General features: G+C 41.6%; 2 protein-coding genes and 2 long non-coding RNA genes across 5 annotated transcripts; 1 reads left to right on the forward strand and 3 right to left on the reverse strand.

The window, feature by feature from the left end:
- Positions 1-6,202: 6,202 nt before the first annotated feature.
- On the reverse strand, positions 6,203-16,430 carry CAVIN2 (caveolae associated protein 2). The gene is made up of 2 exons (XM_057419819.1): positions 15,985-16,430; positions 6,203-8,805 (listed from the first exon to the last, which is right to left on the reverse strand). The coding sequence occupies exons 1-2, from the start codon at positions 16,375-16,377 to the stop codon at positions 8,011-8,013; spliced, it is 1,188 nt and encodes a 395-aa protein (XP_057275802.1). The 5' UTR covers positions 16,378-16,430; the 3' UTR covers positions 6,203-8,010.
- A 19,784-nt stretch (positions 16,431-36,214) lies between these two features.
- On the forward strand, positions 36,215-38,661 carry LOC130604900 (uncharacterized). Its single transcript, XR_008973551.1, has 2 exons — positions 36,215-36,372; positions 37,558-38,661. It is a non-coding gene; the product is annotated as an uncharacterized LOC130604900 (long non-coding RNA).
- A 5,626-nt stretch (positions 38,662-44,287) lies between these two features.
- Positions 44,288-171,851, reverse strand: TMEFF2 (transmembrane protein with EGF like and two follistatin like domains 2). Of its 2 annotated transcripts, XM_057419787.1 has the most exons (11): positions 171,566-171,850; positions 170,122-170,231; positions 164,138-164,267; positions 161,529-161,555; positions 97,806-97,902; positions 77,652-77,800; positions 76,498-76,557; positions 52,593-52,716; positions 50,951-51,109; positions 45,958-46,044; positions 44,288-45,551 (listed from the first exon to the last, which is right to left on the reverse strand). In XM_057419787.1, the coding sequence occupies exons 1-11, from the start codon at positions 171,738-171,740 to the stop codon at positions 45,455-45,457; spliced, it is 1,215 nt and encodes a 404-aa protein (XP_057275770.1). In that variant the 5' UTR covers positions 171,741-171,850; the 3' UTR covers positions 44,288-45,454. The 2 variants fall into 2 exon arrangements, with proteins under 2 accessions (XP_057275770.1, XP_057275771.1); XM_057419788.1 differs by lacking the exon at positions 45,958-46,044 and having other exon boundaries at positions 171,566-171,851.
- Positions 171,852-229,310: 57,459 nt separating this feature from the next.
- On the reverse strand, positions 229,311-230,075 carry LOC130604907 (uncharacterized). The gene is made up of 2 exons (XR_008973553.1): positions 230,001-230,075; positions 229,311-229,502 (listed from the first exon to the last, which is right to left on the reverse strand). It is a non-coding gene; the product is annotated as an uncharacterized LOC130604907 (long non-coding RNA).
- Between the last annotated feature and the right edge of the window lie 58,283 nt (positions 230,076-288,358).

Here is a 288,358-nt window from a genome sequence, read left to right on the forward strand (position 1 = left end):
CATCTATCCTCTTGCCCACTGACCCCCTTTGCACCAAGCCTTTTTGGAAGCAAGTAAGCATGGCAAATGTTTGGTGGTGTGTGAAAGTGTGCTGTGGACCTGGGAAGGGGGCTGGTCCCAGCATAGGCTTCTGCAGGCTCAGGCTGAGCAATTTTGATGTGAATATGTTACTTTTTGCCTATTCCTGACTAACTTTTCTACCTCAAAACAAACTCCAAGCGAAACAAAAAGCATTGACAGCATTGCACAGTAAAAATCTCGTGCGCTGCCTCTGCGATACAGATTGGCAGGTGGGGAGATGATAAAACAAACACTGTACTCTTTCCTCACTGTTGCTAACTCTCATATGGCAACTATCCCACAGTATTTTCTGATTCCTCTCTATCCTTTTGAACCCTAGACCACATTGACTCTTGTTTTTGTTTGTTTTCCCTGATTTTTCGCAGCCTCTTAGTTCTGTCCCATCCTTTGCTCTGAGGCTTTTGTCTCTGTTCTGGCTGCTCTGCTGGTGTGTCTTTTTCAGTAGCATTTCAGCTCCTTCCTCCAGTTCCTCACCCTTCCTGCTGACTCCTTCCCTCACACGTTCCTTCTTTCATGCACATCCCACTGTTCCATTTCTTATCCATATTTTCCTGTTCATAGCCTCCCACAGGCTTTTCCCTGTCTTGATGCCTCCTTCCAGTCCCAGCTGGATGTTAGCTGTTGTATCATTAAGAAATAATGGGAACTGACTATAAAACCCAATCCAATGGATTAGGTTTTTTTTTTTTTTTTAGGATTGGATTTGTGGGATCCTGACAGTCTGTTTCCTTTTTAGTGAAAGAATCTACAACCACTCTAAAATCCAAGAAAAGTTGTGGGGAGTGAAGGCAATAAGATTTGCATGAAAAAGAGTTTGGGAATGATCTCTGAGGCCTTGGTGCTTGACAAGCCCTGGGGCGATGAGTTGAAAGACTGGGAAGGTAAACAAGCAAGCCTTGGGAGGATGGGCTAGGATGTAGTTGTGGGGGGAATCTCTGTTGGAGGCCAGAGGATGTGGGGGTTGTGAGAGGGTTTTCAATATTGTGATTGGACTATTTACCTGGAGAGTTTTACAGGGGCCAATGAGATTGAACGTTGTATGTATGTGCAGGGTGGAAAAGTACTGAGCAAGGGGATAAAAAGGGCTTGGTGGTACTAAACGAGGATTTGAGTCTCTGCAGCAACTTGAGTCCATGTTGTGAAATGCCACAAAAAGTTTTCTGGGTTCTCACCTTATTTGCAACTGGATGTCATACATATTACATATATAGTGTTTTAGAGCTGCTGCATAACACGACCATGGTTTAATGGAGATGTTCGTGCTGTTGAACCTAACCTAGAAATGCATGCTTCCATGTACTACAGGCTTGCCTTTCATTCAGAGAGGTGTGCAGCTTAAAAGGCTTCTGCCTGGACGTGCAAACAGAAAGCTCCTGCTATTTAAATTTACATGGGACTGTTTACACAGCTCTTACACATGACATATCACCCCTTAATGTTTTCAGTCATAACCTGCTCAGTGACTTTCAGTCTCCAGCAATCATCAACAGTAAAATGGTAAACCTTGTAGGGAAATGAAGGCTATTTAAAGAAGTCACAGAGTGCTTATAGCCTTCACTGTGATAGTGTGGAAGTGACAGTTGACTGCAAATGCAGACAACTTCTGTGTTCATACTTCGTTTACCGCTAGTCAGATGTTCTCACTGTCCCTTTTCCCATGTCTCTCTCAGCGCTGTGTTGAGTTGTAATGATTCAGGGACCAGGCAGCTGGTTAATGCAGCTCATGTTGTCACCCTCATGGGGCTCATTTGCCTACAGGCATGTCAGAAAGAACAAGTAATATCAGGGCATACATAACTGTATTTGGCGGTGTACTGAAAAGATGCTGAAGCTTGCTTTAAATGAATACCGTAGGATATCAGGAGCTAAGTAGCTTAGAAATGAGATAAATTTGCTTGAATGGAGTGTTGTGTTTCTGTAGTTAGGCTGTGCCCAGTACTCGATCTAAATGAGGTATGTGTACATGGTGCGCAGTGTAGACATCCCCTGTGTGCTATTTGTTCCTAACACTGTCTTGCACATTTTCAGTATCCAGCACAGTTCGCATCACCCGTGCTTCTATGCAACTTAAGCTTGATGGAAGGGAATAAAGAAGACTGAGGCAGACTCTCCTTGCTGGAGTTAATGGCATAGGGTGCTACAATGACCTGCTCTCTGTGTTCAGGAATTTGAAGGGTTGGGGTTATTTTTCCCCCTCAAACCCTCCAACCCTCAAAATAGGGAGGACTACGCAAGTCTGTAGAGTGATTGATACCATGTTAGCTGGTGTTCTGGTCTTACACTGTGTGCCTGCACAAGCCTGTGTGCCCTGCTTCATGCTGGCAAGGCAAGAGCAAACAACATATCCTTTGTGTTGGTGCAGTCTAGATTTGGTTTAGCTGTTGGGGATCACACTGCAGAGCAGTGTGAGGCATAAGCGTGTTCTGTCTCTCCATTCTGGATTCTGACTGTTGACTGAATGTGTGTGTCCTTGGGTTTGCTAATTGTCTTTCCTAATTCTTCTATTGCATCAGGCACTACAGGTTTTCTGAGCACCTCACATCAGCATGCAGCAAACTGTGTTGTAAGGGAAGTGTAAGAGACAGCCACACACAAAAAGTCTTACAATCTCTTGTGATGATCTGGTGTGATCATCTGTTCAGATATTCCAAGGAACTGTATGGACAAGTTTTTCCATGGCCAGGTTTTCACTGAAGGGAGTAAGGAGAATCACAGTTACTACTGAATTTGTTCTGTGTTTTGCAGCTGTGTTCTGTGGGAGAGGAAATGTTGGAGAGTTTAAAGCTATTGACTGGCAGAGGAGCAGTGCTAGTGTGCAACCTAGCTGCCACCCAATATAATATGGTTTCCAGTTTGGATCAATTCCAGCTGTCAGACCCCAATTTGCTACCCATCTCGGGAAGGACATGAGTTTTCTTATAGAAGGTCAGTATCATTTAAGGTTATTGAAAGCAAGGAAACCTGTTCTGCCTTTATAAGGCAAACATTGCTGTGGAGTTCTTAGGAGCCACATGGTTATAATGAATAATGAATGTATAGTACTTTGTGTAGCGTTTAGCTCAGCCTGAGAAGGAGAAAATAATGGAAGTCTCTTCTTTCTGCCTGTGTGTTCAAATGAAGGAAAATCAAAGCTGTTATACCAGAGCTATATATCAGCTGACATATTTTAGGAACTGTGGAATGATCATAATTACAAAAAAAGTCCTCCAGAGAGAAATTATGACTCATAGTTTATGTTCTCTTTAGTGTTGCTATGGAAAAAGAGGTTCGTGCCAATGGTCATACAGCAGTATTAATCTCTGATCTGAAAGAAAAATAAATAACAATCTCTAGCTTAACCCAAAGCAGATTTATTCTCAGTTACTGCAGCACACTCCATTAAAGGGGATAACCATGTAAGAAAAATTAAAGATGACATTGATTATCAGTTCTCAACATGCAGTTAGAGTTGCTTATTTGAATTAGTGTGCACTTCAGACTCCTGCAAATGACTTGGCGGAGTGAGAGGAAGGGAAGAAAGGCATTTTGATCAAAAGGAGGGCAGGAAAGATCAGCCACCACTGACAGCTGCAAGTATGCTGATTAGAATTTCTTTATGCATGCAGTTAGACTCAGCCTGGGGTTGATCCCGGTTCAAACACAGCTCCTGAAGCAGAACCCTGGCAAGGGTCAGTGTAAAGTGGTGGAAAGTGGCTATCAGCCTTTTTCCATTAATTTGGGACAGCAAGGGCTGTGAGTCAGACAGCAGTGGATACTTGGGTGCTGAGTCAGCACCCTCTGGGCTGCTCTGGCATTTGTTTCCTGCCAGTTGTTTAGTTGCCTAGGCAAAACTCTAACCAGGACTGGGGCCAGACAGCTGTGTGCTTGCTTTGTTCCGAATGGACGATCTGTTTCTCTGCATGCAGGAACACTATCTGATACCCCTTGAAGCCCAGAGTGAGCGTGTGCATCTTAGCGGGTCACTGTTCTGCCTGCATACCTGACTCTGTTTTCAGGAGTTGGAGGTACACCTTCTCCTTTGTTACTAACAGCAAACACTTGAACTTAGCTTGAGATTTTGCTCACATTGCACCCCACAAAGCAGGCTATAGCCTTCCTTTCTGCCACCCCGTTGCATCTGCTGTGCTGATGGCAGTAAGCCTTTTTATTCTGTTGATGAGCTAAGCAGATTGGATTGGGGAGATACACAGATCTCATGTCCTGCAGCTATGCACACAGCTCTCACTGGTGGTCACAGGAGTTGTACATGTGGCCCAAAGCCATTGTATGGCTGAGGGAGTCCTTTGAGCCAGCTGAAAGCTTTTCATTGACTTTCAGGGTTGGAGTGGTACCTTGGTGAACAGTTTGCCCTCTATCCAATTGCCATTACTTCGCTAATTCTTCCAAATTTACCTCTTTTAAGTGTGTGACTATAAGTCATCAGCTGCACAACTGTTTAGCATTACAGCCTATAACAACAAAAGGGTTTCCTTGCATCAGTGTAAAGGGCAAACAGGTATATTTTACCTTCTGGTCCTTTTCTTCACTTTCTTCTTTCTCTTTAATTATCAATGTGCTTCAGTCAGGCCTGTATGGGGGCTTTCACTGTACTCTTATTAGACGGCGATATGTTTCAGAAAGCCCTTGTCTGTGTCTTTTCACAGAGAAGCTGGCTCAGGGATTAGCAGGTGGGGGTCAACTCGATGCTGCGTGCCCTTTTCCCCTAAAAGGGGACAGAAATGTCAGCTGGTTTTCTGGCATTGAAAATGGAAGTATCAGCAGCCACCAAGTGCTGCTGGTTTAAATATTTATACCTTCAGGACTTTATCACACCTTCTTTCTTTGTGCAGAGATCCCGCTGATTCCAGTGGAGGTCAAATTCTGAATCCCTGCAGCAGCCAACAGGTTGGGTCTTCTAAGGAGCAATGGTATGAGTGAAGCGCGCAGGCAGGCGCTGTACCCATGTTATCGTGTCAAGAAGAGTAAACAAGCTGTTTTTTTAACCAGTAATTATGTAGACAAACCTGTCAGCACAAGCATGGAATACCCCTGCATATGCTTGACATCTGCCAGCCTGACAAGATCCAGGCACATGCTTCAGATACTTGAAAGAATACAGTGCTGCTGGTGCTGCAGTCTGTCTCCTCCCTCAAACACTAAGTTTTGCAAGACTAATGTTTCTAGTGGAAGAATGGAAGGAGAGTGGAAGAAACAGCTTGGGGGACTTCTCAGGATCCTTTCAGCTTCTTCTCTGGTTTGTAAGATAGCACAAAAGCAGACGTTCATGAGTTAATATCTTTTTTCTCTTGGAAAATGTGCTCTCTTATGTTTGTTAGAATTACAGGCCCGCAAGTCCTTGTAAATGTTATGATTATGATGGAGAAAAAATTTAATTCTAGCCCTTCAACTGATGGTGGTGTGTGTAGTGTATCCTGAAGTGGGTATTTGAATTAATTCTCACAGATGCTCAGTATCTGCATTTCCAGTGTTTTTTCTGGATAGCACTGTAATGCTCTTACAACACTGCGCATGGGATTCATTTCAGCGTCTCTAAAACTGGGTAAAGCATGGCCAAGGGTATTGTTTGAATGAAAGCTTAGCAGGACAAACAAACCAGGCCTATCTGAAAGCAAAATGTAAACATGATGCTGGGGTTCCTGGTTAGCACTTGGTGGCTGTGGGAAGTTGACAGCTGTTACATAAAGGTTAAACATGCATTCTTTGGTCTGTCAGTAAAATTAAGCCTGCTATAGACTTTGTGGCACTCTAGAAGACATGAGTTTATCTGTGTGCATAAACAGAATATACACTTCAGTATAAATACGCTTTTTGGGACTATTTAAAGTATTAAAAGCGTGCTGCAGTCTAATAAAAAATGCAGATGGAACTAGCAGATTTGGAAAGTGCCTGACTACGTTCAGACAGGTTAGAGAGCTGACAAGCGTCTAGAAAGCAAAGCACTGGTATTTGTGGTGGTAAAGAACAGCAGAGAATGAGAAGGAAAATGGTACAGGTACAGGACAGGATGAGAGAGAAAATGGTATAGGTACAACAGGGACATGAACTGAAGTAATAAATGCTTGACCTTTAAATTTCATCTTTCCCAACTTCTCAGACTGCTTTCTCCAAAGACTGACGTGGCTGTTTTATGTTATGCTTTTATTTGTCATAGTTGTAGTTAGTTACAAGTAAAAATGATGGAAATCCATTGTAGTTAATACAAAATAAAAATATAGCTGCACGAGTTATGCCAAGATTTCTCTCACAAACAGTATCACCTATATGATACCACACACTTAAGAGCTTAACTCTTAATAATACTCACCTACACTAAGCTCTTAGTGACTAAGTTCCAGTGTGATTTACTGGTTACAGATATTAACCCTGTGGAGTAATACCTGCTAATCATTTCATAATGGTATTTTTGCTGTAGTTTTTATTTCCCCTGTAATTTGTGATTCTAAATACAAGTTGAATGAAGCAACCTCATAGTGCAATGTTAAGTATCAGTAGAGTTTTATATGTATATAAAAAATAAAAAATAATCCACTGCATAAACAACCAAGGATGTAAGGTAACTGTTGTGGGTATTGTGCTTCCCTTTCCTCCCTTTCCCCCTTATGTTTTGTTAAGTGACAGGAATGAACATTCATAGCAAACAAGCTACCCTGTAACCTCTCATTTTCAATTAATTCTGAAAAATGACAAACTTGTAATTCTGATAGCAGGTAGGTGGCTTTGATGAAAGTTATTAGCAGAGAATCAAATCCTGTGGCTTTGCAGACTCATCCTTATGTAAACTCATCCCTGCCATGAAGTTCAGTCTGTAACACATTGTTCCCTTTAGACATGCCTAAGTGAGTGTTTCACCTTTTGGAAAAAGTTGTCCTTACATCCCTGTAATTATCTAACTCTTCTGTGTAAATATAGCTCTATATAGGAAATAATTTGTAAAAAGATAAATTATGCTATTTTCAAAATACTCCGAGATACGAAGTTGTGCATGTGCAAAGTCTGATAGTATATCGCTATAAAAACTAAGAATTAGTGTTATCTGAGTATATATTCTTTAAGCTAGGTGTATAGATTTAATACTGTGGGAAGTTTCTTTTTGCTTTTTATATATTTCATATATAGCATCACATACTTTCTTCAACTATCTCCATGTTTCCATCAAATCCCTTCGATTGTTTTTTTTTCCTTTTCAATTTCTGATCCCGCAGAGGTACAGTAACTGATCATACATTCATGCTTGTCACTAGTGTACTTCCATAACTCTGGTAGATTGAAAAACAACTTTTCATTTCCACCTAAACACAGTCATTTCTTCTAAGTGAAATAGCAAGAGACTATTGGTAAAAACCTTTCCCCTACTGAAATGGATGGAACCAACTTCTCGGCTTCTAAGCACTCTGCTCTTTTAGTTTTACAGCATCATGGAGCAAAGCCCCAAACAGACTATACATGTATGCACGGTTACTGAGGCTGTTAGTATTCATGGAGCATAGCAAGGAAACCGAAATCAAATGTCCTCATTGGTATTTCTAAATTTGCATGCAAAAATACTCACAGTGCTGTAAAATACTTAGAAAGAAGAAAAACAGAAATGTTTGGGTTTTGTCTACTCTCCACACATTCCTCTGACTCAACTATAAGAAAGCCAGCTGACCAGCTTGCTTCTACTACGCATACTCTTTTCCTGCCAGTCTCTTACACCAGCTGGCAGCATCTCTAACTTAATAAACACCAGTGATTTGGCCTAAAACAGAGCATGTTGCAGCCTGTGTCATTGACCTTGTTCACTCTGCATTCCAAAACAATGCAATAGTTACCACTGCAGAGAAAAGGATGGAAGAAACTGAATCCCTACTATCGCCTGTGTAGCAGAAACCAGTTACTCGCCCAAGTAAAACCATGTGTATCTGGAAGGAGAAAGAAGGCTCAGATTGATTATGCCGTTTGGTCTATCTGCAGGACAGCTGCTTGGGTCGTTTCTTCATCAGATTGTTCCATTTCTGCACCGACTGGGTTGTTTCTTTCATCGTAGAGTTTCTGGCTAGAAACTTGTAGAGGCACCCCATACTCTTCATCATCTTCAACAATGGACAGCTCGATGTTGTTGTTCATCATGGCATTCCCTTCCATTCTTGCTTCCTTCTCTAGAGAATCGGCTACTGCTTTGCCCTCCTCAGTCAGTGAGGTGGTAGGGGTCATATCTGAGTGCATGCTGGCGAATGACACTTCGTCCTCATTCTCACCTTGGTCATTGCTTGCAGTTTCTGTTGGTCTGTCCTCAGCTTCAGCGGGGCTTTCTCCTTCACGGACTTTCTTCACGTTGAACATGAGGGGTGATACTTTGAAACCTGAACTCTTTGAAGAAGAGGACTTTTGATGATGTACAGTAAGCGATTTCTTGATCTTTTCTCTCCGTTCAGGGGAGACGATCTTTGTGCTGATCTTGTTCATCTTCTTCTCAATGTTTTGGCGAGAAAATGCTTTCTTGAGGCTGTCTACCTTCTTAAGGCTGGATCTTTTAAGTTTCTCAGCTCTTGATTCTTCTGTTTTCTCCTCTGCACTGTCATCCAAATCATCTTCTTCGTGAAACATTTCATCATCCGAGTGCAACTCCACTGTTTGCAAGGTTTCTTCCAGTGTTTTGTTCTCATCCACAGGTTCTTCTTTTCCTTCTGTAATGCTGGGAACAGGCTCTTTTGCAAAAACACTGGCAGGGATCTCATTTTCCTCCTGAAAGAATTGACAATATTTGAGTTTCATAGTTCACAGGACACTAAATTAATAAACAAAGCACAACCCTCAACAATTACCCCACACACCCTAATGAGATGAAGACTGCTGAACATTTCTTCTTGTCTCAGTATATTTAACTGGTAACAAACCACTCAAAGCCCACTGAACCATTATCTTGTAAAGTTAAAGACTAATGAACGCTGAGCTGTGAGATTTCTCTTTCAGAGCGAGTTGGAATGTGTACAGAATGGGAATCCTGTTCCTTGTCATTTAAGTTAGATACTCTTTAATACAAGTTCAGATGTAAAGTTTGTTCACCCATCCCTGGGGAAGAGGAAGACGTGGCTAAGGAGATTGTACTGCAGACTCTACATAGACCTACAGAAGTCATGTAACCCCACAGGTTTCACCTTCTTTAGCCAAGGACTGGCACTATCTCTGCAGAGATGTTAGTTGCATCTAACAGGTACCTTAGATGGCAAATGCAGTTAGCACTTTCACTGTGTTACAGCAGAATGTATGTTGCTGTTAAAAACATATTGTTGATACTGAGAAGCCGTGCAGTCCATGATGTTTAGAGTATGTGCCATTTTACGGCTATTTACGGGAAAAAAAGTTAATAAATCTGGTTGGTAAATATTAAAAATATGGACAGAACTCCTTGAAAAAGATGTTTATGGCACACAAAATAAACAGATATTATACTACATAGGAAACACTAGTCACTTCTAGCTAGCACGAAAGTGTTTGCTGTTTAGAAACAAAACCAAGGGAGGGCATGGAAAGAGAGAAGATGTCTGAAAACAAACCAGGCTGAATGAGGGCAGAAGCTGCAACTCTTAATGAAGGACCTCTGTGGCTGAAGCTCTGCAACCCTGAGCAGTTCAGAGGCAGCACAATGAACACACTGTTCTGTGGTAGGATTTGCAGACATCTGCCCTGCAAAGAAAATGAGACTCCTTGCATGCTCCCTTTTCCTCTTGGAATTGTTGTGCCTTAGGTCTGCATAGTCTCCATTCATTATCTTTTTTATCACTCTCAGAGTGCATGCAGTATCACTTAGCTGCATGGATTGGAAGGATTTTCTCACCTCCCCCCTTCCCATTTATCTTTAGATGCGAAAAACAGTAAGTTCTGAGTGAAATGGTTGTAATAGTCTCACATCTGTCCCTAGTGGCCCTGAGTGTACAGTTAAGGGGAAGAAAGGCCACATACACTTCGTAGCTCATGCTCATTATTTCAGGACTGAGCATGCAGTTGTGATCACTGGAGAGAACAGTGTCTTGGGTTAAATTTGCTGTTGACACTCTGTAAGAATGCTTTTAGAAACAAAATAGTCCTGGCTTCTGGAACTCAAGAATATGCATGTGGCCAGGCAGAATCATTTTATACCATACATACACAGTATATAATCATATATACTGTGATTTAAGTGTGTTGACGAGTATCTCTTGTAAAACAAAAAGTATGGATGGCAATTTGGCAGTTTTACAGTTCGTATGTGCTTTACTTCTATGGTTTCTACACAGCTTCCTGGACCAGCAGCCTCAGCCACAGTCACTGGCACAGACAAAGCTTTTCCAAGCCCTTTGCCTGCAGTGGAACATCTAATAGAGCCATCCCTCCTCTCCCAACACCTGTAACATTATTGCAACTATCAGTGACAATGACCAAGGTAACAAAACAAAGGAAACCTGCACAAGCTTTAAGTGAAAGCAGCAGTAGCTGCAGTACAAATATTTATATTTTCTCTCCACTGCAGTTAATGAAATATGGATTACATGAGTGGGTGCAGTGTAAAATTATTCCCCAGAGCATGACAACTCAGCATGAAGCATAATTTACGTGTCTTGTGCATTCTTTCCAAACCTAGGTAATCACATACAGTTTTAAACAGCTGAACATTCAGGTGTAAGTGTCTGAATGGCATAGAGAACTCCGATTTTAATGACTAAAGATGGATTGTAGCTTTTAAAGTATTTAATCTAGGAAAGTGGTGTTGTATGAGATGGATCACAGTACAGCCTAAGCCAGAGATGGACCTGTGTGGCTCTTCTCAAGGTCAGTTTAGCTCTGTGTCTGCAGTATTCACATTAAACCAAAGTACTGCATGCAGTCTCTAGAAGAATATGGACATAGATCTTATTTCTTTTTTTATCAAATTTGTGGCTGAGTAGAAGGGAGACTGTCAAGTGATCCGTATTTATAGAGAAAAAAAAAATGAAGGTATACTACATAATGAGCTAATGATTCAATTAAAAGCAGTTTCTAGGTAGTCTTTAGCTATCAGTCAGTCAAGAAATCACTTCTCTAAGCCTCCTGCATGGCTCTGGAAAACATAAGTCTCTGGGCATCTCTTGTAAAATGTGAATGACATGCTCTCCTGTCTCACATTTCTAAGAGACCTTAGGATCACAGGTACTATTAAAATGCAAATGAAAATAAATTAAGTGTTTTGGAAATACAAAGGTGGTATGGTAGGAGTGCTCTAATGGCACAGACATTTCTATTTCAAATGTGGTTACTGATAACATATTCTAAGTGGGATATTGGTAACTTTTTGGTCTAACAAGTTTATATGACAGCTATGTTTTGTTTTGATGCATTTTTCAAGCAGTCTGGTATCTCATTTAGGAAGGCTAGAACAATACACTGAAAAATGCCAGCTGTTACAAACTGCATAACTATTTTCTGTGCCAAAAAAGTAGAACTTTGATCTTTTCTTCTTGATCTAACCTAAAATTCTGAGAAAGCATTACATCTTTTTATTTTCCACATCCGAGTTCAAAAACAGCACTTGCATTTTCTCACATCAGCTTGACTGTAGGTAGCTACCTCCTCTGAATTTAATTTTTCCATGTAGGAGACAAATAGAATGGTTCAATTCTTTGTGTAAAACAAGTCTTGCTAATACTAGTAATACCAGCACAGTTAAAATCAGTGCCTTCCCTGTGGCTTTGATCAGCCGTTCTCTGGAGCTTTCTATAGGTCATAATCTTACCCCTATCTTTTACCAGGGGAGAAGATAAGATCCATAATGGTGTACTATAAAACTGATTGAGCAGGTAGTTAATTTATTCAGGAGGGCTGCATTTCTGATGCTACATAAGGGCAATTGGTGTGCTTTGGTTTCGATTTTTGTTGGATTTGTTGTGAGAGGCCATGGCCTTCAAAAAAACAAGATGGCATTTCCCAATGCTTACAGTGGTCTAGGCGCCTCTGCACTTTGTAGATGCTGTTATATGCCTACATAATTGCCAGTCTAAAAGTTGTTTTGCTACACAAAATAGCTAAAAAGATGACAAATCCTTCTAAAAACAGCAATACTTCCACCTACTTTCCTTTGGACAGGCTTTTCAAACCTGGATGTCACCACAGGAAGGGATGAGGGCAGGGAGCAGGCTGGGGCTGTGGTCAAGGAGGGGGAACTTGCTAGGTGCCTATTTGCACATCCTGTACAGGCTGAGCAGGGGTTGCACTTTCCCCTTGACCTCCTGCAGCACAACTGAATTGAGTCCTAAGAGCCGTACAAGGTATTTTTGTCATTAATCAATATAAGAATACTCTCCCTGCAAGGCCCCAGTGGGACATTTAGCAGTGAGATGATAGCATTACCAGCCTATAATTCTTCTGCTTCCCTCACTTGTGCATTTCTGAGTTTGAAGTTGCTTATTTGAAAGATTATTACCGTGACCCAAACAACAAGATACAATCAAGTAGCTGCTTTTCTGTGCCCTTCTCCTGCTTCCTTTCAGTTTGAAGCATTTACCACGAGCAGCATCTGAAAGGGACTCAAGTATCAGTGTACTTGACCCCATGCTATAATTTTGACTTATTTAATCTGTCCTATTTATCAGTAAATATGAGATTTTAATTTTCAAATTAAACATGAGCCTTTTTTATCTTGTGTTTTGCTTTTGCAGCTAAAAAAAAAGGCAAATAAAGCCCCCACCAAACCAGAACCAAAAGCTGGTCACATGGCAGGAACAAAATAGAGGGGAACAATGCCAAAGCTTAACAAGGATTTTTAAAACAGTCACTTCAGTGTTTTGCTGAATCGCTGTGTCACTTGTGGCATCTGTAATAACTTTTGCATCCCCAAATGCTGGGAATGGAGCACCCTTAAAATATGTCACCAATTAAATAAATCTATGCAAAATAGGAACAATACAGACAGTTTAGGGGAGAGAAAACTAAGTGCATTTTAATGGCAAATATGTAAATAGGTGACCTTTTCTCAATGCAGTTCATTCTCAGTGTGTACGCTGAGGGAAAGCTGATGTTGGCGAGCAGCAACATAGCTTCATAAAACGCAGAGCTGGAGCTCAGTCATGTGTTTTGGCTATGCTCAGTGCCCCCACCAAGAATCAGAGAGTATGAGGTAGATGATAAACGCAGAACTGAATCACAAACGTGCATTTTTGTTTTCATGCCAAGCTGTCTTCCTAAACTGGAAAAATGGGTTCTAATGAGAAAAATGCAGTGTGAAGTTTGGGATTGGTTTGGGGATTTTTTTTCAGTGGAAAAGAAGAACCCCCCCAGCTGAAGTCTCCTACATCCAGATTTCCCTTTTGTTTTTACAGAAATCTGGCATCAGTACGGCTTCATTGTTGAGACATCTCCTTCCTGCAATTGTTTTTCCATGGATTCCTGCTCAGGGCAGGAGAGAAACCCAGCCAGCCTTCTGCTTTTCCCTCTGTATCCTAGTTATCCTAGCAAGGCAGTAGCCCTGTTTGCTACTAGGTCATCCCACCTCCAGCTTGTAAGAGACCCCACAGGGCGATGCCATGGAGGTGGGCACACAGGTAAGGTGCAGCCTGTGCTGGCAGCAGACGTGTGGGCATGGCCTGGCAAGCACCCACCATCCCTCCAGGTGTGGCTGCTTCCCCAGTGGAAAATCCCAGCTCCTCCCATGCCCTGGGAAGCTCTTTTGGCCACCCAGCTTTTCCAGCCAGCAGCAGGGCAGTGCCAGGAGCAATTCCCAGTTGACAGCTGATCTTTTAACTGAATTTAACTGCAGTGTTTCTTTTCCAAGGCTTATGTTCCTGATCTCCATCAGTTTGGGATTGGTTATGCTCATCTCTGCACAGCATGGCAATGTATTTTCCAATATAGACAGGAACAAAGTCAACTAAATCCTTGTAAAAGCAATGAAGGACCTGCTGTCCGAAGGTACCAGCCTAGTGATTGGTGGTGGAGCAGCAGTGGATTTTCTTTAGCTGTTGTTCTGAGACACAGACCTGTGTCGTTTGCTTTGGGTTTGTGAAGTTATGACTCAGTATTTAGGACTCCAAGGAAAGGCTTGGAGGTTTAAATAAGCCTTAGCTTTTCAATACTGTTCAGTGTCAGGAAGCAAGCAAAGCCAGCCCTCCCCTGTCAGGACACTGCTTGCTTTACCCTCCAAACTCTTCTTGGTGAGCTTTACTGTAACTTCACCCAGTGCCTGTGAATCACTGCCACTAGGCAGCAGCAATGGGGATCCCTAACAGAGGTAACAAGACCTGTACTGCACACACACAGCTGTGTTTTTAGCTTCATGCTCCACATTATGTCATTTTAAAAGGCTCAAATATTAGTTCTGTGGAGGAAGACGCTGTAGTTGCTATGGCAAGGCCTTAATTCTCATGCTTGGAGGTAGCATAAATGCAATAGAATTGCCTTCCCCCAGGCCACACTGATGCACCCTCCCCGTGGGAAGTGTTCAGGGTCTAGGTCTAGAACCTGGAGGTGGGAGCCAGCTAGCAGGGCCTGGGAGATGGCAGTATCTGGCTTACAGTAATGGATCATACGGTCCTTGCAGAAGTACAGGGAACATGTGTCTTTTAGTTTACCAGTTCCTGGAATCATTTCTACATTCCTTCTGGGATGGAAACTACCACGCTCGGTACATGCCACAGCTCCTCCTCTTCTGGCTTGGCAAGCCAGGACTGCAGTTTGGGAGAACAATAAGCAAGAGGTGGGGGCTTCCTTTCTGAGGGAAGCACCTCTGCACTAACCAGGCCTGCCAGCTTTGAAAATCAGGCACTGCTCTGTTGTTTTGGGGTTGTTTAAATAGACATAACACGCAACAACACAAAGAGGGGAGTTAGTGACTGACACATGTAACACCCAGCCAACAAGTTTAGTGTTATGAGGTGGTGACATGCCTGAGCTGGGGCTATTCCAGCCCTGCATTTCCTTTCCTTTCTTCCCTCAGGGTGTTGTGGAGGTATGGCTTCTCCTTTTCTCTTTGTCAAAGATGTGAAAGTCGCGTCCTGTTTAGTTAAAGCTCACGCCATGTTCTGTCCAGGCCATTCCTTAAAAAGGGGAAAATATGCAAACTGCTGCTATCGCTGGGTGGAATCCCAGGAAGCTGAGTTTTTAGCTGGATTTTTAGCTCATCCCTGAATGGGCTGCAACAGCTTGAGGAAGAAAGCAGGATGTGAGGCTGAGCGTGACAGGGAGCTGCAGCACTTCCCCTCTCCTCATCCAGAGGGCAGATGCAGTGGCAGTTTTTAGGGGCACTGGTAAAAGTTATGTGCTCTTGTCTCAAGTTTGCTAATTAAAAGGAAAACAAAGCCCTTTCTTAAAGTTTACTTAAAAACTCCAAACCCCACGACAAAACAGTTCCTTCCCACATATGCTAAGAGTTAGTAAAAGATGGCTCTTTCCCCGGATTTGTTGAGAATAAAAGGTGGCGCTTTTCCCAAGTTTACTACAAGTTAGCAAAACAAGATCTCTTTCCTCAGGTCCAATAGCAGATAGTAGAAGACAGCTCTTTCTCCAAGTTTGCCAAGAGTTAAAAGGCTCTTTCACAAAGTTTGCAAAAAGTTAACTAAGAAAGAGCTTTCCCTCCCCAAACTCCCCAAGAGTTAGCAAAAAAGACAGTTCCTTCCCCAGGTTCACTAGGAGTTAGCAAAACAGGCTTTCCCCCTGAGTTTGCTAAGAGTAAAAGTGGGTGTTTCGCCTAAACTTGCTGAGAATTAAAGCGGACTCTCCCAAAGTTTGCCAAGATTAAAAGGACTTTTCCGAAGTTAGGAAGAAGACGGCTCTTTTGCCGAGTTTAAGAGTTAGTAAGAAGTCAGCTCTTTCCCCCGGTTTGGCCAGAATGAAAAGCAACTCTTTCCTCTTTCCCTAAGCGTGCTAGGAGTTAGCAGCAGTGGTCTTTTCCAGTGTGGCCGGGGGGCAGTGTCTCACCTGGAAGATGAGCACCTTGAAGCGGTCCCGCCGGAGGAGCTGTGCGTGATGCTGCTCCAGGCGCCGCACCTGGTCGCACTGCCTCTCCAGCCGCTCCCGCACGGCGCGGGTATGAGCGCACACCTTCCGCGACTTCTCCAGCAGCTTCTCCACCGCTTCCCCTGTCGCCCCGTGGCTGCGGCACAGTTTCCCCAGGTCCCCCTGAATACCCCGCACCGCCCCTTCCAAACCCCGCTGCCTCTGCTCCATCTGCCGCTGCTGCCCTTCCACCGCTTCCAGCATCGACACCAGCTTCTCCAGCAAGGCCAGCACGGTCAGGGCATTCACTTGCCCCCCGACCGCCTCCGACGGCGGTAGCGGAGGCACCGCGCTGCCTCCCGCTGCTTCCCCCATCTTCGCGCCGGGATGGGACGGCCGAAACCGCTGCCGCTCTTAAGGGCTGCGCCTTCCCCTCCCTAGGGGAGGTTTCGGGCAGAGCCCGGCCCCGATCCCGGCCCGCCCCGGGCGGTCTCCGGGATCGGGGCCGGGCTCCCGGTGCCTCCCAGCATCCCGTCCCCCCCCGTGTATTTGAACAGCAAAGGGGGGGATTCTAGCCCCACACTTGGCAAAATGCTGTCTTCTCCTTCTCGCAAGCATCAGTAGATGGCAGGAGATACCGCGGAATGTGGTTGTGGGAGGAGGAGTTGAGATTCGTGGTGCTGATGGTCCGGGGGAGTTCTTGGAAATTTAAAGCCTGTCTCGTTGAATCGGAAGGAGTTTAATAATAATGAAAATTAAAAAAAAATAAGTAGTTACTATATAAAACATAGCGATTATGATAATAAATTAACATTAACGGGCCAAAGCATGCTAATATATTAACATAATATTACCATAGTTGTGGTTATAAAATATTAATATAATTTTAGGCATATATACTTTCAGTACTTAAAAGGGGCTTATAAGAAAGATGGGGAGAGGGCATGTTGTAATAGGATGGGGGTGATGGGTTTAAACTGAAAGAGGGGAGATTCAGGCTGGATGTGAGGAAGAAATTCTTTACAATCAGGGTGGTAAAATCCTGGCACAAGCTGCTCAGAGAGGTGGTGGATGCACCATCCTGGAGACATTCAAGCCAGGCTGGATGTGGTTCTGGACAACCTGGCCTAGTTGGAGATATCCCTGCTCATTGCAGGGGGGTTGGACTGGATAAGGTTTGAAGGTCCCTTCCAATCCAAACTGTTCTATGATTCTATAATGATTGTAATAATAATTTGCACACTTATATTCGCATGTGGTGAAACAAATCTCCAGGCACTCCTTTCACCAAGTAAGAACCCCATGCAACACCAGACTCCTCCTCCTTATTATTATTACTATTACTATTACTATTTCAGATTAGAACTATTCTATTCTTATTATAATAAAAAAAAACAGCAAACAACAAACCCAACAAACAACAAACCCCAAAGCCCAGTCTGGTGTTGCATGGAGTGCTTGTTTTTTGGATGGAGTGCCAGGAGATTTTCACTGCCCTTGGCGTGGAGTTCAGCTAGGCACTCTGGTTGCCCAGACTGGATTCTCTAGCTCATTCAGTTCAACCCCCTGCCGTGGGCAGGGGCACCTTCCACTAGACCAGGTTGCTCCAAGCCCTGTACAACCTGGCCTTGAGCACTGCCAGGGATGGGGCAGCTGCAGCTTCTCTTCTTTGGTGAAAAATCATAGGGTCAGAACAGCTGTTTTGTGGAAATAGGGATGAACTGGGTGTGGCAGCGGAGGGACAGTGTTCTCAGGCTATTACAAAGCTTGGCATGAAGAAATGACAAGCTGTTCATTTAGAATAATACATAACTGTTCCCAGGTCTGATCCAGAGCTGTTACCATCCTGGAAAATATTACAGAGTTTCGCAGACTTGGGTTGCTCATCTGTGTACTGACATTCCCAAACCCAGCCAGTTTCTTTTTATCTTCTGTTCTTGATGTTTGCCTGGTAACAGGATTTTTTGCTGAAACACAGATGTTTCTAATACATGAGTGTATAGAATTCTAACGCTTGGGTAGCTGAAATATATTATTTCCTAATGTTTGGGTATATATAATTCCTCCATGGTTTTCCTGAAATCCTGTAGATTAAAAGCATCTATTTGGAGTCCAAATAGCTGTGATCCTCACCCCTTTTTTTTTTTGTACAAAGTCATTTAATCATTTTACCATGAAAAGGAATAAAAATTAATGGCTGAAAAACAATGCAGATGTGTTACCCATGCCAAGCTCTGCATTTTTGAGCCCCTGAATGTTCTGCAATATTACCGTTTTTGGTCCTTGGGTTTTTGTCAGGCTACAATTTCTATTCCTCAAGTTGTAGGAGCTTGTAAAATGCATTTGGTGAGTGCGTTCACTTAGGAAAAGAACAAAAATCATTGAGTCTGCCAGAGTTGTCAGCAAGGAAAGTATGCCAAGACTGTGAAATATGCAGGCTCAGAAAGGAGTGGACGTATTTTAAAGGAGCAAACTAAACAAACCCCTTCTGTTTCCAAGGGCTCTCCCCAGCAGCACTACCTGACACGCCCTTCCTATGACATTCCTGTTTCCAGAGGGCTGCCGGTGTCCGCCGCTCTTGGTATCTTGCTTCCTTGTTCTCTCCCTTGGTTTTGGCTGGGACCTTGCAACCCGGGCAAGGAGTTTAAAGCAGTCACAGTTTATAGCAGAAGCAGCTCATGCTGCTGTGTGTGTATGTGAGATGCTGGCCTTGGCCATGGTGATGCAGGGGAGAGATCAATTTGTTCCACATTAATTTTTCTTCAGGTTTGAGGAGCTGTGGCAAAACCCTGGCCTGGCCATGGTCCCGGCTGCTGGACGAGCTGGCTGTCCATCCCATCTCTAGTTTGCACTTTGGAGCCTGTCTCCCCGAGCCTTTCCGCATCAGTGTATACATGGCACATATGCATAAAGGAGGAGATAGGTAAGCTGTGTTTTTAATCTAAGTGAACACTCTCCTGACTCCTGTTATGAGCCTTCTCCAAAGGTTCTGCAAGTCTGGAGTGTTTAAAACTCCCAGCCCTGTGCATCCTAGGGAAACCTGGACTACCCCATGGCAGCCAGCACAAAATCCAAAGTACAGTTTCCCTGTTAGTCCCCTCACCTGGCAAAGCCAAGGCAGGAACAGCAGTGTTGATGTGGCTGCAAGGCCCATCAGCACCCACTGCAGAGGTTTCTTTGGGATCCCAAAGGCTCAGAAGGTGCATGTTGTCCCTATGCTCCCTCTGTGACTGGGGTTATAGCTCGGAGGCAATGCCATAGGGAAAGGAGCACAGATGAAACCAGGAATAAGATGGCCCCAAACTGGTACCTCTCCCAACCCACTGCTAAATTCCAGCTGTGGATTTTGACACCAGCTGTCAGCTCTGATTACCTGTCCTGTTTGTAACAATCATGTAATGCTGGTGGAGCCGCAAGCGCTTGGAGAAATCCGAGACCTTTTATGCAGGTTTGGCTGTTATTTACTTCTATTCATTAGTTCGGCAGGGTATCAGAGGAGTGGTTTTGCCAAGTTCAGTGCTGGTTTTACCAGTGAGAAACTTTCTAAAGGAAAACATTTTACGTTTATTTAGAAAGAAGCAGCATTAGAGAGATTAGCTTTATCATGGTCATCCGATATAAGTCAAGAGTTCTTTTCATGTAAAATTAATGTGCGTGAATTATATGGACAGAAATTGAAGGTTAACTCATTCATTAGTCACATGGTGCTCAGGATAAGAAATGTTTGATGCTGGAGCATTACTCATAATTTATTAGGCATGGAGTAATAGGTAAAACAATATGACAGGAAAAGAAGGAGAGGGGAATTAATAGGGAAAAGAAGAACGGCAGGGACCATACAGGTCATCCTCAGCTTATTGGATTTCATGTCCGAGCTCCCACTGACTTTAAAGATGTGGTGTGAGGCCATCTAACTGTGGACATGCAGCTAGGTAAAGAGCTAGTTAATGAGAAGAGCATAGGAGGAAATCCCAGCAAGGGAAGGCAGGTGCCTTGGGGGGCTGATGTCTGTTCCAGGGGGACAGAGGAGAAGAAATAATAGGCATGGGATGGGAAGAAGTGATGCTGCCAGTACTGGCACCAGGACCGGGTATCTGCTCCCAGCAAATGAAGGCTCTTGATTGCCTCTTGCTGGAGGGTTACTCTGAGGGCTAGTTCTGGGTCACAGTAACCTTTCCATCCTGTTGGTCTGCTCCTTTTGCCGCAGTGATGTTTGTCATACCATCAGAACCTCTGCCTTGCAGCTGGGGTGGTTTGAAACCAGCCAAAAGCTTCTGGGGAAGCAGAGGCTGGACTGCCTGATTTGTTAAACATGTGTAGTAAGTTTTGTGTTGTTGGGCAGTGAGGCTAGAAATGCTGATGGGGTTTGTCCCAGCAGAAGGCATTCCTCCCCCTTGGCCATAGACTGCTCCTTCCACTGACACATCACAGAGAAATTAATCCATCAATCCTTAGTGTTGCCTTTTGATGTTTTATTAAAACAAAACTTTATGTGTGTTATGAGCCAGTCTCACCGGCAGCACCCAATTTGTGGTGTGCTGTAAAAATGTTAGAGAAGAAAGATAATGGATTAGAGAAACAGTGACTGATTTACTGCGTTGTCTTTGGCACTGAGCAACCAGTTTGGACAAATACTACTAAACCCAACCCTGGCTGATAGATGCAATTAAGTGCAATGGATTATGGAGAGCCTCTCCTTTACCAGTAGTTACTAGTACATTTCGAGAAGGTATCAGCATCTCAGACGTGATGTGATGTTTTGTGTATAGGAGCAAGCACTGGGCTGAGGAGGAGAAATCTTTTACTGCTTCACAGCTTCCAGGATGAGGGAGACAATGCAGGAGGCTGCACACAGCATGGTGGGTACACAGAATATTTAGCATGAGGTGAGCAACTGGAAACCCACCACCTGTGTACAAGGTGGATTGGGATCTGTGCAGTGTGAAGGCTCTTAGGGAGGGTGGGAACTTGGTGGATAGGGAGCTGAAGAGGAAGGATGCAGCATCAGCATCCTCAGTGCACTGGCAACATGACCCTTTGGGAAGCGGCTGTGGGTGAGGCAGTGGCTGGAGGATGCTGCAGGCAGAGACCATCCTCTGTTGCTACACTGTTCCTGAGGGGAACGGGGCATCATACCCACCTGCAAAGGCTTTGCTTGTCCCAGTGGCCATCCAGCCTGCTCCCTGAAGGAGGGAACCCCACATGGCCTGGCTCCTAGCGGGCAACTCCCTGCAAACATGAGTAACTGGCTTTGGAGAGCTAATATGTGAGAGTGGGAAATTTGGAGAGTCACTCCTGGGAGTAATTTTAATATTTTGGGGAAGAGCGAGATGAGACAGTCTGATGGGAAATGTATCATCATAGAAGAGCACGAAACTGCAGTTCTGCTCTCTTGTGCAAACGGTATCCAGCAGAACTTAATATGCAACGAAGAAATCCACTTCCACTTTATTGTCCAGACTAAATCATGTTATGCACAGGAGACTTCCTTTTCGCTGTGTGCCAAGGAGTAATAATTCTGCACAGACTTGTAGACAAGGAAAAAAAATAAGCCACATAAAAATACCATATGTGCCAGGCATTCTCTGTGTATTTCCTCAGACATTTGAGGAGCATAATAATAATAAACTACTTTTTTTTTTTTCCTATTTGAAAAGCAAATTAAGTTTTGTGAAAGGGTGAGGAATAGTTTCCTTAGCTTCAGATAAAGGAGGATATTTCAGCCGCTCAGTTGGACTTTTTAGCTTGAAAAAAAGTGAGGTCAGGATACCAGCAGATGCAAATTGAACAGCATATGGCCAGTCAGACCAGAGTTGCCAATGTATTGTATTCATCTAGTGAATATGTGGGGCACAGAGCAGGATGAGCAAGTCCATTAGTGTCAGGATATAAAAAGATACAGAGGTGATATTAAAGGGACATGAAAAATGGCAGGATCTGCAGGATGGGCAGCGATTACCCACTGGGAACTAGTTCTGCTTCTGGAGCAGAGGAACAGCTTCATCCTTGAGACCTGCTCCTGCAGCCAAGCCTTTGTAGTGGGTGTGAGGATCTGCAAGGTCACAGGGAGCAGGGAACCAGAGCTCAAGGGAAGGTTTTTTTCTGGTTGATTTTGATGAAACAAGACTGGAAGATGGGTTTTTAGGAAGTGTGATTAAAATGTTCACCAACATTTTAAATTTCCTCCAAAGGTGCCAGCTTCTTCGGAAGAAAATGCTGGAGTTTTTCCCCAATTTCAGATCAGAAACTATATATAGAAACAGAGCTGCTTCTACCTTTAATGTTTTTATATTTGTGGAGAAAAGGGGAAGTAGTTTTCAGTGAAAGGCAGAGATCACCTGTCTGCTTTCTCTTTCCTCCTCCACTAAAAGACAGTAAAACCTAGAAAGCTTTTAATAGTTTGCAGCTGAATACACATGGATGCTTCTTCTTCCAGGATACTTTTTATTACAATATGTGCTAGATGATTTATTGTCTTTTGAAATTTCTCGAGGAACATCTAAGAGAGCAACCTTCTTGGAAAGGACGAGGACAGTCTGCTCCTGTGAAGACTGGCAGTGTTGTCATGTTGCTCTTTGATGATTGCTCAAGCTGGTACCTCTTCCTAATGCAGGTGAGATTTTCCAGCAGTAAATCAGGGATTATGATCACTAAAAAGAAGCCTGCCTCTATCTGGCATGTTCCCTGTGATTGTTATTATTAGTAAAAAGCTGAAAGAAGAGCTTTGTAATCAGATTGTTTGGAAGAAGAAGATAATGAAATCATATTTAACCCATATGATTAGCAAGTAGAGCATTAATTATGTGAAATGCAGGTGAATTGAGAAGATTTGTTTTCTGCAGATAATTGGGGAGACTCGAGTCACTTTCAGTCTGCAGGCACACCGTCCTTTGTGTCCCTTGAATCTTTCATTTGGGATGAGCTATAATGGACCTGGAATCTAGAGAGTGTCTTTCCCTGATTGCTGAGGCATCTGTCATGTTGTGCCATGCGACTTCATGTTGTTCAAATGACATTGCAGGAGATAACAGTGCAATGCAAAACCAAGTGTGATAAATATGACATGGCATGTCCAAAACAATACTTGCTTTTAGTAGATCAGTTATCCTTTAAAAGCTAGTATTTAGGTTTGTCCTTAGATAATTCAATAGCTTCCGTCTCTGGTTGGAATGATGTCAACCTGAGTTACTGTTTCTGATGAACAGTGATGATGGGACAAGATGGCATGAAAAGGATGAAAGAACAGCAGGCGCTGGGTGTGCATCCCAGAGCTCTTCTCTGAGTAGCTGGTCAAGGCGAGGTTTGTGGGGCTGAGCACGATAACAAAGTGAGAAATAGTCCAATGGGACCTGTCATGGGCCAGCTGGCCTCAGTGACAGCATTTGCCCACTGCAGCACTCTCGAGTTTCCCTATCCCTTTTATCCTCAGGTGCCCTCTAGCGTGCCTGTATTAAGGCAGTGGAAGAAGAAGGGAGGAAAGGCAAACCACCAAACATCTGGTAAGTTGTGTGAATTGGGTAAATGGGGATCTGGTGAAATCAAATGGATAAAAACCAAGCTGGGACTGAAGCATGGACCAGCCAGTTTGTTGTGAAAGCTGCATCTGATGTGACCAGGTAGAGCTCTAGAGAGAAGCCAGTCCCTCAGCCCGCCAAGGGAGAGCTGGGGTTGGAGAGTCTCCAAAAAATGGGGGTGCATCCCAGACCTCCAGATTTACTTCCCCTTTACATAGGAATAGGTTGAAAACTAGTTATTCTTGCATGTGAAAACCAGAAATCTAGGCCAGAAGGATTTGGTTATTTGACGGTATCCTCTCTCTTGTTCTCTCTCTTTTTCCTGCACTTTCCCCTTGCTGCCATATATATGGCCTATGCATGCTGCTAGCTGTCTGTTCTTGACAGTAATTATTCTCAGTGATTGAAAACACGTATTAGTTATAAAAAACTTGCATATTTTCAGAGCCCCTATTGAGGTTAGGAGAAAAAAAGAAGGTTAAATCAGGTACCGAGCATCCGTGGCACATGGTATTAATACCTTATTTATTACTGCACGGCTATTAAGTGTTTTCATTCAGAAGTATTGAATAGGCAGAAAGTCATATACACAGGACACGGCTAAAATGTCAGGCTGCAAATTAGTTTGTTTACGCAGCAAGCACTGAGGATTTCAGCCCCGCTTCCTGGCATGCTGTCATGCTCTAGGTTACAGGCAGTGAACCCACGCTCACATCAAAGCCATGAGCAGGATGAACTTAGTCTTTAACCCGAGCACAGTTCACCAGCAGTTATTTACATGTATTGGCTGCAGAACTGAACGCATGATGCTGTTCAGTGTTTCAGATGACCTCTTGCTTGTGCCCTGCAGCAGTCTGTAACTCACCCTGGTGCTGTGTACCTCCTCCGGCTGTCACCTCAGAGGGTTTCCCACTGCCTGCTCCCAATGCACTGAGGGGCTGCTGCAATGGTGAAGCAAGTGTATGTATTTCCCTGCAAATACCTTAGTTTTGTTTTTTAGGTTGTGGATCTTAAATTACTAAGGCTTGACTCTGTCCACAGGCTCCAGGCTGTGTTGCCAGACTTTCCGGAGATCAATTGGAGAGTAACCACAAGTCAGGGTTGCAGCCACGTAAAGGTTACTCCTGCTGTGAGAAAGGATGGTGAAGCATTTGCACTGGGTGCACTCTGTCATTAATGATCCTTTGCTGAAATCCATTGTGCTTTGCCTTGTCAAATGTGTTTGAACAAGATTGTGGAAGAATTTTCTGTTCTCTTGGTGGCCTCAGCAGTGGTGTAACAGGGAAGCTAGTGGAATAGCTTTCTTCCAGGCTGGCCTCTTGCTGTGCATCAAATCTGGATGTGTTCCCAAGCAAATCAGCCCTGAGATCTCTGTTCTTGCTGCCAACAGAAAGATCACTTAGTCCCTGTCATATGGGGCACTTCAAGGAGGAGACCAGTGCACTACTCTGCAGGTCTGGACCTGCAGAGCCATTTCATGTCTGTCACCAAGGAACTATCAAAGAGTAATGACTTTGTTGTTAGTATGCAGCTGAGATGGATGTGAAGTGATGATCCAGATGTGTAAGACTCCACCCCATAATTAGCCCTCCAAACCGACCAGCTGCTGTACCATAACTTTTCAACTGGCTCTCACCCCGATTGCATACCCACTGCTTGCATAAATTGACAAAAATCTCTCATACAGATTAGTGGAACCTGAACCTATCCCTGTCTGCACAACACCAGCTGTAGTTAGGTCCAAGGTTTCACAGCTTCCCCTGTGAATGGAGATCATCTCTTCATCCCTTAGAACAGGAGTATGTTGGGGAGCTTGGGGATTTAGGGCACAGGGGAGTATGTGGACATCTCATTTGTCTTAGAGTTTTCTTCACCATAGGAGTTTTTGGTAGTGCAGACCTATTGTTAAAAGGACAACATCTCTCAAAGAAAAACTCCTCAAACCCAAAGAATTTTCCACTCTGAATCTTCTGACATCATTGCAGGTTGCTGAAAGAAGGGTTGGGAAAATCCATCTTCATCTGGAGACGGCTTTTTCTCTGAGCTTGTTTTCTCCACAGAATCTTGCTTTCCAGCTTCTTGTGTTGTTTGCTAGGAGTGGTAGCCACAAATCCAGTACTGAATGGGAGCAAGGAAGACCATGGAAAGGAAAAGCTGTGATTGAAGAAATGGAGCATCAAGACTTTATGTTTTTTTTTCTCCAGATAATCTCCCTTTTATAAAACCTATAGGGCCAAAAAACCCCAAACATCCATTGAAATTCAATTGGTTTTGTGCTTTAGTAAAGTGCATCCTAAAAAGTAGTACATTTTAAAGAACAATAGAAAAAACCTGGTTCCTTAATGCTAAATAAATTTGCGCAACCTCAGAGTTCACTAATAGCTCTAATATGTTTCCTAGCACTAGGCATCATTGCAACTATTCTGCAGTTTATTGCTTTACAGTGTCAAGTTTGTTTCTGAATAATCTCTTGGTATCTGAGGATACCCCAATGGGTTAAGGCAAGCAAGATACTGTAGTATTATTCTCAAAGCTATTTAGCTTTTTACCCTCATGCACAGAAAGCAAAACATCTGAATGGTGTAAATTAGCTACGTGTGACTCCAAGAACTAATATGAACAGAAATACTGGCTTCTTTAGCTGACTTGTGATGAAAAATACCATTCAAGGGACTCAGAAAAATATCTTTGGCTCTTGGACAGAACCCAGTGGAACGGGAAGTGTAAGGGAGGAAAATCAAGCTAAATTCTGCCTTAAAACATAGCACTTTTCCCATCTTCTCTGTCTTTTTTAAATGCTAATAAACATTTCCCTCCTGTTTATCATCACATTGATCCATAGTTTTGTGTAGTGTAGCAGCATGTAAATTCAAGGTAGCACAATCTAAAGAAGCAGCATGCTTTAAAGCTGTTTATTTTCCCAGATTCAACAGTATTGGCCCAGACAGCAGGTCTGCACCTTCTGTGGCTGCAGTGAAGTTCAAGAAGACCAGGCAGACAGAGCAGAGTGTCGCTGTCCACCTGAAATCCTCTCTATGTCATTTGCCGCATCTGCATTTGTGCAGATCCTGCGTTTAGGAGAGCTCTCCATCTTGAGCTGTAAGAGTGTGGGTGTTAATATAAATGAAGTAGTTTATAAAAGAAAAAAGGAAAAACCAAAAAGCTTCTGGCCAAGTTGCACTCAAAGGATGTGCCACAGGGATGATGCAGGAGGTTTGTGGTGAGTTGTTGGGTGATTTGAGAAGTTAATATTCAAACTGAAAAGAAAGTAATCAAGTTTTCTCTACTGAATACCTTCAGCAAATATTTCCACATCTTCTCCAGCTGCTAAATGTGGTAATGTTTAAAGAATTAAGGAGTGAATGTAAGAGCACATGAAATACCAGGTTGTAGGACTTTAAAGAATTCTTTTGCTTTCCAGCTTCCCAAATAATTTTCCTCTTGCAAAATTTTGATTGCCTTTCAAATAACCCTGTTTAGAATGCATTTACTGATTGTTGTCTTGAGGGCTTACATCCTGTAATGAAATCTTTCCCATTTGGAGCATGGTCCTTCTGAAGCTGGAAGGCTCGATGTGGTTGTGGCGGTATCACAGCTCCATCTCACCCTCATCTCCTGACACCAGGCATGTCCCTTCCTCCTCTTCTGCTTTTAAAGGATAGCCAAAGTGTTTCAAGTGTTGAAATCCCTGTCTCACTGAAATTGCTCTCAACTGGCTGGTTTCCTTTGCTTTACAACTTGCAATTACTTATAAAAAAGGTTAATTCTGTCCCTTCTTTATGTTCTCTCCAATATTATCCAGACCACGGCTGTCTTTCTGTGTCTCCTTCTTTCCTCTGCCTTTTCTATAAAAAATGGCTCTTCAGGATTAGTTAGTTTCTGATCTCGATATTTTTGCCTGATGCCTTGCATGTGTCTATTTAAAAGCATATTACTGGTGTCACTTCCTGTGAAATCCATGTAATTATTTTTATGTTTGAAAGGTTTTTGCTTTTAAAGGGCAAGCTACACCTTTTGGGAGCCTTTTCCAGGTGCATTAAAACGTGGGAATTTCCAAACAGTGGGAAGAGAGGTTTCACCAGCAGCGGTGAAAAGCATGTGGAAGAGCTAGCTGGTGGCCTTTGACACTTTCTTTGTGGAGGATGACGGTCATCTGCAGAGGATTCTCAGAGGCTAATTTTAAGAGCATTTGAAAGAAATCTCTGCTTTGGTTCCGAAGAGAGACAACGAAGGTAAGGATGGGTGTCTAAAACCTATTGTGTGTGCCCTTCCTGGAAAATTCAAGGGAATAAAACCAAGTTTTAGAAAATGTCAAAACCTTTTTCAAAGTATTTATTTCTGAATCTAGCACTTTTTTTCTCATCAAAGTATTAATCAAATTCAGAGTGTCTTCACCAGCTGCTTTTAGTTGTCATCAAAGGTTATCCAGTGTCCTCTGATTATGTCCAGCAAACTCAGGCGCCATTCTTTTACAGATCCTTGCCCTACACTAGTTTAGTCTGTACCAGGAGCAGCAGTGAGCAACGTAGTGCAGTCAGTAAATGACGTAGTTAGGGGCAAGCCACCAAATCCTGGCTGATGGCTGGTGTGTAGTTGCATCTTGCTCTCGGGGAAGATCTTCTGGCATGGGCTGTTTGCTCTTTGTGACTGCTGCTCAGTGAGTTGGTACCTTTCTGCTCTCCCATTCAGGGAATGACTACAAAAAGTGGCACAGGGGCAGGGATGATGCATGTTTGAAACTCTTCTGATGGGATAAGAGGTTTAGTACAGTATGTCTTAGTCTGGTGAAGGATAGTGTTGTGTAACATTGTTGGTATTGCTACTCTATGAAGATTAACATGATCTGTCATCAGAGAATGTCAACATGCACCAGGAAAAAAAGTCTCATCTAGAAACACTAAATAAGTACATGGAAAAGCCAAAGGTACAGGGATGCGGAGGGGGAGATCAAGCCAGTGAGAGGACCATATCTACCATGTGGGGGGGGCTTTGTACGTGATGGGTAGGCAATACTCTTTTCACTGATGTAGCTGGATATTGGTGAAGCTTCGGCAGTGTAACATAGGGCATCTATGCAACAGACAATATACAAATACATCCTGCATCCATTGAACTGACCTTTAATATTCTCATAGGCTGCTGTGTATAGCAAGCAAAGCTCCACCAACCTTCTACTCCCTGGAGTTCTCACAAGGGTGAGATAAAGGCATGGTCAAGAGGTTCCTTCACCATCTTTCTATTTTTGAGGCAAGGGTTAGAGGTATTTCAGCTGTGCTGCTGAGCTCCTGGTTCGGAGACAGCTTAGTATTTCTTGGTATTCTGGTTTGTGCTTACTTTATTCAAGTACTAATTGTGGCAACCTTAATAGAGACAGATTTTAATACTGAACAAGCATGCACCAACGTTTGTGAAGACACACTGCCAAGTGATTTTACAGTTGTCCTTGACAGAGGATAGGATGGAAGTCCAGAGGGAGAAGAGCTGGGAGGATTGGGAAGGGATTTAGGGAAAACCTTGAGTCTGAAATTTGAATGAATTAGACAGGGAGAAGCAAGAGAACTGTTGGCAGGAGCAGCAGGAGCAGAAGGAGACGTTCCTGCTCTAGTGAATGCTTGGTTACAGGTGAGCAGAAATCAGGAGGACAAGGGAGAGAGGGAGGGGGAAGACAGGGTCCTTGCTCTCACTCTTACTGCTCAAAGCAGCAATGGATTGTTCACCACAGGAACTATCCACCCCGAAATCCCCAGGCTGCCTTTCCAGTGTTGACCCTGAAGCAGTGATGGAAGAGGGCCTGTGAGTGACTGCTGGAAGCCAGCAGCATTAAATGTTTCTCAGGGGAGAAGATTCTTATCCTCTGCTATTTGCTGAGGTCAGAGGCAAGGAAGTGGAGAGGGCTATCTGGATCTTTGCTGTGCCCTGGTATGGGGGGTCCTGTGTGCTTTGTGTAGCCTCTGGCATAGCAACTGTGGCTGCCTCAGCAGGTTATGTGTGTCCAGATGAAGTGATTCAATTCCCTGGGGGACAAATGATGATGGTCATTTGTAGCCAGGCTTTTAAGTGCCATTTGGTAGGGCAAATGTGCTTAGAAAAGAATTGTGTTGAAGCATCAGAGCTGTATACGTTGTATTCTTGTCCTTTGAGGATTGCCTTCTCCCAGCTTTGAGGAGAGCAGAACCAACTCATCAGGCTGTCCTGCAGGCATGAACCCCAGCCCCATGTACTCCTCTGAGCAGCATGTCCTAAATGTCACTCACCCTTTTCTGAAATGACTTGGGCATGAAGTTGGTTTTGACCTTCAGGCTTCTACCTCCAGCACAACAAGACTTGTCAGCTTCTTTGAATCATCGGGGTTGGGATGGAAACTAATAGTTGGGATTGGGAAGGAAATTTTAAGATCATCTAGTTCCAACCCCCTCCCATGGGCCAGGATGCCCCTTGAACATGAGCTGTGGATGACTCCAAACTGAAAGGCTGCCACTTGTCTTTTGAGATTGTTCCAGACTGTCCTTTAAGTTAGGACTGGGAGCCTGCAAGTGTAGTGCAGAAAACCCAGGTGATTGCGGGTGTTTGCAGAGACCATGGGTATGTTACGGTGATGAAAGACTTGGTAAGACTTGTCCTGTGCAAGCCTGAAAGACAATGGGACAACACTAACCTCCAAGGGTTATTTTCAACCAACTTCACGCTACCTTGGTTTAAGTGCTGCCTGCAGCTTCAGGGGGAACCAGGAGCAGAGAGGATGTGAAATAAGGGGGAAAGAGGTGATTTGAGACCTACAGCCTTTGGCGGTGGAGGGGACAGAGGTCAGTGTAGGTGAGTTATGAAGCAGCACTGCAGATAAGAATTGAGCACGCTCGCCCTTCTGACCATGCCATTCTTCTGCATGGGTTTCTTCCACAGCAGCTTTTGCAAGGACTGCTATTGTTGTTCTAATACAGGTGGGGTCTCTGTCATTGTGACAGTCCTGCATGGGCTCAGCTCCCTTAAACTGCTGGGGCAGGCTGGCCCCCCGCCGGCCCAGTGAGCTCCATCTGCCTAATTGGGGCTCCTGGCAGGGCTCTGCTGCGCGGAGCAGCTGGTGCAACCGGGGCACCCTCAGCAGCAATCGCTGCTCTTAATGAGTTTGTTGCTGTTTCATTAATGAGTGAGTGGCTGGGATTTCATTTCCCCCCTGTGCCGGTTTTCTAGACCCCTTCTTGAGAAAGCAGGCCAAATTCACACAGAAGTGATGCTGCGGTATTCTAGATAAAAGTACTTTTTTTATTTTTTCCTTTTAACCAGAGCAGTCTCTGAAGGCATCAAAATCAATACATTTTTTGCATATACAGTGCTGCTGCATTTGAAACTTTGCCCTTATTAAATAACATAGGCATATCCCTAAAAGATGTTGCTATTCCTGGCTCAGTTACATCACGTATTTCCAGGGAAAATTATGATTTTGAGGAGGCTTTTTGTAGCCAAAACCTAACACACACACACACACACACACACAAACCCCACAACCTGAAACCTGTGTGTTTGTTTGAATGCATTTTCCACAGCCTTCCACAAGGTTTTTGTGAAGGGAGCAGCAGCCAGAGACCAGCTTCATGAACCACAAATGTAAGTGAATGATCAGCAGTAAAATATTTCTCACTTTGGAAAGCAGAGATGCTTTCCTTCCCAGCTCCAGAGAATCACACACTGGCACAGTCAAGATAAGGGTGAGCAAACTGCTGAGCTGGTCTGCAGAGCAAGGACTTGACCTGCAGTCTGAGGGAGCCTGGGGTCTGACAGGCTGGAGGATTAACCTGCTTATCTGCTTTTCTGGCTTTCAGTTAGGATTTAGTTAAGAACTTCCTGCATCTGCATCAGCAAGAAGAAATAGCTGTTCCTGAGATTCAGAAAGGTCAGCAATAGGCCAAAGATATTTAAGCACACAGTTTGAGACTTTTAAGGTGTTGGAAATTCATAGGCTGGAGTCAAAGCCTGAAAGTAGGTCCTTGGCATCAGAAAAGTAAGTACGGGAAAATCTCGTAGCTAGGACTGCCTCACTGTTTATAGGTGCCTTTGTAAGCAGCAGGAGATGTGCGCACTCCATTTTGTGCTGGCTGTTCATCCGTCCACACCAAACCCACCCAGTGTGCAGCTCCCTTTGAAACCATCAGCAAAGCCTCAATGGGACTGGGTGCTGCTGGGTCTCACTGGGTGCATTGGGCAGACCATGCAACGCTTGGGACCATGACATTTTCAACCCCACCTTGGCTTTGCCCACCAGCAGTCATCTGGTAGGTGCCTGCTTTGGTGTGTTACTCCTCTGGAGGCAGAAAGAACCCCTCAGGTTAATGGTCTGCCTAAAAGCTAAAAAGGAAAAAAAGAGGAAGAAATCACTTAAAACATCAGATTAAAATGCCATTCCACGTCTGAAAGGATCCATTAAAACTTTTATAAAGCTTTTTATATTTGTTTCTCCTGTTTTACATTTAGTTCTGGATTCAGGCACATCTCTCTTATAATTTTCCTTTGTAATAAACATTTTCGGCTTGGTTGGTTATGCGTTCCTGTGCAGAAGGAGATGTGGGGCTTTTTCCTAGAATAGAGCTTTTCTTTCTGAAACCACTGTCTTCAGGGATCCAGCCTGGCCAGGAGCCGCGGGCTCTCCCTGAGAGGTGTTCCTGCATATCTTTCATGAGAAATTCCTATTTTTGTGAGGGATTCAGAGAAGTGCATCTGGGCTTCACCCTCTGGTTCTCTGCCTGCAGCTCCTTCACCAAAAGCCTCTGTGTCTGTGTGTGTGCAGAGGGAAGCTGCAGCATCATAGAATTGACCCAGTTGGAAAAGACCATCAAGATCCTCAGGTCCAAATGTACCACCAAGACTGCCAAGGCCACCACGAAACCATGTCATTAAGGGCCTTTCTTGTCGGCATGGTTTGTGAACACCTCCAGGGACAGTACTCCACCATGGCCCTGGGCAGCCTGTTCCAATGCCTGAACACCCTGTAGGGAAGACATTGTTCCATCCTTTAACAGATGAGCACAGGCCAAAGACTCCGTCCTGCAAAATTGTTTCTCCCTGCGGCAACCATCCTTGGTCATGACTGCATTTCCGTCTCTCCATTCCACTGGTCCTGGTCCTGCCACTCCATGTGTGTCCCTGCTGAAGCTGCCTGGGTGCAATCCATGCTGCTTTCCCTTTCACCACCTCTTCATGTGCATTCGTGATTTTCATGGCCTTTCTATTGAAAAGAACAAGAATAGTAATTAAAATCTGTTATGAGTGAAGGAAAAGCTTCTAAGGTTCAGCAGGAGCTGAACAGTTGTCTTCCTCCTCCTCTGAGGTGTTGGTGAAAAAACACTGTTTTCACCTTTTTAAGCTTTTTCTTTAGGAAAAAGCTTTAACACATAGGTATCAGAAGAGTGTCAACACAAGCCCTGCTGTCTGCAGTGGAAAGTGGGAGCAGTGAGATGTGTCCTGCACCCTGCCTTCACCTCTAGCAGGGCCTGGGGGAGTGAGAGGTGATCCTCAGCTTCTTCTAAATGAAGTCTCCTTATGGCACACTGTGCATGGGTCAATGGGTGATGCCAACTCTTATGCTGTTATTTCAAAACTAATTTTGTTTAAAATCTCACAATTGGACTAGAGTCAAGTGTCTGATAGGAAAATGCCAGCAGTTTACTTGGTTAGTCACAAGCGACCTAAGGGAGTGTGTTGTGCCACAAATTACTGTTTCCTTGCCTTGCCTTTTCCTCCTTCTTCTGTGTGCATGCCAGATGAAATCCCACTTGGTGCTCACCTGTAGTTCCCAACTATGAGATTAGACACTGTGCTCTTCAGTCCTTCACCTTGTCTCTAGTCCTATGCTCTACCCCTTAAATGGATATGTATTTCTCAAAGTTAAATGCTTGCAACGAAACCTCTGCCTGTGGGTCAGAACAGTGGGTATAGGACAGACATTCAAGATCAATAAGGGTTTAACACTGTTGTCATGGTTTAAGCCCAGCTGGTAACTTAGAACCACGCAGCTGCTCAGTCACTCGCCTCTTCTTCCTTCCCTGGCTCCTGGAGGGATGGGAATGAGAATCGAAAGAATGTAACTCCCACGTGTTCAGATAAGAACAGTCCAGTAACTAAGGTATAACACAAATCACTGCTGCTACCACCAATAATAATAATGATAAGGGAAATAACAAGGGAGGAGAATGCAACCACTCACCACCCGCTAACCGATACCCAGACCAACTAAGCACCGATCTAGCCCTTCTGGGTAACTGCCCCCAGTTTATATACTGGGCATGACGTGCTGTGGTATGGAATACCTCTTTGCCTAGTTTGGGTCAGGTGTCCTGTCTCTGCTTCCTCCCAGCTTCCCCTCCTCCCTGGCAGCGCATGAGACTCACAAAGTCCTTGGTCAGAGTAAATATCACTTAGCAACAACAAAAAACATCGGTGTTATCAGCTCTACTCCCAGGCTGAAAGTCAAAACCACAGCACTGCACCAGTTACTAAGAAGGAGAAAAATGACTGCTACTGCTGAACCCAGGACCCGCTGACAGTGCTGATCCTTGCACAGCTCCTCTTCCTGCCGCATTGCCTTGCTGCTCTACCCATACCTGAGGCTTTCCTGCTTGGCATCAGCACACCTGAGCCTTGCAAACTGAGGCCTGACTTCAGGAATGCAAATAATGTCCCCTGTGCATCCACAGCATGTCTCTAAACCCCTTTTTATCTTGCTCCTTGCTGCCCTGGAGGATAATTACTACGAAGAGCAGCCCCGTTGCCTGGTATTTCAGTTTATCCCATTACCATTGTGTTTGCCAAGCCAGCCAGCTTTGCCAAAAACAGAATCAAGGTTGCTGGCAGTGCTGGCTGGCTCACACATTCACCCTCTCTGCTGGATGAGATGCTAATTTTTCCTTGATTGCAAACTCTGCATTCACCTTTTGTGAATTAACTGTGCCTACATATTTGGCATAATAGCTTTAAAACCTGGGCCTGAGCTTGCAGGCTCCTCTCCATGGACTGTCAGAGGCAGGGCTAATGGGTGCTGTTAGACTATTTACTTGCCACTTTTTTGGCCAAGGGGAGCAGCTGGCTGGTACCCATGGCTGGCAAGGGGCAGGCAGGAAGGTCACGTCAGAAAGCTGTTTGGCAGGCAGCACACCAAGGGGAGGAGGAGATGGAGGAGGCACAGCAATGTGGATGGATGGATGTGTGGATGTGTGGATGGGCAGGCACAGGGACGTATGAACCATTGTAAAGTTTGTGTGTTGCAGTGGTAGCTAGTCACATGAATAGTGATGGGAGCTGACAGCTTCTGGCTGTAGGGGCTTTCCAGGCTTCTTCCAGGAAGACTAAAACAGCCTCGGGATACCCTTAGGATGGTCTTAATATAATCTGATTTCCCTCTTCTAATCTTGAGTTGATTGCAACAAACTATGTGTAAATATTTTAAGTGTTCAGTGCAAAATGCTGAGCTGGCAGTAACATAGCCACAGCCTGAGCAAGCATTCATGCTCACATTGACTTGCACTTGCACTTCCATCATGGTCAGGATGGGGCACCAAGCTTTGGATTGCTGCTTAAAATTAGTTTAATGGCTGAGAATTATTTTATTGTTGTTAAGATCTCTAAAATCAGACACCCCTCCAAAAACCCCCATGGAAAATTAGCAAATGCTGCATCTGTTAACCCAGATCTGAGCAGCACTTGCAAAGATGGATGACATGGGGTAGATTGCCACTTCCCTGGGTTTTATGTTAGTGTTTAGGATAAACTTGCCGTAAGTGATGCTATGACTGTTGCTAAGCAACAAGTGATGTTTGCTATGGCAAATATTCCCCTCTTAAAGGTACATTTGCAAGGAGTAATCTTTTGTGTGCATGAAATTAATTTGCAGATGTATGGATTTAGATTAGTTAATGGCAATAAACTTTGGAAATGCTTCAGTGTGGTGTTAAAATGGAATACAGTCAAAATGGAATAAAATGTGCCAAGAAGATACTGCGTAGCAAAAACATTGAGCCCTCCCCTTTAATTAATTGGACCTTAAAGCAGGGATGTCTTAGCCACAAAAATAAATTAACAGTGAATCAGGTTATAGAATAAATTAACAAATCGGGTTAGTTGGGAAGTTCGAAAGAAGGAGCATCTGTGAGCTGCTTGCATGGCAAATAGAGTTCAAAAGTCTTGAGCTGGAAGGAAGGCTCACACAGGAAAATGTAACTGTGCAGGCACTGATTGGAAGTGGTAGATTTTCAGCCTTTATCATTCAAGATTGGACTTTCCCTAAACATGGGTTAAAAGTCAGGCATGGTGTAATGCCCACCAAAGTCAAAGTGGACACAGGATTAAAAGTCAGGCATGGTGTAATGCCCACCAAAGTCAAAGTGGACACAGGATTAAAAGTCAGGCATGGTGTAATGCCCACCAAAGTCAAAGTGGACACACCAAGAAAAGACTTTGGCTGCTTTGTTTTTCTGCTTTTTGTGACTAGTTGCCATAGATTTGCAGAGGATAATGGTCCTTTCACAGGCCATCACAAACCTCCCTTTTCCTTTTATTTTTTAAGCTTCTTTTACTCCTTTCATTTTTCTCCGCCAGCAAGGACTTTACATTGTCTCCTGTGCTTGCAGAAGATGCTCTTACCCCTCACTTGCTCCCCATCCAATGGCTCTCATCACCCATTAACCTTGGCCAACATGACAGCTGTTGGAGATGCACAGAGCCAACTTCAAGGCCTGGGCAGAGGTGCTGCTGGCTCCCTGTGTCTTCATGCTGCAAAACTTCTCTGTGCACCTTCACTTGCTCTGCTGCCTTGGCAGGGCTGGAAAAACACTCATTTGATGGCAGCAAGAATAAGAGGAGCTGTGGCAAGGTATTTTAACTGTATTACTTTCAGGTGGTTGCTACATCTTTTCTAATTAAAATAACATTGTCCTAGGACTCCTGAAATGAATATTTGGTGTAATAGATTCAGAAAGTGATGAAAATGTTTTCATTAAGTAGTGAGAGCGGGAGAGAGACCCTGCGAGGCAAACCATTTTATCTCAACTCTCTAATAACATTAATAAACTCTTTAATCTTTGTCATGTTTATGACTTAATGGCAATCCTTAAAGACATGACAGACAAGTAAGAGCTGCCAGGTTCCTTTAACCTATAAGCATTCGTATTCCTTGCAGGATTTTCATTAAGTGGAAAATCCCTCTGCAATGGGCTTTATTCTGTGTGTAAAACTGTGCTCTGTGGTCCATGGGAGTGGTGGAGAATGCTTGGCCCTGGCCAGGACCCAGTAGTGCCAGGGGATGGTGGTGGCATCTGCCTTTTCCATGGCCAGGAGCCAGGTTGATGCTGGCTTCTTCTCTGCCACCAGCTGGGGATATTTAGTGTAAGCCCTGGTGTGACAAGCCCATGCTGTTTCTGTTCTGCTCAGGTACCCCTGTTGACCCTGCTGATGGGCTTCACTTCATTGGTCACCTGAAGGACTTCATCCCTCCTTTCCATGAAATGGGTACTTAAAGAGATGGGCAGTGAACTTTGTGTTGTGTTTTTCACTTTCTCTGGGCTACACAACACTGAATAATGCCTACCCCTTTATCTCTGCACACATACACATGGGTCCCTGGTGGTCTGTAATTTCAAACAAGTAATATTTGTTAAGAAGCAACATTAAAAGTGTCATTTGTTTGCACGGTCAAGCACTCCAGTTGTGGCTGCCAGAATGAGAGTTGCCAAGCCCAAACTTCACTCTGCCCCTGTACATCATTGTCCTGTGGTCCAAAAGAAGCAGGTGTCTAGGGGAAATATAGTATGTGATCATGTAATTAGGGGGCTGCACAACAAGAGAAGCACAGCTAGGAACTAACCCCAGCCTTTGTGTTTCTTTTCTTCTTATTTTTATCCAGACTCCCAGCAATCTGGCATTTTCTAATCTTTGAGTCCCTGACTATAAAACCTAATTAATGCTCTTTTAATGCAAGGTTTTTGCACTTAATCTCCTAGGGCTTTTTTAATGTTTTAATGTTCCATGGCAAGGGCAGCCTTTTTTCCTCTATTGCCAGGGTTTGGACCCAGAATATCCATTACTGCACCTGCCATTCTGATGTTCCTCAGCTGGAAGCAGAAGGATGCTCCACTGATGGGGTGAGTCCAGAAAAGGGTTGTCAGTGGCAGCTTGACCTTTTTGGTCCCTGTGGTGCCTTGGGAGGGCCAGGGCAGCTGCATCCTTTCACTGCCTGACTTAGGGACATAGGAGCATCTCTTGTGCCCAAAAAGGAAGAACTCCACATGGTGCAGATGGCATTTCATACAGATTTGGTTGGGTGTTATCTGCTGTGAACATAAATACCAGCTCAGTAGTTTCACTCTTATAAATGATAAGCTGAAACCTCTTTTGGTTGTTTCTCAGTCAAATGCCAGTAATAAAATGAAAAATCACCATCAACCCCCACCCCCTTTATTTGCATAGTTTTGATGCTGTCAAAAAACCAGACAACACTCATGTAGCATAAGGAGAATTTTTAAATAGAAGCATTACATTTTAAAACCCTAATAAAGATAAAAGCAAAATAAAGAGCAAAATTTGAATTTAGAGAATGGGAGAAGAAAGATTAGTCTGTGCTGATGAAGTAATGAAGGTAGTGTCTGGTAACAATTTTAATAGCACATTAATGCTGAATTACTTTGGAATTTCTTCAGGAGTCGAGATGACATCCACATAAACACCAAATGAATTCCAAATGATTGGTATTATCATAAAGAGCACTAAATGAATTAATAATGACGGAACACTTAAACTAAAACGTTATCTTCTCTAATCTGTTGTCTCTTTTATGCACTGCTCAATTCATTTTTAGCCAACTATGACCCTTTCTTTCGTTTGTCTTTTAATTTAAGATATATATATATTTATTTTTGCACAAATGTTCTGCTCCTGTACTGCATGAAGCAGGACGTGGACTAGTCCATCTTCATAACAGTTTTGTGTTGGCATCACAAAATGTAAGAGATAGATGGGAAGACATCTGGACGTGAGACATATCGCTGGGAAAATGACTATGACTAATAAGAACCATAATAATAACAATTCTGCCTTGATGGTCCCACATGTGCAGAGACCTCAGGGCACCCTTAACAGCGCTTAATAGACTAAATGGCTCACTTTACAGCAACGCAATATGTCTCCCCTTCCCATGGAGAAGCCCGACAGGAGAGGAAGTCTGAACTCGCAGTCTGTGTAACTCAGATCAGTAAATAGGAGCCTGGGGCTTGTTTCAGGTGCTGGGCAGTGCTGCTCCAGGGGTGCCAGGGAGGAGCTGAGCCCCAGTGCTTCAGCTACATGCACGAGGGCTCTTTGCAGACCCACATAACTGCCAGATGTGGGCTTCCTTGGGTGATGGGTAAAGCACAGACTGTGGAGGGGACACCAGCAGCAGCATCACCTTCCCATGGGCAGTGGTGCCCTGGGTCATGCTGGTCCCTTCCTTGGGTGTGCTCGTGACATATTAGCAGTCAAATGACATTTAGGGAGCGTAAGTCCCACTCTCTTCTGCAGGCCAAGTAAATATCATTAGTAATGATATTACATCTCAAATTGTGCTCCTGCACTATGGCAACCATTCAGCAAGCATTTGCTGTTGTTGCTTGTTTCTAACAATTACTTTCACAGACTTTATTTCTTAGAAAACTATTACTGACTGTAATCCTCTATGTGGCATGCCATGAAAATAAAAAATAATGAAAGAAAAAGAAAAAGCCCAGCTTTCAGAGAGGCTGCAGAGCTGCCAAGAGGCTGGCGTGGCAGGCTTTATTTTTGTTAGGAAGATGGTGATGCTGGGTGCTACACTGGGGAGCTGGGCAACGCAATGCTTTCCTGGCCAGTTAGCCTGGAAGCTCTAAAGCAAAGCAGGGCATGCTCCAAGGCAATCAGCTTGCCTTCCTGTATAGTGTTTATCACCCATATCTATATATCTATATCTATATCTAAATCTAATCTATATCTATATCTAAATCCGTAACTATATCTAATATTACCTACATCTATATTCATATTTATATCTATATCTATATCTAATCTATATCATCTCTCTATCTCTTTATATCTCTATGGATAGATACAGATATATACACTGACATATATACTTGTATTTTATATATGTGTATTATATGCACGTGTGAATAGACATGTACATATGTGTGTATATATGAGTGTGCATATATAATACATATGTATATACAAATATATATGTGTGTGTATAGACCCCCACAACCTCTTAGCTGTTAGCTGTTCTGTCTGCAGCAGTGTTTGCTGGGCTGCCGCAGGCTGACGGTGGCAGGCTGCTGGCCCATCGCACACGCTGCGCTTCTGTGACAGAAGCAACATATAATTATATCACAAATTAACTTGCAAATGCTGGTAGAAATGTACTCCACAGGAAAAAAAAGAAACTGATTTCATCTTCTCTTGTGTCTTGTAGCTGGTCCCTCCAGCACAGTCTGCATCTGCCAGAATCCCTGCCCTGGGAGCACTAATCATTTTTATTAACCATTAAACAAGAAGATCCTTTTTATTTGAAAATGTAAAACATGCAGGAAGCACTATCTATAGCTGCTAATTCAGGTCACACTAAATGGATCTTTCTTACCTCTCGGCTCGTCCCTGTTCTGCTGAAAGCTCCTTGCTGTAAAACCCACCGCTGCCCCTCTTTCCTGACGGTGCTGATTGTCTGTTGCGTGCATTTGCACTGAGAGGCTGGATTTCATCCTGAATAATGACACTTCATTTCCAAGTGACCTGATGTAAAGCAAGCTGCTTTTAAAGCTTCTCCCATGGCAAGTTTATGAGTTGCTACTGCATTTTCTTAACACTTTTCACCTTCCAATTGTTTTTATTTCACTTTGGGAAGGTGACATTAGAAGGTGCTGGGACCCCCAGAAAGCGACCTGGAGGATGGCAGTGGCTGGGGGCACATCTGCATCTGTGAGGCTTGGTCACTGGTGGGTTGAAAACACACTCCTGTCCCCCGTGTCTTTGGTGAGGAACAGCCACAGAGGATAATGGCTCCCACAGCCCAGGAAAACTCAAATGGGAGCAGGACTGAAATCAAGGCTTTTACCTGGGGTCTGCCTTTCCTAAGCTGAGGAAAACAGGCCTCACATTTTATTTACAAAGCCACAGCTGATGCCACCTAGTTAGCATTATAGAGCAGATTCCTCACGTGATTTTTTATTGTGCAGCTTGGCGGCTGCTTTGAGAGACTGCAGAATATTTTACTGCTTTGTGGCTCACATTCAATACGGCAGAAAAAAAAAGGAAAAGTTGAGAAAAATCCAAAAAATCATGCTTTTTTTTTTTTTTTAAGTGCATTTTTGTTTTTAGCATCCCTCCTGCTGTGACAAAACTGTTAATTAAAATGAAACGAAAAAAATAAACTCTAAGCCCACCTCATATGAAAAGCATTTGAAGGCAAAGTATCAGCCTAAAGGCTGGTTGGGGTAGAAGCTGGCTGTGCCTGCCCCTCCTATTCCTCCTGCCCTTCCTGTCCACAGGTGCTGGCAGAAGCTCTTTTGATGTGTGCACTGTCATGTGTGTGGGGGGCAAGTAATGAGACTTTTGGCTCCTGCGTCGAACAGAGCACAATGTAATTGGCTCAGTCAGCCACGTTGTGGTCTGTCCAGACCAGAACTGTAGATCAAGTATTATTGTGATTAATAAAATGGCTCTAAAGACCTCATCGTAATGGCCCAGCATATCTCGATCATGTCAACCTAAAGTCCAATTGAGGTTACTCATCATTCAGGAGAGAAAAACCCACCAGCACTGCCAGACATGGGCATTCCTTCCTCCAGCTTGTCATGCAAACCCATGGGGGCTGACGTCTGTAAATAGACAGCCCCCTATGAATAAAAGGAAGGGTAGGTCTGGCCATGCCTACTTTGATGTGTGGTAATGAACTTTGCTTTTAATTCTGAGTTGTAACTTCCACCCTGATGCAAAAGTGGGAGCTGTGGAAAAGCTGCATGCATAATGAGGGGTGAAAGCAAGGATGTGGTGCGAGATGTGTCTGATGTTGGAAGAGAAGGAAAATAGCCTTTAATCATTTTGTTTTCAAAGAAGCTTTAGAGAGCCCTTTGAAGATGAGGCTTTTTGAGAGCTGCTTCTGGAAAAATAGGAGGCAGCGATACACGGCACCCACCTTCTGCCTACATCCACCTGCCCTTCGGTTAACCTGTGCATGGGGCATTCATATAGATGTAGTCATTCCTGCCTTCAGCTTGTGGCCCTCCAGACTGGCACCCAGTAAAGCTGAGCTGATCTAGTGCTGCCCAGGGAGGTGAGACCCTGAAGGCTACAGCTACAGGGAAAAACTACCCCAGTGTCATTTCACTTGAGGCAATCACAGTGCTTAGTGTGCAGAGGCAGGTAATCTAAAGGCAGCAGCAGCGAGAATAGGATATCCAGCCTCCTTTTATTAATTATAATATTTTTGTAATGATAACGTTCTGTAAATCATGCCTTACTCTCACTGGGTGAAAGTGAATGATAATGACCATCTGATTAGACTTTATTTTAAGGTAAAGCCTCATGATGGAGAGGCGTGGAAGCTCTGTCTTGTAATGCAGCACTAAGGGATGGAGAAGGTGAGAGCTGTGTGTCACCCCCCTGCTGCAGTTTGTATGAGCCGTAAAGGCAATTTACTTACGGGCTGGCATCCAGCACAGCACCCTTGTTTGCCTACATCTAAAGACACCAAGGAATTGAACATCATCTGAACATCCCAGGCTGGGGAAAGTGGGTGGGCTCTGCTCGCCAGCGCTCAGTGCATACCAATAGCACCCCTGCTTTGTTTTGAGGATTGAGGTCAGGATGCTGTTGCGTTAAATGCATCACAAACAAAACAATCACGTCTTCTTGCTCCAAAAACGTTACAGGCTGACAGGAAAAGCCTTAGGGAATGGGTGTGCCAGCAGTTCTATTTTTACCTGGTTTTACCAAGTGGTTTGGCCTCAGCATAATAACAGCCAGGCCAGTAAGTGACTGCAGGCTGGCATGGTACTGAAGCTGAGGGTGGCATTACTGGTGTTGTCAGTGGCTTTGTACATCTAGATCTTCTCTCATGTGGTCTGTAAAGTGAGTGTGTGGTGGCATTTGAGGTTATTTACAGATGCCACAGTGGAATGAGAGAAAAAGCCTATTGAACAGCCAAAAATAAATGAATTACTGCATCCTCCAGGTAAGGAACAAGCCCACTCCCACTGGCATTGCAAGGGGCCTGGTGTCAGATAATACTGGGAAGTGGAGAAACGGCAATGCATCAGCACCCCTCCATGTGATTCCAGGTGGAGAAGCTGGGCTTTGTCTCTGTGAATGACACTGTCCCAGTTAACCACAGCTTCATGCGGTCGGGTCCTTATGTCCCCAGCCCACCCCTCTGCATTCTGTGAAGTTCAACCGCGCAAAGGCATTCCACATCCTGAGTTCTGGCCAGCAGATAGCTCTAACAAATGCACTTTGCAGTCCCTTCTGGAAAGGAAAAAAAAATCCCAAATCCATGTCTCCAAATCTGCTGCCTTGTTGCTGCTGCAAAGGTTTTCTCTAGAAATCTCCATTCCTGTACATACAACCCCAAGACACTGTTATTGTCAGACTGCGTGCCCATATCAGCATGTTGAAGGTTAAGTTTGAAAAGCCCAATGAGGCCTCCTGTTCACTGGGAGCTGCCCTCGGTGCATTAGAACTGAAATCACTTTCCCCTCTCTGCCCTCTGGTCTGCAGCAGGTACTTAAAAACTGGCCTTGTTTTCAGAGGTGTGAAGGCTTTGTGACAGATACTGCAGCTGGGGATGAGGCTAATAACAACTCACAAACACAGGCTGTTTAGGGATTAAATGTGGCATTGCAAGGTAAAAGCACACCAGATAACTTTGGGAAGTTTAGAGATAGTGTGTCGTACTTCTATTTTCACTTCTAAGCAATGTTATGCTATTTTAGGCCAGGCCTTTTTCTAATTAGGTTTACTGCTATCAGTACACGGCAGTGTGTATGTGTTAACATTTGATTTTTGTATCTAATGTAAGTGGCTGAGATAAACAACCCAGATCTGATAGTCCCAGTGGGGGACTGACATTTGGATTCAGCTCAAAATCTGTGGTTTTGATGCTTGTTAGACTCCAACACTTCACTCAGCACAAAGCATGGTGATGGGGGCTGCAGAGTAGAGCTACATTTGCCACCTCCAATCTAATCCTCAGCCTCATGCTGAAGTGTTCCTTGGAGGTGCCGTCACGTTTAGGTGATGGAGGGATGCCACTTGGTATCACTGTAATTAACAGAGCTTGCAAAGCCTCCCTAGAAAGGACCTTGTGTCACCAAACCTATACAGCTCAGCAGAGCCTGGGTTCCCTTCCACGTCACACTGAGCCTATGTATGGGATACAAAACCAGCAAGGACTGGGACAAAGAGGAGCATTGTGCAGTGGGTTTGAGCATAGCAATGTCCCTGTGGTCCAGTGGGCCAGCATCACGCCTGCTCGCTGCCCCTCTGCTGCACTATCCAACCCCGCACTGTCATGCTTCTAATCTGAAAATAAGCCCTGATGATTGAGAGCTGGGAGCACAGCCCCCTTCTCCCTCTGTCTTGCCCCAGTCCACAGCACTGGGAAGCAGATGGTCCCTGCAGGGCCAGCATCCCTGTGCTGCAGAGCCATCACGTGCGGTCTCCTGCCCGCTGCCTGCGAAAGCACCGCACTCCCACTCCCATCAATCAGCAAAGACCAGGTGCCTGGAAGCATCTCTTGCCAATCGCCTTTTATTACCTTTAAAAAGCCAAGAAACCCAGAACAAGACAAAAACTGAAACCGTGTGAATATCATGCAATGGATTCACTTTAAAGCAGGCTGGGGGTGGGAGAAGACCAAAAGCCATGTTAAGAGTAGCAGTACCGCTTCACCTGTGCCTGATGGCTGGATTGGGTGGACTGTCACCGGTGGGGCTGGTGGTGACTGTTGTGGGCGATCAGACCAGTGCTGAAGCAGGAAATGGAAACATACTCATGAGACATCATCCCAGGTAACCCCAGGTCTGATTCTGACCCAAATGCAACTTCTTACATGGTGATGACAGTGAGAAATACTCCTAACTCTTGTCATGGGTACTTTCTGCCTTGGAAAAGTCTCTTTGGGAAGGAGCAGCACAAAGAATACTGTTACAAAGGGGTTTTAGTTCACTTATATTAGTGTGACTAGTACTCCGGTAATCAATTAGTGGAGCGGGTTATCCAGCAGAAGTGAAGTTACCACACTCTGTCCTTCAGTCTCACTCTGTCATCTTCAAAATTCATAGCACAGACTAGAGTAACGCTACCTTCTCGAGAGAATGTGTTTTGGAGGGTTTCAGCTATCAGGAAATAACTTTGCTTCTTGTCCATCATGTGTATGTGACAAAACACATGCCCTTATTTTCCTGAGATATAGCCAACATTTCACTTCATTACATTTAATGGAGTAGGGTCACCCATAAAGTTATTCATAAGGTATTTTCTGAGTGGCTTTCACCTTCTCTTTGAAAAAATAAATTGCATCAGCATGTTCACGAGGTACAAATGGTGCTGGCATTTCAGCTGTTATTATGTTATTAACTTTTTTTAACCTAATAATTTTCAATCAACAGTAAGAAGCAATTTTCACTCACTCCACTGACCAGAGCTTGAGATTCTGCAAGGCGTTTTTGTAGGGTTCACCTTGACGACACCTAATTCTCTCCCAAATCGAAACATTACCCCGACACTCTCATTGTGGTTACTGACAATTTCCATTTCCCCTTCGGTTAGGATTTAATTTAGAAGGCAAAGACTTCCTAAGCTATGGGACAGTAAAGATAGATGGTATGGGAGAAGAAGGCTGATGAAATGTAGTTGACTCCGGATCTGAAATATTTTATCCCTCCTCAATGTAGGTTAAATTATTCTTCACCTTTCCCACATCCATAATTGTCGCTGATCTTGGACCAACTCAAAACCCTACTACTGAGTTCAGTAGACTCAAAATTGCCACTAGAACTGGAAAAAGAAAAAAAAAAAGATTTGTTAGTGTCCATATACAATATCCCAAGACTATACACAGCTATGTATGAGATACAGCAAATTTAAGAAAGGCAATTTTTTTCTCATCACTGAGTATTTATTATATATAACAAATACATGAAAAAGAAAAAACTATATTGTGTGATATAAATAGTTTATTTACATTACAGAAAAACATCAAGACAATGTATACTATTTCAAATATATCCATACATAATCAAATATAGCTGTAGTACATGTTCTCATTGGTGTAGATTACCACAAATGCAAGGCAACATGTGTAGATCTTGTCTTAATCTTTTGTCTATAATACTGTATTTTGTAGTCCAAGCTCTCTGCAGTTAGTTTTGCCATTGTGGAAACATGCGCTCTTTAAATTAACCTTGTCGATGCTCTTGTTGTGTTGTCTGAACTGTAGTGCCCTGTGTTTTGCTTCTGTCTGTGGATTCGGTTGCTCCTGGGACATTTCCTGGAAGAGAGAGTTGTGAGAATACACAGCTCTTAACAACGCATCTGCTTGAGCAGTGGCACAAGCATCCTCTGCCCCTCAACATGTTTCCTCTTCAATTAAATGAAATGGGCTGGCTAATGGTAATGTCACCACAACAAAACCCCCAGAACACAAACCCCACAAAACATACTGTAAACGAAAATACAGCAAGAGAAATGTTACGATTCCTGCTCCTTCCTGGTGAGCAGTGGTGACTCCGCAGCGTTGTGACAGCCCCAGCTGCACTGCATCACTCGTCTTTAAGTAACAGGTTTACTTTCAGAGAGGTGCAGGTGGAAGATTTAGGATGGTCGCATGCTCACCTGCTCAGCATCCCAGGTCTGCGAAGCATTTACAAAGTGGAAGCTGGGGCTGCCTTTCCGAGGAGCTAAGCGTCTGCAATCCCTATTAGTCTCCATGGAAATGCTCCATGTTCAGCTCATTAGCGAGCACCGCGCTGCACTCCTCACAAGGCTGCTTGGCTTAGTGAGGAAAGCAATTGCACTGGAAAAAACCCAAATCTTATTTTCCTTTTGGGTGGCTGCAAAAGCAAATCTCTTCTGCCCCAGGACCTCACGGTGTGCCTCAGCAAGAACACGTTTTCACCATTCACCTGCAGCAGCATCAGCTGTGGGGATGCTATGAAGTGTTTGTCCTTAATGGAAAGATAATACTGTGTTTCTGGTTTCCTCCCATGGAAAAGCATCCTTAGACAGAAAGCTTTTTCTTCAGCTGAAGTTCAGTGTGAGTGTTTATCCTGGGTTTGCCTCATTCTGTCCCCTGCTTGGGAAGGTACACAAGAAAGTCTGAAACACCCTCTTGGAGTGGCATGACAGAAAGCCCCATGATACCCTAGTCCATACTAACACAGAAAGTAATTCCCTTTGTATTGGGCTAACTTGTTTTTCTGTTTAGGGGAAGGCTTTCTGCAGCACTTTAGGAAACCCTATGGGTTATGCACCAAGTAGAGCCCACCCTCAGCACAGTGACAGCTCAAAGCTCTGTGTCAAATAACGAACAGCAGAACAGTGAGAAATAAGTTCTGACTGACCCCTTAAAACGAAAAAGGCCATTTTTTCTCTGTTGAATGGGAGTGATGCTATAGTTTCGTGATGCCAACAGGAAGGCTATACAAGAACATAAGGACTCATGAAGCATTTCATATGAAGCATTTCAAAATGCTGAAACACAATTATGTAAGTGTGTAACAAAATATGGGTCAGATTGTCCTGACCAACAGGACCACCCCCTCATGAGAAACTGCACGGCTGTGTATTACATTGTGCCTCATTCCTTTCTTGGAAGCAGTAAAGTAGGCTGCTATCTTTACTCCAGGAAAAATCAGCGCTCTTGGAGGTCACAGCAGAGCTTTCATTATGAAACTAATGCCGAGTTTAGCTGGTTTGTAATTTCATGACAAACTCATTATTCAGTGTGTGTTCCTAAAAAGGCGATCAAGCTCTCCGAGTGAGTCAGGGAGCCGCTGTTAGCAAACACAGGGCTGATTCACTGAGCCGCATGTCATGTCATGCACATGCTGACAGCCTCCCAGCCCCGACTGTCCCCAGGCGGCCTCTCCTGCCCAGTCAGCTGGATACTGCACAGCAGGACCCTGTGGCGCTCCATGGGAGACAGCACCGACACCTCGACAGGGTGCTTAGAGACAGCGTTGTAAATCCTCCTGCAGCCCTGAGCTACCAGGGGCTCCTCCTGAATCCCAGAGGATGAGGATTTACAGCACAAAGCGCAGCCCTGTTTTGCCAGCACTCGTCCATGAGAAGGCGGTTTGGGGAACCAGGCAGAGTGGGCACAGCCAGACTGGTTTTCTAAGAAACATGGAGGTACCAAGTGGCTGCGGATGACCAGGATGGTCAGAAATCCCAGGGGATGCATCTGTGCATTGCTGGAGAAGGGTGGATACTGACTACTCCTGTTGGGAGCAAGGAAATGAGCATCTCACAGGTGCTTTCCCTAAACCAACACTGACAGCATCTATACAGTCACTTAGTCCAAGGTCGAGAGAGATCAAGTCAAATGTAGAGATTACTCCAATTAAGATCATGAAAAGTCATCTTTTAACCAAAAATGCCCATGTTTTAATTGCATAATACACTACACTACCAACTGATGGAAGGTTGGGAAGGCCCCAGGATCAAGTACCAACATCACGACTACTGGAATGCAGTGCTATTGCATTTGCAGGTAGGTTGTGTCTGAAGTGCATTTGGGTTTCGTAAGAGGGGTGCTGGCACTTAACCAGCTTTTTAGACTTAATCACCCACTAAAATTGAGTGACAGCTTTTCCTTGGTCCTTAACTCTTTAATCAAAAGTTCTTTGTAGTGCTCTGTGTGTGGGATGTATTCATTTATGAACACAGCAGTTACATTAATGTAAACTAGGTACTGGAGCACACGCTGCCTGCCCTCCCTCCACTGAAGCCTGCTTGCAAGCTCGAGTTACTCACAATGTGATTCATAGCAGGTAAAACACATTATGCATTCATTTTTAATCAAGTTATTTCTTCACATAAATAAGCTGCTGTGACTAAACATTAGGGAAGCACTAAAAATGCAAAGCTGTAAAGAAAACTGATGAGAATCATTATGACACTAGACCATACCTATATTATTTGCCATCCTCCTTCACTTTTATCATTGCTTCTCTTTTGCCTTACCTCTAAGATAAAAGTCATTGGGTAGGAACTGTGCCTCACTGCTCCACCTCCTTCTCTTTGTATCTCTTGGCTTCTGGTCCCCTACCTCTCCACCCCAGCTGCTTATTCTCATCACTGGCACTAGCAATGAGTAGCTGGGTGGCTGACCTCATAAAGGAATTGAGACACTTGAAAACAATGTTTTGTTTGCTGAATCCATCCCCTGACTGGGTTCACTGTGTGGCTACAGAAATACCAATGCTGGCACAAGAACACTGGCAGGACCGGGTACCCAGGAGCAAGGGCAGACTGCCCCTGTCAGCAGCACAGTTCATTTATTCAGATTACAGTGTCTGTGCAACAGCGGCCCTAAAAGTGCCCAGGAATTGCTCAGAGCCTTCCAGCAATGGAGGACACCCTGTACATGAGTACCACTGTACAGCTGTGATTTTAAGAGTAACAACAGTAATGATACCTAGAAGATTTACAGTGGTAGTCTTATGCGGCTCAAATGCAGAGTTTGGACACAGTGCACCAAACTCATTTGATAAATTAATTAGGTGAAGCTGCACTGAAATTAGCAGCAAAGAATCTGGCTGCAGCATCCTCTATGTGAGTGAAGTTTCCCTTCTTTCTCTCAGGGACCTGGTAGTGTGGGTTTAGCACTTTCAAGAGTTCAGACTGTGGAGTTCAAACCAGTACAGTCAGGTTCTCCACTGCAGATGGCTTCAAAACCTCAATTACTTATGCATGTACTGCCACAACGTGCTCTTATTGTGTGGATTTCTTACTTAAGGCTCACTTAAGAGTACACTTTTGTAAATGTATCTCAAATCATTATGCTGGGACAGAGGATTTTCTGCAGTAATTACATCCATTACAGAAAAAAAGTCAAAAGATCATAAATTAACTTGGTCCCAAAGTAGGTAGGAAAAGGTACCATCCATGTATGAAAACAGTGTGATGGGTAATTTGCATTACAGTACCAGATCACCGCAAGCACACTGTCTTCATTCTTCAGTGTAAAATACTCTGTGTTACTGTGTCAAGGTGACAAAACTAGAGTCACTCAACAAAACTATGCAGAGCATTTGTTCCATTATCAGTTACTAAACCATCTTCTTTTTCTTATCACAAACTACTGCTTTGTTTGTTTGAATTATTTCTGTGAATACCACCATAATCTGTTGCTCATTCAGCATTTACCATTGAGCTGATGGACTCAGCTTGGCCAAAAAAAGCAGCTACCTTTCATCAGATGGTTTTGTTTCATGCCTTGAGGCTGGAGAATGATTTATGATTATTTTTCTTTTTGTCTTTTCCAGGAACAAATTCTAGACCAGTCTTCCAGCCAGGTAATGCAACATAGGGACTGAAATACATTTGAGATTTTATTTTATGCACAGGTATGATACCTGGCCTGAATTTTTCTTTTTAATTTCAAAAATAAATTTATTTCTAAATCTAATGATTTCTCATTCTTACTAACTGGATTAATTTAACCTTGTGATTTCTGAGAGAAATCTGAAGATGTCTAAAGCTCAGAACCTACTCCAACCCTTCCTAGAGACAGTAACACACTTCAGCGTGGAAGCAGAGCAGCACATGTAGGAGAGGAAGGATTGCATCTACCCCTCATGTTCTGAACTTCCCTGGAGCTGTTGTTTCCATTACAGCCACCCTTTCCTCCTCATTAAAGAAAGAAAGAAACAAAATATCATATATGGCTTGGTGTGCCACCATCCAGAGAAGACTGTAAACATGTGCGTTACCTTTGAACATGTATACATGCCTAATGAAATCATTTAATCAATGGGATCACAAACAGGCTTAAAGTTTGTATGCTCTGCCTGATTAGGACTAAGGGAATGGGCCCTTGAGGAAACCAGATGGAGATATGATTAGTTTTATTAAGTGTTGATCCAGCTGCTGTATTTATATTCCCCTATTTATATGAACAATATTTGTCCAAGCGTCTGAATGCAAAATAGGAATCTTCATTTGCTGTAGGCACTGTTGCTACCTAAGTTTGATTAAGATGGAAGTAAAAATTCAGTCGTAATTATGAGGCAGCACTGGCTGGCTGGACCAGACGGTATCTTCCGTTTGTTGGTGAATTAAACAGCATTTGCTGTCATCAGTGTCACTGCAGAAACCCATATAACCAGCGCACAAAGTAGGCAAAACAAAAGTCTTTTCTTTTCCTATTGCAAAATACCAGAGATACTGACCTTGTAATACAGAGGACTACAACACAGATGATAGCAATCTGGATGGTTCCAATCACAGCTGCTATTAAGACATACTGAAATCGTACTGGGCCTGGAACCACATATAAAACGCTGTAGTCCTTTTTTTCACAGTGTTGTCCAGTATAGCCAGCATCACATCTGAAACGAGAGATTTTTTTTACCCAGTTATCTGCTGCTTTCAAAGAATGAAAAAAAAAAAAAAATTACATCTGAAAAAAAAAAAATCAGTTGCCTAAGCATGAGCTTATGTGTTTTCTTGCCGGATGGGCTCCCTAGAGAGCGCACCAGTGCCTCCTTGACCTCCCAGAAGGCAGACCTCAGGTCCTAGCATCACTGCAATAGTGCCAGGAGGTGCCCAGGGAGCTGGGACTTATCTAGCATCAAGTGGAACTACTTGCATGTTGTGTTGAGAATCCATTTAGTTCCTTGCACAACATATTTTACATTTCTCCCTTTCTTTGGGGAGGTGGGGGAGGGTGAAAAGCCATCTAGTTGTGGCTCCTTATGCAGATTACCCCGAAGGAGGTGATAAGCAATCATCCAAGCTCCATATGAAATGTGATTAGATGTTCCTGCAAGTGGATACATCATTTACATTTTGTCTGGTTGCTATAAAAAACCCTCTGTTGATGCTGCAACCATCTACCCCAATGCTGCTTGCTGCGCTGCTCACCAGCTCCCATCTTGCAGACTGACATCTCTCCTTTTGTGATTCTGGGGAAGAAACAGTGGGTTTCCCATTTTAACTCTTGCTAAAATCCCAAGAAAGAAGATGTGAAAATCCAGGTCAATGGCAGCAGCAACCCTAAGAGACTGAGCCAGACTGCTTGGGTCCCTCTCAGAAGTGTTAGTGGCACACTAACCCGGATGGGTCAAGCCTTGTGCTTCCACCCTTTTCCTCTCCTACATTCCCACAGCAGCCAGCAGCTTGAGAAAAGGACATTTTACATCTGAAGGGAGAACCTAAAACGCAGCAGCTTGCAAAGAACAAAACTTGCTTTGGCTGTTTGCAGGAGCTGGGAGAAGCTGGCTTAAGGGATCTACACTGTGGGATAAGTCTGGTCTGTATCTTAGCTCTCTGAGTCCAAAGTCCCAGGAATATGGTCCTTCATGCATAACAGTCCTCTGCCACCAGGCTGCTGGTTGGACTTCAGAGGTAATATCCCCACCTCTGCAGGGAGGCATTCACTGAAGAAACATGTCCTTTCACTACTACTCCTCTTCCCTGCCCTAACATCCTCCAAAGACTCCCACATGGAGCCACGTTTGTCCCAGCTCGCTGCCCCAGCTCGCATGCCTCCTGCCACAGCAGGGACATACCCCTGGGGTCATGCCTTTCCTTCAGAATGAGAAGGCTATCTGGTTGTTGCCTGAGCCCTTTGTGAAGTGCTTTTAAAAATACACCTAAATATAACTGAAGGTTACTGAATGTTCTTACAATCAATTAACATTGTGCATAACTCAATACACTTTCACCACACAAAATGGGGACTTCGTTGAATAATTTAAGTCTAATGGGTTTTGTAGCACAAAGGGCCACGGTTACCATTATTTTCCATGGTTTGTCTAGATTAAGGTTTTTTTCATGTGTGTAGCCTTTCCTCCTCAGTAGAAGGCTTACCTGCAAGACGGTTCCAGCATGTTAGTGGAGTGCTCACACTTGCCATGCATGCAGAAGCCATTGTAATGCTCTGGACAAGGGATGTAGATCCCTCTTGCACTTTCTTCCAGTTTATTTGCATTCTCTGTGAACAGAGGTGAAGGGAACATTAACCTGACAATGCAGAATAAGGTGGAAAGATGGAAAGAATTCAACAGATGAAAGAAAGGAAAATCAGAAGATGTGAAAGATGTTGTTCATGGAAGCAAGAAGAAGGGTTTGCACCTTGAAAAGGGTCGGCTGACGTAGATGAAAAGCTGTGCAAGGTTTTCTGTCGTTATTTTGCATATTTAATTCCTGTCAAGTTACAGCAAATGAGACACCAGACAAAATAATTTGACTATTCAAGACCTGATTACAGAATAGCACATAAAAAATGCCTGATCATTGCTGTTATTCTTTATGGACTGTCTCCTCACACCCAAGCAAGGCTAGGAAGAAGACTCTGGACATTTGCATGCAATATACCATTACAGTATGCTTAATTATTCAATACAACATATTCAGAAAGATAACTTTACGGCTGAAGTAGGGGAGCAGGAGGCCAGAGCTGGAGTTTATCATCAGAAATGCACACTCATGCCCCAGAGCCCTGAGGCTTCCTGCCTGTCCCACAGCACAGGTACCTTTAAACTGGTTTGACTTTCTATGCCTACTTCTGTAGCCGTTAATAGTCACTGGGATTGCAGATACTGGAAAATACTTTCCTCCATGTGGCCAGGAAAATGGAGACTTCAGTCAGTTTGAAACAGGTATGTGCTCAGCATTTACATCATGGGCTGAAATACAGAGTGCTACTTGCAAGAGACTCACGTGACTTTTTCAGACCACTGAAGTGTTAATTGTACTGGGTAGTTTTTGGCAAATTCTTCCATTTAAACAATACTTATGACATCTCAAATGGTAAAATTCCCTTTTCTGTGAAAGTAACATCTAGCAACAACTAATTAAAAACAGAAGAAAAAAGTCTCCGGATAGTTGCCTGAGGAAATACATTCTGTACACAAGTTGAAGCATTTGTATCTTCCACAGGAAGTCCCTGAGTGTTATGAAAAAATTACAGTTTGTATTCTGCCTCCAAGCCAGTGATGCCGGCAGTAGGTATGCTTAGGTATTATCCCACCTTTGGGAAAAGTGTGTGTGGCAGATCCAAGGTACAGATTTTCATAATGAATTTATTTCCTGTTGCTGCTGTCCAAGGAGAGTTTTAAGAGTCTCTAACGACTCATGCTAATAAAGTTGGTTATATTGTCCTTATGTTAAAACAGCAACAGAGAATGACAGCGCAACCTCTGCATCCCTGTAGACAGCATTAACTTCTATCATTAGGACTTTCAGGACCTCTGCATTATGGACAATTATTGCATCTTTTAAAATGCACATATGTTGAACACAAACCTACCTGTCTCTCCTAGTCCCTGCTTACATTGAGATACCTGTGTGAGGCTGCCATAAAGGCTCTGTGTTAATGACACGTAGCACAGAGGTGGGCATCATAGCGAGGGACCATTCCTGGGCTTGGGGCTGACAGCTGTCCCTGGGATGGCACAGACAGGACGTGCTGACAAGAAGCATGTTATAGGCATGGTATAACCTCCTCTGAGAGCTTGCCTGGGATTTCTGCTACTGGAAAGAGGTGGGAGCAGAAGGTCCTTATGGTCTGATGCCAGACATTTTTGGCTACCTATCACTCTCTAGGTGAGGCACTGGATACCAGCATGTAAAATATATGACAGAGGGTTGTCATCCCACCAGGTCTTCGTGTATGTTCCTTTTTTTCCACCTGTAAATCTTTCCAGAACAGAAAAAGTAAGTGACATGTATCAGCTATCAGTGGACTTGCCTAGTGCACCCCTCTGCTGTGGACCACGTTCAAACATATTTCTGTTTAGGAAACTGCAGCAAGAAATACAGAATCCATATTAATATGTATTTTCTTTTCTATTGTGGAAAATATGCCATTTCCTTGAAGTTTTCCATTATCAAGAGGAAGTTTGCTTCCTTTCTGAAGAATAGGAGACTGCTGTGTGTGTATTTCTGATCCTTCTTTCTCAGGTACCAAGATATCTCTGTGGTGTTTATGTGCCACCGCTAACCAGTGTGAGAACCCCTCCCCTCTCAGATGAGCCAGCAGTGTCGCTAAAATGGTAGCATACCATTTGGTTTCTTTCTTTTAAAGGCATACTTCAAGGTGGTGAAGGAAATTGTTCCTTTCAGGACAAACAAATCTGCTAAGACTTGAAAGGGGGATCAGGACCTCTCCCAAACTTGCAGATGCTCTCACTCTGTGTAGGCTGTAGGACTGGTGAAAGAGGAATGATTTTTCCTCCTCCTGTAATCATGAGGGTAGAAACCACGTTTCTTTAAAAAGGTCTCTAGCATACTTCAATGTAAATCTAGCATCCTGTAGAACTTGTAAACACACCTCTAAGTGTAATGTTATGATGGAAAATGCTTTTCTGTATGAAAAACGAGATGGCCCAAGCTTTGCTAGCACTTCACAGGATAAACACTTCATTTGGGAACACTTATTATCTCGCTAGAAAGAGACTACAAAACTTACACACAAACTGTCTGTAATCCTTCATTTTGACTGACGATTCCTCTAAGAGAATTAGGAATTGAACACAAAGGCAGAGAGGGGGGCGAAGAGTTGCATTTAGTTTGATCTTCTGTTTCAGCCATTTGAAAGACAGGCCACAGTAAAAGCATCATTTATTTCAGAGTAAGTTCCCCTCTCCCAGCACATTTTGAATTCATACAAAATATTTTCCTCCCTTAAAACAGGTTATTTTTCTTATTACATAAAACATCTTTTCAGATTCAAAATAGAGCCCCAAACACCAAGATATGCATTAAAAGTCCCTTCATGTTTAAACTGACTGCTCTCATTTTTGAAGCATCTGAGCCCTTTTCAGTAATCCAGCAGTCAATGAGATACTAACTCTCATTAATGTATTGCAGGGTTTACATCACTATGAAATAAGAATTATAAATAATTTCTAAAAAGAGAGTATATGAATAAAAATATGTATAAATTATGAATCAAACAAGAACTGTACAATTAAAAAAAATAAACCTAAATGAAATAAATTTGGATTATTTATAAATTCAGTACTAGAGGCAATCTGCACTGTTCAGATTATAGCACCACTAAACTAAGGAGCTCCTTTACCACAATCTTACGCCTACAGAGACCAAAGCTTAAGTACAAAGTTACCCACACTTTTCCAAGCACAGTAGGTAGGTATTCATAAAGCAATGGCACAGACCAAAGTGTCTGTGGAGTGGCTTTGAAGTTATCCAGGTTTCCGTAAAGTTAAATTCAGTAGCTCTTCTTCAAACACTGGAGTTGCTGCATTGTTATCAGTGACTATATGTGAGTTTTATTTGCACCAAAATGACAGATTTGTACCTTTTGGTAATGGCTAGAATTTGAGACAGACGTTGTAAAGCCAAGATGAAATCTGGACTGACTGGGTCAGTCTTTCCTTTCTATGGACAAAAGTAATTCCTGCCACATTTCTCAAAGTGCATCTTTTTACTGCAAAAAGAAGTACACCCTAACCCTTCAGATCAACTGTATTCACAAACCTTGAAGCATTTTTTCAGATAGAAAATGCCACTTCAAGGAAGCCAACATCTTTTGCATTTCTGCAACGTTTTTTGCATCTTTAGCCTAACATGACATTTCATATTGTTCACATCTTTTGTTAGTGCCAGAACATGACATGATAGCCTATCATATAAGATACACTAGTCAAAACAGATTATTTTTAAATGCATTGAAGCCAGATGCTACTTCGTGTAGACTGAAACAGCTTATTATCTTGCTTCCTAGAAGAGACTCCCAGTTGAACACTTGCTCTCCAATCTTTCTATGGATGGCAGGGACATGCAGAAACAACAAGCTATTTCACTGGGTAAATCTGATCCTGAAAAGCTATCCAGTGACTGACCATCCACTCAGCGATCTTGCTTTTCCTGAGGGATTATCTTCTGAAATGTTAAATGAATTATTTAAATCTTATCTAAATTCCTTAATATCTATGGCTGTTCCTGTCCTCTGTTAAGAAGCAGTGGAAGAATTATTTCAAATATATTTTGTATTCTTTTTATTTTAATTTTTGGTTTATCTTTTCTTTCAGCCTTTCCTTCAGTTTTTGGAAGCAGACTGTGCTCCCTTAGGGATTCCCAGGTAAATGTTTCAGTGAAGCTGATATTCAAAAGCCAAAACAGCCTGGCCAGTTGCAGGACCAAACTCTACAAGTGATGAAAACAATGCAGCCAGTTTCTTCTCTGGGCAGCCCTCACTGGTCCCCATCTCCCATTTGAACTCATGTGGAGCTTCTGTTACACAACTTGAATGTGTGGAGGAGCGCTGCTGACAAACGAGTAAATCCATTAGTGCCCTTGATGAGGATTACATGAAGTACTGCCTGGAGTGACCAGAAAACTCTTTCCAGACCTAAGTTCTTGCAATCTACTTCGGAGAAATTAGATAAAAATCTAAGCAAAACCATAGGGTTTTTATGTCCAAAAATGGACTGCCAGGCACTGAATAATCAGTTCTGCAAGGCTGATAATTCTGTCATTCTTTATGTTTGAATCAGTGAGACTTTCTCAGTGATTTCAGGCAAGCAAAGTGGAGGGCCACGTCTCTGAATTCTCATGTTAGCTGTTCGCTGCTGTACAAGGTGTAATGTTGGAGCTTATGGAAACTGTAACTGATAGACTAGGCCCAACATAAAATATTGGCTCATGTACAGTGTTAATACCTAGCATACAGTCATCACTGGACCAAGGCAGGTCCTGAAAATACATATATATATATATATATATATATATATATATATATATATATATATACACATATTTCATTAAATAAGGGATAAGATGGTGAATGATGTGCAGCAGAAGCTATTTTGACACCTGTCTCGTTGGAAACAGTGTTAAGGAGAAAGGACTTACGTAATAATTTAATCTTTTAATACTGCTGAAGTCAGTCAAATTTGCAGCTGAAAGCTGTTGCTGATACTGAGGTAGTGACTCCTTACATATCACATTATCAGAGGATTTATGAAGGGAAAAAGGGATTCTTGGGTCAAATGTGTGTCCTTAACCTTCTCAACCCCTTTTGGAAGTGTGTGCATCCACCTCCTTTTACCTCCTTGGCAGTTCTCCCAACTATATGCTGCAGAGTGTAGCATTGTGAAGTTACTTTAAAAAGATCTTCTGCTCTACATGGTAGAGACTTGGTACACAGCTCTTACTTGAAATCAAACTAAAGGTCCAGAGAGTCAGAGGTCAACCTCTGGAGCAAATGTAGAGGATGCCCTAAGCTTTGTGGAAGAGCTTCAGTGATTGACAATGGTAGGAATTTGAATCTTATGGATGAGCCTAGGGATAGCTGTTTATGTTACTAAATGACAGTCTTCACACAGTCAGCAACTGCTGCTTTTTGGCGGGGGTAAAAGGGAGCTTCCTCAGTCCAGGAATGTTTCCAGGAGCAGCTGAAGGTCCCTGTGCAAAGTCATGAGGAATGGGGTTGTAATTGTGTTGCTCCCTCTGAAACTGCCGAATTGCTTTAGCAGGGTTCCGGATACTTTCCTGCCTCTCTAATAGCATCTAACAGGAATTGAGGTCCCATAGCAACTTATGAGGATAAAGTCCTTAGACTTCCTTTTTAGTTGTAATGAAGAACCGTGATGATAAATCCCAGCTCAGAACCAGCTCTGATGAGAGAAAAGAGAGTTCTCCAGAATCTTTGCTCAACAGCTCCAGACACTCTCCCCTTCACAGAGCTGCCAGCAGCCACACTGCCATCCACCAACGCAGCCATACCTCACCACTAACAACTACTCAGATCTGACCTATTAATTATCTTGACACGGTATGTTGCCTCCTTTTAAAACCTTGCTCTTGATCTCATGAATATATAGTGTCTCTTTACAATGAAGAAAATGTGTGCAAGCAACTTGCATGAAAATCACTGTTTGGGTGGGTGTTGGAGTGAACATTCAGAAGGAATTGCTTGCTGCTGCTCAAGAGGGAGCTCACCAGCCCACTCTCCCCAAGAGCTAGTGGAAAGTGAGACACCAAATGTCAGCTGAAAATGTCTGGCACCACTATGCTGCAGCCCTAGCCTAAATTCATCCTGCAGCCATTCCAAGTACAAACTTCAAGCTTGTCTTTCTACATAAACTGCACAAAAAATACTCTCCCCATATAAGCTACTTTACCAAAGGCGAGAAAAAAAGAAGGGAAATGGAACTTGGTGAATTAAATGACATTCACTTATTTTCTCAGGCACAAAATAGGCTTGCTCAACACAGTAATTTATTAATTTTAAATGTCCCTATGCAAATGAGTTCCCTGGAATAAGATAACATCCACTTTCCTTTTTCAAAAATAATCCAGTGCTTTTTCCGTTTGAGATGATGGCAAGATGTCCTAGCACACTTGGAAAAAAATATTGAGCTCTGTCTTTTGCAGCAGTATATTGTAATTATTCAGCATGCTGCCATAATTAATAATAGAAACCAATGAAATAAGGCACTAATAACCCCCAGATGTTCAAACAGAGAACTTCCAGCTTGTCAGCATATAGATGTGGGCTCTGCTATATATGTTAAAGCTACCTCTGAACTTTTGAAATCAATAAGCGCTTTCATTTACAATATCTGTGAACAGATCTTCCTTATTTGAGAAGACTGCTTGAAATTAGGCAACTTGTTAATGATTTTCTTGCACATAACAAGATCATTTTTCTGCTCAAAACTAAATGTAGCCTTTTTTTTTTTTTACCCTTCATCTATTTCTTCAGTTGCTACAGTCCCTCTGGATTCACTGCCTGGGCAAAGACTCCTTATCCCTTCCCCTAGAGACTGTATGTGGATCCCAAGGAACTGAGGCTCCTACACACAAGAGCAGGTGCTACCAAGTAGGTACTGCAATACAAGATGCGATACAACCCCAAAATAGCACAGGGATACAAGTACATGCTAGCAACCATTGCTCCCATGCCTGAACAGGAACACCCAGCAATATTAGCCAAGACAAAAGAGAACAGAGAAAAATTCCACATGGGATAAAGTGTTGCTCAAAACCAAGTGCTTTCTCAGTGTTTGGGTGCTCACAATCAATACTTTCCCCCCTGGGGTGACCACTGCATTCATGGAGGTAAAGCACTTCGTCTGACCTCCTCCACTTCCCCACCACCCCATTTCATCCACTCACCCCTATTGGGGCCATCAGTAAAAGCAGCAGTCACCGCTGTGGATGCTGCACAAGTGCCTCCACACTTGGTTTGAGGACATCGAGAGATGATGGACTGACCTCTTCCTTCAGCAGCTTCCCAGAGCGATTCATCGCTATGTGTGACCAGCACCTGCCTGCTTCCCAGTCCAGTAGACTGGAAAGGTCTTCAGAGCCCCATGTGGTCTCTCTGTTAGCTGTCACCAAGCCATCTCTCAATACTTTTGTGGATAAGCTACACAGATGGAGCTCTAAGACCGCTGCTACAGGCACTGATTTCAAGGCCTGCAATCATTGCTACAGATGGGATTTCATGATGAGGGGCTGTACTGTGGATTTATCAAAGCCCTGGGTAAAGGGGCCCTTACAGTTTGTGCTTCCTTCTTTTGTGCCAGGATTGAATAAATCTGCATTAACCCCATTGCTAGAATAGATTACATCCTTCTTTGTGCTAACTCAGCTAGTCTTCGTTTTTAGCATGCTGATGACGTTCCCTTCACTCAGATCCCCCTGTCTAAGAATGCCTCTGGCCCCGTGGGAGTGGCTTCCTCCCCCTTCAGAAATCAGCCATGTAAAGAAATAAAGATGTAGTTTTTCTTCTTGCATATGATCTCCTTAGGCAGCTCATGACAGCGCCCTTAGAGGATGAGTTAACCTTATTATTATTGTAATTCTGGGTTGAAAAAAAGTTGGTGTCAGTTCAGAGATTTGTGAGGTTCCCTCCAATTAGTCTGCGTGCCTGAAGGCAGAGGGAGTAATGCTGTATCCATCACCTGCAGTACAGCACAAGCAGAGCGGGTGTCACCTCTCTGTGAGAAATTCCTCCCAATGGCTTGGCTGATGGCTTGCTTTCCCTCCCAACCACCTCTCCTCCAGCTGGTCATTAGTGCCAGTGCTGGAGGGGGTCAAAAATGGACAGTAGGAACCAGACCAAGGCTCCTCTTTACATTCTCCCCTCTGCAAAAGTATGTCTGAGAGTTGCAATTTACTCTTTAATAACATATTAAGCAGAGATGGGAATAACCATTATGCTATGCCTATGTTAGCAGCAGAATGCGCTTCTTTATGTGGCCAAATCTTGTCTCCTTCAGAGCAAGCAGGCATGGAGCTACAGAATGAGGCAGAGGGTGACTAGGAGGGATGCTGACATAGGAAACGTCTCTATATTCAGTGCTACCTTCTGGGGCACAGGAGCCAGACAACTGCACAGCCCCCATGCAGTACGTACAAACACATCTCCCTGTTTTGCTTCTTCCTGGCAGCAAACCCAAACTATATTCACAACCACAACCACTTCCCCATCTAACATCCAGTGCCACAGCAATACTAGTTAACTTAGTTAAGTGGTGATTAAGGAACAAAACTGCCTGAACTTGACCGAGTGGCGTCCTGCTGTTTCTCATTTATGTGCTACTATGCAATTTCTATATCAAAGCAGTCTTGCCAGTGCAGCACTCCAAGAGGGGCTTATTTATATGTAGATGTGGCTATATGACATTTCCAAATGCCATTCATTTGCATATGAAGGTTCCACTTTTTTCCCCCCACTTTGAGTAAACAGTCTGCTGCCACTCCAAAGCAGTGCTTTCCCTCAGTTGGAGCTTTTTCAGAGTGATCCTCCTCAAGAAGCTTAAAACCCCCTGAAACACCTCATTTTCATAACTTGGCAACCTTGGCTCTCAGTAGTGTCTATGTGTAGGTCTTTTGATTCATAGCTGTACATTCAATACCAAATGGACTGCAGGGAGCAAAACTGCAAGACCTTAAGATTTCATATGAAATGGCTACAGATAATTTACAATACAAATCAATATTTGCAAATAGGCCAGAAATATGATGGAAGCTTGTTGTCGTCCTAAAAAAGGCTGTGGGTCACATTCATTATAGCTATGAAGACGGTATTGATTTTTGTAACTGCTCTTTCACTTGAAAACAAAAGCAGGAGCTTGTTGCAAGAGCTGCTGAGGAGCTCTGAAACTGCAAACCTAACACAAAACCTCAACCTTACATAATGCTGGGAAAGCCAAGTGGACATTATATATTCAGTTGTCTTGTCAAAGGAAGATAAGGCTGAAGCAGATGGTATGTGGGCAAAGTTTCAACCCGAATACATTGCCTTCTAAAAACCAGCGGTGCTAGGAAAACAGCCCAGTTTTGTGGCACGAGGTGGATGACCAGATTACCTGCACATTAAAGAGCCACCTGATGCGGAGCCTCGAGGTTTGTGCTGTGGAGGAGCTGGAAGAGCTTCCCACTGACAATATATGTATGAGAAACCAAGAATCTCAACACCTGTCACATACCACTTAGTGTGAGTAGTATGAATTATGCATAATACAGCTTGAGCTCCGTCCTCATACACATTTGCACCGGGATGCGCAGCCAAGGGTGTGCGTTGAAGGAAATGGTCTTTCGGCATTACCAGGCGGTGTGGGAGTGCTGATGGCATGCAAAGTGGATGGCGGACTCACCAGACATCCGTTGTCCTCCTCCCTCACAGCTCAGCTATGCTCCATGTTTGTGAGCAGACCTCCTCCACAACCCCACTACCTTGTGGGCAGGCAAATGCTAAGGTGAAGATGAGCCGCTCCTTCAACCCCCTGCTCAGCCTATGGGCAGGGGACTGCAACAGGCACTTCCAGATTGTGACAACAAGCACGACACCACCTGGGAGTCATCATCACTGTGCTCTTACCTTATGGACTTTCATCCATCTGCCACTGTGTTTCTAAAGGACTTCATCCTCCTCCCCTGCCAACTGGTAGATAGCATCAAATATGACAAATGGGATGAGATGCCAGAAAGCCGATAAATACTTTTGATACAGCCCTAAAAATAGTGAAGGGATATTTGTACTCTTCTGACAGTTTTCAAAGAGTAGATGGATATGCATGACCTAAGTTTTAAGATGGGTGTCAAGAATATTGATGTGTGGAGGGAGCAAGATCATTTCTCTGGCATCACCCTGAGGGACAGTCGCATGACTAACGATGTCTCCCGTCTCCCAGCTATGGGTGTGCACGGACAGAAGACAGCCTGGGGAGGGCTGTGACTTCGATGCCCATCATGAAAGAAAGGATTTGGCTTGACAGTGCAGCTTTGCACACCTAGGATGTACCTTTTCCTCTAAATGGGAGAAATGGGGTGTAACTGCTCTCAGTGCCCAGTGGTACTTCTCATGGCTAGCTGGTCACACTAGGGCAGGCTGTGACCAGTTGCACCACCTGTACTGTTCTGAAGGGCTATACAGGAATGAAACCAAGCACATCTTTCAAAAACACGGTGGGATATAATATATATATGTTCTGATGGAAGAAGTTACTAGATTGGATAAAAGCTATAAACAATGATTTTGGTGCAGTTTCTTGTGGAGGACTAGTAAAAGAGGGTGTTGTAGTGGCCTAAGTTATGGCCTTGCAATTGCTGCCACGCTAATTCATGCTCCATACGTGATTGAACCTGGTGTGTTTCTGGGACTATGCCTGTAAAGTTAATTTAGTATTTTCAACCCATCTCTGGAAATGAGGAAGGCAAATACAGCTTTTTCCTCTCCCCTCCAATCCCTTAATAACAGATTCCAAAGGTCTCAAATTCACACATGGAATCCCAGTGTCCTGAAGTTACTCTCTCTTTGGCATGTGGCTGGCAGAAATTTCAATACTGATGCAACTAGTGGCTCTTCCAATTTTTAAGGACTATATTGATAAAAATTGCTTTTAAGCCATTTAACTGTGGATTAACAAAGCATGTTTCCCTGTCTATATGGAGATGCACTTACCATCTTTACCTACCTGACCACTCTCAGAGGAACACACACATCTAATGCAACACGAAGCTGTGTTTTCCATCAACCTTTGCCCTGTCTCTTCAGCTATGAGTGGCTTTTACTGGCAGAAAGATCGGGCAGGCAATCAATGAACAAAATAGGAGCTTCATTTTGAGAAACTGCTGCAAATAAAAGCACACCTTAATCCAATTACCAGGCTGTCCCCTAATTTCCAATAGGAACTCCAGGTCTGAATGGATTGTTTTATGTGGTGATCAATGGGTAGCAAGAAGCAGCATCTGTAAAGGTCTCTGACTTATTTAGGCCTGCCAGCACGACGTTATGAGAACTTACTTTGTGGTTGCACGCTTCAAACAAACTCAAAAAATTACAAAGCAAATACGAATGGCAAAACTGTCAGAGAGGTTTGATGGGAGGCACGGAGATGGGAGAGTTTACACAGGTACGTGACAGCACGGACAAGTAGGTCAGGGATGTCAGTTTGGTCACGAGGTGTCTCCTTCAGTCCTTTTGACAGCCTGAAGGTTTTACAGCCCTAATTTTGCACAAATTTTAAATTCAGTTGTAATTACTAGAAGCAGTCTTTCATTTTTCCTTTTTTTTTTTTTTTGGGGTACACATTGGTAAGCTTCTGCCAAGCTGGAGTGTGACACCCATTTGGCTCCATTCCTTCCTTTTTTTCTCCAAGGTAGCATCTGTGCTTGTAAAGCCATGCTGCCTGAGAGAATTAATCAAGGAAACTGAAGAAAGAGCTGCAGAATTTGGGGGAAGTGTGTGCAAGAAAATAGGAGGCTGAAGTAAAAAATACGTAACTTTTACATGTGGTTTTTTTTAATGCTTCCTGAATCATGTGCCTGGCAAATCCCTTGTGCATATCCTGGCTATTTTAGTTGTCAGAACATGACCCTGAATGGCCTGTGACTGCTCAGAGATATGTCTGTTCTTGGTTAAAAGCATGGTTTCAGCCATGCTTTTCCTGATTTTGTTTGGGCTATTCAGAAAAGTTTTATTATGTTCAGGAACATTTTAGTGCATGCTGCAAAACTGTGATCACTCTTCTGTACAAACCAAAGTGCTACTTTTGCTGAGGAATGAAACCTGCTCACTTTGCCCCTATTGTTACTCACCTGAGTCTAGCATTGTAAAACTGTGATGGTAATGGGTCCACACAGACTACAACTGTGCTTTCTGTATCTGTGCACTTCCATTGTTAAAATCTTTTGTGAGGGCTCAAAGGATCACTTTTTAGCAGACTATACATTAGAAATTCCTACTTGGTAATCAGGAGTTTAATGCTTCTTTTCCCATGCCTGAAGCTGGAAAAATATCCCCTGCTATTCCAAACTTAAATGTAGCAGGAGAAACTGATAAAACAATATAAAATGCCACTGCAGCAAAACCTACTATATATTTTTGCCTAATGTACTTTGTTTCCCATCTGTCATGAAACCCTGCAATGGCAGGAGAAAGCCGAAACCTTTGCGTGTCCTTGTTTTTGTAACAAAAGGGCTCTATCTTGCCATACAAATTCAAGCTTTTTGTCTATTAGTCAGATGCCAAAGGTCTATGAGGCAAAAACTGGTCTCTGAGATGAGGAGAGGAGACCACCCAATGCTACAGGACATACTTTATGCCTACGAGTAGCCTCAAGGGCTGAAAAGAGATCCCTCCAGGGCACACATTGCACTGGAGACAGTTATGGAGCTGTCACCTCTCGTCTGATGACTGCAAACCCTTCCACAGCACAATGTCCTTGAAGTGACTCCTTCATGCCCCAAACTCAGACTCTGCTTGCCAAAATATGCCAAATGCATATGGGATTTGGCTGTTTTGGGATGTCCAGCTCCCATTAAACTCTTCAGAGAGAAAAGAAGAGTTCCATGGCTTCCCCTGCCTCTACATGTCAATGTATTTTGGTGTTACAGGACACAATGTGAGTGCAATCCTGCCTCGCTCATTCTTTCCATAAAGACTAGAGTAGCTTCTGTACACTGTAGAGGTCCTGAGATTCATCACTGGCCGCACAGCCCATTTTGCAGCACAGCCAGAAAAGTTTATTAAGAACATCTTTTTTATACATGAATACTTGCATTTACTATTTTTATAAGCCTGCACCAGCATTATTGTCTTACAGAAGTGCCACAGAAGTGAGCTGTAAAGATGGCATTTGTATAAATACAGGGTTTGGCATTTTATCTCAGTGCTCACTCCTAGGGCTAATATTCAAAGTGGGAGAAGCTGAATGGAAAAGAAAGGGCAATTTCACAAAATGGAAAATTTGCTAAGAATAAAAATGGATGAAAAAGCCATACTGAGTAATCACAAAGCCATTAAACTCAAGGGCCATTCCTCCCACTAGCTTCAGCGAGGCCAGAATTTTACCTACTGCCCCTTTAAATCTTTTTCATTCTTATAACAGTATTTTAAACCAAACAGCTGACATCCTTCTGCCCAGCCAAGGCCCTTTAAATCACTGAAATGCAAGATGGAAAAAAATCCGCAGTGCCAGATGTGTCTAAAAACAGTCACAGTTCTTGTCAAGGCAATCTGCAGAAGGAAATGTTTAGCATATATCATGCCTGACAAAACACTAATAGTTTATCAGTTTTGATATTATAGACTAATAACAAGCCCTTCCACGACTACTTCATTTGCAGAGCACAGGGACAGGCTAGACTTGTGCTACTTGATTTCTGAACAGTGCTTTTTATTTAATCCTTCCCTGTCCTAGCTAGATGGAAGTACACTTCCATTTTTAAATGAAATTGTAAATGAAATACCCAAGGGAGGGGGGTGCTTTTGATCTACACCTGACACAGCTTTAAACCACAGATAAAATAGAATAGGGAGATTAAAACCATAGGGAGGGTTTTAATGTGCTTGTCTTTTTTTTCCTCCTGAAAAATATTTTGCTATTATGTAATGCTGTCTAAAATGGGTAAAGCTGGTGATAACAGCAGTAGGCAAAGAAGTACATTTCAATTCAGGGCTGATAACCTTCTGAAAGGCACGACCACTTGTTCTGTAATAGCACAGTTTGTTTACAGCTGTTGTATTTCCAGGAAGAGAGTTTCACACTAACTTCATGCTCATGGGTACATGGTAAAATGGTAGCCCAAGTGTGTAAGAAGTCACCTTCCTGAGAAGGAAAATGCTGCTTTTCCAACCTGACTTATTAAGAGAGCTTCCACTTGCTTGGTGGTACAGATGTGCACCTCAAACTGCCAAGGATGAGTTTCTTCCATGTGCAGAAAAAAACTTCTATGGACAGAAGTATGGGAGAAGGCATAGCTGATTCAAAACACTGCATCCCCTATAAGCCATTTTCCATTTTATTTAAGTAATCACTAGTGGTTTGTGTCTCATACACTAAATATTAAGAAATACAAAAAGAATAGTTATGTTCCATTGCTTGAACAATCAGTGCAAGATGCAGATTTTAGCAGATGTGTGCAATGAAAAGAAGCGAAACCATCAGCAAAGTGAAACAGATGTGGCAAGATATTAGTGTCTTCACTTCCTTTGCTAAAATCTATTAAACTAGGCAAAAATTACTACTTGTCTCCATGTGGTCTATTTCTGAAGGTCTATCAAAAGTAAATATACCCATGCCTTTGTTTTTTCCCCAACCATATTTCTTTTCATTCTACCAGATGCATTTATACTCCCTGAATCTAGGTGAAAGCCTTTGTTATCTTAAGGATCAGGTTACCATTTCATGTGTCTAAATGATCAAATTATCTTGTGTTTGTATTGCAATTTGACATGACGATACTCCTTCTAGAAAAGATGATGTTTCAGTTAGCTCTAAGTAGCAAGTTTCCTTACTATACAACTTATTTATTACAACTGTCATAGGCTTTCATCTCATGGTATTTTGAACATTTCAGAAAGAATGCCAAAACATCCCATGAAACAAAATTCTGAAGAAATTCAGTTCTATGAATATTTCAAAATATTATTTTTTTTATTTTACATTTCAGACTAGATCAAACACAAATATTTAAATGTTGGTGTTTACTGAAAACGGATATTCTAGCATCTCATCACAACTTTAACTCTCAAATTCTTGGGAAGGCTCTGCAATTCCCAACAGCAGATTTACAGGAACCAGACTTAAAATAGGGCTTCTAGGCATAAAAATACACTGTGGTACTCCTTAATATACATTAACTAATTCAAGCTGGTGTTGTGGATGGCAGACAGCTGTATGCTTCCTCTCAAACAGCATCCTTCAAGGACGACTCTTGAGCTAATCAAAGTGCCTGTAGCTCAGGGGAAGGGTGGAACCAAGGGTGAGAGAAATTCCTCCCCAGATCCAGAAAGCAGGATTAATTTTCCCAGCCTATTCCTTGGGGAAGATCAACTCAAATACAAAGTCTTGTCTCAAATACTTTTTTTTTTACTTTCCTTTTTTGTAGAGAATGCAGCAGGGTTGAGAATAAAAAGAAGATGCTATTGAGAGGGAAATGCCTTCATGAAGATGTCAAAAGGACAAAGCCAGTTGGCATCTACAATCTTCCTGGCACATGGATGAAGTGCTAGGAGTTACAGACCGATACCTAAACCAGGACCACAGCTGACACTATGAAACCCAGCCATGGGGGCTGCATTCATTTCTTCTTGGTACCCCTTGCCATTAAAGGTCCTATTTAGAAAGAAGGCATCTGGTTAAAGGCAACTTGAGAAATCAGACACAATTCAAGTTGTGCTGAGTTTTAGGGATCACATTTTTATGTGTCAGCACAAAATTGTCTTTTTTTCTGCAGGTTCTACCTTCATTTGAGTTTATTCATTCTTGTCAAAACACAAATACTGAGTGGAGGATAAAACCATCCCTGGGTACTGAAAAACTCAGACTTGTTCAGGAAGATGGGTTTCTATGCTCCAAATATGGTAAAATATATGTAAATGATACACAATGTGTTTATGGACTGGGAAACAAATGGAAAAATCTGTAGAAATGCCTATGTAAACTCAGGTCTGCTCATCTCTATTACACTTAGTTTCTGTTTTTATCCATAACCTTTAACAGAACAAAATGTTACAGAAGACTGCTTATATGATAGTATAAGGGAAAAAACAACCAGAAAGGTACACAGTCTTAGGGAAGCAGAAGTGGGAGTCAATGTTTGGAGCAAGCTCTGTGAACTTTGCACAGTTCTGATGGAAACCCTAGATGGAAAAATACACTTGCATTACACCCTCATCTTGACAAAGCTTTACACCTGAACTAATTTCTAGGACTTAAATACTGCAGGGATGCTGATAATAATAAAATAGCTCAGTCTAATTCGTATTTTTTAAGCTCCCCATGCCAGTATTGGTGTTGCACATTGATACTTACTTTTCTTGTTTATTTCCTACAGATCAAATTCTTAGCCTGGACATACTGAATCTTCAGGCTACTGAGCTTCCAAGCAAATCAAATAGCTTTCCTTATGATGTTCACTTACAATACTACTGAATTTGTTTATTATGAGAAGAATGCAGAAATGAATTCTGCAACTTTTGATTCACATTCATTAGTGACTAAATTAAGGGCTAAGCTTAAAAGCACAAGTGGAAATGCTCTTTTGCCTTGTGCTACATCAGTCTAGGTAAAAAGATGCCTAGCAGTTCACCTGAGACCTAATTTAAGTTTTAATGCTAACAATTACAGGTTCCATGAGCATGACACTGGGAAATCATAAGTAATGAAAAGGCACAATTTCTCTTATTATAAAACCACAAAACCCCAGAAACTCAAAAAAACAAGGCACATTTTACCAAGCTTAGCACATGTGGTTCAAAGTTAGAGGAGAACTGTCATAAAAAAGTGAGGCATTCTCTTGAGGCTGGCAGATTAAATGAGCAATATTTCTCTCTTCTTATAGCTTGTTTTTAAAATCTCCATAAGCCTGTTTTGATTTTGCATGCTCCTCAGAAAAAGACTGTTATGAGAGTAAGTGCTGTTAAATCACACTGCATGGCGCTCCAGAGTGCTGCAGTTTCTTTCCTGGCATAGACTTGTTTGTGAGGCTATTATATGACCTCTACAATAGTGTGTCCATCTCCTGTTCCAAAATAATTAAGTAGATTTCAGTAAGATGGAGCCACACAGGGTCTAAAGATAAATTTGAGAGTGTAAGAAGAAGAACACTTGGGGTAGCCTCTGCTGCAGCGCCCACTGCTAGGCAATTGTATTAATGCCTCGGTTATTCGTATTTTAGAAATAAAGCATCCACTCCCCATGATGGCACAGAGAAATGCTAGAGTGGGACTTTCTTTACTCCATCTTTTGAAAACCAGGAGGTAAATTACAAAAAACAGCAGCTGCAATTTTTCATCTAAGAAATCACTCAGGACAAGTGAAGGCTTGGGGGCCAAACGAGTAGTTGGGACTGACACTGCTGGCTACTCAGACTTTGGTTCAGAAGTAGGTGACAGTAAGATTTATTAACCTACCAGCTGGCCTCTTCCCCTGCTTCTTAAATTTTCTCCTGGATATCAACAAAAGTGGAGGAGCTGCAAGCCAGCAGAACGGCTGCAGACCACCGTGCTATCAGCATATGGTGATCTCTCTCTTCCCTTTGAAAATCACTCAGAAGAATCCCAGAATAGGAATGGTTTCCTTTTCTGTGTTTTTTAGTACTCTGTAAATTAAACTAAGCTACACACAGTTACTATTGCCGAGTAAACACTATCCAGCTTTCTGCAATGGTAAACCTTGGTTCTGTTTTGGAATCCTCCAAGTTCCATGCAATGAGCTGAGACATTTCCTCTGTTCTACTTTTGGAAAGCTTTTCTATCAGGAGAGCCAGGATTAGGTAGGCAAAACAAGGCCAAAATGCTTTTGGACCTGACTCTTTTAGGAAATTATTTTCTAAGTGGAGGCTGGCTTTATGCTTAGATCATTTTGAGTTCGTATGCCCCAGACTTCAGCTATCTGTAAACATAGAATCATAGAATAGTCAGGGTTGGAAAGAACCGTAAGACCATCTAGTTCCAACCCCTGTGCCATAGGCAGGGACACAACACACTAGACCATGTCGCCCAAGACTCTGTCCAGCCTGGCCTTGAACACTGCCAGGGATGGAGTATTTACCACTTCTTTGGGCAACCTGTTCAGTGCCTCACCACCTTCACAGTAAAGAACATCTACATTTCCAAGCCACCAGACATCCTAAAGGACATCCAGGGATGTGGAGCATAATATGGTCACATCTCTTGAGTGAGATGCCCTCATCAGCCTGAAATACAATCTGCACTGGTGCTTCTTTGTTTTGTAAGCTCATCTCCAGCCGTTTGTGGACTTTCACTGTATATAAAACTCATGTATATTTTCACAAAACCTTTCACTTGTAAATTCATAACAACTGCAGCAACATTTAAGGCTTTACATTTTTTAAAGCTATGTATCAACTGTGCTATTCCAGGAGTGTGCATGCCTATGTGTGTGAGCGCAGGTGGAGGCCGCAGCTAGACAGCATTCATGCTGCCACACAGCTGTCAAAATATTAAAATGTGGGTTTTATTTTCAATTCTTAAGTGATTTGATGGAAAAACAGGAACACTTCCTAAATAATCTATTTGTTTAGTGTGACAACCTCTGAGTCCGCGGAAGCGAAAGCCAAGCAAATCTGCATATGCAAGGATGCAATTTCCCCAGCCTTTTTACAAAGCTGCAGATGAGAAATGGTATCTCTCTAGCTGTGATGGATGCACGGTGCTCCGCTCTATGTCTCACTTGCTAATTCCATTAAGAAGAAAGGAAAGCCCGGTTCACAAAGGCAGAGCAAAACTGCATGATAGTTTATATCCCATAGCTAAGCTCTGGGGCTTTATTATTCTTTACCAGTTTAGGAAATGGCTTACATGATAGTAGACACAAGATTTAATTTATAGGGTCAATGTCAACTGGTTTACACTCAAACCTTAACCTACTTGAAAATTTTATAATCTGGAGGAGGAATCTAGTCTGAAGTTCTCATATTTTATTCCTGGCGGGGGATGAGGTTGGAGGGAAATGAAATAGTCACTCTCTATAGAAATCCAGTACTGCTGTTCTGATTCCTGGCCACTCTCCAGGCCTATTACAGACAATAAAGACGACTGTGACTGAATTCAGTGGGCTCTGTATCAAGCCCGTGAAGAAAGGGATGCATCACAGCCCAGTGCTTCTCACATGTGCTGGGTCAGTGCACCACTGTCAGTTCTCCATTTTCCTTGATAGGCATGGCTTGTTGCCCTGTTCAAAGGGATTAGAAATTAATGACGCAGAGTGGTGGGTTTTGGTAAAGTTTTAGGATGGTTTTCTTTTCTCAAACATAATTATTACGTCGTATTTATCTTGGAGTCCAAGACTCTTGGACTTTTGAAGAGACCCTTTATCCCGGGAAGGGGGATTCTGTGATGGCTGTTGCTGCCTTCATCCCACAGCTCTGGCCCAGCCAAGGGAGGATGATGTGTTGACACAGATGGATTTTGCCCTTTTTGGTGGAGCGTTCCATTTGCTTGGGCAGCACAGCCATCTGCTGGATTACTTGCCCAATCACCTCTGGTAATGCCAGGAAGGCCCCTGTGCCAGAAAGTGGCCTGAAAGAGATCCAAGACTGTCAGGAAGATTTGAAATCCCATGGGAAACCAGAAGGAAGAGCTGGGAACAGAGCAGCCGTGAGCATACGCGCAGCATTTCGTGCTTGTTAGCATTTCCTGGGCACAGCATCAGCATCAGCAAGAGGGTCCCTGGCAATGCCTGCAAGAGAGACCCCGAACGAGCCAACACTGCAGAAGGCACCACCGGAGGATCCAGCCAAGGGAGAATTTACCACTGTTGAGGAACCCAAAAATATGGCTCAAACTGACCATATATGTGTGTTTTTCATTGAAGAAGACTATTGGGGCTGAAAATACCTTTTTTCCCCTTTCCATCAGCTTTGTTGTGCTGCTGGCATTCTGCTGCCGAGAACTGATCTAATCAATGCTCATACAGGGAGGTTTGTCTGGCTTTGAAGATGATATTATTGAATAGGTCTATCAAATTTGTCAGTGTCTTTGCTGACAATTTTCATGAATATATAACACTGAAATATGGCTCATCCATTCTGACTTATTCCTTATAGTGCTCCAAGTGACTTGAAAAAAACCTCAGTAATTTGATAATGAGAAAGGATAAAATCAGTTAGGGGGATAATTGCTCATATCAAATCTTAAGAAGGGAATATAAATATTGAAGAATAAAAATAAAGTAAATAAGGTAAATAAACAAGATGAAAACTCCTTGATTTGCCTGAATGCAAAAATTCCACCAAAACAGTCAACTTTTGTATGCATATAATGGGGAAATTCATGAAAACATTTATCACAGGACTTTCAGCTCTGACACTACATTCCAAAGCATACATTACACTTAAAATGTTTAAAAATGCTCTTTCATAGAAATTGCCAGATAAACTATTTCTATCTGATTTGAGGGAAAAATCCCACCCGTTCATTTATTGACTAAAACTAAATCTTATTTCACAAACTTGATCAACATCAACAATATCATTTGTTGAAAAAAGTGACACCACCCCCCCCCCCCCCCCCCCCCCCCAGTCTGAAAAATACTTTGGGGGTTCAGAAAAAAAAGAGGCCAGAATAGCAGAGAGAGAGGCGCAAACACACCTCTGTACAGACACTGTGATTACACGTATTGCACAAGCAGCCATGGCACAAGCCATGGTGAACCTGCAGAAATGAACGCCATCAGAGAACGGCCACTTATGGCTCACTTTCCCCATGTTAGCTTTGTTAAAAAAGGGGACATGCTTTTTGGGTGTCTCTGATTCTAATCAGGTGTTTCCACTATCAGACATAACTTGACTGTGTAAAGAGCCCTTAAAAAATGAAGGTGGTGTAAACTTACTGCAAAGATTTACGCTCCAAAGGAACAAGTCCTCTTGGTTTTTCAAACTGTAAGATTTGTCTATTATTTGCAAGTATTAACGGGCTTGAAGGAACAGCAGGGAGCAAAGACACTGATGGAACAGACGGTCTGAATATTTCTAGATGAAAAAAATCAGCCGGATGTTGGGCCTTGTGGCTGTTCCCAAAGCTGCTGCCTTCCTGGGACCCCACGTCGAGCGTGCGGGGGTGTTGATGGAAAAACCTGCACCGCTCAGCTACCACGGTCTCTGCAAAGAGCATTTGGCACTGCTGCATTAGCATAATTGACAACATCAATTATGCCCACTGCTATTTTCTCCCCTGGGAAAGTCAGTCCATACAAGTCAATGTTTTTAAAAGCGTGGAGTGCTTATGGTCGCTGCAATTTTTAATGCCATTAAATGGTAAGAGAACAAAGGTATTCTATGGGAAGGTGCAAGCTTGGGGAAATTGCTTTAGAAGCACGACAGCTGAGGAACTGCTGCTTTTTCACACAAAGCTCTCCATGGTCAGGGCAGTATTTCCCTTATGAGGGATATGAAGGTGGGAAAAAAGTAGCACATACCACGCTCCTGTAATAGCCATCATCAAATGCTTCTACACTTGAAAAAGTGTGAGGACGGCATGGAGCTTCCTGCCTGGAAAATGCTGAAGCCTGAATGCTCCCTGAGCCTCAGTTTTATATTGATGTCTTCCTTTTCACTATTTCCAAAAGGCTGGAGTTGTTACAGCTTTTTAATACAGTGGTCCCTTTTCCCTAGGGTTTCCTGGCAAGGTTATGGCACAAATATGTGGGAGAGTGGAGTCATGTGGATTGCCCTGCATGAACTTGCACCTTTCACCCTACATGCTGACACTGTATGCAAAAATGAAAAAGTTAAGTAAGAATAATAGGTAGGTACATAAAAAGACATCAGCTGGTGCAAGTGATTGCAGTTAAATCAATGGATGGTACCTGACAAGACCCACCCAGAGGACACATTCGCTGTCCTTGAAGCTCCCCACTGGGGCCTGAAGCATAGCAGAAGCCTCAAGCTGCTGCCTGCTAAAGTGCAACCATGGTGCCTTTCTGTGCCAGAGCCTTACTGCTTATTTAGGATGTCTCCATTACTCCGTGGCTCTAGAGCAGTGAGGTGCTGTCTCCTCTACACAGTGCCCCATCGCCTCTCACTGGCTATCTGTTCCCACACCCCTCCACACTCAGAAACCATCTTCAGTGCCGACCCGCTCCTCTTTGCCATACCTCCCCCCTCCCCTCTGCCCAATAAACCAGTTCCCTCTTGCGTTCCTTGCTCGACTCCCAACCCTTGACTGCAATCAATTTTCTTCTACCCACCACCTCTCCTCTCAAGCGTAGGCTGAAACATCATCTCCTAAGCAAGAGCTGTTCTTTTCCTCCTGCCCACTTGAGCTGAAGGTGCCTTCTGTGCACCTCTTCCTCTGTGACCCATGACTTGGCTTTCTCTTGTCATCGCTGTGATCTCCTCCTCCTCCCTCTTCTGCTTTTCCTCCCTTCTTGTTCCAACTCAGTTGCTTCATGCTTAAATGCGCTTTCTCCTTTCTAAGCAATGTGGGTCTGTATCTCCTGCCCATCACAGGAAACAACCTCAGCCCTTCCAGCCTTTTGAGACAAGTGACAGCTGCCTCCCAGAGAAAAGTTGAGATTAATCAAGGGTTTGGGGGAAAGAGACTGAAGACTTTCTCTCTTTGAGTGACTATCTCTTCACCCATGGAAGGACTCCTTGGCAGCAGGAAACACCTGAGCCATTGCTCATCTTTGATCTTTTGGGAATGAATCTCAGCATTTACTTTCCATAGAGATTTCTACCCTCTCTGCTTCGTGCTGCAGCCACCCCCAACACCTAGCACTCCTCTGCCTCACCATCATTTATTCATAGCTCTATGTTTTAATCATCACGTATGATTTTTAAGTAGGAACAGAACAACCATTTCTAATGGCTATTTCTAATCTACTAACACAAGGATGTCATGTACAAAGGGCCCTCGCAAGAGATGACCAGCTGAATTAACTACTGTCTGAGGACTCTGCAGGTAAGAAGTGTTAAGACCTGTGAAACCTTCAGCTGGATTTCACCTAAGCCATGCAGCAATCTGCTCAGATAAACCCAGTGAGCTGCACCTACTCTCTCTAAATACTTTCAAAGCACAAAAATATAACAAACTTAAGCAAGGAATGCATCACCTGACCCATTTTCACAACAGCTTCCCAAAGGCTTTAATTCTCAGTGTGAGCTGTGAATATCTGCACGCGTACACATGCGCACACACATATTCAACTTCCAAATCAATCCTCTCAGGCAAAGGGTGTAAAAAATGTCTCCCAAATCTCTCTGTATTTACATGGTTTTAATTTCAAATGCCATATAAGTCTATTCAGCCATTAAATTTTATTGTAGCTTCTAAATAAATTAAAACCATTTATCACTTAAAAAAACCCTCACATTTTAAGAATCTTATTAACTTCATAGTTAAGCACTGACAGGTAATATCATCTATAAAGGCAACGTTTCACAGTATCACAGCTGGCTATGCTCTGGACTTGCACTTTCTTAAACCTGTATATCATGAGAAAAATATGCATACTCCAGCGCACTGATTCAACAATTTTCAATAAAGTCTGCTAATTCTGGCAAATAATTTACAACACTTATTTCCACTGTCAGAACTGTTTTATGGCCGTGATATCTGTACATTGACAAAAATGGAAGTAGCCCATTTATTAAGAAGGAAGAGAGTTTCCAGCAAAACAAAGAGTAATGCAGAAAGAGTGTTTTTTTAAAAAGTAAACCAAGAAAACCACCCTAGAAGATAAGGACACCTCAGTTTAGCAGAGGAAAAAAGGCACTCACACAGTTCCTGTGAATTGTGATTCTCACAGAATAGGAACCGTACCTGCATAATCTGTTCTTGCGTAATGCCCATCTTCTGATTTTGTAGTCGTTGTAGTATTATCTGTGTGAAAAGAAATACGTTAAATTGCTTGGGGAGCCTATACCTGATACAAACTATGTCCCAACCACCAGTGTCCAGGCAAATGTGGCTTCACTTGCATGCACAGTATCGCTGCTCGCTGCAAGGCTCCCCTGCATATGCCAGGTGAAAACAGCAGGATCCGGCTTTTTTGGAATGAAACATGAAACATCTTCCATTAAGAAAACACGTTTTTTTATAACAATATGTGATAACAGATTGCACTGGGATAAATATATCGGTATGAAACAGGAGTTGTCATTTCTGCTCTATTTGAAGTAATTGGGGAGTTTTAATATGTACCGTGAAATGAACTGCCACATAGGGTGGTTTAATTTAAAGAGATAAGAATAAACTAGAATGTGTTTAATACACCTGTATAGTATGGCTTTGTAAGTAGATGTACTGAGGATTTATTGGTCAGAAGCTAAGGGGAAAAAAGCTATTAAAAGTCTGAGCCTTAGCAGACACTCTATTTACAGGAGCTATTTAAAGGCAAATTTTCTTCACTTTTATTTTAGAGCAAAATAGAGTTTTGCAGTCAACTCAAAGGTTACAGGTGATGTAGTAGCCCATGAGCTGAGCACAGACACACACGGCATTCATGGAGAATCACAGTGGGTCGTGAGCTGCCACTGGCATCTCATGGGCCCAGCACAGAAACAAGCAGCAGTCTGTTTGGGAGCATGTCTTTTGCCTCCTGAGGTTGCTTTCTGCTGCTCCAGTTAAAGGAGGCAAAACATATCTGAGGGGCCCTCCTGCTGTCCTGCTCCAACTCCTACTTGGAGGACAGAGCTCTGGGTGAAATACAGGTGCCCAATTTTGAAACCAGTGCAGGGCTGGACAGTCCTCTGCTGCTGCAGGCCCAGTGTGGGAAGGGTTACACATGCCACTCCTCATGCCTCTCTCGGCATCTGTACTGAGGGTTCTGCCCTCTCCCACAGCCTGCACTCTACAATATAAATTGCAAGAGTCTAATGGAAATGTGCCAAATAAGAACCCAGCCCCAGTTCTTTTTTTCTCCCTGAACAAAAATTGAAAACATTCTTTGAAATGAGTTTTGTTATGAGAGTTACCTTGACATCGACCCAAAGACATGACTTCAATTTTCTCCTGTTTCTGGCATGATGCCTCTTTGATTTGACATGCATTATCATAAGATTTCCCATCGGAAGCACAAAGAGGATTGAAGTTGGTTTGAGAACAGTCAATGTTGCACACGCACCTGAAAAGATAAAGTAAGAGAAAAAAAGAAGAGGCTAATATGAGAAAGCTTTTTCATGACATCACAAATACATCTCAGAAATAAAAGTGTTTGTATTTTCCTGACTGCACAATGCAAATCAACAGAATGAAAGTAGAAATTTCTGTCAAGAGGTCATTTGTGTTTCTGGATAGAAATGAGATGCAGGGGGAGGCAAGAGGCACAGAAAGGAAAAGCAAGTAAAAGGAAAGATAAAGAGGAGTGTTATACATGGAAAACTATGTCACAGCATTACCGCTTGTAATTTCTTGTAAACAAAGAACATTCAAGCAGGTTTGCAGATAATTCAAGCTGCTATGCCCTCTTGCAATTAAAGACGCCACAAAATTCACCTCCACTGAGGTGCTGCCCATCACACATAACAATGTATAAATGTGGTTTTATATTGATTTATGGTTTAGTTCTCATAGTAATTACAGCACCCGCAGGCACTCTGATCATAAAAGATGTGGTACTGAAGCCTCATCTCACCCTACTAGAATAAAACCACCTTCCAAGACTGACAGCAGCAATGTGATTGTACTCTCTCTGTGCCTAGGATGGTGGGATCTCCCACTGAGTAGCTTCCTGGACACGGTGAGGCTACTCAGTATTAAAACCAGGGGAATGCTGTTTTAGGAGAGACTTTGTGAACAAGCCCTTTCTGAAGCATTTGAATAACTCAACAACCAAAAAGCCTTACCCAGGTGTCCCCCAGCAAGGTCAGTGCCTGCTCGCAACCTTGGTGACATGCTCTGGGCGGGGTGAAGACTCCCAGGGCCAAGAGCAGAGTGTGGGAAAGCACAGGTAGGGCAGTGCCGGCTCTGTCCTCAAGGAGCTTAGGGGCATCTCCAGAACCCACTGACCCAGCTCCTGAGCTCCTGAGCTGCCCTGAGCCAAAGCATAGTGGGGTATTAAATTCAAAAGTCTGGTCCAGATCCGAACTAACACACTAATGTGGACATATCTTGATGCCAGCAAGCCTCATCATTGCTCATAAGATGGAGAAACCCAATTACTTCCATCAACAGGAGGCTGCAGCCTCTTTTCTTTACATTTCTCCTGTTTCATTATCAGTAGCAATGTTAGACACCCTTGGTTGTTGGCAAGGGAAAGGCATGCTAATCTTCCGTCCCCCAACTGTGTCATATAACAGACAGCTCAGCCTCTGCAACGCTTACATTAACACCGATGGGATCCTGCTTGGGGACAAAGCCAGAGGTCTAACCTGGCAGCTGCTTCAGCTCTTCTAAGCACGTAACTGTGCACATGCTGCTATCTAAACTCTTCCCAGCTCCTTCTGACATTTAAGGCAAAAGAATGTGACTGATGCTCTATCTGCAGCCCACTGGTTATACTGAACATCACAGCACTGGCTCCACAGCTCTCCCATTGGAAAGTTAAGTAATGGAAATGTCAGCCTCTAGCCTCATTGCTTGATTTAGGAAAGAGCTGGAAAGTCATTTCACCTCCCATGTCGCAGCAGGCAATTGGACAACTTAGACCATTGGAAGTGTAGAGGAATACACACAAGAGAAAAACTTTGGTGGGAAGAGGAAAGCATCCAGGGAATTAGATAGGTCAGATTTCTTCATCACCCTCTTTGGCCTCTGGCCTCTACAAAAGTGCCCAACATGATAAAGTTTAGTGGAATCAGTATTCATCTTTCTTTTAGACTTTCTTTACATTGGGTAGGTCTATTTTCCCCAAAAGTTCACAAAATACAGAAAATTTCAGCTGAAAAAGAGGCTACCAGTGAAAAGCTGGTGTTATAAATTAAATTACATGATTTCATAACAAGGGGAAGAAAAGAGCCTAGCTCCCTGTGTAACAATTTCCCCACATTGCTGAACATACAGAATATAAGAAAAAAATTCCAGTTGATTTCCTAAGAACCTCCTTATCAGTGCGACAAGAATGCTCTGCTCCACCAAAATATTCACAGTTGTCATTTCTTCCTGCAGCCATTTCCAGCTTCCCACCTTAGTCAAACTCACTTCATTAGGAAACATTTACTGCTCAAGTAATAGCAATTCTTTCCACGTAGCTCCACCATTTGCATTTCAGATGGGACACAATCAGCCATATGCTCCTTTTTTGTAATAAACCAGCTCAGAAACAGCTTCACTTCTCCACATTTTGCTACAAAAAATGAGTGTAGGTTAATACATATTATGTCTCAAGTCACGAGAAAATTAAGTCAACGATAAAATTAAAACAAAAGGGTGCTCTTTAGGGGAAATCTAAGCAACTTTGGATGCTATTTTAGAAAAGCCTGCGGGACACAGGAACCTATGCTCAGAGTTAGGCACTTAAGAGACATATTTTTAAAGGTGTTTAGATGCTTAAAGATGCATGCAAATACTTTGTGTGGGATTTTCGAAATCTCAAAGGCCTATCTCCCACTGATTTCAAAGACCATTGCAGAGCCCATTAGGCATTTATTTGCATCTTTTGATACCTTTCAAAGACCAAGGTTCCAAAATGACTTCTCTGACCTCTTTCAGTAAAAGTGAGAAGAGAGACAAGATTTTTCCCAACTCCATTCTAAAATGTTATCTGTGACACCAACTTTTCTTTCCAAGCAAGATCTCTGTAGTCTCATGCTGCATTAAGAGGACATACCACATGAGCACCATGAACCACGCACTGCTTGTGCTGATGTCAAATTGCTTGTGTACGAGAACAGAAAGGGACAAGCTCAGGATGACACTGTATGTGCAAGTCTCAGCAGATCTCCTGTGTGAAGCCTGATGTTCAGGGATGACTAGATGGGTGGTGAAAAAATACTACAATAAACTTGTCACCTCAATCTCCTTGCTGCAGGGATCTGTGCATCATCCACTGCTTGCACAGTTTTCAGGGGACAGCTTCTAGCTTGCATCTGCACTTTCTTACTGCTTTTGCACTTTCATACTCAAATCCTACTTTAAGGCTGTACAATTAATTCAACATCAAATATATGTCAGGAAATGCTAAAGGTAGGATTGAATCAGGAAGATTAATGCACCTGGGTTGCTGACTTTATTTTATAGTGCTCATCTTATCAGGTAAAATGACAGTATATACAAACACATTTTTTCAAACAAGAGGAGCAAGCAGTCTGCTATTTCAATCATGCCCCCGAATTCCAGGAAAGTAAATTACAGAGAAAGAGGTGGGGCATTTACTCCAAAGGTGCATGGCCAAGCATACAGGGCCACAGCGTGTAGAATCATGGAAACACAGAATATTTTGGGTTGGAAAGAACATTAAAGCTCATCCAGTCCCAACCCCCTGCCATGGGCAGGGACACCTTCCACTAGAGCAGGTTGCTCCAAGCCCCTTCCAGCCTGGCTCTGAACACTGCCAGGGATGGGGCAGCCACAGCTTCTCTGGGCAACCTGTGCCAGTGCCTCACCACCCTCATAGGGAAGAACTTTTCATACCATACATCATCCTTAAGCAGGATGTACTGGTAATAAATACAAAATGAACAGCACTTAATGTATTTGACTGAATGAAATCCTGAAGCCATAGGTAAAAGTGCCTTCACTTCTCAAAGTGTTATAAAATGCATAAGTGGGACTGTCTCCTATTAAATGGGTGGAACCAAACTGTAACATCCTTGCTTGGCCCCAGGGTGCACATTAGGTAAAAATCCTAATGGTGTTCAAGACTGCAGATCCTGGGGGACACAGGAATCCTGTACCCCAAAGGGAGCCTTGCCCCAGCATTTCTCATGCCCAGAAATACCATCCTGCTCCTAGCTAGTGGCCAGCACTGGCACTTCCCTCTCACACTCACCATGCAACCTGGCTCTGCCCAGGCTCTGGCTTCTTATCTTTCACAAGTGATAAAATTGGAGTGGCCTCACCTCTTTTGGCTGTTGGCTGCACCAACACTGGGGTTCTCCCTTGGTCCCCCTGCCTGCAGGGGACTGGCAGTATGCATCCCACTGCCATGTAGCTGGCCGGCTACCTGCCTGAAGCTTTGTGGTCCCTGAGGCACTTCAGTATGCCTCTAATTTTAAGTAATTTGATCATTTGACCATTTTATCATCCTGGCTATGACTTCTGATTATAGTTATATCAATAAATCTATGTGGTTTCTCGGTTCCTAATTGTAGCACTGAAGAAAGCTTGGCAATATAAAGGCTGACTGAGCTTTCCTCAGGCTCAAGAAGCTGTGAGAAGGTCAATGAGGTCTCCTATGGGGTCACAGGATAAAACTGTACCCAAGAGCACACACAAAATGCATGTGCAAGGCTTACCTATGCCTTCTGCAGTCAGAAAAGCAGCTTTAAAAGCATCAGTGAGGAAGGAGTGCTTCCAAGATGTCAGCCGATACCCTGCAGCTCCCCTGAGGAAGGAACAAATACTGAATGCTGTCCCACAGGCCCATTGCGTCTTTCAAGTAATGGGCTCATATGTTAATTGATTAAAATTTGGACTGTCACTGTAAACAACCATTAAACAAGGCTCACTTTCTTATGTTTATTCTTGCAGATCCTTATGATAGTCTCTGATGAATTCCACTTCTTTTATGGGCTTTATTTTATTCCATTTCATATCATATGATGAAAATCTTGGAGAAGATGAACGCCCAGGAATCCAGTTAGTTATTATGGGGATCAGGAAAGCAAAAAAAATCAAACCAAACTAAATTGACTGTCCAACGGGCAGACCTGGGCACCTCCTCAGGGGATTTCAGGCTAATTACCCATGGCACATCCTGCAGCAACTGCTTGGTGACATTCCTGGACCCTCAAAGAGAACATCACATCCAGGCAGAACTGGAGGGTGTCTGCATACAGAAGTGCAGCTCTGCAGCTAACACGCTGGAAGAGCCCATGAGGCTTCATGTGGCAGGTAAGATGCTGACAGGCACCTCCTTCTGCCTTACTATTGACTTGTGGGATGCAAGCTGTTGCACTTCAGTCTTTGAGCTTCTGTCAGGGCAATAATGTAAAAAATGCATTAAACAGCACAAGGGAACCATGTGCATATTGGGAGAGGTTGTCACTACTCCATGTGTGTAACACAGCTCTCCCCTTCCCTATTAGGGAAATAAGAGTGCAAAGTAGACCAGTAGTTATTTCCTGCACAGATCTTGACCATGAAAAGATGCCCTCTTCAGACTTCAGAGAGGTCTATGTCCCAGCAGCGATGGCAATGTGCTGCACTGGGCTGCTTGGCCAAGCTGGAGCAACCAACTTGGCTTCTGTTGAATCAGTCTCTGTAAAAATTAATGGGGTCAATAAACCAGGCACGGGTGAGTACACTGGTGAGTACACAGGCTCCTAACTCCCCACTCTTCTCCAAATAACATATGGTATTATTTTCTGGGCACAGTGTGTACCTTTGCCTGCAGAGATCATGCTGCTGAAGAGTGGATTCAAGGCTATGAAGGACTGTCCCTGGAGGGAAGAACTGCGTTTTAAGGAGGTATCTCAATAAAATGGGAGAACGATTCTTTGCCTATGATGTGTAGGGAAGTGCTATAATTATATTTCCTTAGTTCATGAATAAAGTATAATCATTAGTGACACAGTGATGATAAAAAGAACCCCACTCCATGCTTTATCTTTACTCCTAAGACAACTATTCAGTCTTTGTTTTCAGCAATGTATTACTGAAAAATGTCCTTTATTTTAAATTACTATGCAATATCTGCACGTAGCATAAAGAAGGTTTCATGTGTAGCTCTGATGGGAAAGAAGGAGGATAAATGAGACAATGCTTCTAGAAGAGCAGTTTTACTGGGAACAGATGCAGGCGCATTTTTGTCAGAGCGAGATGGTGATGGCAGTTCTTCCCTATTCAACATCTTTTAATTAGCCCTCTGCAGTTTGGAAACCTGAGAGCATTGTTGGTACTATCTCTGTTTATTAAAGATTCATATGCAGACTTTGCTGGCCACAGGTCATTTGCTTTTTGGAACCAGAGCAACAGAAAATTGTGTCTGAGATATCTGCAAAGAAGTACTTAATGAAATGACTAACGTCTTCAGCCAAGTGTCTAGTTGATTATAGGGTCCAAACAGCAGAACAGCAATAAATCTGCCACAAAGAGAATTGTCAGTCAAGAAAAAAAAGGCATAAAACCAGACAGGGAAGCGAGAGCTAAAAATGTGAAAATGCAAATCTAGTGTTATTTTTACTAGTCAGAGCTCTAATATTTCAGCGCATATGCTAATTTGGTCAAGTGTGAGATCCCACCATGTCTCAGTGAGCACTATTTTACAGGGATAGTGATGTTCCATTCTGCAATCCCTTAAACGTCGTAGATTTTCTCCAGGCAAAAATAAAAATAAAAAAAACAAAGGAAAAAACCAACAACATTTTGCAGCATAAACAAGCCCAAAGCATTCCCTTTACCATAAAACAGTGTATTAATAAAAACACTGTTGTCGTATGTTTATATTTCCACCAGAGACATTTCTTATCTTCCTCTGCTCCAAGTAGAAAACAGTGATCAGAAACTCAAAATTTCTGGTCAGATGTTGGTATGGTCCTCTCCAAGCCCCTTGCCCCTCTGAACAGGACATTAAATGTACATTTGAAGTAGACCTGGCAATATATGCCTGAATAAAGTGCCTGGCAATCAGTCCCAAATGCCTTCTCTATCATTTGGATTCCTGCAAGGTTTTTGTTTCTGGTACACGGGGCATCTTTGTTGACATTAGCAGCAGGCAAGTTGAAATGAAGCCAGGCTGAGCATTACGCCTCAACATTTGAACATGCATTGTACTGTGGTTCAGCCACGTGTCAGGAGGCTGGTGGGAGCGCTCATTTACCCAGGCAGCTTTGGGTATGTTTTATAGGTCTCAACACAACACCATGCAGAGATACTTGAACTAGCTCTAAGCAGGGACCTGCAAGGTTAACCAGGCTGGGCGGACCCAGCCTCCGGGAGCTTAGTTAGCCCATTCAGACTGTCTGTGTGCCTGTGGCATGGTGCCTTGTTAAAACACACTGCCTGCAACACCCCTTTATTGGGGAATGACTGGTCACCTCTGCTGCTCACCTCTGCACCACATCAGTTATCCTCAAAGCTGCCTGCACAAACAGACAGCTAAAATGGACTGGTCCAGAGGGCTTGCATGCACCTCCATTTCAACATCAGTCTCAAAAAGACCACATAAATACCAGCTTCTTCCTCTGCCCCTCAAACCCATTTACAAGTACACCATTAAGCTTTACAGTATTCTCATACAGCCTTATAGCAACAATAACTTGGTACTATTATACCCATTTTACAGAGAGGTAAGTTTTAGTGTAAAGTCCTGCCACTCTCAATACAGAGTCAAAAGGGATTTTTGGTAGCGTGGCTGAGCTCAGGTATCTCACAGTGGCCTCTGCAACGTGTGGAGCACAGCCCAAGAGGATGGCACCCAACGATGCCTCCAGCCAGGAGCCAAGACTGCCTGGCATCATTGCCTGGCTTAGCATCCAGTTGAACACAGGTACACATACATACATAGAGACATACATATATATAAAATAGTATATACAAAATATATTCATAATGAACACAGGCATGCAATATTTTACACTTTCTATGAATCATACTCTACAACCTGCCTGTGCTTGTAAGAAGATTGAAATCCTACCACTGCACTCTTAAGAACATCATTAAAGAACAGCAGTGCTGTGTGTCTCCTTCAAAACAAACTTCGCTGTATTTTTGAGGTTGATGCAAAACTTTAGCTGCAGTGCAGAATAATAAACAATACATATTTCATAACAGCAGCACAAAAATAGCACACAATATATCTTTCCTGGGTCTGCTAGTGCTTCTCTTCTGCTTTAAGATCACAAGAGAAGAAAAAGAACAGCTTATTTTGAGTGCCTTCCATTCAATGTTATTTATTTATCTAATTTATTTTTCCTTTTTGTCCTTTGTAGCCCAGCTTCTGCACGAAGGGCTTTAGCATGTCTGCTTTTCACTGTGGTTTCCCTAGGATATTTTACCTATTTCAGCTGTTCAAATGTTTATCTTCACCAGGAGTAAAAGGAGAAAAGCTTGATTCTCTCAGGGTGACGCAACACTTCTGCATGGCATTTCAATAGCATCCTGTTATTCAAACAATCAGAAATCACAGAGACCATGCACGGAATTATCAGCATACTGCATAGAGATTTTTATTATTATGTAGTGCATAATGAAAATGATTTGAAGGACCCCAAGCATCATAACAGAAGGAAGCACTGAATAATCAGGTCATTTTGGGGGGATTTTTGACATCAAGAGAGCAAAACATTGTTTACTGGACATATGTCAAGCTAAAATGCACTAAAGTGGTGAATATATTTATTGATGCCTTTCCTTGCATACCAAATGCAACATGCTGTCAGAGTCTAGCTGGAATGCAGAGCCAGGAGCTAGGGCAATCACCATACAGCTGCCATGCTGCTGCTGCTTAATAGCTGGGAGTGACTGGCAACACTTAAGAAATATGTATAGATTTTCAGAGCACGTTTGTTATGACAGCTCCCGGAGGTTGTTTCAAAACGGTCTAATGGACTGCTCCCAGAGCCACCTCACCCTATAGCCATGAGGAGAGCCACCCAGGCACTGCATCCTTCCCGGAGCCTGATCAGCTCGGGTGAGGAGCTGTTTCCATGCTCCACCAGTTTTCAAGGCTGGAGACTGCAGCTCATGAAAACTGCTTTAATCTGCTGTGCAAGACACTGCAACTTGATTCCTAATTCTCCTTTCATTTTTTCCCTGTAACTTTCTTTACTGAGTTCTCAACAAAAAACATCACAAACTTCACCTTTGCTTCCTTCTTACAATTCAAAGCACCAATTATAATGCGACCTTCATCTGGCTTTCCTATGCCTCTAGTGCCCTCAGCAGTACAGTGAATTGTATGCTAACACCTTTAAGGCAAAATAAATGTCTCATTTAATTTTTTTTTAAATATCATTCCTATTTAAAGGAACTAAGTTATGTAAAACAGTCTTTGCTAGGCTGGATGCTTTAAACCCAAGCAGCGAAAATAGAGAATTACAAGGCTGATGAATGGGTTTGAAGAGCAATGAAAAAATCCTCATGCTAGCTGTGTGACTAGAGAAGAAAATTCTAATTGTTTTCATATGCCAATTCAAGTATCTGCAGGTATCTAATGTGTGAAGTTTATTTAAAGCACACAGAATAAAATAAATGGCTTTTTATGGTTTGCCTACACTTGATGTCCTTCACGTTTCTATAGCCTGTGCTAAAACAAAGCTTTGCTGTTTCTCGCCTTTTGTAAACATTTGAGTCTGTCCTTCACGAACATTTTATCCTGATATTGTTTGCTCCTATCTCGAAGCCAGCAGAATAGTGAGAATCATCCCCATAAATCCCAGCATTTCACTCTGGCCTGCAACAGCCAGTGGGAATAGTCTGGTGGGAAGCAGGGGACACCATCTAGCTGTAGGTCCTACATGAACCTTGCCATGCAGGAAGGCTGGGTAAGCTCATGAAGAAGTGCAGCACCAGTTGGGACCAGTGGCAGATTTCTGGTTAATTTGTTAAGCTACTTCTGCAAGTGGGAAGTGGTCTCATTTATCAGTGAGAGTAAAGGGATGATGGCCTTCTGGCTAGTGGAGACCAGTATGCTGCAAGCCCCATCCTATGCAACATGCTAGCTGTCCATTGGTGGTGGGGAAACAAGGCTTAGGAGTGGCCCTCCTAAAACTAGTGAGAAAAAACAGAGCTAAAATAATTCTTCTTTGTAAAGACTCCCTCCACACATGCAAAATCAGACTACCTCTCACCATCAGCTGCTCTGTGTCCTCAAATGTGTGCCTCCCACTTATGAGAAGACCTTCCTAAGGCAGCATCATCTGAATTGGCTGCCGACTACAGGCTCCCCAGCTTGGTGAGCTGACTTGGAATTACAAAACAAAATCCAGTCTAGCGATTTAATGAAATTTTAGGAGGATACTTCCAGGCTTTCCTTAAGGCATTGTTTGCACCTTCTGCACAGGCAGAAATAAAGCAAGATAACCTCATGTCATCCTGCACAGTGGTGAAATGAGATCCTGGCCCATAGGTATGAGCCTGGGACCGGGGCAAATTGCTGCACGTGTGAGAAGGAGAGAGCAGTAGTAACCCTCTTTTTCCTCAGAGAATTCAGGTCTGTAGGTGAAAGCTGCTGTACAAAACTAGGTATTATTACCGGCTGGGTATGTTGCCTCTTCTCTTGCTGTTTCATGATGACCACAGTGGCTGACTGAGTTTGGGAGCAAGGCAGAAGGAAAAGTACTACTTCCAGGGAAAGGAAGATGTACGTATGAATGAAATGTGTCATCTCAATGACATGTCCTTGCCAGCAAACTAATGAGATGAGAGTAACCGTCTGGGACACAGAGCAGTGGAATCCACCTGCAAAGGCATGCACCACAAGGACGGGCATCCCTGGGGCACCCAGGCTTCTTCACGTGGGAGAGCTTCATTACAAAATAGACAGGCTGACACAGCAACTAAGTCTGTATGTCTGCACACATCTCACACAGGCTTTTAGCTGTGATTTGCTCATGGGAAAGGCCCAGGGCAGGAGATGGACACCATGGGGAAGGGACACCTGCCACCCTGCACAGGCTGTGAGAGCTGAGGTCAGCCCTGTGCGTCAGCTCCTATTGAGTTTGCCTCAGGCTCATATTTAATGCATGGGATGTATTTTTAATGGCTTAGACGTGTGAACAAATCGTGGCCTTGATGTTCCAACACGGGTGTGTGAAGGAGCTTCCGACCTTCTGCAATGGATGCAGTTTTAATTTAATAGTTAACAGAAAGTAGGATGGAAGACATGAAGCATTCTATTAAGACATTTGATAATAAATTGGAAAGTGCTTTCCGAGTGCTTTACATAGTTATTCTCTCTGCTGATCTATTTAGCCAACACATGTAATTCCGAGCTACAAAGTTGTATTCCTGCTTTCGTAAACATACTTACATAAAACTCAATAACAACACAGTCTATTTATTGCTAAAATGTTAGTAGGAAATTGGAAAAGGTATAAATACAATTCATTGCTGGTGATCTCCTGCCCCCTGAAGGCACTGTAAGGCTCCAAATCTTGCTCAGTTCACAACATCATAAAACTGAAGCAATAAATGTCACTCCTTTCTTGATTGTGCATTAGGCCAATCAGCTTTTTATTGCGAATAAATAGGCTGTCATGAAGGCAATGCTCTGTTTACTACTAGGGCATGACTTTGGCTAAATGGGGGGCCAGGGAGGAAGGAAATCTTATTTTTAAATAACAAAAAGGGGAAACAAAATCAAGGGAGAAAAAGGTGCAAAAGCGCGTTGCTCTCCAAGGTCTCTGCACTTGCTCTTTCATGCTGTAATGCCCTGATGTACGCAGATGATTGTGTGTTAATGCACATTAATATCTGCTGTGCTTTATCATATTATCCCTTATGTGTGCTTTCACAGGCTGGTGAGCATGGCCTCTCCCAGGCATGGGGGGTGCACAACAGAGTGGTGGCTTCTCCTTGGAGAACCTGCACCTCCCACAAAGCGTCAGGAGTGGGGCATGATCTTTATAACACCCTCTATAACAGCAAGAGCACAGAACAATTCTGAAACCATTCCTTCAAATGCAAATAAAGGTGTGCTCAGAATGCTGCTACATTTTCCTACCTAGGACTGAAATCCACTCACAGCTGGTGGCAGAGGAATAAAAACCCCAAATCCCTGGGTTCATTTGTTCCCCTGTTAAACTGTGCACACAACATGCTGTCTGCCACGCTGTCATGTGTATATGTGGTCTATGGATGTTTCCTGAACATGCAGAGGGATGCTGTGGATGTCTCACACAATGCCCAGCCCTTATAACATGCACAGGTCGACACTAACAGAGTGCACAGCCACACCACCTCAGTGCCAGCCAAGCTGCTACCCCACACATCCTCCAGCTGTCTACACCATACAGATGTTCAATTCACCTGCCCCATCCTGGGTGTGCCATTTTAGCCTCCAAGCCATGCAGAAGGAAGGCAGGTGAGGACCATCTCCTTGCTGCTGTCAGGTACTGTCCCCAAAATCCCCCCAAGCCCCAGCACATGTGCAGCCACTGCAGCTCCTCCCCACTGCCCAGCAAACAGCAAACTGGACCAGCTGCCGGTCAGCTATAGGTTTTCTCCCTGCTTCCACAGTCCTCTATCTTTTCCCGGCCCACCCTTCCAGCCTTCTCTGCCATGACCACCCACCCTTCTATGTCTTCATGCCTCTCATCCACACACCACAGGCTGAACCTAGGAATAGGCATCTTGGCCATGGAAACCTAACAGGAAAATCAGACCATTTTGAGCTACACATTTAAAATTACTGCTACTTTAAAGAGAAAAACCCAACAACCCTCTAATGTTGACAGACTGATGATGTGACTAATTTGCAAAGACAAATGACAGCTCTACATGCCTTACAATCCTTCCTCCCCTTAAATTTTAGCAGAATTTGTGCTTTCTCCTACAGGAGCTTGGCATCAGGATAAGACAAGAACCGCTCCCCCCCCCGCCCCATCTCAGAAGTTATTTTTGGCTTTTCACAAATCAGTATTTCCTCTGAAGCAACTGAAGCAGTCAGTAGGCCAAATTCTGCTTTTAGCATCACAATTTCCAAGTTATTCCTTTGCACTCCACGAACAATTGTGCATTTACACTCCAAAAGACTCTATTCTCCCTTCCACCAGTGAAAGGCTCCACTGGCTACTGAGACGTTACTGCACAGTTACGATACAGGGAAAGAACTTTTGTTTCACTGAAGTAAGTGGAATAACTTTCATTGACTTCCACAAGCTGGAAGTTCACCTTCTGAAACCAAACCCCAAGTCTGGATCAGCATGTGAAAAGAGGAGCACAAGGGAAAAAAATCTATAAGCTTTATGACTGTGTAGGGTATTAGCCCCTGGACACAGAGCAAGTTTTGCTGTAATTGCAGAAGATAACAAATGTCTGGTTTATTACAAAACCAAACATTAGGGATCCTAGCTTTTGGATAAGATGGATGTGTTGTACAGGGTCTCTAAAAGACCTGCTTGGGTGAGTAGTACAGACGGAACACAATGTGGGTTTGCATTTATCTGAGTACATTTAGAGCTGTGATATATAGTGTATATGACAGAATTCCTCGATGTATAGAGAAAATATTGCCAATTTCTTTGTGTAGGCTGAATTATTTACCAGAGTGTTCCAAAGCGTATTGGCAATAAAACACTATGAAATATAAGTAACTCCAGACAATCTTGGGTTATGTTAAAACCATTTTTTTTTTTTTAAAGAATGTTATTAAGAAAATAAATCCTTAGAATCTGGAAAGGCAGAACTTTCTCAAATGAACATGAGCCTCTGAAGGATTTCATTGACTCTATGGATGGAAAGGTCAACTTCTCCAAACCATCACCTTAAGGGAGTCAGGAATCAGTCTCACTTCAAAATTAAATAGGCTGTTTTGGCACAGGATGAAGGCTTAAAGATGGTAAAGAGATTTTGTGAAACTTACCTGACTGGGGAAAAAAAAAGCTGTTTTTAACTAAAACCAAATATAATGTATGTAGAGTAAGAAGTTTCACCAGATGTCCAAGAAAGCCATGATTTTCCCAACTTTCTAGCCAAGCCACTAGTAGTGCATTCAATTTAGAAGAACAAGGTGCTCATTCCTGCCTCCTACTTTGGAGAACTGGGCCACAGGTTTTCTTAGAGAAACCCTTCCCTTCCCTTGCTCTTTCTTCAGACTCATTGCTGAAAAAGAGAAAACACACATAGTTTTGGCTTGACTTAAGGTCTCTTACAAGTCAGTAGGGATCTTCCTTTGACTACGGTTGTGGACAAAGCCACTTTTTCACCTGGGCTAATTTAAGTTAAATTGTGCACTGGAAGAGTCCTACAATCTCTCAGTAGCTTACCAGTGAGAAATCTGATAGGAGCTGTGGCATTCATGAAATGCTCACATGTGGACTGTATTTTTTGACTCTTACACGATGTCTAGACAATAGCTGCTAATAAGTCTCAAGCTGTCACTTACACTGGAACCACTGCAGCTTTCTTCTTATTTGTGCTGTGGGCAGCAATTCAAGCTAGAAATTCATATTTTGCTAGTTTTCCCACTTTCATTCCAGTTCACATGGCCTTTCCTTCCACAGCCCAAATGAAGGAACATAGTCAGGTTCATGTTCTCATATTCACCTTCCACACCCAGGCAGCAGATCTGGCTGACCACCCTCTTGTAAAAGCCACCCCTTCTCAGAGCAGGCTTAATAATTAAAATATAACACATAAGTAGGTGTCATATTGTGTTTCCTAACATTCCTGATGTTTTGTCTTCCATTGCAAATCCTTCATGGACCAATTTCTAATTGCTCAGGCTACTTTTTTACAGTAGTGCTGACTCTTAACCCACTGCATGGTATCTCTACAGGTATTGCAACATGGCATCTCAACAGTGGCACTGGAATTCAGCCACTTTCTTTTTATTCCAAAATCTTTGAACCACAGAACATGTACCAAATGGTACATTAACAATTCACAGAGCAAGAACTGAGCTAATTTCTGGGCAAGCATTGGAGTTACCTGTTACGAGGATGGGGCTAATATAAGTGACACATGTGTAAGAAGGAGGGTGTAAGATGCTTGGTTGTGCAGTGCAGAGATTAAGTGCTGCAGTGCCTTTACTTTCCTCTGTAAACCCTGCCTGGACTGTTATTAGGCATGACTACTAAGCACCACATGAAGATTTACGCAGCAGCAGCTTCACTTAATGCCATAGGTACGAAGTTAAGCAGAAATTGCAAAGTTGTGGGTTTTTTTAATTATTTGATTACATTTCTGAGCTTATTTGCACCACAAGCCCAATGAGTATGTTTAGGCATTACAAGTAGTCATGAGTGAAGAGAAAGGAAAGCAGCAGAAAATGGCAATATATCTACCGTATAATGCTCAGGACACTGCAGATGTTAAAGGAGCTCTTTGTTTCTGCATCTGGAACAAGTAGGTCACACATAGTTATTATACACACTGCTGAACATGAAGCAGCCAATACCCATGTAATGTATGTGAGTTTTCAGACTACCTTTTAGTACTTTGTAGTAGTACAGCATCTTATTTGCAGATGCTCTGGTTGAGAGCAACTGATGGAAGGGGGAAGGGATCCAAAGCTGACTGACCTAATTGCTGGGCGGATTGAGAATCTGGCAAAATCATTAGTTTCTTTTATGTGTTTTCTTTCTATACTATAATAAAGATAAATATTGATTGCTAGAGCAATATTGATTGTAGGGGTCGCTGCAGATGGCAGCTGCATGATTTGCACAAATATCTCCCATGTACAGCGCCTCTTATTTGCATGAGAAAGCAGTTTCACCCATCCTCATGTGTTTCAGACTGTTCACTTGCCTTATAGGAGCATTTACCCAAACTACATATATCAGTGATTAGCAGTGAAATATGAAACAAAGGACTGAAACAGTTCATCTTCTTAATACATTTTATGTGTGTGTATCTGCTGTGGGTAAGGGGAGTTTATTGTCCCAGCCATGCGGAAAGAAGAGCAGGACACAAGGGGCCTGCTGTAATTATGCTGCCACCTCGCTTGGGAATACCACACAGCTGCACAGCATGCCTGAGACTGATACTCCTTCCTTCACCCACTGATCTAGACACTGAACATGCCAAGCTCCTTTATTAGGCCTGGATGTCTCCCTCCAAGGTCCGAGCTTTGGGTCATCAAGGACACAGTGTCCCCACAGAGTGGCTTCAGCATCTTCTACTGAGCTGAACCTGCCCTGTGAGATCCTTGCCCATTTGCAAGAAATGGAAAAGGCTCCTCCAACATGGGCCAGGCTTGTAAGGAGGGAGAAAAGTTGCCTACCACAAGCATGCTGCCTATGGCAGAGCACAAAACTCTCTGCTCAGCCAAGGAGGAGTCCTTGGGGCATGTGGGAGCAAGATGCAGGAATCAGCAGGGGTATTTAAGTCCCTTTTTATCATGGGTGCAACCCCCTGAGTGGCCCATTTCACTGCCTCCCTTTTCTACCTGCAACCTCCATCTGGGAGGAAGAGGAAGGCAGAGGAGCAATCTGCAGAGATGGCATCCTCACTTCCTTAGGTGATGCCAGGCTGCAGGGAAAGCACTCTCTCCCAAGCACATCATACATCTCTGTGTGTCTGTCTTATAGCTAGCAAACTGCATCTCATTCTGGGCAATGCCGCACTTTGGGACTGCTGCTGGCTGACCTGCTGATATTGAAATTCAAAGGAAATGCATGCATATTTAACCCCGATTCATCATTTTGACTTTGATTAACTGTACAAGTCAGAGGTTTCCAGGCTTTAATCTTGTTTAAGAAAATATTCCTGTCCTCTCTATTGTTGGCGTTTTCCAACAGGAAATTCAACAAAAGAGTTTTTCCTATTATTTATCTCCTTCTACTTACTTGGATACATTGTGGACCTCTGAAGTAGCTGCCCAGTATCTATCCAAACCATGGTCTGTCCAGTGTAGAGTGCTCTTATTTCCTCAGTGGCCCATAAAGAGGAGATTAATACTGGAATGCGGGTTTCTGATGTGGTTATGCACTGACACTAAGCCACTTCAGTAGATGAGCAGGCACTCCATTTGGTGAGTACTATTTATATACCGTGAGTGAGTATTTCATAGATGCTTTCTGGAAGATCTTAGAAATACACCACGGTTCAGAATGTTACGCTTCATTTTTCATTTCCTTTTAAGTGTATCTCTCGGGGTGTTGAGTAGCCCTGTCTTAAAAAATCAATTATTCCTTAGCCAGCTCAGAAATAAAACCCAAAGTAAGCAACACCAAATGTCTGATTTACCAATAGATTGCAATCCCGTGCTAAAGAGCACAGCCACTGCCCTGCTTTAAATATTCATGAAACCCACTGGTGCAAAATGCATTAAAGGTGGGAATAATGCCAGTAATACACGATCCTCTAAGTGACAAGAAGCTTTCACGTATTAAAGTAGCAAGATGTTAAAGACTTTCAACTGAACAGTCTTTGTTTTTAACCTAGAGATTCACTAATGGAATGCCAAATTGCATTCACTCTCGTGATATTAGACTGCAGCATAGGATAATAATACATGTGTGCTTTACCATGGTGTGGAAAACCTGTTATTACAGTGGGTTCTTTTCTGCCTTTTCTTCATACTTTCCAGAAAACATTCACGCACGTATCTTACCCCTCTGAGTAGTCTTCCATGTGCTCCCCCCCCCCCGCCCCATCAGAATCCCAGGAGTCTAGCCATTAACAGAATGGTTTTACACAAATAAAAAGATTTTAAAATCCTGGTGACACAGTAAAATAGCACAATTCAGCTGAGTGACAAGTGGCAATGAATAACAGAGATAAAGAAACAAAGAAAGAAAAAAGAAAGAGTTAAACCAGAGACAAGGGACTGCAAAGTAACAGACTGTGGCAATGCAGAATAATGTTAATTGTCGCTTTAAGTCATCAGCAGCCCAACCACATCTGCTATCACACCTGTGCTCTCTTCTCTGATCTACTCTGGCACCCTAGAAATATTAGGCGAACAGCCAGCCTCGCATCTCCAGGTCTCTGTGGCCTGGCTCAGCTACTGGCTTGCATCCCTTTCACCTGGAATGGAGCAGGCACTGACTCTGCACTCTCAAACTGGTCCTGATTGATAGCAGACACTGCCAGTGGCTGCAGCTGGGCTTGACATCCCATACCAACAGGTTCTACAGAAACCAGGAACCACTGACCCCTTTTGGATTACACAAAAGTCATCAGTCAGGTGAGATGCTTATAGGAGCCCTGCTTACATCTGAAATTTGGTCCCCAAAATAATAGTGATCAAATAATAAACCAAAATATCTTTTCCCACTTAATCTATGGATATTTTCTGCACACCAATCTTGGCAGGGGGAGTGGGGGAATATGTCTATCTGGTGCCAAACATGGAAATTCAATTAATGTACATTTGAAAGAGCGATCTAGGACCTCCATACATAGCCTGCTTTTATTCTAGAAATAAGAATAACAAAGAACTAACACCCAGGAGGCTCATTTTTTAGAAAGACGTTTATCCAAGACTAATCAGGGGGCAGCGACAGGAAATCAGGGCTCTGTTACGGCATATGAAGTTGTTTACTTCAAAGCAGACCTCTAACAGGCTTTACATGGTCTTTGTACTTCTGATTGGAAATCTGCTTTCCTGCCTTTTAACAGTCTGTCTAGTAGCATCTTCCTAGTAAATGCCCTTCCCTGCTTCCCACCCTGAGAAAACTCTTCCCCTGCAGGAAGACTGCCTGTCAATAAAGATTGAGAACTTCAGCTCTTGCAGTCATTACACTGCTCCATATAAGCCAAGTTGTTTCAGAAGGGAGGAATTAGATAGTGCAAAAGCTGCAGTGGGAACATTATTGGGGTAAGTTGGATCAGGTTTTTTACCAAGCTATTTCTGGAAAAAAATAAACACTGCTAGTCAGTGCTTATGATTCATAACGTTATCTTGCAGCTAATTTTACTCCTTGCCCCTCTCTTCTGCCTTCCAATTTGGAAGTGCACTTAATTATGAAAACATGAGCACTAGACTGTGAATTTTGATATATTAATTTTACCATGGTTTTGTTTCTACACTGCACCACCAAAACTACCAAGGACATCCAGTCAAGGAGACAATGAAAAACCTGACACTTGCGGTTATTTTCTTAAGCAAAGTCAACATTAAGCATTTCTTCCACACAAATCTCATTATGTTACTGCAAGCATATAACCATGATGCATGTTGCTCCTGTTCGACACCACAATTTCTTTTGATGTCTGGAGCCAGAGCAAGGTTTCTGTGATCTGTTTACTTGGTGTTTTTAAAATGCTAGAACCATCCTGGGCAAGACTAAACCAAGATGAGCACAAATGGATAACCATGACCATATTCCTAGGCTTCTACACCTACTAGCAGAAATGTTCATGATTTCATGCCTGACTAACAGCTCATGGATTCCTTGCCTGGATGAGATCAGCTGCCCAACACTGGAACAATTATCATGTTCACCATTCATTCATTCATTGACTCTTCTCTGCTCCATTCATACCATCCAAGTTAGAGTTTGGCAACGTTGCTTTACTGACATTGCAGTGTCCAGCCTCTGTATCCATCCTTTAGCTACCACCACCCCACAGCTTCAGAAGACACATCATTCAGACCACAGCTCTAACATTTGCATGATTATTTTGTTGTCTCTCAAAATGCGTATAAATTCCTTAGATAGAAATATGAGGCTTGGCATTAAGGCAGTGTTAGAAGTGCAGCTCTGTGAATAGTGGTTTTTTTCATCTACTGGCTATTCCAAAATCACAATGAAATTATCAGTTTAAAGTTGGTTTAATTTCCATGCTCACATAGTTTCTTGGTAAAATGAAAAAAAAAAATAAATTCTGAATTGATAGAATTAGTTCCTTTCAGCTTATGTGTTTAAGGTTTAAAATAATAAAAAAATAACACCAACCCTGAATACTTCTGAAATCATTTTTATAGAATACAAACTAAACTAATTTCCATTGAGAAAATGTCTAAATGTACACTCTAATTATTTCAAACATTTGAGGCTTAGGTCGTCAACTCCAGCAACTAGGAAAAAGCGAGACAGATTTCCCAGTGCTTCTAATGCCATACATGAATTAACATGATCATAATACTAATGATACTTTTTAACCGGAAAAGCTTAAGGTCAATTATTTTTCCCAATTCTATTTTTACCAAAGTATAAAGCTGTAAAAGCCCAGATGGAATAACATAAGTTATAACAGCAACAAAATGGATAACTCTGTTTCTAGACTTCATGTTCCAAAACTGTAAAACAGACTGGTTTATACATTTTTCAGGGTAATAACCACCTCAATCACTTGGTGATGAATCTCTGGGTGCAGAAAATTGAATAGCTAATATTTGTAAGGCTTTCTAAACCACAGTACCTTTAGATAATACAACATTCATTAAAATAGAAGAATAGACCAAATTACTGTACCAAACATCCTCTGCATCTTCGTCACACTCTGCCCCAAACTGGCAAATGTCACAGGTCGATGTCTCCTTTTGATTGGTTTCACCTGAGCCTTCATTGACTGTTTGATGGAAAGCAGAAAAATATACATTAGTAAAGACAGCACTGTAGCAAAGCACTTTTCTCTAGAAAAATCTCTTCACTGAGTCAGCTTAATGCGTTGCTCACAAAGTTGATGGCTGGCCAACAGACAGCGTTTCTGAGTGGGACCAACACAGAGATTTCCACGTTGGTCTGTGATGAATTCACTGAATATATTATAGAGTTAGAAAGGAAACTGGAGAAGGAGCCGCCTTCTTCCTATTCCACTTAAACAGTGACCCCATCAGCAGCTGGGGAAGGTTCTGTCACCATTAAGTCTCACTGCTTTGTTCTCTGGGAAAATAATAGAGGTATACTGATAGCATCACACTCTGCCTTACGTCCTGTACGAGTGAAGGCCTTGAGATGGATCCCAAGAGGATGCTTTCCTCGCAAAGTGTTTTGAAATCACCTGCTGTGTGGTGCAATCTAGTCCATTCCAAAGCAAAACATGTTTCTTTTCAGAAGCACAGCTATGAGCCCCAAGGACTAGTTATCTCTGGCAGGGAAGATTTAGTGCTGTCCAGAGGAGGGGATGATATCCAGCATAGGTTAAATCTGAAACCCAGGAAAGTCAATGCCTATGTCTGCAGTTGTGTAAGGTTTGTATCTGGCCCTCAAGTCAAAAACATGAAGGCACTAAGAGGAAAATAGAAATATGGGTGTAAGAGGACTGCAAAAAAACATGAACAGATGAGCACTGAAAAAGAGAAAGAGCCCACTAAGGTAGGCACCAAGAGGAGGGGCTGTTAAAAGATCCAAAAGAAATATCACCTGCATTTGTATTGAAGTATATAAGCACTTTTGGATATCTTTTGAAAGATGCTGCTTTCTAGCAAGACACTGTACCTAGCGATATCCTTCTGCCAGTTACAGAATAATTAAACCAACCAGACTTTAAGTATCAGTCGGCTGTAACTTATGTTGTTATCTGCATAAGCAACCTCTCCAGTGTCATCCTTCCATTCCTCCTTTACCTGGAGTCAGCACTGTGGTACAGGCTTATAGCACATTTAGGTTCAAGCTACTAAAGCTGGTAGACACGCAGAAGTGTCTCAGTAGCCCCAGTGACATTGTTGGGACAAATCACCTGCCTGATGGTGTATATCCACTGCATGGGACCACTCACACCAGCGTTACTGGTTAACCAGGTAGTTAAGGCTTTGAATAAGCTGCTTTTGTTATGTACTAAAGAAAGGGAAAGAGTCCCAGGCTTTCACAAAGCTGTTGGAGGAGAAAGGGCTTTTGTCCCTAGAATGTCCTAATGCCTGTTTTTCAACAAACTTGCTTTCTTACCCTGAACAAGTTATTTCACCTCTGTCTGTTTCCCACTGTGTAAAATGGGAATAATACCATTTTCTACCAACATCACCGAATATGGAAACAAGTATATTAAAAGATTACTATATGCTTAGATATTACAGTGATACAGACTATAGAAATACCTAAGGTAGACAGTTTGTCTAAGACTTTTCCTGAGGCTTCTTCAAAGGAAGAGCTGGTATGGAATCATAGAATGTCTTGGAAGGGACCTTAAAGATCACCTAGCTCCAATCCCCTGCCGCAGTCAGGGATGCCTGTATATTTACGTATGTGCTATGCTGCAGCAATTTCTTGTCATGCTTGAATTTAAACTGTTTTAAATTGAAAACAATTCACCTATGATGAGCATTCTGATTATCCTAAAAGAAAAAAAAAAAAAAAAAGAGGTTTTTGACCTCTTTGTACAAGTTTGCTCACCTTTATATCCATAAAATTTGCATCCAAAAAAACCAAGGGGGAAATTCAGAAAACATATGCTGGATTTTTGTTCTACTGCATTGTCAGGCTTTGCAAGGAGGCTCTGAGCTGTGTTTTCGGTGTTTCCTTAAATGACGGAGGAACTCTTTAGGCTCACATTTTATAAGAGGTGAAGGTATATGAGGGTGGACAAGGTGTTCAAGTGCCACATCCTCACACCATTAGCATCTCCATGTGCCACCTGTGTGATCCCAACCCAACTGCACTGTGAGGCTCCTGCTACTGTACAGCTCCTCCCCTTTCCTCTGCAGCTGCATCCGGCCCTGTGTTTCTCGTTAAGTTTCATTTGAGTTTAAAATATAGAAATCTTTTCTACTAAGGAGATAACTTTGACAGCCAATCTTGATAGGGGGTTTCCAGTGGTTAAGATATTAGGCACAACATGTAATGAATGACTATATGCAAAGGACAATGGGACCTATGGGCAGAAGACTTCTTACAACAGCCGAACATTTCTCACCTACCAGGAATATGACAATCACTCCGCTTCAGGAGGGTGAGAATATATGGAAAAGAGCTATAATTTCTTTATTTCGCTATTCTGCAAATCACTTCCCTTGCATTTCCTTTAATTAAAAGCATATGCCCTATTTTTTTCCTCCTTATAATGTTTCAGCAAGTCTGGTGTGATCAGGGGCTTCACACGGTTTCACATCACAAGCCCAGTAAAACAGCTACTTCCATCATTAAAAGAAAGCATTTGAAAGGTTCAGCATGTTGAAGTAACTGATTTAGATAAGACCATCCATACTAAGGCACAATGCAATGCATAATTTATACTAGAAAATAATAGGTCACTCCTTCATATTTCTCTGAAGAAGCTCTGCATCCAGAGATCTATAGTCAATGTGCGCATTGTCATTAAATGTCCAAGTATGCAGCAGTCTCGATTAAAAGAAGACAGCTGTTTATCTCTCTCCCTCTCTGTTTTCAGATAATAACCACAGATAATATTATCTTTACATTTCCTTGAGGTGTTTTTTCTCTCCTTACACAAACATACATGCTGGCATATGCACCCACACCCAGGACTGACACACAGGACCTGTTTTCTCCATGCTGTGCAGATAAGTGCTTTGATAAATCCAGACATCTTAGAAACAGTTATTTTCCCAACATTTCCTGCTGGTTTTTAGCTTGAGGTCTAGTGAATGTTCATTTTCTAAGGTGACTCTTTTTCCTTCTTTTATTCTCCTTGCTGCACTTGCTGATTTGCACTTGATTTCATATCCAAACTAAGATGAAAAATGTTAGCAAAAATAATCTAGTTTCTGGGTTCCTCTTCTAAAAATAAAAGGAGCACAATTCTCTTTTTTTTCTCATGCACATTATGTAGTTATCATATTAACAACTGTTCAGTTTTAACACCAAAACCTTGTAGGAACATAGTAGGGCTCCAAGGAAGCTAATCACTGAAGCCCGCCACGCAACTGAGATGTTAAACTGCAAGTTTCCATTTGTATTAGCAAGATTAGCAACTTCCACAGTTCAAGGAAATGTGCTAACATGCGTTAGAAGGTCACTAACATTATGTGAAAGTCACTTCAGGGACTACCTCTATCTCCTAAGCAATATCAATTCTTTAGCTGGGGAAGACACCACACACAATTTACAGAGTCAATGGGCTGTGGTAACCACAACAGCTCCTGTTTTAATCATTTGGTCCTTTTCTGGCCTCCTCAATGTGCTTGCATCAGATAGTTGTGGTTTCAAGAATCTGTATTGCTTGCAAGTCCCATGGGAAAGAAACCATTTTCAAGACATTTTCTTTGTTTCCACAGATGAAAAAACAGACTGAAAGTATCACCAGTAAATTGGTCTGGCTCTGTGCTTATCTCCTGCAATATCAGAAGAAAACCAGAAGTCCTAAACTGTCCTCCTGATGTAGACACAATCTGACTTGACTCCTTATGATGGGACATCTTTACTATTGTTGAAAGAAAAATAAAGCTTGCCCTAGCTCGTCCTAACACATATTTTTAGCTATAAAAATCTAGGCAATAACACAAACCATGTCAAGATGCGGGCTAATGGCCATTTTTGTATTTTGGAATGAAAGACAAAGTGCAAATTAAAACTAGAAGAATGCTCTTTTGAGCAGCTGAGGTGCTCTCATCACGTGCTTTTGTCCCAACAGGAGTGCTCTGGGCAGGTGACAAGGGAAGTGGACGAAGTGATAAAGCTCTGAGAAACCAGGGCAGAGAAGCCAAGAGAATTTACTAAATGTGTTAGAACAAACACTACCTGCACCTCTACCAAGTGGCTAAAGCAACTCACAAACTCAACCAATAAAAGCCTAGATGCTGCAAGTGACTTATCTCTAATCAATAAGTCTTTTTTTTTTTTTTTCCTGGAAGCATTAGCTCAGTCAAAACCTACAAAGTGAGAAAAATGAAGGATGTGAAACAGGAGGTCAACTCACGAATGACTCTGCTCTTGAAGCCTGGCAGAGGTTCAGAACAGCATTATGGTCAAAATGAAAAGAAAATGGCCTGCCTTACCAGTGATAAATCCAAACTCCGATATTCCTTGTTCTGCTTTACTCCTGCTGCAAAGCTCCATCTCAATAAATACAAATTTGTTCTCTCTCACACGCACAAACATGCTGGGGAAATTACTTATCACACAACAAAAGAGTGTCTCTGCCCAGCTCGACTCAACTTGGAACTTCTTAAGCAGACCTGAAATATTCTGCTTCATGCCAATGGGCTTTTGATCTGTTTCTCCATACCACCATAGGCCAGCCCTTGAAATCACCTTTCTGCTACCACTGAGCAGGTTACTTAAACAGCATGAGCATTTTGCCATACCTGAGCTGGCTGCCCAGGAAACTATACCACCTTTCTGGATTTTATACTGCTTCAGGTCCCATCTGGGGTACCTCCGTGCTGCCATTCTCCACCAAGTGCTGGAAAACGTTAAATTCGGTGTGATGCAAATACCTAGCAGTATTTGGGGATGAACTAGATGTATCCAGCAAGCTCATACACTGCTGATAAAATGTGCTCTTATCTTCTTGCTAAAGACCATGTAGATACAGCCTGACACTGTTTTGATGCCAGTCAGACTTAATTTACAGTATCTTCCGTATTTCTACTGTGACCTTCATGTTATATTTTTCCTTAAAATCACAGCCAGTGCTTTATATATCATATAAGTATCTCAATGTATAAGGACCTCAGTTTCTATGTATACAAGAACTCGGCTTCTAAGTATATGTGTTTGGAAGGTATGTCTAAGCTTTAGGGCTGTGGAGAAAAAGTTTGTGAGCGTCATAAATACATAAATACCAGAAATTATAATTTTATAATTTTTAAAACCTAATTCTACTTCTGAAACAGCTCACTCTCATGCAAGATCCTGTGCTGAGCTTCCAGCACCTTGTGCTGAAGGCTCTGATCCTGCCCTGAATAGAGTTTAACAAGTGCAAGAAAACAGTGTCTGGGAATTGCCCTGAGTTCAGTAAATAACTAGTACAAAAACTGTTTCACAGTATTAGTAAGAGCTGCTGCTTTCTCTAGCTCAATCTTTCTCTTTACCTCCTATCTTGCTTCCTGTCATGCCTTCCTTCCCATTCGCTTTTGGCTTCTTCCATTTCCAAAATTTTCAGTTGCAATTACCCTAACACAGGGGCAGCACTGAGCAGGTCTGGTAGCTCTGCAGACAAGTTACTGCTGTTGGTGAAGAGAAGCATGGGCCACCTGTCTCCCACTTTGCACAGCTCAATGTTTTGGAAACCTTAAAAGCCCCCTCCATCTGTCATCCAGTGCAGGGGCTTGGCAGCCTCCCCTGATGAGATGCATAGCCTTCACCCCCTCTGAACCTCATTTATTGTGGCTAAAGTGTATGGGATGGGAACAGTTTCATAGGAGCTGCATTGCTCCTTTGCATCTATCTGACTGCAGTTCTCTCCTTTCAGCTTGCACAACTGGAGGTCTCCAAGAGCATCCAGGTCTAAGTCAGGACATGACCCCCTACAGACTTCAGTAGGGACTTGCCTGTATTTGTACAACTGTGGCCAGGAGGGAAGAGATTCAATTCTTACTCAAAGTTTATTTATTCTAAACAAACACCATTTGCTTGTTTCTGTCTCATGCATATCCCTGCTGCTCCCATGGTGCATTTGATAAAAAATTAAATACGATTAGTTGAGGCCAGTTTCTCCTAGCAAATATCTCCAATGGCATTTCAAAAGGAATGGCTCATTGAATAAAGTCCTATTGTAAGCTTCCTGAATGCTGACATGAAACAGCTGTGATTATTGCACCCTTGTGCGGTCCCCCTACAAAATTTGAAGTTTGCCTGGTGTATATGGGATGCCAACACTGCAGATTTATGAAGGTGTACAATGACCAGTGTTGACAGTATTTGCCAGCTTGAGGAAGAGGAGGCTCATTTAATTCTGCCAAGAGCTTCCCCTCATAAACAGCTTTGAGTAAAAAGCCAAATATCACATGGGGACTATTCATCTCTGCCTTGCATTAATTTAATTTTAAAGAGAAATCACTTCCTTGCAGGAGAATTTTCAAGGAATAGATACGGCTTGTTGTAAAAAACATGCCTGCAGTGCTGCCAAAGCTTTTGTGGCATCAGTCCCTGCTGTCATGTATTTCAATATGCCCGACAGCTCGAACAAAACAACCAAGTGGGCATGCCCACTGCTGGATGGATGCAATACGACGGGTCACCAATCAGGACCATTATTAAAGGAGATCACTGCAGTCCTAATTGCAAGGACCAGAAGATTTTCCACTATCTAGGAGAAATAAAAAAAGATGACGTTTGATTGCTTCCTCAGGTTGACTTGCCTTTCCACACAGATCATTAAATCTCAGTGCTGTGTCAAGGGAGATGGGAAGATACAGTGCAGGGAAGTACCCAGTATCATAACACTTTTCTTATTTGTCTGAAAAACAGCCATCAAGTGTTACTCAGGAGGAGTTAAGTGTGAGCTGCTTGTCCCTAAGAACCAGAAGGGAGGGGAGCAGGCCAGGCTCAAAACCCTTTTCATCCCTTCTGTGGACTGCCAAACACACTGTCCCTGCAGACCTGCAAAGAGCCCCAGCATCTTCAGGCTCTGCTGAAAAGCAGGGACTGGTTCTAGCCCCCTCTTCCTCTTGTATGCCTGGGCAGAAGCTACATCCCCTACTGCCTGGAACAGTAGTTTGCTGGATACCTTATGTCAATGCACTAAACACATGACACAAAGATAGTCTGATGGGCAGAACATATGGACTATATGCTGTAACATTGCTCTCACAGCAAATTCTATCAAGCAAATAGTGCATCAGATATAGGTTCAGTAGGAGGAATATGAGTCAGCAGTGCCTCCCTCTGCAGGAGAAGATGCTACAGTTGGACATAAACCACATAAATTACCTGTCAGTGCTTTCCCTGACCTCTGTCAAGAATCTGCATCCCACCTGGGGCTCTAAGCACTTTTATTCATTCTAGGCAGAGAGGAACCTGGATCACTGAGTTTAGAGAAATTCAGTGAAAAGAATATGGAAGGATCCAGCCCATGGTTTCACAAAGCCTACAATAAGGAAGCTCAAAATTGGTGATGTGACTTTTAAAGGCTTTCTGCACTGAAAGGGTGCTTTTGCCAGCTTCCTACCTGGTGGAAAGATTAACAGAAGACTTGAATGCAAACCCTTACAGCTACTCATCTTTCAAGAAACAGAATGAAAGGAACAAAGATAAAACCTAAAAGAGCTGTCTAGCATCCACTTGTTGACTACTTCAGTTTTAAGGTCTTTGTCACTTTGCTATTGATTTAAGTCTGTGTATCCTTTTGAATATTAGTATGGCTAGCAAGATAGCAACATCATACATAAAAATGTTCTTTATTCCACAACAGATGAAACTCCCAGTGGTAAAAGAAGATTTAGGTATCTCTGAAGATTTCTTATCACTGTGCAACATAACTCTCTAATGGTTCAGTGCCTTGGAGGGTCATCTGAAATCACTTATCACATAAATCAAATAGGTGGCAGGCTATAAGAGCTTCCGCCTATAGCATTTTCGTGTCTTCGCTTGCAGACATCAAATCTATCTTTTAGGCAGACTATAGAGGAGATAATATGCCACTCCATTTAAGCCACTGAAGAAACCCAAATCTGGGTATTAGACAATTTTAGGAAGCTGCTCCTAGTCTTGACTGCATCACAATTATCTTGGGAAATGGTTGGTTTTAAATCCTAAAACGTGGACTGCAGACACTGGTCCTGGTTCTAATTTACACTAAGGCTTCAGTAAATCACTCTGGCAATGGAAGGGAGTGTCAGAGCAAGTGAAAGTCTAATTTACTTTATGTCCCATTTACATAATCAGGGTAGTGTAAAGTGACTCTACTGTAAAAATGGCTTGGGTCTACCTTTCACTGAAGTCAACAAGGAGTGCTGTTTTCTTCTCCCACTCCCGTTTTCTTCTGTGTTATCATAGAATGGTTAGGGTTGGAAAGGAACCGTCTAGTTCCAACTCCCCTGCCATGGGCAGGGATACCTTCCACTAGAGCAGGTTGCTCAAGGCCCTACCCGACACTGTCAGGGGTGGAGCATACTTCTCTCCTTTCTGCTTATTTTGCTTATTTCTTCAGTGCTAATGCAGGTTATACACATGTAACTGAGAGCTGGGGCTGCCCCAGAGCTCAAGAAGTCAAGAAGACATGTGCCAAGGTCATGTTCTGTAATGGGGTCTCAGGAGAATGCGGTGCAGTCAGGTGCCAAAACTGGCAGTCAAACCTCATATCCAGCCAAGCTGCATCCTTGTGGTTGGGAGCCATGATAGATGGCTCTTTACCTACCTCCACCAGCTCAGCAGTCAACCTGCATGTAAAGGGTAATCCCCAATCCCCCTCCACAGCTCCTGCCACGGAAGAGAATATTTCTGCAGTAGCACTCCCCAGTCTGCAATTGTCACCGCTGTGCTGATCCTCCAAGCCTGTACAACCAGGCTCATCCCTGTGTTTGCTCCTTTATGAGAATTTCCACTTAAAAATAAAGAAAATGTGGCTCAGAGCTAGTTGCAAAAACATCTCTCCTGACATGTGTAAAGGTATTTCTGCCTTCCCAAGCCTGTAGCTAGGCAGTCCTTAGGTACCCTGTGTTAGCTCAGGGTGCACACAAGTGCAGGCATCTAAGGAACTTGCTAGAAGGTAAGGTGAGGGAAATGGGAAAGTTTCTAAGTAAGTCCTGCAGGAGTAGATACAATATTTATGCAACATAGAACCTATCTTTTTTTTTTAATATAACCCTATTCTTCAACAAACACACAAAACCATACTGGATCAGTTAACTGCATGAAAATATTCAGCAGTAAGATGACCTTTCAGGACAAACGGGGAAAAAAAATCTGTTGAATCATGTTTTTCCTTTTTATTTCCATTATTAGTGGGCAGATTGAGGCATTATGTCAGTAGCACCCTTACTGGCTCAATGTAACTCCTTGGTTTATGGTTTATGCAGTGGAATAGTCATGTCCTCTGCACAAACTCCATGATAAATACTGGCAACACTGCTGATAGCCTAAGGAGAAAGGCAAGGGGGTTCATAGGTAGCACAGCCACTTCTGTAAGAGTGGCAAAGATTTAGGAGAAGGAGCCTCCACGGACCAGTTCTGCGGATAAACAGGGGATCTATTTTTGTGCTTTTACATGATTATGTAGGGAAAAACCTCCCAGACCTCCACTAATGGGACAAACATGTTGAGTGCAACACATCAAACTTGGCCTTGATACAAGCAGCAGAGAAGCATGGATTCGAATCCATTCATATCAGAACGATGTTGCCCTTTTGAGTATAATTTTACAGATGTGTTTATGATATATGGGGAGCCATATGGCAAGAAAGGTTTAAACATTTAATCTCACTTAGCTTCAATACACTGCATATACAGAAAATTAGAAGCCCAGCAGGAAAATGCCAGATTTCATTCTCACTTAGTCGTGATTAACCTTTATGAGCTCACTCAGAGTTTTGTCACCTGCGAAGTCACTCAGGGCTGGCAGGCTGCGACAGCCCTGACTTTCTTCTGGGTCAAGATGCCAAAGCTGCTGCACTTGAGTTCTCTGAGGGTTGTGTTGCCCAAAACATTGGCCTTCCTGCCTAAATGGCAGTGGGCCCTGCTCCATACCTTCGCTGAGTACAGAATAGATGGGACTACAGGGACCCGCAGGGTCCTTGCATTGCTCAGCTGGGTCTGGTTTAGGGCAGCCTTGCACAAGCAGATGGACGTAAAGCAAAGAGCTGAAAGCAAAGAGCTGTTATGTACCACACTTTGCAAATACCCTCTTTCTCATTAATATTGATTCCCACACACAAACACTTTAACTATATTCACTGATTGCATTACCATTGCAGAAGTGTAATTAACAAATTAAAAGGGAGGATTGTGATTCAGTTTAATTTGGGAAAATCTTTAAGTAAAAAAAAAAAAAAAAGTCTGATGTTTGAGGATCGCTCCCCTCTGCTGTTCATTTTGATACCTTGGACATGCTGTTAGAGAAATGCTTTCATAAACATATCCTGAGTATGCTGCAGTACTGGCACACATGGGTGCCTAAAGAAGCATCAATGAGACAAAAACCAAACAAATGAAGAAATCCTGACAGATACTAAGCCAGATACTATATTACAAATGCAGGTGTATCATCATGGAGAGAGAAGGAGGAAAATGCCAGTTGGAAGCTGCTCAGACTGATCTGAGACTGCCAGCTTATTCACAAAAACTGATGAAAAGCAAGGCAGAACACGCACACCATCAACCTGGGTGAAAGCCAATATCACAAATACTTGTGCAAGGAGGGAAAGTAAAATATCTGCCATACTTGCTGCCCTTACACATGCTTCTATGATAAAATAAACCAGCTCCACTAAGTAAATTCATGGTTGCAAGAACAGTCAGGACTCCTGAGCCAAAATTTGAGTGCTTTGCTCTCCAAAAACCAACTGAGCACACCTGGAAGAATGGCTACAAAATGATATCTACTATCCCTCCCATCTCCTACAAAAACCACCTTTCAGGTGATCTAATAGTATGAGAAACCATAATCATTAAGGATTGATCACGCTAATATAATTTTCTGGATGGCTTATTAACCTACTAAGACATGTTTTTCTCTACTTCCCTTCATTAGCGACAGCGATAATTAGGTAAGGACAGAGTAGCAAAATTGATCATATACTATTGCTGAAGGGGATAGAGAATGTATCATGGACATTTAGCATAATGTTCTCCGAACTCGAGATGCATTAATTATATTTAGTAACACAGCTATTTTCTGCCTTTGATAGAAGGAATCCATTAATGTAGATATTGTGTAACAGAAGCTTATTTTTCCCCTACTCTAAGATGGAATTTTCTTTTTTCTTTAAAGTTTACAATACAGAATGAGACAAGACAAGGGAACGTCACTGTCTCTAGTATGTACCAATACCACATCCTTCCCCTATTTCAGTCTTCACTAGCAGCCTTGTCATGAAAGAAGCACTTTAAAAGCAGAACGGCTGCAGAGCTCTGGCTAGGAAGCAAAGAACAGAGTTATACTGTCACCTCCCGGACAATAATCCCCAGAGACACTTCCCTCATGCTTTTGGGTCAGCTTCAAACAGCCTTCCTGCCACTGCCCACCCTTGTTCACCAGAACAAAGCATCTGTAGCCTACACTTAGGCGGCACTACTCAGAACGTGTGTGCTCTTACACATACGAATTTGATAAGTTTACAGCAATGATTGAATGGCAGCTGCAGTCTGAGCCCAACTTAAGGTCCCACTTCTGTGCTTGTAACATCAGCAGCAGAAGCATCACCATCACACGGGCTGGAGGATGAAGGAGCAGGCATACGAAGCATCACTGCCTGCGTGCTGCCTATCACCTTGCTGATCTGCAATCCCAGAGCCACGGCCCCAAACCCCGCAGCAGACACCCCAACCCTTGAAAGGGAAACTAGCAGTTAAGTGATGACCCTGGTCACATCTGTCATGTGTGGAGGTAGGGACCGAAGTCAAGCCATGATGAGGGCTGCTGGCTTGATCTTGCAGCTTCACAAGACCCACAGCAATTAGCTTTCTTGTACCACCCAGTGTGTTACCAGTGTGTGTAACACATGAGAGCAACAAAGGGATCGCAGTGATGGTGAATCTTGCATACTTTTTAAAATGCAAGTGACTGGCTTTCCCTGAGCTCTCCCCCCATGTGTGCAGTCGTCAGCTTTCTGTAGATAAAAGCATTAACAGGAAGCTGTAAAGAGTTGACATTACAAACTTGGCACTCCGATGGCATGCTGCACAAACAGGGGAAGGGAGGATCTGCCAAAGTGAGAGCCAGAGATAATATGAAAAGCAAAAACCCAACATATTGACCTTATTTAAGTCCAAACAGCATAACACCAGGATACTTAACGCAAAAATGTCTAAATCATTCTTTATTCCACACACACACAAATGTTTTCTTTAAATACGCAATTCACTTGATATCTGCAATCCCCCCTCTTCAGATGCAAAATCCAAAATAATGATTATATCAGTCATTGCTTAATACATTCAACTGTGGCCCTGATTTTCATGCATGAATGGTCATTTACATCTCATTACCCATCATGCCATCCGCTCAGATTTTTCTTTCTAAATAGAGTTATACATTTAAAGTTGTCATTTAAAAACAAAAATGCTTAAAAAGGGGACTTCCATTTCCCGTTATCTTATTGGTGCTCTTAGTGGGTAATAGACCAGAATATTAAAATGGAAAATTCTCAGTGTGTGTGACAACTGCCACAGTGAGATCATCTTAGAGAAGAGGAAATTATCAAGGGATTTTTCTCAAATTTGGAAATATAGATAAATATGAACAGAAAAGCTGAAGCAAACCAACCAGAAGCAAAACAGTAATTATAGTACATTCTTCTACTTTCCTAACACAGGTCCTTGTTGGAGGCAAAGCTAGTTCCAGTTTAGGAAAATCACTGCAGACATGAGGTGCAGTTAGAAGCTTTGCATGAATAAATTACATTTTTTCAATTAATATCGCCCATGCCCTCAATAGAAGGATTTTTTTTCTTGTTCTCTTCCTGCTACTTTTAAAGTAATTTTCTGCTATATTTAATTAGGAATTTTCTCTACAGAAGGGAATGTGATAGAAGATTAATTCTCTATTTTCTCACCCACTGTGTCAGTAGACTCAAGTGGACACTATAAACCCCAGTTAAATACGATGAGGATGATCAAGCACGGAGCTCCTTTCAAGAGGTCGCGTCTGCAGACCGGAGATCTCATTTCAAAACAATACAAACGAGTTAGAAAATGGTATCTCTCCGTGGTGCAGCGTCACAGAGGAACGATTACAAGTGCTTCATGGTGCGAGGGTTCACCATGCCGGCTGAGAGGGTTCACTAGCACGGCTAATGATATCGAACACTGCCGAGTGAGAAATAGCATTTCCACAACCACTGATGTTTTGCATCTTTTTCTCTTTTTCACCATCAATAACTATTCCTCCAGCAGTCTCATCCTATCTTACATCTTTTATGCCAAGTATAAAACAGCAATTAAACAATAAATAATGAACTGTTCGCTGGTGGGCAACACAGTAAAGGCTTTTTTTTTTTTTTTAAGGGAACAGACAAAGGGTTCAAATAGTATTTGCTTTTAATGAACAATGAAGGGAATGAGCTATTTGCCCTCAGGACATAAAATCCTATGAATGGTCTATTGCTGCCAATGCTAAGTAAATACCGGGTTAATGCTTTTTAAAATTGAAATCCAAGCCAGAGCAAGAACAACTATTTAGAGGAAACTCAGACCTACAAGATACTGGAACATGCAAGATGCTATCCTTTGACAGAGAGGGTAAGCAGTTTTCTTACAAGCTAACAGAGTGGCTGAACATCGAAACAGAAAAAGAATGGATGAAATGCAGACATGTAGCCTAGTAAAGACCAACAGTCTTGCTCATTGATTGACCAGATAGTTTAATAGAAGTTGTCAGTATATACTTCCTGGGGACAGGAATGGTCAAAACAGGACAACTGGCAGATAAAATGTGTAATGCAGATGAAACTTCATTCCCAATTTTATTCCGGGCTTAAAAAAATAAATAATTTGGCTAGTCCAATACCTGCTTATTTCCACCCTGAACCTATTTTGACGTGTTTATAAGACATTCTTATCACACTCTGCTTGATGATGCTCTGGTTTCAAGTAGAGAAATGCTCCAGAAGAGCATTCAAGCAGGGGCAGCCACCTTTGTAGAGTCCATGGGAGAGCTGCAAGGATGACATGATTCAGAAAATACAACTTCCACGGTGAGCTTAGAGGAGTGGAAATTTCTTTGGAAAAGAGTAGACCGAAGAGAGACTAGTCGTCTGATATAAAAAGGAATGTTTAAAAGGTTGCTATAAAAAGAAGGATAATCAATTGTTCTCCACATCCATTATTTCTGAGACAAGAAATAATTGATATAATTTACAGCAAAGGTGATTTAAATTAGATATTCCAACCACTACGAATTACCAGAGGCTAGAACAGGCTGCACCAGAATGCAGCTGGTGTGCTCAGAAGTGGCTTCTGAGGTTGTGCCATGCAAATCACAGCAAGGGATAACTATAGTTGTTCCCATCAGACATGAGAAAGATCAGTTGAAGCTACTTCCAGAACTATATGTCTGTGACTATATCACCCCTTTTCTGCAGGTTAGGGAATGGCTGAGTTCCGTACTAAGCACAATTCAGTCTTTACTTTGTACGATTTCCCACTGAAATCACTGGGCAGTTTTGGTAACACAATTAAAGTTTTCTTCATGTCAGCTGAGTGTGTGATGTCTGCCCATGTATGAGGCCACTACATACGTTTGCATACTCTCTAAAAGTTCCTGACTCTGCAAATTCAGAGGACTTGGGTATAACTAGGACCTTGTGGACAAGATTTCAGCTCTTCTGCTCCTGAAGAAGTCAAGGAACGAACTGCACCTTCTTTCTCTCTCAGGAGAGAAGTTTCTTTCTTTAGACATGGTGGTTTGAAAATTTCTGTTCCAGTTGACCAAGTTTTTGTTCCATTAAAGCAAATGCATTTTAGAGAAAAGGAACAGACCTCTTTAAAAGGAAAAAAAAAAGCAAAAACCTTTTGTTAAATGGTTTGGCACAATCTATGTTAATAGAGAAATACAGATAATGCACTGCCTTTCCCAGAGCAGTCAGCAGTGAGTTTCCAGTGCTATCACTCAGCTCATCATCATGCAGGTAAAACACTATGCAGGCCACTCCTGCTCAGGGTGAGGGTCCTGTCCAGCAGCCTGCTGCCCTCATGCCAAACCAATGTATGGACCTGAGGTGGCTGCACCCCTGACACAAAGGGCAGAAGATGTGGAGGCAATGAAGCTCCTTGTGACAGCTCTAAATCAGGGGACAGCAAAGCCGAGCATCTCAGGGAGCCCTACTTTCATCTAGAGCAGACTGTGACTGCCCGAATGTGTGTCAGGAGCCTCAGCGGCCCATGCAACAGCCAAGAGTCACGCGGCGCAGAGGGCTTGCAGCCACCTTTGTTCTGCATCCCCTGGAGCTGGGTTTTCTGTGCTGCATCTGCCGGAGGCACAGCACAAAATCTGTTCTCTGTTCCTGTTTCCAAGGAGTGAGCAGCCCTTCTACAGAAAAGGAAGTCTTCAGAGGTTCCTCAGGCTCCGGTGTTTGCAGCCAGCACCCACACTATGTAGCTGCCTAGGTGCACAGAGGGTGTGCTTCTTTTCCCCTCCTTTTTCCTTTGTGAGCACTTGGGCCTGGGGCAGAATTACAGTTTATTTGCACTGTGATAACATAGCCTTTCAGAAAGGAAAGATAAAATGATGAATCAGAGGTCCAGACACATCCATCTGTCATACCCAATAAGCTTGTGTGTGCCATGTGAATGCCTGGTCACTCTTGTAATTAGCTATTAAAGCTGAATGGGCAATTTTCAGCCAGAAGTACATGAAATGCATGAACATTTTAATGATGCACAGAACAATTAAGAATATTACATACACAGTTCCTAATCACCCTGAGATTTTCTCTCTACTTAGTGTTGTGGGAACTCAACCTCTTTAACCCTGTTAAGAGCAAGAGGGCACAGCTGGAATCAGGAAATGGTAAGCTGAATAAATTGTAGCAAGGCAGGCTCTTTTTAAAATTCAACTTTTCCTTCCAAAAAACTCTTAATGATGGAAGAACTATTTGCAGTGAATTCTGATTTTAAAAGGAAAGAAAGACCATAATAATAAATGTGTCCCATGTGACAGCAAAAATGAGGGGTCTGGTTCAGGTCCTGCTCTAATCAGTGAGACTCTCTCCATTACCTCTGCTAACAAGCACATTAAACCTTTTCTGTTTGTTAGGTACAGCACAGAAGAAAGAAGCAAGAAAGCCTGAAATGGCAGCTAAGTATCACTAAGCCACCAAACTCACCCTTCTGCAGTATATCTGTATGCATGAATACACACAGGATGCGTACAGATGGTACAGATACTATTTCAGAAGAGAGAAAACACTTTATGTTTTCCCCCCAAACATGGGAAGAGGGGATCTGGACAAAAAAAGCCCCAAAATCACACAGAAGGTGGCCAGGCCCTATAAGCATCAGAAAGCAATGTAAATGTAGCTCAGCAGTACAACCCCATGTCTACATACACACTGACAAATAAAAAGGGTATGGCCCAGCATGGTGAGAAAAGTCTTAACATCACTTGTTCAGTATTTGCAATACAAGATGCAGTGAGATTCTTGTTCAAAACACTGTGTAAACTTGGCTTCTGGAAAAATTCCATCCAGCGTGTACCAGTCTAAAACCACAAGAAACGCTGTGTCCTCAGACATGCAGCAGGGTGAGGGAGGAGGAAATGCCTCCTAGCTCACAGAGTGGAGGCCAGTGGTCAGCTCCTACCAGGTGGGTGCTCACTTGACATCAGTGGAGCAGAGCTGCCTCCTAACAGATTGGGACCAAGCCCTGGCTGTTCACCATGACTGTTCCTTAGAAGAAGTTAACAGGTGTATGGCAGATGTGGGTATGTTACTTTGCAAATGCCTGTTCAGAGTGGAAGAACCACTGATTTCACATGCGTTTTGCTACAAACTATCCCGGTAGTACTTTGTTGTAATTGCATGCAGTAAAAGGAACAACTGGCTAATTACCATGGACTCTGCAGTAACATTTCCACACTAAAATGTAAGTGCAAGGTGCATAGCTCGTGTCCCTATGTTTTAACCATAGCAAGAATAGAAGACTACTCATTTGAGAGGAAAACCACACACAAAAAGCTAACAGTGGTCTGGAGCTGTTCTGATTTAGGCTAGGCACCTCCCTTATACACACAGTATAACCTTGCTGACAGCAATGCATGGTTTTAGAAGCAACCACATGTATCACCAAGGGGTCTTTACCCTCCCTGGAGCCTGGTACCCCCAAAGCGTGCACAGGAGAGCTGAGAACACACCAGGTACTGGAGAAACTGGCTTTCTGACCCTGGTCCCACTATAGGCTGGGACAAATACAGACTGCCGACCCCTCTTGCTGCTCAAAGGCAGCAACTGCAAATGCAGTGGGGGAAGGTGGTATTGGATTAGCTGTATTTCACCTCCAGAGGGTTGTCTTCCACACTGAAGGATTTTCTGTCTTTCCTGAGATTTTGCACTTCATTTAAGCCCTAAATAAAGCACAAATAGCCCACGGGAGTAAACTTCACTCTTTACCTGTCAGAATAATATCCTACCTGAATTAACTTGTGAATACACTTTAAAAACGCCCAGATGCATCTCCTCTGTAGCCTGATTATTTGCCTGCTCTATTTTCCACATCTTTTAATGCTGCTTTTCCATTTTGTGTGCAAGTGGAATCATGTTAATGGACTGACAGGGTGAAGAGCAAACACAGGCTCGGACTTTATGTGATATATGTGATCTGGTTTATACAGGCCCCCAGGCATGAGTCTTCACTTGACAGTACTCACATGAGCTCTGTGCCTGCCTAATTTCTTAGCATCCACACGCTTTGCAGACATAGTTGCAATAAGTTCTTGCCACGGTAATTCTGAATCATCTCATCATTTTGCATCAAGAAGAGCTACACAAGCCCCCTCAGCCTTGCCTGGTTGAGCAGGAGAAGGAGCTTTCAGGATACCCCATCATAAACCTCAGGAAGACAAACTTCACACTGGCCAAACAAAACAGAAACAATTGCTGATCTTGATTTACGCTTTCAAGTTTCTTTTCTGTCTTAACACCCATGAGGGACCAGCTCAAGGAGGACGGCACAGGTTTTTGCACTGCTGCCTAAGAATTGGACAGGCCACAGAATCCCAGCCACTCAAATCGAAGCTCATGCCTCGTTTCTAGGATAACTGTGGATGTATGAAGTTTGCAGATGGCTTTGCTTTTCAATAAAGCAGAACTAGTTGCCCTCCAATGCTTTGGTGAGAACATCAATAGCGTGCCATGGATGGATGCATAAGTTGGGAGAGGGCTGGTGGGCAGCAAGAGAGGATCCCAGCTGCACCACACAACCAGCAACTAGCAGATCTGCTAGTAGCTCTGTACTACTGCTTTATTAACAAATATAGAGATCGTCTCTTCCAGCCTTACTATCACAGGTAGTTCAATCAAAGAGCTAATGAAGCAAGTAAGGAAAACACAGCCACACATTGCATTACTTCCAGGAAAGATGTTTAGAGGAACAGAAACCTTGAGTGCCCTGACAGTTGGTGACTGAGCTGGCTGCAAAACAGAAGACCTAACTCTGCCAACATGATGGGCCACTTCCAAGAGCTAAGCTCGCAAGGAGCTCCAAGTCCCCATCAGTGTACCCAAAACCCTGTAGCAGAGTACAAAACATGGTTCTCTCTTCTCAAAGAAGCCAGTATTTATCACTCTTACATCAGCCACAGCCTATTTTCATTGCGTCCCACCATTTTACTGGACCTGGATTCACTTTCTTCACCATTCCCCCATCTCAGGGTCCATGCTGAGAGAGACATAACACCTACCCTGTAGGGTTTTGGTCTGTGTGTAGGGGATGGTTCTTCCCAAAGACCTCCTCCCAGCATACAGATTGTCATGGTGGTATTTCTGAAACGGGATTATTTTATGAGGAGCATCTCCCTAACATCTGAGCAGCTTTAAGGTCTTGCGCTGTGTCTGTCTGCTTTGCTCATGCTGCTGTTTTCCTAACAATATTTCTGTGGTAAAATGAAATTCACATACTTTGCATCCCCTGAACAGCAGAAAACTTTTAAAAATATAAATTTATCAAATTTAAAATATGAATTAATAAAACAATATATAAAATATAATTGCTCAGTGCATCAGGCACGATTGATCTCCCTGCATTTACTGGTAATTACCCTCAAGAACAGTGTGCCTATTAGAAGTAGTGTCTAGGGTCTTGTGGTCAGGTTTACTAAAATGCCCTCAGCAGTATGTGACCTATAAGACATATATGCATATCCTACTTAAGTGGATTCCGTTTTGCCTTTGGATTTGCATCTCACCAAGGAAAAACATCCACAAAGCTATTCTACTACACTACCATTATTTAGAACTAGTAAAAAAAAAACCCATCTAAAACATCCAGCATTATGTTTTCTATCTGCTTCTATAATTCTTTTTTTCTTGCTCATTTTATTCTTGCCATTTACAAAATGAATTTACAAACAAAAGTCCATATTTAGACTTGATTCTGGATATTAACCTTTACAGAACATCTATTTTCCCTCTGTAAGCACAAGTTTTTTTAATGGATACTTTTTATTTACAATGTAAATATATTAACAGAATTTATGCACAGTACCAGAAAGCTTCATCTCAGCTTTAGGTCACACATGCCTGTGGGGTAGATACCTATCTTTTCCCCATTTTGTACTGCTCCATCTATAACTAATGATGGCTACCGCCTCTGTGACAGGTCTGGAATAGGTTATTCTTGCTCAGAACCGATCCCTATTCAAATACAGGATCTGATGCTGAAATACATAAATTCTTACCCAGTAGTAGTACTATAATTTTTGCTTTGACTCAAATTATTTCTGATCCTTCTAAACCAGTGGCAAACCTAAGCATCTGAGTAAATGCCATCCAGAATCATTTCTGCTCTTTCACTATTGCCAAGGTAAAACAGGGCACCTGCTTTATGCTTGCTTCTGTAATATTTGGTTCAGAAACCTTTCAAAGACAACAAGGACATTAAGCAGTTGAAAAATGCTACAATCAGCTGCAAAAATCCTTGCTAAACCATAGACACCATGTCTTTGTGAAGTACTCGTACCTTTTGCTACCAGTATCCAAATGGATGGATCTAGATAGTTCAATCAGCTGAGCACTAAATCAAAGGTATCACTGACAAATGGAAAAAACTACATAGGTCCTTCTAGGAGACATCCCATTTCCTGCAGCCTATCCACATTCTCTCTTTGCACTATTTTGGCTTTAAGATCCCAGGGACAGAGAGTTCAGTGATTTATTCTCAGAGAGTCTTTGGTCACATTGTTCTATTTGTTTTGTCTTTTGCAACTGGCCTCGCACCGGCAGACATTCCTCAGCACCTTATAACGTGTCAGTGCACTGTTCAGTGGTGTGCACCTTGTGAAAGGCCAAACCTTCTTGATGTCCCTCCTTTCCATGCTGCTCTTACTGAGCAGCTGCCAGCCTCCCTGTCTGCTCATGCTTCCCAGAAAGCCCATAAATCAGTCCTGCAGACCTGAACAGGCCTTGTGATACCACAAATTGTTCCTTAAACGCTTCCACAGATTTTAAACATCACTATTGCCTCTTACTTTGGAGTTAGATGGGAAGGAGCAAATGTTAACCACCACCAGCTACTCAGAACACAGTATTTGTTGCAGATGTGCTTTTTCAGACCTCCTAAGTACATTTGTAGTTCCTGGCAATTTTGTACCCTGTCCGTGCAGAACAGGCTAAAGGGTGCAGGTAATGCTTTCAGGCCATTGTTAATATATTTTTATTTCTCTTTACGTATTCTAGCACCCATCCCCATGCCTTAATTAGGTAGGAAACCCACGCACACTGGGAGCCAGCTAAGTCCTGAGCTAGAGGAAAGGGGTGGCTTTGCACAGGAGAACAGTGGTTGCTAGATGCTGAAGGCAATGGAAAGGAACAGAGGATGGCTTTGATGGCCATTCACAGTGTCTGACTTCCTCTTAATTGTCTTTTTGGTTCCTAGCTTCCTATTGCAACATATCTTGCATGGTCCCACTGAGCATCTTAAATATTTGTATCTATTTACACGGAACATCTCCTAGAGAGAAGAGTATCATTGTCCAGATTTCACATTAAGAGACCTAATCAGGGAAGTTATGCTGAGGCTGCCCACTGCAGTGCTGTGAGCTCACACTGCTCAGTCATGGCCTAAATGAACTTGGCTTTTTTCTGGGACCCTAACCTGGATTTTCTCACTTTGCACAGTCTGAGAGTAGGGGCTCAGGTTATGCACCACATGCCATCCTTGTACAGGAAAAGGATGTAGCCACTCTCAGAAGAGTCTTTAGGAGTAAAACTCTGAATTCAACTTTTGAAAAGTACAGGACTAATGATTCACTGCTGGTCAGTGTTCCTCTTGAAGATTAGCATCCCAGTGTGGAGCAGAAGGCTTTGTAGAAGATAATGCTTGTGGTGATGAAACAGGGTAGATGTTTCACAGACAGGTAAGAAGAAATTACTATGGCAACACCACACGACTTCATTAGAGGTGGAAGAGCCCTTTTCAGGAGAGCGACATGTCTATAAGGCCTAATACAAACTTATCTTCACGGCTACAGTTGGAGAATACCTGAGAAAAATAGGTGGGTGTGTAGATAACTAGAAAATTTGTCTGTACAGAAAGCACAGTATAAAAGGACAAAGAATACCAGAGCCTCCATCATCAGAACAACTCTAGCTACACCCAGATTTGTGCCTTGCCCACCTAAATAAGACCATATATCTTCACCTGTTAAAACTACCAACTTACCAACTATAAAGTTCATATTTCCATTTCAAAGGCAATCTGGGATACTGCCAGCAACTTAATTAATTTATAGCAAATATATCCTACTGTAGTAACACTGAGTAGCAGTCGTGCATGCTCTGAATACAAGTGGCTATTAAGAGGGCCAACAGCAAGAGTTAATGATGATATTTTAAAAAATTCCAACAACCTTTGCCTAAGATTTATTTTATAGACTCCAGCATTTCATGAAACTAGGCACATAGTTGAGTAAATAAGCCTTGTGAGCTCAGTTTGAACCATATGTAGAACTGAAGAAGGGTGGGTACTGTATCTGTGTAGGGAAGGACAGCCATCGTATTAGGGAAAGGGGGTTGTCCGTGTGTGAATAAAAACTGGTTGCCACTGCATGTATTGGAACATGATCTGAAATCAGATTTGCAGTCGTGGTGCCAGGAGGTCGGCTGTTTGTTTTATAAATCGCTATGTTTTCCCCTCTTCCTGCCTGCTCCAGTCTCACCAGAAAGCAGCATGATGGATAGGAGATGGCCTCCCTGCTCCCAAAACCCCTTGCAATGGAGGCTGCAGGCAGGCTGTCACCTCTGCCTGTACAGCCTGCCAGGGCAAAGCACTCCAAAATTCCCTCTGTGTCAGGGGTCCCTGATTAGCCCCACATTCACCACAAAGCCATCGTTATGCTTGCTCTTTGGGCCACAGTTGTTACACCCGATGGTCCTCTAAAGACATTTATAAGCTGTGCCTTAGATAATATACTACTGCCTGTTGAGTGCAATGCTCAGCAAGACAGGAAACAGCACTGCCTGGAAAATGCCTACACCCTTTCTGCAGGCAGTAATTCTGCTGGGCTCCACATAAGCCCTACAGAAAGATACACTTCCTGGATATGCCAAATACCAAAGCAGGTTATGTGTCTATGAAGTGGGGCCACAGGCTCACGGTAGAAAAAGGTAAGAAAACTTCCCCAGTCTGCACACACGAAAGCCTGAAAACTGTCAGACTTTTGGGATGAAAGGTGTTTTTAAGCATCTTCCCTCTGAAGAGACTGGCAGAATAAAGACACTGTCAGAGCACTCAAGCCTTCTACTCTCAAACTTCCCAAAGTCCACAGGGAGCAATGCCCTGCCTTTGGTCAACTTTGGATCAAGCCACAGAAGCTAGCAAAAGCCATCCCAAGAATAGCATTGCTCGTGCTGGTGCAGTCTGCCTGTGTCCCACAGTCAAAAATCAAGAAGTACAGAGCATTATCTGAAGAGAAAATAATCCTGAATTTACACTTGGGCAAAGCACAAAGCTTTGCTTTATCACCCCTCTTCCTCAGCAGATCTTTTCTTTCCCCTTTCACATTCACCCTTGAATTCTCTGTTTGTTTTCTGGGGATGCAGGAGGTTTTGAGTCTTGTGGTACATATTACTCAGAGAACAATGAAGGTAATTTTCTCCTTCAGGTGCCTGACACTTTCCTTAATGTTTCATTACAAGCACATACAGCCAGCTCTCAGCACACACAGTACAACTTGGAAAGAACTGCAGGTCGAAGTATCTCACAGCAGAATATTACTGTGGATTTAGCACTAATTCCAGCTTTATTCCTTTCCTAATTCCTGTATCACATAGCCTTATCTGCACAGATAAAGCCCCTTGAAGTGCACTTGCTTTGATGCATGGATGGAAGGGTTCTGTCAAAAAAATGTAAGATTTGCTTAGAAAACAATCGTGCTATATTTAGATCATAGTCCACTCCAAAGTCCCCTGACAGGTTTCAGTGCAAACAAGCAACGGCTTCCCTTGGCTGACTGCAGAAGTTGTATTTCAGACAAGCCAGTAGTCTACCAGGGTGATGAATTTTAACCTCTTGCAGTATTTTGAGCATAGCCATGGTCTCTTAAAGCTAACGCCACTGTTACCAGCACAATAGCCACACACTGCATATCTAATTCCCTGACTGCCCCAGAGTATCAGTGTCCCTGAAGGGCATACTATTGATCCATAGGCAGGTTATGTCAGTTGCTTGGCTTTGGGAGATATGCATTCTCTCTCCAACATCCTTGCAGAAAATAGCTGTGTTTAATGCACACTCTGCCAAGGTTTTCAGGAGCAGTTCAAGCCAAATCATAATGGTGCAAGGCATAGATCCTTTGATGTCAAATCCTATATGATTTTACAGCTGGCAACAAAGAAAATTTACATTTATAGTAGACAGCAACTTTCAGCCAGAAGGATTTCAAAGCACTTTATGAACTATCATTCAAAACAAATAATGCTGAATGAAGACATTTCTGTGTTGAAATATAGAAAATATTGAACAGAACTACTCAGCAGCTGAGGGTAATAGGTGAAGAATACCCTATCCAATTGAACACGTGCAATGCAATTTTAGTTAGGCAGGATGCAATTACAAAAGCTGGAGTCTGGCCAAGCCACCAAGGTTAACTACTCTACTTTTTCAAAAACTATCATGGGATTTTTCTAACGACCACGAGTTAATGATGTTGTGTCTGAAAGTCAGCACCTCTCCCCTTACAGTGGCCTTTACAATCATTTAATAGCAATGGCCCTATACCAGATCCAATGACAAAATCCCAAATCACCATTCCCACCATCTCAGAAACCTGCTTCTCTTAGGGAAATGGGTTTGGAAAAGATCAAATCAGTCACTAGGTCCAGTTTTCTAGAATCACAGAAGGATCACACATATAACACATCACTGATATTGAGTGTAGAAAGTTCTATTTACCTTCTTCAAAATTTATGCACACCATAAACTTGGCACCTTTCACGAAAACAGCTACACAAATGGTGATGAATTCAACTTAGTAACACCCTTCAATACTTTAAAGTACAATACATATCATGAACTTTGTGGTAACTTGCAATACATATATTCTTGGACTATGCAATAGAAAGATCTAAGACTAAATACACAATGACCACATTGGGCTGCTAGAGATTATAGTAAGAATAGTTACACAGATTACTTAAATACTGGCAATATATTCTTTATTAATTAACGAAATCAGAGATACTACTAATAATTATAATTAGTAAGAATATATCCCTGTGTTAGACAATGAAGAAATCTCTTGTAAGTCACACAGCACTATTGGAAAATTATGTACGGGGAGCCAACTTTAATACAATCATTAACACAACAGTTACTGCATGTTCTTTGCCCCAGTTTTCCTATCTTCAGATTTTAATATTGGGGTACAAACCTTCAGGTGTAAAAATGATAAATTATGTACATTTTTTATTTTGCTACACATGCCTTTGGATTTCTGTTGGCTAATCCATTTCTTTCAATGGATTTCTATTATTCTGTATGATTCTGTGACTTCTAGATGATTCAGTCAGAGGTGACCTGTGTTTTCAATTTTTTGCTATGCAAATCATTACAAATAAAGTGCAGAATTTAGTTTCGACTGCAAAATTTAAACAGGAGGAATGGAAAAAACAGAAAACCCAAAGTCCTCTATTATCATCCATTTCGGTCTTGACTATTGCTCATGCAGACCAAACCATCAAGGTATCACTTGCCTACGAATATATCGCACTCTTTGCTATCAGATATAAAACCTGCATGTCAGTAAACCTTAGAAACAAAGGGTATGATCAGAGGTTTTTATGTTTATCTCTGTGTGCTTTGACCCTCACATACCAGATTAGAACAGTTTACCATCCACCCAACAGCATTTGCACAGTTCATTGTCTCATGTCCCTTCATTGAGTGTTGATATGATTAGGTAAATGAGGTATTATGGCTGACCTTTTACAAAGTTTTGTTTTTTGCTTTTCTTGCGCAGGATATTAGATAAGGAAATGATAATAGCCATGGTAGCCTGGCTGCAAAGAATCTAGTATTCTAAACCAAAAAACACAAAATAAATCAAGCTTGGAGAAGCTGGGGCAATTAGTCAGGTGGAATAAATCAGGCAGCAACTCTGCCAGCTATGAAGAGCTCAATGGCCATCAATAAACTGAGCACCTAGTCTACAGGATCTACCTTGTGTTAATTCATTAAATTCTAAGCAAACTGTATATCATGGTTTAACCACAGCCAGCAACTAAAGACTATGCAGCTGCTCACTCATGCCTGCCGCTGCCCTGCAATGGGCTGGGGAGGAGAATCGGAAAACATAAAAACCACAGGATGAGATAAGAACAGTTTAATAACTGAAAGAAATACAATCTACTAATACTACTACTACTAATAGTAGAGAGGCAGAGAGAGGAATAAACCCCCAGAAAGACAAGTGGTGCACAATACAACTGCTCATCACCCACTGACCGATGTCCAGCCCGTCCCTGAGCAACAATTGACAGCTCCCAGCCAACTCCCCCAGTTTGTATAATGAGCATGACATGCTGTGGTATGGAATATCCCTTTGGCTAGTTTGAGTCAGATGTCCTGTCTCTGCTCTCTCCCAGCTTCCCATGCCCCTCCTCATGACAGGGCATGAGAAACTGAAAAGTCCTTGATCAGGATAAGCTCAACAACTAGAACATATGTGTGTTACCAACATTATTCTCAGGCTAAATTCAAAACACAGCAATGTACCAGCTATTAGGAAGAAAATGAACTCTATCTCAGATAAAACCAGGACACTGTACAACAACTTCACTGTTAACTTTTCATACTTAGCACACTACACTGTCATTTGCCAGCAGTTACTTTTTCTTGGTGCCAACGTTAAACTTGCAGCCCTAATGAGAACTTAATGGGACTGGGATTCACATCAAGTCTGCCAGAATTTTCTAGTTTCAACATGCTGTAATCTATCTCTGATAGATGGTTCTTTGAGTCCTCACTTGTTTAATTGTTTACAGGTGAAACAGTAAATCTGATCCTTGCTCTTATGCTAGCTGGAAGTGAGCATACATTTGTGAGTATCTGTTAAGAATTTTTCATCTGGGAATTCATTTCCTGTAGATGAAAAAGGTATCTTCTGGTCCTAATACTCTGATCTTTATTTGATTAAAAAGATTCATTCAGATTTATTTCCCTGTGATATTGCATAATATCACAGTGCCCTGTCTGTTTCATGAGATCTCTTCAGAGGTTACTTCTTGGCCCTCCTGTGAGTCCTTCATCAAAAGGGGCACGCAGCTGATTGTACTCACAGTCTTGAAACATGTGAAGATGTTTAACTATGCAGGCAATGCAGCCAAGCCATATTCAAAGGTCTCTTCTCTCACCCGAACTGAGAATCTAACAGCTGATGTTAATATTAATCAAAAATGGCTCAAGAATGTAAGTTCCTGCTGAAAACAGAGGGATGTGCATATTCTTGTATGTTGTATCAAACCTTTGATGGCTGAAATATTTTTCAGCTAGAGGGGCCAAACAGAAACAAAAGGAGATTGTAGAGAACATAGTTGTTAGGACTGCCTTTTCTCCCAGTAAGGAGGGTTTTACAGCTGTGCATTCGGAGAAGAAAAAAAAGCCCCACAACATTTATGTACCTTGGTATGAGTGCAATAACTCAGCAATAACCCAGCACATAAAAAAGGAACATACAAAAGGCTTCAGGTGAAACTCTCTGCTGTGCAGATTGCTTGTCTGCTTTCCTGGTTCACCCTCCAGCTCTTCACAAAGGCAGTTTTAGGCCTATGAGATGGAATGGATCACACTCAGGCTTTGCCCATTAAAAGCAGCACTGACAGCTGTCTTTAGACATTCATCTATCTGTACTCAAACCGGGACGTGAAGGCAGCAAACAAAGGCAGGACAGACACAGCTAACGGTCTCGATGAATACATAGATAGATAGATGGCTGGATGAAAAATGAAAGCATAAGAAACTAAATTCAAATGAAAATTTAACACATTTCTTCAGTGAAAAAACAAAAATGCTCTTTTTAACCAAATTGTGCCTTTCAATGCAAAAGTTTCTGCTTTAAATGAAAACTTTCAGATTTTGTTTATGCAGGAACTCACACTTATTTTCTTATTTATGTGACTCTAATCATACATTTTTACAAGGGTGTCAGGCTCATTGCAAATAACTCACAGTTTCAAGACTTCTTCTTAATGACAACACCCCTTGCCATCCCCAGCAGTTACAACATATTTATTCTACCACTGTGCTAAAAGTAAATGAAGGGGCATAAGAAGAAATGTGGTTGGCATTTTCTTGTATTAGAAGTATCTGGGATCCAATTTTGTAATCTTAGCATTGTGATGTTAGTAGGACTTGCACATGCATATCTCTATAGACAATGAAGAAATACTTATTCTTTTAGAAGATAATAATTACTAGAGCATGGCAGAAGAATAAAGGTCTTTATATTCAAAACCTTAAACTATTTGGGGGTGGCTGAGAACCCACGTTTGTTAAGAGCTTCAAACTTAAAACCATTTTTTTTTGGTGATCAAGCCACTGGAATAATTTTGTAAAAATGAAAACAACAGCAGAAGTCAAAGTATGACTTCATATTTGGAAGATGTTCCTTTTTCCTCTTCCTAAGCAATAGCTTCTCATGTCTGTGGAAACCTTGCTCAGCTGAGCTTTCTAGGAATCACAAATTGCTCTGCTTCTGATTGCCTTGGAAGCTTTATTTTCCCTTTAAATTTTGGCATGAAAGCAGATGATCTAAACACTGAAGGGGTTTTGGCAGTATAAGCTTTAAACCTCACAGCAAACAAAACGTTTTTGTCACTGCACCTCCTTTCAGCCATGTGGCTGGAATTAATGTGGCCCTTTCCCCTCACACCTCTGAACAGTCACTTGAAGAGGGGGAAGTGTGCACACCATATATTCTTGTGTATAAAGTGAGAGCTACGTGCCAAAATGTCAACAGATTTTCCATATATAAGAAGGCTGTGCGAAAAAGAGCTGCCAATCTGTTACACAGTTCTTTTGACGCCAACTTCAGGAAAAGAGAAATATTCCAGAAAATGGAATAAATCCCAGAGACCTCTCACTTCCCCAGGAGGAAAGAAAACACCTGCCCAAACCCACTACTGAACAGAGCTTTTGGACTCTCTTGCTGTCTTGCACCACACAGTGGGAATCTTCCTCCATCCACTATTTCTTGCTTCAGGAGGAAGCCTATGTTATATGGAATTTCACTACTTTCCATGCAGTCTCACAGCCTAGCTCTCTAAACTTGCAAACACCAACAAGACTCTCTGCCAGTGAAAACATTCTCAAACCCATGTTTTGACCAGCCCTCCCCTTTTCCAGGGCGCAGTATTGCTTTTACATTACACTTCCTTCAACAGCATGACGCTTTTCTCCCACTGCCTCCATGCATTTGGATCCCTGGCAACTTCTTTGTCATCTGGTGTCCATCCCATTTCTCTAGCTCTTACAAACATTACAAACCCATACATCCACTGCTTTGTTCCTTTCATAGGAGATATATAAAGTCAATAAACCTTCATGACATCTCTCCTGAACATCATTTTCTGATGTGAATCATGCTTGAAAAGAGAGACAAAATCAGCAATGCCGTAGGAGGGAAGTTACTACATTAAGGTGTGACCATGAACAATTTTTACAGCTTTGCTTGCAACCAGCTTTTTCTGTAAGGAAAATCTCCACTTACCTTTCTGCTTTCAGAATTTGAAATCTGCTCCTTTTCAGCCAGAAGGAGCTTAACACAGTATGGATATTATCACAACATATAATAAAATAGTCGCATAATACAGTCATCTGGATCAGTAGACAAGCAGGGACCTTTTCTAGGTTCTCTACAGAGCACTTCTTTACCTCTGGACTGGGAATTATATAGTAATGCAAGCTCCAATCCACAGACATATTAGACACCACAGTTTTAATGGGAGTTTAACAGTCTGATGCATTATTTGATTTCCAAATGCAGCCAGTGCCAGCCCATCATTAGACATAAAGGCAATAATGTGGCCCAAGGGAAAGCTTCCCCCCAGGCCCTAGTAATCACTATTGGCCCTTAAATTTCATACCAAAGTATATGTTCATTCAACATTTTGCTCTTTCTCGTTACAGCTTAAACAAAAGGACAGAGCATAATTTCATACACAAATGTACAAGAGATTTGGTGTTCATCTGCTGTGAAGAAGGTAATTTAAAACTCTTCTATTTATAAAATCTAAATATAAAAAACTTAGACCTTCGTTTACTGAGATTCAGAATCAGGTCTGGAGACCAATAATTGTTCAGCTCACAAACCATAAAGAGATGTAAACCCCACTAATTTCATGCTCCTTTAATCTGCTTTCATCAACTGTCTGGATTTTGTAAAAGCACTCAAAAATTAAATGTTACCATTAGTAAAAACATTGACTGATTTCTACAGGGTTAGCTTGCAGCACTGCTGAAAACAGTGACATGGCAAATAATCCAGTGCTATGAGCTTCCTAGCACTACATGATTTCTACTTTAGCAACATAAATATCACTGTATAAAAGTTAGTACATTCACTTAAGGGAGAGAAAAAAAGCTTGGCCTGGATGTTGATTTGATTCCAATGAGGTGATAAATAAAGCGTTCCTCATAGTCTCCAGTGCAAACAGTTTGGATGTGCTCAAATATCATATTCGTTAACATAGATTGTGTTTACACAAATAGAAAAGAAGGTGATAGTGAACAAGGCCATTGATTTCAGTGTAACAAGCAATGCAAAGCAACTGAATGCTGTTAAGCAACAATGTAAGCAACACTGCTTTTGCCAGCTTTATAATAAATATCTTCAACCTGCATTTTTATCGTTTCTATGATCATTGTTATCATGAATAATTGCATTAAGAGTGCTATTTCATCCAATCACCTTAGAATATCAATGACCTTTCATGAAGGTTTTTAGGATACTAGTTAGTGTGAATACACAGAGAGATGAGTTATGGGGAAAAAAACCCCCAAACGGCTTAGCACAAATGAAAACACGTTGTGTATAGCAGATCCTGGCGCTGTGCAGGACAGTTACAAAGAGTATTAATGGAGGACAAGCCTGATGCCATCCAGCTTATCAGCTATCATCAGTTTCTTGACTGAAAAAGACATCACCTCCAATCTTCAACCCCAACTCTGCAAAATGCTGAAAAAGCTTCTATGAGCAATAGCTACAGTGAATGTCAAAGCACAAGCGGTGTTTATGATACCCATCAGGAAGCATCTGTGACAAAATTAAGACATCCTCTTGTGCGATCCTATGCCTGACCTACATTCCTTCCCTCCTTGGAGATGAGTGACTAAGGAGAGCAACTTGCCACCACCCAGAGTGGTAGACGGACACTAACAGATTTGCTGCACACTGTCTGGGCATACAACCTCCCCATGAAGTCAACAAGAAAGTTACTTCCAGCATCATGTAACTTCCAGTGATACCTGAGCAACCAGACTTTACATTAGAATTTTGATGGTGGCAGCAACGACCACAACTCCCCTAGTCATGAGAAACACTGTGGATATAGCAACACTACAGGATAATGATGCTTTGATGGACCAGCCATTGCGATGCCACTGTGAGAAAGGTGACAAAATCTTAGGATTTCTCATGATATATTTTCACCATCAGGAGAAATAGAGAAGTATTAATACTGTTGTTGGAATGCTGCACTAATCTCTAGTTACCCATGCTCAAGAAATCCTGCTTTCTCCATCTGACAGACTATGGATAAAGGGAAATAAAGAAATTACATGAAACTGTGGCCTGACCTAAGACAGAGGTTGAGAAGTGTGACGGCTACCATGGGATACTGTGCAAATGAAGAGAGAAGACGTGTCTGGAAGTGGAAAGAACTGGGGTTGATGGACCGTTTGGTCTCTACCACCTCTGTCTGTACACAGCTGCTCAGCTGGCTCTCATTGGAGGAGAACTGGAGGGTGACCATGGTCAACTCCTTTCCCATGGAAAATTCCCAGGAGATTTTCAATTTTACTATTTGAATTTTTACATTAAAATTTTCATCCCTCTGGAAAAATTTACAGCCCTTCTGGAAGGTTTTAAAACCTGCTCTAGAATCTTCCAAAGTGGGAAAAAAGACTGCAAGAGAGAAGGAAATGGACATGGAAATATTTCTTGTCAAAATCAATGGATATTTTTTATAGCATTACACTGTATTTGTAATGTCCCCTTCCCTCCACCTGAATGGGGCTACTGAAATTCTGACATTATGAACTCAGCTGAAACCCTGCTCTGGTTACTGTATGATCTCTGCAATAATAAGATCCAGGCTGGGTTAATGTTTTCAAAGGACTGGAAGGTGTTTAATAATTTTAACTCAAAAAGTGCTGCTAGAATTAGGCAGTACGCTCATTTTGATTGCTTCAGTGCTCAGAACAGTGATTTTATCGCAGTCCCAGCATGGCAGAAACTCACTGGAAAGAAAAATCACCCACTTCACAGTGACTTCGAGAATCAACTGGTAAAGCCCTTTATAAACAGAAAGCAGGGGAGGTGAGCAAAGCACTACAGGTATTTGTTCAAAGTACGGAACGTGTAAGTCAGATCTAAGGAAATATTACATGATGACTGGATTGGAACTATGCAAGACCAACCTTTTCTTTACTATCTAGAGATCCCTTGTTCATCACCTCAGGCTACTCTCAGCACTGTGATGCCTGCAACAAAGTACTATGTGCATATCAGTACTCAATGAACTGAATGAATAAATGTTAAATCCCAAAGCACAATGTTCCTTGTGATCTCTGTTAAAAGTCTGCAACCCTTTAAAACAAAAGCCTTAACATCATAATCTCAGCGGCATCTAAATCATCACGAGAAATGAGTTCATTTTCCATACACTGTGTTCTGCCAAGCAAAGTTATTTTCCTGCATACTTATTATGTAACTGTTCAACGGGAAAGGTGAGACTGGAGCTAACCCCATGTGTGCTCAGTACTCGGCTCAGCCTGATGAGATTCCTTCTGCTAATTGAAGCAAGTTTCTGTTCAGATTCCACCCTCCTTTGGCTCTTCAGCTTCTTTGTACTCTCTGGCACTGGCAGAGGCTGTAAGCGATAAGCAGCTCCTCCACTACTCAGGCAGTGCTGCAACAACTGTTTATGTTATATTACAGTACTGGGAACCTGCTGTTTATGTCCCAAAATGTATTAATGTCAAAGTCATTTATCAAGGTTCAGACTGAAAAAAGAAAACAGGACATCTGTGTTCAGGGTCTGATCTGCAATTAGAAGATTTCTGTTGAGTTGGACATTTGGACCGAATCCCTGAAGCTGCCTTTCCACGATTACTTTTCTCTGTTTTAAACACAAGCTTCATTTAGCCCTTTCTGTGTTTCCGCTCTTCATAGTTACCTTGGACGACTGTAAACCAGGTGAACACAGGAAAAAATAAGTTAATACCCATCACTGATAAGGGGAGTAAGAAAGCAAAGCTGTGCTGCTGCGGAGCAAAGGTTCATTGAACGAGGACAAGAATTCAGGACTGACAAGGGAGGACCTAAGAACCTTGAGACCAGCCTAAAAAAAGGCTTTCATCAAAAATAATAAATGTGAAGCCCATCTTCCCTCCCTGCCCCGGGTTTCCAGATTGCAGTGCCAACTTGCTTTCTACTACAGAGGGTCAAGAGACTCTCTTTAAAAACAATCAAAGAAAGTTCAGATCTTCCATAAATCACATGTAGCGGATCCCAAGCTTGAGTATACGTTCAAAATACCACAGAGGCCATGATAAACCCACAAAACTTGGCAGCAAGTGCCACCCCTCGCTACACACAGCTGGGAGAGAAGCCATCTTCCCAAAGCATTTATTTGCAGCTCTCATGACAATATATACCTACGCCTGAACCCATTAAGTCACTATCAGCATTCCCAACGCTTTTAATGATCTCCGGAGTCAGCCTCTGGAGACAGCCAGTCTCTGAGACATGGAAGAGAAAACCCGTGGTGTTGAGATGGAGGTTTTCTCAGACCTCAGAGACAAGATGTGTGGCAGCTCCCAAAAGGTTCCATTTCCCTCAGGCGGATCCAATAGTGAGCCTGTACTCGGACTAGACCAGCCAGACCAAAAGCAAGCTCTTATTCTGGCATAAATCAAGAGCAGACAATATGAGGCCTATGGGGAGCAAAGAAAAGATGGACTCAGGAAACCACAATTAATCATTTATCTTCTTGGTATCCTGCTAACAACGGAAACTTCCAAACTAATGATTATTTGAACGCAGCGTTACACACAATGTATCATCACTGAACAGACCATTAAAATGTCAAATAAAGAGTTCTAAGATTAACAGGATGTTTACAGATAATTATTAAGAGGTGCCTGCCTAATTTTGGGCTTTGATTTGGTGTATTTACCTTCTTATATTCAAATATATCTGCACTTTGTGCTATTTACTTGTATCTAGTTTGTAGCTTCACATAGTATTGCTATAAAAATGCTGATTTACTGTTTATGCAGACACAGTACACATTTTACTGTGCTGCAGATGCAATTTGCCCAGCTGTTTCATTCCTCCTTTTGTAGTTTTTTGATTATTTTGATTTTCCTTTATTTATTTTGCTTAGTAAACTTCCACGCATTTGGTTCAACAAATAATACAAAGTATGGTTCTTGTTAAAAAAATATAATTTCTAAAAGGGAAAAAAGGTCTTTGCTATCAGTCTTTAGGTTTATCACTTGACCTAAATATTACCCCTCTTTATTATGAGAATTACCGTGTTGAACACTCATAAAATGCCATACTTAATATATGAACCATATTATTTTCTGTCCAGCTTTGGTTATGATCAGTTGCAAGTAAAAGGGAACTGCTACATACACAACCCAATATTGGCTAATCTAATTTATGAGCTGATACTTCACTACTAAATAAGGCTGGAAGGTGGCATAAGAAGGGCATTGGTGATGTGGGAGGTTCTTGCTATACTGGAGGACAGTCCACGACTCGGTTATGTCAGGCACTGTACAGATAGGTATATTCTAGCTATTTCAATTATATTGCGTTTCCCTAGGCACTACCAATACAGAGCAATTCTTACTGGATAGTTAATTGACTTTAAACTTTGTCAATGCTCTGCCCATCATGTCCCATGGCTAACCCTATATGGCTCACTGAGCCTTTGAGCATCATTTCCACATGGAACACCTGATAACAGCAACAAGAAGGTAAAACTTTTCCCAAACCATCATATGGGAGACCATACGCCCACCCTAGATCATGGATTTCTGCACAGGGGAGGAGAGGGAAATGCTTGCTCTGGGCAGGTAGGTCCAGCACGGAAGAGAGGGGCCAGCCCTTGATGCCATCTCCCCATGAGTTGCCAGCAGACATGACACAGTAGGCACCCTAGCTTTGGTATCTGTTATCTCTAAGGTCCATGTACATCAACAGGCAACAAGACAAAGGGACTTTGGAGGGCATGTGGCAATTCAAAGAAAGAGCCTAATTTGAGTGCCCTGATTGTCCTCTGGACAAGCCTGTCCCACTTGCTGCTGCTCACAGGAGTAACTGCAGAGACTGAGATTCCCCTGCAGGGTCCTACAACATTTAGAGGCAAGTGGACAATGCGATTGCCACTTTGCCCCATGATAAGTGGAGAAGGCAGGGATCATAACAGGTAATCTCCCTTGCATGAATATTATATCAAAAGTAACTCATTATCAAGTGAGAAGCAGGTAAGGGGCTATGATTCTGCTTGCTTTCTGGTTAATGATACACTATCCCTTCAAAAGGCAAAATGTAATTCAGCCTCTATGCCTACGTGAAAACATACAAACATACCAGTGTTTATGGGGATCACAAGCTAGTAATACTTCTTACTACATAATTTTGATCTAGGAAGAATATTAAACACAAACACTTTCTACTCCTCTGTAGGAAATGCTTAGAAACCAAATTCCAGGTACAAAGAACTATGCTTCTGAAAGCACCAATCTGGGGCAGTTATGGATGTTTTCTTACACATACCCAGTGATTTCCATTTTCTCTATCGCATAAATCTTTTTCCTCCATTAGCTCATTTAGTCAGGGTCAGATTTATGAGGGGTGAACTGGCTCTCTCAAAGCTCCTTCTACGATCTCAGGAAAACTATTATACTTATCTATATCTCAATTGCTTATTTGTAAAATGAAAATAACTGTACTCTTCTCATAGAGGAACTTAACTTCATCAAGAAGACGTACACTCTGACTGCTAACACTGTAATATTGTTCTTTAAGCCATAATAAAGCTGACATTTTACTAGTGTTTTGCTCTTCCCCTCAGAATTGTTAGAGCTAAAAACCAGTGCTTCATACCATGTACTGAAATGCCAAGGAAAAGAGTATGACATAAATATACAGATATGAAACAGCATCTAAAAATGACAATTTTGATCTTTGAAAAGACAAATCACTAATCTCTGGCTCTAATGAGATAAGGGATGATAAAGGTCATGCTGTGTAAAGGACTAAGCTGACGGATCAGTCCAAAAGTTTCAAAAGTGGCATTGCTGCTCTTGTCCTTTTTTGGGGGAAAAAAGCTATCTTTTGTATGTATCACAGCAGACTGTTATAGACACATTAAAGAGACCCATTAACTGCGCTTAATGCAAGGACAATTCAAAACTCACCCAAAGGATGTGCAGACTGAAGCGTGGTACTGTGGTATTTTAAATGCTACAAAATCATTCCATTTATTCTTTCAAATCAGAGTTTCAATCTAAAACCAGTAAAAACTCTATCACGTCTGCACATCTTTATGAGGATTATTAATGTCATACAGTAGAAATTTCCAAATGACTGTGAAAGGACCTTTGGTCAACAGCAACTTGTATTAACTACATGGGAATGGGAAAAAAGAAATGCAGAGTAACACAACGCTGTTCAATTTGGGACTTGATAGTTTAAGGACAGAATTGCCAACAAGTAAGGGCACCTCAGCAGACTACTGTAATCCTTGATTTACAACTTTCATCCCCAACACTGGGTTGCCAGCTGGTGCCAAACAACTCTTTATTTCACTGGCTAATGTTTTTCTGGTGTTTCCTTTGCTCAGGTGAGGTGGGTGCTGTCTTATAAAACTAGCCCATGGCGCTTTTCCATATAGTAAGAGCAATAAAGATCTGTGACCTCTTACACCAACAGAAGCTGCTAAAGAGCTGATGGATTTTACCTGCTGCTTTTTTCTACTCAGTCTCCACTGAACTGGCTTGACCGTTGCTTTCAGATCTTTGATGAAAGCTAATGTCCTAATGCTATATAAGCTAAAAGTCTGAGGAAAGAGCCAAACTTTTCCCTATGTGTCTGACTGAAAAATGCTGTAAGGTGTAGCTGAAAAAGTATCTTGCTCTCTACTTTTCTTTCAGAATCCACTTTAAGCTTATTCTGGGTTAAATTTGCAACTGCGCTTTTAGGTAAAAATCAGTTTGCAATACACTTATCAGGTTCAGCAAACTGCACAGACAAAGTGAGGGAAGCTGCTCTGCAAACCACAGAATGCAGAGAGAGGAGGAAGCAGAGAAAATGAAGGTACCTTTTTGCAAAGCTGTGAAACAAGGCAGGTTTGCTCTTCCGTTTTCTCTGCCATCCGAGTGAGCTCATTACTGCATGCAGAATTTGAGGGAGATTGATTAATTGCAAAAGGGCTCAGAATAGACATGGTTATTGTCATTTAATGCTAAATAAATGGAGTATCATTTAAACTGTATGGAAGGGGAACAAAAAAAATCTTTTGTTTCTCTCAGCAGTAAAGAAAATACTAAGTAAACAGTGTTAATAATAGAAACAAAGGGATGGAGTCTAGCGGAGCTTTTAGGTCACTGACTCCATTCATAGAAGGGAGAAAGAAAGGAGGGTAAGGTACAATCCAACCTAATTATAGCTTTGTGTAAATTATTTTCAAGCCATTAACTGAGATTTGGCCTATTTAGATTGTCAACTTCTGGGGACACAGACTTCCTCTTCCCTGTATTTGTATGTCTTTCAAGATGTGGTCCATATGTCCTTGACCAGAGATCCTGGGCCACAGTATATTAACCCATCATGCCATGAAGGTGAGGCAGCCTTGGCTGGCCATGTGCCAGTAGCTGTGCCCACTGCTGAAGGACCTCTGAAGCTCTCATTTGGCACTAGCAGCTGGCAAGACAGAACGTGTTTTTTTATGAGGTATAGTAGGAAGAATTAAACTGTTCAGTGTAGTAACTGACACTTTCATGAAATCCCAGTATCTCTGGCTTTAGAATAGATAACCATCCTCTCCATGCAGTGCTCAGGATGAGTTGGGAGTCAGGCCAGGAAAAGGTTTTCCTGAAAACTCAGGGGTATACACATGGTCCTGCCCAAAATCAGTCATCCAGAATCTGGGTCAAGGCAAAAACCAAAAAGAATAATCAGAAGAGTTACAAAGTTGAGAGGGGGGAAGACCTCTTGGGAATGATCCCAACTATCTTTCAGGCTGAGAGTGCTATTCACTGAGAATGAGAACATTCTTTTTGATTTTCTATTTCTTCCAGGTCAGCTGCCCACATAACTTGCCATACGCAGAGAGCTAATTATTGTCACAGTTCTGTTGTGATATGTATGATATACCTGCTGATTTTGTGCAGGCCTCGGGTGCTGGAACCAAGAAAACATACAAGTGATTTCATGGAGTGAATAGGGCAGTGGCTGGGGAAGAGTTCTGCACAACTCCATGACTGCAGAGAAAAAAAACTTGAAAATATATATGCACCCTTAAAGATGGCGAAACTGAAAGGCAATAACAGAACTGAAACACATTATTTTAAAACAAGCTGATTTAGAGTCACTCCTGATTTTGCAATGTGCTGTGAGGGACTGTGCAGTGTATAAATTCTGCGTTCTTAAATGGCCCGTACCTCCCAGCATCACGGTGATTACATTTCTATTGCAGCTGAAGAAGTTCCACAGTGTAATTTATAAGTCATCTCCAATCTGTGGAAAGCTCTGGTATATTACAGGTAAAACTGCCTTGCTTCTTACACAGCAATCATCAGATGTCAGGAGTACAAGTGCTTGGTTCTCCCGGTATTCAGCCTCATGCATAGGTTTGAAAAACACATACAGAAGATTTGGCCAGGAGCATTATTTTTTAATTAAGAGGGGAGGGGAAAGAAAAAAAATCTTTACAAAGCATCTTAAACTGACAAGGTGAGGTGTGCAGAATGACCTAAGATAGACAGGCACTGATTGAAAGCCATTGAGGTAATTCCAGAAGTAATTAGATCTTTGGACAACAAAGTGATGAAACAGGACAAATGACCTTTTCTCATTCGTGCACTACCAGCTTGTTTTTCTGATTTGTTTCACTCTCCAGGAACAGTATTTCTTTTAAATACTAGCAGAAAAAAAAAAAAAAAACTATGGTTACAGCACTGCGCTAGGATGCAGGGTATCTGGATTCAGTGCCTGGCTCTGCTGCAGATTTCCAATATGACCTTGGGCACATCCATTAATCTCTTGCATCTCAGTTCTTTAGCAGTAAAACACAAAGAGAGCTACTACTTTTTCCTTGCCCGCTTGCTTGTCTTCTCTGTGGAGCCCCTAAGCATTTCTGAAGCAGCAAGTTTCCTGGAATAACCATGCCTATAAATTTAACAGAGGCCATGGAAGTCAAACGCTGGGCTAAAAGTCAGGTCCCCAGGCTGTCCTCTGCCCAGCGCAGTGCTGGAGGGAGCAGTGCTGACTGCACAGGTGGGAGATGACACCCTGCTGCCCACCTGCCTGCCCCCCTGCCCTGGCAGTGCATTTGTGAGGTGGTTCCCATGACCTCAAAACCCCGTGTGAAACACTTGAAGTACAGAATATACCAAGTTTGTAGAGCGCAGGAGGGAGGCAGGATCTAGTCCTAAGCCATGTGGCAACTTTTAGGTAAGATACAGTATCAGATAATTACAGATTGGTCTCACAAAGTTACTGTAAAAATTCAGCATCCTTGGCATCCAATCCCCATTTTGCTGCATCTGTGAGAGAGCAGATATATAAATATGCACCCAGACACTAACATATACGTTCTGTCTGTATACAATATGCAGATACCTATGTGTGTATGCATACACATCATTAGACACCCACACATGATCACATTTCAACATAGAGAGGAATGTCAGAGTTGGCTTACCATCAGAATAAACATCCAACTTGACACATTTTTCACAAGACCTCTGTGAATTCAGTATAATTACATTTTTGAGGATGTATTTTGCAAACGTGCCAGATAATGCCAGAAGCACAGCTTTGAGTTGACTGCATTCCTACTCCCACCAGTGTCCTTGCTATGACAGTTTTGATACAAACAGTGTGTATTAGATCATTAGTACAGAGACAACCCTCTCTCCCTGCCATGCTTTTGAAGCTCAGCCTGATGAATGGGAACTTGCTCCTTTTGTATTGTGCTTGGCCAATATATCAGAAAGCTGTGCCCAGGGAATTGCATCTAGACTGCCTCTAACCACATTTCTAGGGTGTTCCCTATCAGCAGAAACAGACAAAAATATACAACATGCCTACAACTGATCAAGGTGTAATTCTCTAGAAGCATACAGAAGGTCATTTGTTGACTAATAGGGTAGCCAGTTACCCAGGGTCTGTTAGGTAGTATGAGCACTCAAACCTCCAGCTGCATCTATAAGATTTCTCAGTGCCCCATGAGGACAGGAGCATGTTTGCACGCCTCCCTGTGCCTGCTGCAGACCCTCTTAAGCAACAGAATGGTATCTAACTTATGGAAACGTGCAAAGAACAATGAGTCAAAGATTTCTGTGCATGAATCAGGAATGAGGGTGGGGCTTTGTTTTGGTTTTAATTTTAACCAGATGCACAATATCTCAAAAGACAAAATTTGCAAAATCTCTGTCTTTGCATGAAATGACCTAGAAGAGGTGACAGTAATTACAATCAGGAGTTGTCCAATGATGCAGACTTACACTCTGCATCACCCTTTTGCTAATCAAGTCTCTGTATTGATCACCTCTTCTTGGATGCTTTCCTTTTTACCCTGGGGCCCATGCGGTGCTTTCCATTTGGGCTGTAGCTTGAGCTTTCACAACTACATTAGAGGAAGACACTGAATTTGATTTGGGACAGAGCAGGGCAGCTCTGCAGCACAAATATCAGATACCTGCAAATACAAAAATCTCTTACCTTTTTTACAGTTAAATTTGCCCTACAGAAATCCCATGCCAGTTCTATCACTATTAGAGAAGCACAATAACTTTATAATTTTCCATCACATGACTCCCACAACTTTTGGATCAGATTTTAAAATACTAATTGCCTACAAGCCTCATGAGAATAAATGGCTTCATTCAGATGAGATACCCCAACCGGAGCTCCCTCTGATGGAAAGGCTATACTAGAAATTGTGTTGCACTTGCAACATTAAAGAGTTTTTGGAGAGCTGCTGTGAATCCAAACCAGAGAAACTGTCTTTATACATTCTTCTGACCATGAAAGCATTTGGAAATCTGTATTTTGGCAAAAATCAAAAAAAGGCCTCCTTACATCCATATTTATGGACTTTGTTATTTTTAATTTTTGTTCAAGATTAAATTCTGGCATAAACTAGCTCTTCTCTGTTGACTTTGCAATTACACACAACGCTTAAGCTGGCTCCACGCTGACCCTGCTGATCTTCCTTGTCATTTCTTCCTGACATGCTCTTGTGCAATCTCTGCTCTGAATACTGCAACAATGATCAGTTGCCTCTTAGAATTAGTGAATGGTTTACAAAGATTTATTCCAACTTTTTAATTAAAAAGACAGTTGCTACAGTCACATTTGTGCTTAAAAAAAAACCCCAACCAACCCACTAAAACAACCAACTCCCAGTTTCTTTTCCGCTGTGCTAATAAAACTGGGAGATTTCTGCTGGAAAATTCTAATGATAGCACTGTATATTTAAATTTCAAGACACACTAAGTTTAGAACAAGATAATGTGGCATTTTAATTATGTTTTTTCTATTTATATATTTCCTATGTGGCACAAGACCCCTTTAATGAAAGCACGTTTTAGGGTAGCTTCAACACCCAGGATTATTGCAAGTTTTTGAATGTGCCAGAAGCTTATCAGCTAAAATATGTTAATTTCTCTAATGGGGTAATGAAGTCTAAATGCTTTCAGGAAGACATTGCTATGATAATGGGTCTACTTAAAACACAACATTAGGAGAACCTTGATTACAGGTTGCTCAGTAGTTTCTGACTTTCTTAGGAACCAGTTTGCTCCATACCTAATTTGCTGCAAGAGCTGTTGGGAAGGAATCTCATTTCCATTTACTTAGTCAATCACCTTTGATAACACAGCCAAAACAGCTGCTTGAAAAAATATCTGCTAATACAGATATTATAATATCTGCATGACCCAGATTTAGAGACCGATTTAAAGCTGCAAAGAGTTTGAGGGTGAAGCAAGCCCAAAGCATGATGGTGGTGGCATTTATGTAAGAAGCAGAGGGACAGTCAAAGTGAAGTGTAAGGCTTGTTAAGGGGAAGAAAAGCCAGGGGAAGTTATGTAAAGGGATGAAGATGCATACCTACTAAGGAACTACCTGGCCAATATCTGTGCACACCTCTGGAACAAGACTCTCCATTTCTGCTTGTGCAATACTTGGTAATTAGGGGACTCCCACATCAGAGCCTCAACACTTTTTAATGTGGGAGTGCCTCTTGGCTTTACAATCCTGTTGACTTCCCAAGACTTGAATCTTATAAACAAGTATTTCACCTACCTTAAACACACACACGCAGCCCGCAGTGCTAGCCTTTTAATTCTCTGTAAAGGAGGATAACCTCACACTACTTTTGATTAGGAAGGCACAGTAGCAGAGATGTGGCAATGGCTTTGTGTCCCCCAGGTACGTAGTATGTAGAGATGCTTGTTGACAAGCAGCACCCTATGTACAAGCTAGCAAGTTAATACTGAAAATTAGGTAAAAACCTACTAAAACAAAGAGATGTTTCTCTACTTCCCAGTGCATCACACCAAGTTCTGACCTCAGACATCACATCTGATTTCCATTATAAGAAAATCAAGAAAGTCTGACCCTGTTGTACAGATACACTCTTTGAAAGAAAAAGAGCTTGATATTTGTCTTGATGTATTCAGCTGGGACTATGCTCTCCCTCGTTTTGGAAACAAATGGCTCCATAAATCCAGCAGTATTGAGCTCAGGATGATCTAAGTGAACTAAATATTCTAGCTTGTTATTTGCATTTTCTCTTTTATCAAAATAAATAGTAATCCACTCATTATCCAGTATTTTTGTAATTAATTTGCAATCATTACAAATCACCTTTAACTGGATTAGCTATAATTACAATAAAATAATTCCCTGAATTAATAAGTTACATTTGTGGTTGTTTTTTGGTTTTCTGATTTTTAGAGATATGAATTTTAGGTGAACATATGAGAGATGAGAAACACTTCAGATGCAAATATTAAACATCCCTCACTCTTATTTTCACTGCGCTCATCTGTCTATTGCCTCCTTTTGTCCCCAGTGATCCTGTCTTGTACTTGGACTTGACAGACCCCAATTAGCTGAAACAGTGATTCATTGCTGCTCCTCTGCTGCCTGACCTGGCCGATGCTGCAGCACATGGTATCAGCTGGTGGGGGCCCACAGGAGCTCAACGGCCATCATGACTCTTCTTTCCTCAGGTGTCAATCTGTCCCTGGAATTAATCACCTCATTCTGACAAAGGAGGCTCAAAGCCATGCCTAGGTTTTAAAAGCGTACAGGCATTTTCCTCAGCACAGCATGACCTGACTTTAAGGAGCTAATTCTTCTGAAATCTCAATTTTCTCTGGCAAAACAGGTCCCTTCACAACATCTCAAGTTAGGCATCCACAAAATATTTGCCATGCGCTGGGACTAATTGCCATATTAATCATGTACCCCTGGCCTATGTCTGCAGTGTAGGTAGTGTCATAATTTTTGGCATGAATTCCAGCCCAGCTCACAGCCTGCTTTTGAGGGGATTATTTAATAGCCAAGGGTGCCATCAACAACTAAACCTCTTGGATTAGGCTCTTCCTGTGCTTCCATACACCAACACAGCTCCAGTGACTTCAGTCAACCTTGGCTGAAGATGTGGAGCACACTATACACAAGAGGGACATTCCCTTGTGCTGTACATGATTTTACAGCTGCAGAAGCCATCTAGGTTTCTCTGCTCATATTCTGAGATGAAATCAAATGTCATGTAAGGAAGAAATCAAACAAAAAAGGGGGCAGCAACCTATGGGCATAGCTGACCCTAGGCAAATGGAATAAATTTGCTGGAAATACAGGGTTCTCATTCAAGACCTTTCATTCTTAAAATAAAATCACATGGTATGTTGGCAGGAGTTCTGGCACTGCTCTAACACCAGTCACAATTCCACATTTAATACATGCTGTAAAAATAGCACATTTGATTCACATGAGCATGTCATGTCACATAAACTTGCACCACGCTGCAAGTTACATTTTCTACCATGTATATGAATGTGCTGCCTTCCTTTCCACTGCCTTTCCTTTCCTGAGAGCTCCAGCTCTCACAGCTCCTTGTGAACAAAAGTACAGTAAGATTTAATCATGCTGAGCAATCTGAAAACTCATTTTCTAAATAGGTAGAGTCAAATTAGCTTCTAAGAAGTATAAAGCACAAAACAGATTCTCTGGAGAAAAAGAGGGAGTTGGAAAAGGTGCTATATTTAAAAAAAAACCAAGAACTCATAAATGACGCATATTTTATGCAGCCCGACTTTATCTAAGGCTCTGGTGTTTCTATTTAACTAACCCCTTAGACAGAATGCATCTATAGGGCTTTACACAGCATCTCTTCTTTGACCATTACTGCTAACACAAACACCTCTCGCCTGATCAGTCTCCTGCTCCCCATTTTCCACAACAGTTAAGGGCTGGTGGGTGTCAAACACTCTGTTTAAAAAGCAAGTTCTTCTATAAAGAAGAGAGAAGTGGAACTGACAACACAATGCCTGCAGACCACTCTTTAACTGTGCAGTTTAGCATCATATGCAGGTTCATCTATCCTCTCCAGCTCCACTGCCGTCCCTCTGGGGAAAGTGGACAGCTGCCCTTCCTGAGCCCCTTCCCGAGGTACTTTTGGCCCATGCCTGGCCCTGTGCTGAGCCATTTCACAGCAACAGTCAGCACAGGACAAAGCTAGGGACACAGAGCTGTTTTGTGCTGGGTGGTGTACTGAAAGCACACAGTGAGGGGCTGGGAAAACAGCAAGGCCAGCAAAACACAGGGCAGGACCTCGGCAGCCCATGGCAAGATGAGCTGAGATTGCTGCGCTTGACAAAACAGGCTGATCAATATGTAAAGGAGAAAGTGGGTAGAGGAAGAGTAATTAGAAAGAAACATTACTTTCCTCAGTTTCTCTTCAAGTTTCATGGCCAATCATGGCAATAACTGATGCGGAGCTCTTATATTTAGCATCTTTGTTTAAGAAATTGCGTGGCCCAATTCATTGTGCTTACAGTGTGTATATTGCTTGGAAACCCAGCCTCCGACTTCATGCTCAGACATTAGGCAGACATTAAGTATGTTAATATTGCAGTTGAAATTACATGTTTTTTTCTTCTAGTTTTGGAAGGATAATTCTTCGGAATAATTACATAGAGGGTAACTAAGTTCTGAGAAACGTCTGAGTCACCAAGAATCACATCTGCACTCCAGCAGAAAGGCTTGCTGAAATCTTGAGCGTTTTTATTTCTGCTAATTATAAGAGCTGGGAAAAGCAAAAGGTTGGTTTATGCCTTTTAGAAGACACACATAGAGTCTATTTGGAAGATGGTATAGGGATTCCTCTAAAGGAAATAGTATAACTGCTATGACAAGTTTCTACCTGAAATTTGTGGGAGTTTTTCCATTTCAAAATTAGAACAGTATTTTATGTTTATCCAATACCTTCATGCTTAAAGAGCACACAGCCAAACTTTAACACCACAATTGCTCAAATCTCATAAGCTTCCCACACAGACATCCAGCCTACAGCCAGGGATGAAATGCAGGGGGACATGCAACCCAGACAACTTCTGTTTGTAGGACAGTCACTGTGTAATAGGACACTAAAATACTCCCAAAAGAACTGAAGACGAAAATTACACACAACTGAATCTGCCATTTAAATGTCAGGCTTGCAGCATTCCAATTCTGAAGCAGCTTATTTGAGAGCAACCAAGCACCCATGAATAAGCAAACGAATGAAAAACAAATGGAACTTTTTAGTGTTCAAAAACGGGATTTTAAAACTTGAGCATTTAACTTTTTAACAAATTCATCAGCAGCCAAAATAAGTTCAAGTGGAGCTTCTGAACCTTATGCTCCTTCCTTGCCCAGTTGTAATGCAGATTTATTTCAGCAGCCCAGGGTCTCTTAGTAGTGTTTGTGTGCTACCCACAGGTTTGAAGTCCTCTATTCATTCGCATTATTTAAATAATAATACATATGTATAATCCTCCTTCCTCCTGTAACTGTTCTACTTGAAGAACCAATTAATTCCATTTGTTACTTCCTGGTGTATTATTTCTTCTCTACAAGCTGGAATCCCTTTAGGATCCCTGTCTGCCCTCGACTACTGAGGATTTCCTTGGCTTTTCAATCACCAGAACTTCTTCCTGTGGATTTTAGGGCATTTTTGTCATTGTCAGTTTTAATAATACAGGGTTTCATAGTCTGTGCCTACTGCAGGCATTTAAAAAAAAGAAAAAAAGAACAATCCTACTTAAAATGGCTTTAAAAATAAATGACTTGATTATTTTTTGGGGGGTGGGGTGAGTGTTTGTTTGTTTGGGTGCTTTTTTTTTTCTTTCTAATATAAGTAATATGGTCTTATACAGTGCATGTCCATATATTATGTGCTACATATACAAACACACAGCTCCCATCTCCTTATGTTACTGGTTCAAACAACAGCCATAAAATGCTCCCATTTTTACCCTTATATCTGAAGAAAGAGAACTTTCAAAAGAACAAAGCAGGAAAAGGATCAGTCATTTAAATGCCTTTAAACCAAAGCAGCTAAGTGCTGCCCTACTTTGAAACCAGAACCTGTTGAGGAATGATACAAGCCGTAGTATCTGATGAGGCCACCTTCCACTTTTTTTCGTATATTATGGATGAAAATCTTTTAACATATTTTCAGTTGTGTAAGCATCTGACCAAATGATCCCTAAGCACTTGAATAAATACTTAGAGGCACACAATTCAAAACAGAGGCATTTCCTGAAGCATCAGACTTCAGGAATCCAAGTTCCAGATCAGTTCTACTGCCTTTTGCACTATTACATGATTAGAGAAAGTGTTAAATGCCTATATACCCCTGTGGCTGGGTAGAGGGACGAATTTAGCTATCAGGTTTCAGGCAGAGCTACATAACTGGACTCAATCCTAGAAACCTTGGAAGTTATAAACCTCCAGCCAACGTCACTGTCCTGTCTATGAGCCTGCACCCAGACTGCTCTGGCATGGAGTGTATGAAGGGTATTAAAAATCTTCCCTATTCTTCTGCTTTGGTGAACAGCACAGCAACACCTTCAGTTCAGCAAGAGCTTCTACTGATGTTGAATAAACACCATGAACACAAACAGAAACAACACTGTCTCTTAATAATCTGCCCCATATTGCTACCACCACATGAAGTGTTGCTCTGTAACTGAGAACAAGAGAGAGGTCAGTGGGAAATTTCTTCTTTTTTTTTCCATTACTTTGGCCAAGCTCTGCGGGATGTGTCTCCTGTCCTGCTTCCTGAGCAACACTAAGATGCCCACACTTTTTAAATAAAAACTGTTCATTGTAGCAGTGCAAAATTAGGTGTAAATCTGAGATTCTGGTTACATCTGTCTGTAAATAGAGTGCATCTACCAACAGAGCTGCACAGACAGTGAAAAGATGGTGCTTGTGAAGTTATTTTAGACCAGCTGAGATTCAGCTCTACCCCAGTTTTGTCTAAATAAGGACTTCCAGATTAAACCCACCATAAGGTTGCTGATCAGACCGAGACAGCTCACACGTGTACTGCATCTACAAGCTTTCAAATGCTGCCTTAGTTTCTTCCTTTCAGTTACTGATCAACACAAACATAGAAGTACACCTGTTTTGAAGGAAGCATTATTAAAAAATACAGCAAACTACAGTCAGTTATGTCAGGTTATGGGAACACACCACAGTCAACCGCCTAACAATTCGTATAAATCAAACTAATAATGTCCTATTAGCATTGGAAATAGTGTACAAAAAGCACAGGGAGGAAATGGACAAGTTGAAATGCTGGGAAAGAAAATGTTTTGGAGCATAAAGGTGCTTCCCTAAAATGACATGAACCTTTTACAAGAAATTTGAAGCTGAAGGGAGCAGACAGGCAAACAAAATAAGGGCCAGCACACGGAAGGGTCCCCCACATCCTGAAGGGTCTCATGTTCAGCTTTCAGAATCCCAGGGACAAAAGACAACCAGGGAAATATTTTTCATTCCAGCAGAAGGATCACTATCAAGCTCATTACTGTATCACCAGACCCCAGCATTTAGGCACATTCACAGCTGATTCTCACATACAAACGCATTTTTTTGATGGGACCATTCATGTCCACATTTACACTCCCATCTTGATGCACTAGCTGGTAGGTTTTAGCAAGCAGTTTCCCACTAGGGTAGCTCAAGGATGAAGCTTCTTTCACCTTCTTTGGAAACAGCTGCTCCTGGCTATCATCAGTGACATGATTTGGAAATACATTGACCCCAGTCTGATTCATGATGAATATGCACGTTGGAACATAAAAATTGTGGGCATGCATTTATGCACAATAATGTACAAAAAATATGCATTAGGCTTCCTTGTAATGCTCATACCTACAAAAGGTTAAATTGCCCTAGGTGGGAGAGAGCTATTTAAATGGACCTTTTTATAATGGCAAACAATAATGCATTCTGGTTACCTTCAGACATGGCTTACTTCCAGTCAGCATTAAGGAGAATTACTACCTGATTTTAATACGTCTTGCTTCAATTTCATGCAGGCTTATTGTCTTCTAATTATCAACACAGCAATTTGATCCACATCCAGATTAAGGTATTGCCCTGACTTCTAACACTAGAGCAATGCCTGTGGTGGTGTGCTGATTTCTCAAGCAGTAAGCAGTTTGCCGTTGTCCCTCATCCCCAAGGTACAAATAAGCAGATGCTGCATTAAAGCTTGTTTTACAAAACTGCTTCAGTTGTGATATACATTTTTTAATATAATATACTAAGTGCATTACAGTGAAAACTGCCAGGGTCAATAAACTCATACAAATTCATTAGAAAGACCAGCTTCTCAATTAAGTCTAGCTGAAAACTAGATCTAGTTGATTTAGAATTGTCCAAAAGAAGCTGAAATGAGTGAGAAGCTTGACTGCATTTGCCACACGTGTGCACGGCTTTAGTTTACCATTTCAGTTTTCTGGGATTGTTTCTCATCAAGGACAAGCTTCACTGACCTTTCCCTTCTTTTCATCACAAGGATACTATGGTTGGCTTGAAAGATTGAATTTTTTATGAATATTACTATTGTGAGCATAGAAGCAGAGGTGCAGCTTTTCATCCCCAGAATGGACTCTACATAGGAGACACTAGTAGCCCAGTGTTTTGCAGCACCCACTGACATACTTTCATTCATGGGTAGGTTTAAAGGGTAAGAAATTATATCTTGTTTTCAAAAGAAAAGGAGAAGGAAAGACAAAGAGAAAGCAGTGTTTTCAGTCTCTTTGGCTTATTTGCATTTCTTACCTACACTCTTCTTCCTCAGCTGACATTGTTAGCTGTAGAATGACAACTGAAGAGCACCTCTGGAGTACTCTGTAGCTAATCCCCTACGATGCCTGTAAACTACACAGTGAATTGGTGGCTCCAACAGGAGCTCTTGAAAAGCACAGATTTCACCCTTCATTCAAACAGAGGGCAATCTTTGTTGAGCAGTTTGAAGAAGCTCGAGCTAGCAGAGGATTATTATTCTAAACATATTTGTTTAAAGACAATGCAGTGTAAAATATGCCTAAAATTAACCTGGCCAGTGGCAGACTAAGGTTTACACAAAGCATCTGCTGGCTGCCTCTGGTAAAACATTACATTTGTCTTGACGGTGTTTATGGCATAAGCGGCTGCTACTGCTAAGAGCCGCAGTACAGCAGCCTTGTGCGACAGCTTACCTTAAAGGAAGAGAAGTCCTGTAACACAACCTGCTCCATTACATTTTCAGGATTGCTCTCTTTTATGAAACCCTCTGGCACTAAATCTTTCCAGACAATAACAATGCAACCATAGCAGGGGGGATGAGTTATCAGAAGAGCTTTCCCTCCCTCACTACTGTTGGCAGGTTGCTCTGCAATGTCTTCTCCTTCTCTTCTTTATGTACATATATAATCATGAGAGTACGTCTATTTTTGTCTCCACAAGATGATGGCACCTTCATCCCCATTCTTTCCCCATCATGAGAGGCAATGAAGATGATGAGCATTGCTGGAACTTTCAGGAGGTTTATAAATTCAGCTGAAACATCAAGCTGAACCAGTTCAATCCCTTAACTAATGACACTAAAAGTGACACTAACTCCTAAAAGACCACAAAGAATTTTCATTGCCTGCCCCACTCTGAGACAGTGCCATTTGACAAGTGATGTGGCTAAATGTCTTCTCCATGCACTAATTTAAGACTGGAATTTGCAGGGACTTACACGGTGACACTTGTATCATACATACTAGCACCTACTACCACTGTACAAGTAGCTGGGCACTAATTTAACCTGACCTTAGCAAGCTGTGCAATATGACGGCTCCCCATGCTGTGCACTTGCTGTCAGATCAGAGTCTGCTGAGGATCTTACATTCCCTCTACATCCCTTCAAATTAACAGCATTTCATCAGTCAGTTATCCAATGCTGTTAAACACAGAAACAGCAGAGATGACTTTCTGAGGCCCTGAAGTCACTGCACTTTTATGGGAGGGCAGGAAATGCAGATTCTATGTCTCACCTCTATGTACCGCCTAAGACAGATGGGGGTGCATATTCCTAATTACACAGACTGCACAAGTAATCTCTTCAAGAAAAAAGAGACTTCTGAAATGAAATATGGTGAAAGATTGTTTGTGCCACCATTTTTCCTGCCCCTAGCAGCTGTCCTATTGCTTAGTTAAGACAAAGCAGAACATCTCCTTCCTATCCAAAGTTGTAAAGGAATGAAGCAGGGAGAACTAAAGATGAAGACTAGAAAGCAGTCCTGTGAATTTCCAGTCAACTAAATGTAGAGGTTTCTTCCCATTTATTTGTCAGCTTTGAGCATTCTTGTGTTCTAAGTTTATAACTGTTTTCAAGTAACTATAATGCCCTAGAAAATTACCTCATATATTCTTTCCAATACATAAATACCAATAGATTTTCTCAGCATTACTTACAATACTTCCAAATTAAATATATTGTTTTGTTCACCCTACTGCTGGCTTGAGACTGTAACAAAACATTGATTATTCTCAATCTAGTTGACCTCTGTAAATCAGGCTTAGCCTGACACGACTGCCTGACTGCCCAGTGAAATCAGGAGGATCTTTTATTAACCAACAAATGTTGCAGCAGAGGGGTTGAGATGGAACTGAGGTAGAAGGTAGATGGATAGGAACAGGTAAAACATAAAAATCCTGATGAAGAATGCCCAGCAATAGCTCAAAACTGTTAAAACTGCCATTTTCAATTACAACAAATACCTTAAAACCAAAACCTTTCACTTCATACACTATTGTCAATTCAAAAAGGGCTCATGGTATTGTTTTTAAATTTAAGAAAAGAACCCAAGAAAATCCTCTTGAACAATATAAGAAAATTTCAGGCACACGTCATCCAGCTAAAGACATCCAGAAAAGAGTACTTTACAGCAGAGGAGTTGAAGCATGTTGTGGCTTCTACACCTGAAGACTAACACTAATGGATTCAGATACAGATTTACTCTACTGGTTAGAAGAGTTTCTCTTCATTTGAAATGATCTCTTTTGGAAAAACAGAAGAACAAATGAGCAAAAAACAAACCAAAAAGAAACAAATACACCCTCCTCCCCCCAGTCCCTGAAACCCAACAACCCGCTACTATTGCTGCTGCCTACAGGTAATGCTTAGGCATTTGCCACCTTCATCTTCAGTAGCAAGGGGACAGTCACCACCACTGGGGCAGGAGGAGAGAGACTCCAGAAGGAAACCAGAAAGAACTCCAGCAAGAAGGATGGAGCTGTCCTTGGCACAGGCCTGGTACTTGAGATCTCAGTTTGACCTCATAACTCACTGAGTACCCTCAGCTCCTTTTAGGAACCATAAGGGGTCAGAAAGCGGCGATGGGTAGTACCTGAGGGAGCTGGGTCAGAAGGGCTTGTGATGACAAAGGTGCCAGGGCAGGTGTCAGCTGGCCTTTTCACTGCTGTTGTCCAGGTAGAAGCTCCCAGCCTGATTCCTGCACATGGACAGCTTGGCCAGCCCATCTCCATCACAAGCTGCCTCATCACCAAGCTGCCTGCTGAGCCTCTCCAGTGCTGTCTGTAAAGGCTTCATATGGAAATTCTCCTGCTGGCTTCAAAAAGCCCCCTTCTGCTGCTTCTGTACATCCCAGTGAAAGGCAGGACCCTGTCCCTGAAATCCTTGGCCACTGAGCTGAGCTTTCATTTCCAGCATGATCCTGGTACTTAAGGTCATAGGAAGAGAAATTGGACACGAAGGAGGGAGGCAATGGCCCTACTGAAGCTCCTTACACAAACAGAAGAGGGGAACCTGCCCATACTCCATGACACCCCAAGCTCTGGGGCCAAGAGGCCAGCTGACAGGGGACAGCACTGCCATGCCATGCAGTAGGGAGCTGGAGAAGGAAATCAGGTGACAGCACCTTATAATCACCATGGGAAAGCTCACTTCAGCAAATACTCAAATCCCGTGTTAGGGATTGTTACACAAACGCAGAGGATTGCTCTGCCCATTGCTAGCAAAAGGCTTGAGAGCCAAGGAAGAATGAAAAGACTAACAAAAACTTCTGAAAATATTTAAGAAAACCTGTGCCAAAATCTCCTTAGACATGTATCCATGAGTAAGCAAGAGAACTAAATTGCTGTTGCTGATGTACTGCTTGCTGGTCACGGTCAAAAAGCACTGATGCAGCAATAAGCACAGCTTAATTGCTGAGAAGTTTACATATTAATAGCAGAATTTTTGTTCAGAAACATGTGAAAGCCTGTAGGCTTTGGAGCAGTAAAATAGAATTGGGGCTGTATGCTGGCAGAATAAAGGCTGTTGAATTTTCTGCCTTTGATAGGGACTTTCCAGAGCTGTCAGCTGAGCTGCAGAATTAGAAACCTGACATTGCAGCAGTCAGTTTTTAGATTTCAAGCTGTTCAAATGACTTGTCTCCAGGGAGGAATATCTAGTGAGCAGGAATCAATAGCGAAACAGGTAAAGATGCCAGCATGCAGGGATAGCCATCGCAACACCATGGTCCAGACAGCCAAGCGAATCTACTAAAAAAGGAGTCATGGGAAAGGATGACTGAAAAACTTGTTCCCCCTTTGAATCAGTACAAAAGAGATGCTATAGACTATTCATTACATTTGTGAGATTGCAGCTTGATTATATTTGATTCCACGTCACAGATTGATCTTCCACACACCCTCAGTTCACACTACGCCAGTGCTCCAAGCCACTTACTGAAGAGATTATAAAGAGTCTATTTTATCATATCTTCACCTCTGAATGCATTACAAGTGACATCGTTTAATTTTAGCCAATCTGAACAGCTAATTAGATGTAAACAGATTGAAAAATTGTACACACAGGACAACTCGTTTTTCAAAAGGCCACTAATCGAAACAAACCTGAGCCCATCAATTCACTTCAATATCTGTCTAAATGAATTACAGTGTAGACTTGGGCTGTACTGGCCTTGTAATTCATACAACCGGCTCCCTCCTCTTTTGATGAAAATCTCAGGCACTGTACAAAAGAATAAGTTATTTGTTTATCAAGGCTGTATTATAACAAAGATGAAGATGCCTCTCTGTCTGAATCTAGTGGACAACATGTATGAGCCACAGCAATGACAGCCTACTCTGGTACTTTCTTCTCACCTCCCAAACCCATCACACACATCGAAGCTGGGGAGGGTCTTTGTAGTAACAGATTAAAAAATCAAATTTTATTTAATCATAATCAATATGGGTTCCAACTTCAAAGCTCTTTGGGCACCATCCTACCGCCTGCTGCTCTCACCTTCTTACAACAAGAGAAAAGGGAAAGAAAAGGACCTTCAACAGATAGCTGGTGATCCTCCTTTGGACTCTCTCCAAGCACCAGCTGAGGGTAGACTAGTAATTACACTGAGTTGCACTGCACTGCTGGACAGAAAGGAGCCCAGAGGGGCCTGACATGATTCAGATGAGATCAGGAGCAGCTGAAGTTATCCACTGCCAGACTTCCACATGCAATTGTCTTCATTTACAAACATGCACCTAAACTTTACTCTAAGTTTGTGTAGCTTTAACTGCCAGCCTGGCATCTCATTAGACCTCTATTTGTCAGCACAAAGAGCCCTGTTGCTCATTTATGTTTCCCATACTGGGCCCTCACTTGAACTATTGTGTACAGTTCTGGTGTCCTCAACATAAAAAGGACATGGAACTGTTGAAACAAGTCCAGAGGAGGGCCATGAGGATGATCAGGGGACTGGAGCACCTCCAGTATGAAGACAGGCTGAGAAAGTTGGGGCTGTTCAGCCTGGAGAACAGAAGGCTGCTTGGAGACCTCATAGCAGCCTTCCAGTATCTGAAGGGGGCCTATAGGGATGCTGGGGAGGGACTCTTCATTAGTGACTGTAGTGATAAGGCAAGGGGTAACGGGTTCAAGCTTAAACAGGGGAAGTTTAGATTGGATATAAGGAAGAAGTTCTTTACTGTGAGGATGGTGAGGCACTGGAATGGGTTGCCCAGGGAAGTTGTGAATGCTCCACCCCTGGTGGTGTTCAAGGCCAGTTTGGACAGAGTCTTGAGTAACATGGTTTAGTGTGAGGTGTCCCTGCCCATGGCAGGAGGGTTGGAACTAGATGACCTTAAGGTCCTTCCCAGTCTTAACTATTCTATGATTCTATGATTTACTGACCATGACCTATACACCCCTTTCTTTTCCCTTGAAAAAGATAAGAGCAGCAAAGCTTTCACAGTAAAGCTTGCTTGCCTGCCACTGCCCTTGGCTGTGCAAGCCTTTTATCTTGCTTCTCAGTACCTCTGGAGCTGCAGGTACCACATCCATTAAAGACAGAGGTATTTTGACATCCTTACCCCTGCTCAAGGGTCTGCTTCTTAAAGGGCCACCACCAGGTGACCCTTTGGCTCACTGTGTTTGCAGAGGACTCTTGCAACGAGCCCAGAAACTACCAAGACTCCAGCTTTCTTTGTAGCATCAGTGTTCCCAGGGGCATTTCCCCACCTCACTCCCCTGGTTTTCCATCTTTGTTCTAGGTTTGTGGGTTTATGTTTGGCCATATCAGAGGGCCTGCTTTTACACCAGTGTACCTAGTAAATCAGATTGGGTTGTGTCAGTGAACTGTTTGTTTCTTATTTCCCCAGTTACATCTGCTGAGAACTTGATCAATGAGGGAAGCATGTACCCACCTAGGTCACTGGTAAAACAAAGAAACAAATAAACAGCACAAGGCTGGTCCCTGTGCTGTCCATCTAATAATGATAAATCCACTTATAATTACATTGGGAAGGCAGTTTTTACTCCACTAATAGTGTAATGCATTCATATTGCATGATTTTTGTTTCTTAATCATAGTGTCATACAGGGCCATATCAAATACGCCACAGACATCCACGTACACTACATTGGTATTGTTGTCTTTACCACACAAACATGTAGCTTCATAAATTACATTTCAATTAGTGGACAAAAATCTATTACATCAGTCCATATTGCTCAACATTAGTTCTCATATATTTCTTTATTAAGGAGGTTTGGGTCTACACATCCTGCTTCAATCAATGTCAGATTGACAGGCCTATAAATATCTGGATTTTTTTTTCCCCTACCCTTTTTACTGCTACACTCTCTAAGACCTTTAGACCTTTCCTGTGTTCTCAAACTTACTGAAAAGCAGCATTAAAGTCCCTTAACTCTCCATCTTTAAAGACTGCAAAATATTTGGGACCGCTGAGGTAAAACTGGTTCTGCTTCAGTAGCTGCCTTTTTAACAGTTTTAAACAGGCACCATCATTATCCGACTCCCATGCAGCTAGAGCTAAGCAGATCAAGAAGTCTGAGGTATTAAAAAAGTCATGTGAAATATCATGGAAGAGTTTTGACCTCTTCTTCCCTAAGTCAGGATATTTTCAAAATGCAATTTGGAGTTCTCCCTGTTGTTGAGCATTTGAGACTTTTATTGAAATATTCTCCTGAGTAACAAGGACTAAAATAATTTTATTTGTTTGTTTTGAATGAAAAACTAAGCATCCTCTGTAACACTACTCAAAAATCTGGGCTGAAAGACTTGTGGCAATGTCTTAAAAACCATTAGTGCTGTAACATAACATTTTAAGACGTCTGGATTTAAGTATGAATTTTTCTGGATTCTCAGTCATGCACCACACTCATTAAACTCATTCTATACGGCCATTTACAGAAAGAAGGTGGCAATCTCCACTTTGTTATGTGTCTGGAAATCAGCTGTACCCTTCCTGAATATAAACTCCCACTAATTTCAAAGACAGCAGGCAAAACTTCTGGTTTTATTTCCCAGTTCCTGAAAGAAAGCCTCTTGGACAAAAGGGAATTTAAACATTCAATGCAGAATATATTAAATTTGTCAGGTGCAGCTGAGATCTGAAATGTAAGAGTTAAAGAAAAGCGAGTACAGGAACCTTGAGAGAGACTTGGCAGTTTTCATCCCATTTGTTCTTTTTAAGATCTCATGAGAGCATCAAACAAAATCCTATGTCACGCCAAAACCAGTTCAAAGCAAGCACATAGTGAATCAGCCTCTTCAATCAGTGACCAGTTCTGGTCACTCCAAGGCTGCCTCAGGCCCCACTTGTGCAAGACATACACATTCAGAGAAAATGTTACCAGTCAATGGTATTTAAGCATGTGATAAAAATTAAGCATGTGATTGAATACATATTTTACCCCATGGAGTCAGGGGTTTGTAGAGAGCATGGTAGAGCCTTTTGAAAGCTTGAGAAGCATTTTCTTCCCTATGAAAGAACTCCCTACACAGGAAAGTGAGAGTGGGCTAGATTCATCTCTCATTGTCAGCACTGCTAATCTCCGGTGACTCCACAGTTGTCACAGGGAAAATTAATCCAGGTTTACAGAGACGTAGCAGACAAATCTAGCCCGTTGCATCTCTCTCTTGCTGTGTTTACAACAACAGACCAATAATTGAGTATTTGTGATCCAATGCCACTTTTTAATCTGTTTGCTGGAGTATCATAGGATTTGTTCACTGGTTTGATGACTTGGTTATCTTTGGATTTACAAATTGAACATGATTAGACAGCATATTTTGGATTCTTTTGCTCCATTTTGATGGAGCAAAAGACAGACAACTTTGACTTTTAAAGTAAAACCAGGGCCTTCTCAGTATTTTTTGGTGTAAGCAGACCATCTTTCACACATGGTCTCCTTGTGTAGCTCTGAACTACTTAAAAGAAGTGCTAAAAAACTAATTTAGGAAAGAAGGTATGAATAGATGTCATTCCTACTTCTTGCCTACAGCAGTCTGTGAATCTTTATGGCATCTTCTATTCATTTTTTTTCAGTTTTGCACGAGTGGCTGAAAATGGGCCACAAGTCATTCACTATGGGTTAACTCTTTCCCCTGGTATTTCTCAGTGTTGATAGTCTGCTTGACAAAACCTGTGCATTCACACCAGAAACACTGCAGAGACTTTGGCCATTAATAACAAAACAAGCATAGGGATAAAATGCATCATTTTTCATTGGATTTTTGCATTCTAACTTCAGAAGCAGCAGAAGCAGCAAGCAAAACATAGGCAGAAACCAGGCAACCAAATCCAAAACCAGTATCTCCCAGACTAGTACTTTATATATAACCCTGGAGAGTTTCAAGTTCACAGGAGCTCTGGGGATTTGCTGGAATTTTCTCAGTCAGGCAGGGTTGATCAGCTCAGTACTTAAATAAGAGCCTGAGAGGAATCCAAATGTTGGCATTCCTGTAATTCCCACACTTTCCTAGTTTTTCTAAAACCTGCACAAAATACCTATGCCAGGGGCCTAAAGGTTCAGCACTTGCAAATGCCCAAGTGCTTCTCATCTAGTCAACAATAATATAGGAACTTCAACTTAATTTTTAAAGGCCACAAAGAGACTTTTCCTGACCTAACTCTTATATAGGTCAGAAGCACACCAGCCCTGAACCAGAAGTCACGCAATCAGGTTAGGACAGAGAAGAGCTTGAGCTAATAAGCCCAGCCTTTCAAAGAGCTTATTGGGCTGGCCTCAGTGCCATGCTGAGGTTAACAAGGTAAAAACCTGTTTAACAGAGGAGACGTATATTTGACCATCCACAGTCAGGTCAATCATTCAAGATTTAAACATTACCTCCAGAGGTATTTACCCAGTCATTGCATGTTGCTTATAGTTGATTTTGTACCTTCTGATGCTGCTTTTAAATTATACCTCTAAAATTAGAGTAGAAGATTTCCTATTGCCTTATTGCAGTTGATGCAGTACGTGGGGTCAGCAGATATTCTAAATTTACTTGAGAAAGCTGTATCACCAGTAATACCCACATAGAATGGATTCCCTTTCTTTCAGAGGTTAAACTAGAACACTCACAGTGTTTTCTTATATATGGGGAATAAGTGTATATGTATGTGTTTATCACCACTGCATTTCATACGCTGCTTCATTCAAACCAGTATACACTCCAGGTTTTACTGTGTATTTTGGCTCAAGTGTTATTGCTAGGATAGTGTTTACAGCAATGTAATGTGTTCTGCATAGCCCTGCCCATCAATCAACCTTGTAATAAAGCAGGAAAGGAAATCAGTGGAAAAAGCAGCAGAGCTGCTGAATTCAAGTTAGTCATATCAAACCATCATGGAGACAAGCACAAATACAATTGGCTCAAAGTAGCCATTAGCTTGTTGATTAAAGAAAAAAAGATACACTTGCACCATTACAGTTTGCCTTCAAAAATAATTCAGATTTTAAAGTGTTAAATTTTTTCTCCCTGTTTCCTCCGAGTTAGTGTTTCAAGATGACTGCTGTTCCATACAGATTTATAGTATGTATGTGTTTACTCACACATCTTCTAAGCCAACAGGAAAGGCAGACCAGAATTCCAAATCTATCATTAAGTCTACATGTTGGCACCTAAAAGAGCTGTGGGACTTCAATTTTTCTGGATAAGACTGAAGGGATAAATTGAAAGAATGAACAAACAAACAAACAAGATATTCTCATCCTTAAAATACACACACAAAACAAAAGAGACAGAGGGAGGAAAGAAGTTGGCTTACAAGGTTGTTGATTACCAGGTTTGTTTAACATACTAGTAATCTTTAAGAGCAATATAATCTCTGATACTTTCTGGATTACATATAGGCCTGCTGACAATCTATGTGGTTTAAAAGACTCAGTACTGGTCTGGCTCTGAAAGCAGCACGTGTTATTCCCAGTTCAGCCACTGAAGTGTGATGCAACTTACAGCTTTTGCCCAGTCTGTATATCCAGACCCTGCTTCACAGATTCTATTCTCCTCCTCACTGTGAAAGAAGTGTCTCACAGTACCAGGGTGCACCACACTGGAGTCCTAATCTTACAATTCGTGCCTCTAGATGCTACTGTAAAACAGTTGCTGATGATATTGATGAATTATGACTTGTTTTTTTCATTCTGCATTAGTCTAGATCATAAAGAATTAATGTAAAAATCAAACCAGAATAAGACATGTGTATCCAGGGGCCCCATACAATTCCCACTGAAGCCACTAGGCCTTGAATGGAAATTGAATAAGGCTCTGAAGCCGATTCCACAAAGGTGCTTACACACTGCCTTGCTGGGGATCACAGAAACACCTAGTGTGATAGTCACCCACAGTAAATCCATTGGACTATGAACGCAAGCCAATCAAAAGAGCTAAGAATACAGATAATGCAGGGAGGGGAAAGAAGTGTTCAATGTAAAAAAGACACCAAGGAGAGGTGTTCTTAGCACAGTAAGAGCTATAATGAAGTACTGCATCTTGAGTTTGTTGCTGTTTGAAGGAAGCTAGGAAACGAGCAAGAATTCATTATAAAGCTGCTCAAGACCAAAACATGAATCACTGGGTTCTAAAAAAACCCAGTTGTCTAGAGAACAGTGTAGATGAAAATGAATGGAATGTCTTTAAATTACTCTCTGTACAAATGCTTTCACATTCATTCTTTCTGCCATTGATTAGTATCTTTCTGGGATATGGGCTTTTAAATAATCCCACACCATACGCTCAGCTTCTGCAATCAAAACACAGAAACAGCTCTTGATTATGCATTTTCAGCCTTCATTTACAGGGAAAAATGTCTTCTGCAGTAAGAAACTTGAACACCTACTGTTCTTACCCATTTACTGGATATCCCCAAAAGTGCACGCTGAAGGCTCAGTAATCAAATGAGATTAAGTTTCCCCCATCACTTTACAAATAAGGGGACTTCTGTATGCTACTGCTGCATAAAAAAGGATTAAATCACCTCTGGAAAGCCCTCAAGACCATTAAAGTGCTAAGAAGCTGGGACCTCTCTGATCCCAGCATCCCTGACAGGAAAGCAGAAAACCCTAAATCCTAAATAATAAATTGAGAAGATTTCTCTGCAAACCGAGATAGAAACATGCAGAAGGGAAGTGTGACAGGGAAAACACAGCCTCTGGCTTTATTGTTCCCTGCTCCTGCACTGTCCAGTTTCCTGAGAAAAAAAGGCTTGCGCGACCACATGGTGTGCTTGTGTACATCTCTCCATTGCACCAACCCCTGCCCAATCATTTCTGAACCCTTAACCAATTACAGTTCCATGAGACAAGAGGTCCACTGAGAGAGAAGCAGTACTGAGAGCTGAAGAGGTGTTAGTCATGGGGGAAAACACCTCAAAGCAAGAAATTTGCCATGTTCCAAGAGCTGGAAAAAGACAATGTTCTTTACTAGTTCACAGTTTATTTCCTATTAGATGTGTACCTTCCAGACCAAAGAAATCCAGCCACAAGATGCAATTCTGCTGAAGAGGTAGCTTCCCTTTTCTCACAGCTTGTGAGTGATACACAGCACCACTAAGGGAACCCATGAGAATAACATGGAGGGGCTCCAGCAAGAATCAACATCCTCATCCTTTTGGACTTGTAAGTGCTGAGAGGCAGAGATTCCTGCTGCTGAGGACACTCCTCAGCAACTGAGACCGGAAGATCAGCCCTTACAGGTGCTTTCAAGAAGTCCATCCACTCTTTGTCTTTTTAACCAGAGTCTCCTAATCCATGCCCAGGAGGCATTGCTCAGCCTGCCCATTGCCCACAGCGGTCCCCAAGGGCTGCAAGGAACCTCCCATAGACAGACCATCACAGTTGCACAAACCTTAACCTTGCCAGAAAGTCTGCCAGCTCTGAAAAACACAACACATAGATGCACCACAGAGCACATAGGAATGCCAAAGTGTTGTGCTACCCCGCATCCTGCTGGCACTCTGACAGCAACAAGAAATGGGTCAGATCAACAATATAATGGCTGTTCCTAAGGATTCCCACTGTCCGATATACCTCTGGTCCCTCACTGCAGATGTATGTAGCACTTCTGACACCTACAGCATTTATCACAGCCCCATTCTGCTGATTCAGGCAGAGGTATGGCCAGCTGGGAGGGTTCTCATGGTCCACCGAAAGAGATGCTGCATTGGTTAGCAGTTTGTTAACCAAAACTGAAGAAGCCTAAGAAAGGAAAACTTACGTAAAACCAGCAAACACACACAAGATTGCCCAAGACCTCAGGCTTCTCGCAGAAAAACATCCCACTCATGATTGTTGGAGTGGATTTTACAAGACATCCAAATGTGATGACATCCAAAATTTATTACAGCTTTTACAACAAGACTGTGTCTAGTAAAGAGTGATGTAGTGACAGCATTTACTTCATTGGATTTAGCTTCTTAGGGCACATAAATATACTTTTGTACTTTAAGAAGAGCCATAGCTGCCTACTAAATCTTGAATAATACAAGGCAGCTTTGTAGACCTTTAAACACATGCACCAACTTGGTTCTGTTGCCTTCACAAATCTGCTTCCTTACTATCTGCCCAGTCAGTCCCCAAGGCCCTGTCATGCTCACCTTTTGTCAACCGTAGCTTTTAAAATGAAACTGTTTGGAAATCATGCTTTTAAATTCCTGTACTTTTACCTAAAAGGAATGGAATTAATTAGTTTTAGAAAGTGGCCAAGTTTGTTTTCCCACTTTCCCAGTTATAAAACAAACTAAATTTTATCTGTTTTCCTTAGTACACACATAATGAATTTTGCACAACTATGTTTGAAAGCTGATTGACTATATGTGTGAAAAGTATATCATAAATATAAATTAAATTGTAGATTTCCATTAAGCACTAAATAAGAAACTTCTTTGGTGTAACAGTTTAAAAAGACAATTTGAAGGACATTAGAGTAAAATAGGAATAGCTGGACAAACCTCCTGAAAATTAATAGCAGCATTTTAGGTTGTGATTTTGGGGGAGAGACAAACTTAAAACACATTCAAGTGTCCCAATGTCCAGAAAGCAGCACAAGTCCAATATTAGAAAGTTAAGTCCTCTGCTACTGCCTCACGCTCATGTTGTTGACTATTTCACAGGTAAAAATAATACTTTACCCACACATTGCACTCTCTAATATACTGGCTACCAAAACTACACGAGGACTAGGTGATATTTTGCCAAATAATGAGACTGTATTTGAATAACCTGATTTCAGCCAGCGCCAGCCATAAAACTGGGTAAGAGCCCAGACCTGCTGTCTGTGTCTTATGCCAAAATCTGGCTCAGCTCCTGATGGCTGCCCCAGCCAGAGGAGACCAGCAGCATGTCAGCCTGATGCTGATCTTGCCCCTTCCCCTGCCATGGGGCTCCTAGATCTTGTTCAGGAGGCTTGGGCAGAAATAAGTCTAACTGCTAAGGACAACTTTCCATAGCCACACAAACTAGCCCTGACCCACCAGCCCCCTCCATGTTAGTATCTCCCAAAAGTTACATTCCCTGCCCCAAAGCAGGGCACTACAGCAGTTATACTTCCATGAAGGATCAGTCACAAACCCTGGGACCAGTGTTAAACAAGCAAACCCATAAATGACTGCACTGAGGAAATAAAGACAATCCCCAACTCAAATGCAAGTTTGCCTACATTTCAAGGTAAGCGATAAAGGGTTTGGACTATTTCCACTTTCATTTTTGCTGCTGCTATTCATAGAAAAACACATTGTTCTTTCCCTGTGACATGTCCTTATATCTTTGAAAGAATGCTCTATGTTACCACAAAATATTTGGCTTGAACCCTCCAGTGAGAAGGAACCAAGGGTTTGTCTCATGTTCTAAAAACAAAAGAAACAGTACCCTAAACATAAATCAAATGAGTGCAGCTGTAACAGTAGATGGAGATAGAGCTCCTAGCATAACCTATGAATAATTTGAAGTCCTATTATAAGTAACACAGCTTTCTGAATTTCCCTAGAAAACAGCACGTCATTATTAGGTTCCAGCTTGACTAAAATGCAAACCGTCACTTTATTTCAGTGAAAAAGCTAAGCAAAAGACAATATGCAGTGTAAGAAACAAAGTGCAAAGCACATCCACTTAAAATCTGAAGTTGTGAAAGACAATGTGTGTACACATAAGCACAGAGATACTAAAAGATAGCTCTTACCTCCATCCCCAGATCCTGAGCCGGCATCTGAGAAAAGAACAGAAAGAAATCCATATTCACATGCTACAGTATGTCCTGTAAGCATGCAAAGCGTAAGTATATTCAGCATAAGTGTATTATATTCAGTATAAGTGTGTTACAGTGTAGGTTATATTTGATGTCATCCCTGGGTAAACTACAGAGATCTAATCTAAACATGTTTCACTCAAGCCATCTTTCTCATGTCTCAACTCTTTTTCTGTAAAGTTTCTATATCAGACTAAAACAACATAAGCCCTGGAGTGCTGAAACATCCTCATAAGCCTCTGCCTCATTTTGCTGTACTGAGACTGATAAACCTTTGCTGCCAACAGTTGTGCAAAGTTACCTGACTTGGCCACTACTAAGCCCTCACCAAAGAGAATTTTTAAACCTATCTGTTTGAGGCCAGACCAATTGGAAATTAATGTCATTATCTTTCCAAAACAGTGACATCTCATCAGATCTAGTTGGAATAAACCACTGAAATTGTTATTATTCAAAGTATTTAGATAAATGACTGAAATGTCTTTTTTTTTTTTTGAGGTTGTTGCTGAGTTTCAAAATTAAGTGCTTTATTTTTTCCCCTGCTCGATGGTTTGTTGGCTAGAATGACGAGAGTCACAGATTTAGAAAGTGCAACGTCACAAAACTGCCAGCCCTGGAGCTTCATTACGAAATTTTCTAAGCAAGGCACAGCACAGAGTGCACACACATGTAGGGTTACCAAAAATAACCCCTAAGAGGAGTTTCTTTTGCAGGGAAAAGAGGGAGGTTGTCAACCCATCCTCCCCCATAGTGAAGGGGTTACCCATTTATCAGCATCAAGATTAACAGAAAGAGTTTGGAAAGGGTGCTTTGAGATTACTCTATGAATTGTTAGATCCAATTTACTGACAGCAAGGTGTGGTGGATCTGAAGTGGCTTGTACATGCCATCATTGCTCAAAGTAAAAAAAAAAAAAAAAGAGGGGAAACCCCTTATTTAAATAAACTTGTCACAAGAATAGCTTAAAGTGGTAGATTTACACAACAATACTTCACAGGAGAGGTGAAGAAAGAGGAAAGGGGTCTTCATTACATTACAGAGCCTCATGGCTCTGGGAAGTGCTGTTTTACCAGGTGTGCCAGGTCTCCCCAGCACAGAGAAAGAAATGGACACCTGCCTCCCACAATGAATTATCATATTCCCTGGCTCTCTGGAGGAAAAGGACCCCACGTCTCTCCTTATGCCCCTACCCTTTGATGCCCAGACCCCTGCCAGTGATGGCCAGGAGGGCTGCTCGCTGCCACACTTCCCAGCAGCCCAGGTCTCTGTTTCTGAAATCCACCATGTTCCAGAGAGAACGCTTCCAACATGGCCATTGCCAGTAGGCAAGCAAGGTTAAGAAAAGATGTTACATTATCCCTTTAATCAAGAAGTTTGAATCAAAAAAAGATGAGTTGCTGTGCTGAGACAATTCACTATGTTGAACAAATCCTACGCTACAAAAGGTTTTGTCAGCCTGAGCTCTGTTTAATACCAATTTATAGACAAAAAAAAAAATAATCAAAAAAAAAATCAAAATGCAGCATGTGGTTTATTTTCTTTCCTCTTGAAAATTGTCAGGTAACAGCTTCAGAAAACAACATTTCCAGGGAAAGAAGTTGATTTTCTCTCAAGTGTATGAAACACAAAATTATGGCACTGCAAAAAGTTTGTCTAATGCACTTTTTATTGTCTCCTCCATCCTCAGCCAGGAAAAAAATTCTTATTCAAGTTTAAAGAACTCTCTCAAGAACAAAGACTTACTCCTCCTGCTCTTTTCAAGTTAACTTCACTGCCCACCTCTAACAGATACTGAGTACAAAAGAAAAACATCAGGAACCCCTGCACATAAGCAACTCAGTTTTCCTGACTGATTTTGCTCATTCACCTTTCTAGCTCTTTCAAAAAAGCAGAGATACAAATACCTCACGATGCTCAGAGGCAAGACAAGATATCTCAAATGACAGTTTTCACACACATTCTTTAATGAATTCTTCCAACAAGTCCAGGAAAAAATCCCAGCTGTTGCATAGACTTGTTCATTAAGTGTGTTTTGGGCCAAGTCTTCAGCTGGTTAGGCTCACGTTAACCTGTGGTCTATTGAATGATACCATCTGGGATTCTGGTCCTACATGCGTAAGAAAAGACCTAAGAAACTGGATTGCAGGCAGTAATGCTCCCGTTCTATCTCTCCAGATTATAGAAAGGTTTGTGGTAATCCAGATGCCCATTTATCAGACATCTGCTCATTTAATCTGCTTCCAGTTACTTGTCGTAATAGCTGAGGAGTGTATGCAGCACACAGAATGATCAGGAGCACAAGATACATATTAAGAACAAACAACTTCTGCACTGCACTCTTCAAAACAGCATCAATATCATAGACAGTGAGCATATACGAACTTAAAAGGGAAGGATGGCAGCAATTTCTCATGCCTACAACTGTAAAGAATTAACCTGTAATGAATTCAAAGCAGAGATCCAAATGGCTTTGGCTACCCACAGGTTATTTTACTCAGGGGCATGGCAAGGTCAGCGGGCAGCTTGGACCATGTTATACGTACCAGTTGCACATGATCCTTCAGACACCAGGAGTATTTCACTCTGCTGCTTGCAGGCAGCCTGTTTCAAGTAGCATTCATTCTGGTAGGTGTCGCCATTGGAGCCACACACGGGCACATAGTCATTGTTACACTGATGGGAACGGACAGAGAGAAGCAGCATTAGTCACACAAGCTGGGTGGCTCAGCATCCATCTAGCTACCCCTCTGCCCCCTTCCAGTATTGATACCTTGGGAAAACAGAGAGGGACATGCTGACCCTCCTCTTTACGTTTACAGCTAAGAGGAAGAGAGAAGGGGGATTTTTAAAAAGACAAAAGGAAGAGGACCGTAAACCAGACACGAACAGGTTATGGGAAAGATAATCTGAATGGCAAAACGACCAGTAATTGCCACCCTGAGAGGTCTCTCCCTGCAGAACGAGGTGGGGGCATTCCCCTGGGAAGCAGTACAGGCAAGGCACACAGCTCCTTGCATCTGCAATGGCAGCTCACGTGTCTCCACTGGATGGCTACAGACAAACTGTAATGATGAGGCTTGCTTTTCCCCTCCTCCAGCACACCCCCCCACCGCTACAGAGTCAGCTGCCGCATACACAAAACTGTGTCCGCCTGTGTGTGTATAACTATTTAAGTACTTCGCTATAATTAGAACTGATTGGACAGGCTGAAATTATCCGAGACACCTATGATCAAAACCCATCCCTCTTTCCACAGGGAGATTCGGCAAGCTATGTCTGGGATGCTTCAGGAAGGTCCAAGCTCTCCCCACGGTGGCCAGCAGGCAGGAGTGGCAGCACTGCAGCGAGCCAAGACAGAAGTTACTCACACCACTCACCCCTCCTTTGGCTCAAACTCCTGCCCAACTCTGCAAACTACCTGCGCTTTGTTCGCTCTACCAATGGCAGACAGCTTTGCCCTCTCTTGTTCATTTTAATACAAATAATTCCATTTTACACTGAAAATTTGGCAACATACTGGGTGCAGTTATCATAAGATAATCACACTCTGAGGCTTAGAAATACTTGGATGTACCCTGTACATGGTAATTATACCAGGGATATGATTATCTCATGATTACCACACTCCTGGTATGCCTCATTGTTTAATTATAACAAATGGGATGAACACAATTATTATTTACAAATGCTCACCTCTGCTTAAATCCAAATAAAAATTTAAAAGAAATCATACTTTGTCTTTAGCTATATTATGCCACAAAGTGTCTGAGGTGTGTTCATCAAGCACAACGTGAAATGCAGAACTGAAGTTCCAGGGATAACATCAAATAGGCTTCAAAGTGAATGACTACCGAAGTGATTAACACAAACAACTGCATAGATTACATTAATTGCAGGCCTCCACACGCAGCAGCTGCTAAGAAATTATTCATACTTGGTCAGAGTGACATTTTGATTGGGCCAAATCAAACGACATTTTCCTTATGCATTGTATTTTCTTCCCAAACTGCTGCCCACCCCCAGCACTCTCTTTCCTTGGAATAAGAACCAGCAGCCACAACAGTAGAAATCCACTCCTAACGAAGGGCTCCTCCATGCAAAGATTTTAAACAGTTGATTAAAAAGTGTTACTATGCTATTTTCACCATGATGTCCTCAATCTGAGCAGAAAATGCCAACTCCATCCAGAAGCTCAACAGCAATTTCTGGAGGCTGATATGGAATATTTAACCAGGACAATTAACACAATCATGCAGATTTTTAAAGCATGAAGGATCAGACTGTGCTTGCTTTAGACATCCTATCTGCTTGTCACCCATGGGACTTTTTGCCAGAGCAATCTGTGCAGAATTTGGCCCAAAGTATCTCAACAAGCTCTGATACATTCAGAAACAATGTTGGATCCCGTTCTGAAGAAAGACAGTGACAAACTCTCTGCTGGTTTCGCCCAGAGCAAGAGACGGTCTTTTACACTGACTCAGCTGCAAATCTGAAAGGCCAGGCGGCCCTACATTAACAGCATACAGCATCACGAGTGCGATCCTGATCCACAGAAACAAGTGACAGAGCAGCTATGAGACAGGTGGGAACTCCTTCCAAAGACTGGCAATTTTAAAACACATTTTGAGAGACACCTTGGCTCCAGACAGGAATTATTCTCCCCGTAGAAGTTTCCCTGTCTCTCCTGTGGCTCCCACCACATTCAAGCTTGGCTTTGGCCAGTGGAGGTAGAGGGTACTTCCATGATGAGTACAAGTGACACAGCCTTTTCTTCCTCAAACTGCTGGTCAAAGCTGTATTTCTTCACCTGTTGCTCACGCTTCCCACCACTGCTGCCTTTGGACAACTAGTATTGGGATGGAAGAGGCAGGAGCCACAAGAAACAAAAAGAAGTTAGATCTTCCAGGTGGATCCGGTCTTGGCTTTGAGCTGGGATGGCTCTGAAAGCCACCAGGAAACTGTAGTGGAAGTTACCCATAAAACAATCACGGATGAGAAGGTTGTGATGTTTGTCACCAGGATTATTCCTAATCCACTAGAACTAGACTCTTGTGCTTGACCACACTGAATCTGGTACTCGCAGCTCTTCACCATAAAATACTTCTTACTAGTACTGGAGAATATTAGACATTGTCAGTTTCTTCAGTCTACTGATGCATTTTTGGCATTGGTTTAGGGCTTAATAGCCCAAGCCCAAGATGTGGGAATGCTTCTCTATCCCACAAGGGCTGATCAAGGAAATCCATGTCAAAACTCCCACTAAACCCAGCAGCATAGTGCCATGCTGCCCACTTCTCTCTCATTACATACACATTTTAATAATACAGCTGTACAGCAGGGAAGTGGATGTATCCAATTCAGGCAAGTATCAGTCAAAGGCTGCCTTTCACAGCATTAGAAGCCTTGAATGCCCACTATCACAAGGGACAAAGCAGCTTTGTAAGCATTGTGGTCTGCACTGGGCACTGAAAGCATAAGGTTTGCTTTATGAAGAAAATGGTAACTTGTTTAACTTCTCGTCCTGGTATCACTGTTAAAAGTGTCCCACTCTCTTGAATTAACTACTCCTAAACGCCACCTACGGCTTGAATGAAGTAACATGAAAATATATTCTGGAAAGATAATATAAAGCTGTAAATTGGCCAGGTGCTGTCCCAGCTCCACAAACACTGAGGCATGTGAGGGATTCAACATGAAAACAGGACTCCTCCTTCACATAAAAACCAGTCAATGTTCACAGTCCTCGTGACTGAAGAGAAAAGATACGTGACTGATGGAAATACAGCAGCATATTTTTGGATATGTTCATGAAATCTAAGAGGGAAGAGAATCCAGGTTGCCAGAACTATGGCTTTGGGCAGACTGGGATACAGACCCTAGCAAGTCATGTCTACAACCGTGTGACTGCTGGCACAGCTCTGCATCTTCTGGTGGACCCTTTGAGTTTGCCCTTTGCAGGGAGGGAAGGGGTGGTGGTTTTTCCCTTTCTCAACCCCACTGCTGGAGCCAGTACCAGCTCCATGCCTTCCCTCCCTGATGGCACTAAGATGTGGGCTTGCCCCAAGCATGGGTCTGCATTTACAAATCAGAGCAGGGCATGGTATTTTACAACAAAATACATGTCTCATTGTGAGAAGTCAGTGAATGAGTTATCTTTTTGCAGTAGAGTACAACAAGAGAGCCAACCAATATAAATCCTTTCTCACTACATGCCTGCTGTCTCTCCAGGGACAGAAGCCTTACTCAGGTGTTCCCGAGCACTCTGATCATATTCAGCTTTTCAAATAAAAATAAATTCATTTTACCTCCACTTCAACAGACATGGTGCACCTGTGATTCTGGTTTGGAGAAACCCAAACTGAGAATGCCGCAGCCCTGCTCCCCACTTCTGCCTCCCCCAGCCCCTCAAGACACAGGCTGGCCAGCCCAGGACTTTTCAACAGTATATAGAGGCAAAATTAGCTTTCTGTCCTTGTCTATTATCTCAAACTGCAGTTAAAGCCCCTGGCAAATTGTGGAGAAAACATAAAAAGTAATTATAGTGATGAGGAGTCCGCTATTGATTTGCTCACTATCACCCCAGAGAGCTGCAACCGAAATGGGGGACCTGAATTCTGATGGGGGACCCCCTTACCCTTATTCATGCCATAAATTACCTGACTGGCTCTGCCTTACTTGGCCAGCCTCAGACACTACACCAGAAATTAATTTTCTACTCTAGTGGCGTATCTTTTTGGCTTGTCATATTGTCCACTGATGTTACAAGAGAAGTTAAAATGCCCCCAAGCTCTGCCTGTATCAAACGGATGCCTTTGACTAAAGAAGCCCCCAGGGCTGCACCACCCTTGGCACAGGATCAGCCACAGGTAATTTGCCCTCCAAGGTTACAGTCAGCCCTGTGGCTCCGCAGGGGGCTCAAATCAAGACAAAGAGCTCCGAATGCTTACAAGGCCTGATCTAAATGCCACTGAAACCAAGGATCACTACTGATTTCAACCCATTTATTTGTGATCAGGCCCACAGTTGCTCAACTCATTCTTTTAATACCCTGAATCACGAGGGACCAGCATTCTGCCTTGGGAAAACAGCGCTCCCAATGCTTTCTTCCCTGCTGATAGCAATATCCGAGTTTGTTCCTTCTAGGTTATGAGTTCATTGCTTTATGACAAATGTCAACGCCAAACTGGGACCAAACACAAGACCCAAGCACTCTGTGGCTGCCCTAAGTTCCCAGTGCTCATGGCACAACATCTGTCCTAGCTCACCACCAGGCAGTGGGACAAGTCATAGACATTTCACTTCACTACAGATTTTTCTTAGAAAGAGAAAACAGACTAACTCTTAAATCACTGCATGTGCTGAGCCAAGGCAAATGCTCAAAACAGCATTCTCACATTGAATTTTTGATTACATGTAAACTAGAAATGGAATTAAAAAACCCACAGTCAATATGAATTTGCTCCCAACATGGGAAACACAAAGCACTTTAGCAAACCACTGTCTTGTTCTTATTATAGAAAATTCCTTCTCTGTTTTAAATGAAAGAATTTATCACTTGGTGGGTTTTTTTTGGTCCAAAGACACATTTGGCTCCAGAAAGATAAACAATACTTGTCATACTTCGAAGTGAATAATCTACCAAAGCTCAGTAATAACTTAATCATTACAGATGTGCACAGTCTTGAACTGTGCACTATTTGGCCCGCTCTATTGTAAACATTCCTATCAGCATTACAAGTTCCACAACTTTACAAATCCACATCAAAATGCAAGAAACCACAGGGGCATAAACGCACATACAACACGTGCTTGTACATGCTTAAACTCCTTTAATTTGTTCAGGTTTTATTCAGGTCATTATGTAAAGCACAGCTGTTTTGTGAGTTGGCTAAAACATATTAAATGGAATCCTTCATAATGAAATCGTCTGACTTCGAGAATGCCTGAGATTTAGATGTAGCTGCAAGAGGAAGAGAGAAGGAATAGAAGGAAAAAATACCCTCCTACCCAGTAATAGGCCCCCTTAAAACTAGATAAAACCTAAAGGAAGTTGATGATTTTGGAACAGAGGGATTGCTCCTTAATCTGATCAGCTAGGCAGATAAACAGGCAGAAGCATTGTCACTATGCAGCCCTTCCTGAAAATATTGCATAAGCACATTACAGATCCATTTCTTTAACTAGATCAGAACTCTGAATACAATAAGCCATGATCTGTATCAGAAATGAATTTAGTAAGGACTCTAAATCCTTGTTAAAAAGGCAGAGATGAAAAATCAGAAATGCACAACCTGAAACTGCAGACCCGGAGGAACATTTAAAGCCACAGCGTCTGCATTTTCCCAGAGAAACTTATGTCTTCTTGACACCAGTTGGTTCTCCTGCCAGCTTTTTTACATGCTGCCAGGTTTTCCTTCTAACTTCTCTGCACGTAGAGAAATAAATTGCCAAGTGATAGGTTATAAAGGGAGATCCTTGATTTGTATTCTCATTAGTGAATTAGGGAGCAAAATATCAATCTTCTTACCTTGAACTGACAGACACAAGTCACACTGTCTCCAATCCTTAAACACTCCCCATCAAATTTACAGGTATTGGTGTCGCAGAGAAAGAGATCATTTTCTCTGTCATCGTAACCTCAAATGTAAAGAGGGAAAAAAAATAGATGTCAGCTTTGGTCTAGCAAGGGGAACAATATGGGATGATTGCATTTTAATGCACATAGCACAATAACCTTGTTGATGAAATGATGGAGTCCAGATTTTCTTTTGTCCTTCCCTGTCCCCAGTTTTCCACTTTTTCTCTTGTTTCTCCCTTACTCTTTCTCTTAGTCCTTACCCCTCGCTACCTCACACACTTTTTCTCTATTTCACAGACTCTATTTCCTCAAAAGCCATCCGGTAGTTATGCTATTTCATGGCTCTGGCTTGGAAATATCAATGTATCCCAATCCAATCGCAAATCTGTTGGACAGAAGTCCAAACTGGAATTTCTCCAGCCCATGATGCAACAAAGCCCCCAGTAATAAAGACAAACAGGCTGTTTTCTGTGATGGTCTGCCTGATCCCAATGAAGTCTGATCACCTCTAAGTTAACAGGGAGAAGTGCCAGGTTCCCCACGAGCCACTGAATGAATCGAGCTCTCTGCCTTCATTTTCTCCAGGAAAAACCAACAGATCTGACTGAAGATTCAGTTCACGAATACAAGCATGAATTTCAGATTTCGCTAGCTGACTTCCCACTCCAACAGCATGCAAGGTATTAAACAAAACAGCTACATCAGACTTCAAACCCATTAAGATCCAAATCCATTGATTTTTTTCAGAAAACATGTGAGCACTCTTAATCGTCTCGCTACATGTTTGAAGTGAAGAGCTTACAGTGGCAATTCCCCCCCAGTCTAACACGTTATGTGCGATGCACACATTACCTCAGATAACGTTCTTTCTCTCAAAAGGCTATTACAGCCTCATGTCAAAACTACTTTGTGTACTGGAGAAGGGCCGGCTGCTGACCTACATAGGAAACTCATTATAAAGGTCAGCCGGACTCTAAGGAGCAGGCACCGGGTTCCCGGTGTCGCGGCGTCCCTACCCCGATTTGCTCTCAATTCGGTGCGCAAGGCAACAGCCGCCTGCAGGATGCGCGCACACGGCCCGTCTCCCGGCACCCCGCTCCGCAGTCACACACAGAGTTGCGCTGTTTAAGCGCGGAGTTGCGCTCCGGCTGGCCAGGGAAGCCGCTGCGATGCGCACCGGCGGAGGGCGCGGCTGTCGCGCCCGGCCCCGCGGAGCAGGATGCAGCCAGGTGCCCGGGGGCTGCGGCGAGCCCCGGAGCCCCGCACTTACTGCCTTCCCCATTCTCATGTATTCCGCGGGACGGGCATCGCCCTCTGAAGTTGTCTCCCCTGGGCTCTCCCGCGCAACTTTGAGCGCCCGGCGGGGCCGGACGCGGGATGCTCCGGTGCTTACCGGAGCAGTTCCAGCCGGTGGGCGTCTGGCAGTCGCTTAAGGAGGTAGGGAAGGCCGCCAGCTTGTCGGGGCGGGCGAGGACGAGCAGCACGGCGGGCAGCAGCAGCCAGCAGCAGCAGTCGCAGAGCGTCCAGCCGCCGCACTGCCGGGGCGGGGAGGGCTCCCACGGCACCATGACTTCCTAACTCAACTCTCCGGCTGCGGCGGCGTGCCCCCCGGGCGGCGCGGCGGGCGGCAGGGACGGGCGGCGGGGCCGCTGGGCATCCCGGGGCCCCGGCCGGCGGCGGCAGCGGGTCAGCGAGCGGCGGCTGAATGCGGGCGCGACGCTGGTGCGAGCGGCGGAGCCCGGCGGGGCGGCGCGGGGGTGCGGGCGGCGGCGGCGGGGCGGGGAGCGGCTGCCATAGGGGCCGGGCGGCGGAGAGCGGGGGGAGGGCGCGGAGGGGCCGCCGCCGCGCAGCAGCAGCCGCGGCCGCCTGCCCCGCTCTGCCGCCCGCATCCCTCTGCGCGGGGGAAGCAGCAGGTCCCGGCCCGCCGCGTCACGTGCCGCCGCCGCGCCGCCCCCATTGGCCGAGCGGGATGCGGGGCCCGGCGGGCGGGGCTGATGCGCCCCGCAGCAGCGCCCGGGGCCGGGCCGGGCCGCGCTGCCGCGGGCGGGGCAGGAGAGACGGGGCCGGGGCAGGAGAGATGGGACCGGGCCACCAAGCAGGAGCCCGCCACCCCCACGCCCGGGGCGACCGCGGCGCCGAGTCCCTGGCTGAGGGACTATGGGCATCCCCGACGGGGCGGGGACCGGGCAGCGCCGCGCCGCTGCCCTCTCCTTCCTCCCTGCCTACCCATACATGAGCGCGCATCGTCTCCCGGCCGGCGCGGAGTCGCAGGTGGCTGCAGGCTCACCTGGGAGCGCAAGCAGGCACATACGTGATCCCCTATCCCCATCGCACCACACACCCGGCCGCCACTGAAGTTGCCTTGCCGCGCGCCCCGCTGCCGGTGTTCAATCACGAGCGGATGCGACGTTAGGGAAATAAAACACTGTCACTACTGCGGGCTTTGGAGCGGACACACGGTCTGCGAGGTGATGAGGGGAAGGAACGAGCACAGCAGGGAGAGCAGGAATGAGAGAGACAGGGAGATCCTGGCCAGCTTCGGCAGGCAGCGGCCAAGGGCTTGTCGGGCTGCAGCACCATCCCCGCGACGGAGCCGGAGGAAAAATGCACCATCACGGCAGCACGGAGGTCTGCTCTGCCCCCAACGCCCAGCGCACGCTCGGAGAGAGCGCGGGAGCCCCGCAGCAGCCGCCCTTCGCCTCCAGCCGGCGCTTTGCCACGGGGCTGCGGGAGCCGCCTCTCCCCGCTGCGCCCTCCGCCGCAGATCCTCCTCCTTTCCTCCTCTACGGGGCTTTAGTTTTAGGAGGCGGCGGCCGGCCCGGCCGGGACTCCCTCACCCCTCCGAGGCGGCGGGACACAGCAGCAGTGTCCCCACACCGCCTCCCGGCCGGTGCTCGGAACTACTCTCCCCAGCCCCTTTTTAGACCCGCCGCAGTGGTGAGGGCTGCTCAGCCTCGTCCCCGCTGCCGCTCGTCGCCGGATACACACCGGCCAGGTAAACGGGACTTGCTCACCACCCGCCCGGTACCTAACGCGCGGCCGCGCCGGCGGCGGGATGGAGCTGCTGTCGCGGCAAGGGCGCGTTAGACCGGAAAATAAGAGAAAACCGGATCAATTGGTCGAGACAGCAGCAGGGAAGCGCTGTCCAGCCACAGGCGCTCCCTCCCCGCAGACGCGGACTGCCCCGCGCTCGGGCCGGGGCGGAGCAGCCGGACACGTCCCTTCCCGCCGGAAAGGACCGCGGGGCTCTGGGCGGGAGCCCGGCCGCTCTTCTGCTCCCCCACCTCCCGCTGCGAGCGCAGCTCGGGACACCCGCGGGCTTCGGCAGAGCAGCAGCTGCCCCCGGGCGAGCAGGGGCGAGCCCCGAGGGTGGCAGGGATGGTCACGGCTTCCCCGAGGGCCTGGAGCCCCCGGGATGCCGGTAAGGAGGCTCTGCTGGATACGTGCTCCTCCCGAAAGTGTGACCTTCTCTTCGACTCCCGAGTTAGAGATTCAGGAGTTGCTCTTTAAAAATATTGCCTGACACAGTTGATGCAACCACCCTTTGAGGGGTCTACACAAAGGCATACAGCAACACTAGTGCTTAGTGTCCCTTCATATGGAGGTTCTTCTGTACTCGGAAGACAAGGAATATTTTATGCTTGTATGATTCCTATCTAGCTTTTCCATAAGCTGTAGGACAGGTTTTCTGCTGCCTCCTTTCTGCCCCAGACGTCTAGCCCTGCTCCCTGCTCTGTCCCCCTGCTGCTAACTGTATTGACCTCATCTACCCACCTGTAGTCCAGAAGCCTTCACTACAATTAAAGGTTATCAATTTGAACATTCCAATATGTGCTAAGGCTCTGATGAAGATCCACACAAATCCCTGTGCCTACTGTTTCCTATTGACTTATGAAGCCCTAAGCAGCACCTAGCAGAAAGGAAAGACTAATTTTTACTGCCTGCTAGTGGTTACACTAAATCTTATCCTTCATCTTCCATGGGCTTACAACGAATCTGCCAGCTGAGCACCCGGTGCCAGATCAATTTTTTCCCATTGCTTTAGATCTTTATTCACTTTTTTGTGCCATCGAGTTATGCCATTTACTATCACATTTTTTCTATTTCCTCTCCCCTTTCTGTTTCAAACTTGTTTCTTCTTTCTCATATTCATTATTTGTTGCTTGCTGAAACTCAGCTCTTTGCTTGGCTGATCACTGAGGTGCTTAAAAACAAAAAAAAATTGTGTCTGGCCAGGAACCAGAGTCACACAGCCTCACCAGGGGAATGACCTGCTCTCTTTTCCTTTCTTTTTCTTCCCCCTTGTTTCTTCTTCACACTTCCCTGGTTCCTCTGTGTGGTCTCACTACTCTATTTTCCCCTGGTTGCAATTACCATGGCCCACAGTTTCTATTCTCATTCTATTTTAGTTCTTTACCTCCTTCCTTCTTCCACCCCAAACCCCTTTTATCTCCACATCGCTACAGATCATAAAGGCACCACTGGACTCCTTATTTTTAGCCCAGTCTAACCAGACCATCCAGGGAATGAATCTGTTAGGCCAATCTTTCCTAGTCTCACAGCCAGACCATCTCTGATCCGTCTCTCCTGTCACTATAACTCACGCTCCAGATGATACCACAAGTGTATCCAGCATTCACAGAATATCATTAAATACAGCAGCAGAAGCCTGGCTATGGCCCGTATTCTCCCCAGAGTGCCGTAAAACACCACCGCAACCGACTTGCAGGCACACGGTTCTGACTTAATACCTGCTTTATTTTCAGCCACTTAGACAACAGGCACTGCCTGGGGAGACAAAGGAGCCCCTCTATTTTTATACTTGTTTTCTGACTTTGGAATAAGGAAGCTCCACCAGAGGTCCTGTAATTGTCACACCATGGTGCTTGAACTGTGAACCTGAAACTGAAGGGCAATCCGCTTAAGGCGCAGTGTTACGGTTTTTGCTGTGACTAACACTGGTACTTTAAAAAGATTTTCCTTGTTGATGTGAAAACTTCACTTATAAAAACATTTTTATGATAAAAATACATCTGTCTGTTCCAAAAGGGACAGCTAGACTCACAAGCCCCATTTCTCCATTACTCTCTCTAGCAATTTGTTTTGAATTGTAGAGACTGAGATAACAATCATTTTTTCATGTAGTTCCTCTCTCCAAAGTGTGTTTTCTTCTGCCCTATTAATGTAACACAGCACACGCAATCTCTTGGTAACACGTTATTCCCATATACTTCAACACTTAGGCTAGTTGACACCTGCATTCATGTACTCCCTAATGTTCCCATCCCATCTTACTGCTACACAAAAACTACTTATTGTAAACTATGCAACAAGTTCACTGCCATGCAGGCAGCATTATGCTAGCCTGATGTACAAATTGTAATTAGCACCTCCTCAGCAAGATCCTGAGGTTACAACACATGTGCCCTGGCTCCCCATTCTCCATGCCCAAACCAGGTGCCACAAACAGTTCCTTGTGGCTGTATGTTTGGCTCCAGTACCAGATAAGCAGCAAAAGTAATCATAATCCTTCTTGGAAGGGTTCTTCTTCTACGTGATGAGGGGAGACTACATCTTGAGTATTAAACCCACTACTCGTGGAGCTTTTCTGAACCTGCATAGATTTGAGATGTTTATACTACAAGAAACAGACAGATGGGAGGTGTCAAGGGCAGCTGATCCATGTGATCATGCCACATATTACCAGTGCTTGGAGGAAATCATCTGCCAGATGAAAAGCAGCTGGTCAAGATGTTTCAGGTGTTCTGAAGATCTCAAAGCAAGGGCAGGTTTTGCCCTGGCTGTGCACTGCACTCCTTTGCTTGGACTGGGCAGCAGTAGCTGGCAGCTGAGGCCCCGGGGCCAGACTGCACCTGATCCCAGTCCCACGTAGCCACATCTATGAGTAATGCCTTCTGTTGCTGTGCTTGGCTGGGAGATGGTGTACTAGTGATGAATTATACAACCTCAGTTATTCACACTTGTGTTATATCTTGGCTGGGCTGCTCTTGGAAGCCTGCAGTTTCCAAAAAGTTTCCTCAGAACTTGGGAGAAGCCAAATGGTACAGATGGGTGTAGCAAAACCTCCTCAGCAATAGAATCTATGGGTACACAACACCCGTTCTCTTTCTGCTCTGCCAACCCAAAGACTAAGTTTGTGAATCCTTCTCCTTAAAACACTTTATGGCCTGTGTTGATGTTTCTAAAGGCCTTAGGAAGGTGATCATGATCAAGAATACCAATGAAGAAAAGGCTGCTTGCAGTCTAGCTACTATTTAGAAACGTTTTCCTCAAGTCAGCACTAAAAGTACAAGATAAGGTTCCAGAACAAAGGTGAGATCAAATCCCACCATATGCACAAGAGACATATGAGTCAGTCTCTTCAGAACTAACACCATGTTGCAATATGTTTATGAAAAACACATATACAGAATTAATAAAAAGTTTACATTGCACAATTTGTGAGAGAATGAGAGCCACACCACCTGCATGAGTTACTGTGCAAGATACCACCACCACTTCCAGTCTCTTCTAAAGTCCTAGCTAACAAGGCTGGAGTGTAGGAGTCACCTATTTTCAATGGCAATTCCTCTTGACAAAAGAGCAGGTCTGATTCCAAAGACCCCATCAGAAAGGGCTTGGGAGCCCAGCTTCCAGTTAGAAGACCCAACATTGGAGGAAAGGATGTTGCCTGTTCCCTGCAGAAGACCAGCTTACAATGGACTGTATAATACTTACCTGTATGGGCTTGCTGTGTATGAAGCTGGAGTTTCTCCCCACTGTGGAAGAACAATGCTTATTTCAGGTCTGTGTATTTTCAGGCCTGTTTTGACCAGAAGTTGGCAGACTTAGCCTACACACATGTGCCTGTCAGAAGTTTGTGAATCTCAAGCAGATTTTATGATCATCTATTTTTCGTGTGTGCAGGAAGAGTAAACATGGCTTCACTAGAACACACTGGTGCTCTTTGCCTACATGCAATTTTACAGATTTTATAGAGCTTTCAGCTAAGTTACATCTCTTAATGCAAAGTATACTACTCTTGGATATCACATGGATTTTTAATGCTCTGAGGGATCCTTTGGGTCTATAAACAACAAGTAGATAACATTCATCTACATACTGTCAGGCTTTTTTTCCCCTTACTTGTGAGAGAAATATGGCTCTTATTTGTGACTTGAACTAGTGTGCAATCCAAGTACAATTCATGGACAGTTATGAGAAAAACGTGCTGTATTTTTCATTGTAATTAACTGCTTCAGAGAAAGACTTCTCATGTATAAAGATGAAGAGAGGTTTCAGTTTTTACTGAAAGACAACTTGCCTTTCAGCAATGTGTCTCACACTTTGAGTTTTGACTGAAACATTCCACTCCTTTGGTGACCTGTTATGCCAAAAAAGCTGGCTTGTGTTACGCTTTACTTTCAACTGAATGTGCCGGCACGTGCCAAGAAACAGAACAAAGTATTGCAATATATACTGGAACGTTATTTTGTGCTGCTCCACACATGAAATTGATGTCAGAAAAAATTGCACAAAGGGCATGGAAAATGAGAATAAATACTGTGATCCTCTTACCTTCAGTTTTAAATAGATGGATTGAAATACATGGATCCTAAAGATTTATGCATCCGTTTATAGTCCATTCTGGAGTTTTAACATTTCATGCAGCTTGTAGGAGGTAGTGTATTATTTATATAAAGTCATGGTTATTCAGCAGTGTTTATTCCTGAAGAGCAACAAAACATCTTCGAGGGAGAAGAAATTCATAACTCTGGTTTATTATCAGGGTTAGCTAACTTAACAGTCTTATTTCATGACTGAATTACAAAGAGCTTTGCTCTTACAAGCATCTTTGTAGCACTGGACATTCTGCTATCAACAGTAGCAGAATGTCCATCTCTCAGGACAGACAGCACTACGATGGATTAAGTGGCTTGACAGCTCTTCAAAGAGTCAGATACAGAAAAAGGTGATGGCTGGGGAGACCTTTACTGTTGTGGAGATACTTGAGCTTCATTTTTGCAGTTCTCTTCCCAGCACAGTACTGAATGGAGATACAGAACTGGGGCCTGCAAGGAGAAAACCCATGGCTTCTATTCACTGATACAATTTCTGTGTGATATCAGTTTCTTTGCCACACAAACTATTTCTTCTGTCTGATGCAATGTAACATCCATCTCATTTTCCTTCTCTATTCTTGGGCTCTTTCACTTAGAGCTCTTTTTAAGACAAAGAGCATGAAACTGTTTTAATATGAAAGAGTAAGTGCAACCTTTGCATATCATGGGTCTTTCTAGCTACTTTGCGTCATTAGAATTGTAGTGTTTGCTTTTTTTCCTAGCAGGCAATAAAGCTGCTCCAATGAGAAAGAAACCCTGGAGACATAAACCAGCATTTCCAAAAGGCATTTCCTAGTCAACTTCTAGGTTCATCTTTCATGAACGTTTTGCAGAAGTTGAATTCAGATCAGCCGAACTGACCACATAGTATGCTTCTACCTAGATATGATTCCTGCAAACCACCAAGGGGAACTAATACTTTAAGTGAGCAAATCCCAACCAGTCTGAGGTACCGACTCTTGTCTCCACACAGCAATGCTGTCAACAGAAACATCTGAACTGTCTATCTGCAGAACAGAGAGGGCTCAACCACAGACAAAGGTAGTACTGCTCAACATACAGATGTGTGAGCCGTTTCTGCTTTTCAGTAGACCCTTGAAGACAGGTAGATAGCACTGCCCAGCTGTTTAACAGATGCAGTGAAGGAGGAGTGCTGGTTCTTAGGAGAGAGGCAGCACTGCTGACAGCCCATGGGTGACAGCACAAATTGTGCTAGACGGACCATATATGGATCCTCTGACATGTAGCTAAGGGTAGGAGATCTGAACAAGGTTACAGTGGTGTTTTCCTTGGACTCTCACAGGCAGCTGGAGGCTGGGACTGCTCAGGGACAAGAGCTACTGCCTGTGTGATTAACAGATCCTGATAGATTTTTTTTCCATGAATCTCCCATGAACCACACAAACATATGGTAGTCAGGAAGACCTGTGGTCATGAGCTCCATTTACTGTGTGAGAAGATAACTGTCTTCAAGTTGGCACCTGCTAATGTCATTTGATACTTCTACTTCATGCATTATAAAACAATAAACAATCATTTCATATTCAGTACCTTGTGCCAGCCCACGTCTGTAAGCCCCACTCCGTGTCTCCTAGTATACTGCTAAATCATTCTAACAGATAACAGCCTGTCCATGCTTTCCTTTTGCATATGGATGGAGATCTAGCATCCTTGTCTTTACTTATGAGAAACGTCAATGTTTGACCATTGTGTGCACTGCCAGTCTGAGCATCCCTGCTGCAGTAACTGAGCCCATGATGTGGGTACCAGAGCATGCAGTTACCTGTCACACACAAGGCTTTTGGGAACAAAGGACACTTGTATACCCCAGAGAAATATCAAGATATCATAGAATGGTTTAGATTGGAAGGGATCTTAAAGATCATCTAGTTCCAACCCCCCTGCCATGGGCAGAAATACTTTCCACTAGACCACACTGGTCAAAACCCTATCTAATCTGGAATCTAGACTTCAGTTCAGCTTCTCTGTCATGGTATCATGTCTAAGTGACTATGTTAGAATTGTGGTGTGGTCCTATGCACTAAGAAGTAAAAGGCTGATGGGCAGCCTTCATCTAGCTTGTCTCAGGTCAGAGAATGAAGGGTCATAGGAATATTTCTGATTGTTCTTGGGAATGGGACATGAATTAAAATTAAGTATAACAGAAGAAGTGCTAAGACTGTTGGAAGCTTTGCATAAGAAGGATTCTCACAAGGATCAGAAGTCAATATCCTTAGCAATTTCTTACACAGACACACACAAAGCCACCTATGTGCATTATGAAATCAGATTCCATACCTGGAAGGAAGAGGCCCAGATAAGGTATAGTTCTGAAAACAGATCATTTGGCATTTTCTGTCTAAGGATCTGAAAGGGATGTTTCGTCAATACTGACACTGTACACAACAGACTACCAACAGCTAGCACACAGGTGATGTTCTGAGGAAAACTAATACTGTTTCCCATTTAATGTATAGCACCAATAGTTCTCCAGGTATAGTACTTTATCAAGCCACACTAATGTCATATCTGATTTGCAAGCTACCATGCTTATACCTTTACCTTAACTTGTCACACATATATTTAACTTTACCTAAACTAATATTGTTTCGCATTTAATGTATAGCACTAATACTTCTCCAGGTACAATATTCTATCAAGCCACACTAATCTCCTGTCGATTTGCAAGCTACCATGCATATATTTAACACCTTAAATGAAACAAAACAGCATTACAGAGAAACATTGTTGAAAACTGAAAACATTTCACTCCCTATCATGTAATTAATTTTTTATTCAAAATGTCATTTCTTGTGCATGATAGAAACATTTTTTATGATCAGACAGGCAAAAGTAGCTATTATTTAGAAATTATTTGAAGGCATATCAACTCAAAATACTAAAATACATGAAGATGCTTCATTAACTAAAACATTGATGTAAAGTGATACATATAAATGGCAACTTTAAAAAAAAAACACAAAACCAAAAGACTTGTCAAGTACATTGAGTAAAGCTCTGTAATACTAGAGAGACCCTTGCTGCCTTAAATGGAAAGTTTAATAGCTTCCATTTAAAGAAAGAGAAATTAAAGGCAAAGTGCAGTCCTAAATACCACTCCTATCTACTCTGAAAGCAGCAGCACAGATTGGTTTTTCATAGGTCTGTGACACACATAAACAGAAAATATCCCGGGAACTCACTGCCTAGCACATGAACATAAAACCGGCTTTTGCATCAACTAATACTGGGAAACTGAACTGAAGGTGAGCGAGATGTCTTTGCACTTGTTAGACCTGCAAAATTACTTGTCCCTCTCTGCAACCTCTCATCTGTATTTTTCCTCTGCTGATGATCCATGTCTTTGCTGCCTCCATTCCACTCCTAGTCCATGTCCTAGGAGGTTTAGAGGCACAGCATGCACCCTCCCATTCAATGGTCCCATGCCTCTGGGAGAAGTGTGACCTCTGTCACAAGAAGCTGGCTTGGTTGAGTGTCCACTCTCCTGCCACAGCCCTAGTGGAGGTTCTCGATCCCAGCAGGGTGGGCTGGGAAGAAGCAGGATACAACTGGCAAGGGCTTTTGCTTCCTATGGGAATGGCACACTCTGGCCAGAATACAGCTCACTTGGTTATTCTTTGCTTCATAAAATATTCTACCACTTTGGAGCAAGGCAATTACTATTAATCACCATGCAGCAGTTAGGAAAAGTTCTCTTCAGTCCCATGTCCTGCATTAGTCTTGCTGTATGCTTGTGGGCAAGGCATGGAGGAGTCAGGTCTCCAAGAAATCCCCTGCAGATGATTTACAAACTTAGACTGCTTTAAATAGCTCTTATTCATATCATAACAGGAAGATGTAAAATCTGCTACGTGTCAGCTCTGTAACTGAGAAGGGTGTGTGGATATATATAATACATGGATAATAGATAAGGTGCCAGTAGATGGCTCTCAAGATATGAGGCCTGTGGCTTTCATACGCCTGAGACGGCTTCTTGGTTATTGAGTAATATCTGCTTTTGCTGCATGCCAGTAAGAAAATAACCACTCAAGCTGTATTTTGGGAAGGTGACAGGAGAGTGCATGAAACTGGGGCATCTTCTTTCCAGACCGGCCCCAAAAATTATCAATGTTCTTAGCTTAGTTATTTTTGATAATTCAAGGCAAAAATGCAATTCCTTTTCAGTGAAGCATGCTTGAAAATCCCCTTTAATTATTTAAGCGAGGCTTAAGGGCTGTTTAAGCAGACTGGGAAAAGCTGAGAGAATACTTCTGCAATACCTTTGTTTCTGTGCAAGAAGAGGTATTGCCAGTCTCAGTAGGGCTACACAGTTAATAAGTTAGATTTTCTTAACTAAATAGTTGAGCTATGTCTATTTAGAGTTGATTTTCTCAAGCATATATAAACTAACACCCCTAAGGGGAAGGGGGTCCAGAAGGGAAGCTCACAGTTAGCAATTCTGTAGAGGATTAAAACGAATTTTTAGTATTGAATGAGTGCAGTAGATACAACTTAATTGCCATTTGAGGAAAGGGAGAGGTTTCATTCTCAATTTGGGCAGTGATTTATATACCAAGCCTAAATTCTGTGAATTGTGTAAAGACAGATAACAAAAGCAGTCAAATTCTTCCAGCTATTTAATCATTCCTAAAGCAAGGGAGAGGATTTGTATAACATAACTTTATTCAGACAGCTGGCCGTGTAGTATATGAGCTAGAAATTCTGGTTGAAAAATTATTCAGATTTTAATTAAATTTGTTTCTGTCAATGCTTTAAATGCAGTTTCTCCACATAGCATGTCCTGAGGCCTATGCCACCCAACTGTAATATAATTTCCTGGTCAGCAACCCCAGTCTGTATTTATTATATTCCTTCTGTTTCTTGGTTTCATGGCAGGGACAACCAGAGTGATTGCTGACTAAATAATTAGCCAAGGGAACACTTTCTCTGTGTGTATCAGTATTCATTAGGCGACTGAGAAATTGTAACTTACTTTCATAATCTCTTTCCCTATAGGTACCTGGCACTTTCCAGGAGCAAAGTAGAGAGAAAATGTAATTGCTAAAAGCTCACACACTTGTTATTAGACTAATTATACCTTTTTCTCTCAATCTTGCTTAATAAAGGCAGCTATAGAACTGAAGGTGTAGAGCTGCTGCTTCCCATTATAATAGGAAGGACAAATGCAGGCTTGTAGTATTTTACCCCCATCAAGCATTAGTTGGAGTCTGCAGAATGTTGCAGTATTATATAATACAGTAGAATAATATAATAAATAATATAGTATTACTGTCATACACAGCATGCCAAAACCAGATACACAGCCACAAGCAAAGTAAGGGTGAAGGCAGAGGGTATGCATTGATGCCACCCAAGGTTAGGAGTCCCCCGAATGAGCTGCCTTCCTTCTGTGTCCTTTAGAGGGACAACACTTCCCAGTTTCAGGTCCTGCTTCTAAATGTGTCTCTCTTTGTGTATGTCTTCTTGCTCCCTCCTACTCCACTCATACCACAGGATACAAAGGGAATTTAAGGGAAGTAGCTTGTTAATTTTGTCAGATAAGTTAGTTGTCCTGCCTGTTTTGCATGAAGGTACTTCTCGTATTTCAACTTATTTCTAAAGAAAGGATGAGCTTTAGCTGAGAAGTTGAGCTGAGTTGAACTAGGATCAAATTGCTTCTTTTTGGTTTCTGCACTTGTGCTCTTTACAGAAAATGAATATCACTCAGCCCATGATACTCTCCAAAACGTTGCATGAAACTCTGCTCTCAGGTTTAACAAAGAACTGTTGAACTTAAACTATGTCAGTGTAAATTACCTCCATTAACTGCAGCCTTTAACATATTTATAGGGATACCAAAAGCTTTGGGAGCCATGTGAAAAAGCTTCCATTCTTCCAGAAGCTCATAATTTCTCTTTGTTTTTTTTTTCCACAATTCCTCCCATATCAGAAGGTAGAGCCTGGTATTAGCATTGGTAAAAAGTTGGATGACATTCTGATCCCACCAAAATCAATGCAGGCTAGTTATTGTAGTTAGCCAGGATTTTTTCCATCAGCTTTCATGACTAACATAGTTACTCCTTGATTTACATACTATTATCTCCTTATGAACTTTGGAGGATACTGTGCTCATTTCTTTTTATTACAGCACTAGAAACTATTAAAGAAAAGCTCACCTTGAAGTGTAGAAGACAAGGTGTTAGTTCTGCAGATATGGACTAATGAATTCATGGGTTCCCCTACAGAACTATTCTGGTAGGGGTAAAGGGATTTTTTAACAGAAATTTGATAAAAAGGAAATGTAGAGTTTCACTTACTATGCTTCTCATTTTATGGATCTGTGCCTTGATTCATTCCCCTTTCTGAACATCTGGTGTGCCTTAAAAAGAAGATTCTTCCACATGGAGTGTGGTTCTTGATTTCCTCAGCTATTTATTGCATTGTTTGGGCTTTAGAAGGGACTGCTGAACCAGTGTGTATAATCTACAAAAATAAACTTAATCTAAAACTAATGCAAACTGAAGAGCATAGAAGATTTAGAGAAGCCTACCCAGCAGTCAAGCAAAACCCTTTAATTTATTTTGGTACTTCCCAAATCTGGCTCTGAACAGATATGGGATCACAAAGAAAAGAAACATGTACTTTCTTAAGTGACCAGAAGGCAGAAATTCACAAGACTACTTGAAAAAGATTGTCCGAGCAATGTTTTGGGATCAGAGTGGTTTGAACTCCCTGAAATTGTCCAGTGCCTGCCCTTTTCAGTCTGCTGACCCTCTGGAAGTCAGTGTATCCCAGTTACCTTGGCACTAAGGGAAATGTAAAACAGTAGGAGAAGCTCATTCTGCGAGCACATGGACCCTGTTTCAGTTGCCTGGTGGTGTCAGTAAGTTTCAGCCCTTGTTTTGAGAATTTTACCCCCTATTACCCCTATTACTCCCACTTAAACCAAAGCATCTTTTTTTTAATTTAAATGAGGGCTGCCTTAATAGCTGACTGCCTGAAATGTTCTTTGACACTGAGGCGTAACACTTTCCAACTGTGCGCAACCAAATATAAGGGGCCTGTTAATGCTGCATGCTGGCACAAACCGTACATGGGAGATAGAAAGGTGATTAGCACCTTCTAAACTCTATCCAAATAGAAAGCTAAAACAATCTGGATCGGATATGAACACTGCATATAAAATTCTTTAGCATCCCATCTTCATAGTCCAGGTTAGTGCCAGTGGCTTCATCAAATGAAGCAAAATAATCACAAATTCAAGGCTTTCAGGAGTGCGACGTGCAGAACTATTGGGAACAGCAGCGCTGCTTTTAGAACAGCTCTTTGAATGTGGTGTCATAGTACAAATCCTCAAGAGCTCATAAACCCAGATGCAGTATTTTTTCTGTAGACTTCCAGTAACGGACACTGACTCTATGCAGGGAGAGGCCACACTTGTATTAAGTGTTGTACAGCAGACCTGGCAGCACTGGGGATTCTGCACACCTTGAGCTGCCCACCATCACTCACCCGAGTAATATCTGCCTGACTACAGCTGACCCAAATGGGTAGAAAGCTGTGGCTGGATCTAAACTCAGGAATGCTTCCCAAATCCTGGTTCAAATGTACTTTCTGACATCACAGCAGGGGAAGACTTGAGTGCTTGTCCTCTCCTGTGCCAGTGGTGTGGTGGCCATGAGGGCTGGTGGTGTGGGCTGGCTGGGTTCGCGGCACACATCAGCAGTGACCAAGTATATGCATGAGCCTATGAAGGGGCAACAGAGCCGAGACGGCTTATCTAAACAACCTCCACCTGTGAGAGATGGTGCTCCAGAGGCAGACACTCTATTGCATTCTGTAAATAATATGTTTCTTAAAGACCATCAAACAGCTTAGAAATAAGATTTCTGGAAAACGTACAAAATGAAAGCAAAATTACAACATTGCTGTATGTAGTGACAAAGCATGAAGATACATCAGCATTAAGGAAATAGCTAGCTTGGGGTTTTCAATTGCAATTACCACATACTCTCTCTGTAATACCTAGGAGACCCATAGCACATTACAGAATTTTGTTAATTACTAAGTAAGTGAAGAAAGAGAAGAAAATAATACTGTGACCAAAATATATATTGTGTATTGATTTAGAGAACCGTATTTCAGCTTTAACAATTTCTCATTCCCTTTAACAGGCTATGCTGTATTTTACAAAAAGTAATAAACCTTAGGAATACAGAGGAAATCACCTCACCCTCTGTCACTTGACCTATGTTGAGAAATGGGAAAGAGTGGCTTGTCTTCCCCTTGCACTATTTATAAAATGTGCAGTTTGGCAAAGAGTAGATTAGCAAGATTACAGACTTTTCTATGTTGTTATTTATCATGCAACAGTGGACAAAGTAGTAACTGGTGTTTCATGTTAAAAGAGTCTTCCTGGGTAATACCCTCAGAAAGCAATCACAAGAACACTCAAAACGATGACAATCATTGTCCCATCAATTTCAACAGTTCAAACCAGCAGAAGTTGTCTGGCTCGTAGAATGATAATGAGATCATCTCTCTATTCCTAGAAAAGCCAAGTCACTCAAATTGGGGCTTCCACTGGTACTACATAAACTATTAATGAAATCACCATTGGATCGCATCTAACTGGAGGAATAACAACAACAAAACTAACTTTTCATGAGAAATTATTTAACCTTGTTGCAATACATTTATGCGTCTGCAACCTTAGACTGTTTTGAGTGCCCATTTGGGCTACATAATTTCATAGAAGTGCACTGAGAAAACTTTAGGGAAAAAAAAGCTTCATACAGAACTTTAAACAACGAAAAAGTAACAAGTTCTGATGTGTGCTTTCTTTGTAGAGGCTTTAATCATTTCCAGTTATTACTCATTTTCAGCACAGATAACTACTGCCACATCTGCACTGTTGAAATCAGAGATGTCAAGCAGCTTCATGGTACAGTGAGGAGGTCAGGTCTCAGCTTTGTTTCCAGTGGAAACAGGGCTTATGTGATCACATTGATTAGGAGCATGCAACTCTTTCCTCCCACATCCGTCATTTATTTAATTGGCTGCTTTCAACCAAACTAGAGAATCACAGATTTCTCAAAAGTAATAAAATTCCTACCAGTTTCACTGAAGTAGACAAGTAAGAAAAGGACAGAGATCTTAGACATGTGCATTTTTAACAGACACCAACGGACCTCAAGATGAGACCCCTGAATGATCCCAACAACAGGTAAAATCCATCTGAAACTTTGTCAAAGGTCATTAGAGAGAAGTTAGGCACCAGTAGATAGAAATCTAGTACTGATGCTTTTAGAGGCTGTACACAGAAAGACCTCAAAAGCTGAGCTGTGTTTGGCATCTTCTGAGTTCAAGACATATTACCAGACTCCTCTGGACTTAATGCAATGAGCAGTGTAGGAATAGCAAAGGCATAACATCCTACAGCCATGCAAATTATGCTGCTCCTCAATAGTTCCCTGAGACATCAGGAAGTCATAGAAGAGACTTGCTTTGGTGAATGTATACCTGCTGCTGTCAGCTACTGTATTTTGCCTTGTATTTTGCATGAATGCCTGATGTGTTGAAAGGGTAGTTCAAAGTTAGGACATGGTCCTAAAATTTGGAGAGATTAGTTCTCTACTACACATGCCCAGGTGATCTCAGTATCATTGCACAAATCCTCATCTATATAATGAGGGTGATGGCATTGGCCTGTGTAAAACAATACACTACAGATAGTATACTCACGCAGTGTGGAGACAAAAAAGAGGGCATCTCTAAAGCAAAGATAAGATACCTAAGCCTGGAGAAAGTTGGGAAATTATCATACAGGCCTTTTCTCCTACTTTTGCATATCTTATTTTCCAGATTTTAGACATTATTTTTTAAACATCTTATTTCTAATCCTTATATCCTCTGCCACCAATTATTTTCTTCCAGATGATTCAATATGAAATCATCTTGGGAAGCACTAGAGGAACAGCTCATAGCTGCAGAATGAGACTTTAGGAAAAGAGTCCAAAGTATCCAAAAGAGGTGTCATTCAAGAATGGTGGATAGACTTCTGGAAGCAAACTGTATTTCAGAGAACCAGTACTCTGCCTACAGTTTGATCAGGATCCACCATTGATTGCTATGGTACATGCACAGTAACTTTTCCCTTGAGACTTATTATAAAATTAAATTTCCCAAATCTTAAAAATTTAAACAGGTCTCTAAATAAAAGCATCACAAGTTGGAGGGGGGGTGGGGTGGGTGGAGAGGAGGAAAAGGAGGGAAATAAAGATGTGGTAATCACCTATTAAGAGCCATAGACACAGAGCATGGCATCTAATCCACTAATCCCTAACAGCAGGAGAAAAGTCATTACTTGCAGACAAGCACAGATCTTCCAAAACCCCCGTGTCCTTTCATAGCTACACTCACTTTTCATGTACTGCGTTTTCAGGGACAGGATGCAAGAGCAGAGCAGAGGTAGCTTTTCTGATTGGAAGCACACAGCACACACTACAAATATATATATATATATATATCTTCAAAAGTACAGTGTATAGCTTTTTTCCTTTCCCCTACCAATACATTAATTTTCCTTTAAAGCTCAACTTAGGTTAACGGATGCAAATTCTCTTCTCTTTAGGACCATCTTTTTAATTTTCTTTTTACTTTTTGTTATTCTCAAACCATCTCCCGTTCTGGATAAAAAAAAAGCCTGAAATGTCAAATGCTTCAGTAAGGTGACTTGTGTTTATTTCATCTAGATGGAATGAAAGAATTACCCATTTCATATACAGTAGGCAGTCCAGGACAAAGACAGAAACTAAGTGGCTCCCCACAGATCCCTTTACGTCTAGTCATAGATCATCTTACTGTTGTGCAGAGGATAATGAAAAGTAACAAAGGCACTTCCATATTGCTGGTTCACTTGTCTTCCGCTTGTAATGAATACTTAATGATATAACTATCCACAATTTTTCATATCTAAGCAGATCAACAGATTACACAGCTTGCAAATAGCTAAGCAGATCTTAAAAGAGCAGAACATTCTGGGTGCTCTGCCTGGGTAACATTGTCTATTACACTGCAAAACTAATGAAGCCCAAACCAGCAAAAAATCCTGGGTAGGAAAACAGGGTGAATCTGCCAGCTCTAGATGGACCACTGAATTATCACTCATCTGCTCACAAAGTTTGGTTCCAATTACACCTCTGAATTGCTCATTCCTTGAGGACATCTGGTGTTAGTTGCTTTCTGAAAGGTAGCCACATCTTTCACAAAGTTATGCAGATAAACAGCTGCTGTATATACGGTCACCCAAAAGCGAGAAGCATCATTCTGTTTCTTCCCCATCTTGGAACATAAACCCACTTCTTTGGGTCTACTGTGCAAGCAGAGTTTGACTTTTTCTTGTTTCTTTTCCTCTTCCCTCCCCGCTTTTATTTTCCTGCTGGCTCCACTTCCTTACATGTAAACCTACGCCTGCAAATTACAGATGCTGTGTTGCTAAGTTCTGGCTTCGTACCTAGAAGGCACTTGAGAAAAACTGGCTGCTGTTGAGCTGAGTGCGACGCCACTGTTTTGGTAGCAGCTGTTTTCTCTGAGTCAGCTGGAAAACAGCTGTTGGTTCGCTACCTTTTCCTTAGACAGAGGGTGCTCACTGGAGGCAGTTTTTGGCTTTGTTATACAGGTTCATTTGCAGGAGATAGCTGGACAGATAGTGCTTCTGCCATATGCTGGGAGGCCACCTCTGCAGACAGCTGCCATGCGATTTGCAAGGTGTTACTGTGTTCCTGCTTTTGAGGGTTTGATTGATCAATATAATGTGAATTTTGTTCAAAACTGTATGGGTCCAAACTGAAACTCACAGTTGTCAACAGGAATGTCTCCACACACTTCACTGCACTTTGAGTTAGATTGTGCTAAATACAGCCTATTTTCCCAGCAGATGAGTGTTGGAAACAAAATTCATCTGCATGCAGAGGGATCAGAAAAATATCTATATCCAACTCAATTCAGGTGAAGTTTACGCATTGCTTCGCCATGAGGTTTAATTCATCTGTCATTTAGACTGGTTTGGTATCAGTATAATTCCCCTGACTTCAGTCAAATGACTTTGGATTTAAACTGAAGAATGGGGACAAAACAAAGGCCAACATCTTGATATATCATAACATGGGCTATTGGAATGGATCCCTTAAAAATATACAAGACACACATACTATCAATGTTTACTAATAAAGGATGTTTTAAGAGAAAAATAAGGATGCTATTTACCTTTCCTGACCTATTATAAAGGGGTGGCTTGGATTTTGGCCCTAAAATAGTGAATGCCTAAGAAAAGAACCTGTCAATATTTTTTAACATAAAATTTTACCAGGATTTTTTCTGTGACAAAGAGGTATCTTTTCTCACATTACCTGAAGGACTGTTTAATAAATCTGCATGAATTGACATAATATACATTGGCAGTATATTCATCTGACTTGTAGGGTGGGAAAAAGGGAAACAAGTGTATTTAACACAGAAAACCAAGCACGTATCTAAAGTAACGAGATTTGTCCCAGCCTTTACTGTGATCATTCAATTCTACATTCTCCTCGCCCCCACTTCTATGTTGCTCTGTCTACATCCTTTCTAGATTTTATCTGACTCAGAGACTAAGCTTCTGTCTCTGTAATGTAGATAGCACACCTGGGTTACTGCTGTCTAAATAATGAGAAATGACTGATTAGTAGGGTAATTGTTGCAGGAAGGGAAAACTGTGAAATATTCTACTCATATAGTAAATGGCATAGCATACTAAAGGCAACACAAACAAATACGCGTTGAAACGTACAAAATCCCATGGACCTTTTCAGTTTTCCCCAGTTTCTTGGAATTATGGATTTTTTTCAAAATCCTCATTCAGTCTGTACCACGAGAGGCATGCAAAAATATAATCATACAATAAACCATCTAAATATTTATAGTACCGGGGATGTGAAGACATTTTAAACATTTAATTGCAGTAAGAAGCTGAACGCAGAAGACAACGCATGTTGTTCCTCAATCCCCCTCCCCCTTTATATATTAAAATAACATAGGGCAAGAACAACACATACTAAAGCTAGATTGACCCTTTTCCCAGGGGACTGACAATCAGCTACTTTTTATAAAAAGTGTTAAAAGTATTTCCAAGAAGTTTTACATGGCCTTACAGACAGCTCTGCCCCTTTCTCAGGCTCCACACATGAGAAATGGGTTGGTGACCCACTGTCCATGCAGCCTGCCTGTCCATCTGTCCTCCCTTCATGTGGCAATCTAAAGCAGTGCCCCTGATAAGGAGGTAGGGGCAGAAGAAAGTCTTTTTTTCTTAGGGGAAAAGATTTTTCCAGCAACATAAACCCACGTGTTACAGACTGGTACATGCTCAGCTCCTGCCTGCTTTCAGATCAGTTTCTACTCTCTGACACATACTGCTTTTTTCCCCCTCTACATCATCACCAAAAATCAGCTCTCCTAAAGACGGATTTATTTTAGAGGAAAACCATAAGCTGGAGTCTTTGCAAAGAGCAGCAAAACTCCTTTTGAGTAAATTGCCTCTGTGACCACCATCTGATATCACACAAACAGCGAACTACTACCACTCCTGAAAAGGTTTCAGGATTTGTCTTGTCTTTGATGAACCTTAGGCTGCTGTTTCATATTCTAATAGAAATAAAGAGCTAATTATGTATAATTTGGACTACACATGAGGGACACAGGCGCAGCTTCCAGCTGAGCTGGGAAAATTTTAATTGTTTAGTTAGAAGAGCAATCTATTCTGAGACGTACAAAAGCAGCTTCTGATTCTAGGTTAAAAGTCATCAGAGCAAGTTATGATCTTGCAACTATTAGTTTCCCAATTTAGATCGAGGAATAACAACTGTAAGGAGAAGGCAGTGACTGTGCAGATTAGATCGTTAGACCCACAGTCAGAAGAACTAATGTCCATTAACCTTGGTGTTGACAATAACACCCTTCTTCCTGGCAAGGTCTCACAACCTCCCCCTCATTGGTATTTCTAAAACACCCAGCTACAGCAGGGTGAGCCAGATCCAGGGACACATTAAGCAGGAAAACAGCAACCATAATTGTTTGGCTATGGGATTTTCCATCATAACTTGGAGTCCTCCAGTGACCAGTGCAAGGGGAGAGGGTTCCCTTCTTCCCACTCAGACTGCTCAGGACACCAAGGATCCCAAAGCCTCTTCATTAGGAAATGACTTTGTGAAACCGTGGGTCAGAAGCAAGGAAAGCACCAGTTCTCTGGCCAGCATCAATGTCACTTGAGTAACCACATTTCCCCTCCTGCCTGGTCAGGCCACCCAAAAACCTGACAGCTTCCAGCAGAGACAGGCTGCTGAGCTGCCACCTCTGGTGAGAGGCTCATCACATGGATCCCAGGAACCACAGGACATCAGAACACCAAAAGAAATGAACCAGAGAAAATTCAAAGGCATTTTATTTTTTATCATAATAAAAAAAAACAGGTCTTCATGTTTCAGTAGTGAATGCAAACACATGGATTTTAGGGAACTTTAATAATGGCCATTTCTTAGCTACTCTCCTCTCTGCTTTCCACGTCTGCCACCATCAGCTGCGTATAATCCACAGTTAACAAGGGAATTTATTTAAAAACTGCTAATGCGTAGGGTTTAAATAGCATCTTTGTGTTGACAGATTCTGTGTTACTGTGCAGAAGGGGAAAGTAACAAAAAAAATCAATAAATTAGAAACTTGCAGGAACAGCAAGAGTCAACGAGAATGCATCCACTTAGAGCTGCTGAGAGCAAATGAAACGAACCGGGATGGATTACCATCTGTTTTGGGCAGTCTCACTTGGCAAGGGTCTAAGACCAGAAGGGACTGGTGTATCTTCGCTGTCTAGGTCACCACACAATGCTGTCTAGATTGGGCTTGAGCCCTGGATTGAAACGAAACAGTCTCCTTCAACTTTCCCTCATGTCAAAGCACCACGAAGCAAATAACTTGTCGAGGGTTATGCAAAAGGTATCTGGCATATTAATCTCTTGATTTGCTCAGTTGAATCTCTGGATTTATCTGTCCTATTTTAATTGTGGGCATGATTCAGTCATCACATCCATTTTTGGTGGTATCAGCGAAACTGTGCCACATTTATTCCATAATATGCTCGCTTTATTAAAAAGATAAGGAAGCAAATATAAAATGAAAGCTATTAATAAACACAGGACTGACTTAGTACATCAAACCGCCATGTGAATACTCATAATTTAAAAGAAACTAATCACATCAGTCACTGAATTAGATGAATTACATCTAAGGATCTGAGCTCCATTTTCTAGAGACTATACAAATACATTACAAAAAGGAAACACACAGCCCCTGCTTCCAGGCAAAAGTATTGGGTAACTGCTTCAACACCAATCATTAGATAGATTTCCTGATATGTTAGTAGAAAGTGCTTAATATTATAAGTCCAAGAACAGCACAAACCATGTCAAACAGAAAAAAACATGCTGCCTCCTCAACCTTTCCACAGTAGTGCCTGAACTGTCACTGGGTTTCACTTCTAGGGTGAAGGTGCTGGTGGTCTGATGGAACCTTTGCGGGTCTAAAGCACTGTCATTTTGCCATTCTGCAAGGTACTCCTAGAGCATTTGAAGGTGAAGTATTTAGTGTCCCCTCTCCAGCTGAATGACCTGGGAACAAATTGCATTTTAGCCACAAATACACTGAGTCTATGGACTACTGGTCACTGCTCAGGCAGAGCAGTGGTGACTCCAGTCTCTCAGCTGGTATGGTGGGATAGTAAACCCAAATTTTTCTTTCTTTCCTGAAAGTAGGTGCACAGAGCAGACTCTGACTAGTGATTTCAATTTTTCACCCGTTACAAACAGGGCAGACACACACAGGCTTCAAGATGATGTTACACAACCCCTGAAGAAATACTGGTTAGAATCTACAAACACAGCACCACCATTGAGCTCTCTTTGGAGAGAAACTGCTGGAGTATATGAGAACATTGTTTAATGTATACTCATCTAGACCACTGACAGAAATGTCAGGACAAAACTTTACTGTTTTCAAAGTTCCCTCAACACGAGTTCTGCTTCTTCAAAATAACAGAGAAGTTGTTGTTCTAGGTGTGCAGAGCTTTCGTTTCTTACCAGAGAAAGAAAACTACTATATCAGGGTAGTTACCTTCTCTCAGTCCTTGTTACAACAGAGTTAACACATTGCTATAGGAAAGGAACATTGCTAACAGGACTATTTTACTTTTGGCCTCTTCTGGGTTTTGGCACGGGTAAGTGAACATGTGCTGTCCCTCAGTTCACCTGGGCCTGATGAGACTTACAGCAAAGAGTTCCTGCCCCTTCACAGTGCAGCTGAGCATTTATTCCTCGTAGGAAGCAGTCTCCCTTTCCTAGCACTGGCATGGCATCTCCTTCAGCTGTACAAACACAGCAGAAGCAGCTGATGCCTGGGAGTCTAGAAGAGCCTCTGCTCTGCAAATCTCTGCTATTCAGCAGTCATCAGGAGCAGTGCGAACCAGGGAGTCTGTCCATGACAGTGAGCTGTGTTACTTACACTTCCCACTATCCTTCAAGACAGGAAAGCACAGCTCCTCCACCTGAAAGGGTCATCAGTCTGCCCTCATCAGTCACCAGCAGCATTAAGAGGGAAAGCATGAGCCTTGCTGTGTGGATACATTCATCAGACCTGAATGTTTCATACAGGATCATTTTGCTGATGCCTTAACTAACATGTTTTCTAAGGGACCTCTGTGTGGTACCTCAGATCACATAGACACTGAGGTGAGAGGTGACTCTGCACACAAAAGCAAACCCACATCTACCTCCACAGTGTTTGGATGCGAGGTCTTCATTTTGCTCTTTGTGGATGTAGAGAACAGCCCCTCCACTCAGCTTTACTAACCTCCAGCTGTAAAACAGTATGTGTCACATTGCCTAAACCCGCAAGGCTGGTCAAGATATTAATAAGCTGCCTTTTGAGCCTATAGAGAACACTTAAGTTATTTTGCAAACTTTTCTTCATATTCAAGAGTTCTAGGAAAATACTGCCTTTAAATAAAATCAGCTTTTCATATAACCCTGGGATTCTTGAGCTCTGGCTAGGAAAATAATCCAGGTATTGAAAGTGTCTGAAGAAAAGAAAATATGAGAAGTCAGAGCCAGCAATAGCTGCATTTTAAATGAGAATGTGAATTCCTCCAACATGTGGGGATAGTCAAAGGAAAGAGAAGTCGAGGATCATGCTCAGGGCAGACAAGGTCATTGCTGGAAAGCGAGAGGAACAAAAAATCTGACAGCATTCGATTCACAGGCTGCCTCAGCTGAAGCAGGTAAAGCTTGGCCTTTTGTTAGAGGCTGCTGTTGTTATGGTTTAAAAACTTTTCTCCCAGCTTCCTGCCTATCTTCCTGCTGCAGATTTAAAGAAATAGGAGGCAGGTGCATTGTGAGATGAACAATAAAGAGGAGGGAAGCAGCCCTTATCGTTCTCTGATATCTTTCTCAATACTATGAAGCAGCACCTGATGCAGCATGTGTGATGCCTGACCCCTGGCAGGATTAAACATCCCATTTCACAGGACCACTGTGATGACTGAGCCCCTTTACATTCTCCATGGCAGAGCGAGTATGGGGGAAGGCTGGCAAGGGAGCCAGGGAGCAGAATGCCAAGAGTGGGGAAAAGGAAGCAGGAAAACTACCAAGACAGACAGAGTGGAGGAGGCTGGATGAGAATTCAAACAGATACAGCCAGAATGAAAGGCTAAAGCAGAGCGCTATATTTAACAGAACTGCTCAATTGAATGTTGCTGAAGAGCTTAAGTTTCGAAGGATCATAGACTTAGGGAGTAACTTTAACTTCAGTGTTTCTTCCCTGCTCACATCATGTTTGAATGTAGTTATCAGCTTCTCCAAGACTGCATCTTTGCACCTGACATGTCTTCAAATTGTTGTACATACCTAATAAGCCTTTCTAAATATTATGTATCACTTCCTTCTGGACAATGGTGTGAAATCAAGTGCACACTATGGAACACATTTAAAAAATTAAGATTATAAATCTGGCTTCAGTAAGAGATGGGGAGAGCTGGGGGTTTAGTAGCAATTCAAACTTACTTTAAGATACCACTTGCAGAACAAAGTAGGTTGGAGAAAGATCTAGTTATGTGAAATTCCACTACTTTTGCTCACAATGATTTATGATCCTTTCTAACAATTGCAAAACAAGCTCAATTAATATTACAACACAGAACTTTACACCATGAATGCATTCTTGCAGAGTACTATGTAACTTCAGTCAAATACTCCATGTTGCCAGTTTAATTCTAGAGAACATCCTTAGATTTGCTATTAATACAATGATAAAGCCCTATTTGATACCAACCTACTGTTTGTCCTGGTAGAATTGGTATTGTTAAATACTTACCTGCTGGGTCACATTAGATCGCATATAAGACAATATTAAAATTTTCTGACAAAGTTACCCAGGATTACATCAAAAGCTATCAAAATAAACCAGCAGGATAGCAAATAAAAGAGCTTAAGCAAGCGTTTGGTATTTGATATTGTATTCAAAGGCATCTTCTGTATTTTGAGAGGCAGACCAGGGTTAAGCTTGAAGAATTTTAAATGATTTGTTTGGAATGACTTTATTCAATTGATACAGTTAAAAAAACACTATCCAGAGTGGGCTCAAAACCATGACACAGATTAATTGCCTCATTCTGTTTCTACACAAGGAGTGAATTGGATATTGTTTAATTAGGGAGAGACATTTTAAGATGTTACAAGATTGATTGGAATATTTCACAGACCTTTCTAATCTGCTGTTAAAACTGAAACACAACAGTGGATGTAATGAAAACAGAACAATTTGTTTCTTCTCCATTATGCTATTGCTGTTATGGAAATTACTGTATTATAGAACCATGTTATAGACATACAGCCTAAGCCAAAGTCCATTCAAGCTGGAAGATTCTGGAACAGACTCATAATGACCTGTCTAAAAGTAAGAACATTGGTGGATGTGTATCACCATATTTTACTTGCTTTGATGGAGCTAAGCCAGCTACATCAGCTCAAAATATAGCCTTGTTCATCTCAGGCAACAAAGCAGCATGTTCAGAGCACAGACCAGTTCCGTGGCAGGTGAATAACCTCATCTGAGGCATATGAGGAGTTTCTGAGGTATGGCAGGCCTGTATTTAATGATTATCTTCTCCAAGACTTAATTACACTTAATGCTTTACTGTGACAGAGTGAGCTGGTAAGAGACTTTCTCATGCCTATTCATCAACAGAAATACCAGAGCTAATACCAGTAGTCTCTAATAAGTTCCACCTTGAACTTCAGAGTATGATCAGCTGTCATGTCACCCCCCATCACTGCTGGGAGACAGGGACAAGCTGAGGAGTGTGAACTCCCACTCTTTATTGGACAAGAAAGTTGCCATGACACAATTCTTTCTGCCATTATCAGGTTTCACCAACATTTTCAGAATACCAGGATTTACTTTCTCTCACAGTAACAAAGGTCTAGACCTCTTCTAGACCCTATGGTAGCTGCAACCTGCTGCTGAGTGGCAAGAGACAGCACTTGCACTGCATGCTTTTCAGGGTGTGTACATGGGAGCAAGAGGATGAGCACACAGCTCAATTCATGCTGCTTGGTTTTCATTCTGAAACTTAAGGAAAAGTGTCCAGGATGACTTCAGCTTTCACTTAACAGAATGCCATAGCTCACCTATGGCATTTTGTTCTTTAAAAAACAAAACAAAAAGCCCTCCAACTTAATGTTGTCTTTCAACCCTTTCTTGATCTGTTCCCTTTATTGGGAACAGAGTTGAAGGGGCTGCAGCATTTTACCAGCTAATCTCTTAGCCTGTTCTTCCAAACACAAGGAAGAGGGTCACCTTTGACCCTCATGCCAGGATAAAAGGAAAGAGAGCACCAAGAGCTATCACAAACAACTCAGTTTGTGAGCTGAGCTAAGCCTAATGTGGAGCACAGCCAGAAAAGTGGCTGGGGAGAAAACTCAGACCAGCACATTCCTATCCTTTGTTCCCACATTGAAGCTTAAACCACACAAACCTAACAGACAGCTGGAGGTGTTGATGGGAACACAGGAGTATCACAGGTCCTCCCTACCAGGGCTTGCAGACAGTGTGGTTTTGGCAGGCTGCTCTCGGTGCATACGGTAACACAATGAATCATGATGCTCTTCCCCACTAATGGGAATTTACTGGGAGTCTCAGAAGAATTACTCAAAGCTTTGACTTTCTGTCTACAAAGCAACTTCCCAGCGGGAACACCTGCCTGCTTGCCAGGTCTCTGGCACAGCGTGGGACTGGATGAGCTCCTATCCTCTTGCAGATAGGGCTCAGTCATGCCTGCTGGCAGCACTCCTCCCCGACTACCCTCTCTTCCCTATGACATAGGCTACAATCCAGCACAGGCACTGGGTAAGAGAGACCTCTTAGCTCTTTCAGGTTGCAGTGAGAAGGCTGGGGGCCACACTCTGCACTTGACCAGGCATACAGAGGAGACCTGTGATGTCTTGCCTTAGCCAGGAACTTATCTGTCCACCACCCCACATACAGCACCTCATGGGCATCTCAAGAGAAGATGCCTGCGAAAGCTGCTTCTGGGCAGACACAAAGACCTTGAGAAGTGACAGGAATACCCAGAGATGTGGGATTTCTTGACACTTCCCACCACAGGACTGGGGACAATACCTCAATCAGAACACTGCAACCCCTAAAATGCAAGGCCACAGAAAGATACTGAAACTGGAGGTGACCAGCACTTCATGCAAGAGAAGTCAGGAGTCGCAGACTTCCCAGCCACATAAAGGCTGCAGGGCATGTGCTCCACTTACAGAGGGTGAAAGACAGAAATGCAGTACCAATAATTTTTCTACTCTTTTTTTTTTTTAAGGAGATCTGCAAAGGTGCTAGAAAAACTGTTTTCCTCCTTCCAGTTAAATAAGAGTAGCATTTTCTTCCAGTAATTTCAAGTAGGGTGCACACTTGACTTCCTGTAAACTATGAATTCATGAAGACAAGCCCCCACAAACCAGCCTGAGTAGGAATCAGCTCATGATATATGTGTGCGTGTCATTTCCAAAAAATTCCCGCAAATCACTTATACAGCAGGATGAGTACGTGCTGGCTGTAAGCAATTAATCAGAAACAACATCTCACATCCCTGGGCTGGCAGTTGAGGTGGGGCTTAAAATACAGTAGGGTGGAGAAAAGAGAACTTAAGCATCTTGTAAATATAGGAGAGTTCTCCATGTAAGACTAGAGGGGAGAATTACAGAGGAAACAGGACTTGCATGTGCATTTGACAGGGATGTGAGGAAGAGCTGCTAGCATGTGCTGAGATTTCTCTCCAGGCAGCTGCCCAGGTCTGTGTCTATTTTGATTATGAGCTGTGCCAACAACGAAGAAGCACACTGCAGCTACAGGAGCCTTGACATATTCTTACCAATCTCTTCCTAAGTATTTCTGAGCTCTGGATCCTCTTACTCATGGATCCAGGAGAATTCTCCAGTTATTCCTCATTCCTCTCTCATGATAACTTACAGTATGTGAGAAAAGAGCAGCTCCCGCTGGAAGTAACTGACAGATAACTGTTTAAGGATGCTCAAGTACCACAAGGAGAACTGAGAGGAAGGGAATCCACACAGTGCTGTTGCTTATGTTTCACCAGAGTGAGTGCAGCACCTGGCTGTTCATTTGAATATCGAGTTGATTGTAAATTTGTGATTCTTGTCATTTTAGGAAATTGCGATCACATAATCATAAGCTGAAAATCTTTAAATGCTTTTTTTTAGTAAGCATGGAGGGAATTACAGACTGTAGTTTTGTGACGAGACTAATTAAAGGCCAGTTATCGTCCAAGTTTAACTCCTAGTAGAAGAGTCAGGGGATTGCAAAATCAACCATCGGTCTGCTGAGATGGGAGGAGACATCCCCCTTTTGCCTTAATAGAGCAGCCTTCAAAAGCAACTTGAATAAAGCAAATCTCCAACCACATTGTGTTAAAAACATACAGTTGAAAAGCTAGCCATTAGCCCAAACAGAGACTGCAAAGGATGATTGTGATTTCTGTACCTGTGGTTGTAAACTCACCTTTTTAAACTGAAGAGGCTGTGCACCCACTCCACAATACCCCACACAGCAGTGGCAAGGTGAGCATAGAGGCCATGATTTAAACCCAGGATTTTCAAAACCAAAAATCACCTTCTCCAAGCACAGGGTCTGTTTGATCTCTTTCAAGCTAGGATGAATAATACACGTATGTTTAAATCTGAAATACTCTTCTTGTGAGCTTTCCCTTCCATCAGCAGCAAATTCCTATCCTCCTTCCCCAGATGAGCCAAGATATTCCTGAATATTTTATAATGAAAAACCTTTTCTTCTTTCTGCCCTCCTATGTAGATTCCCACACACTGCAGCCCAGCATGACAAGCTCTTTTCTTTGAAATATTCAGCCACTTTCAGTGGGTCTTGTGAATCCTTTACACCTATTTTAATTGAGTATTTCAAAGCCGAGTGAGATGAGAGCACTCTGCCTGGGTGGGCACTCATTGATGATGTCAGGCTCTCCCTCCTCACCTCTAGATGAAGCTATCAGACATCTTGATGCTTTTGAGCTGACGGTATGACGCATGTCAGAGCCTAATGGGTGAAAAGTGGTGATGGGGGAGCTTGAAAAAGAGTAGATAAAGCATGCTAAATTTAGAAGCTGTTTGTTTTCAAGAATGGGTTGAACATTAACTCACAGAAAAATCGTGTCTCACAGCTCTGCAGTTCCATGATATCTCTGTTCCCTAGCTAGGGCCAGGATATACAAAATCAGTCTATTTTTCATAGTGAGTTTCCCTGCTTTCCCTTGCTCCCCATGTTTCCAAGGTTGGATGACTGGATCATATAGGTAGATGTATCACCCAGGTCAGCTCTAGATGCAGTGTAGTAGCTGCCACCAGTCTGAGTTCTTTCCAAAGAAAATCAATGGATACAGTAGAAATTTGATATTATTCACTTATTCACACCAGAGCCAAACCAATGGATACAAAAGTTTCCATTCTAGTATAACATCTGAATCTTTTAAATTAGAATCGGAGCAACCGCTGAACAACTGAGTTTCTCAAACAGCTTGTAAAACTTCTGGATAAATAAGAAGGTAACATAAAATGGGATCCCCTGTACTTCATTGCATTTCTTTGTGTACATGAAAAGCAGCTTTTTAGAGAGAAGGATTGCAGAGGGAATGGCTGTCTGAACCCAAAACCTCACGACATTCTGAATACTAGTGACCATCAGCTCCACTAGCATCAGACTACAAGCAGACAACTTAAAAGAGGCTGCTATACGAAGTAGTCCTCAAATTGAGTGCATGCAAAAGGAGGACAATATTTGCTTGAAAGCAAGACAGCCAAGGAAATATGTTTTGACATAAGATTTTTTGTTGCCATGGGTTTGGGTTTTTTTTTCCCCTCTTCTGTCTTTTCCCCTCTTTCTATAAATCATCAGTTTGTTCTAGCTGGCAATGATGATACTGTAAAATTAATTATTTCTATATGTTGTCCCAGGCAGAATCCCCTGCAGTTCCCTGATAAACTCCTATCTCATGTTCATGCCTTCATCAGTTTAGAGGTTTTGCTTCCCATTAGAATTAATTGTTTACAGTTGACAAATATTATCTGTATTTTCCTTGAAAAAATGATCATGGGGATAAAACTTCCATTTTTATATTCACAAATAAAGCTGAGAAATTACATGGCTTTTGGCATAAACAGGAACACGACAAGTTTTCTATTCAAATATTTTTCCCCTCTTAAATTCTCTATTGTGGTATTTTAGATCCAATGCCTGAACATTCAGTGTGATTAATTAATCTTTCTGTTCTCAAGAGTATTTTAGTGGGATTGGCCAAAAAAAGTTTGGAAAATAGCAGTGCATTTAATAATATGTGCATTGGGTACTGCTTTAGCACTCTGTAGGAACGGATAGCCACATTAAGCATAAAATATTAGCTATATCTGCGAAGTGGGACCCTGTTACATGAACATAGTTTAAAACCAAGAGATGAGTGCCTGGCTTTTCTATTATCCCAAATGATAAATAATATATCAGGCTGAGAACCCAATTACAGGTGATATGGGTAAGGAAAAGGGTAAGGCGCTAGCTATTTTGGTCATCAAAAGGTTGGGGCAACAGATGAAAAAGCAAAGGGTAAACACGTAGTAGATATGACAGGGTCAGCCTGATCGCCAACAGAATCAGGTACCAAGACCAGAAGTGGACTCCAGATGTCCAGAGCTTAAATAGCCTCTACTAGATCTCTACTCTTCTTAATGATCTGGGTGCAACCTCTGTCTTATCAAGTGTTATACTAATTCTTATATTTGCATCCTTCTTTATATGTTTATTCTACTGTCAGAGTCACTGGAAAACAGGCTAATAAAATAGGCTTCAAACCCAGACAGAAAATGCTAGGTGAGTTTACATTATGGTCAATAAACCTAGGTATCAAAATATATAATTTATCATTCACTCATGAATCTCCATGGCATAGTGCTCTGCAACAAAAGAAGCCTTTAATCACCATCACTACGAGCTGGGTCTGCCTCCAAGCAGCTGTTTACACAGGATGTGACGTGTTGTAGCCTTAGTACTATTGTAATAGCAATAGCAATGAAAAAACAATAAATCTAGTCACTCTGCTTACAGAGGTTTTCACAGTCAATGAAGACATTTGGGTTACTTGTTTCCCAGTCCTTGGGCTGATTTAAAGTTTCTATTCATTGGCCCCAGAAGAGCATAAATCAGTGCTAGTCCGGTGCAATAGCATTGCCTGAAGTTGCTCCGAAAGGAAAACCAAGATGCATACAGCTCTAGACACAACTGTTCCTTATAAGTTACAATAAACTATTAATTAAAAATCTGTAATCCTTCAAGTTCTGTATGTGTTTTTTTTAAAACAGGTTCACATTATATAATTCTTTAATCAAACTTGTACAAAAGAAACCCAATGAAGGGCTGGCATATTTCTGCACTAGTAAAGAACAGGCTGCCCAAAGAAGTGGTAAATACTCCATCCCTGGCAGTGTTCAAGGCCAGGCTTGACAGAGTCTTGGGCAACATGATCTAGTGTGAGGCTCCCTGCCCACGGCACGGGGGGTTGGAACTAGATGATTTTAAGGTCCTTTCCAACTCTAACCATTCTATGATTAAGGAGTTATATTTAGCTTTGATGTAAGCATAGGCAGCCCTCACAGACTGCAGCCTGCCACTGATAATTATTTTGCCTCATGTGTTTAAAAGTTTTGGGATAGAATCTACTAATAAAAATACAGTACAAAATATGTGCCTAACCCAGCATTTACTGCAGTTAATAGGACTTTTTCCGTGGCACTAGCAGAGATGATTTAAAGACCCTAGAGCAGAATTTGGTTCACGATTGTCCATTTTTGCTTGTCATTTGCAGAAAAGAAGTTCTACTATGCCTTTTCAAAGATGATAGCTGAGTTTTAAATTCATGTTTTTATTTTGCTTAAAGAGAGTGTATTTCTTTCAAATAAAATGGTCTTTTTAGCAGAATCCTGGCATGTGTTTCCAGGGTCAACTTCTAATAATATCTGTACAAAAAACCACAGTTGTGACATTCATTCGTTGGTGCAGCAAAGAATGACACTGTAATGATGATAATAACTGTGTTTATTTTTGCTTCTAGACAAATGTCATCTATTCCTCATCCAGTTCTGTTGTGCTGTGGGCCTGAGCCATGGCCTCTATGAGGATCAACCGGCACAGTTCCACCTGGCCCGAATTCACAACAATCTGCTAAAATATGGGTTGTTTTTGTTTTTTTTCCTATGCTGCCCTACTACCTGATTTTAAAGGAACGTCCCATGCAATTCTTGCTACTGAAGTTAGATATTTAATTTGACTTTTAACTGTTGAGTGTTTATCAGATGTTCTTGTTCAAATAATAACTTCCCAGGGTTTGCATTTTGCAGTTGAGCAGCATATATGAATGTCCCTTTGCAATGCTCTTTCAGAAACCTTTGTTCTTCCATAACTGACTCTATGTGAGAAGTCATATCTAGGTTTGTGAAGCCCCTGTGGCCCAAATGGTCACTAATAGTGATCCATTGTCTGGTTTTGACAAACATGAAGCAAAGCTGGACCTCTGAATTATTAAGAACTGTTTAAACAACCCTAGGGCTCAGGCACTGATTTAAGCTCAAAATATTTATGATCAATTTTCATCACATCACTTAATCCCCCTGGTTCACTCAAGAAATCTTTGACATCCAGATCATGAGTTGTGTGGGGCATCTGTCTTGTTTGTAACTGTAGAGTAGAAAGCGGATCCTCAGAACTGGCCAGGGATTCTTGTAGGCCAACACCTTATACGCAAGTGTCCTGGTACAGAAATTCAGTGAACGGCCCATTTCCAGGAGGTTTTTCTATTGAATTTCATTGTAGCCAATGAAGTAGGTTAGAAATATTACTTAGAACTATGCTAGACCATCTGTCACTAAGTAATTTGTCTCAGAAGACAATGGGAAACTTTCAGCAGTAAGAGAAGGTGTTGCTTTTAAAATAATTATTAATTTTTAAATTTTTGCAAACTGCAGATGGCCACTGTTTATGCCCAGTGACTGTGTGTGCCCGATACTCAAGGATATAAAAGAAACTAGTTGAAAGAGATGGTTCTCTTACCACTGCTTTGAGTGATTTGACATCTATCCCCAAATTCTTCAGGGAAATTTACATCATTTTAATAACAAAAGAAAAAAGGATATTTCTGGAAGAGCTATGTATATATGTATCATATATGGACTACAGCAGCTAGGAATAGGTTTCAAAGATAATGTATATGCATGGAAGAAATGTAAACAATAAATATATATTTAGAAATGGGTAATGTGGAATACTCCCTATTACCCCAGCAATTTCCCTCCCCTCTCAATAGCTTACCTGTGGTCACCTTACCTTCACTAACAGAAGATGCCACAAGATTTACTCTCACAATATATTCTCAAATAGTCAGTGTGCAATGATAATCATTATATACACTCTTTCATTTACTTTTAGATTAGTCATAGAATCATAAAATAATTATCTTTGAAAAGGCTCTTAAGATCATCCAGTTCCAACCCCCCTGCCATGGGCAGGGACACCTCACACTAAACCATGCCACCCAAGGCCTCGTCCAACCTGGTCTTGAACACCGCCAGGGATGGAGCATTCACAGCTTCCCTTGGCAACCCATTCCAGTGCCTCACCACCCTCACAGTAAGGAACTTCTTCCTTATATCCAATCTAAACTTCCCCTGTTTAAGTTTGAACCCGTTACCCCTTGTCCTGTCACTACAGTCCCTAATGAAGAGTCCCTCCCCAGCATCCCTATAGGCCTCCTTCAGACACTGGAAGGCTGCTAAGAGGTCTCCATGCAGCTTTCTCTTCTCCAGGCTGAACAGCCCCAACTTTCTCAGCCTGTCTTCATACAGCAGGTCCTCCATGTCATAAACATGTTATTACCTCTGACTGACACAGTTCTGTAGATGTCACATCCTTATTTCAAATAACCTCATTAGTGTGATTAAGTGTTAGGCATGGGTAACACATCAAGACCTCACCAGTTAAAAAACATTTGGTCACTATTGCTATGAAATTTCTTCTCACAAGTAGTGCACTGGGCTGATATAGCAGGAACTTCACAATTAGTTTCAGCCCTGTATTTGCCATAGTAACCAAAACCAGTTTCTATTCCCACTAAGAAAATCTTACCATCAAAACACACACACACACACCCCCCCCCCTGGGTTATTATTTTTTAAATAAACTTGGTTTCTTCCACCAGTTGTTTTTAATGCAACTGAAGAATCCAACCACCACTTTCCCTCTACCGCCTCCACTGCTTGCCAGACAAATGACCTGGACAAAATGTAATGCAAATTTCAGGGAGTTTATTTTTCCAGCAGCCCTGAAAATTGCATTGCTTTCAGCTCTGCTTGTATAGGACAGGTAATCTTTACAATCCTTAAAAAGAATTGTTCTAGCATGCGGTAAAACAGAACTACATAATTTCTATTGTAAAAATGTTTCTTTTTAAGAAGTATGGAAGGATAATCTGCACTTAGGTCTAATGAGGTTGTGTTAGATTCTTCTGGAACATATTCCCCTGCTGCTACCAAGCTGGGGCCACACTGCACACTGAGGATGGAAACGTGAAGAAGGATGAGAGTAGGAAGGAGGAAGGGAAGTGGGGATGAGAAAGGAGGGACTGGGGGAAATCTTATGTTTGTGACAGCCTTCTTCCAGTTAATTCTGAATTTGTAAAACAAACAAAAAAATACATCAAAACAAAAAACCATAACAGACTATTTGAATACCTTGTTTAATTATAATTCAATGTATTTTGAGCATATAGTTGCACATACTGAGGTATTAAGAAAAACTAAAGGATTAGCAGCTACCTATTACCAACAGAATGCCTTGGAAGTGTATTACCTACAGAGAAATTATTTGAAATAAATATTTGAATATTTATCTTTTGCAAGAGAGTTTAAGAATTGTTTTGTGGCAGTCCAGCAGAGCAAGTCTTTGTAGCAGACCTTATTCTCTGTCTGTCTACATCTAAGAGAACTAAGTGATTCTATTCCTTACTTAATTTCTTGTTTTCCCCTCCTACTTTCTTTAACAGGCTTTGATTTAATAGTTTTTTTTGGAAACCTAGTTCATTACTGTATCAAAGATGGTAGCAATCCAGCAATTTACCTGTCAACCTCTTCTCAATACACAAGCAATTTTTTGTTGTAAAAGAGGAACTTACTGGAGCAGTGGTCTATTGTTATGGCATATGGACCTATTAGTGTAGTAAATTTATCATTAAACATGACATAAAAGATGCATTATCATCCATTAAGTTCAGGTAGAAGCAAACCATTGGATGCTGCCTACCCCTGGATCCCTCACACCACAATATCCTTTCCAGTAATGCATGTGTGGTCTTTGAAGGAAGTTTTTCTTTTAGATGGTAAATGGTACCCTACAGTTAAATGTGCACAGCTTTAAAATGTAAGCCAATTGCAAGATATTAGCTTTAACATTTACTACTATTTAATGAGGGCCAGCCCAGTTAAAAGTCCATAAATTATTACTTATTTCACATGGACAGGAAACCTGTTTCCATGTTCTGCCCCCAAATCATCTTTCATTACATTTTTTTTTGTCAGGGAGGGGGAAATCTGCACAACCCTGGACTTTTAAAGCAGAGGAACAGGACCTCCAGGCAAAAAAAGCACAAAAAGATGCTCCCTATTTTCAATAAAATGATTTAAATAGCAAAATTATATTGCACTGTAGCATACTATGGTGCTACCCTGAGAAAAGTGTGATTTGATCTAAATTTACACCTGTAGCTGACTAGTTACAGGAAGATAATTTGTCTGTTGAGTTTTGCCTATTATAATTCTAATAATGCTCTTTGGCAAACCTAAATGTCTTTTTTTTTGTGTGTTCTGTTTCTAAGAAATGAAGCCCAAGATGCAATTGGAAAGGTCATTCTCCACAGTGAGAAATGTTCCAAGATAAACACAGTCCTCTACCTGTTGTAGCCAGCCTGACCTTTGCCCACTGAAGCCTGTTGCAGTTTCAGACCAAAACTTTAATTAGAGCAGGAATCGCACAAAAGTGCAGTACATTTTCTTTTGAAGGGTGATTATCTCAAATCATCAGGACTGATCTATAAAGATTAACAGCTTTCTTCATGTGGTTTCTACTGTTCAGTTATTTTACAAGCTTTGCTACTGCCTTAAAAGAAAAAACAGGGAGGGGATAGAAGGGAATGAATTCTACAATGCCAAGCTTTGATTTTGAAGTAAGAGGACTCAAAGTCCAACTGCCAGAGGTAAGAGCCTCATACACTACACATGCTGTTTTCCAAGTAAGCTCAGTAAGTACTTTCTCACCAAAAAGCTGATCAACTGAGAGTGTTGGTGTCGTGTTGGTCAGCCATTTGTCTTATTATTGCTGAGCAGAGAAGAAAGTGAAGATGCCAAGAACAAACACTCAAATTTCACACTGGCCTCCTTCACCACTAACGAAAAAAAGAGAAAGAAACAGCTAGATTCCACCCTGATAGTGATGATAAAGTCCTAGGGAATATCATATGCAGCAGTGGGCAGTTTTCTTTACATAGTTGTTAGGTTCAAAGTCAAAAGTTACACCTAGATATGTCACCTCAGTCCTGACTATTGGGGAAAAGACTTACTTTTACATAGTGAGAAAGCAAGGAGGCAGAAAGTAACCAACATTATGTAAAATATTCACATTGAGAAAAGATGGAAGTTTGATGGACTTTTCCATTTGTAGAAGATTCTTCATCGCTGGAAAAAAACAGCTTGAATAGAGCACATGAAGAGGCGGGGGCATGAAGGAGTACGAAGCTGCTCTGGGTGTGTTCCGAATCAGTACAAGAGGCTATCACTTAGCTGAGACCCACACAACAGCCCCTTCACAGCATTTGTACTGTTGGTAATAATTTCAAACCAGTTATCCCTTTTAATAAACTAAAGGAATTAAGAAAATCAATTTCCTAAGGACTCCCATCACTCTAAGATGTTACCACATTGTTCCTTCAAAAGAGAACTTTTTCATGCTCATGAACATGAAGAGACAGGCTGAATTATCCTTCTGTCACTGATCAAGCCCAGAAGGTATGGCTAGAGGAATGAAAACTGCTCCTCAGATGCTTTCTTTTATAAAGCAGTGACAGGAGGAGAAAATGCTCCAAAAAATCTCAAAGATCTCAATTCAAATGTACTTGCAGAAGCATCTTTTTACCTATCAAATGCTTTTGGAGTCCAATTAAGCACAGTACAGAAAGGGATGGAATGGCCTGAATAACCTTTGCACAAGATAATGCTTGTACACCAAGAGTGCAAAAAGCCATAGAAGTTATTTAAACCTATATTTTTTGTCCATTTGCAGTAACAGCTATCACTGCATGCTGTGTATCAATGGGTTGACTTGTCAGCGGATGAAGCCTGCTATTAGCCAATGAGTAACATGGTTTCACGCCCCCTCAGACCTTAAGCAACGCTTAGCTTTCACTGTGAAATATGGACATATTGGCAACACATGCATTTTGGAACATTACTGGAACATCTGGTACACTTCAGAAGTATAGATTCTTTACATTTTACTGCACTGCCAGGCCCTATAATCAATATTTAGCATTAAGTGTAGTTATTTTGATGCATTGAGTCTGTCCCAAACTCTGCATGTCTGAACATGATTTATGCTTTAACAACAATACATACAGATTCCAATAGGTATTGATATACACTCAAGTTATAAAGCACTGTCACCCCAAACAACTTTTCCAAAGCATCTGTATCCCAAACAGTGTCTATGCAAGGGAGGACCAAGTTTTAAGCCTGACATACCCAAGTTGACCTGAATGACAAGCTAGTGAGCATTTCGGAATAAGGAAAACTTGAACACTAGGATGCCTTAGAATTAGCCCAAAACAAATGGAACATAAATATAATAATACTAAAAAAACAGCAAAATATAATGCTGAGTGCAATTCATTGCACTAACCACAAGATTGCATTTACTGACTCCAGGAGTACAAATCATTGCATGGCAGCTACCCTCAGTTTTACCACTAGGGAGCTCATAGGGAAAAGTTCTGAAATTCATGCCCTAGTGCATTAAGCTGGTATTGTTCATCCTCAAACAAATCCACCAAACACAGGCATGCTCTTTACCCTGCATTACCTGTTGTTCAGGCCTTCTCAATTTCCTCTTATTATGAAAGCAAATAATACCACCCTGAAGAGTATGTTGGTCTTCTGTGCACAGCTTCTCCATTCAAGACATTGGACTGAAAGCCACCTCCCATTCAGGCATGTAAAGGGTGGGCTCTCTGAGCCAGTATGGCTGCACGGTTCTGCTGGAGAGCAGGACTCTGGGAGTGTAAAGCCCCCTTCTCCCACTACATACGCTGCTGAGTTCTGCATACCAGGAAACACTTCCTGGACCCAGGCACATCTGCTCATACCTACAAGCCATGAAAGCAATGTTAGCATCACAGGGACGGACTGTGACCCTTTCATCCAGCAAAACAGAAAACCCTCGAAAGTTCTCCTGCCATGCTCTTTCCTCCATCTTCCACTGACCCTTGCCCAGAGCAATTTGCATTCCTTGCCCATCTCACTGCTATGGGATAAGTTTCTAGGGCTATCACAGGCAAGTCACTTCAGCGTAAGTCCTCCCCAGCTTAGTATGTTTAGGTAGCTAGAGATATGATGAGACACACTTGGATTTTCAGCCTCACATCTCTGAGTAACCTCTGCAACTTAATTAGTTATTTACCTATGCAACCTAATTAGTTATTTGCCTATAATCTGCAACGATCTGCTCTAAATACATGGAAGTACATTTGTATAAAAATACACCTATTCACCGTTCTGTGTTTCATTTTTCAACTGTGTATAAGAACAGTGCTGTCCTTCGACAGGGCATGTGTGAGGCATTTGGGTTTAGCAGCAATAAGGTCAGTAAGAAGGTTGCCAGAAATCCTAGCAGAGATCACAGTACAATAATCTTGAAGACCCGAGGGCTGTGTACATTTTTGTAATGACTGTATTTTACTTCTACTGCTATGAAGTGACTTAGATGGCAGTCTCTGGTATTTCTCACCAGACTGTGTTTCACTGGGGTATTTCCATCTTGGAAAGTAAAGCATTTTTGAGTGAAACCTTATTTAAAAATAAAAACCAGAGCAAAACACTTTAAATTCACTACCATACTTTCTCCAAATAAGAAACCAACATGAGTGCTCTACACCTTGCATGTGAAGGGGACAGAAGGGTACTTTACCCATTTAATTTTTTACAGCATTAAAAAAAAACCTGTTAATGGTACGGATTTATGATTATGTCCATCACAGTCAGTTTTAGCAGGTAGTGTTTTTCCTTGTTTGACCAAGACCCACAAACTATTGTAATAAGGATTGACCCTGTCAGCACTGCTCAAGGCAGTTAAACATAAGATGTTATCACTGGAAACAAATGTCTGCCCTTTATTTTTATGGATGGTAGAAACAGCTTGTTACCATGGCAATGTTGCATTTTTGTATTTTGAGGGTACAGTTGAAAGGGGCATGCAACCTCTAAACTTTATCAGTGATGCTTTTGGGATGGAATAGAAGGCAAATGTATTTTCAACAAAAGGGCTAATGTTTTTACAGTTTTGGGGGAGAAAATGCTTAGGGTATTTGTGTGTGTGGTTACATTGTTGCATCAACTCACTTTTTCAAGCACATATCTCATCTTGGTGCTGATCAGACAGAAATGTTAGAGATGGTCACATCACCCATCTTCATTATCCACAATGTTAAGTGGGCATGGGAGAGAAAATGACCATTTAAAATTTATTGTTGGGAATTCATTAACAGCGATTTTAACATTTATTTAAATAAAGATATTTAAAAGCTTCCCTCTAGGAGAAGGAAAACATTCCCTAGAGGGAGATTGCATTTTAAGGTCTAAAGCGCAGTATGCATACAGATATTGCACATGCAAACAAGGAGTCCTCATCAGCTTCACAGTCATTTAAGCATCAGGTGAAGCATCTTCCTTTTGTAAGGCTCATTTGCCCAATTACAAAAAAAGCCAGAATAAAATGAGGGAAGCATCCTCAAGTGTGCTAAGGCAGAATCTTTCCAGCCAGACAGTTGCCGTAAGTCAGTGCAGTGGATTTTACAAGAAGAATCCTCATCAACATGCCACTTTCATTGTCTGCTAAGCACAAACAGAAGTCAATTAAATAGAAGGGTGAGCACCTAGCAACATTAACTCATAGCTTGTTGTATGGCAAACGCGGAGTAATGCTTTAACGCTGTCCTGAGCAATGAATTTGAGAATGGTTTTCATGAGGAGCAGGCTCAGTTTGCCTGAAATGGGAAAAAAGAAACAGAGTACTTGGATTTAGAGCTTCGTGTTTCAGTATGCAAACTGGACAACAGTGAATGGCCACTGTAAGAGAGGAAGGAAAAAGAAGCAAGGACAAAATAAGAAGTTCTCTCCCTATGGTCTAGGAATGAGCTTATACCACAAAGCCTTAAGTGTCTTTTAAAGCTTTCTTTTTTAAATAAGTATTCCAAAATGTATTAATACTTCAGCCACCTTTCCTGGGTCTTACTAAATTTCTAGTTAGGATAACATCTTGTGGCATTGACTTCCATAGTTTAGCGCCCATTCTATGACAGAAGACTTCCCATCCACCTAGAGTTGCCACTTTCCAGTTTAACCAATGATTCCCATCATATCTTGCTCATTTAAGCTGAAGGAAAAAGAAAATAATCCTCAGGTAGCTTTTTTTCTTTGGTTCCTCTCTTTACACTCTATCCAAAAGAAATAAAAACTTCCAGATGCAAAAAGTTAAGATTTTTCTCTTTTTTAAGAAAGCTGGTCCAAGGCAAATAGGATGGCTTGAAATGTTGGCCATGGAAACCTCTTGCATAGTGAATTACCATCTGGCTTGGAACAGAAACAATGCAGACCTCTTATTCGGACTGATGTTACCATTTAATGCTCTTTCCAACAAGTCATTCATAAATCCATGGCTACAGCTGATCCCAGTTACTCTCTTTTTTGCATATATGTCTTGGAAAGTCTGTTTCACATCTTCACAAAGCTGCAGGCAGAAGAGTAATGTTTGACCTACAGCAAGCTAAAGGCCCAATGCTCTTGTCTGCAGCTATCATGCAGCAGTGGTCAAATAGTAAATTGTGCAATTGCTGGCAGTGTGTTTGATGCTTTTCCATTTCTCTTTATCTCCAAAACATGTATCCACAGAAAACAGACAGCTCTCTGGGTTCAGCATTCATTCTCATCCCTTTGCAGAAGTGGGAGCCATGCCACTGATTTCAGAGAGAACAGAGATGGATCCAAAGGCAGAACTGGATGAACCTAAGCTGCTCCATCTCTATGGACTCTAACTTCTAACTATTCCCTCATCATTACTTGTCCCCTTCTCCAGCACCACTTTCCCTCATTTTTCTTCCTAGAGACGTAATAACTGAGGTTTAGACAAAAGAATCTAATAGTAGCAAAAGGTCTCACTGAGATTTGAAATAAAGATATTCTTTTTTTGAGGGAAAATGCCCAACTAAAAGCTGTTTCCCTTCACCATCAAGTAAACAGAAGCTGATGATTCTCTGCTTCCACTCAAAATAGCGTAGGACAGGGAAAATGTAGGAGAGTGTCTGAATGGCTTCAGGAAAAGACAACCCAGGTCTCAACTCAGCTCCTACACACATCTAGAGATGTTCATGACTTAAGAGAATACCCCTGTGGGCACACAGCACCAAAGTAGTACTTGGCAAACTGCAGTCTTCCTGATGACTCTAGGCAGAGTGTTTCAGTACAAAGAGACACTATGTTTCTGTGCCCGCACCTGTTGAATTTAGTTGCTCTTAGGACTGTCACAAATCAACCTTTACTGAAGAGAACTTGAAGACCAGAAGTTACATTTGATAATCCATAGCATTCACATAAGGTAGCAGCTGTACTGCCACTAAAATGTATCCCCTTGCCTCTCTTCTGCTTTAGATAACAGCTTATTTAAAACCATGACACTTTGGGCACCAACAAATCTGAAGCAAAAGAAGATACATTGAAATCAAGTTGGCTGAAAATTTAATTTTTCAACTTTCCTTAGAGCCTAAAATAAATGGGTTGTATGATGGACATAGAAGGATTAATGGGATATGAGAAGAATGTGTTAGTAGCATTGTTTGATCTACTTCTGAAAAGACAGTTTTGCTGTAGAGAGATGGAGATAAAGGGTTTTCTCATAAATAAAGTGCTGGAGGCTATTCTATTGTCCTCCTACACAGTACACCTGCTTTTCATCACATATCCCATCAGATAGCTCTCATGTCTTAGGCTGTTTTGCATTTCCATATGTCTTCAGAATATTTCTCTACTACTTAAAAAACAAACAACAGCCTAACAAAGACATCAGAGTTTTGCTATTATTTACCATGCTTTATACATCACACACACACAAAAGGCTCAAACACTCTGCCCTCCACAACAGATTAATTTAGTTTGCTTCTATATCTGCAGAAGAGCATTTCCATGATGAAAATTCAAATGTTGGGGAGAATTCAGTCCTGTATTAGGAAATGGGACATCTGCTATGGTAGGCTCTGGCAAGGAATGATGTTCTGTAATTGAAATGCCCAACCTCTTGTGGATATCTACTCAATAAACATCCTCATTGTTGATGAAACTGTTACAGACAGAAGCTTCTTAGCTTGTGAAGCCAGCAACAAGCCTTGTTCTCTGCACAGAAAAAAAATATCTGGCCCTCATACATATAGTTTGTAGGATGAGAGCAGTGAGGGAGACAAGCAAAGACAACTATTTATTCAGAGCCAATGGATGAGCCTCATTCGCCTCCTAAACACTATATTCAGCAGGTCTTAATTCCCAATGTGATTATTGGCTGAGTGACTAGAACAAAATCATGCTGTAACATCTGGTTTGCAGTAATGCATGGCTACTTGAGCTTTATAAAACTGTCAATGCTTTGTTTTCCATAAAGACTATAGCATCTTTTGGTTGGAAATCTAATCCTCAGCAATAATATTTTTTAGTGTCTTAAAATCTGAAAGAGTTTTCCCTTCTAACATATCGGTCCACAACTTCTATTTTTAATATGTTATCGATGGGAAAGTTTCATCTAATTCAAGTAGCTAGTTAGCCAGTCTGCTGCTAGCTCCACTGAAATAGCTAAGTAAACTGTATGTTTTTCTTTTCCAATTATACTTTGTTATTTTATTTTTTTAAATGGATATCTATCCAATTCTTCCTTTTACAGTAAACACAGTGTCATGCCAAATAAAGTCTCATTCAAGAATGACTTGAAGTCATTAGCTTGTCATGGAAAACTAAAATCAGAGAAATACTGAATCTCTCATCCAGCAGCCAACACACCCGAACTCCAGTACATTAGATATGAAGCAAGCTGCATTAGAGACAAAAGCAAAAAAGGTCGGCAACATGGGAATGACAAAAAGAATCCAGTGACGTCAGAGAAAAAACCCTACAAAACTGCTTTATGTACACAAAGGTTTGCACTTTCACAATTCACAGGCGGAACAAAAAAGCATGTTGGGGTGCACCAGTTCAGAGATCTGGTTTGTGAGTGTCCAGGGCTAATTATAAAAGTAAGGTTGCAGATCTAAGACAAGCAGAGGCTTGCTCTTTGGCAGAGATCAGGTTAACTATTTTGACCCCTGGAAAGCTTTCTGTGGTCATTTTCTAGAGGCTGAATGAAATAGAAGAAACATCTGACAACAATGGCTTAGTTCTTATAAAAACTCACCTGTGAAAGGAGACAACAGCAGTGGAGCAAGGTATTCTCTGTATATACTTTAAAAGGGGAGGTGGATCCAAAAAAGAAAGTCACTTTACATACAAATTCAGTTTTACCACTCTACTTAGAGCTTAACAGCAGAATTGGATCATACTTTGATATCACTGACACTTCAATATCCCTTTATTTATCTGTAATCTCTTTCCCAGTCATGTTCATCTCACACAGACAGACAAGAAGGGAAACTTGCTACTGCATTCTAAGTATTTAAATATCTGATTCCCTTACAAGCGAAGAACTGCTTTATGAGTACATGCTACAAGACAGAGTTCTCAGAGAACCTATTAGTTACTCTGATACGAAACTTAAGTTTCTCGTCAGTTTAATGCTCCTAATATCACTTTCTTCTCAATGTAATGATCTTTTTATTCACTAAATTTTTTAGTTTTACTACTTAATTTGCACTTAATCACATATTACTTTATGGTTAGCAATATTGCTACAATAAGAAAGCTTTGAGTTTCTATGACTCTGTTAACTCCAGAATGTTTTGAAAAACAAATGAATGCTCCATGTAACCCACTTCTTTTTTTTTTTTTTTCTGATGAAGCAACTAAACCACAAAAGGATGGAAAAGAAAAGAAGAAAATCTGAGTTTCTTGGTGTGAGCACTGCAATCACTACAAGACTAGTCCTACTTCAGTTACATTGTCTTGTCCTGCAGCACCATGAATGCATTCAATTTACTATTGTATTCTTGTTGATGGTAGGGGGGTTCTGGCTTACAATAGAAGAAAAAAGCACAAAAATATCTTTAGATGAAGTTGTTTCACATGCAACTTGACTAGCAGTTCACACCATTTTTTTAGATGTTATATTTTATTAGCCAGATATGTCCTTCTAATTTAATTTAAAGGAAAATACAGGAGGCGACAGTAACACTTCCAACGTACTGGCTGCACAAAAGACCCTGTTAAGCAATTGCCCATGACTTCGGGAGCTGTGACAGGGTGACTGCGCCCCAACACCCCCCCCCCCCAACCTAAAACAGAACTGAGTTCTAAGTCTGAAACTCTTTCTACTTTGCAGAAGGGATTCAAATTCAGGCAGAAATGGAAGCAGCATTTTAATGCATGTTACCAAGCACTTTAAAACAGTGTATTTTAGAGCATGAGCAAGGGCATTGAGCTGGGGGAGCACAAAGAACTTTATCATTTTCAAATAAATTAGACCTTGACTTTGTTTAATTGTTTGTGCTGCAAGCAAAATAAGCCCTGCAAAGAACTTATAAATTGCTCTCATCCAGCCTAAGCTTAAGGGTTTTCTCTCTTTTTATGCTTGCCTTCTATTACAACCTAAACTCATTTAAGAGTTACCTAAACAGTAATTACCTAAACAGTAATTCTCATTTCATGTTGGTCTCCACAGGTATGACTGTTCGCATTTGACAGGTTGCTGTGCCTGGAATGTAGGGTTACCCCACCAGCTTCTCTTTTTCAAGGTTTTCCAAGTTATCTATTAGACCTTTACTGAATTTGATTTCCAAGAAAACCAGGGGTTTAGCTAATATTCTAAAAACATATTCTTGCTTTTGTGGTGCTGCATCAACTACTCATAAATAACTTCATATTATGTATAGCTGTGTATACAGCAATTATTTTAATATATAGACACATGGAGGGGAGAACAGGTATAAAAAGATGATGGTTAAAATAAGAGGTGTGCTTGGAGGTGAGAACTGTAGGATCTAGACAAAATGAATATAAAATGTAAGCACAAGGATAATAGAAAAAAATATCAAGACCTACAGAGACGTCTTTGTAAATGTCAGTGCAGAATTTGACCTTTTGGTATCTATCATACATTCACCTGTCTTTGTGTGGGACTGGTATCTCCAATGTCATTTTGCATTGCTTTGCAAATCCTGTGGTGTCTGTTCAGAAATACTGTACTGAGAGGGTCCAAGAAATAAGGCAGACAACTTTAGAGAGCATAGAGACAAAAGTTTCTTCTAAAAGTATCCCAGCACCTGAAGACTGCTGTCCTTCTGCACCTAAGATACTGCGGAAGCATTAGCCACCACTGTATTTCATGCTTTTGAGCATGGGAATCTACATTCTTTGGATAGAGGTGGAAAGGAATGCACTTACCCATGGCACTTGCAAAATCTGTTTTTCATCCAATTACATCATGAACTGACATTTTTTGGGGTACACAAAGGCTGCTATCAGCTACTCACAAAAGATGCCTGTCCCCTTCCCAGTTAAGTTTTAATTTTTATGAACTAGCAGTACACTGATAGTGATCCCGAGGCAAACTTGAGCACTGAATCCCACCACCAGCCTCTATCACTGCATCCATTAAAACTGCTGCCTACAGAAACCAGTAAAGGTCCAGCATGAGCCTTGCAGCTTGGTCTTTGCTTTTCACCTGATAACTGAAGGAGCAGGATATGGAGAGAAGATTAAAGGCGGGGAGAAGTTATTCTGTAACTAAAATGGGACCCAGAGGATCACCCAGATGTGAGCTAATGTTCTTATGACAGCATACTGGGACAGTGGCGCCACCAAAACCGAGCCAGATTTTACGTGACACTCTTGACAAAATGGATGTTATTCAAATAAGCACTCAGATGACACCATGTTCTCATCCAAAATTACTAGGCTTGTACTATTAAATGTAGGTTGAGGTCCCCATCCAAAGCATACTGTTGGGACTACGTGCCAATCATTGCAATAGCAGTGCACATTACAGGGAGCTGAGGTTCTCTGCAGAGCAATAGAGCTGCAGTTCAGCTGTGTTTCTGGACTGAAAGGATTTAGTCATCCCACTTTTTGCTTTGGCACTGGAGTCTTAGAGGCAAGCTAGATTGTATAATAGAGCATTGACTGGTAGTTTATTCATAAAGGAGATTTTTTTAGTTATTAACAGTTTTTAAAAAAGACATACAACTCCTTCTCCTCTCCACTACTTTTAATAAAGGAGGGAGGAGAATATGACCTCCTGACACTGATGACTAGAATAGCACATGTGAAGGCTCTGCCAATTATCCCAGCTGGTAGCAGATCCTGTGTAAACAGGAGGGTAACATTTTCAGAGAAACCCAAATCTATTTTTCTCTGGCTTGTAAAACCACATTATTTTGGTTACTGTTCCAAAGAGTCGAGAAAAGTATAAAAAAGACAGAAACTGTTAAAGATATGATCAACGGAAGCTAATCTTGCCTCTAGTGTGTGAGTTACTTGATCAGCGCTCTAAGTGCTTTGTTATTGATGCTGAAAGACATACTACTCATGGAAGCAATGTGTGCACTGAAGCAGTTCACTCAGCTGGAACCTCTGACCACATTTTCCTGAATCCCTCTACAGAGGGGTTAACCCAGGGCTTTTAGATCCTGTTTGCATGTTCTACTAAATCAGAATCTTAAAGCACCTATTGCATCTGGGTTCCTATTCAGCAAGGCATTTTGTTAGGTACTTTGCTAGCTTTAGGGGCTTATTTGCTTCGTGGAATAAAGACAAAGCATGAAGGCATGCTGCAAGGCATATGTGAAACAACAGAAATAAGGTTGCTACGCTAACCTGATCTAACAGGGTAGTTTCACAACTTGATTTGGAATATAAGGTTTCCCCTACATTAGTCGTACCAATACACGGATAATTTACGAACACCTTAAATGGAACTGGATACCTACTGCAGGAAAGAAATATTTGTGGTATTTTACCCATTTTAGAGCATTTTTCCAGATGTTTGTTCATGTCACAGTGCAAATGGTAATCCAATACAGATATTTGGAGGTGTGGTTTTGGTTTATGGTGGTTTGGATTTTTTTTTTTTTACTCTCTCCAAACAAGATATTCCTGCTAGGAGCTGTTTAAGTAGAAAGTGGACGTCTTTTCTCTTTTTGCAGTTCAAGTCAATATTTGCAATTTGAATGTTTTATTTATTTAACATCAACCAATGAAGAGATGCCAAGAAAAGTTACTGATTATAAATTACAGCCTCCCAATAGCAAAGATATTGTGGTGCCAAAAAAACCCACGCTATTTCTATTTCTTTTCATGCTAACAAATTCCAAATTTAATTCAATTTAACAAATCTATTTCTTTTCATTTTGAAAATACCCTTAAAAGAAAATTAATCTAAAATTCCTCAAACACATGTGTATCCAAGAACCAGCATACTCAAGAAACAGAGGGAAAACAGCACTGAGCAGACAGCATCTTTTGGCTTTTTCAGTCTACCTGACATCCACAGCCCTTACTCTTTTCTGATTTCCACTAGCTTCTTTCCTAAGTTTAGCTTCACTGCTCACATTTCCCTTTCACTGCAGCCTGAGTACCTCTTATCTGCACACTACTTTCTCAGCAGATGATTCCCACAAGCTGTGGCTCAGGACCCGTGGGTCACTGGCAGGGTTACCTCCTTGCCCCTCAGGATCACAATTATTGCTTTATCTACTACTGAAAGGCTGAGAAAAAATGAACCCACTTTATTCAAACACTCTGGGGAAAAAAAAATAACTCAGATCTGAACACCACTTATATTCAGGAATGTGGGGCTGAGGGGGAGGGAAATGGGGGGAAGAGGATTATTAATCACGTCAGCTAATTCTTTTAGCAGTAAATAGTTTTGATCTGCTCCAGTTGCTGTGTATCTTGCTACAAGAGAAGCATATTTTGACCTATAACTTCTATTTCCTGCAACAATCCATCTGCAATCAATAGATTACCTGACAGCAGATACCCCTGGGAGGTGCTGGTCAATACACACGTGCAAAGACAGTTTTCTTTCTGAGCTAAGTGTGGATAAATTCCAGCTGTCTCCATCCACCTGTGTACCCTTTAACAACTGCTCTTTAGCTCCTAAGCCTGGGTTTCTGGGGAGAGCTATTTATGACACACCAACACCAATCCTCCCAGAAAGACCTCACATGTGCTTGTCTTATATCACTTGGACATAAGCAAATGATTCAGAGAAAATAAAGTGAATTAAAATACATTTAGGTTGCTTTCCTACTTGTAGAAACATGTGGGATGTGTTCAGTCTTTGAAATTATTCATGTTTAGTAAAGAAATTCCCCCTCTCTCTAGAGAGATGAAACTGTTCACTATCTGCTCATTCTGCATCCTCGGTACCAACATTTGGATTAAAAATTGTTAGTGGTCATTTATCACTTGATACCTTTTCCATTACTTTATGGAAAACATATGATACGTTATGATAAACAAAATTTGAAGCTACTGTACTGTGGGCCAGATCCTTCTCTGCTTGTATAATTACCTTCCTCCAGGACTTGGATAAGGAGCCTCCTATCCTGTGTGCCATCTTTCCATCGCAGCTTTGCACACTTGCCTGAGGAAGGAAGGATATTTGATTAAATTTTTCTGCTTTAAAAAAACCTGTGTGAGCTTTCCTCTCAGTTCAGACCACATACCCTCTCTTCCTACATGTATAGACCATTTTTGGCTACTGATTTCCAGAACATGTGGTTCTGCATCCTTCCAAATGACTTAACTTAGAGGGGTTTTTATTATGAGAGTTTTCTGAGGTTATAAATGGAAACACAGAAGAAGCCACGATAAGTAATTTGGGGAATTTAAGTCTGTGCTCTGTGCTCTAGCCAAAACATGAACGGCTCAGGCAAACAGATGCGGAAGAGATGATTGTTCTGATATTCAATGACCTTCCTATTTTTTATATCAATTAGTTTATCCACTGTCACTCCCCTAGTCCATTCATGCCAAAGTGCATACCTATTTAGTTTGCACTGATGGCCTCCACTGTCACATGCTTTATTCTATACCACTTCTTGAGCTCCAAAAGAGAAGACAACGGTCAGGCTCCAACTCCTGCCAGAGATTTCCTGCTGGTAATTAGTCAAGTAAAATGAACATGTTCTTGTTTCCTGGTACCCAGGCTCAGGACACCCTCCCTCCCCCGTACTCAGAGATATCCTCTGTCAGAGTGAGAATTTCAGAGTGTTTTTTACACAAATCATTGCACCTGCTTTCCCAATTCCCTCTGATATCTCCACTCTGCCCCTCCTTCCCTTCACTGAAAGCAGAGAAAAGCATCTGCCTCTAGGATAGCACAGGACCTAACAGAAGCCCCATTCTTGTGGTTCTGGCAAGGAAACAGGGTTAGGTGCTTCATGCATGAGGAGTGGGAGGAGGGGGGAAGGGATGAAAGAAGCCAGCAATTTATGTCAATATATGCCATTTGAGTGCCTGTCTCATACTAATTTCAACATAAAATAAAAACAATTTATCACTAACACAATTTATTACCTATTTGCATTTCAGGATCTTAAAAATAGAGCAGACAAATCATAATGCATGATGCCCCTAGTGATTTCTAGTCCCTAATTACACTGATAACTTGCTTGATTAGTGCTATGCTTTATACAACGGGACTAGCTGGAACAGAGAGAGTCTATTTACTTAAGAGGTGCTCTGGATATGATTAGCAGGAGTGCATAAATGTACATTAGTGCACATTAATGCAGTAACTAATCTAGACAGTGGACAGAAACAATACATATTGTATTTTTCCACCCAGTATGTTTCTGTTTGAAAATTCCTTTCACAACAAGTGCCTCTGAGGTACTTACTTTATTTTTCCTGTTGCAATTTGTAATTACCTTAGATTGATATGTCTGTTTTTCTAAATAAATTGCTTCAGTGGCAAAAATATGCCCTCTTTGTAAGCAGATTATATTTACTACCACACAGCACACTTAAATTCTTTCTCACTGGGAAAAGAGGGTTTGAACTCCTAGCTGCGAGAGATATTTTGTTTTGTTTATAAACACATCAAGAACATTTTATCTGTCCAGAAACACAGCTTCTCTGTAAATGATGTGGATGGTTCTGACATCTGCCTTCTTACTAAGGATATCTGCATTTAGGGGCTTCCACTGAGATCTCAGTGAAAAGTAGTTTTTGCACACAAACTGCCGCACCAGGAAAGAGATGGTTTATATGGGTTTTCTAAAGATATATTTGTTGTGGCCTTTGCTATGACATACGTGCCAATTACCCACCATGACAAATATTTCCTATATAATATAGAAAATATAATAATTCCTATTTCCAATATGATGAAAGCAAAGTCACTGGGTACGGAGAGGAATTTCACCTTTTGTCCATGGTGCTTCCAGGCCCCTCCATATGACCACAGCTGAACAACAGTCCAAAAGGCACCCACCACTGCTCTGCAGGAGAGGGACACCCCTCAGGGTGACAAACAACACCCTGCTAACGAATTCACATTCCTAAGTCACAGGCATCATGATCCTTTTGAGAGGGACAGGAACTATACATCACCTCAGGACTTTATTTTCAGAATTTGAGGACCTAGGATGATTTCAGTAGCACACTTAACATTTGAAATAACATTCCATCCCTGTAGTCTTTGGGAGAAATGGCCTCTTTCTCACGTTCCTTTCACCAGTTCTATTTTTGAGAAAAGAGTCAATGATTGCTTTAAGGTTATTTGATTTTTTTAATGCAAGACCTTTTAAGTGTTTTCACATTCTTTCTACTCTCCAGAAAGCTCTTGGCTATGCTATCAAGACATTCAGTGATTGGCAGTTAGCATTATGATCATCTTCAATAGGAGTTTTCTATATAAAGATACAGGGGTTGAAAAATCTTCTTAAAAAAAAAAAAGAAAAAAAGAAAAAAGGAAAAAAGAAAAAAGAAAAAAAAAGAAAAAAGAAAAAAAAGAAAAGAAGAGGAAGAAGGAAAGAGGAAAGAGAAAAGAAAAAGGAAAAAAGAAAAAAGGAAAAAGGAAAAAGGAAAAAAGGAAAAAAGGAAAAAAGAAAAAAGAAAAAGGAAAAGGAAAAAAAGAAAAAGAAAAAGAAAAAAAGAAAAAAGGAAAAAAGAAAAAAAAAAAAAGAAAAGAGGGTTACTGTCCTGGGTTCAGCAGTAGCAGTCATTTTTTCTCCTCAGTAGCTGGCGCAGTGCTGTGTTTTGACTTTCAGCCTGGGAACAATGCTGATAACACCAATGTTTTTAGTTGTTGCTAAGTCATGTTTATTCTGACCAAGGACTTCGTGAGCCTCATGCTCTGCCAGGGGCAAGGGGAAACCGGGAGGAAGCAGAGACAGGACACCTGACCCAAACTAGCTAAAGATGTATTCCATACCACAGCACATCATGCCCAGGATGTAGAACTGGGGGCAGCTACCCGGAAGGGCTGGATTGCTGATCAGTCAGGCTGGGTATTGATCAGCAGGTGGTGAGCGGTTATATTATGTTCCCTTGTTATTTTCCTTATCATTATTATTATTGGTGGTAGCAGCAGTGATTTGTGTTATACCTTAGTTACTGGGCTGTTCTTATCTCAACCCATGGGAGTTACATTCCTTCGATTCTCCTCCCCACCCCTCTGGGAATTGGGGGAGGAAAGGAGGGGAGAGAGAGAGACTGTGTGTTTTTTTCTGGGTTGCCAACTGGGCCTAAACCATGACAGTTACCTTAAACCCCAAAATATACAGGCCAAGAGAATGACAAGAGGTACTTCGTAGTTGCTACCTATACAAACCAGACTGGTAAGTTTTCTCTTCCTTCCTTACCTCAGAAGGAATACGTTTACCTTCAATATACTTACATTCAAGCACACCACTTGCATTCCTCCTAATTTGGCTTTAGCAAGACACATTGTGCTCTAACTTCTCAGATTCATTCTGTTTGTCTCTTGCTAATCAGGTTTTACTGCTGGCAGCCAAATGGATGATGCCCAAATTTCATGAGATCTGGAGTGATGCAAATTACTGTTCTGCTGGGTATCTGACCATGCCAATCTGCAGTCTTACTGACACTTAGCTGAGTAATTTCAGGAAGGTAAATGCCAACATCAAATCACCAGAAGGATTATAAAGACTGTGCTTCATGTGCATCGTGTATCCCTGTGCTAAAGCAATACAAAGAAAGGATGGTCATGGCAGCTGAAAGGAAAGAGGACCCTGCAGAATGAAATGGTCTTTCAAACAGTGCAGCTGGTCATACGATGCTTTGGAGGCTGCAACACGCTTTAGATGAGCCTACAGCTCAGCATGCAAAGAGCAAGTTGGAAAAAGAAATACTTGGCACTTTGTTTAACTGTAACCAGGCAAAAATGTCTCACCTTCTGCTTTCAAAACTGGGTAGCTAGAGACTATGAAACTGCATTGCTTTTCTGATGGGATGTTACTTCTGCAGTATCTACCACTTAGCTTTCAATTTCTTTCCAAGAGTTATGGGTCAATAGCTGGAGTCAAATATAACCACTTCCTCACGCTTCTGGTAATTACTAACTCCCACTTTATCACAGTGCCTTTTATCTGAAGTATCCCAAAGCATTTTACGAATTCAGCAACACATCTATGTTGGACCTGATCCAATGCGCATTAGGGTTAATGAAGTTAATACACAATGTATTATATGCATGTAAACATTGGGTAAATTGCTTGCAATAGTATAATTACAGTTGAGGGCATCCAAACAGCCTTAACTCTGCCCTATGGTGATGGAAACAATAAAAAAGAATAATTGGATGAGTCTTTGAAAAACAAGCTGCTTTTTTTTTTCAGCTAATCCAAACTAAGACTGTATTAAAAAACTTAAATCATAATTAATGTGTACTTCTGGCAAAGGACTGGGTTTAAGTTATGTGCATGTCTTAGCTGAACATTCTCATTTTGAGGTTTTTACAATTTGTCAGTCTGAATTTCCCAGATTGAATGTAGTTTATCTGAAACTGAAAGAAATTATGAGGGTTGAAGAGATGACAAACTAGTTCTATTTTAAGACCACATTTATTTAACTAGTGATCCAAACAAGCCTATGCACGTCAGTATACCATCTTGACCCTTTCCAGAGTACTGGAAACATACATACTGCCCCTTGGAAATCCTTAAATTGGAGATGTACCAGAGAAAGGATCATCCTCTCCTTCACACCTTTTTTAATGCTCTTTTCTGAAGTATCCTCAAGTAGTTACTGTCAGAAATAAGACAAGTAGGCTGGATATTTCACCCAACCTAGTGTAATAGCAATGCTTTTAATGACACTACAGAACATAGGCTTTGGGCTTTATACCAAGACTTTCAAAATGCTCAAGCTAGCAAATCTACAGACTGATTTCAGCTATCTTCGACTTCATACATCCTAACAAAGGCCTACACTAAAGGACTAACTACCTAATTTCTGCTCTAGAGCAGGGCTGATATTTTATATGTGGACACCAGTATTTTAAAGTTGCAATAAAAAGCAACTGTAATTTCTTCATCAAAACAGCTTGAAGTCCATCACTATGAACACTTATGTGTTGTTTGGAATTTAGCTACCCTTGTCTCAGCAATATTGTAGGACTTCTACCGAGTAAATGACCTACCAAGTATTTTCCTGTGTGAGGTTCTGTTTTCCTCAGCATTAGAAGGAAGAGGAGATTGAGCTAAAGAAAGAGCTGGGGGATAAATGAAGTTTAATAAACTAAACAAAGCACTCACTTAAGTCTGCTACGGGAGACAAAGGAACAGCACTTTAGAACATAGTGGGTGTTGCGGTCACTGCAGGTTTTGACCCCCACACTCAGTATCTGCTCCTAAAGTGTTTCTACTGTAACAACGCAATTCCTATCTTTCTTCCCAGTAATTCACACAGAGAATGTGCCTCAATCCACATGGGAGGGATTACAGCAACATTGTAGCACTCGTGAGGTATGTTAAGTTGGCAGCCTCGGACACCAAAGCAGGAGACTATTCAGTGGAGACTCTCAGAATAGGTATAAAACAATAGAAACAGATGTCATTTCCTCTACTGGAAAGAGCTCATCTCTGGAAAAGCTTTTTTTCTGCCTTGGTTGAGGCTCCCCAGGGACAGCATAGCTTTTCTGCCAACTGAAGCACAAACCGATGCTGTCTAACCCAGCACACTTTTTGCAGTAACTAGACTTGGAGCATATACTTGTTGCACAGTGACAACTACATTCAGCAGTAGAACCTGCAGCCATTCAGATATCTGTTCTGAAGATACAGAGCATTATATTGATACAGAACAATATACTGTAACATTTCATTTGTCTGAAAAATATCATAGTTCTTCAGTTTTGAATGGAAATTGTTTTCATAACAAAACCTCCTTTCTGTGTCAAAGCAGAAAGCCTACTGTGAAACCCTTCCAGTTCAGGTTTGCAACAGTACCCTGCATTGCTTTTATGACAATATGTTGTCCCATCATTTTCTAACATTTATAAAGTAATAAGCTAGGCCAGCTTAATAAGGACTATGAAAAAAGCTCTCTTCAAACATCACAGATAATCATAAAAACTGTGTGAAGGTGAAAGGTATAGGAGAAATCTATTCACCATAATGACACTTAAGCAGAAGAATGGGGTCCCAGACAGGCTGTGCAGTCTCCACACTTGAAAGTCTTCAAGGTCTGACTGGTTAATGCCCTGAATAGCCTTGCCTCACAACTGGCGCTGCTTGGATGAGGTTAGAGTAGAGGTCTCTTTGAACCTGAATTATCCCACGATCCTGTGAAAGTAATTCTCTAACAAACACAAGAGAAAATAACTTCTAAGTTAGGATTGGATTATCAAAGTATTTGATAACAAATACATTTGAGTTATAAGAAAATTTCTCTCTGCTTTTCAAGCACAGAGGCCAAATACTGACCTATAAGGGCAAGAATGAAGATGCAAACTAGCATTTTACCATGGTATTACTGTGACATAGATGCTCACAACATAAAGATCACAATAATGCACATATTAACAAACTACATAATAACCTAAATAGTTCCTTTCTAAATTTCAAGACTTACAGTTGTGCAGCTACTACTAGACATAGCCAACAGCAGCAAACCAGATGTGAGTTACTTGAGCCCTGAAGGGATCAGGTTTGATGCAATTCAATAACAAAGCACATATAGGTAGAAAAATGTGTGAAAATTCAGAAGGCACAAAGATTATTCTGGTAGTAAGACAAAAAGTGAGTAGGCAAACTGGTGACAATTCAGCAACCTGTCAAACTGAAAGCAATCCAAGACTGTGTGTTTAATACAGCCATTAGGGAAAAAAAAAAACCAACACCGGCTGTAATTAGAAAATGAGTTAGGCTTTAAGGATTGGAGTTAAGTTGCTCAAAAGGAACTCTTAGCTAACTTAAGTTAGCAGACCTGGTGTCATCCTGAGTTGCATACCAAGGAAAATATATTTCTAAATAGTCTAAATATTACGTTCATGAATCCATGTTTTAGGAATATGGAAATGACAATAAGTCATAAAAGTCAGTGACAAAAAGAAAAAAAAAACAAAAGATATGACTGATATTTTAACTACATTGGCCAACCCATTCAATTAATCCAAAGTAAATTTTAGAAATAAAATCTTAGGGGGTTTATGTTTGCTGTTCCCAAAAGCCACAAATAAAGAGCTCTCAAAGCACAGAGTAAAAGCCTTCCAGTCATGTACACAAAGAAATAACAGGAGCCAGCAACGGGCTAAACAGCAGCCAATTCCCGGGAACCACATTACAGTAAAAAGCTCCAAGTGCCCAGAACACTTTAAAACCAAACAACAAAAAAACCTGCCACAACAGCCTGCTGGCTATCGTTTTATATTGATGTCCATTCAAAAGTAAATTTTTTAAGAAGCAAATGGTGCAATTCTGAATGCAGATACCAAAGGCATACATGTTTGGAACTTACTACACTGATGCCTCCAATACTGCAATAACCAGCAACTCTTATATTTGAAGTGATACAGATATTACTAGTCTTAACTTGTTGCCAAGCTCTACCATCCTCCTGTCAGTGTTTACTGTGATCTATTCGTGATTCTAAAGATCTAAAAAAATTCAGAAGCTATAACCTCTTTTTAACATTGTCACTTCTACTTCAAAGGGCCTGTGGACATATAGCACATAGGGTACAAATGTTAAGGGCAAGCATTTAATTCCTTTTGCCAAAGGCAGAAAAATTTGGATCGCCTTGAATACTTGGCATTGTGAGTGCGCACAAACCCGAAAGAATAATTAGGATGAACGTTGGCCTGTTAAGGTCTTTTTTTAAATGGTGCTAGTCATGAAGGGAAAAAAAAGAACCTTAGAAGAAAAAAAGTGATTAGAAGCATTAAATCTGGTCATTTGGCTTAAATTCCATCCTGAGTCACAGTCCTGGAGGAAATACAGACACTTGATCTCTTCTCCCTCTTCTGTCCTTTCCTTTCCCGGTGAACTGTTACAGTACCCTATGTGACCCCTCCTGTTGTGCCACCTGCTTTTTGTACTCTGGTTATGTCATTATCTTCATTTTAGATCATACTATCATACCTATCAAAAAAATACTATTTACCAAGGTACTTATACTTTGTGTAAACATTTTAAGTAGATGAGTTTATGTCTACCTTATTTGCTCCGCTATAACTTAACATAGCTAAGGAACATGAGTCCATTTTTCAATTAATTACAGCAACCAGGTGTAAAAGAGTTTTAGAAAGTAACTGATGTGAAGACTATTTTTTCCACAACAGAAGCAACTTGGTGTTTTTTGTTTGTTTGAGGGTTTTTGTTGCTTTAAGATGGGGCTGTTCTTGCTCAGTATTCTCATTATAAACTTTTCAAAACAAAACCTTTCTTTTCTGTTTAAAGAAACAAAAATATTAGTAATAAGTTAGATATCAGTGAGTGCAATTATAACACCACAGTTTCTATTCCAGTTTAAAAAGGTTATTGTTGAAAATATTTGTTTGTCCAGTAAATTCACCTTACTCCAAGTTTTCCAAAGGGAAAAAAAAAAGCAAACAAAAAGGAACATTCAGGGCATTAAAACCACTCAAAACTCTCCAATCCATCTGTCCTTTTTCAGAGGCACTATAGACAACAAAATCAAACAAGGGAGAGGGAGCACACCTTACTAACAGCTGGGTCAAAACAACCCATCCACAAGAACACTGCTTGACTGCAAGAGTCTGATCGAGTTGTCCTATACTGTGAACTTCTCTCTTATATAACAACTGAAAGCTCAATATTTATATCATGACCTGAATAAAGACACTGTTTGACAGCTCCTTGTAAAGAGCATGTAATTATTAATATAATTTTACTGGTATTTGAGACAGGTGGAACTGGTACATCTTTGTGGGCAATGACGTGAACTGACTTTGCCTATCCTGGCATGCCAGGGGAAGAAGATTCATCTTGCCATGTCTCAGGTATAAGGCAGGCTGAGCAGTTCAGCAGGTGGTTTTGTTCACATTAAAGGCTTGTAAATGGTGCTGTTAATTGAATTACAAATTATCTCATTATCAGATACAGTAAGTAATTTTTTTAAATTAAGTGGAGATTAATTAGAATAGATGGGCAGAATAACTGAAGCAAAATGGTCCCACCTTCCCCATCAACATCTAAACCTGTCAAATTATTTTAATCTGACAGGAATTGATTTAGGATTATCAAATGCATCTGTTGAGCTAGCATCAAAATTCTTCAAAATCTCAGCAATTCTCCTCATATTGAAACTTAGATATTTGACATCTACAACTGTCCTTAAAACCAGGGTATTATGTAGCTATTTTTCTTAAAATAATGGATTCAATCATGCATTTAAGTGCTTATGAAGGTCACACTTGATGGTGTTTCAGCAGATTAAAAAAATCAATAGAAAACAGACCCTATTATCCTTTGAAACTACAATTTATGAATTGTTATGAGCATCAGAGTAATATTTCCTGATAGCTAATAATTATACTGTGGTTTCCTGAGGTTATACAGACCTGGTTATACATGGTCACTAGTAACATTGGAGTAATCAAGGTTATTCTTCATATCATGACATTGTGTCTATCTGTAGAACAAGACAATAAAAATACTAAAAAAAGAAACCAAACCAAACAGGTTTGGGGAAAGAACATTCAAATACAGCAATTTCAAAAATCTGTTCCTAAAGGAGCAGAATATGGTCAAGCCTTGTAAATCATTATTAGCATCTGTAACATTAAGGACAAAGACAATTTAGAGATAATCCATCAACTGATCCAAGAATTTTCTTTCTCCTCCCACATGTATACGCAGTGTCATGTGAAATCACCCAAAGCCTTACAAGCAGCATTTTCACTGCTGAAAAATAATGCATTAAACTCTTCTTATGCGAGTCACAATGTAGTAAATCATGATAAACTGTATTTTAATTAGAGACTATGAGAAGGAAATTAATTTCACCAACAACCTTCTGAGGTAAGGAGAGATAGGGATTTGATACCAGCTTGGTCTTGTAAGCAACTCTAACATTTCCCAAAGAAAATTTATATTCAAAACATCATCTTTGTAATACCAGAATGGGGCTACCTAGCCCATTGGTTCCCAGCAGGAAGTGCTCAATTTTCTGCTCAGTGACTGACAACAGAATCTGATGGACACAGTCAAATAATTACTGGGAAAATTCCATTCAGAGACATCATGGGTAGATACATTTTTTATGTGGATGCCTGAGAGGGAAATGTGGCAAATCCAGATTTTGTCTACCAAAGTAGATCATGAAAGAGGAAAGTAAGAAAAAAAAAAAATCTACTTTAAACTTCTGATTTGAAAAAAATCTGCTCATTTCCCAAAGATTTTTCTTTTCTTTCAGTGACTGTATGTGGGTGAAAAATTCATATCTTAGTGGGATTTAAAAACAAACTAGAAAGTACACCTAAACCAAGAGCTGAAAGCCAGTGAAAAGCTAAATACATCACTCCCTCATCTTTGAAAGTCAAAACAGAGAATAGTTAAAACAAACCAGTGCTAGAAGATTGTCATTTTACACTAAGAAACAGAAGGCAGACAGGTCAAATTCTAGGGGAAACCCCCTGCCCCCAAACCCACAAAAAACAACCAGGCCACTGTAGTTACCTTTGAAGAAGGTTTACCTACTTCAAAGCTACCTACCAAGAAGGCTTACCCAGAAGTGAGACAATAAGGTCAGACACAGTGTCAGATGTATCAACCACAGAAGTAAAAAACATGACCAAAAAAAACCCAACCAACCACAAAAGCAGCAGTTCTAGAAGCAGGTAGTTTGGGTCATTTTCAGTAAGCTACACAAACTTAGCCTAACTCTGCTGGGTGATGAAGGAAGGCTCTAGATATGGATGTTTGTTTTAGTAGTGACCATCATAGGTCTGTTGAACTACAAGTTTCAGTCTATTAAGCTCAGGTTCATCAACAAACATGACATTCTAGGCATTGTGCTCCCTGTGAGGACCTTTGCACACACCCCTGTGATAAACTCCCTATAGAAAGAACCAGCCACCCAAGAAAGCTATTTTGAGAAATTATAGAGGAAGGGAAGACAGTTTAGGATTTTGATATCTTCCAGTGTCTTGTGCCAGGTTATACAACCTTCATGAAATAACTGTAATCCAAAAGACATACCCAGAAACTGAAAGCCATTTAAACAATATCTGAGATTAAACATCACAGAAGAGACAACCTAAAGAACTTGTGACAAATGAAGAAAAGCTTGTTTCTTTCCTTTTTCTCTTAATGCAAATTAACATGGTATTAAAACCTGACAACTGCCGGACATGGCAGTCTGTGTGGACACAGCCACATTTTGGCAAGTTCTCTATGGACTCATTATCAACATAGTACTGGAGACATTTGAGGAAGGAAGACATCTGCCATTACTGACAGACCTGCTCATTGCCATCCACATTGAAATTGCATGTGTGTTACAAGGAGCACAATCAAGGACAAAGTGGATATACCAAACAGCTGTAAAAAATAATGAAGAAGGGGGTTAGAAGAGTTAAAAAATGCTGTAAAGCATTTAAGGTTCTCTATAAAACTGTAAGTGGTACCGTATTAGAAAGCAGACCATTTCCACAGCTACTAAAAGAGGTACCATAAATTAACCAAATGACACACTAAAAAGCTTAAACTTAAAATCTGCTAATCCCTTTAGACTCAGCCTCTAACAATTTTCCAATAGGAACTGCAGCTCCTTTTGACAGAAACTGTAAATCATCCCCTCAAGCAGCATATCTTACTGCAAATAGGTATGTAAGAAACTAAATCTGTCCCAGTCTGTTCAGAACAGTGTTTTAGAGCAGCTTATGATTATATTTTAGAAGAACTTTTCCTCATTTAAAAATTCCATCAGTTTTACAGTTAAATCCAGAGATAAATTGGGCACTTAGAGATATTAGAGGCTTTTTCAATACATGTACTAGACATTGTACTACCTTTCATGTTATTCTAGAAGCTAGTCAAGCTCACTGTTTGAAGTCCAAAAGCTTTTGGAAATTGATGTCTAGGGCTAAGCTTAAACACTTTTCAAAAGGCAGATTCATTCTGAGAGCCAGTCTTAGAAGTCAGCCTTTTCAACAGAACCTATTTGCAAAGATGGATCTAAAATAAATTACTTTATCTGGCTGTACCAATGAAAGCCATTTTCAGAAAAAAAAAATTAATACATCAGCCTGTTGTATTCACAGAAAGCAGCAGTTTCTAATTTGTCCTTCATACAGCTGGAAGTGAAAAAAAGACCTTAAATTCTTTATCTTGGGAAGAGGAAGGGGTAAAGAAGGGAAATGCAGATGTAAAATACTGAACTCATTTATTTGGACAGGAGATGAGTCAACAGTGATACGTTTATTGATTTGCTGCCCTACTAACTAACGTACTGCTTTCAGCCTTCCAGCTTTCATCAAAAGATTGAGCTGGTTAAGACAGCCTTTGGAAAGGCTTTGGAAATCGCTTCTCAGAGATGCCACCTTAAAACCAAGCAAAAGTGCTATCATTTCTGGTTTCAATTGGTAATGAGCAAGCTAATTCTGTGAGGACTCTGATCTACATGCTCTGACATAGAGTTGTGCACAACAATGTAAGTAGCTGTCCTGGGTTCAGCAGTAGCAGTTATCTTTCTCCTTCTTAGTAGCTGGTGCAGTGCTGTGGTTTTGACTTTCAGCCTGGGAACAACGCTGATAACACCAGTGTTTTCAGTTGTTGCCAAGTCATATTTACTCTGACCAAGGACTTTCTGAGTCTCATGCTCTGCCAGGGAGGAGTAGAAGCCAGGAGGAAGCACAGGCAAGACACCTGACCCAAACTAACCAAAGAGGTATTCCATACCACAGCACGTCATGCCCAGGATGTGGAACTGTGGGCAGTTACTTGGAAGGATTAGATCACTCCTCAGTCAGGCTGGGTATCGGTTCGTGGGTGGTGAACAGTTGTATTCTCTTCCCTTGTTATTTCCCTTATCATTATTATTATTGGTGGTAGCAGCAGTGATTTGTGTTATACCTTAGTTACTGGACTGTTCTTATCTCAACCCATGGGAGGTACATTCCTTCGATTCTCCTCCCCATCCCTCCGGAAGGGGGTTGGGGGGGGAGAGAAGGGGAGAGAGAGGCGTTCTGATGAATGAGTGAGGGGACTGTGTGGTTCTGATTTACGGCTGGGCCTAAACCACCACACTAGCAAACCAAAGAAACATGTTGTGTACTTGCTTCTAAGTAGCAAATATGGTGGAACAGGGTATTTAGCATGGAAATTATTAGCATGGAAATATTAGCATGGAAAAAGATCTCCATTATATATAGGGAGATGTCAGATCTGTGTCCTTTAGGACATCTCACTCCCTCTTCTGTGATGCACCTCTGCACAACTAGCAAGTTAACAAACAATTAATTAGCAAGTATTGGAGAAGAAATAAATAATGGAGTCCCAGAAATTAAGACACAACTCTACTATAGTCTACCATGCTTAACAAACCAGTAGCTCATTCATTTTCTGAGAGATCTGTGCACTCATAGTCACGACAAATGGCTGCAGCTCTAACAGTCAGAAGGGGAAGATGAGGTTCTTTATATCTTATGATCTTTCCATGTCTCCTGATATCGAGGAGACTTTGCTTACTAATGCTGGCTTACTTTTCTTCTAATAACCTTTACACAAGCAGAATCTCAGAAGCAGGAGAGGAGCGATTATGGTCTGCATGAGCCCAAAGACCAGTTTGTTTTCTTAACACCTGACTTTTCTCAGCAATTACTTAGCAAATTCACTTTTATTCAGAATATCAACACAAATCCCTGACCTTTGTCCCTTGCTACATGCAGGTAATTAACCCATGAAAACAGTACTTTCACACCATGAAATGAAGAAAACAAGACAGCTATCTGGGAATTTATCTGCTCCCTAGACAGCAGAACACACAGTCTCAGTTAAGTCACAAAAAAGGGCTTCTGATAATACTATCTCATTGTCACAATACAGGCCTTGCCCTTACAAATTCATCTGCAGAGGCAGGGCTCAGGGCCCATGCAAAACTTGGAGGATGCCAACAGTTTTTCTTCCCCTTCCACCAAGTTTTAAAGTAATAGAGAAGCAACCAGGATAATAAACAAAATGGGGCCTGAGGAACCTGCTGCTCGTAAAATGACATGAAACCCAAATACAACCAGGGATTTCCAGATTAGACACCTGCTTAAAACAAATATATCACAGCTCTCAAACATATAACCCTGGGACCAGACCCTTAGCTCACAGGGGGGTCCACACATGGAGAACTGTTCTTCTATTTCATGTATTTTTGCCAGTATTTCTAGCAACTGAGAGAGCTAGAGTATTGGAACATAGATATTTTTATGCTTCAGTGGATAACCTCTTATTACTGCCGTTTGGATACAAAACTGAGTAGCAAAACAATTCACCCCAGGCTACATGACAATTTACTTCAGAAGTTGCTACAGAAAATACTTCAGAGCCATGCGTTCAGGTGCACATGCTTTAAATTCCAGGTAACCATCTTCCACAGAAGTGTGAAACTGCTCTTCATACCCAGTACAGTTCAAATGCACTGTATAAGCTTTTTTTCCCCAAAGTATTTTAATTATATCCTCAGTATATTAACATCAAAATGAAAACCTTTCCTTACGTGCCAAGAAGCTCATTTGTAATTAATTACTTCGCAATGTTAAAAACACTGCTGTTTTTTCTACGTATGATTTTACAGTTCCAATAAATAAAATACATCCTCTTTTATAAAAAAAAACAACAACAACAACAAAAAAAAAAACCAAAAAAAACCCCCACCAAAACCGACTACAAAGTCTTTTCACTCAAAGTAGCAATACATTGATGTTGTGAGAAAACGGACTATAATGGTGTTTAAAAAAGTTGCAAGCTCAGGTAGAGCAAATATGTGATGACGTGAGAAGGAAATGAAGCAAAAAACATGTGGCAGGAAGAAAAGCAAAGCATGAAACAAACCAGTTGTTGCCACACATTGAGATTCTACAATAACTTTAAATACAGCAACCACATGGGAACCCATGATCAAAATGATCAGTACTTTTCCATTTAAGTATAGCTACACTGTAATTGAAAAAAATATTGCAAGTCTTATCTAGAAAGAAATCAAGTAATTTTCTTATCCTTCCTCCTGCTGCATTCAGTAGTATTTTCAAGGCAGTTAAAGGGGGAGGAAGATGCAACTACTTCTAAAACCATCAGAATTTCTTGAAAGATGAACAGTGAAACTGGTGGGACTTTACTTTGCAGATAGCAGGCATCAAAGTGGCACCAAAAATCTCCAGGTACTTGAGCGTTACAGGAGTTGGTCAAGCTTCTGAATGCAATGATTTAGGAAGAGACTGCTGGTGCAAGCAGCAGCTCTGCAGTGATGATACCTGAAAATCTCAGCAGCTGCAGAGGAGCAGTGTCCTGATGCTAGCTCAGAAAAAGCAGCTTTGCTCATTCTACCAAAACTTGCATAAACAGGGGTTCAAGTTTTTACTTTGGCCCATCTCCACTTTGGATCAACTTTAATCCACAACCTAGGCGACTATGCTCAAAAGGCTGCTCACCAAAACCTTTGGAAATGCTTGGGTGGCCAATTTTCCTCCAGGGAGCAAATCTTTTGCCTCAGGTGCCTCAGACTTGTTTGCCTCAATGATATGCATCTCACACTGGAGCCCACCAGAATATTTAGGTAAGGGATTTCTCTCTTTGCACCCCTGCAAGAACTTGGGTGCTACCCATGAAACACTCACCAAACAGAACAGTCCTGGTCTGTGAAGCAGCTCCACACTGCAACACAGAGGACTTCCATTTATTAGGGACTGACTCCATGCTGCAGCCTTCCGGAAACAAGGAAAGAGTTTATCCTAAATTTTACCTATAAAAGCTGCTAAGAACACAGCCAGCTGTCTCATTCAAAAGGGTTTATCTTCCTGGCTAGAAGCACAGCTGCTTTTCAGGATATGAATATGTGAAGTTGTCAACTATCAACTGTCTAGCAGACCTGTTCCTCAACTGTAAATGCACTTGTGACCATAACAAAGAGTGATTTTCCCCCTTCATATGTCCTGTTAGTTTTACAGAGCCAACACAACAGCAGGCAAGCCAGATTATGAGTTCCCTCTTATAACAAGGGGAAGTGGTTGCTAAGCTGTATTTTGTCACACCTGCACAACTGCAATGAAAAAGCAGGTGTAAACAGAAGCTGTAATTTGCCCTGCTGTTGCTGATGCATGGGAAGGCAAAAATCCCAGCTTGAGCCAGAGCCCTGGTTTGAACGCACAAGGCTGCCAGGTAGAAAAACAAAAACATCGTTTTACTACCAAACTGTGTGTATTTGATCTGAAAATCACTAAGGCACAATGAATACAGAACCCCACAAAAGAAGTCTCTTTACAGTCAGTTTCCAGAGAAGAGAAGCAATTCCTGTAATGAACATGCATTAAACCCTCAACAAGAAAGTTAATTAAGAAAATGAGTTTGTTGTGTTGTTTTTCTCCTCAAAGTAAGTGTTTTGCTACAGAAAAACACAGTACATACAGTAAAAATGGTTTGGTAGTAAACTTTCTTTGTGGGTCTCTACTGGTACTGATAACAGAGTTCTGCCCTAATACAACTTAAATTCAGACACTCAGTGCAATGGAATGCAGTATATGTGTAAAAAAAGGCAGCACCTTGAAACACCACAAGATCATAAAAAGCCACAGATGTGCAGAAACAGCTCAAACAGGAAAAAGAAAGGTCAGCTATTTGCTATTCTATTGGATAACTAAAGTTCATTTTTTCTCCCATCACACACTGGAGCAAGTTTCAGTAGAAGCAAAGTACCATATGGTTTCCTCCATCAGTAATTTGGAAGAAAAAAACCCATAAATAAAAGTCTGTAAAGAACAGAAGTTTTCCTTTTTTGGTCACTCAGATTATGAGGGAGATTTTGAAACCACATTCAAACATTCCTGCATCGATAGTTTCCAAATTTTCCCTTTAACTCGTCCACAAAAGAAATAATGACAGTACCTTGAAGCAGGAGGCAGTAAATAAGGATATCAGAGAACTGACAAAGAAGAATACTGAAGAAGGTTCAGAGAAAACCATGTGTATGGTGTGACATAGACACAACCTATATAGGGGAAAGCTACAGATTAAAAGAGACTGTTAGTCACAAGCAGAGAAACATAAAAGGAGGAAAAAATCAAAGAAAAAGGTCTACTTGTATCATTAAGCAAGGAGAAATACAGAGTAAGTCTCTAAAAATGAAAAAAATCCTAACCTTTACAATGACTCATAGTTATAAAAAAGAAAGTGTAAGTTTTGTTAAAGCAAACAGGAAAAAGAAAAAAACTAGTGGGGTACCGCAGACTTGATGCCTAAAGAAATGTCAGGTTCATATTTTAAGGCCTACGCTTCCTCATTAGCCCCAGTGGAGGATGAAAAAGAAATGTTTAGTGGGTATTCAACTTTGGTTTTCCCATGCCAAACCAAGAAAAGGAAAGCAGACCAGGGCTAATCAGTGAGGTTCCTAGTCACCAGGATAACTTCCTGGGGGCTGACTGAGAAATCCTTTGCCTCTAGACCATCACTGCTTGTGCTCTGCAGCAGAAGTAACAGGATCCTTGAAAATATGGTAGCTTCAATGTTTATGACAGCCTCTTTATAAATACCTCATTCTCAAGTTATAAATAAAACTGACTAAGATTTGTAGTCAACTCAACAGCTAAAGATTAAGTTTCCCTTGGGTATGGTAACTGTGGTAGATTCACCAGGGTGGAATGCTAGGCACAGGTTTGTTGGGAAACAAATTCTGTTCCCAAAAGCTTTCTTTTATTTTTTGACTACAGACCACCAAGAAGAAACGAGATGAGCCTACAGCCTGCAAACATGACAAACAAGAAATATGGAAAGACACATTTACAGCACACAGAATATGTGACATCCTTACCTGTAGCTCAGAGCCTTCTTGACTAACACACCCAAACCAGACACCATACAAATGGCTAAACACCAACCTGCAGCATAAGACCACATGGTAGGTAGGCTCAGAAGCTCCCATCACAGAGGACCTTCAAGAGCAGTTCCAAGCATACTTCTCTGACAGGGCTCAGAGTAATTCCCCTAGTTCACAGCTCATTCTTTACACCAGAAGCATCATCTTCACCAAAACCCTATCATACTACCAGCACACAGGTACCCACTTGTTCCTCTTCCCTTTGCCCAAATATGTAATACTGCAAACAAGCAAGGATGAGCAAGAGAAGCAGGTCGTCAGCCAAATCCAGAAGAGACATGCATGACCCACTAAGATGGAAACATCACTGTGAATTCATCACTGTGACTTGGTTTAGCCATGATTAATTTCATAAAGCAAAAAGTTTCATGCCTGTTTGCAGGTGGAGAAGGGGCTTTTGTTTGTTCTTGTTCAGTCTTCTCCTTACGCAGAAGAGAAACCAAGGCTGCCAACTACTCCATGAAATCTGTCTTCTGTTAAGGCCCAGTTAAGCCACCCTTGGTTAATTTATAGACTTGACCACAGGAGAAAGCCCCTGGGGAGGGTGGAAGCTACACAGGTAACTTAGCTCTGAAAGGTAACTTTGCAGGCAAAAACTTCAGTACTCATTTCAGTGGAAGAGGGAAACAATTCTCTCTGTTTAGATGTTTTCTTTTCCTTCTCTTCATTCTTGTTCCTTTCTTTATGGTTCTTAAATGAGGTGTGTGGTCATTCTGGCCATACCAGAGATGGACAAACCATGGCAACGTGCTGGGGCTTGGCCTATGCTTACAGGGCCTTGTTCAACACTATCCAGCACCTTCAAAAGGAAAATAATCCAAATCCTGCTGAAAGCTGGTTTTGCCATAAAACGGAGTAAGGTCAAGGGACCTGCACAGGAGATTCAAGTTTTGGGAATAAAATGGCAAGATGGACGTAGACAGATCCCCACAGATGTGATCAACAAGATAACAGCAATGTCTCCACCAACTAATAAGAAAGAAACCCAAGCTTTCTTGGGTGCAGTGGGGTTCTGGAGAATGCACATCCCAAATTACAGTTCGATTGTAAGCCCTCTCTATCATGTGACCCGGAAGAAGAATGATTTTAAATGGGGCCCTGAGCAGCAACAAGCCTTTGAGCAAATTAAACATGAGATAGTTCATGCAGTAGCCCTTGGACCAGTCCGGACCAGGCCAGATGTAAAAAATGTGCTGTACACTGCAGCTGGGGAGAACGGTCCTACCTGGAGCCTCTGGCAGAAAGCTCCAGGGGAGACTGGAGGTCGACCCCTCGGCTTTTGGAGTCGGGGATACAAAGGATCTGAGGCCAGCTATACCCCAACTGAGAAAGAGATACTGGCAGCCTGTGAAGGGGTTCGAGCTGCTTCGGAAGTGATTGGCACTGAAGCACAGCTCCTCCTGGCACCCCGGTTGCCCGTGCTGGGCTGGATGTTCAAAGGCAGGGTCTCCTCTACACATCATGCAACTGATGCTACATGGAGTAAATGGGCTGCACCAATTACACAACGAACTCAAATAGGAAATCTCAGTCATCCAGGCATTCTAGAAGTCATCATGGACTGGCCAGAGGGCAAAGAGTTTGGAATGTCACCAAAGGAGGAGGTGGTGCGTGCTGAAGAGGCCCCACCATATAATAAACTGTCAGAAAGTGAAAAGCAGTATGCCTTGTTTACTGATGGCTCTTGCCGTATTGTGGGAAAGCATCAGAGATGGAAGGCAGCTGTATGGAGTCCTGGACGACAAGTTGCAGAAACTGCTGAAGGAGAGGGTGAATCAAGTCAGTTTGCCGAGGTGAAAGCCATCCAGGTGGCCCTGGATATTGCTGAACGAGAAAAGTGGCCAGTACTTTATCTCTATACTGACTCATGGATGGTGGCAAATGCCCTGTGGGGGTGGTTGCAGCAATGGAAGCAGAGCAACTGGCAACGCAGAGGTAAACCCATCTGGGCTGCTGCACTGTGGAAAGATATTGCTGCCCAGGTGCAGAACCTGGTGGTGAAGGTACGTCATGTAGATGCCCATGTACCCAAGAGTCGGGCCACTGAGGAACACCAGAACAACCAACAAGTGGATAAAGCGGCTAAGATTGAAGTGGCTCAGATGGACTTAGATTGGCAACATAAAAGTGAATTATTTTTGGCCCGGTGGGCCCATGACACTTCAGGCCATCAGGGCAGAGATGCAACATATAGGTGGGCCCGTGACCGAGGGGTGGACTTAACAATGGACACTATTGCCCAGGTTATTCATGAGTGTGAAACATGTGCTGCAATTAAACAAGCCGAGCGGTTAAAGCCTCTTTGGTATGGAGGACGAAGTATAAATATGGTTGAAGTATAAATATGGGGAGGCCTGGCAGATTGACTGTATCACACTGCCGACAGCCCGCCAAGGCAAGCGCCATGTGCTTACCATGGTGGAAGCAACCACCGGGTGGCTGGAAACACATGCTGTGCCCCATGCCACTGCCTGGAACACTATCCTGGCCTTGAGAAACAGATTTTGTGGCGACACGGCACCCCAGAGAGAACTGAGTCAGATAATGGGACTCATTTCCGGAATAACCTTATAGATATTTGGGCCAAAGAACATGGCATTGAATGGGTATATCACATCCCCTACCATGCACCAGCCTGTGGGAAAATCGAACGGTACAATGGGCTGTTAAAAACTACACTGAGAGCAATGGGTGGGGGAACTTTCAAGCATTGGGATACACATTTACCAAAGGCCACCTGGTTGGTCAACACCAGAGGATCTGCCAACAGGGCTGGCCCAGCCCAGTCAGAACTTTTACATATTGTAGAGGGGGACAAAGTTCCCGTGGTGCATATGAAGAATTTGCTGGGGAAGACAGTCTGGGTTATTCCTGCTTCAGGTAAAGGCAAACCCACTCGTGGGATTGCTTTTGCTCAGGGACCTGGATATACTTGGTGGGTAATGCGGGAAAATGGGGAAGTCCGATGTATACCTCAAGGGGATTTGATTTTAGGGGAAAACAGCCAGTGAACTCAATTGTATGCTGTTGCCTGCTGTGTAATACTTTTATAGCCCATCAACTAGATGTCTCCAGGTCACCAGCGACTGGCCCTGACTTCCCTCCAGCCATCATCCCAACAGAGAATGAACTTTGAACATCATGGACCGAATGGACTCGGCAGCATTATAGGGATTGGTCCATGCACTAAGAAAATGATCTTTTCCTCTTGGTCTGTATGTATATGGATGTATATATATGGGAGAGCGATGGTGTATTGAAAATGTGGGATCTGAGCACGACGTGAATGGTATGGAATAAGGGGTGGATAATGTCCTGGGTTCAGCAGTAGCAGTCATGTTTTTTTTTTTTTCCTTTGTGGTAGCTGGTGCAGTGCTGTGTTTTGACTTCCAGCCTGAGAACAGTGTTGGTGAAGCCGATGTTTTCGGTTGTTGCTAAGTGATGTTTACCCTGACCAAGGACTCTGTGAGGCTCATGCTCTGCCAGGGAGGAGGGGAAGCCGGGAGGAAGCAGAGACGGGGCGCCTGACCCGGGCTAGCCGGGAGGTATTCCATACCACAGCACGTCATGCCCAGGGTGAGGGGTAACTGGGAGTTACCCGGAAGGACAGGGGCTTCCGGGTGGAACTCGTTTTCTTGGCCGGTGGTATCGTATTCTCTTCTCTTGTTATTTTCCCTTATCATTGTTGTAGTTGATAGTAGCGGTGGTGATTTGTGTTGTACATTGGTTGCTGGACTGTTCTTGTCTCAACCCGTGGGAGGTGCACTTTTTCGATCCTCTTCCCCGTTCCTCCGGGAGTGGGGAAGGGGAGAGCCCCGGTGGGGGGGGGGACACGGACCTCTATTGTTGTCAGCTCGGCACCACTCACTGGGAGTGAGTGAACAAGTTACCTGACTGGGTTTAAACCACGACAGTATTTTAGCAACTGGCTTTCACAAAACATTCACTGAAATGACTATTAGCTTATGAGCTGAGAAGAAAACCTTCTTGTCAGTGTGTCCTCATGTCACAAATCATGGCAGCTCCTGCTGCAGCAGAGCAACAGTCCCACTTCACCAGCATCACTAACCTTGTTTAGCAACAGGCATCATTAGGTGTTTAGGGGAACAAGCCTGGGAATAAGAGCTTATGAAATTGCCTTACCCCTTTCGAGTGGTTGCAACACTTATGTATTAGAAGAGCATGTTCTAAGGTGTTGGTTTCTCACAAAGGTATTTTAGGATGTTTGTGGAAGCCTTTGAATGTCAGGACTCCTTCAGCTATGTGTTTATTTGAGTTTTTACATATGTTCAGGTCCTAAAAGAAATGTCCCTTCCAACCATATATTTCTTATGCAACTGTTCATAGGAAGTCAGAAGTAACGTAAATTTGACTGAAAATAGTTCTTCTGTTTTGGTATTTCTGCATGCTCTTGCTCTGTAAATGCAGGCTGTCTGACTCCTCTGCAGAGAGGCAGCCCACAGCTGATGCATCACTGAACACTTCTTTTGAATACTGAAGTAACAGCAAATCTTAGACTGACTTTCAAACAAGTGAGCTCAGTCCACAGACTGGGTGCACATGAAGCTTTCCCACCAGAATTCTCCTCTCTCACACATGCCTAATCTCAACGGTGGGTGTAATTAATTCTCATATCCTCTCACACATCTTCCCTCTCATTACCAAGATTGTGATTATATTGGATAGTGTCTTGTCTAATCTATTAAAATGCATATTACATGACAAAAAAACCTTACACATCCAGAACTGTCTGTCCGGCATATTTCATCTCCCGCTGACACAAGTGGGAGTCTCTTACATGCAGGGAGCTGAATATCTGAGCAGTGATCTGTGGCATGGGTGTAAGAACAATACTGCCTTTAGTCACTGCTAGAACACAAGCAAGTAGAGAAACATTTATCTTCAGTCTGTTCTTTGGTATCTTGAAGATGAAGCACCTTTACTCTGTCTCCAAGAAACTCACCATGTGATGCACTTGGAGAAGAACAGTCAGGAATAATTAAAGAAGACATCTGCTGTCCAAACTTCTGACAGTGGCATATTTGATAAATAATTCATCTGAAATTCTTGAGAGATATGAATGAGATGGAAAAAGAGGTGCTCCTCTTCAGCATTCAGGCCTTCCTCGGTAACCTCGTACAGCGCAAGCAGCTTATAATATCCTGGAAGGGGCACAAAGAGAAAATAGTTTTAACAAATTTGTCAATGAAGCTGTCAATAGAGGTGTGTGTTGTAATCAGGTACTTGCATACTTCACAGACACTATTATGCAGTTCATGAAGTACCAGATAGCTTCCAACAATGAATTCACAGAAAAAGAGGGAAAATATCAGACCCAACTCATTAACCACAACTGAAAAGCAATGTAACACATTGATAAAAGTTCTCACAGCATGTGTCCTTCATGCAGGACTGTGGTGAAAAATACCCATGCAGTTACAAACTATGGAACATTACACTATTTAGACCTCAGGGCGCATCCTGACAATTTTCTGTCCATCATTTATTTTTAGCTCTGTTGGTGTACACAATTTGAGTGCTCTTAGCAGAAAGTCACATCCAGTGAGGTTTCAGCACCAAGCCATTTTCCATCTTTGTTTTTAAATAGCTTCCTTTCAGGGGTCGTGCCCATAAGAGTCAGAAGGAGGTCCAGGGAGCTGGGTCTTCCAGCAATGCAATTGTTTTGCTTTCTCTAAGATTTCCTCTTATAAATACCAACTGAATCACTTGCAGTAAAAATTTTGCTCTTTTTAACCTTATGGCATTCTTCCTAGAGTTCTCCTGATCCTTATACTAGGGATGTGCAGGAAAACAAAGGTACAGAGAAGCATTTTATTCTTTCTCATAGTGAACAACAATGAACCTGGAAAATCATACAACTAAACTTTTAACAGAACCAATCTTTGTAAATCAGGCCTCTTTAACTGAAGGACAGGTCTGGAGAAGTAAATACAGATCAAATAGTAGCATATAAAATATCTAAATTATATGTACATATTTACTGCTTTGGACTAGGTTAGCTCGTATGAAAGGCTAATGAAGAGAGAACTGAAAAGGTGCGTTTCTTGCTGAGGGTACTTGAGCTGATCTCAACTGAAAAAAAGTATTTCAAAGAGGCGTTGTTATGTGAAAGGCAATGCATACCAGCGGAAGTGAAAGGCACCTTGTGCTGAAGAGGGACTTCCACATGGTACGAATTTGAAAAATTCAAAACAGTAGTAGGATGGTTCATCAGGAAACGTGATATAGATATGCAGAAAGACATGTGAGTATAGCCCACAGCAAGCTACTCCTTACTCATACTTTGAGACCCTGAAAAAATTGTTTTCACAGATTTGGTTATTTCCCATTTGTGTGTTATATGGGTCAATTACATTAAACTTTGGATATTTTCCCATCTACTTGTCAACCACCATTTACTAAACATAAATATTGATTTTTTTGTCTCAGTTAATCAGAGATCGTCTGACAGACTCTTACAATGTCTAGCCGACTCTGCCAAAGGACAGCTCCACACATACTGTAGATTGCTATTACTCTACTGAAGGTTTTACTTTCCTTCCACTACTGATGGAAGAAAAGTCACGAGTTGAATCACACTTGTTGTAATCCATCCTACAGAAGCAGGAGCAAGGGTGCTTAAGACTATTTACAACTAGATTTAATTAGGACCCATTTTGGAGGACCAAACTTACAGAAGGGTGAATGGAAAAAAAAACTAAAAACCAAACCCTAATCAGAAGATGTTATGTTATGTACATGCGTATGTGTCAAAGTAAAACCTCTAAGGACTTTTTTTGACTTGGAAACAGGTGGCTTTTAATAGAGATTTTACAAGTTTATTCAAAAAATTAAATATGTAGAGACTTTCAAAGATATTTTCCTGTCTCATGTTTGTACTCTTTTGGCATTTAAGCTGAGCAAACAAGCATAACGTTTGTGCTGCAAAAGTAATTAATACTTTACACATTGCTAAGAGGGGACAAAATTTTATAAGTTGCTTTGTAAGAGCCTCCAGCACAGCCGCTTGTCTCCCTCCAGTAATGCCCTGAGGTGCACCTGAACAGTAACCATTCTTTTGCTGCTTTGGTCTTCTTTTGTTTGCAGGAGGTGCATCTTATCCTTAAAAGTCTAGACACATTTTGATAGAAGACCACAATCTAGTTTTTCAATTTGCTTTTATGTATTGGCTGACCTGGCCCCATCACTAAGGTTGCATTACACAAAGATGAGAGCCTACTATGCCCCCTGCTAAATAGCCAGGTGATTACACACAGTCAATGATCAAAATCAATGTTAAGGAAAATTTCAAGGTTATTAACAAAGAGGCCAGAATTAAGAAACCTTTTATTAAACACCTTCTAATATTTTGAAGTTTTTTTTTGAGTAAGATCAGCTAAACAAGCTTATCAGGGCAAAACAAACATCTCACTGGCTACTAGTAAAATGTCATTTTGCTGATGCTTGTTGTTTAAAGCAAAAGGATGGATAAATTTGCTTACATAAAATACAAGCAGACTCAGATTCTTGCTATATGTGTGCTCCCAATACGATGTTGGGTCTGTTATTCAGACAAGAAGTAGTTTAATTTATATGGACATCCACATCTAGAAATAACAATTTTTAAAGGAAGTAAGAAAATATTTTCTCAAAATTACTTAAATGAGAAAAGTCCACTTCTCCTATGACCATGATGAAATTGTTTTTATGCAGTTTTGTATAGCTTTCCTGTTTAGTGAAAAAGGGTATTCTGCTAGGAGATAAGAGAGCTGGTGGTCAGGCACTTAAATCTGCTCATCCTTGTGTATTGCGTCATGATGAGAAGTAAGAAATGAGTCTTGTTACTCGTGAAGCCTTATATTTGGAAGGGATTCATTATCACAAACCAGTTCTAAATAGATGCCTCCATATGAGATGCCTGTGGAAGATATTTACAGATGACTGAAATTGCTCACTGAAAAAATTAAAATACAATTATTTTACCAAGAAACATACCCTTCTGCCCTTACAAGAATGTCCCATAGAATCATAGAAACAAATGGGTTGGAAAAAATCTTGAAGATCATTAAGTCCAACCTTTCCCAGTACTACCAAGGCCAGCACTAATCCATGGCACTGAGAACCTCATTCACACGGTGTGCAAACATAAGCTGAAAGGCTGAATGTGGTGGACATTATTGAGCAAATAATTGCTTCCTCCAGATAATGTCATATTATGTCTCCAATACAATGCAATACAATTTGTTTCATAATGCATTTTCACAGAAATACCTTGCTATTTGCAGAAGTTATGTAATACTGAGGCATTCTATTGTGGAGTGCTTCAATGAAAGGGAAGCTGTATAAATGCAGACAGATGAAAAAGTGAGCTAAAAAAGTTTGTGTGTTCATACTGAGGGTACTGGTCTCAAGCTATGAGTTGGCAATGAACAGAAACTTGCCCACTGCAGACAGCACAAGAAATTCAAACTTTCTATTAAAGTGGATGTGAGGCAAAGAAATGCAGAGCCTGGAAGGCTGAGGAAGGGGAACTACTGATAAACAGCACAGAGAAGAGAGCCACAGGATGAATTTTAAACCTAAGAAAGAGGAGCAACGCTGGAAGGCTGTAATTAGGAGACTGACACCAGGAGAAAGCAGAGCACTGTGTAGGACGTGAAAAGTCTTGAAGACAAGTAGACTGCTTTGCAACTATAAAAATTCAGAATGCAAATAGATGAGTGCATCTTGCTCTGTGAGAAAATAAAGTTTGTAGCAGCATCCTTTACTGGTTGGTGTACCTTCACGTTTGAAACTTTCTGTGCTTCCAGAGACACTGGAAGCACAGAAAGTTTCATAAACATTAATTCCACTAAGCACCTGCAATGGTAATTGCAAAGTTGCTTCTGGTTTCTGGACAAAACTGCTTTGGGACTTCAGGTGAATGTCCTTATATCCAGCCCCCCCCCCCCCCCCCCCAGCTTCACCCCCTCCCCCCGATTTTTTTTCTTCTTTAATTGAAATTAAGTCAAATATCCTGAAAAAACAGTGCTCTGACTTCTGTCCATCTCCTGAGGCAGTGAATCAGCTGCAGAAACTAAGGCATGGAATAATGTATCAACAACTTCGAGGATCAGGATGAGAGGCAGAGAAGTGTGGAGCCTGATGCAGGGAGGGAGGGAACTACTGCAAACAGCAGAGAGATGAGAGCCACAGGATGAATTTTAAATGGAAGAGGAAGCAATGTTTTATGGGTTTTACAGCTGATCTTGAACCATGGGACACCCATTGATTTTCCAAAATTGTTCAAAAGACAAATGAACTGTAATAGTACATCATGCCATGATTGCATGGTGATGCCATTTCCTGAAGTGATGTGATGACACTGGTAGGACCATTAATCCATCTGTCACTTTCTGCATTTGTCTCAATCAAACTGTCAAAATGATTGTATAAATGTGACTTTGGGCAAAGCAAATCCAGTGATATGGACCTGACACATAAAAAGGCAGTTGGTATTGAAAAGAGGGACTGACATGACATAGACGTGTTTGAAAGTAGGACTATTGCTAGAGGACATTTAAATAAAAGATTTGCCATTCCTTGCAAGCAATTTGAGATTATTGCTAAGACACCCCAAAGATTGCTGTGATTTTTTGACTATCTATCTGCACATATTATACAGAGAATCTTCCTAAAATAGAGGCATCAAGTTATCTGTAGGCACATCTGAAAATACTGCCACTGCGCTGGTAGTTTTAGAAACACCATGCAGGACAGTTTGGAATAATGTTTTGATAATATTGTTGCCCTTGTCACAGCCAAAATTTCCATTTCTATTAACTGAAATTCTGGTGGATTGAGGACTGTATTTATTTAAAGAGATAAACGTATAATTTATGTACGTGTTGTCTTTCTTTTTTATGATATAATATGTCTTTATCATATAACTGAATCTCCTAAAATGCAACAAATGCTATTGTAACATTATCTTCTTTCCATACCTAAATATATAAATACCCAATTCCTGTGTAGGGATTATTGTGGCAAAAGGAAATAACTGAATACCTTTCTGCAAAATTTTCTTTCCATCCATTCTATTCCTAATTCATTAAAGTTCACACAGAACACAATTTTCTGCTACCTTTTAACAGATTTTGGTCTGTTAAAGTGTCCTCCATCTTGCAATGTAAATAATGGATAGCTATAGAACAGCCTCTAGAAGTGAATTAAGACAGAGAACATTTTCTGGAGTGCAAGAAAAAGTCTGCAGAATAACTACTAGGACGTTGATGTTTAGAACTAGGATATAGAAGTAAATCATATTGCAATCTATTCAATAAACATTACTCTGCTTTACAAATGTAGGTTCACTGACAGGACTGGAGCTGTTAAACTAGACTAGACTAGACTAGCCTACAACATACCAGGATAGAGAAAATGAAAAAGCCAGCAGTTGTTTAAGAGGCTAGCAATAGAAACAAAAGGCTAGAAATGGAAACTTAAAGTCACAGGGTCCGCAATGATATTAGTTTGGTGGCACACTTTTCCTGCAGACTCTATCTAATGTTCCTCAGCATCCCACAGCTACTGCTCTCCCTAGGAAAAAAAAAAAAAAAGGAAACACCAAACCACTACCCATCTCTTTTATTCCAAACACCAAGTCTATTTGTTGGTTTTGTTGCCTAAGTAACATTTCCATGGGATTAGTTCCACAATCTGGATGACAATGAGCACACCCCAAACACCAGCGCTAGCAAAGAAAAGTGAGCAGCATCTCAACCCATCACCAACACCACACTCAGCTCTGCCAACCTATTTACTTCCAGACCCAGACAGCTGACTTCTCAAAGCTGAAGCAGCAGGATGATGGGGGACAAACTGGTGAATGAAATAGGAGCAAGTGGAAGGACATGGGCAGAAGGAATATCCAGCTAGCACTGCCTCCAAAAATGTACCTCATTCGGGGCCTTTGGTGTTACTGCTCTCTAAAGTGTAGTAAGAGCAGAAAGAACAAATTGAGGAGGGCTTGTGAAAGCTTGCCTGGTTTTCCTAACATATCAGCTGTCTAAAAAAAAGTTATTACCTTCCCCTATAGCCTTGCCTAACAAATAATGCATTCCATCTGCCAAGTTTCCCCCCCCCCCTTTTTTTTTTTAAATGCCTCAATCATCCAGGGATAAAGGAGCGGCAACTGTATTTATTTTATTTCCCTAAGTGTAATCTCTCTCCACAGCAGATGTGACAATTTACTGCCAAAGTAAATTCATCACACAATTAGCGGTGTGAAAGGAAAGCCTATTGTGTATCATAATGGTTTTTCTCGCCATTAGCAGTTAATAATTACCGACACCGGCTTCAGGGCAGGCTGAGCCCCCCTGCCCAGGCCCCCATTTCTCTGCGGCACTGACAGCACTGTTCTGCAGCCACCGGGGACAGAGGCTGGAGAAGATGATGAATCCTGAGAAACCCATCACTTTATTCCTCCCAGACCTACGGAGCCCCATTTTCTGAGGTGGTGTGCACAGCTGTGTCTGGGCTGGCATAGGTCCCCTGAAGTCCCTTGACTCATCTGATGCAGACTGATTACTTTTCCACTGGTGGTATTTTGGGCAAGCCGTTGCTTTATGGTTACAGTAATGACTTTGCAATAAACTTTTACTGCATTTTCTAATACTATTTCATAAATATTACTAGCACAATACTAAGTTCATCATTTTATGTAAAACCCCATAAAGCAATAATAAAGATTGTCAAAACTGGACCTTTAAACTATGCAACGTATTTTCATACAAATCACATTCTAGTAGCTGACACTGCCTTGGTTTTTTGGTGCTGTCAGCATTTCCTATGACAGGTACACTGGGTCCAGGGTGAACAGCTGTCTCTACTACTATTGCTAACTTCTGCCTTTAAAAAAGAAAAAATCTATTTTGGAGCTATTTTTTGTAAGGGGGGTGAAGGCGTTTTTTTTTCACAGAGATTGTTGTTTTCCGGCAAAACTACAACAAAGAACTAAAATAAGCCCAACAGAACTCCCAACAGAGTCAATACATCAGAAATTTATGAAGAGCAAACTAAGACTGTAAAGCTAATGAGAGCATATACAGAAGCCTGTTAAACCACCATGTTCATGCTTCTCATCTGGAAGAAAGGCAAACTTCAAACTACATAAACCTGAAAGTACTTCACCTCAAACAAGGGCATGCACGCTGAAGCTTAAAGGCTTTTATTTATGCCCAATAACTTTACTTGAGCTGCTTGCATTTGCCTGCTCCTCTCAAGGCAAGCCCTGAAGTTGCTGCATGTGTCTCCACTGCTCTATCCCAACTTCCATCCAAAGCAGCAGTTTTGCTTTTCTAACCACAGAGCCACAGTTATCCCTAAGTCCTAATCACCAGTTCACTCTGCTGATCAGTCACTGCTTACAACAGGGAATGGGGCAATCACCCTCGGGAGCCTGCCACAATGAAGTCCTTATTCTGTGTTCTGCTGTGGAATGGGCTCTCTCCTTCCATTCATTGTAGTGAGAAATAAGACACATGGTTTTGCTATCTAATTCAGACATATAAAGTGGGCATACAAATAGCATGTCCTATCTCTCAGGACATATTGGTGAATCAAGAGAAAAAGAAACCAATAACGTATTGTTCAGTGTGATGGGTTGAGTGCCCTGGTTGATGTTCCAAGAGAGTTGATAAGAACTCTATTTTATAAATGAGCAATATTTATTCAGGAAGCATTGCTAACATAATGGGAAATTATTTCATAAATGGAAAGTAGTTTTTTAATGCTTAAAAAGATATGGGCAGTTTAAACCAGACGCTGGATACAAAAGCAATCTGAATTCACAACAAGTAGCTTGTCACAGCCATGTAATTAGCAAATTTCTGGGCAGCTTTTACTCCTATGATAGTTAGACACATCATTTCTCATACCAAGTTTGGCTACATCATGGTCATATATGAACTTATTTGCTGGTTCTCCTGCCTCCTTCCCACACCACTTTTCACCCCTGGTGCCCTTGCTCTTTGCCAGACTCAGCCTATGAGACTACATGTCACCCTCCCTTGGAAGTGGTGTTGCAAAGCTCAATCCTGTCCTTTTTCACTTTCACCTTCCATGAACCAGAATGCCTACCAAGCACATCTGGAGTGTTTATCTAGCCCTTACATCTCTGTATGGACCCTGCTGAGACCTTGGACTGCCTTACCAGCTGGAGAGAGGCTGTGCATAAGCAACATGGTTTAAATGCGCACATGCATTTATACATGCCCCAGGCCTAAATCTTCACTGCCAGCAAGCCTTCCCTTTGAGAACACTTTGTGGGCTGCCAAGGAGACTGCAGAGAAAGTTCATAAGGACTGCTGTATTTGCTGTCATAATAATGAGACTGTGCGATATCATAGACAACAGATCAAGGTAGCTTGTGCTGAGTAGATGTGAGGAAAGAGCCTCCCAAATTTCTTCCAGCTCCCAATCCTTTTCCATGTGCTCAGAAAGGGGATTGCAGATGGTGAGAAGGGAACAGTCTCTTTCCCCACATTGTAGTAGTTCAGACCAAATCCAGTCTTTTGCCCCATATCACTTTCCATAAGAAGCTGCACTCACAACATAGCTGTCTTCACCAGCTGTCCCTCTGGTCCCTGTGCATTGCCTTCCAAGTGGGTAATGCGGTCTGTTCACAGAAAAGGCTGGAAGACATGGAGAGGAGTGAGGAATAACATTTCATCAAGAAGATTCATTCATTGTAGGCTATTTAGGATTTAAAATTGGCACCAGCTATTCCTCAAAAGACAGATCGCAGAGCTGCAGAAAACAGGGTGAGGAGAAATTTGAGAGGTCATCTAATCTACCCCATCTCAAAAGGGCCATCTGTGGCACATTTGTCTGACCTGCTCTCAAAAGTCTTCAAAGACAAAGTGCCCGTGATCTGTCTCTCTGGGAGTTTGCAGAGCAGCAATCCCCAGGACATGGAAACAGCCACTTCTAGCTCCTTTCAGCAGGCAGCCGGCTAGCAGCGCAGTTGCAGTGCACAGCTCCTGCTCGTGTTTCCACATGCTGGGAAACACTATCTGACAGTATGGGAAAGTTGGCTGCTACACTTCTCAATGCCTGGTTATATGAAGTGGTTACAGCAAAGAATCCCCCTTCAGAGCAAATGTTCTCACACATAAACCCCCGGAAGATTTTTTTCTGGCTCACAAGCGAGTCATTCCTGAGCCTGGAGCATATTGCATCATGTGGGAGGATTTTGCCCCATTCTAAGCTTCCTCATAATTTCTATGTCAATTTCAATACATCAAATTAGGGATTTCTAGTAAAGCTAGTGGAAAGAAAAAGCACCGATTTCTACTTTCAGGCCAAGGAGTTACTGGCCAAGAGCTATTAATTAAATATCATCCTTTAAAAATTTCATTTTATAGGTTCTTCCTCCCTCACACCAAACCATCAATGCCTGTGCAAGGAGTCTTCTATATTTTCTCCAGCCACTGCATTATTATCTGTCTATCTCAGCCATTTGGGTATTTAAAAACAAGGCTTCAGCCACTTTCATCTCATTTTTCCATAAACGCAAATTGCTGCTTAATGTCTTCAGTCTTCTCACATTGCAGTGCATCAGCTGATGATCAGGATGTATCTTGCTACCCCAAGCACTTGTCATTCAGACGTAAATTCTTTTGTAACACTTCTGTCCCCTTCTGTCATTCTGGGGTTCCTCAGCAAAGTGAATTTGCTCCTTCATGTTGATTTGTTTCCTTTTAATTGATACTGATTACAAAGAAATCACAATGCGATACTAAACCATTTGGCAATGGCAAACAAAGAGCGGTTACGTTCTTCTGAACAAGGGCTTTAGCAGAAGTGGGAAACAGAAGCATTTATCCCCTTCATTGCTCTCACCTCGGTTGGTTGTGTTTTTATACATATAAACCAGTCTGCTTAGTATCCTTCCAGCAGAGTCTCTTCGTTTTTAAAGAAACAGAACAAATCTTGCAGACTTTCTCCTATTAATTGTTTATAACGCATCTTTCTGAAGGAAACACAATGATACCTCAGCGAACATTTCATATTACTTATAGCAGTAAGTGCTCTAGGAAATTTGTCTGAGCTGTTCCCTTATGGCTGAAATAAGGCAACTTCATATTTTTCAACGCTTTACTGCCTTGGGACTTAGTGCAGTAGACATATATTTTAAAGTTGCATAAGATTAATTTTTTATGCCATTGAAGTGAATTAGCTTAGTAATTAAACTTATTTTCAGTTGTCTTTTGTTTTTTTTTGTTTTATTTTTTTGTTAATCCAGAAAGCTACTTAGCTTGTGTTTGTATTTGGAAGCAGAAGTATTAAAGTGTGTTATTAATATAGTATGTGAAAGCTATGTTAAAATCTACCTTCTAAGAAAACAAAATTCTTATAATTTACTGTTAATTATGTAAAATATTTTACAATCAAAAGAACTCAAGAGAGGATTTCCCTGTCTCCTAAATTTTTATCTGTTGAAGAAAAGAGAATTCATTAATGTAGAAATAATATCTGTAAGTAAGGAATAGATATGTCTCTATCTTTTCTGAGTGTGAGCACTGAATATCATATGAATTCAGTAATATTAAAAGAAGAGAAGATGTGATGGTTACATTATGCATAAACCTGGTGTAGTTTGCTCCTTCAGACTTTGTCAGCTTACTTGTGCTTTTTCATTTCTTTTACAGCAGAGATCAGAGAGCAAAAGATTCCCTTGGCAGGGGAGATAAATTGGATAATAATATATTAAGGGTAACAGGAAGGGGGAAGGGAAGAGGGAGGGTTTCACTTCACAGCCTTCAAAGATAATTAGTGGAAAGTTAACACTGAAATAGCACTGAGTGCACACTTCTGTAAATTCCTACTTTCCTACTTTTATTTTCCCAATTTCATTTTTTAAGTGTTCCAATGGAGCAAACCACACAAGAAAATCTCTGGGATCAACAAACTGATTTCCCTGCCAGGCTGGAATTATCTCAAAGAAAATATTTACTACTATGAAATTTTGTTACCTTACAAAGTCCCAAGTAAATTTAAACTTAAAATAGCAAAACCCATATTCTAATCAGATGAAAAGCAAGTTTTTAATATTTACATCTCCCCATGTTATCTTTTCCCAACATCAGGGATAGGATGCTGGATACTTAGACTGCTACCAGTTTCTTTGCTTTTCAATTCAAGAAAGCATTCACATTTATAGCAGCACTTCAGTAAATGTTTAAGTGCTTTCCTGAATCAGAACCAAAATTATCACTCTCTACATGATATATATTTGGCTATTTAAAACTTTATTTCTTTTTTCTTCAATTCTTCCCATTTCAGTGGTTGAGGTTTGGTTTTGGAGATTCTCTTTGATTGTTTGTTTGTTTGTTTTCCCCCGTTGCTCTTTCCTGCCTGTGACATCTCCAGTTTTTCGTCATCAGCATTCTTGTGAATGTGTTCCCAGAACCAACTGAATTGTGGGTCACCCCTCTCATATCTACCCACTTCACTGAAAAAGTTGGAGCCATTTAATTTTGCACTTTTATCTGCTTCATCATAAGAATGCTACTGTGTGAAGTTAGATCAAATCTCCAAGCAGTCACCATTCACACACTGACTCTCCTTCCTGCTCCATCAGCCTTACCATGATGAAAATGAGAGCAACGCAGGACTGTCAGAAACATCACTCAGGTGCTCTCAGAAGTGATGAAGGAGACTTCAGAGCCCTTGGTACGGGAATAAATGGAATGACAAAGAGGATTGCCTCTTGCTTACAAAAAGCACAAGGCAGAGTAACAAAATATTGCCCAGCTCTCCCTCCCACCATATACATTAACTGCGGCTCGATTTTACTCACAGAACAGACACAAAACCATTCATTTCTACCACATAGCTTACATGAACGGTAAACTTGGTCTTTGTCACCTCTTACTCTGTGTCTCTAACCCATCACTGCATTCTGTTCTTCTTCACTATATCAAGCATCCATTTTGGCTTTGAGTTAGGATCATGCGGATAAAAACACTTCTCTTGCACACTCTTTTATTTTTAGAAGAGCTGAATAAACTTTTTACCTGAGCAGGTGCTACCGCAACCATGATCTCATAATTCTATTTTCTAATGATATTCTACTATTTGGTTTGCAAGGCACAAAGTGATTGCAGAGTTAGCTTGCAATAATGAGTCTGCAAAGTAAAGCTGGCCTTCAGTCCTATGACTCATGACCTTATGCTTATTTAAAAGTTTTTGGCTTATTCTATGTATTGATATGCAATGCCAAATTCTGGGAAAATTTAAATTTTAGAAGGAAGATGATTTCACAGTATATTATTGCTTACTGAAATGACAGAAACTACAAATTCAATTATATAGCTTCTTGCCATTAGCCAAAAATCAGCCCAATAAGAGAAAGAGCGTGACTTTGAAACCGCTTATTGATGAATTTAACCCTCTAAAACTATATAAATCAAATGAACAAGAATCTTTTCTTCTCCTTAGGGTTGTGTCAAGATATGGGGAACTGAAATAAGTTCTTACAAGCCTTTTTCTTGGGCATTTAAAAATCTGGCATTCTGACTTCCAGCATCCACACAACCTTTCCAAAGTGCATTCCTCAGCAAGAGTGAGAATCTCAAAAATGTCCATCATTCAAAAGATATAGCATTTGTTCTTTGAAAGGAGGAAGTCACTAGCGCATTTAAGAGTTTGGGAAACCGGTCTCAAGCAGCATACATAACAGGCTGATGGTGAACTCTTCATTTTCAACCTGGACTCAGTCTCTGTGTAGGTCGTTGTCTGCTATGTTTTTATGACTGCAGCATTAGAAAGAACAGTGTAATTACAGTGCATATATATCTTCAATAACACGGATTACTCACCAGGCTCCAACGCATAGCTTCTACAAACAGTATATGCAAATTGTTAAGGATTTTATATGAAGATACTAATTACCAACGGTGCCTGCTGAGTTCCTATGACAAAACCCCAGTTGCAATCACTCAAAAACAAGGTTTGAGAAAAGGTTTCACCATCTCATTACATATAAGCTTCTGTTAGCAGAAGCTGGGCATTAAACAAAAGTATTAATCCTTGCTGAGAAAAGGAGATCCGGATTCTGTGTTGGCTGCCCAACCACTGCTCAGGGTGCTGAACAGAAGAAGGTTTACAGCAATAAATCCAAAGTTATCTATTCAACAGCAAATCCAAGTCAAATTAACACAGCACACAAAAATCACCCCAACTATCACTTCAGAAATAATGCATTTGAAATGAGAAGTGGACACTTCAGATCAATTTGACCTGCATGAGTAAGTGTCTTTTTAGATAATAATGGGGTGCCTGGACTCTCATTTCAGCTATGGGAGTTCTGGAGTACAGCGAGTTCATAAATCTATAATATGCATTATGGGAAAATCAACTGTTGGGGCAGAAATTAGAGAAAACTGGAGTCTAACACAAGTTGTAGCATTATAGAAACTTTTTAAAGGTAAAATACAGTTGCCACTTTCAGAACAGTTCGTATGCACGGAATATATTCCGCCATGGTTCCCTAGGCAACACAACCTGCTATCCTAGAGGAGCAATGGAGGGTGGAACAGAGTGGAGACACCACAGCCAGGCAGCTGGTAAGCCACACAGCAGCTGTCGAATGGAAAATATAAGAGAAGATGTTCATTACTGAGTCAACAGCTGTGGCAAAATCACTTTTGTTAGGTGAAACTTGCTCATTATAATGCTAACACACACCTTCATCCCAAAGTTACCTGCCTCCAAGGTACGATCACCCCTCATAGAGCATGTGCTTTATATTTTTTTTATCGGCTATATCTTTAAACGAGAATTTGACACCAATCAATAATAAAAGAATGTATGACTTAGGGTCACTTAAGTTCCACCTGAGAGTAAAGAAAAATATAATCCTGGGCTGCGTCACAGTATCACAGTATCACAGTATGCTAGAGATTGGAAGGGACCTCAAAAGATCATCTAGTCCAATCCCCCTGCCAGAGCAGGAACACCTAGATAATGTTACACAGGAATGTGTCCAGGCGGGTTTTGAATGTCTCCAGGGAAGGAGACTCCACAACCTCCCTGGGCAGCCTGTTCCAGTGTTCCGTCACCCTCACTGAGAAGAAGTTTCTTCTCAAGTTTAAGTGGAACCTCTTGTGTTCCAGTTTGTACCCATTACCCCTTGTCCTATCATTGTTTGCCACTGAGTAGAGCCTGGCTCCATCCTCGTGACACTCCCCCTTTATATATTTATAGACACTTATAAGGTCACCAAAAGGATCATGACTAGCAGATCGAAGGAGGTGATCCTGCCTCTCTAATCTGCTCTCGTGAGACCTCACTTGGAGTATTGTGTGCAGTTCTAGTGTCCTCAACATAAAAAGGACATGAAACTGTTGGAACAAGTCCAAAGGAGGGCCACGAGATTGATCAGGGGACTGGAGCACCTCCTGTATGAAGACAGGCTGAGAAAGCTGGGGCTGTTCAGCCTGGAGAAGAGAAGGTACTGTGGAGACCTCATAGCAGCCTTCCAGTATCTGAAGGGGGCCTATAGGGATGCTGGGGAGGGACTCTTCATTAGGGACTGTAGTGACAGAACAAGGGGTAATGGGTTAAAACTTAAACAGGGGACGTTTAGATTGGATGTAAGGAAGAAGTTCTTTCCTGTTAGGGTGGTGAGGCACTGGAATAGGTTACCCAGGGAGGTTGTGAATGCTCCATCCCTGGCAGTGTTCAAGGCCAGGTTGGACAGAGCCTTGAGTGGCATGGTTTTGTGGGAGGTGTCCCTGCTCATGGCAGGGGGGTTGGAACTAGATGATGTTAAGGTCCTTTCCAACCCTAACTATTCTATGATTCTATAAGAGTGAGAGAGAAGGGGAGATAAGGAAGACACCATTGTAACTTCTGGGATCAGTTGATGGGCTGAACCTGTCTTCTCCATAGAGAAGCCTATTGAGGAAGAACTTTGTCTTATGTGTGCTAGATAACTAACTCAGGCTAGCTGTTATTGATGATTATGGTTTGGTTGTATATCACTTCAAGCTTGTTTTTTCAGACAGTCCCTATTACCAGCAATCAAGAACTTTAATTTGTCAGGATTTTATATTAATAATTATTCTGTAACCTGTTAGTGTTAGTCCTTTGTGGGTGTTAGCAGTAGCCAGCAGTGGGTAGCACATTCCAACAGAGTGGGCAGACCTACTGAGAGGTCCTTCCAGAGCTGTTGGCATGTTTCCACAAGCAAGTCAGTCGAATCTCCCTCCGATCAAACACCACTGTTCAGTGAAAGGTCCCTGTAACAGGATGCTGACAGACTGGTCAGTCACAAGGGTCTTGGCTCTCCTGGGGTACTGATAGATCAAACACTAAGGGTCAAGAAAATCTTTCCCCCTTTCATGTGGCATGCATGCAGGCTGCATTAAAAGGTTCATGGGGAAAAATGGAAAATTACCTAATTGTGTATTTTCCTGTTTCAAAAAGAAACCCCAAGCATATGCCTGCTATGCATTTCTGCACAGCTAGGGATACAATACCATCACACACCCAACAATAAGCTGGTACACTCACTATAATTTATTTAACACTCTTGCAATAAAACCCTTCATACATGGTATTTTTAGGGTGGAACTCAATAATTTCAGCCCTGCTTCTGGTTACCTGACGAAGCAGGAGGCATTTCCTCATCAGCTGTGTTTGGACCCTGAGTACATCACCTGATCAGTGTCACAGCTTATGCTGAAAACTTGAGATGATTAGGAGTTACACAAACAGGGCAAAAGACTAAAGAGTTTGGGTTTATATAGTGTGAAGGACATTGTCAGAGTCCCCACTGTCAGGTTTCAGACACAGCCTCATGCTGTATCTGTACATCAGCCTGAGACCCTGCCACAGTTTAAACCCAGCTGATAACTAAGTACCGTGCAGCCACTCACTCACTGCTCCCTTCCCCAGTGGGATGGAGAAGAGTCAGAGAAAGGTCAAACCTGTGGTTTAAGATAAGAACAGTTTAATAACTAAAATAAGATACAATATGGTACTACCACTGCTACCACTGATAATAACAATAATGATAACGATAAGGGAAATAACAAGGGGAGGAAATATAACGCTTAAAAAAGAGAAAGGAAAAACCAAGTAGTGATGCACAATACAACTGTTCACCGCCTTCAACTACCAATGCCCAGCCCATTCACCATCCAGACAATCTTTCTAGAGAAGTTTGCTACTTACTAGAAGCAAACATTTCACAATGTCACAGAGAAGCTGCTAAGCCTGGTGAGCCCTATGGAGTATCATTTGCTCCTGCTATTCCATGTAGGGTATAGTGATCCTGCAATAAGGAAAATGAACCACCTTGCAGAAGAGACTATGTGTTCCTCAGAGAAATGTTAAAAGGATTAGGAGCACAGGTGGTGGTCTCCTCTATTTTCCCAGTCAAACCAAGTGCTGCAGTAGATGCTTTAGAGGGAAGGGATGCCATCCAGAGAGACCTGAATAGGCTGGAGAGGTGGGCCAGTGCAAACCTCATATAGTTCAACAAGGCCAAGTGCAAGGTCCTGTGCCTGGGTCCTGTATTAGGGTCAGTCCCCAACATCAATACAAACTAGGGGATGAATGGGTTGAGAGCATTGGTTAAATCTTAATAAAAAGTGATAAGCTCTTCTTTTATTAGAGGTTTTCCGAGAAATTACATGCATTAACAGGGTGGTAGGGAAAGGCAGCATAGAAGATTTGTTATGTCCAAGTAAAGACAGTGGCTCAAAGTAGAATCTATACATAGTGAGTAAGAACCATAAGACTTTCAGTGTTTCTGACTGGAAGCTTTGTTAAAACAGAGGTACACAATTCCTAATTACAATGATGATACAAAATATTACAATAAATCCTATTGTACAGGAAAGCAAGGGTGTTCTGTTTTTAAAATCCAATTTAGTCTAGAGTATGAAAAAAAGTGATCTTTTGTCTTTAACAACTTGGGGAAAATAAACTGGATTTTAATTGGGAAAGAAGTATGGTAAAATTAAAGCTAAAGGAGGAACAATGATTTAAAAAAAAACTAGCTGAAGTATTCTTAAAGAAAAAAAATGCATTTCTACCTCTTTTTTTTTAATTGTAAATTGAATTAAGGAGCCCATAGCTGTTACATAAGAAAGATAATTACAGAAAAATCTTCAGCTGGAGAAGTGCTTTAGGAGTCAACTGGGATATATTCTTCACGTTTTAGTTTATTCCGTAGAAAGCATCCATACTTGCCTGTGTGTGTACACAAGAGCAATCCATGCCTAAGCTCTAACATGGAATGCTCTGGCCAAACACCTCCTTATGGTCTCTGTCACAGCTCACAGTGCTCAGTCTCCTTCCCCTTGTCCGACTGTCCATCCTGTGCCAGTGCTTGGGGACAACGGGAAGAAGGGAGCAAGTGTTTTCAACAGAAGATATGACAATGGGGTGGAGTGGCACAGGAGGAGGTTTGACAAGTTGGAACAGAGTTAGACATGGTGAGATATCTTGGCAAAAATCTTCAGCAAGAGAAGATGAAAGGAAGGAAAGCCACTAGGAGTGGTCACAGTGCCTGACCAGCAGCGCATGCTGATAAGGAGGGTGGCAGCCAGGTATGCTTATTTGTGCATGCAAATTTGTGCCTGCAAAGCACAAATTCACAAAGCCAATCTCAGCCTCTTCCCTCACTAGAATTTCTGCTAACACTAGTGCCTTGGTCTGACCAGAACAGGACAAGGCAGGGTTGGAGCCATGCATACAAATTTCCCTCTGCCTTTGCAGAGGAAGGGGAGGGGGTGAGAGAGAAAAAAGTGGGGGGGAAAAGGAGACAGATGAAGTTAAAAAAGCCGAGGGAACAGAAACATTTCTGTCTGGAAAGAAGGAAGATTCCTTGCTGAGTTACAATTCCTATATTTGTGTGTCATCTCTTCCCCTACCATAAACATTGTGGATGGACCACAGGTATTCTCCAGCTGGCTGTCAGACCTCCTTTCTCAGTTTGAATAATTTCATTAGCCACAAAAGCAGGTTCTCTAATGTCTTAATTTACAAATTCTTTAACAAGCCAGGCATAAGGAAAAAAGGAAGGCAGGGAGGACATCATCTTGGCCTTACCAGGCTGAGGGCATGCAGTCCACTCACTCATCCTTTCTCTGTCAGTTCTATGCTCCTCTCTGTCTGATAAACTTTGCATGCTTTGTGAAGAAGATAAGGGAATCAGAAAAATAAATCTCTCTGAAGAGAAGCTGAGCACACTGTCTTCAGCAGGAACCAACTGGTAGGTATTCAGACTCTAAGCCTAAATATTTGCCTCTCCATTATGGCATCTCATGTAGATTTACAAAGCCAGAGGATCAGCTCCTGTTTAATTAAAAAGTGTGTCCTTCCCTTTCTCACAATACTCTTTCCAGACTGTATTGATTTAGACAGCACATAATGAGTGCTGGCTCAGATTAAATACTGTCTCAAAACACACTTGCATTTTTTGTCTTGTGACACAAAAGCAAACTGAAGACCCACATGATTTGCAAGTATTTATGGAAGTTCTATGTGAACCAAAGACAAACCTGGAGTAAAATCCTTACTTATTTATGCATCTGATAGTGTTTAGAATAATTTTCAGAAATATACCTTAGCCCAGAAATAATTGGTTTGTGTTGTTTTAGAGAAGGGTCATTGGAGTAAGGACCATTTATCCTTAGAGCTTCAGATCTGCTTAGTCAGACAATCAAATGGAAGGAAAAGTCACATTTAAACTCTATACCCAGCAACTGAAGATATTTTCTTACATATTTTGATTTATCTAAGAAAAAAACTCTCTACACGCTACAAAAAACAGAGCTAGAAGTGTCTTTTGTCCTGCTTGCGTCAGTGGAGGTTCTGGACCTATGGATTTGTTGACTTTAGCATCTTACCATGAATGCTTATTGAAGAGCATTGGAGGGTCCAGTCCTGTGATCTACCTTTCTATTGCTATACTGGCAGGATGTCATGTCCTTTGTTTCTGTTAAAATGAGCAGACTTCATGAGAATAGGGCTCTCCTGAAAACAGCACTGTCAGCTCTTGCATGGGTGATTTCTGCCATTGAATACAAACACTGGCCAGCAAAAAAACTCCATAAAAATGAAAACCGGTCACAACAATGACACTTTCTTACAGTAAAGACACGTACTTAGCACAGCATCCTGGCCTGCCAAGCTTCTGGTGCTAGGAGCTCAGCTAACTAGGTTTGCTTGCAGTACATATTTCTGCCAGATTTTATTGTTTTCCATGCTGAGGTGTGTAAATGGTTTTCTGCTTTTCCTCCTCGCTATTACAAATCAGCCTGATTTAATTTGCACAATTTGATTTTTTTATCAGTGGTTTGTCGTCACATTGTCTTCAGAATACTTGAGAAGCATTAATGAAACACAAAAATGTGCTAATTTGTGAAAATAATAAGCATACTACTTAGAAGGAAAGGAATACATTTATGATGGTAGTGATGCAGAAATCAGCCAGCATCTTACCAACCAGCTCATCCAAGCTGTGATCTGCTGGTGTTAAAAAAGAATGGGATCTGTTTTAATTTCTTCTGGTAGGCTTTTCTCCATTTAACATCTTGGTCAGCCATTCAGGAAAAAGGATTAGTGCAAACTTGCACACTACATAGAGTTACAGCTCAGGGACATCAGTGTGCTGCACTGCATACGGCCAAAGAAACTGCTGGTTCTATGCTTTGCTAAGCCATCAAAGTCTGCCATCATCAGGGTGCTACACCACTAGTGCTCATCTTCCATTAAAAAACCTGCACTTACTATGTTCCAGCTAATAAATTCAACTGGGATTGACATTAGCCCATACATGGTCCATTACTGAGATGCAAGCCTCTGCCATCAGTGTTCATGACATCAGAAATGACTCATGCTCCAGGACCCTAACACCAGAGCTGATACTGTGAAAGGGAACACAGGAAAGTAGCTGTGTGGCATGGAACACTGTTCTTAATTATAACTCAACATAAAAAGTTTGTTGTGGAAAAGGAAAGAGCTGTAATAACTTCCCAGACACAGCAGCAGATAGGAAAGAACAGAGCCTCTACAAGATCATACAGAGCAGGTGACTGCTTATTTTTAGACTCCTTTTTTTTCAGGAGAAAACATATTTTGCAATATGTATTACAGATTATCCCCTATTTAATGTAAAGGAGGACTGGAACCACTTATCTCCTCCATTAGTCTTCATAGATTAATCTGTGCTTGGGGTTTTATATAGGAAATGATTCTTTCAAGTTTCTGTATTTGTCAAGAGAATTCTTACAAGAAAGGCCAGTGAATCCCGGGACTATAGGTCTGATAAGTCTGGTATCACCACTGTGCTCTTGGCCTTCTCTGTGTCTCAAATCCACACACATTCATTGCCAGAAGCTAAGCTGTTATAAACAGTAGGTCTACATACCTAAGCCGAAGTCTTTTAATTGGACCTCAAAATCACCTACAACCTCAAGTATGCAGACTAATTCCTTACCAGTGTTAAAATCAGTACAGCAATAATGACTTGAGCAGAATATTCTGTATTGCCACTAGTTTAAATTACCATTTGAGGCCAGAAGGAACCTATATGTAAGTCTAGGTCTTACCTCTTCCGTAACACAGCAGTCTGAATTTCCCCCATGAATCCTTCCACCAGGAATGAAAGGAATCCAGCAGAATTTGTTTCAATGCACCTTGAAAAATAACTTCACAAAAACTAAAGCATCCTGATCCTAGTGATCACTCAAAATCCTGCTCATATGTCAACTGCTTTCACACAGACCAACCTCTTTTCTGAAAGCCAGTACAGGATCTTAAAATATGGAAGAATTTGCTAATATAGCAAACATGTGTGATGACCAAGGACAAAATACAGCTCTGGGATCATTGAATTTCTCTAAAACATATTGATGCAATGCATCAATAGGCTATTTTGCACATTTTCTAATAAAATACTTAGTATACAGAGAATACAGATGATTTTTAAACTAGACAATAAACTGAGCTACCAAAAGTAAAGAAAAATACAGAACATGTGCTATCTAATTGGCTGTATATACATTTCTGCTGTTGTTCACAGCAGTGGAGTCCCACTATCTGAACACAGGAATCCACCATAATCCCTCAGTAATTCAGAGCTAAGAGCTTGCTTTCTTACAGTGTTTTTTAAGGAAAGGCGTCTGTAACAAAACACTGTGGAGAAAATAAAGACTGCAAGACCACAAGACAGAACCTAATCCATTGAGATCCAACCATTGTGTACGGGAGCAGGAGGTTGCCTTGCAACCACTCTCGAAGAAATATCCCTCCTTCTCTTCCATCAGCCCCTCTTTTCACTCCCGACACCCCAGTTTGGCATATCCTATCCACAGGAATTTCAGAGCTTGTTTTACCTTCTTATTCATATTGTCTTGCTCCACCCTGTTTAAGATTATCATTTACATCTGACCCCTTTGTTTTAAGGACAAATCTTCTAGCTGACATAAATCCATACAACTTTATTGAAATCAGAGAATCTTCATTAGTTTAATCAGATGAGGAACATGCTTTCTGTCTATTTTTTCTGTCTTGTCGATTCCTGATTTTTGAATGGATGGATCCACCCTGTTTTCTCTGATCCTGTTTCTGAAGAAGCTTCCCTGTATTTCTGATTAATCAGTAGTTTTTAAATCTACCTCAATACCTCTTCTCCTAAGTCTCTTAATTTGACTCAATCCTCTATTCTACTAATACCCCACCAAAAATATTCTGAATTCTGGGATCAATTTCTCTATTTTTGTGTTTCACTGAATTTACATCATTACATAAATGCCCTGTAGAAATTCTATGCATAAAAGTTAGCTTTGAAACAAAATACACTAATGGAATATAGTCCTATATAGAATTTTTCCTTTAGATTCTAAGAAAAGAAAGGAAAAGAAAAGGAAAAAGAAGAAAAGAAAAGAAAAGAAAAGAAAGAAAAGAAAAGAAAAGAAAAGAAAAGAAAAGAAAAGAAAAGAAAAGAAAAGAAAAGAAAAGAAAAGAAAAGAAAAAAGGAAAGAAGAAAAAAAAGGAAAAGAAAGAAAAGGAAAAAATAAAAGAAAAAAGAAAAAGAAAAAGAAAAAAGAAAAGAAGAAAAGAAAAAGAGAAAAGAAGAAAAGGAAAGAAAAGAAAAGAAAAAAGCAAAGCAAAGCAAAGCAAAGCAAAAAGAAAAGAAAAGAAAAAAGAAAAGAAAAGAAAAAAGAAAAGAAAAGAAAAGAAAAGAAAAGAAAAGAAAAGTAAAAAAAGGAAAGAGAAAGAAAGCCTTTCTCCATTCATGATGTGGGCGGTAGAACTGAAAGAAAATGAGAACTTCACCAATCTGGAAGAAAAAGTTGTTTGTCACCCTGACTGAACACACATGCTACCAGCAGTTATTTTTACCTAGCCCATCATTTTATGCCCAGGAGAGGCTAACAAGATGTCCTGAGAATTTTGGTTTTGGGAGACAGTGGCTGCATGCTACCTTTCAACGTGCTGCATTCTGCATAATTGACCACATAATACAAATTACACCCTCCTCTATGCTTCTGTCAGAGACAGAAGGCCAACATCTCAAATCAGTGTGTTGCAGAACAATTTTACAATCACGAGTAAATTTAGTTGCATATGCGGGTGCACTGCGTGTGGGAAGCCAACAGAGCATCCCCCACCACAAGCACACGCACACACACAGTCGAGTCAGGAAGCACGGCATTCACACACGGATTTATTTTACCTCTATAAACATGCCCCAAAAACTCCTGCTGGGCGCTAGCTCTGAAATACTTTTAGAAGCAGTTTCTGGAAATACTGTTGTTTCAGTAAATAGCATGAATTGGGCACTGTTATTACTGAAGCCACAGGAAATGGTGCCTTTTCAAAGCTTGGAGCTTAAGCTGGCACAAGTACTTTACAGAGATAGTATTTTTAAGGATGGGGGTTGTTTGCCTAAATGTCCTGAGGTACCACGAATTTTCCATTGTAATGAAGGGTCTCTGTATCAGGGCCCACATACCCATAAGCAGTAAAATAACCTCTGCAGGTTATTTCAGTACACTGTGCTCTTCAGTTAAGCATTTGCAGACTACGCCTACCAGAAAAAACTAGCAGAGGTCAACATTTTTATTCATACAGCAATAGTGACCAGTGGCTAGCACAGCAAGGCAAGATAGGCAAGGATAAGGATAAAAAGTAGTTCTCTCTCTCTTTTCTTCTCTATCTGCCTGGAGGGAATGAAGACACCTACTTTTGCAGCTCCAATGTTGAAATCCTTTTTGCTTTCATGTGGTTACTGTGAATGTTCTCTGGAGTATTAAATGAGAGGAAGGCATTATAGTTTTTAACTTTGATGCCCCATTAAGACGAATATGCACCTAATGAGCTGAGAAATTCCCATTGCTGGTTTTTTTTTTTTTTTTGTACTACTGTAAAAGACTAACTAATCAGGATGGGGGCATGCTCTTTGTGTTCTTAACCCAACAGCGCTGAAAGTTGGAAGATCATATTCAAACATATGTTTAATGCAGCAACAATAAAGGCAATAATAGCTCCTGCTATGAAAGAAGGACTAAAAGGGCATTTCCTTTTTTTATTTTTTTATTTTAATAACTGCAGAAATTATCCCCTGAGACTCAGATGTTGTCTGGCATAAAACTTTACAGATGTTGTTTGTAAACCAGCTGTCCCCATCAAAACTGTCAGCATCTAAATGACTTAAGACAAACAGCAACAAAAATAGCCATTACTACTGAAACCACTGATTAATTGGGGGTGGTGGGGTTGGAAAGCAGTTTTACTTCAACAGCAACAACTGAAGTCTATCAAAGTCCCTTAAAGTAGTGACTTAATCCTGTTGGAATTTGAAATACATCCTTGTTTCTTAGGTCAGGCTCCCTAAGGGTGAAGCTGTATCTAGTGATGCAACGTGAAAAGATAAAGACACTTATATTCCAGCATTACTGACTAATATTCCCTACCTGCCAACTGGAGTGTGGCAAGTCTTATTCATCCTGTGATATGTAAGCACGGATACGAAGCTCTGTTTTCCCCTAAGGGAAATCTTGTAACAAATGGTTGACAGAGCAACAGGTTTGGAAGTAACAAATTAAAAAACTAATAAATATGATGCAAATAAAAAAACATGGGAATTCAGGCTTTTTTTTTTTAATGCCTCAAACAAGCAAGTTTGTTTTCCTTTCCAAGATACCTTAGTGGAAAGGGGTTATTTAAGCAATGAAGAGAGTACCACCGCGCTGATACCTTGTGCCAAGATTCATGTCCTGGAATGTTTTGGTTCCTTGTTAGTTCCATAACTGCTCTATTACATAAGTCTGTTCAAGTGGTAAAATGTTTGTGGTCCTGAGCCTAGTAACAGCTCTGATATCCTCACACAGTTGCAAAGCAGCAGTTTGCAAGATGCTGAGTATTGTAGCTTCTTTGGTAGCTGTGATAGGCCAGGAGCTCTCTTAACTATGGTTACACTATGTTCTTGTAAACAAAACCATAGGGAAGTATGTATATCTCAACAGACAGATGTTCCTTCTGTTCCTGGGAGCACTTGTTTCCAGTGCTTACAAAAGGCAAGGTGCTTTTTTTTTGTGCGTGTATGTGTGTGTTTTAGACAAGAACATGTTGCTGCTATGGTGTACCACATTTAGCCTATGGCAGAGGTGACACAAAAAAAGTTTTCCTAAAATTTCCTTTTAAAAAATAATCAAACCCCCAGAAGATCCGGTAACCTTATCGGGAAAACAACAGCAGGGATGATTCATCCCTGGGTTTTTTGATGCCTTTTTTTTTTTCCTTCTTGAAGATGCACTCCAGCATTTTGCTAGAGTGTTTTCCCTTTGATAAAAGCATTGCTGCAAAATGGGGTTCAGAGAATTATATATTTTGGCTAGCTCTAGGCCACTGTTCTCCCCTTACATTTGTGTTAGCTCTGCAATTGTTCTTTGAATTTTCGCCATCTTCAGCAAGGGACCCAAGATACAGGACTACCACACTGTATGCACAGTCAGTCACGGCCCATCCTTTTGGTGGGGTTGCTTGTGGGGGGATTTTGATGAGCATTATATTAATCCAGGTGTGTAACAGTACAGCATAGGAGAAAAACTGTTTCTCTTAATGACTGACTGCTGATTTACGCAGCCATGTTGCCCAGGACAGGCTCTGCTCACAGCCTTGCTCTCTCAAGGAACTCTGCTAATGCACACAGAAGAGAAAATCTTGGGAGAGCTGCAAATGGTGGCAGAAGTGGAGGAAGCTCCTTGTCTGGAAGCACAACACCCTGAGCTCTCCTTCTGTGCGCTGGAGGAGTGAAAGCAAGCCCTGCTTGTTCAGGGTTTTTGAATTCCTCATCACGCTAACTCCTGCTGCTACGGCAGCAATCAAAAGGATTCCCACAGGGGAATCTGAACAGAGGAAAGTATTTTCTAGTGAGAAAATGTCACACAGAAGGAAGTAGGGAAGAGGAATCGGCATTTTCAGGGTTGTATTTAAACTGAGATTTCACTTTGAAGATGAGACCTGGCAAAAATCTCACTTTCACACATACAATTTGCATCCTGTATGCGCTCAGTCACATCAACTGGCTGCACAGGAAAAATTAGGCGTGATTACTGCTTAATTATCATGAGATCTGTGCAGCCAGAGACCACCAATAATCCCACCTGATGCATTAAAAAAGTCTAATTAAGGATTAAAGGCTCATGAATGATTTTAAGGAAAAATATAAAAAACACCCCAACACAGGTGCATTTTAGATAGTTAAAATATTTATTTTTTTTTTCCAGGTTTCTTACCTCTCTTCCTTTTCCCAATTAGCAGCAAAGTAAAAAGGTGGAGAAAATACTGAAAAAAGAAAGATAATTCAAAGTTTGAGATTCTTCAGTATTTTTTAAAAGCAGTTAAGCTTCAAGCAAAAAAGGAAGAATTTCCACAAAAGTTCATCTTTCATCTAACTTCACATTATTTTAACTATAATATTTCAGTGAGCATAAATTTAAGTTCCAGGATGTGTAGCTGCTGAAGAGCTTGCCACAATCATAGCTATAATCTGTTTCACAGAGCTACTACTGCTTTGCTACAGGTGACATAGGAAAAAAGAACAAAACTCTATTTTATCCTAATTTACTGGACTACCGTGGAGAAGGAGAGCAGTAAAAGGGACACTTAATTCTGCAAAGGAGAATACCTGTGAAAGTTTTGAGATAAGTAAAGAAGTTCTACAGCCCACATCAACCGTTTGCAAGACCATTCTTAGTTATAGTATGCTTTATAAATCAGCTTAGATTTAAGTCGGTGAAGAACATGAAAGAAGAAACAAAAGACTTTGAAGAAAATGGAATGAATTTACGTGATCAGTGTTATGAACTGATGAAGGCTAGTTTGCTGCTAGGGATTTAACAAAACCTGCTTTTTAGCAGTCAGCATGGGGAAATTCAGCAAACACAATTTAATAAACAAATCCACAGGAACATGATTATTTTACTACCCTGCCACAACATGATGAGTCAGAAGGCATAATTTCCTTACACCACTTTATAACGGACATTATATCAAAAATGCTGCTGCATGCATCTGTGTTAATGTGCAATGATTCCGCTAAGTACCTTTGTGAGAGAAGCCTTCAGTGGCCGCTAGCACTCTTCTCTCCCCAATGGCTCACTACAAATCATCTCTTGCATCACAGCACAAGGCTAGAAGATAAAAGAAAAATGAATACACCAGTAATATCCTTTCGACAGTGATTTGACACCCAGCTGATGGAAGGAGCTAACCATGTAACCTCTACGCCATAAGTTTTGCTGAAAGAGATTCTCTCAAAACACCCATGGGGTTATGGATTCCTGCTAATAGCAGCAAAAGGATGGATGATAAAATTATGGCAGTGTAGAAATGCTCTCTCAATTAATTTCCCATCATGTTAAGGCCATTATCATTGGATGTCATCTACTGAAATGGAAACAAAATACGCAAACCCAGAAGCCCTCAATACCTTTGAAAGTTTTACTCACTTAGCATATGATATAATTGCAGGGTAGAGCAGGCCAGCCTCTTAGAATAGTTTGCCTTCAAACAGAGCTTTAATGGTATTGATTTAAAGCACTGACAGGAGGATTTGCTTCAAAAACAGAAGCATAGATGGAAGAAAAAAAGGAGAAAGTACACAACCCAGAAGGAAAGCAGACAGAGTTTCATCTCTCTGTCCCAAAAATTGGTTGATTCAAGATTTCTAGTTATTAAGAAGAACTTTTTCAACCAGGTTTCACCACAAAGCTCACAGATTGTTGGTTTACAAGTCTTTATATTGTATCACCTTGTATGATGCAGCTGCTTCTCCAAAGAAGCTGCCTCTAGACACAGCCCTTCTTAGCTGTTATCTGCAGTTTTTCTGTGGGAAAATGATAAAGCTTAGAGAACAACGGACAGGAAGCAACACAATGTAAAGTCTATGGAAGGGCTGTCATATATACCAGCACAAATATACATGTATACCTATACATACATATAGTAAGAACCTGTTCTTATTGTGGCAAAATGAAGACTATCACAGAACAAAACAGTCAGGTTTCACTCTTTTCTTCACAAGCTTATTGTCTTCCACTTGCTTACTATCTGCCAATTTTGTCACTGCCTTCCCAACACAGACACTACCATGCATCAGCACGAAGCACAACTCTTTTCAGTGGTGAGCGCAAGTGGTGGAGGGCAGTGCTGTGGGAACAGTTGAATTTTACACAGAAGAAGAGACCACTGATACGTGGAAGGTTCTTTCTGTGTGTCAATCTGATGACACGATTTTCCCTACTATAATTAAGGTACAAAACATACGATTAAGAATTAAAACTCAGCCAAAGAGAAAGTGTGTGCCAGGAAGAAGTGAGTAGAAGAACATTTACAGTAAGGCAGGCAGTAAGAAAGCAATGAGTTGAAGCCAGCTGGAAGGGTTAAAAACTGCTTTAACATAGCCAAAGAAAAATCTACATCCATAAATGAAGAAGGGGACGGAATCCTCTGAGCTGTATTTTCATCTTCTCCAGTGTTGAAAATGTACAGGATTCGGATTTACAATGCAATTGCAACAGTCTTCTGGATACACACGTGCAACTACTCATTGATGCACAAAGCATCCGAGCCAATTCTTTTTATAAAGGTCAAAAATTCATTTTAGCTGTAAAAAAAAATAATGGTATGAGCCCTAACCTTCAAGGGAAAACTTAAAGGCTGATATACATGAAAATGTATCACAGGGTGTCTGAGACTATGGTTCCAAGGTTTGGTTTCAGCTGAATAACATAAAGAGATGACTGCCTTTAGCTACTCATCATAACCCCAGCAGAGTTTACAGCCTACCAGGACTGTGCTTCTCCCTTTCTCTTTCCATACTGTTACAACAATCTAGATGGCATTAATAAATGAAACAGGAGTTTTTACTAACCAGAAGTATTTTGACATAGTTGCATTTGACATAGTTGTATTACATAGAACATACACAGATCTGACAGTGGCATTTCCAGCAACAGCTGGAATAGGGCAGGACACAGCTTTGTTATGTTTCAAGCATAAGAATGTCTTCCATCATGGTTCACAAAGCATTAACAAAGATGACTGAACTCTAATTCCAGATTTCATAGCTCTGAATAGAAGCAGGTGGCCAAATGAAAGAATACCCTTTATCAATGGCTTGATTGATGGCTTGGCTTCCCGAGCAAATATTTGGGAAGGGCTTTAACCACACTTACTACAAGCACGATGACCAAGAGCATGTGGGATATGCAAATCTGTTTGGAAAAAAGGGTGCTTAGGCAATAGGGAAGTGTCCGACAAGGACTGTCATCTCCTGTGCAATCTCAAGCTACCCATGCACTGGTCCGTCCGCATGCAAGGTTGGATCTGCAGCTTCCAGTGCACCTTGTTACCTACTGTTTTGACCCTCGCCTGTCCATTACAGACAAGTGAGAGTAAGCCATTCCAGCCTGCGCAGTGGATTTTTTAGGTGAGGCGCCCTGCAAATAAATCAAAAACTGAATTCTACATCATGCTGCAAGTAGCTACATTGATTTACTTGCCTCTAACCCAAAGCATTACAAGAAACAGCTTTAAGTGTGGCTGCCATCTCAAGAAGCGTCAGGTGGAGAAAAACATTGCTCTCCATAAATATTGTCAAAAAACTTTCTAAAAATGGGAAAAAATTCCATGTTTTGGGAACATCTACTTCTCAGCTTGCTTGGGCAGCAATTGTTGCTGTTATCTACATCTCAGCAACACAGAAGATTATTTGCTTTGTTATGCTTGTTTCCACTTCTCAAAATAAAGCGACTGGCAAAGGCCTTGACTGATGCTCCAGAGACTCAGGCTCCTGTCACAATGTGTGGTCATGGCCTGGCACCATCACTGCAGTTGCCTCATCCCAGTCTTCACCCACCTGAAGGGATTACACAATGGCACCAAAATAGCTCTCAACCTTTTTCCTCAGGCAGCTTCCTTGTTTCAGCTGCTAGCATCTATAGTACCACTACATTAAGGAATATCTGTCCTCATTTAAATGGGCTGTTTTATGCAAAATGGAAAAATGTAGACTTTATGTCCACATCTGCATCTTCAGCTTTGAAGACTGTGTAAGTCTTTTAAGCATGTCTGGATGTCAGCCATGTGAAACTGCAAGTTACCATCCAGGGCATATTAATAGTTTTATTAAAAAAATGTAACCTGCAGCAGAAAAAGCACTTCTCTTCCTCGAATGTTACAACAGCAAAGGCATACAGATAAAAACACAGCTAGGAGACACCGACAGTAAAGGTGAGGAACTCCATGCTTCCATCCTCAAAACCCCTTCCAGACTTCATGTGACACAGAAAGAAGATGCAGTGAATTTTTCCCAGCAATAATGGATCATCACTATGTTTCTTGTTTAATTCCAGCTATTTGAAAGTTAGATCACTGAAAATGCCTACAGGTGCTCTGTTTCTGCTTTACTTCCATACTTATCTGATTTAAAAATCTGCCTCTGTAGCTAGTTATCTAACTTCTTTTTAATCCTAATTAAGAAATACATACCACTGACATTCCCCCAACTCCAAACAACTTCTATGTCCCTTTGTTTTGTGAGGCAATTTCAACCACCTCCAGTTGCCTAAATTTTGTCTCATACTCTTCCTCTGAATACCCTGAACATCTAAATTCTGTGAAGAAAGTGATGGCATTGATTTTTCAACTTGACAGGACTTTGGCTTGAGACACAGCTGCAATTCAAGTGCAGGCGGCAGTGGTAAGGGTCTCAGCCATGTGAGTTAGCAGCTTCCCTCAGGTCTGCTGCAGCCCAAGGATCTGGAGAAGATTGCTGCATACTGTTAACTATAATGAAACACTGGGAGGTTTCTGTTCAATTAGAACTGGAAGGATCTGGCAACTCATCCCAATTCTGAATGGACACAGTTTCTGGAAACTCAGAATGAAATGGAGTCAGAATTTGGTGTCCAAGCCAATAGATAGAATATCATTTAAAGTTAGCCTTCACTGCATGGTCAAACCCAGTTGAAATAGAAGAAACAGACAAAAGTACAGCAAGAATATAACATTTATTACAGGGCAGACTCCAGCCCACTGACTCCCTGCTGTGGAACTGGCAGGTTTGTTACAACCTCACAGGTACAGAATTATACAAATTCCTTATAGGGTTTGACAAGTTCCTTACACCTTTGATGTCTTTAACTTTGTACTACTTTATTGTACTGAACTTATGTCAAAGCAAATAGTCCAGAATAATTGCCTGATAATGTTTGACTGATGTGGCAAACCTACAGAAGACATAGGATGATACTATTCCTCCTGCTTGCACATAACAGTTCGTTGTTTCTCTAACTGGAAGACTGAGGAGACAAGTAAGTGAAAGCTGATGCTCGCATTTTCCCAGAACTAAACTGGACATTTTTTTTTTTAATGACTAATAACAGAAATCTCTTTTGAGCTGCAATTTTTTAATTATTTCTTACTTCTGAATTTCCGTTCTGATGATGAACGGAAACAAAGAGTACAAAATTGCAGGAGGCATTGCCTGTATATCTGGTTTCATTAGGAATGGAGACTTCTGGAATTTTCCAGAGCCTACTTTCTAACACTTTTTCGGCTTTCTAGACAGAAGAGGTCTGCATTGCTCCCAGACAGGACCAATAAGTAATAGCATGTTTATAGGCTCTCTTCATTGCCAAAAGAAACTCAGCGAGAGCCTCGAGCTCACACAAGTGTGTGGAAGAAAGGAGTGAATGAGAATCCTGTGGCTAATTTCTTGTTGCTCCCCACAGAGGTCCCCATAACAAAAGAAGTGTTTCATTTATGGAGCAGCTGTATCCAATTGCTTCAGAGTGCCTTTTACCCTGAATCCAGACTTGGTTATTCAGATTGGCTTGGATGACACTGCCGTTGTAAACACAGTATGAGTATGCTAATAATAACAAAGTCCTGCATAAGAGAAGAGTAGCAGTAGATGGTGTGATGTTTGTTAAGAGCTGCTAGAAAGTCAAATCTATGGGAGGGCTGCTTAAAAAGCAAGAGGCATAGGCAGGTAGTTATAAACTGAGCTGTCTGCTACCACAGACGAATCCCTGATCATCTGAAGTCACTGCCATGCACTGTGGATTGCTTGTTAGGTTAAAAAAAAAGGAATTACTCATTCTCTGTGACAGTTTAATTCCTTTAATTAGCAGCAGGTTAACATGAAGATGCCAAACTTGAGCACCAAACTCAAGTCCTTGCGCAATCTCAAAATTTTTTTCTCCCTAACATCCTGGATAACCAAAGTAGGATGAACCTAACTATAAGCCCACAAACATGCCTTGAATACCATTGTAATGTATACAGTGTATAAATAATATTGTATATACTATGTCATGTAAACCTTCATGGTTTAAATACTTACAATACTAAAAAGCAATGACAATTTCCCTTGAAGATGCAATAGAAATTGGTATCAAATGGAGTATCTTATTTGAAGAAGTGTAGTGAAACTACAAAAAGGTAACTGAATATTAAACCCGTGGGTACTTGTTAAAATCTTGGTCAACTGTTTTATACCAGTATTGTCATTCTTGTCTAAAGACCTCTGTGCACTAACTAATATCAGAAACACAACACTGGAAAGATACGCATTATGTTCTGAGGCAGAGAATTATTAACATCCTCAGCGTACAAAATGTAACATTGCACATGAATGGAAGAGTGAAGACAAAGTAAAATCCAAGCTGGAGTTTAACTTTCCTAGGTGCTTTTGAGAAGTGTCATTTACAGTCCCACATGATTTATTCAAGGCAGAGGAAGAGGAACATGCAGCAAGCAGAAAGACCTCCTGAATCTCAGTCCTCTGCTCTAGTTACTAACACATGTACCCCTGCTCTCCTCTAGCAAAAATTTTCCCTCACATAATTTAATTCATTTTTAAGCCTTGATTAAAAACAAAATTAAAAGAAGTCTCTAGACCATTCCTCCCCAACCTGTGCACATTACATCTAACTTGCACCAAGACATTTTTTGTGTTACCTGAACGTGCAGTGGTTTTTCCATATCTGATTGTGCCACTTCTGAATTCAACTTTCTATATCAAAATCAGAGCCAAAGGCAAGCTTCTGGAACTGCACCTACCAGTCCCGGGTCTCAAAAAACTTAAATAATTTGCCTGATGATGATGAAGTGTTTAGTAAAAGGATTAAATGCAACAACTAAATATGAAATAACTGTCTGTATACAATCGTGAAATACTTGAATTTCAATACTATGAAGTTATCATACACCTCCCAGTTTCTAAAAACATGCCTTGCCAAAGGCCTTTCTGATAAATAGCCTGGAATCCCCTTCCGTGGCTCCAGGGGAAGGGGAGGGGATGTACTCATCTATTATTCACCTGTCTTTGTATTACGTAATACAATACTTATCCAGGAAGATTCATCACCATTGACACCATAATAATCACAGTTTAAACTGCACACCAATGAACCTCTAACGCTAGCCCTAACTCAATCCGGTAACTAGAGTTGAATCAGATTTCTTTATCAAAAGCTAATCAGGAAATTTCTAATTCTTTCAAAAAAAAAATAATCATTATAAATTACAAATAACCAGTTAAAAGAAAAAAATCTTTCTGCTATGCAGCTATGCACAATAAATGTAGATAGAATTTATTCACTCTCTGCAAACAAATACTTTCATGCAATCTAACTGCAGGGCTGTTTTTTGTAAGATGTGACTGTAAGCTTAGTCCTGCTTTCATAGGTACAGAATCAGATCTTCCTGCAATGAGTCCAATGCAGGCTGATGTAAAAGAATACTGGTTGTGAGCAGGGTTACACCTTAAGGACCAGCTAGAGGCTGAATGAGAATGAGCCTCACTCAGACTTCAGTAGTTGTTAGATTGTATAAAAGATACCAAAAATCTCTTGGGAACAAGGAGAATAACATTTTAGAGAGCCTCAGGGCAATTATTTCCACCCCCTGAGGGAGAAGAAATTTCTGCAGTTGTGAGGTTCTTCTGTGTTATAAAGACAAACCTTTGAAGAACTGAATTCCAGTGGCACACATTTCAGGACTGGAAAGTCCTAAACTCAAGCGCCTTTCATTCATTTATGGATAAGCAGCGGCTGCCTTTGGTTTCTGACAGGAAAACGTGGACTGATCACATAGAACTGAACTCCAATCTTTCCTTTTATTATAAGGATTGTACTTTAAAGAAACTCCAATCTTTCCTTTTATTTTAAGGATTGTAAGAAAAGGCATATGCATATTTAGAAGTGTATTTGTGCCATGACCAATTTCCTCTGCTGCAGGAACATACCTCTTCATGTTCAAATCATGCATAATTGGCAGCTTTTGACCATCCTTTCCAAGACAAATTCTCCTAATGCACACGTGGACTAGGGAGAAAGTATCCCATCTGCTGACTGGCTCTGCAGGCATCTGGTGAATATTGTCTTCCCTGTGCTTAATTAGCTGTAGAAGCTGGCATAGCCAGCAGGAGGAAAAATAATGTTAGTGCTCAAAGAAATCCTCCTATTGTTCTTCTTCAATCACTTTCAACATAGGCAATGTTAGCATGCCTGTCCTACAGCAGTTTTACCTCAGGTGACTTCTACCTAGCTGGAGTATCCTATCTAGAAATTCAGTATGGCAAAAGGACATAATATATGACTTAATTCAGACATACATTAGGAATACTATAAACAGCAACCTATTGAGCAAGCCTACCAAAAATATCGAGGTCTTACTGAACAGTTTGAGGTTTCAATAATTTAATCTCCTCATTCTTCTTTAAGCATCACTGTCACTGATGAAGGTATTAACACCGCATTCTTCAGATGGGGCTCCCCATTAGACTGATCTTCCAGATCCAACACAAGCAGGCCCATTGCTGCACTGTACATTTGAGAAAGAACATGTAGAACTCGCATTTCTAGAGACGAGCTTGTTTCCTGGATTTTAAAGGTTGGACTTAATGATCTTAAAGGTCTTTTCCAACCTAGTTGATTCTATGATCTCAATAATTGGTGTGCACTAAGAGACTGTCAGAAGACCTGTGCACAGCTTTCTATTTGGGAGCAGCAGGTGCTATTTCCCACTGAAGTAAAAAGATTAATTTCAAAAAACCCCCAATGTTTTCGTGACTCTGAAATAAGTCTTCTTTCTTGGTCCACTAGAACTAGTCTTCAGCCACTGCAAAAAAGTGAGTACTAAAAGCAGTTGCTGCAAATTTTCGTCAGATTTCCATTATGTGAAACTAAATGATTTTTTAGGTGGGATCTCAGGCTTGTTTAAAACTTTATTAATTAAAAAATACATGATCATTTTACTGATGATTTGAAAAATCTTAGATATTGTAAAGATACTCTTTAGGTTCTGGGAAACACTCAGTGTTGTGGAGACAGGCCAGTGAAATAAAGGGATATAATCAATAAGGAGTCAGAAAACATCCCAGTGTGATATTAGCAGAGAAGCTTCCAGCATCCACTATGTTCCTGATTACCAGTGGGCAAGAAATATCTAGATATCAGACTGCTTCAGTAGGACTACATACATCCACTGCCATCTGACATTCAAATTCTTGGTGAAGACCAAATACATGGTATGTGTCTGTACTTCCTATTTGCAAATATCCTACTCCTTAAAGTGGTATTTATATCCATGCCTATGTTTGCTCTGGCATTAAGGAGAGATTTAAGAACAAAAGAAAAAAAGGAAAAAGCCAAAATACTGTTTCTCTCTCCCCCAGCCTAGCCAGTACATAAAGATGTTACAAGTCAAACACCACAATGTATTACTGCTGGGGCTCTTCAGAAGACAAGTGCTGGCCACTTAAGTGTGCTTGAGTGTCTGTCCTGGGTCAGTTTTCTTCTAATAGTCCCAGAGAAAGGTCAACAAGATCACTGTCCTCAAAGCATACAATTTTCTCCCTCAGATGCTGTGTGGACAGAAATCACTGTATAAAATATGGGGGATTGAGAGAAAAAGTCACAAGAGGTATTTCTGCTTTAGAAGCAGATTTCTGGTTTGTAGTAATATTCCACTCTAAAATGCAAAAACATTTGGATCATGAATTATTATTTACTCTTCAGATACTTTACTTCCTGCTAGACCACTAAATTAAAGTTAATAAGGTATATATGTGTAGGTGACTATGCCCAAAATGGCACTATTGGCACTATCTGTTACAGACCGCCTGTTCAAGAGGAACCTGCGGATGAAGCACTCTATAGACAGATAGGAAAAGCTTCATGCTCACAGGCCCTTGTTCTCATGGGGGACTTCAACCATCCTGATATCTGTTGGAGCAATGGTACGGCTTGGCACAAGCAATCCAGGAGGTTCCTCGATTGTGTAGAAGACCACTTCTTTCTGCAAGTAATAGAGGAGCCAACAAGGAGAGGTGCCATGCTTGACCTCATGCTCACCAACAGGGAAGGGCTCGTTGGAAATGAGACGCTCCAGGGCAGCCTTGGTTGCAGTGATCATGAGACGGTTGAATTTGAGATCCTCAGGACAGTGAGAAGAGCGTGCAGCAAGCTCACTGCCCTGGACTTCAAAAGAGCAGACTTTGGCTTCTTCAGGAACCTGCTTAGTAAGGTTCCATGGGATATAGCCCTAGAGGGCAGGGGGGCCCAAGACTGTTGGTTGATATTCAAGGATCACCTGCTACAAGCTCAGGAGTGTTGCATGCCAACTAGAAGGAAGTGCAGCAGGAGGGCCAGGAGACCTCCTTGGATGGATAAGGAGCTCCTGAGAAAAATTCAAATGAATAAAGAGACTTATAATAAGTCGAAGCAAGGACAGGCAGCCTGGGAAGAATACAGGGATGCTGTCCAGGAAGCTAGGGACCAAGTTAGGAAAGCCAAGGCCCAGTTAGAATTGAACTTGGCTAGGGATGTTAAGGATAACAGGAAGAGATTCTATAGGTATGTAGCAAATAAAAGACAGACTAAGGACAACGTAGGCCCCCTCCGGAAGCTAGCAGGAGAACTGGCTACACAGGATTTGGAGAAGGCTGAGGTTCTCAATGACTTCTTTGCCACAGTCATCACTGGCAAATGCTCTGACCACACCACCCAAGTCTTGGCAGATGCAGGGACTATGAGAATGATGACTCTGAGCCCACTTTAGGAGAGGATCAGGTTCGAGACCATCTTAAGAACCTGAACGTACACAAGTCCATGGGACCTGATGAAATCCATCTGCGCGTCCTGAAGGAGCTGGCAAATGAAGTTGCAAAGCCACTGGCCATCATATTTGAAAAATCATGGCAGTCAGGTGAAGTTCCCGATGACTGGAAAAAGGGGAATATAACCCCCATTTTCAAGAAGGGGAAAATGGATGATCTGGGGAATTACAGACCAGTCAGGCTCACCTCTGTGCTTGGCAAAATCCCGGAGCAAATTCTCCTGGAAGGCATGCTAAGGCACATGAAAAACAGCAAGGTGTTTGGTGACAGCCAGCATGGCTTCACTAAGGGGAAATCCTGCCTGACCAATTTGGCGGCCTTCTATGATGGGGCTACGGAACTGATGGACAGAGGTAGAGCAGTTGATGTCATCTACCTGGACATGTGCAAAGTGTTTGACACTGTCCCACACGACAGTCTCTAAATTGGAGAGACATCAATTTGATGGATGGATCACTCAGTGGGTAAGGAACTGGCTACATGCAAAGAGTTGTGGTCAATGGCTCAATGTCCAGCTGGAGACCAGTAACGAGTGGTGTCCCTCAGGGATTGGTGTTGGGACCAGTCTTGTTCAACATCTTTGTCGCTGACATGGACAGTGGGATTGAGTGCGCCGTCAGCAAGTTTGCCAATGACACCAAGCTTTGTGGTTCGGTTGATACCCTGGAGGGAAGGAATGCCATCCAGAGGGACCTTGACAAGCTCGTGAGGTGGGCTGATGCCAACCTCATGAGGTTTAACCATGCCAAATGCAAGGTCCTACACCTGGGTCGGAGCAATCCCAGGCACAGCTACAGGTTGAGCAAAGAAGAGATTCAGAGCAGCCCTGCAGAGAAGGACTTGGGGGTGTTGGTTGATGAGAAAATTAACATGAGCAGGCAGTGTGCGTTTGCAGCCCAGAAAGCCAACCGTATGCATCAAAAGGAGCATGACCAGCAGGTCGAAGGAGGTGGTCCTGCCCCTCTAATCTGCTCTCGTGAGACCTCACTTGGAGTATTGTGTACAGTTCTGGTGTCCTCAATATAAAAAGGACATGGAACTGTTGGAACAAGTCCAGAGAAGGGCCACGAGGATGATCAGGGGACTGGAGCACCTCCCGTATGAAGACAGGCTGAGAAAGTTGGGGCTGTTCAGCCTGGAGAAGAGAAGGCTGCGTGGAAACCTCATAGCAGCCTTCCAGTATCTGAAGGAAACCTATAGGGACTCTGGGGATGGACTACTCATTAGGGACTGTGGTGACAGGACAAGGGGCAAAGGGTTAAAACTTAAACAGGGGCGGTTTAGATTGGATAAAAGGAAGAAGTTCTTTGCTGTTAAGGTGGTGAGGCACTGGAATGGGTTGCCCAGGGAAGCTGCAAATGCTCCATCCCTGATAGAATTCAAGGCCAGGTTGGACGAAGCCTTGGGTGTCATGGTTTAGTGTGAGGGGTCCTTGCCCATGGCAGGGGGTTGGAACTAGATGATCTTGAAGTCCTTTCCAACCCTAACTACTCTTTGATTCTATGATTCTATTCTTATGCAGTTGTCTGTTGATATATGTATTTGTAGTAGAGCAATTAAATCATTGTGTCAAATTATGTCATACTGGGAACAAATCATAGAATCTGAATCAGCAGAATCTTCATTTGTTTTACTGCATTTGTAGATAAAGGAACATTCTCCCAAAGTAACACTAGTTTAGAAAATGGTCCACCCATGTGCCAAGTCAGATCTTGAAATGGACCAATGACTTGAACCCTCTCCTCCATTAACTTACTAAGTGCTCCAGCTACAAGGCTACCCTAAGTGGGTCTGTTGCAGAGTGGTATTAGCTTTAACTGAAGCTAAAAAAAAGGAATACTGAATTGTCAAAAAGCTCGTATGGTTGGTTTAGAGGAACCATTTCCCATCCCTTTCCTTGGTTTTGAGGCAATGGCAGGGTGCCACCACCAAGTTAATTCCACAGGCACATTTCAGTTTTGCTAGCGATAAGTGAATTAAAATATTCTTACAGGCAAGACTAATAAAGGTAAGAGCTAATATTTTGCCTATAGTTTATACCCTTGGTATACTAATAAATTGACTAGTTAAATTAATAAAAGGTATTTTGTCTACCTGCAGACTGCAATTTGCTGTTTCAGCTCAGATGATAGTTACTTCTGATTACACCTTCAGCTGTAACCTGAAAAAAACTGCTGTTACATTTTCCGTGCAGGGTATGGTGTAGTTACTTGCCTTCAGTCTATTTTTCATATGATCACAGTAGTAAGTGTCAGGGAAGTAATCAGAGCAATTAGAGAGGTTATTTGATGTCTTTCTGTTACAGGGGCTGTCTAACCTAGCCCTTTCTAGCTGAAAGAAAACATTCCCTTCATCCATATGAGATACAAAGATCCACGTTCTGGTAGAGTTTTTCAAAAATCTTTGCACAGACTGTGTGTGGTTTTTGTCTCCCTTAGTCACCTGGGCCTGAACAAGCACTCTGCAGTGTTTTAACATCAAATCCAAGACAAAACTGTCAACAGGACAGACACCGTTCTTTCCATAAACAGGCACATCACACTTGAGTTTTTGTATTACAGCAATAGAATATTATTTTTACTTAATACAGTGATCATACAAATTCAGATTTAACATTGCAGTTACACCTGTAGAGAACAACATCACCTAATGTGAAAATGTCATTGCTAGTTGTGTTAGACGAACAGAACAAATGTCCTGAGAATGAAAGCAAAGTGGATGTTGATACCGCTCGTGAAACATTTATCAGCAAATGTAGATACTGATATGTACAGGGAGACTGGTCGGATACCATTTGTCTTTTTGAAAGCACTTCTCAAAAAATGACATCGTTCAACAAAGCTTTTATGACTCATCAGCAGTAACCTATTGAGATTTCTTGAGTTTTCCTTCTAACCAGATATTTCTAGACATGTGCCAGGATGTAGATGAGGACTCTACAAATTTTTTTTTTCCCTGTCCTTAATGTGTCTGTTTATCATAGAATCATAGAATGGTTTGGGCTAGAAGGGACTTTAAAGATCATCTGAGTGTGCCCTCAAATCCCACTCTCCATGTCATTGACAAAGATGTTAAACAGCACTGATCCCAACACTGACCCCTGAGGAACATCACTTGTCACTAGTCTCCACTGTTTTAGCTGGTAAATACTGTAGTACTAATTACACAGCATTGCTTTTATGTCTGCAGAAGTAGTAAGGCTGTTCACATTTCAAGTACATTTCATCTGTAGTCTTAAAAGATAGAAGTTTGATGCTAAATAAAATTAAACCAAAGTAATTTCTGAGGGATTTGCAATTGGAGTTCCTAAGATCACCCATTCCGTCTTTCAGGTCAGTCCTTGCCTGGGCATTTTTTCACATCTGCCATTGTAGAGCACATTTTGACCAGTTCTGTAGAGCTCTCCTGCCTCATCTCAGCACAGGGTAGCCCAAACAATCAGCCACCTTTGTCAAACTTCCCTCTCGCCAACCCTCCAAACCTCACAAACAGTCAAACATAGCAAATAGTTATATCTGTCAGCTCAACCACTCTTAATATTGTTAAGACATTGTGTAACAAGAATGCACCAACTCTTCTGTTTTCATCAGAAGCCCTTACATTCACCTTCACTGTCTGGAACAGCTCAAGTATCAGGAAACATTTCTCCCTAAACAATCACGCTTTAGTGAGGGGAAAGAAATAATATACTATAGACCCTAATCTCTTTCCAGCCATTACGGGTGAGTACCTTTTCTTCCTCAGAACTTGCCTCTTCAGATCTGCCCTTTTCCAGAGTTAGAATCCACTGAGAAGACCTAGGTGTGTTTAACCTAAACAAAATTAAGAGCTCCTCTTCTGTCATGAGCAATATTTTTACTTTAAAAGATACAGCAAAATACATGACATCAGGGGAAGATTTAATCAAAGCGGAAAAAAATATAAATTACTTTCTATTTCAGAAGACGATTCTTGAAAACTGTCAAGTCTAAATTGGTTTTACTTGGCTTTGACCTTTCCTGCAAAAAAAGCACCTGAATTCAGAGGCCAGTTTTGTAGCTTGTGTACAAGTGGAAAAGTTACCATGCGTACCTCTGTGCACTTTACAATCAACTCTTTGGATCTTTCGAAAGAGGAATAACCACAAGATACAGATTACAACACCAGGAAGAAAACCCAAACTAGAGTTAAGGTCGGATATCTGACAGACTTTTTCAAAGACTATGAAGGATTTTAGTACAGATGTTTTTACTCTAGAGGACTACGGGAAGCTGTGCATGCATTGGAGTACTGGAAATACCAGGCTCTAGAGGGTGACAATGCTCTAGACAGCTCATTGCAAGTTATGGAAAAAGTTCCCATGCTTCATATAAATTGCATTATGTTTGATGCCAAGGAATTCAAAGCACTCTCCACAACTGAAACTGAGCACACGCACACACAGAGTTGTTATTTTAATACTGCAAGATACTCTGTACTCAGAATATTCCATATTCTGTAGTTTCAATAATCCAGAACACCACAGTTTTTATGCAGGGTCACTCAGGTCTACATTTGATAAATCATAGAAGATGGTTAAAATATTGTTATTTTAATTAAAACCTTTGGCTAGACCTTTAGAATCAGTCGTCTGACTTCTTCACAGCTGTGAAAATGGCAAATTTCAACACATATATCTACATAGATATTGATCTATTGATTGACGGCTTGGCTTTGCAAATGAAGATTTGGGAAGGGCTTTACCCATGCTTACTACAAGCATGATGACTAAAGGCAATGTGAGATAGGCAAATCTGGTTGGAAAAAAGGCTGCTTGAGCATTCAGGATGTATACATAGATGTATACACACATAAACACATACCTGTGGCCCAGGTACTGAAGTCCTTAATCTCCTTATACTTGCATGGAAATAAAATATCACAGAATACTACAACTTCCACAGATTTGTCTAAATTCTGATACATTTCTTGGGAAAAAAAAAAGTAATTTTAGTGCGTTAACTACAGATGAAGAGTCAGATCCTCTAAGCATAAGGCTGCATATCTATTGAAGATGGTACTAATGGAAATAATGATTTGTACCCCATACTATTTAAACTGCTTGTAAAGACTTTTAGTACCAAACACTGCCTATGTTTATTTTCTCAAGCAGTCCTGGTAATTTTAATTGAATCAATTCCTTAAATAGAGCCGGGTTTAGCCTGTCTTCTTCTTGTATGACTTATGTACACTGATATTGTTTTGCAAATACATCAAATAAAAAAAATAAACACTGATCACTAGGCACAGAAACATGGGTTTGTTTAATTTTGGAGGCAGGCAGTTTATATTATCTGTAGTCTGTAGTTTATATGATGACACTTCTCTTTATACAAACTTCTGAGTAATCTGGGTGATTTAGGAAAGAGGCTGTTTAAAAATACAAATATCCACAACTTCTCTCCATTCTTACTTGCTTTCTTACAAAATGATTCATACCTCCTTTTCTAAACCTATTTAACTTATGCACATTTCTTTAGTAGCACTGAGTCCAAACAGCTATGTTGCTTCTGAAGCTTTACATTCTTATTTCAGAAAAAGGCTCATTAGCCACACTGAAATAAAAGCTTCTTACTCAGAGACAGACTGTTTACCTACAGCACCCACAGTTACAGGGCAATAGGTTCAATCATTTTTAAAACACACACAGCTCTTGACTCCCAGCTCCTTTCAAATTTGGATTGTGTTACCCACTTTTATTCTTGGGATGTTAACTTGAATTGTTATGCGTGAACCAAAATTGGAGCACACAGCAAATGTGCTTCTTACTTTTCTTTAGCTCACAAGAAATAATTAGAATTCAGTTGCCAGCTTCAAGCAGCATAGAACAGAACCCGCAGACTTGCCCTGAACACAGGAACATGGCGTTAGATGTAGCTTCACACCACAGTTCCAACAGGCAAAACTCAAAAACACAAATAACTTCCTAGCTTCACTTTTCCCACCCAAATATCTGGAATTCTACTTGTGCTTGGCATTCTTATCTTCTAAACCAGAAAACCTCAAAAGAGAAACTGTCTTGGATTAGATTTGTCACATGCAGAAATTCACTCAAGATCACAAAATCTGTTGCTCCTCTAAAATTCGGAAACCAATTTTCAACAGGAAGGCTTGGCACTGCTTCCAAGGTCTGAGTTTTCAGTGCCTTTCCTCTGTGGCCTCATGCAAACCTCAGTCAATAAACAAAGCAAGATTTAACTTCCATAAGAACTTGGTTTTTTTAAAATATATTGTTGTAATGAAAGCATGAAAACTGCAGGCAATTAAAAGGCAGCAGAATGCTTTGCAGTACTCAAATAAAGAGACCCCAAACTTCTGCACAATAACTTCCAGGTGACATAAACTCAATCTCAGGATAGTTTCTTCACAATCATAATTAGACTTTCTTAATCTGTTTTTCTGCTTTTACTCCATGTAAAAAGCACAGCTCTCATTTCATGTAATGAATGATGGAAAATGATTATTTTAAAGTAGGAGGGTCTGAAGTGACTGCTGAAGCTGATGGAAAGTGTTGTAAGCAGATTATATTTTATTGTGTTAATGTCTTGATTACCTCCCGGAATGCAATTTTGAGTGAGTACATTAGGAGTAGGTGGAGATTTTTAATAAGAAAATATGCTTACAGCTAGAGTCACAAAAGATGGCTTCAGCTATTCAGAAAATTAAGATATGTCTCAAAAGTTACAGCAAATTTGTAAACCCAAATTGTCACCTTAATACTATTATTATTTGTTCAACATAACAATAAAACAGACAAACTGAAACTCACACAAGTGAAACTAATAGACAGATGAGCCAGAAACAGAGTTACTTATACTCACATGGGGATTTACTTTCAAAATCAATTTTTAAAAGAGTCCCCAAAAGACTTTTCTTCAGTGCATCACTGTTAGCTTCAATCTCTTTTCTTACCTATTAGGACTGGAGTGGAGACAAAATGAAATACCCTGTTCAGTCACTCTGTTATCTCTATTGAGGAGCATCCAGATCTACACACCATGTCTCTTGCAAACATGATCCTCAATATCAATATATTCTCTTTGTTAAATTTTTATTTCTGGCCTTCATTGGCAGTCCTTTGGAGAAGAAGCCTCTCAAGCAGCTGTTATTGTTGGTACACGAGGTGGAGTGATAACATGCTATTCCCTTAAAGAGAAAATACCTGATAAAAATTCTAAGGAAAAAATTCTTTTCACTGTTTCAGTATAACACCACTTCACTGATATTCTCAAATTATTCTCTTGATGCATATTAGCAAAAGCCCAAGACATTCCACTTATAGCATTGGATGATTAAATAATAAGATAGACCGATACCCTGGATTAGGAACTGTACTCAGAGCTGCAGCTGACCTTTTTGGTGATGTGAGCAATGTCATTTCATTGCTGCCATCTCTTTTCACCTGCTTTTGTCTGTCTGTCAGCACTTACTGTAAGGTCTAGGCAATAGGGGATGTTTCTTACCATGCATTTATACAGAGCCTGTCACACTGGTGTTTCTGGTTTAGTGGACACAAAAAAAGTTACCGTACTGTTAAAAACAAAAAGAAGAGGTACAAAGCTGACCTTTTCATTGCTTCATCTAGCTTGTGTACAGTATGCTAGGCTACACTGTTGTCATTTGCTCATGTGCATTAGCCTTACAATAAAACATCCTAATTTCACACATGCAAGAACCATGGGTTCAGAAATAGCATATTGATCAGGTTGTATTGTAAATATAATATGACACAGAGTGCAGATCAATATACTGCTGCGCTTGCTACTACAAAGCAGAGTACAATCAAATCATTATTTTTAGCTCTTAATAATGATGTGGGCTTAATTTCATCATTTTAAAGGTGAAGACAAGTGTCTGAGAAACAATGTCATTGGTGGCTGCTGTGTGAGCCCCTGTCAGTGTAGATGTAGCAGCCAACCAGCCATGCACAAGCACCCCAAGAACCCATTTGCCTTTCACAGGTCTGAGGCATAGGAACTGCTCTGCTCTCCCCACACAGCAGCTCTCTGCCTTTTCTGCCAAGCTTTCTAGAGACACACAATGCTTGGAGAAGGAGATTTACACTTGTCATCATGGTGCATTTCACCCTGTGAGGCAGGCTGGGTGCAGTTCCTGCCCTGATG

The sequence above is a fragment of the Pezoporus wallicus genome, unplaced genomic scaffold (genome assembly GCF_028554395.1).
Source record: "Pezoporus wallicus isolate ANWC-B61680 ecotype Strahan unplaced genomic scaffold, APGP_CSIRO_Pwel_v1 contig_4710, whole genome shotgun sequence".
Lineage (NCBI taxonomy): Eukaryota > Metazoa > Chordata > Aves > Psittaciformes > Psittacidae > Pezoporus > Pezoporus wallicus.

Coding starts and splice junctions, on each gene's coding strand:
- CAVIN2 (XM_057419819.1), bottom strand. CDS start 16,377: ATGGGGGAAGCAGCGGGAGGCAGCGCGGTGCCTCCGCTACCGCCGTCG. Junction 8,806..15,984: donor TCAAGGTGCTCATCTTCCAG/GTGAGACACTGC, acceptor CAATTCTTTCAG/GAGGAAAATGAGATCCCTGC.
- TMEFF2 (XM_057419787.1), bottom strand. CDS start 171,740: ATGGTGCCGTGGGAGCCCTCCCCGCCCCGGCAGTGCGGCGGCTGGACG. Junction 97,903..161,528: donor CTCAGGATCTGGGGATGGAG/GTAAGAGCTATC, acceptor TCCATCAAACAG/TCAATGAAGGCTCAGGTGAA. Junction 77,801..97,805: donor GAAGATGCAGAGGATGTTTG/GTACAGTAATTT, acceptor TTATCTTTTCAG/GTGCGTGTGCAACATTGACT.